The sequence below is a fragment of the Pseudonaja textilis genome, chromosome 2, assembly GCF_049901715.1.
Source record: "Pseudonaja textilis isolate UNSWEBS1 chromosome 2, rPseTex1.2, whole genome shotgun sequence".
NCBI classification, from domain to species: domain Eukaryota; kingdom Metazoa; phylum Chordata; class Lepidosauria; order Squamata; family Elapidae; genus Pseudonaja; species Pseudonaja textilis.
Window position 1 is genome coordinate 53,675,459 of NC_141991.1, and position 288,358 is coordinate 53,963,816.

At 37.2% G+C, this 288,358-nt stretch overlaps 1 protein-coding gene and 1 long non-coding RNA gene across 3 annotated transcripts; one reads left to right on the top strand and one right to left on the bottom strand.

The window, feature by feature from the left end:
- Window positions 1-44,807: 44,807 nt before the first annotated feature.
- On the bottom strand, window positions 44,808-181,287 carry FBLN2 (fibulin 2). 2 transcript variants are annotated; one of them, XM_087923910.1, is made up of 18 exons: window positions 181,161-181,287; window positions 150,300-150,397; window positions 148,309-149,732; window positions 111,120-111,231; window positions 108,379-108,508; window positions 93,668-93,854; window positions 88,026-88,232; window positions 73,707-73,826; window positions 72,491-72,592; window positions 66,434-66,568; window positions 63,959-64,096; window positions 63,493-63,636; window positions 58,434-58,562; window positions 56,122-56,247; window positions 55,062-55,178; window positions 54,840-54,968; window positions 51,886-52,009; window positions 44,808-48,356 (listed from the first exon to the last, which is right to left on the bottom strand). In XM_087923910.1, the coding sequence occupies exons 3-18, from the start codon at window positions 149,585-149,587 to the stop codon at window positions 47,999-48,001; spliced, it is 3,537 nt and encodes a 1,178-aa protein (XP_087780036.1). In that variant the 5' UTR covers window positions 149,588-149,732; window positions 150,300-150,397; window positions 181,161-181,287; the 3' UTR covers window positions 44,808-47,998. The 2 variants fall into 2 exon arrangements, with proteins under 2 accessions (XP_087780036.1, XP_087780035.1); XM_087923909.1 differs by having other exon boundaries at window positions 180,945-181,246.
- LOC148126855 (uncharacterized) lies at window positions 89,320-196,916 on the top strand. The gene is made up of 4 exons (XR_015741644.1): window positions 89,320-89,398; window positions 93,677-93,801; window positions 123,669-123,799; window positions 196,115-196,916. It is a non-coding gene; the product is annotated as an uncharacterized LOC148126855 (long non-coding RNA).
- The last annotated feature ends 91,442 nt before the right edge of the window (window positions 196,917-288,358 follow it).

Sequence of the window (288,358 nt, forward strand, 5' to 3'; positions counted from 1 at the left end):
TGAGAGCAGAACTCTCAACTAAAAGATCCGTGTTTCTTTTGGGTGGCTGTGTTGCAGGTTGCTAGAGAACTCTCAACTGCTTCACCTGGGAAGGCCTCAGCTGGTTTAAAATACAGTGACATGGGTAGTAATGGGTGCTTTTTATAATCCCATATGCCTTTGCTTCTTCATGAGCTGCATTGGTGCGGTTCAAGGTCATCTCCTATTTTTCCAGTCAGCCATGTTTTCTTTTTAGAAGTACTGAATTATTTTTCCTTTATTCATAAATCTTCCATAGTCATCAAGGATTTGACAGGCTCAAAATTGAATTTAATTAATTAATATGAATTTTCATACCACAGGATCTAGTTATTTGGAGACCCCCTGTCTCTGATTATTTCTGCCAGCCTGATATGGTCAGGCAGAGTGGATAAGCTCTGAGTCCTTTCAATAAATTATTGTCCTCTTGTGGAAGTGAGGGAGTGTGCCTTCTCTGCCATGGCCCTGACCTTTGGAAAAACATGCCCAAGAGGTACGTATGGCTCCCAACCTTTAAATATTCTGTAAATTCATTAAGACCTGGCTCTGTTCTCAGGGTCTTTGTGAAGCCCCTGACAACTTTTTGTACATTATTCATGTAGTTCTGTCCAGGGGTCACATTCCTTTTTAAATTATGTATTCTTTTATAAATTATGTGCCACCCAAATAAATAAATAAATAAATAAATAAATCCAAACAGCTAGTCTTTACAAAAGAGATTTTGTGGGGGTGGGGGGAGAGATGTTTTATATAAACTGAGCTTGAGATGTGACAGGTGGACAAGTGTGATGGATTCAAGAAAAGGTTGACTGCTGAAGTTTCCTTCAACAAAATTTTAGAAAGACTGATGGGTGATGGACCACCTTAAGTTGGCAGTTATTGAACTGATGAAGTTTTTTGGCTTGAGGGGAGGCTGAAACTCCTTAGAGTGAGTGAATGCAGTGGCAACTGAAGAAGACCAATGAATTGAACAAAATCTACCAAGTACCCAAAGTGTCCCTGCAGATGGTTGATGGGACACAGCAAGTTCTACCAGCCAGAGAGGAAGCCAATGTCCATTTCTGTGTTTGCCTGCAGGAGAGAAAATATTAGTTTAATAAACTCCATTCGCATCTCTAATTAGAAACTGAAAGGGCATAAAAATAGCAAAATTTATACTTAACATTTGATATGTTAGGCTTTGTTCATAACAGGGTAGATTTTGCTATATACAAGAAACTTTTTCTAGTTGTTTATGTCTACTGTAGAGGAAAACAATTGACTTTAAAAATGCCTGGGCATTCACTTCTAACTTTCTGCAATTTATTGCCATTATCAATCAAGTGGGCAGAGGGAGCGGGAGAGCCAAGGGAAGGCTTTGGGCTTAGCTAGTTGCAAATAACTCTTGCAAAGGAATGCTGACTCAAATCAAAAGTAGAAACTTGTTTGACTTGCTTTGCTGTGTTAATGAAACAGAAAAAGTTCACAAGGAGTCCTGGGCATTAGATCACATTCCTAGACCCAAAAAAATCTCTGTTAGCCTTTTTTTGAAAATAGGGACAACAATTGCTCTTAGGACTTTACTATGTCTTCTGGATTTGTCCAAGATAATATACTTGGATTTGGACAGATCATCTGCTTCTTTTAATGAGTGATACAATTTTTTTTGATGTTATTGAGAGTAAGGAAATATTAACAATTTCTTTCTCAAGCTTTATTATTAGTTTTTTTTTAAATGATTTATTCCTACCTTCACTTATATTAATTTTAACTTCCTGTGACCTGCTTAAAGTCTGAGGAGAGGGATGCTATAAAAACTGATTGATGGATAGATAGTAAATAGATGGATCCTGCCCCTTTGTTTTGCCTTTCACAAATTCTTGATGGAATCTATTGGGTTTTTTTGATGTTGAAACTAAACCAAAATAGGAGTTGAGTAACTTTGCTTTTTCTGTCTTATTAACCTTCTTCATGTCTGACTGATCTGTTTACAGAAAAGGAAATACTGTATACTGTATCTAAATTCCAGGTTGTATCTATAAAACAGAACTACAGATCTCTGTGAACGAGCTGCTGAAAAGTTTAGCCAACAGGAAATGTATTGATCACAGGTCCATAGTGCATTATGCGAATGGCTTAATGCTATTTAGACCAGCAGTCCCCAAGCTTGACCACATGGTTGGAGTAAGAAGAGGGGAACCAGGCCACAGGAGCAGCAGGCCAGCATGCACGTGCATGCACACACAGCTCTACTGCAAGAAAACCTAAATTAATTTGTTCGGCAAAACAAAATTAATTACTTGCACCACTGATCTTGAATTATGCAAAAAAGAGTACCTTGCATTTTTGGACTGTTGACAGATTCTTTGTAAAGTCACCTATTGTGCACTTGCATGAAAAAAAAATATATCTTAAAACTATGCACCCAAACTATATCTTTTTTTGCATAAAGTTTTTTATTGTATAACATATAAAAGTTCCATTTTTAGTTAAAGAGTGTGTTGTCTGGGTACAAATAGTTTTAGGAAATAATCATTAAAGTGCTTACAACCGTGTTCATTACATTGATATTCATTTTATCATGATGATCATCATAATAATAATACTGAATAGTGCATAACTGCCTATGCAGCAGATTGGAATAATCAAGAATATCATGGCGTTTGTGAGGATTTCTATATAGTTTGCCCTGCTTGGTGGTTTATTTTCTAGATTGTTCTGGGGTGCTCCATTTAAATTGCTTCAGGTAGCAATACTCAATTTTATCTTCCTTGTGTGATAATTATTTACTTTTCTATCAAATTTATATAGCTGTCCATCTCTGGGTGGTATATTTATATTTATATAATTATATATTTATATATTTATAAAGCTGCAATATGCAAAATGCCATGAATTAAAATGGAATAATACAAGTAATATTGTAAATATCAAATATTCTTCTGATTTATTCTTCAAAAGTTCCAGATTCATAAATATTTTGCACTGATAATAATTAAGGTAATAAATTTAATTTAATGAGATGTACAAATGAAAGACCAGCCTTGTTAACTTTTGGAAAACAATAACAAAAAGCAAAAAAAAAAAAACACCCAACAATCTCAAATAATCTGATTTAAATAAAATATATTGTATTCTTCCAACCTATTACAATGCTTACATTTTCATTCTAAATATTTTCATATTTATTTATTTATTGCAGTGAAATGATTGGTAACTTGTCTGAATTATTCAAGAATGTGTTTGCAAAGAACAAAACTTTTAGAATCTTTAATTATTACAATCAACCACCAGATGTCACCCGTATCACATACTGACTTTATAAACAATTTATTCCAGAACTGTTATAGCATGTACAGTGTTTCCCCTACATACTATTCACATTGCTGTTTTATTGGTTATTCTAGGCCTTCATCCTCTACTTCTAAGAACTGTAAACATGCTGTGACAATTTGGAGAAAGTTTTTTTCCCCCTATTCTGGGTTTTATACCAAAGATGAATAGGCAATATGCCTATACTAATTGAATCAAATAAATCATGCTTCAGCTAAATCAACACTGTTGTTCTTATTCTTATTCTGTTTATAGTATTAGAAAGTAGCAAGGTTGAGAAAGGAGAGTTGTACACTTTTAGACACAGACTAATTTTCTCTGGCAAAGGAAATACCTATCTTATAGAATAATAAAAGTATAGTTTTCTTTCTGCATATTATGTACACTACTAATTAGGAGTGCTCAAAATGTGCTGGAGACCACTTACTTGTAGTGTCCTCTCAAGGAGCACTGGTCTAGGGAGGAGCTGTCAAACTCCTGGCCTACAGGCCAAATGCATCACACGCTGGCCATGCCCATGCACGACTTAGCAAAGGGGGGAAAAGTCCCGATATATCACATGATGCTGCCATGATAACGTGAGATTGACACCCCTGGTCTAGGGGAATGGTTCTCAACCTTTAAATATCTTTTGTGCCACGGACCATGGCCACAGACCATTAAGACTTAACTCAATATTTAAATCTTAACATTTCTTCAAGCCTTTGTGGCTCTCCACTGATGACAGTCAGAACCATTGGTCTATGGTACTTGTGGGTGATCTCCGGTCCATTTCTTGTCTGGAGAGGTTTGAAGAGCCAGATTGCTGGTTAGCTCTTCATTCTTTCCCTTAGTCATTGGCTCTGCTTATGCAGAACAATCTTCAGTCCACTATTCTTCCTCTGGTAGTTGAAGTAAAGAGGAATTTATGTCCCACTGAGGCATAATGGGTTGTTGGAATTCAACTCCAAATCTTGGATGGCATTGAATATAGTATATAGTATATAGTAAATATAATGAAAGTGTGGAGGCCTGCAAACCCAGAGAACTTGGCTAATTAAGAGGTGTACATCTATTAAATTTCTATCTTTCACAAGTGAAAGACTTTTGGAAACCTACAGTATCATTACCAAATACACTAAAATGTCCACAGTAGAGTAATATGGTGGAATGTCAGGAGAATTTGGAGCTGTAAAGAATAAAGATACTTTCATCCCAGGAAGTGGAAAACATGAGAAAGAAGCTTGAAATAATTTTGCTTTGATTGTGCCAGCAGTAAGTTGAAGTACAGAAGGGCTGTGACAGGTTTTCATAATTCTATTATAATAACCTAACTATACTGCTAGGTACTTATGCTCCCTGACTGTGCCTACCTATGAGGGTTGACAGCAATCTTGAAAGCCTGTCAAATGCCGCGCTGTACTTCAGCTTATGCCTAAGACAGTCAAGGTGGAGTTGTTTTGAGCCCTTTGCACTTTCAACTTTTCTGAAACTGAGATATCTTTTTTGTAACATGTCCATTGCAAATGTTCTTGACGTTTCATCATTTCACCTCATAATAAACACCAAACATTTCAAAAGATTAGATCAAAGCTAGATCAAGACTAGATCACCATAGCAAACCATAAGATAACTAATCAATAAATAAATGCCAACATTTCTCTAAATCAGTGCTGTCAAACTCCTGGCCCTGCCTGGTTTAGCAAAGGGAGGAAAAATTCAGATATGTCATGTGACGCCACCATGACGATGTGGATTTGACACCCCTGGTACAAAGAAAAGCTTTTCTACATAAGTCTGCTTTGAATAATCTACATAAAGTTAATAAAATTGAGGCTGATTGAATATCGGGAGAAGAGATTCCCAAGAGCAGGCATAGCAACAGAGATGTAAAACCTGTGGGTCTCCAAACCTTTAGCCCTTATAACACTCATCCCATGTCAGCTCATTCATGCCCGTAATTTGCCTAGGGCAGCACAAAGGGTGGGAAGGAGCCTCAGACAGAAACTGACAATGCAAACTGCTAGTGTACCTGTATCCCAAGAGAGTACTTCATGTCCTTCAGAAGCTGGTCCTGATACTGTTGCACCTCAGTTCTCTAGAGCAGCTGTGTTCACAAGACCCTGGTATTTGCTAGGAGTGACAGAGGAGCCAATGGCACTGCTCTGCTGAACCAGGGCTAGAAGTGGAAAAGGAGCCCTTAGATGCCCTGGTGGCCTCATGGATGTTCATTGTTAACCTCCCAGGTCCATTGCTGAAACAGCAGCGCATAAAAAGGAGCTGCTTAACACTCTGTCTTTTTACCTTCTACCTGCCCTGAATTCCCACAGCTAAGAATTCCTGGTTGATTTCTTTCACCATTGGACACCCTATCTGAGTGGTTTCTCCCAGGGACCAGAGAGTTCTAATTATACCCTCAGTAAAGTGTAAGGGCTTGTATCTAAATGTGGCTTCTGCTGCCCTGCTCCATGTTTCTTGACTTCCAGCTATTTCTCAGCACTAACTGACAAGTAAAGGAAAAGGGATGATTTTTGCAAAATTGACAATTCCTTTGCAGGCCTACTGGGGGGAAATCATCCTCTGCTTTCCCAAGGCTATGATTTTGGCCTAAAACATTCAAACATGGTGTAAGACACCTGGAATCCAACAGGATTGAAGTTCAACATACATTTCAATTATTTCAGTAGAAATAATTATATCTAGGTTATGGTTTGATGCATTATTTCTCCTTTAGCCTCAACTACTGAGTATACGACTTTTTGTATATTACAGTATACAATATGTATTTCTCCCTTGCATTATCTCACATGTCAAGCTGATTCAATTCTAGTATCAAATCAATGTGAAAATAAATAATTTGATTGGATAGTAGTGTTTTTGATTCAGCTTGTTGGGAACACCATAATTGATTCTAGTTTTTCTGAATGCAACTTCTGAATTATTTCTGAGTTCACTTGATTGGATTCCTCCTATTCAACATCCCTCTTTAATTAGATCTCCTTCTGGAAATTGACTGTGAATTAAGCTTAAATGCAATCATACTGTAGTGATGTCCTTTACTTTTCCAGTCTAACATGTTATTCCTAAACTGCAATTTCTCAGACAATCTTATAAATACATTGACAGAGATTTACATTAAAGGAGCACTATTGTCTTTCAGACCCACCCAGAACTACACATCATATTTCTTTCCTTCCTTTCCTGTTAACTCACAGGCAGCTAATATATAACCTCTCTAGCACCTTTAATTTCCAGAAAAAAAATGCCAATCATGAACCCCAATTGGCTCATTTTTCTTTTCTGAAAGGCAGAAATCTACTAAAAATGTAAATTTCCTCTTGCTAACAGCTGAGAAACCAAAATCAATTCCAACTGCTTGCTGAGTAATGAAATTAGCAGAAGGCTAATAAATGACAAATGCAGCCAAGGAGTAAGCAACACTGTCCTTTCCCCTTAACACTTTGAGTAGCTTTCCTTTCCCAGTTTCCCCAGTGGAAACTGCTACTAAGGAGCAATATTTTTTCATTTTATAGTACAGGAGGTCTTGCTGCAAGCCATCAACATTCCTTGCTTGGAAGAAGACAAATTCTATTAGTAGCCCCAGTATATGAGCATTGCAATCTAGATGGTCTGTCTTGGATGGAGGCCTACAGTTAAATCTGAATATGGAGTTCAGCATGTTCATTATGAATGAGTCGTGAAGCTTGCTAATTTTTTTTTTTCAAAAAAAAGAAAGAAAAAGAAAAGAATGTTTGTGGAAATTGACACCTGGCTGCAAGCCCAGAAACACTTTAAAAATGTTTGAAAACGAAAAATCAATTTTGTACTCCTTAAATTACAAGAATGTGCAAACACAGAGGTTCACAAATTAAAGGGAAGGTTTATGAATGCTTAGAGTGTATATTGGAATTGCATTTTTTTATTTTAAACAATAATTTAGTAAAAAGCCAATGGTTGCTATTACCAGGTTGTCACTAAATATTTATTTCATTAATACTCCTGGAAATTAAGCATTCATAATTATTCATATAATTGCCCTTTCTTTATATTTTAGGGAACATTTTGGTTTTTTAGCCTTAAAACATTAATAGTACTAATGCCTAGGAATCATTTTTTATTACAGCTCCACACATATTTGAACTCAAAGCCTAGTTGTAGTGCTCTAAAGACATGAAACGTATATACAATTCAAACACTCATTGGCAGATTATTATAAGGGAATGCTTCCATCAGTAACTTCCAAGTTTCCTTGCTGAAGAAGTAATCTGTAGAGTGGCTCTGGAAAGAGCCCATAGCTCAAATTCACCAAAAACACAGCCTCCCATCCAGAACCTTCTATTCAGCAGGTTCTGACCAGTTCTGGAGAACCAGTAGCAGAAATTTTGAATAGTTTGGAGAGCTGGCAAATACCACCTCTGACTGGAGATTTTACAGTATCCTGCCCCTGCCCTGCCAAACAAGCCCTGCCCACAGAACCGGTAGTAAAAAAATTTGAATCTCACCACTGCTTCCATCATAGCTCTTGCCATAGAAACATTATATAAAAGAAATACATATTTTTATGGAATTCACTAATATATGATATTGAAATGGTAAGCAACTCAAGAAGATGGTACAAATCACTCATTGTGAAAGCAAAATAAAGATAATGCTTATGGTAACAGTACATGAATCAAATATTCATGACCTTGACATTGAAATTGGAGGAGTTAGTAATCCCTGAACTGGCCCTTTCCACCTCTTTCTCAAACTTTGGTTGCTTGGTTTGTTTTTTTAAAATATATCAGTGCAGTTTTCTTGACAGAATTGGTTTGCCAGTGCCTTCTTCCTAGAGTTTAGGATGAACAACCAGCCCAAGGTCCTTTAGCAGGTTTTGTGCCTAAGGTAGAACTAGAGTTCCCAGTCCCCTGGTTTCAAGTCAGGTGCATTAACCATTACAATGAGATGGCTTCAGATATGTTAGCCATGTACCCATTCCTTTTGCAGATTCAGATATCTCTTATCTGACCTTTGTCTAGTCTGCAGCAATTCCTCACCCATTCCTATATACCATTATCCCTGCAAGGAGAAAGGTAAACTAGACCAGCCTTTTATAAGTGGTTGTCCTCCAGATTCAACCCTTGAGATATTACATGGCTGTTTTAATCCAACTTATCCGGAGGCACCATATGAATGGAGAGTCTGGATTTGGGGATACTGTATAAATTATTTCTCCCTCCTAAGGGTGATCTATATCTCCCTGAATCTTGGATCCACTTATCAGAGTCCTGGGAGTTTGAAGATTCTGTACAGTGTCTTAGCTGTTCTTAGCATTGCTTTCTTCTGGATAGAGAGTTCTGATGTCTTTCTTAGGATCCCTGGAGCCACTCTCTCAGGAGTCACATCTCCAAGGACTCCTACCACTTTGGCCTTTCCTTTCCACATCTTCTCCAATTACTCCTTCAGGCCCTTCGCCCGGTATCTTTCAGTTGCTGTCACTTGTACTTAACTATCACTGATGAGACCTATCATATATTCTAGAAATGCCAATCTAAAGTTAGGTGTTCATACTACTGGCTTCATTTATCTTGAATTCATGGATTACAGACCCAAGAACAAAATTTTTAAAAATCAATCAGTAAAACAAGTGGGATAAAAATCTTTGAAAAAAGTAAGTCAAAGCATCTTCTCACCTCTGCACTGAACAAAGAAATGGTCCTGGGAATAATAGCCCAGTTTTCAGTCCACAGCTAAAAATATAATGATAGACAATTTGATATTTGCATGAGAAGTTTTTAATAGGCATTCTCAGAATGATATACTAAATCAAATTTGAATCTCATGATAAATCTTTTTAACAACCTGTCAAGGGTCTTTTAACACCTGCACCAATTTTTCAAACTTCTACTCAAATTTCCATAGTGAAAAATTAGTCGAATCATACTAGTCTGATATGGGGCAAAAAAAGGCACCAGGATGCAAATCAAAACACTAGAATCAGGGTCACAAATGCTTGGAATGAATCTAGCAGCTGTAGTTATATACACACACAGCCAACTAAAAGTCATGGTGTTGAAGGTGTCCTTCCCAACAAAGATGATATATCCTGTAGATGGCACTCTTGAACTGTCTGCTAAGTTTTTAACTGTGCACAGAAATGAGCACACCCGAAAGGTATTACAAAACAAAAATCTTCCCAATATTGTGTTTTGTTGCAGTTTACCCCCACAACAGATTAAACAAAAATATATTGAATTTCATTTCTAGCTCCCAATGTACAGATATATGCTTGCATGTGGCTCAGAAGCAGCATCCATTAAAGCCTGATTTTGCTTTAATCTTTACTACCCAATTTTTTGCATTTGCTACATTTTTCCTCCTATTTGGATGTTCTGTTCACCCATAGAACAAGCTTGCTGCTGCTTCCTTGTTACAGCCTAATTACGTGCCTTGGCAGACTAATTAACTGCTTTATTCACTGTGTTTATGCACCTAATTTTAATAAGATTTTTATTCGAATTTACGGAGCTTAATACCATACTCTTTACCAATTTACAAGACCACCACCCAATACAACAGCCAAAAATGTACAAAAGGAAGAATCAGCCAGAATGTACAATTAATTCAGCAGCACTGTATTCTCGTTGCCTAAAACCCTGTGAAGTGCTAGGGCAGCTTTTGGAGTTTGTTTGATTGATTGGATACATGCTGTCAAACTGGTGCCAATTCTTAGAGACCACATAGATGGATTGAGAGTGCTACATGTATATTTATTATATAGATGGTCTTTTCTTCAAGACTGTTTTGATCTGCTGCGAAGAATTTCTTAAGCTTGTTGTATCAATGAACCAAAGTCCATCAATTCAACAGATTCAGGGGGTTTTAGTCATTCTGCAAATTGAGCCACTATATTTGATCTGCCCTGGTGTTAAAAGCTTGAATCGAAATGTATTTTTATCAGAAGACAATGGCCGTGGAGTCAAAGACTTCATCCTTCCCTTGATCTTGCATTCCCCATTGGGATAAACTTTAGTTATCTTAATAGGCTAATTAAGCTCATTAGAAACATAATGGGTGATAGCTGATAGACTGACATATAAATGGAAAGCAAATGTCACAAAAACGACTCAGCTGCCCAAGTTGATTCTATATAGAAATACCAAGAACATTGAGAATTTTGATAGTAACCCATTCAAACAACTATCACTGTTTTTGTAATCTGATAGGTATCAAGACAATAATAATGTTTTTCTGTTCCTTTCTGAGGCTAGATTACAATGAAAGGTATTCATTTTATTTAATCTAGGTATTTTCTTTTACAGCCTTGCCAAATGTGATTTATTATCAAGATTTTTTGCCATAACTCTGGCTGATCTGTAAATCTTCTCTATCCCACAATTACCTTGATTTGCTTGCCTGCATTTGTTTATGATCTTTGATAGATCCTTTTCACTGTACACATTAATTCCATCTGTGTTGCCCCTAGCAGTTTTCTCTAGAACCTAATCTGCTGGTTCCTCAGGTCCAAATGTATTTTTCTCTCAAATCAGGGCTTGGGAAAAATTTCCTCATGGAATAGTCATAGCAGCAGGTCACATCCAAAAGAAATAAACTAAAGCTATTTTTTCCCTTAGAGCTGCAAAAAGAAGATGCAGATCTAATCACCCAGGTGCAGATCTAATAAATACCTAGCAACCAGTTTCTTGAGTGAATTCTGTACTGTGTATTGCACCAGATTGGAGAATGCCAGTGTAATTGCTTTGATTGCTTCTAATCTGCTCTGCTGAAGATGCTTATGTGTTAATAGAGTGCACCAACCCATGTTCTATTCTGCTGAAGAAAAAGTACAGGATTTGTTGCAAATGTGCTTTTGCACAGCACATTTTTGAGGTGGCGTGATACATCAACTAATGTGGGGTTCTTTTGTTTCAGTTTCTTTTGTAATGAAAAACATTGATGCTCAGTTGTTCCAACTGGTTTCATTGCAGGGAGATAAGGTTGTCTAAACCATCTGAATACATGAAATGCAGAATTAATCTTTCAGAGCCAGAATGCCAAAGAGGGAAACTAAAGTCTTATTCAAGTGCCATACTTGAGTGGGTTAGAATTGCAGAGCCACATATGTCAAGCCTGATTTCTGCCTGGCTGAGCAGGGAGGACTGAAAACAGTTTCATGCTATTTTAGTACCAGTTTCCTACGGAGATTTTTTGCTTTTTGCTGTATTTACTGCTAGCAATATCGCTAACTATGATTTGTTTATTGTCATTTTTCTGAATTTATTTCTATATTGTTTTCCCTTTCGTATAAAATGATTTTAAATGTGTTGTGTGCTGCCTAAAGTGTTCTGTTTTTATGCGGTCTAGTAGTACGAAAATTAGATAACAGAAGTAAGGAAATGGGAAAAGACATGCAAGATTAGCTTTCCATTGAGTTCAAGGAAACAGCTGCATGGTGGGAACCCAACTTTTTATTCATGATGTATCTGGGCAAGGTGATTTATTTTTATTTTTTTGCTTCAGAAGAGTTTTTAGTGCTGCAGAGGTGACCTTGTCAAGCTAATCGACATTTAACAATGATTCTATGACAGGGGGCTCAGACTCGATTTCATTGAGGGCCACGTCAGGGTTATGTTTGACTTCGGGCAACTGGGTTGGGCGTGGCCATGGTGGACGTGGTCAGCTCAACATCACTCAAGTTGGTGCCTGTGGTGGTCCAAGCACTCTGCCAGCGAAAATGTGCTCCCGAGCTCCATTTTCACTGGCAGAGGGTTGCAGGAGGCTGTTGCAGCCAAAAACAGAGCTTGGGAGCCCATTTTCACTGGCAGAGGCACCACAGTTCAGCCCTTCACTGTTTCCAGGGCAGCCCTGCAGGCCAGATCTTAAGCAGCCCGTGGGTCAGATCCAGCCCATGGGTCTTGAGTTTGACATCCCTGTTCTATTATATTTACCTGGTCAAGGCACAAATATAATGAGTTCGTCTCCTTAAGGGCTCATTTCAGGTCCTCCTTCAGTGCATCCAGGCACCAGAAGAGGTCTCTGCGCATCCTCAGTTGTACTGTATGAGTATTGAATAGTTGCAAAGCAAAGCATCCCAGCCAATTTTCATCACCCTTTAGAAGGTGGGTGCAGTTCATGCTTAACAAAACAGCATCGAAAAGATGCTTTGTTCAAAACACCATCAAAGTAAAAGTCTAAAGTTTTGCACAGCCATACTACTTGCATCGAAGAAGAAAAAAAATATCACACCTCTCCTCCCCGCAGGCTTTCTTGCTGACACAGTCCTGTCCATCATGCACTTGTCATTATAGACAAAATTGGCATAAGCTGAGCTCACTGAAAATAGGAAAGGCTTCTGTGGAAGGAAAGATAACAATCTGCAGTGGTTTCAGTGCTGTGTCAATTTGTTGTTGCCCTCTGGTAAAGTATTCTATGCCCTTTAGCTATTTTTTGTCAGAAAGCACAGCTGAATCCAAATTTAAGCAGATAACCTAAACAACTGCTGAGCTTCATAGTAAAGCACACTGAGATCCCAATACAGCCATTGATTTCCTCCCTGGTAAGGGAGTGAAAGGTTATCCTCATCTTCCCACTCTAACAAATGACAGTTAATAGGAAGTTCTAAAGAAAGTTCTGCTTCAGCATAATGGAGAGGAACAAATGAGACCAGGAGAAAAATGGTTTCATGAATATTCTTCATGTAAGTGCAAAGCCCCTTAACTCTTCAGCAATAAAATTACTGGGTGAAAGCATTTAAAAGAACACATACCCCCCATTGACAACATTGATTTAGGCCAATGTGTACCGCAGAATATCTCCTGCAGGGCTATGATATTTTGCACTTGGATATGAGGGTTTGATTTTAAGAAGAGATTTCCACATCCTAAAAAAGAGGAAAGCAATCCAAAGGTAAAAAGGTTACACTAAATCCTAGAAACGTAGACGTGTAGAATTTTTCCCTGTTGATTTTGTTTCTAAATAAATCTTTAAATGTAGACAAAACCTTAATTCATTCTCTCTGGCCTGCTAAGTACCTCAACATTGAATCCTTCCCCCAGGAAGATATCTGGCCAGTCTGTTTTATCAGATCAAGTTTATTTACACTCCTGCCAATCTAGTCAGAACTAATACCCTAATCAAACTAAGGATGCTAGTTTTTAATCTTTAGCTTTTTAATTTCTCCACAAAATCATCTTTCTGTTTTGGTGCACTAAACCCAAACAAGGTCAGCTCTAGCTTTTGTTTCCTCTCCTGTTAGTTCTATAATATTATTTTTTATAGAATTCTTTATTGGCCAAGTGTGATTGGACACAAAAGGAATTTGTCTTTGGTGTATATGCTCTCAGTGTATATAAAGGAAAAAAATCCATTGATCAAGAATCATAAGAGACAACACTTAGTGATAGTCATGGGTTACTAATAAGCAATCAAATCATATTAGGAAACAAATAAAACAATATAAATTGTAAAGATACAAGCAACACGGTTATAGTCATAAGTGGGAAGAGATAGGTACTAGGAAGTGTTATTATAATCTAGTAGTAGAGGAATAATAGTAATACAGTCTTAGTAAATAAGTTGACAGTGTTGTGGGAATTAGTTGTTTAGAAGAGTGATTCGGGAAAAACTATGTTCTCCCAAGACCAGCAATTGGATTTTAGTCATTGACTGAGAAGCAGTGACAGTCCCAGAATCCCAAAGCGCTGCAATTTTCCCTTTCACATTTCCAAGACAGCCAGGGTGACTACGGGTTACAGACAGATACCAGAAATTGAAGATCAATTGAGATTCTATGAAAATATTTACAGACCTCTCACTGCACACCAGAACAACTAGACACAAGGACTGTTTTCCCCCGAACACCATCATTCTGTTAAACAAATAATTCCCTCAACACTGTCCAACTATTTACAAAGTCTGCAATACTATTAGTATTAATCTTCTCATCACTCCTTATCACCCATCCCCTCTCACTTGTGACTGTATGACTGTAACTTTCTCGCTTGTATCCTTACAATCATACTGTTTCCTAGTATGATTTGATTGCTAATCCTGACAATCATACTGTTTCCTAATATGATTTGATTTAGAATAGAATAGAATAGAATAGAATAGAATAGAATAGAATAGAATAGAATAGAATAGAATAGAATTCTGTATTGGCCAAGTGTGATTGGACACACAAGGAATTTGTCTTGGTGCAGATGCTTTTAGTATACATAAAAGAAAAGATACATTCATCAAGAGTCAATAAATCATAAAGTACAACACTTAATAATAGTCATAGGTTACAATAAGCAATCAAACCATACTAGGAAAAAGTCAATATAGATCGTAAGGATACAAGCGACAAAGTTACAGTCATACGGTCACAAGTGGGAGGGGATGGGTGATAAGGAGTGATGAGAAGGTTAATAGTAATAGTAGTACAGACTTCGTAAATAGTTGGACAGTGTTGAAGGAATTATTTGTTTAGCAGAGTGATGGCATTTGGGAAAAAACTGTTCTTGTGTCTAGTTGTTCTGGTGTGCAGTTCTCTATAGCGCTGTTTTGAGGGAAGGAGTTGAAACCGTTTATGTCCAGGATGTGAGTGGTCTGTATTATTGTACCCTATGACTATTATTAAATGTGGTACCTTATGATTCTTGACTCTTGACAAATGTATCTTTTCTTTTATGTACACTGAGAGCATTTGCACCAAGACAAATTCCTTGTATGTCCAATCACACCTGGCCAATAAATAATAGCTATTCTATTATATAAAAGTGAAATGCCCTATTTTTTCCAGATAAATCCTCCCCAAAGGCCCTGCTTTTGTGCCTCTTATTTAAAGGAGTGAGCAGGATGGCTAGGATAGAACTGAGAAGAAATTTCTAAAGGGCTACAATGCAAACACATTGTTGTGAGATTTATTTATTTATTTATTTATTTATTTATTTGTGTCAATTGTTTACAAGATAATAGGTATAAGTAAAAACATAGTTTTGAATACATGGGTACAAGTAAAAACATAGTTTTGAATACATGGGTACATATAAGAAAAATTAAAAAAATAAAAGAAACAATTGGACAGGGATGGTAGGCACGTTGGTGCACTTATGCACGTCCCCTACAGACCTCTTAGGAAAGGGGTGAGGTCAATAGTAGACAGTTTAAAGTTAAAGTGTTTGGGGAAGAAACCACAGAGTCAGGTAGAGTATTCCAGACACTGACCACTCTGTTGCTGAAGTTGTATTTCCTGCAATCAAGTTTGGTGTGATTAACCTTGAGTTTGTATCTATTGTTTGTTCTTGTGCTGTTATGGTTGAAGCGGAAGTATTCATTGACAGGTAGGACATTGCAATGTATGATTTTGTATACTATATTTAGATTGGACTGAAGGTGGCATAGTTCTAGGTTTTCTAGGTCTAGAATTTCGAGTCTGGTGGCATAAGGTATTCTGCAACGAGTAGAGGAATGGAGAACTTTTCTTGTGAAATATTTCTGGACTTTCTCAACTGTGTTAATATCAGATACGTAATATGGGTTCCTGACTGATAAGCTGTATTCGAGTATTGGTCTAGCAAATGTTTTGTATGCTCTAGTTATTAGTGTAATATTGCCTACATAAGATTAGGTTAACAACTAACAAGCTACGTAAGATTAGGTTAACAACTCTTAACGTCTTTTTGGCTATGTAGTTACAGTGGGCTGTAGCACTTAGGTCATTAGAGATGAGTACTCTAAGACCCTTGATAGAGTTTGGATCATCAACAAGGTCTTGACTATATTGTATTTTATTTTATTTTCTGATATTTTTTGCCAATATGTAGGACAGAGCATTTATTTGTTGAGATTTGAATTTGCCATTTGTTTGACCATTCTGATACATAGTCAAGGTCTTTTTGAAGGGTAGCAGTATTGTCTGTGGTGTTGAATAGCTTTACATCATCAGCAAAGAGAATGCAGTTGCTTTTTTTTTTTTTTGAAAACAATTTTATTATTTTTTTAACAAACAAACAAACAAAACATAAAAACATCAGCTCTCATCCGTACTTATATACAAACAGTGTGTCGGTTGGTTCATCAGTTTTGTGCATTCATTTCGTAGTCACAATTACAATTACCTTACATAATAACTCTTATTATCAATCCAAGCTTATATATCCTCATATCATTATTGAAAAAAAAAAAGATTTGACTATACTTTTATTCAATCATGCCTTATGAGATAACTATAATTTAAGTAATTTATTCTATAACAAATCATATAATCATACCAATTCTATCCTAAAAAAAAAGAAAAAAAAAGAAAAAACATTTTATAAATATAATGTCAAATACCAAAAGAAAAAAGAAAAGTGAAATCAATAATATTCCTTATTGTCTAACATTCTAAATATTCTATTTTTGTATTTCATCATCCAGCCATTGATAGAAAAGGTCCCAAATTGTATAAAATTGTTTATCTTCTTGCTCTCTAATTTCAAATGTCAATCTACTCATCTCAGCACATTCCAATATTTTCTTTATAACTTCTTCCTGCAATGGAATTTTCTCATTTTTCCAATTTTTTGCAAATACAATCCTAGCCGCAGTTAATACATTTACAATCAAATATTTCAAATCTTTACTATAAACATCTGGTAAGATTCCCAACAAGAAAAGCTCCGGTTTCAAGTCTATATGCTTCTTTGTCATTGTTAAGTTTGAGCAATGAGAGGCTGAACCAGAGCATGAGTGCAACAATAGTTTATTTTACAATAAAGGGCTGACCGTGCTTGCCAAGCCTGGAACTGGCTCGCAGCAATCAGCAACCGGTTGGACCCCGCAGCCTGCTTTTATAGCTGGCTGCTGGGGAGAGCCAACCAATGGGAATGGGGGAATAACGCCCACGTAAAGTGAGTGGACCTGAGTGAGAACTCCTTGAGTCCTCAGGACATAACACCCCTTCCCCCCAGATGCGAACATGCATAGTCCTTGAGGTAGACGGGGGGTTTGTGTTGGCGCCCGGAACGGCGCAACTCGGGAACATTGTCTGTCTGTTCGGTACCAGTCTGTGATGGTCAAGCCGGCATAGTGTCGCCAACACTCTCTCTGGACTGGGCATCCTCGGGAACCACCGGGTTGGTTACTGGGGTCGAGCTCTCGTGGGTTGGATCAGGCTGGTCAACTCTCTGGGCGCTGTTGTCCGAGTTTGGGCTGACCGGAACGACCGCTGGTGCAGACTGGTCGCTGGGTACGATGTGGCTGGGCGGTGGATGAGGCGGTTCCCCTTCGAATGGAGACTCTGGATTCTTGTTGGCAAGGGTGCTGAGGCGCCTTCTAAGCTGGTCTATATGTCTCCTCCAGACGCGACCATCCTCCAGCCTGACTCTATACGATCTCGGCCCGGTGATGGCGATGACCTCACCTGGAATCCAAAGTGGGTCCCCAGCGAAATTCCTTGCGAATATTGGCTCCTGTAACAAAAAATGTCTAACCCCCGAAGTAGAAGCGAGGGGAGAGTCAGGGCAGTATTGTGGGTGCAATCTGTCCAATACAGTCCTCAGGCGCCGGCCCATCAGAAGTTCCGCTGGGGACTTATTGGTGACTGCACAGGGGGTTGAGTGCTGGCTCATCAGGAACCGTGCGAGTTTGTGGTGCCAGTCATCCCTGCCAAACCTAGCGAGGGCCTCTTTGGTGGTCCTGACGGCCCTTTCAGCCAACCCATTACTGGCAGGGTGAAATGGGGCTGTGAAAATGTGGCGAATGCCCAGGTTGGCAGCAAAACGGCTGAATTCTACTGATGTGAACTGTGGGCCATTATCGGAGATAATGGAGTCGGGTAGTCCATGTGTAACGAACAGGCGTGTTAACACGTTGGTGATTGCTAGTGTGGTGGTCGTGGATAGCTGTGCCACGCCTATCCATTTGGAATAAGCGCCCACGACCACTAGGAACATCTTTCCATGCACGGGCCGCCAGATCGATATGGATTCTAGACCAAGGGGCGTTGGCGCTCTCCCATCTGGTAGGGGTGGCGATGGGGGAGCAGGACGGGATTCCTGGCAAATGCTGCAGGAACTTACCCAATTGACAATGTCCTCGTCTAGACCCGGCCACCACACGTAGCTGCGTGCTAATGCCTTCATTCTCACAATGCCGGGTGTCCTCCTGCAACGCCTCCAGGACTCGGGTACGCAGCGAGGTCGGAATGACCACTCGAGTGCCCCACAGTAGACAACCCTGCAAACTGGACAGCTCCTGCATGCGAGTCTTAAAGGGTGCGAATTTGTTATCAACGTTGCCTCCCGGCCACCCCCTCCTCACCCAGTCGAGCACCTGGGCGAGCGTTGGTCTGCCTTGGTTTTAGCGGCGATGTCAAGGGCGGTGATGGGCAGGTCCAACTGGGTGATTTCGAAAATGGCGTTGACAGGAGCTGGGTCTTCAGCCGGAGCGGGTAAGGGGCAGCGACTGAGAGCGTCGGCGTGGGATAGAGTTTTGCCCGGGCGGTGAATAAGTTTGTATGAGTAGGCCGCTAGGAAAAGTGTCCACCTTGTCATTCTAGGGGAAAGGACTTGAGGTGTCTGTTTGTCGCCGGCCAGTAGGCCCAGGAGGGGCTTATGGTCGGTGACCAGTTCGAAGAAGTGGCCAAAAAAGGAATTCGTGAAACTTTTTCACGGCTGCAACAGCTGCTAGGGCTTCCTTGTCTATTTGGCTGTAATTTCGCTCCGTGGCCGAGAGCGTCCTGGAGAAAAAGGCGATGGGGGCCTCGGCGCCATTGGGGAGTCTGTGACTAAGGACCGCCCCAATTCCAAAAGGGGATGCGTCTGCTGCCAGTACTAAAGGAAGGTTGGGGTCGAATTGGATGAGCACTGCCTCTGACGTAAGTAGTGATTTGACGGCGTTAAACGCCTGGTCTTCTTTGTGCCCCCAGTGCCACGGTGACTTTTTGTCTAGTAATCTGTGTAGGGGTTCGGCTACTGAGGCTTTATGGGGCAAGAAGGATGCATAAAAGTTCAGCAGCCCTAAGAAAGCTTGTAGCTCGCTTTTGGAGGTTGGTGTGGGAGCTTCGTGGATTGCTCTAACCTTGGACTCCAGGGGTGAATGCCAGAGGCGTCAATTTTATAACCCAGAAAGTCCACCTGTCTAGTGGCAATGGCGCATTTTTCTTTTTTTAACTTGAGGCCATGCTGTCTGAACCTCTCTAACACTGCTCGCACTCTCTGGAAGAGTTGGGGTCTGTCCCTGGCCGAGACCAAGATGTCGTCGAAGTAGGGTACTACACCAGGGAGGCCCTGTAAAATCCGCTCCATGAGGGATTGAAAAAATACCCGGGGCAACACTTACGCCAAATTGGAGACGCTTGCATCGGAAGGCACCCCTGTGAGTGACGATGGTCTGAAGTTCCGCTGTTTGGTTATCAACAGGGAACTGCTGATATGCTTGAGACATGTCCAATTTAGCAAAAATACTGCCCGGCTCGAATGTGTGCAATAAGTGCTGAATGACGGGCACAGGGTAGGCGCTAACTTGTAAATATTTATTGATTGTTGTCTTGTAGTCCGAGCAAATTCTCAGGCTACCATCTTTTTTAAGGGGTGTGACGATGGGCGTCTCCCACTTGGCGAAATCTGTTGGCTCAATGACCCCTTGTTTTAGTAGTTTATCCAATTCAGCGTCTAGTTTTGGTCGAATAGCAAATGGAACTCTACGTGGTTTTAATCTGATTGGGACTGCCTGGGGGTCAACGGTGAACGAGATGGGGTTCCATTATAACACCCCAGCTCCTCGCTGAACACATCTGCGTAGTCAGCGAATAAGGAGTCAGTGTCTGAGGTTGAGACAGCATGGACTCCTGTTAACCCTAGGCCGAGGTGGGGAAACCAATCGAGCCCCAATAAGGTGGGTAGATTGCCGTTAACTACCACTAGAGGTAGGTGGCCTTTAAAAGCTCTAAAACTGACAAAGAACTTGCCTCTGCCGATCACGGGAATGGCCTTCCCTGGTAGTCCTTCAGACCGAACTGGCATCTCTGAAGCTGGGTAGTAGATAGGCTGGGGTGGAGTCTCTTGAGGGTGTTCCACGAGATTATTGAGAGCGCTGACCCTGTGTCAACCTCCATGTGGCACGGTTTACCTTCTAGGGAAACGGAGAGAGAAATTTTACTAACAGTGTGGCAAGTACGCCTGGCAAGGCGGTGCGTGCTACAGTTTAATACTTGCCTCTGTGGTCCCGAGTGCGAGGACGGGGGTCTGTGTGCAGCGCTTTGGGGGGCTTGGCAGACTCTCGCGATGTGCCCCCTCTTATGGCAGTTGTTGCAAGTGGCTCCTTTAAACTTGCAGGTGGCCCTATGATGAGATCCCCCACAGGGGGGGCTTGGATGGACCGGTGTATTCTTGTTTGGCCCCTACCTGCGACCGTCTGTCGTTGGCGAGGCGGTGGACGTCGTTTTCATCGTTGTGGGTTTCCTCTGCTTCCACCTCTTCGGAATGGACTGGGAATGATGCTAGCTTAGCACTTGGGCCCTGAATTTCGGTGGCTGAGTTCATTGCTAGCTCGGCTGCTAGGGCCTCCTCGACCGCTTGCGCGAGGTTGAGGTCTTTTTTTGCTAACAGGCGCCTCTGTAGGTTGAGATCCTTGACCCCACAAACTAATTGATCGAGGAGCATGTCCTCCAGGTATGTTCCAAACCCGCAGTGCAGGGCTGCTGTTCTGAGGGCGGCCATATATTGATTGATGGTCTCCTTACTAGATTGCTTCCTCATACGGAACGTGAACCTCCTGGCGATTTGTGAAGGTCTGGGAGCGTAGTGGTTAGTGAGGATCTCAAGTAACTCGGACCACGGAACGTTTTTCAATTCTCTCGGTGCTACGAGTGCTGCGGCGGTATCGTAAACGGTGGCTCCGCAGTAGATTAGGAAATAGGATTTTTCCGATGCTCTCCGTCCGCCAGGCCGACCGCATCGATGTAATGATTGAAGCGGTTCTTATACGACTCCCACTTCTCTTCGTCTGGTTTAAACGCCGGGAACACTGGGTTGGAACTCATGGTGCTGGAACGGCTGGGCTACCTGCGGAAAAAAAAATCTCTCTGGGACTACGGGCGCTCGTGAGTTACTAGTGATATCAGCTCTGGAGAGGTTTTTTGCTACCCTCTCTTTCTCTCTCTGGGTTACCACGTTGGCTGCTAGCCGTTGGAGGTGTCTCGATTCGCGCCAAAAAGTGGGCGTTAGTGACTTCCTACAGCGCTGTGCTGTGTCTCCTACTGGCTCGAAATTCAAATGACACCCGTTTGAATTTCGCGCCAAATACAGAGCGGCTGCAGCTCGCAGCGCTTCACTTTCCCTGCAGCGGTGCTAACAAGCGGCTACAGACGCTTCTAACTTTGAATCAGACCGCTTTCTCTGGCTGCGGATCAGCGTTTGCTCTTTTTGATCGTCGTATTGTTGGCTGACCGCCTCTCTGGCTGCGGATCAGCGTTTCCCTATGTCGCCAGCCGATCGCTCTCTCTGGGCTGCGGATCGGTGGCTAGTGACTCAGCGGTTGCAAGGTGCTTCTGGTAGCTATCCCACCTTCGTCGCCAGTGTTAAGTTTGAGCAATGAGAGGCTGAACCAGAGCATGAGTGCAACAATACTTTATTTTACAACAAAGGGCTGACCGTGCTTGCCAAGCCTGGAACTGGCTCGCAGCAATCAGCAACCGGTTGGACCCCGCAGCCTGCTTTTATAGCTGGCTGCTGGGGAGAGCCAACCAATGGGAATGGGGGAATAACGCCCACGTAAAGTGAGTGGACCTGAGTGAGAACTCCTTGAGTCCTCAGGACATAACAGTCATTTTTTCCAACCACTTGCGGATTTTAGTCCAATATTTTCTAGCATCCTCACAAGTCCACCACATATGGTAATATGAACCAGGTTTCTGATGACATTTCCAACATTTTTCCGATTTGTTCTTGAACATTCTTGCTATCCTTGTCGGGGGGAAATGCCACCTGTAAAACATCTTATACAAGTTTTCTTTATAGGCTGTGGACATTGTCATTTTATAGTTTTGCGACCATAATTTCTGCCATTTCTCTAAGTCAATCCCATATCCAAAATTCCTCCCCCAAGCAATCATAGTTTCTTTAACTTGTTCTTCCACTAGCTTAATTTCCAATAAGTAACCATATAAATTTTTAATCACCTTTTCATCAGTACCCATCAAAATCTTATCTAAGTCTGTTTATCATAAAATCCCTCTGTTTTGGAATCCTCATCATACCTTGAGTGTATTTGCACATATGAAAACCAATTCATCTGTATACCTTGTTCCTCTAAGTTTTGTATCGATTTAAGTTCACCCTTTTCATCCAGTAATTCCCCATATCTAACTGTTTGTTCCTTTTTATAAATTGTAGGTTAAGAAAACGCTTCTATCGTCGATAACCAAACTGGAATTTTCAAATAACATTGTTTTTTTATCTTCTCCCAGTTTAACCACAAAGACTCCCGTATATAATGTCTTCTAAAATAGCCCTGTGTTTTGGTTCCCTTGTACCATAGAAAAGCATGCCAACCCAACAACAAATCATGACCTTCTAGTGTCAACAATCTAGTCTTCCTCAATGTTATCCATTCTTTAACCCACATCAAATTTGCAGCTTGATAGTACAATTAGGCAGGCCAAACCCTCCTCTAGTTCTAGCATCCTGCAAGAGCTTTAGCTTTATCCTCGCTTTCTACGCAGTAGCTTTTGATATGATCACAGGGGTCATTTATGTAGAGTATGAAAAGAGTTGGTCCTAAAACACTGCCTTGGGGGACACAACTGTTGACAGGTACAGAATTTGATAGGACGCTCCCAATTTTGACCATTTGTTGTTTGTTTGACAGGAATGCTTCTATCCAGTTATGCAGGTGTCCAGAGATACCGTAAGATTTTAGTTTTAGGAGTAGTTTGTCATGTACCACTGAATCAAAGGCTTTACAGAAGTCTAAGTAGATTGCGTCTATTGCTTTGCCCTGATCAAGTTGTGTAGTCCATATGTTTTTGCAGTGTAAGAGTTGCAGATTACATGATAGTTTTCTCCTGAAACCAAATTGTTAGAGAGTAGGTTGTTTGTTTCTAAGTGGAGGATGATGGATTGGTTAATTATTGATTCCATGACTTTACAGGTGACGCAGCATAAAGAGATTGGTCTGTAATTTTCAACTAGGCTGGGGTCTCCCTTTTTGAAGATGGGGATGACCATGGTTTTTGACCATAGTTTTGGCAAGGAGCTGGTCCTGAAAGATTTTTCAAAGATTATGCTTAGAGGTTTGGCTATGGCAGTGGATAGCTTTTTAAAGAAGTAGGCACATATTCCATCCGGTCCAATAGATAGAGATGGTTTTAGACTGCATAGTGCTTTTTCAACATTGTCTTCTGTAAAATCGATATGTATTAGATCATTGTAGTTGTCTGTGGTTTGACTAGGAAATACTGGGCATGATCCATTGCTGTTTACAAATACTGAGCCAAAGAATGTGTTAAAGAGGTTGGCTTTAATAATGTTGTAGTTGCAGTCTTTACCATTAGGTTCTTTCAGGGGTGGGATGGACCTTGAGTCTTTTAGTTTGTTTACAAAATTGTAGAAAGCGCAGGTGGAATTGGTGCATAGAAGGTTTTCTTCTTGTTTAATGTGATAATTGGTGCATTCAGTTTTTATCTGGTGGCATAAATTTTTGTATCTGCTTTTGAAGTTGGCAACGTGACCAGATTTGTTTTTTCACCAAAGTGATTTCTTTTTGGATTGAAGCTTCCTTATTGTTATGGGTAATTTGTTTTCTCTGGTTGGGGAGTTGTTAATGGTACATATAGTTTGATGACTCTTTTGACTTCAAGTAAAAATATGTTGTAATGGTCTTCTACAGTATTGCATCCAGTGAATAGAAATTGCCAATCAAGGGATAAGAGATCGTTGTTTATAAAATCATAGTTGCCTTTTTTGAAGTTATAATTGGGGATTCTGTCATTGTGATGATTTTTGTGTGGACGTATGTTGAGACAAAAGATAATCATGTTGTGGTCACTGTTGGAAAAGTGTTCTTTAATTTGTTACTGCATTGTAGAAGTTTGCATGTGTGGGTTCAGTTGTACATTTGTTAAGGGTTCGGTTAATATGAGGTAGATTGAAGTCACCAAGAAAGATAAAAGCGTGTGGGCAGGATGCTGCCCATGTTAGTAGTGTATATAGCTTGTTTGCATGTTCGATGTCATAATCGGGACCTCTGTAACATAGTAAGAACCAAAATGTAATATTTAAGGACAGTTCACAGATGATGGTCTAAGGAATAGCAAGCTGCTGGGTAACTTGGATGTTTTTTAGATGTAGGGACTTTTTATAGAAGATAGCAACACCACCTCCTCTACGGATTTCATGATCTGATCAGTAAACATGATAATCTCTTACTGTGGTAATGAATGGAGTCAGGGAGAGATGTGTTGAGCCATGTTTCACAGACAATATAATGTCGAATTTAGCCGTATTTAGTAAGAGGAGAAATTCAGGTATTTTATTTACAAGGCTTCTTGCATTGAGTAGCTTGCATTTAAGGCCAGTTGTGGTTGGAATAGAGGTAGTTTTAGGGGCATGCGTGCCTAGTTTTGAGTGATGTTGGATTGGATGGGGAATTTCTTCCCTGTGGAAGAAAAGAATCTCAGACCCTTGCATACCTGAGGTGAAGCTTTTTGAATCCTTACTATTATTCTGTAACTCTGCTTTCCAACTACAATGTTCTACTACCCAACAGGACCCCAAGAAAGGTTTTTACTCCTCTTCCATCTAAAAAACAGAGCACCAGATGTCCAATCTAAGCCTTGAGGCCGTATGTAGTCCTCAAATCCTGGTCCTCTTCTTTTGAATTACTAAATAGATAAAACAATAAAGGAAGTTGTAAAATAAGCCTTACGTATTTTTTTTTATTTAACAAGAAGAGGGGGAAAAAAGTGGGGGGGGGGGAAATGCCAGCACTCATTCCTCTCCTGAAATCCAGGAAAAAAATCCTGGACCCAAACATATGAACAATATCCTCATATCCTCCTTGCACTATTATCTCACTTTTGTAGCTCTCCCAAGACATATTCAATGCCATTCCCAGCCACCCCCTTCCTAGCAAAATGAATATCACTTCTTTACAGGACAATTTTGCACCAGTTCCACCAAAATAAAAGAACTGCATTTGGTCAACAGCGTAACTGCTTCCTAAACTCACATTATCCTCCTTGAGTCCATAGCAAACCCTCACCTCATGCAGGTTCAGAAGATTTTCCAATTTGCATTTCACATTAAATGTTACTGAATGGATTTTCACTTCCAGACTTTCTTGAAATGTCAACTAATGAATTCCATTGTGCAGCTGCATTTTCCCACTGTGAAGCTTGCCATTATTTATTTATTTATTGTCCACATTTCTATCCTGTTGCAGTCCAGAGACTCTCGGCATCTTACATCGAATTATGTACAGCAGTTTCCACCATTTAAGACACTCTGTTGCCTTGAGACATCAAAGCCATTTGTCAATGACAAATGGTATGGGGAGGAGATTAAATTTAATGGGAAAAGTCAGCATTGAATCTGCCTTTCATGTGAATGTGTAATACATGTGATTGTGGTGCAAAAATGCTATTCTGGAAGCTAATGAGATCAAGACAACACAGTCTTATGTGCAGATATATCATTATTCAGGGTTTTTTGAACAGTTAGAACAGTTGAAGTCAGCATATTATTCTGTTCAGGAAGTTCCCACTGGTTGCAAGGGGAATGGCTATCTTCAGTTAGGTCTAGATGGGCAGCCTTTTATGGGCAGCTTCCTTCCAATGATCAGCTGCCTAAGGCTTTTTTTGGACGGTAATTTAGCATTCTTTCTCTTGTAGAAAGTGGATTCAACAGAAACTTGGATGTGAAAAAATTGGGTTGTCTGGCTCCCCAAAACAGAATATTCCTGAAGGAGAACAGACAACGACCAGAGACAAAGGGGTCCTTGATCACAGTTACTTCAAGCGATCGATCGGTAGGTACTGGGCTGATCCAATCCTCTGCAGTCTCCTGACTCAGCACCAACCTCAGTCCGTGTCATATTTTGCAAAGGGATTTAAATTAAAGTTGCCTTAGATATGGGACAGGAATGAGATGAACTTGATGTCAAAGGGCCCTGCCAAAGAGAAGAGAGTGCGGGGTGTGCTTGACTCGTATTCATGTGTAAATAAGGAAATATGGATCATATAAGGATCATAAAGAAATACAACAACTTTCCATTTTGTATATGTTTATAGTGATGCTGTAGAGCATCGGGGTATGGGATGGCAGGCTGCCCATTCCCCCCAGTATCTGTGCGTGTCTATAGAGCTTCTACATATTCTAAATAAACCATGTATCTATTCATGGGCAGAATAACAGACATACCAACCTTGTTTACAACTAATCTGACTTCATCTCTGTGAAATAGCATCATACCGGCAGCACACGCTGAGATAATTATGGCTCAGAACGCAAACAGGGAAGGACCATTAATTTGAGGAAAAATGTTTATGGAAGAGCACAAAGATTTTTTTTAATGGTGCTCTGAAGGAGTCAAAATCCATTTATAGCCACTAATATAAGGAAATTATTTACCAGTGGATCCAATTACTTATGAGTCAGGAAACATATTAGGGCCTTTTCAAAAAGCTTCCTTCGTTTTCTTTAAAAAAAAGCATACTAGAACTCATTAAGCCACATGGTAGCACAGCTGCTCAAAATGTTGCTTTAGAGGATATTAATCTTGCCAGATTTCAGCTATGTACCTGCAAGGGATTTCAGTTTTTGAAATGTTGTCCCTCAACCTATTTTAAGGTAGAGATAGCTGAGATAAGAAATGGATAACGCAGTAGCTGTCAGATTATGCTGTACTGTTCGAACACAGCAAAAGTCTACTTCAGTTTAAAAATAAAAACATGCCATAAAGGTTCAAAAATCAAATTCTTACCTTTCCGCTTGCTTTTAATGGATGTCAGACTTGGAGTGACATCAAAGAGTGGCCACATACTTCTCTATGGGGTGGTGTAGCTTTGCTGGTTCTATCAGGATTTTGAAAACTTTTAGGAAAGTTAGTATAAAAAATTGGCAAAGATAGGGAAGAATATTGATGATTGCCTCCAGTGAGATGCCAAGCTATATAGAATATAAGGGCAGACTTAGATTCTTCTGAGTAAGACTGATTACCAGTTATTTGCCTTTATTTTATTACTTAGTTCTGAAGTCTTTGACTTTCTGTAGGTGCAGAAGTGCTGGCAAGCTTATCCCTATCCTCTTAAAATTGACAGGGCTTCCTTGTGTTTGGGTTGTTAGCAATGCTCTATCTTAGCACTGTCACTATGATGTTGTCCAGATCAGGAAACAGACTCCATAAGACTAGAACTATATTTAGTGAGATAGATTCTATCAGACGATTGTGAGTCTGACAGTATTTTCTGTTACTTCTCCCCCACACCCTTTCTTATAGGAAAGGGAGCATTAGTCTGAGTTTCTTCCTAATACTCTTCATTTTTCCCAGGCTCACCTGTTATTGTTTTAATAGTCTCTGGATAGTTTCCTCAAGGAAATTGTTCAGAAGCTCCAGTGGCCTACAGGGGGAGCTCTCGCCTCACAATCAGGAAGCTGTAAGTTTGATCTTAGGTAGAGGCTAATATTTGGAATAGACTCCTGCTTGAGCAGGAGGTTGGATTAGATGACCTCTAAGGTCCCTTCCAACTCTGTTATTCTATGGTCATCTCTCTGGCTCCCTACAGTAGCAACAGCACTTAGACTTAAATACTATACTGCTTTATAGCCCTCTCTAAGCAATTTACAGCCTATTGCCCCCAACAATCTGGGTCCTCATTTTACCCACCTCAGAAGGATGGAAGTCTGATTCAACCTTGAGCTGGTGAGACCTGAACCGCCAAACTGCTGGCAGCCGATGATCAACAGAAGTGGCCTGCAGTGCTGCATTCTGGTCACTGTGCCACAGCAGTAAACTACTAAACAAAGATGGCAGCAGCAGCAGCAGGCTGGAACAGTGAGATATAATGGTACAGAGATAGGGCATCCACCAATAATGTGAGTTATTTGTGGCAGGCTGTAAAAAGGGGACAGTTTTTAATTGCACCATGTTTTATTTTAGGAACCAGAAAAATGTGGGAGAAGATTACTAAATGCTTGAAATCAATGGTTTAAGTACTCCTCACCCTTCTTCCTTCTGTGGCATTGGGTTATTCTATATAACTCACTTATTCAGGCATAGTGTGAGTTTGGAAATAACAGAGCTCTACTGATTTACATATATTTCTGACATTATGACTAACCCAGTTTATCCCCTCTCCCATAAGCCAGTTTCTAGAAGAATAGTGAAATAGGGTTTCTGGGTAAAGAGCCGAGTCCTAGAAAAATGCTAGCACTTAATTTGTCCCTGGTATAGAGGCTTTGTTCCACATTAATGCAACTCACATTGCTGATGACTGCACAGGTAATTATGAAACCAGATTACTATAGAGTTTATTCATTATATTAGATATTAGAGTATATGGTAACAACAGTATGGTAATCATGGCAATTTGTTCATTTATAAATTAGATTTAGCTACTCTGTTCAATTTTATATTTTCTGTTATATTAGAGAGTTCTGATTTGGAACTATGGCTTCTTTTCCCTGTTTCATTCTCAAAAAATATTAAAGCCTGTTCTATTACACATACAGATTTATTTACAAAACAATTCTCTGGTGCTTCAATATGTTTTTTTTTTAAATAACAGCAGAATCAGTGCCTCCATCAACACATCAGCTGGCTTCCTGCCACCAATCTCTTTTTCTTTTTCTTATTGTTTATGTGCTACATCTATTTTCATTGAATGCTTCTTTTTCCTTTTACACAAATTTGAAATTCAACTCAAAGCATGCTTAGATGTATGTAAATCCCACCAAGTTTAGAAAAGTAGCATAAGAGCTGTGGTGGCCCAGTGGGTAGAAGGCCATACTGCAGACTACTTCTTGCAATTTGGCCGTTTGAATCTCATCAGGCTCAAGGTTGACTCAGCTTTCCATCCTTCCGAGATGGGTAAAATGAGGACCCAGATTCTTGGGGACAATAGGCTGACTCTGTAATCCACCTAGACAGGTCTGTAAAGCACTGTGAAGTGGTATATAAGTCTAAGTGCTACTGCTATAACAATACTGATGTTCTCTCATTATCCAGCTGGAACCTTAAATTTATAGCAGGTGCAAAAATATCAATTCAAATTTAAAATGAGCATTTTCTGCTTAGAAAAAGTGCCTACAATTTCTAAACTACTACATTATAATTGCAGTTGATTGGAAGAATATCGGAACAAATATTCAGACTACAGAGGGATTGATCAAGTTCAGAGTTTTGTGCCGCTTAACTCTGAGAAGACATGGACTCCTCGCTTTAAAACTGGAAAACTGGAGTATTCATGGCTAAATGATAGTGATGACAGTGCCTATATTCTGAATGTCTAATGCCTTATGAAAACCAGTCAAGAAAGGACTCAAGGTACCTCTTACTACAGAGAATTACTGTTAGGCTTCACACTTGAGCTTAGTAATAAATCACGAACTTTCCAAAAGTTCATCCTCAGCTCAACTTCTCAGCTAGACTTGGCAGAAATTCAGAGAAATGCTTTGGCCAGATTAGATTTTTTTTTAACAGAAAAGAATGAAGCTAAGCACAAAACTATTAATTGGCCATTGCAGGGCAGAAATGTTTGTAACTGTTACATACAGTATTTTCATGAAATCAAACCAGAGAATTCTCCTACCCTTAAAAGAAACTGCTTTAATAAAAATATGTTGTACTTCTTTAATAGTGCTAAAATCCATCTGGATTTCTTTAAGAATTAAACTAGTTCAAATGTACCAGGATGGTCAATTTGGTATGATGATAAAGACTCCAGGCTAGAAACAGGGAGACTGTGAGTTCTAGTCTGACCTCTAGTTGCTGAGCACCCAGAATCCAGTCATCTGAGCACAGGGATGAGTGATAGATAGGCAGCTGTTGGAAATTGGAAACTGGGTCCAAGTACAAAGTATCTGCATCATAACTCTGTACCACCGCTAAATGCCTGTTTGTAAGTTGAGTATTTGGTTGTATTTTAAGAGCTAATTTGTTAATGTTTAAAATACTTCCTGGAAATGAAGAGAAAGGGTTTTTTTCTTTGAGGGAGATTTTTTGCACTTTTAAATATGTTTTCTTCCTTTTCCTTTTCTTCTTTTTTAAATGTATTTTTGTATTAGATTCTTGTATTATTTTTACTTTTATCTGTTTCATTCTTAATAATATGATTATGAAGGGTCCTTGGTGCTCTCTGAGCTTGCTTGCTTTCTTGAAGACGTTTCATTACCTTAACTAGGTAACATCATCAGTGTTGTAATGTAGGATAATGAAATGGCTGCAAGAAAACAAGCAAGCTCAGAGAGCACCAAGGATCCCACATTTCATCTCTGAGTTATAAATATTCTCCTTTAAAAATACAGTTAGTTGGATTGCTAGATGAGGTTTGGCATTATGTAAATCCTTTGTACCTAGATGATAATTCTCTTCATACATCAATGAAAATAGGAATAAGCAATCAAGAAGTCAGACTGGGCTCAGCAAGAAATCAATCACCTTCCAACCCTTAGCTTAGCTTTACAGACTGGCTTTTCCAGGAGATTCACATATATGAATTGGCTATAGTAGTCGTGGTGCCACAGAACACTTGAATGAAACTACATATATAATAGTTGGATATCAGGGACTTTCCAATCATCATCATCATTGTTAATGTCATCATCCTTAAACGTGGATGCACTCCCAATGAACAGTTCTCAACAATCAAAGACATGACAATAATTTTAATAAAAGATGGCCAAAACAATAGACCAGATGGAATGATGCCAGAAGTGTCACTCTCCCTTACCAAAAGTCTGGATGAAGGACCAGGTCTTCATGGCTCTTCTGAATAGCAGAGTTAGAACCATCTGTAGTGCTGCTACAGAGAACACACCCCATCCAGGCACCCAGATGAAACCTAGCTTCCTAATAAATGATAGCCATCCATTTACTCGGAGCTAAGCCACACTAAAAGCCTCCAATATAGGAAACACAATGTTGCCAGCCAATCAAGACAAAAAATGCCACAAAACAGACAGAAGATATTAGAAACAATCAAGCAGAACACAGCAAACTCCAAGACGAATAAACACAGACCAAGACTCCCAACTAATCAGGATGAAGAAAAAACCATTCTGGCACAGCAGTAGGCTAGCCCCAAATTTAAAACAGAGCGGCTGTGAAAGTCTGACTCACAAATGAACACAATACAGAAGCCTGATGATGGCAGATGAGATTCTGCCAAAATGTTGCTACAATTTTAAAAGCACAGCTATAATGATGTGGGAAAATACCGAACAAAGCTGAATACCATACATGTAAGTACCTGCGAAACTTAAGAATATATATATATATATATATATATATATATATATATATATATATATATATATATATGTGTGTGTGTGTGTGTGTGTGTGTGTGTGTGTGTGAGAGAGAGAGAGAGAGAGAGAGAGAGAGAGAGAGAGAGAGAGAGAGAGAGAGAGATTAGTTTTGGTCTTGAGGTTTCTGCCTGTATATTTCACTCATGTCCCAGTTTTTTACTATACTTGTTTTCCCCCTATCCATTTTCATCAATGAACAACACTAAAAACAAGATAAACACACACACATGTGAAAGAAAGAGGAGGAGGAGGAAAGGAGGGAGGGAGAGAGAGAGAGACTTTAAAAAATTTCAGGAGTTCTAATCTTTTCAGTTAGAATACTGAAAAGTTTTTTTTTACAGTATATTTATCTGGTGCAGGAACATCAGCTATTTTTTCTCAACATAAAAAACCTTCATATTTATATTTGGAAGGAAATTTCATTGTATGCAATTAGGAGCATTTCATGGTAGGAAATATGGGGAACAGGAACATAGCTTTAAAAATTGGATTACAAAGTACCAAAGTGTAAAAACCTTCCCGAATCCATGCCTGCAGTTATGTTGAGTTATATTTTCCATTGATTTCAGTAAGTGCAAGTCTGATTATGATGACTGTGATAATGGACAGCAGTCCAAACTGGAAACCACCAAAATGAAAAGTGCTAGATATTTCTGCTTGAAACATGCTGCCTATTTTATTTGAAATGAGTGATCTAATGCAATTTGATCTATCTCTTCATATTCTATTCCCATGTAAATACTGTGTACTTATACATGTGTATATTTTATACATATAAAAGGAACATTGGATTCCTGTATCTTTTAAGAGTTATAAATTAAGTACTGAATGTTCTATTGCACTCTAAGTGCTCCTAAATATAAGCATTGCTTTCTCTTAATGTTTGTATTTATTTTTCTTTATTTAAGTCAGAAATAAAACCATGCAAGATGACTGAATTTTATTTTAGAAAACTCTGCAAGGCTGCATTTCATGTTTTTGAATTATGATCCTCATAAGCACAACAACATACTCCAGACATCAGTGCATCACTTTAAATGAGCAAATAAATCTCCAGTGGTTAAATTAATGAGTATGGCAAAGCAAACCTTAGTCTCTTCAGCTTTACTCCATCTCTTCTCCAAGGCACAAAATATGAAATTTAAATTATTTCTGAAATAAGGATAAATTCTAGTCTTTGACTGGACATAGAATTTACTAGTCTGAAAGAGACTTGCTAAATATCTTGCAAGTTGATGAGGTCACATTTGTGATTATACAGTCATTCTGTGGGGCAGGAAGAGAGGCCAATTGCCTTAATTGTTGCTGAGCTTACAATGTGTGGATAGAGACTCCTCTAGTCAAATCATGTTCTGGGTTCCCTTGAACTCCATCAGCTGTCATTTCCAATTTTTACTTAGGGTTAGTTATCTACAGGCAATGGATCTGCTAATTATTTTAATTTCTGGTTTTTTTTTCTGTGTCTTTGCAAACTAAGGAAAACGTGATCATTGTTTGATTTTCTCCAATCCAATATTTTTCCACCTGGGAGCCCCACAAAATAAAGCCAATGACTATGCTGAGATCTGCCACATATTGATGGAGATATAGTATAACAGAGTTGGGAGAGACCTTGGAAGTCTTCTGGCAGGAGACCTGATACTGTTTCATACAAATGGTGGTCCATAAAAGCTTCCAGTGACAGAGCACACACAACTTCTGAAGGCAAAACATCCCACTGATTAATTGTTCTCACTGTCAGGAAATGTCTCTTTATTTCTAGGTTGGATGTTTCTTCCATAAGTTTCCATCTGTTGCTTTTTGTCTTGCCTTTAGGGGCTTGGGCAAATAGATTGACCTCCTCCTCTTTGTAGTAACCCTTTATATATTGAAACACTGCTATCGTATCATCCCTATTCCTTAATCAACTTTATTGAAGATGTTGCTCTAATGCTTTGTCTGTAGTTTTTAATCTATCAGAAAGTTTCATGGCACTCAGGAAAAAGCTACCAAATTCAATTGCAGAAAGTACGACTTCAGCAACAGAGTGGTCAATGCCTGGAATGCACTACCTGACTCTGTTGTTACATCTTCTAACCCCCCACTCCTTTAACCTCAAACTGTCCACTATTGACCTCACCCCATTCCTAAGAGGTCTGTAAGGGGCGTGCATAAGTGCACCATTGTGCCTACCGTCCCTGTCCTATTGTCCCTATTTATTCATACCTGTATTCTTACTCATGTTTATACTTTAACCTATTATCTTGTAAGCGATTGACAAATCAAATAAATAAATAAAAGTATAATTTGAAATTGGGGTGAAGGTGGGGATCAATAATATTTTTATTCTTTCAATACATGCATTAGAAAAGCAGAGAGAAAAATATATTGTGCTGCAAAAGGTGGATATTGTGGAATGCTATATTTTCCATTTTGTCACAGGTCAAGAAGAAATTCAACAACATGTTTTTTTAAAAATTCTGAAAATAATGTAGACTTTGCCTTTTCTTCAGTTCAATGTCTGCCTGACAAAATGTGGTTGGTATGGTTACCAATTCAGTCAGAATCAAGGAAACTCCCAAACAGTTCCATTTATTTCAGGATCTTTGTATTTATATATACACTGTATATCTATTACAACACCACTGAACTCTGCAGAATTCACTTCCAATTGCACATTTATGTTTCTTGTGTGTTGTAAGTGCTTGCAATCAAGGTATTATCTCAAATCTGAGCACAACAGGTCTTGGTTTCATTTTTCACCATTACTCCCAATCAAAGACATTTTAAGTTATTGAATAGAATCATACAATTCATGAAACATATTTGATAATTGCTCTTACAAACTACTTGGATTAAAAGGGTTTATCTTGACAAAGAGAAAGACAGAAGATAACCAGCTCAGAATTTATTCTCATTTTCTAATGAACTCTTCGTAAAACTGATAATCTGAAACAAAAATGGTCAGCCATCAATAAGCACAGTTTCAGTCCCACTGAGTTCAGCTTCAGGGCTTCCTCCTCATAAAGACACATAGGCTTCTGCTGTAAAGCATATATCTACCCTCCCAGAAATTATTAAACCTTTGGATCATATTTTAAATATTATTCACTTCATGCATAATATTGTACCATCAATTATTCCTGATGTTTCCTCATAAATGCATTATGCATGGTGTAGCAGAGCTGAAACTAACTTCATATTCTACACCAGCCTTCTCAGACTTGGTACCCTTCAGGTGCTTTGAAGTATCATCATTCACAGATATAAATTTGATACAGAATACTAATGACCAAGGATACACGATGCCGCTGACATTAGTTGTATTTTCCCCAAATAATTTTTAGAGCAACACCAGTCTGCAAATTAAAAGCTGCTATTGAGGAAACAAGAAAGGGCATGACAAAGCAGTATTTTTTGGAAATATTTGTATGAAATATTATTATATATTTTTTAAAAACTCTGTCCAAGGAATTCCACACCTTGTTTTTTATGCAAATCTTTATGTTGATTGAATGAAGCTTTGGCCATTTAATGTATTCTCCAGTTACCGAAGGTGTTTCATCCAAATCAAATGTTCAAATCAATCAAATGTTTAGAACTACATCAATGAACTGAGCCAAATTTATCGTTGATTTGTATTTCACATTGATTTAACAATACAGACTGGAACTATGTAGGGGCATATGGGTACATTTCTGTGTATGTAAAACTTTATTCAGATGTAATTCAAGCTGATCTCTGTGCATATTATTCAGTCTTGCATCAAGATTCTGTATATGCTTATAGTGGGAAATCCTACTAAATTCCCAAGATTGTATTTCATTTAAATATTATGTTATAGATACATAGCTATAAATGAATCTCTTCCCCTTTACTGCTAATGATGGTGTAGAGTTTGCTCAAATAATATTGAGACATTGGCAGCAATGAACTTCTAATACCGATATAACCTGATTTAAGCACACAGCAATTTTTTGGGGTATTTTTAAATACCAGTTTTCATTTTGTTTGAACAAAAAAAAAATGCCTTGGAATTTCTTTCACTGGAGAATTCTGTTTGATGAAAATTTTTAATGAAATTTAAATGAGTGGAGTGGGACATACTTGCGCTGAGGGCCTCTGCAAATATTTTGCCTTCATTCTCCAGTTCTTGTTCTAATAGTCTGCAGCCTTGACATTCTTCAGTTCAATTCCCAGGGAGGATGTCATGATAAAACTCCTTCCTTTGTTGTTGTTTTTGTTTCTTGTCAGTAACAGTGCTATTGTCAGATGCCTTGCCTTGTTGGAGAATATCCACCTTCCCTAGAGAAACGGAGAGATATCTTCGCCCCACTTTCTCTGCCTATAAATTGACTGGGGAATTTTGAAAGTCCATTTATGCTCTTGTCTAGTTCATCACTCCCAGTCCTGCCATTAGATGATGGAAACAGCATGTGTGGCCATAAGTCTCTAGTTCTTGCCCTTTTCTTTTGCTTTTATAATGAGCAACAATTTGCAAACTGGAAAGCTCTCAGCATGTCAATCTTTCTACCATTCTGTTAGAGCTTCATGCCTGACCAACCAGATCAGCAAGGATTCCATTTAATGGATTATAACAGCACCACATGATCCGATAGGCTGCCTAGGCAGAGTGCTTTAGCATTCCTCCTCTCCTTCTCCCATGCCACAGCATTCCAAAGAAACCCTAGAAGAACATAGTAGAAAAAGATGATTGGCTTTTATAAATAAAGCAAAATTGACAAAAAGGCCGTATGGTGTACATTTTTCCTAGAAAATAGTGATGAAGATCTGCTTTGTACTGTATTTTTGGACCAATTTCTAATACTTGCTGCTGTGATCTTGGGTAACTTTGCTGCTAGCTTATTTTCGAATAAGATTCTTTGAAACTACTCCTATTACATCTTGAAACTCAGACTGCGTGCTCTACAGCATTGGCTTATGACCTGAAAATTGCAGCCATTTGGAAGAATTGTAAGCGAACCCCCCTAATGCTGTTGTGTCTAGCACTCTTTCTTCATAGGACCAGCAATAGGAAAGGAACAGCATTGCTTCCCATTGGTCTTCTGATGAATGGAAACAGCTACGGACTTCGCTGTATTTGTTTCATAGCCATAGAATGATGAGAAGAGAAAGATACGTTGACAGTTTGACATGGTGTTCAGTCCAGATGGGTCACTTCTCTTATATCATCTCAGAAGTTTGTTTTGATAATAAATTTAAAGGAGGAAGAATTCATAATTCATTCACCTTGAACACTCCCGGGTTAGCAGGTTATAATGGAATCGTCATCATCAAATCGTGGAAATAAAGCCTTTTGCCTAGAACTTTAATTAACAATAAAAGTTTAATGGATGAATTCATCCCAGAGATGATGGAAAATGCTTTTTAAAAACAACAGCAACAACACATTTAATTGTTTTGACTTCTGCCATGAGGTCTTTACTTTTGTTGTACATCTGCACCACATGGCTAACAGAAGGGCTAATTAACCCAACCTATCTATTCTGACTCTTTTTCTTTGATGAACTGATAGAAAAAGAGGAAGAAAAAAATGACACTTTGCTTGGTCTGCATGTATAATTTGAATGAGGAACATGACATTTAAGAGTATGAGAGCATTTTGGTGGCGAAGCATGTTCCAAAGCCAGCATTTATCTTGGTCTGAACAAAATCCTTTGTCTGGATGTCAAAGGAGAAGTGAGAGTGAAGAGAACTGTCAGGCTGTCTCTGAAAGATGTATTGTGGAAGGCTGAGAGATGACAGGGAAGAACATTTGAGCTGGGTATGGGCTGCCACTTCAGTTTTGGTGGCCCTCTCAGCATTCCTGTCCTGTTGAACTAATCAGATCAGACATCACATTTCCCTGGGAATCTACATTCTCCAAGTGATTGCAGAGAAGTTCAGGATCTTTGCCACTCAACACAGGTTATTTTTGGCAAAGCACTTGCATCAAATGATGAGGAAGTTTACAACTGGGCCTCCGTTCCTTTTTCTTGGTCTTCTAAATCCTGCCAAGTTTACACTGCAGAAAAATGTGGGTGGGGAAAATGAGTTGGAAACTCACCTTTAACTGAGTTAATTTCAGAATTACACCTCAGTAAGTAAAAGCAATGGTACAATGTTACAAAGCCTAATGGGAGGTTCAGTCCAATCCAATTTATATTTATCTGATGTGATCAGGTTCAAAAAAAGAGCATATTTTAAGTAGTTTGCTCCTGATGGCTGCATACAATTGGCAATCCAACCTTTAAAGCTCTTTAAAATGAGCAGTAAGTTGATGTTAATGTTGAAACAATAAAAAATATTACTGCTGCAATGACTGTAATTTGTATGTTTCCTTACAGTCACTGCAGCCGTAATATTTTTTATTGTTACAACATTAACATCAACATTAATTTACTGCTCATTTTAAAGAGCTTTATGAGTTCTGTTCCTCCATTCTTGGACACTCAACATCCAGAATGGCACCTGAAATTGCCTGCTCTGATTTTCATCAATCTTCTTCTTCTTCTTCTTCTTTTTCTTCAGCGTTTGTCTCGCGCTCGGGCGAGGTCCGCTAATGTCCTTGTGAAACCCAAAGAAAGCAGTTCTAGAATCTCCTTGCAAGTAGTAGAATTTTGAAGTTGCAGAGATCTGGCAATCCTTTAGATGGCAACAAAGAAATACAGAAAACAAACTCTTTGCTGTCACCTTATGATCTCCTGGAGGGAAGAGTTGGGTTGTTTAAATATGTACTTTTTCTCCCTTTGGGGCAGTCTAGTACTGGCTAGCTGCCAGAAAAGAAATGATTTGCAGTTTCTATAAGACAGGCAGATAGATGAATGTGCCCCCCCCCCCCAAAAAAAAAACCCAGCAACAACATGAAATTATTTCCTTCCTGCTGTGTATCCTAAATGTACATTGCATTTATCGGGACTATTCTGCAGCACACAGAACAAATGGTACGGTAGTGCACACACCCAGCTCAGCAGAAAACCCAAACCAAATACAAAGAAAAACTGACACTGCAGCAAACTATCAGACCAAGAAATCAAAGTTGCTTTGGCAGCAAAATACCGCATCAACTTCATAATAAAATATTGAATCAGAAAGGAGCTTAGAGGTCATCTGCTAAAATACCCTGATCAGCCCAGCAATCTACTACTAAGACACCCAGATTCTCTTTAAGCACTTATGTCAAATTAACTTTGATAGTACAGTTCACTCACTCACACACAGGATTTTGAATGCTCAAGGTTGACTCAGCCTTCCATCCTTCTGAGGTGGGTAAAATGAGGACCCAGATTGTTGGGGGAAATATTCTGACTCTGTAAACTTCTTAGATTGGGCTGTAAAGCAGTATATAAGTCTAAGTGCTATTGCTATCCCCCCTGAATTCTCAATACAGCAAAACAGACAGAGCACACTCCTCCATGCAAAGAGCTTCCAAAAGCGAAATTTCCATGTAAACAGCTTGCATATTCCCTGCCCACCCCACCCCCCAAAAAAGTGTTTATTCAATAAATTCTTTTTTAGGAGAAAATCTTGGTTTGGAATTCCTGATACATCCTTTTCACATTATATTTCTCCCTTTCCAATTCCCAAATAACTTAACTGTGGCGGGGCTGATAGAGAATGGCAACGCCTTGGGGCGCTGAAAGAGTCACACACATGCTTGACAACATTTAAAAAAAACAGTGGGTGGCAGTATTTATTACAGGGAAAAATAACCCTTGCACGAGTCAGCAGTGCATTGATAGGAACAAAACCAACTTGTTTTAAGGTCAGAGGATATTGGCAACATCCCCAGCTCCCACTGCTTTCCCTTTAGGGGATTGTTGGGATGTAGCAGCTGCAGCTTGCAGGCTCTGTTTCAGTGAGGGCCTTACCATTAAGTAAGTTTCCACTTGAGTAGCAAACCACTCTTCAGTCTGCTCAATCTATTCATCAGACAGTAATTAGCAGTCAGAGGTGTTTGCCATGAGATTACATTAACTACAAGTACTATGGAGATTCTCAGTCATCCAGGTCATAGTTGTCTCAAAGGTGCTTTTTTTCAAGAGGCAACTGAACTTTCTGGTTTTTCTTTGAAGACATTTCGCTTCTCACCCAAGAAGCTTCTTCAGCATCTTATGTAAATCAGATCCATCATTAAATCAGATCATTGACCAATGTTTTTCTTTCCTAAGCCTCTGATGTTCTTCCCCCCCCACACACCCCAGAAGTCCCAGAAGCCACATAACATAATTTAAGCTATGTTTCTTCAACCTTATCTCGACTCTTCTACACTCTGAATAGTTTACAGGCTTCTGAACATTCAGACTTGATTATAGAATTGCAATAATTATTCTGGAAAGAAAAAAAAAGACCACAAATGTCATTTGGCCCACAAATGCCAAGAGAGAAATCACCCAAAGCAAGTAACAGCCTACCAACATTTTGCAAATGGCAAGTTTAATACCAGTTTAAGGCTAGGAAACATTTTTTCTCATTCCCCACCCCAATTTTGGTGAGTAAAAGTCTCTGTTTTTATCATGAAATCTATACTTTAGGACTTATGCAAATTTCATTATAATTTTATAAGTTGTATTATGTTTTGTTTGATATGTAGATTAGCATTTCTTTACTAAAGTCATTAATTTCTTCCTAAAATTTAACTTCAGTGAATTTATTAATTTTATTTTGGGTAGGTTAAACAGCTTCATTTACTGAGGTAAAAGAATGTTCTGGCAATAAGCATCATGGTTGGTTCTCCTCCCATGCTCTGGTAACTTAAGAACTTACAAAAATACCCTAGAAAAATACCCTTGCCAGATTGACTGGATGACAGGATCCATTCACTGCCATACACGTCAGGAAGAAATTTCAGATGAGCCTGAAGATTCAAATTACCAAGCAGTCAATGAAAATTCATGACTTACTAGTCATCAACTTCATGGATGCCTTCAAGGAAGACAACTCCTTTTTCAGAGGGAAGAATTTGATAAAGCTGCAAGGTCAGCAAAAATTCAGATCCACTGAATTTTGGTGAGCTCTTGTACAAACAAAGTACCTTAGACAAACAGTGCTAAGGTCAAGCTTTCCACATAAGATTGTAAGGAAACAGCTAATTTCAGCCAGTAAAGGTGGTAGGTGGTATTTTAATTTGGCCCCCCAGTAATTTAACTACATCAGACATGAAGCTAATGCAATTAGAAAAAAGCCTAGAAGACCATTTGAGGCCAACAATATTCATTACTATTAGTTCTATTTGGCAATAATATAATTATGTACAAAATCTTTGTTGGACAGTGAAGAAGGGGAGGATGGAACAATTATTTCTTCAGAAGAATTGCAGAGAGGCATATGTGTTGAACAAATACATATTTAACTGATTCTGCAGTGATACAAGTATTGTATCCTGCTCAACGTCTTTCCAATGGGCAGAATAAAAATACTATAAATTAAGAAAATCCAAAGTATGCTTATTGGCCCAGATGTAGGTCTGATGAAAATATTTCTTGTTACTATGAATTTTAAACATAATTTAATTACATTTTTAAATTGTGTTTCAATCAGATAGCTTCAGAGAATGTTTTCTTGAACGCCATAATATTAGTAGATTAAAGCTTTTGTCCCAACTCCATTTAATAGTGAGTAGGAGACTATTCAGTGTTTCAGATCCAAAATATAAAGGGACTTTGGACCACTTTAGGATGCCCACTTAACACCTGCCTGTAGTTCCTTCCAAACCTATCTTTGGAAATAGCGTAGAGTTGAAATGTTGGGACTTTGCTGCTTGTTAGGTTTGGTTTTCTTGTTGCAAACATTTCATTACGAAACCACATAATGTTGCTTTAATAACAAAACATTTGCAAGAAGAAAACCAAGATCAGCAAGTACCAAGATCTCCAAAAGAATTTATTTTACTCTGATTTGGACCATTGCTCTGCAGAACTGTAGTACAATCTTGGCAAACACAAACACACACAGTCTAATCTGAAAAGCTACATTGTGCTAGTGGAGTAAGTCCTGCAAGAATTTTGAAAAACCTTGCTACTTTTAAAAATACTCAGAATCTGAAATGATTTAAAATCATGTCATTCTAGAGATATTTTGGCTGCTTCAAGAAAAGGTGAAAATCATAGTGTCAACCCTGAAGCTGACCTGGCTGAAGCCATCTTCAAGCTTCATTGCTCCCACACTAGAGCTGTGGGATAGGGAGGGGGGATTAGAGATAGCTGGTGTTGTGTAGTCAAAATAAATACTTTCTCTTGGGAACCAAGGACTTTCTCACACTTGACTGGAGAAAGGAGGAGTAATGTCACCAGACCAGCGGAGCTGCCTTGATTGGATCAAGTGATTGTTTGGGGTTGAGGGAAAAACTTTTACTTTTAATTACATGAAAATCAAGGGGCCCCTCAGTTGGGTTTCACCAGATATATGCCAATATGATAATTCCAATAAAGCTATTCTTTGGCTTGGAGTTTTTGCTTGCAATGGATCTATTACTTGGAACCCTGACTCAAGAAATCCTCTTTAGGGTTGGGAATATTAAAAAAAACAGACAAGATAGTTGAAACTGATCATAGGTGTACTGTGTGCTGCTTAAAAGGAATTCTTAATATAAACAAATGCAAAATACCAATGAAATGTAAGTGTTAAAATATAAGTTCTTAGGATATTTGTGACAGCAAACAGAAATCCAGCATCTGATGGGGAATGATCAGTGAATTTCTCTAAGCTTTTTTTAATTCAGAAAACAGCACTGCAGTGTTCTTTCTCTGTAAGAGCTACATAGTTTTCTGTTTACCATTTAGTGAGATCAAAATGCAACCAAGTGCAGTATAACAATTGAAAATTAATGTGGCATTTCATGTTCTCATGCTTCAATTAAACTATAGAGGGCTTGTCTATAAAAAATGGATAGGCATGGAAGAATGAACAATAAAGCTGTCTTCTTGTGACATTTTCCTTTACAAAAAATTGAATGTGGTCTGAGGATTAAGGTATGGCAAAGCTGATCATGCCTGAAGAGGGAAATGCCTTGCTAATCATGTTACAGGCAAAGTAACTGCATTATTATCTAAGAATGAGCTGGCTTGGCAGCAACACATGTGCAAAACATTTGGGTGTCTTAGGCTGCATCCCTTTCCACATTTAGCTTGGATTAAGGTCAATTAAATTTAATAGAGCTTACTTCCAAAAAAACATGCATATAGTTAGTGAATCACAGTATTCTTGTGATAGTTATAATCCACAAGTGAAATGCTGCTACAAAAATATATATAACTTGGCTTCAAGCTGCAATACATTTTAACAAAATCCTTGTATCAAGATTATAGGGAGAAATTGTTATTTTATTCCCAAGCCACTTTAGGATTATTATGTCCAGTTCTGGATGTCATATTTTAAGAAGAGCATTGTTAATTTTGAATGGTCTATAATGATGTGGCTTAAAGAAATTGCTCAGCAAGGAAGAAGGGAATATTTGAAATATTGTCATATGGAAGACAGCAGATTTGTTCTTGGATACGCTAGTGGGTAGGACAACAGTTAATGGATTTAAATTGCAATGACATTAAAAGAAAGAATCTTTTAAATGTGAAAACTTAACAGAATGAGAAGAGAGAAAAAATATATACAGTAAAAAAGGCAATGCCTTTCTTTTACTGTACATGTTTTGTTTGTATATAATCGACATAATCATGAAATCACAAAGTGTCAAGCTAAGTTTGAAGAAATCTTTACCTTTCCTTTTTCCTTTTTATTTATTTATTTGAGGTTGAAAGGCACCATACTGATGGAAAAAATCATGATAGTAATTGATTTTCCTTTTCTCACCACTTTTTCTTTCTTTGACCCAAGTACTTAGATAGATAGGCCAATGCCCTGCAGAGGGGAGAAGTTGTTGAACATCCTATTTTTGTTCAAAATGCATTAAAAATGTACAAGGACTCATTTTCTTTGCATGAGCTCACTGGTCTATGCTAAATAATACATATTAATCAGCGCTCCATTTTCTTAATTATCTACACTTAAAAGTCTGAAGATTCGGGGGGGAGGTTGTAACATTTACTTTTGGAAATCAAATGCCCCCACATAATTTTATTGATTCTTTGACACCTAATAGAATGACATTAAATCAATGCTTTTATTAAATATGCGAACAATATCGAACACCAAAATATCCTGGATGAAAGATGGGTGCTTTTTCCAGTATATTAACATACACCAATTTTTGTGTTACAGCAGGGCCATAAGCAAAAACATGTTGCTAACTAACTTAAAATTCCTGAATTTATGTTGAATTCACAATCACTCTTCTTCTGGGTCTCATGCGATAGTTTATGAGAATCAGTTTTGAGTACCACATGTCTTATGTGTACAGGTAGACCTCAATTTACAACTAATCGTTTAGTGACCATTTGAAGTCACAACAGCGCTGACAAGAAGTGACTTGTTGTACAAAGAGCTGCACAAAGCCTTTGAAAGAGGTGTAACAGCACTGAACCACAACATTTCTTTTCAAATTGTTCATGCACTGCTAAGATATTTGTTTGGTCACTTTGCATCTGCAGACAACCCAAGAAATGCTTCCAAAGCCTTACAAATGTTGTGCTTGCTGTAGTGTTTTGAAAAGTGGAGCTCCATACATGTTCCAATATGTCACAAAACAATTCTTAGGTGGAGCAATAGCATCTAAGATGCACTACATGAGGGCTGTCAAACTCGTGATCTGTGGGCCAGATGTGTCACATGCTGGCCATGCCCATTTTAGTGAAGGGGAAAAAAGTTTTTAAAAAACCAGAGGTGGCTGTGATTCTATCTTGCCAAGAGAAGTCCATGGATGTGACCAAACTTATCAAAGGTTAAGCTCAGTTGGAGGGAGGCACTTTCTTCACAATTAGGAAAATATTTTAAACATACCAAAGGAATTCAATCATACCAAAAATAGGTGCTATACAAATACACGAAGATGTGAGTTGTAGCTATGCTTTTAGCAAACAGCTAAAAGTTAGCTTTTACATAACCAGGTTAATGAATATTCAAAAAGAAGTTGAAATCTAGAAACTGTTTTATCTAAAAAAAAACCCAAATATTTATTTTTAACAATCAGTGTTCATTTGTAAATTTCTACAAATCCTTTGATTAAGGTATCTATTAGCACATATGGGCTATAGACTTCAATCTTATTCAGTTATTTTTATAGAGTAAAGCAATATAAAAATATACATTTTGCATTGGGCTATTAGTATGTGATATAGTCTACATACACTGCCAAATAGTCTTCCAGTTTTGTTGGGTAATTCAAGCTAGAAAAGTAGAAAACATACCAATCGCTCTACTTCAAGTTTATCTTAATTGGATAGTCATGCAATACAATCAGGTATTCAATACTGTAACATTTTAATATCTTGGTTTGGCATTGTTCATCTTGGATATTTCCTTGAAAAATTATAATACATCTTGTCTGAATCTAACATTCCTAGAAAATAAAGTGTCCCTTCAGGATAGAATTTAAAAACCAAGCCAAGCAAATGTTCCAATTAGCAAGCCATATTTCAGCACCGTGCATCCGTTGTTTCCTTTTGACCTGAAATTACTTCACTTTAAGTGTAGATCAACTGCCTCTCTTGGTGTTAAGTCCTTATTTAATTTTAAATTAAAGATTGTCAGTTAAGTGTGCATCACTTTCAAGGGGAAGAAAAAAATGTAATAGTGAGTGAATGACAGAGTATCCTCTATATTATTCAGAAATAATTCCAGTTTGTGCTGAATGAGACTAATTTCCAAATAAATGGGATTTAAGTTATGGGCTCATTGTGCCTCTGATATTACAATATGGACCACTTAAGAGTTGTTAATCTGTGTTGAGTGCAAGTTCAGATATGGGTTTTCTATCTTGAAAAGTTGTCTAGAAGGAGATAGAGATTGCTATTTATAAGACAAATTATGCAGACTGATACGCTTGCATACAACATGCCCCACCATGGCCTTGGGAGGAAAGCATCCTCTTGAGAGTCATAGAAAAATAATTAAATACATGGCTATTCTTTCCTTCCAGACAGCCATGATTCCCCAGGATAGGATAATAAGGGAGAGGGGGAAAAAATCCTTAAAGAGCCCAAAGGAGTGCCAAACTCTGAACTACTAGACGGCAGCATATATGACACATTCTTGTTCTCGTGTATGTGATAAGAGTCTGGTGCAGAATTGTTGCAGGGAAGGGGTTCTTTCAGGTGGTGCTAAGAGGCAAACCAGCCTCGATCCTTGGTAGGCAGAAAGAGGCCAAGAGTAGACCCTTCCTAGTTATTTACAGGGCATGTCTGATAATTGTGCAGATTGTGCTTTAATCTGGCAAGAGTCTTTCTACAGGTGAGCAACAATAAAGAAATTAATCTGAGTAAATAATCACATTGGTTTTGGTTGGCTGCCTGACATTGTCTCTAATAGTCACCTGGTTGCTTGTAGCATTAGTACTATGCAACTTGAGTGGCTGAGAAAAGCATTTAAAGCTATCCCAGTACAACCCAGGAATTAAATGCTAGGGCTCGTTTGGATTTAAAGGATGATGCCTAATGTATCTTTAGTGAGCATTCTTTCAGAAAACAAACTGCTACAAACGAGCAAACCACGTGGCTCCATCATGAGGCCCAGGGCCCTGGACTCTCAGCATTTGCTGAGAAGGTTCTTGGGAGCCTCCAGCTTGACATAGATGTTCAGCCTTCATGTATTTCTTGGAGCAAAGAGAGATTTATACAACAATTTTATTGCCCCCAGAAGTGTGGCAACAATTTTATACTGTTAGTCCTCGACTTACAACAGCTCATTTAGTGACTGTTCAAAGTTACAAGGACACCGAAAAAAGTGATTGATGACTGGTTTTTACATTCATGAGCATTGCGGCATCCCGATGGTCATGTGATCAAAATTCAGACTCTTGGCAAGTGACTCATATTTGTGATGGTTGCAGTATCCCAGGTCATGTGACCGACCACCTTTTGCCATCTTCTGAAAAGCAAAGTCAATGAGGAAACCAGGTTCACTTAACAAGTGCATTACTAATTTACAGTAAAATCTACAGTGATTCACTTAAAAAATATGACAAGAAAAGTCGTTAAATGAGGAAAAACTCACTCAACAAATGTCTCACTCAGCAACATAAATTTTGAGCTCAATTATAGTTGTAAGTCGAGGTCTACCTATAATGCAGGCATGAACATACCAGAAAGTCCCAAGAATTTACATGAGAAGCACAGCAAATAGGAGGTCTCAGAAGTTACGTGGTAACCTTCACATCCTATGGTATTAGAGCACCAATAACCTTGAATAAGGTGAAAAGGTAACTCTATGGAAATGTCTCACAGTGACATTTGCTCAGATATGGGAAAAGTAAATATTGATTATATAAATACTATATGAGGTTGGGGGGGGTTGGTTTCAGATGAATTAACTGTGAGGCCTATATGCATATTAAGTTTGGTCAGACTTATTCCTGGTCACTTATTTCTTCCTCTGCACTGCAGCCATAATTTCCAACTTAAACAAAGGAGGCAGCAGCCTTTAGAAACTGGGTGGGCATATCAATGAAGGGGGAACACACAGACTGATCAATATCTGATGTGTTACAGGAGGACGGAGGGATAAAAACAGAATTTGACTGGCATAGCAAGTTCTCATATTATGGGCATCTTCAGCAAAGGAAGATTTTTGTCTTTTTAAAATTATATTGTTTAATTGTCAGTAAATGAAAAAAAAAATCACTGCCTGATATGCAATTTCTTTCCTTTTTTAGTTGTTTTAAAGACTGGGAATTGGCCTTCTGCTCTCTCATGAACTAAACTGAATTGCACTTAAGCATCGTTCAAGTGCAATTTATTTTAATGGCTACATATTTATTTTCCCTTTGAAATCCATCTTATCTGAACTATTTAAGTTTGGCTAGATCATGCCCCCAACCTTGGTAACTAATTCTGAGGTTGTCATTGGTGCAATATCAAAATAACTTTCTTTTAAAAGGACAGCATAACTACTGTACATATTTGCGTCAAAGCTCAAGAGCCTTATTTTGCTCAGAGTTATTCAGAGTTAAAAGAGAAACAGGTGAATACATTTTAAGTTAATTTTACAAAAACAAAGATACTTTAGGAGCTAGAAAAAATACGAGAGGCTATATTTTACTATCAGTTTTTTCTCTATTACCACAAGCTTTGGCAGGAAAGATTTAAAAAAAGAAAATAGCACCAGTGAGCTTCAACAATAATACATCCATCTTAGTATGCATGAGATGTAATGAAGATATAAATTTTGGCCAGGAAGGTTGTGTAGGTTCCTTGACGCCAAAGCTTCATTTCAACATCTAGCAAGAAGTCTTTGGGTTCCCTCACTTGCCTCTGAAGATAGACTATACCAGTATAGGAATTAAGCTTTCGGGTATTGAAGTAGTTTTCTTCATTTCCTTTGTTGATTGTAAGGATTATGTTGTCTCCAGCATAAGCAGGCGAGGGACCAATTCGGAAAATATGAGCTGGAACAACAATGTTTGTTTGGAAATTAAGCTGATAATAAGTAATGCGGAGTGGAGTGTTTTGGCAATCCAAATAGTTGAAGCAGTTGATACGTTCACATCTCCTGAGAGAAGAGAAATAGGAAATATTTAGCACTTCAGTAACTGGGATTTTGAAGGCGAGCTCTTGGACAGCATATTAAGCAATACATAGCACAGTTGAATATTACTGATCGTGCAATTAGCAGCTGCTTGCTCTTCTTATATAACCCTCACCATGTCAATGCAACTATCAAGCCAAGTATCAAAAGGTCATGAACCTGAAAACCTCTCCTGGAAACTGCAATGAATGTAAAGGAATGCGTAGAAAATTATTCTGCACAGGTTGGCCTGGAAATGAATGGTGAGATTCATCCACTTACAATATTCTGATCAGGCCACATGAAATCCCTGGAACTCATGCTTACAAAGTTAGCATCATTTCCAACTTATGAAAGTTACTGTGATGGTTCCTTCATGGAACTCTGTTGTGCATGTAAAGTAAGCATTTATGTATGCTTACATAAATGCAACATGGTGTTTTATTAATTGCACAGTAATCTGACGTGCAAAACTTCCATTATGCAACTTCCATTGTTTCTGGAATGGTTACATGGCTGAACACACTGCATCAAATGAAAGCATCAGAGTAAGATACCAGTTTATGCTATATACAATTTTTTAAAATATAGAAGAACATATTGTGTGCCAGCTATGATCTTTCCTGGATCAGTTACCTTGCATTACTGGATTATCACTATGCATTCTACACGACACTCTTTTGAAGACAAACCCTAAATTCCAGCTGATGAAACCTGAAGCATTCTGGGTATTTATGGGTTCATAACTATTATGAGAGCTGCACTGATTAAGAGTTAGCCTTAGTTGCAATTTGACTTGCTGGTTGTCACCTTTAAAGCTCTCTATAGTTCAGGGCCTAGATATTGCCATGACCGCTTTCCCTAAGTTGAAACTGCCTAGTCAATAGTCAACAACTGGAAAAGAGGGTTTGCTGAAGATCTTATCACTGAGAAAATGTCATATTTATGACATTCTGGCTTGAGCCGTCTCAATGATGGACCTCTCCTTGGGTATGTATACCTTAGACCTAGATATTTAGACCCTTGTCACTACATTTCCAGAGCTGTAATACAGCTCTTCAGAAAGGCATTTAGGAATAAATAACATAATACAAACAGTAGCACATGGACCTGAATTGACATAATTGTAAGAAACGTTCTTTGTTTTTAAGCTGTTGATATTAATTCAGTAAGCCAGTCTGATTCTGGAAATGGACAGCATATATGTTATAGTGAATAATTTAACTGTAAATACTAGTAAATAATCAGTACTGATCCCATTGAACCTAGAATTTATTAAAGTGCTGTACTGATAGCAGGTTTTGCAAATAATGCTTTTATTGCATGAGTATTGATCTTTATGGTTTGGCCTGGGCCATTATTTGCACCTTCTCTGCTTTATTACCACACATCTTTGCAAACCTAAGAGATCTCCACTGAGGTTTCTTCATTTCTATGGGGATCAGTGGTACATTCTTAAAGCCAGGTACTTATATCCTGTTTAAATTATATGGCCCTCATAATTATATGGCCCTCATAAGTCATTGAATAGTTGTTTTTAGTTTATAATTTGTGTAAATTTTCTTTTTCTACTATTTTATAAATTGAATCCATTTACTTTCCTAGGCTAGGATAACCTTTGGCATACAAGAGATATTCCAAAAACTGTGCTTATCTGGTAAAGATTTGTCTAACAATAGCATTTTTAAAAAAAATTCATTAATTGGAAATAAGGTGAAGCTTTCTTAAGATGTAACTAACAGTGGCTTTCTGACCCCACTGAGGAATTAGATCTGTTTATCTTTATAGATTATATCTAATTTTCTAAATGTTTTCTAAATGTTTATTTATTCAATTTATATAGCCATCCATCTCAGCTTACAATAAACAGATCAAATATGTAATATAAAAACAAAAACACATAGCAACATAATATCATAAAAATAACTATCAGCAAAGCCAAGGGATGGGCTTGATCACATCCTCAGGGCCACAAAACCAAGTTTTCAGATCCTTAAAAGGGCCAGCAAGGTTGTCACTAGTCTAATCTCAGACAGACTTATTTTCCAATGGGCAGGAACCTTAGTTTTTGCCTCCTTCTAAGCAGTCAAAAAATCCATTATATTTCCATCACAATTCTGAATGGCTCATTCAGATGTGTAGAGACAAATGATGGTCCTTTTATAAAAAGCTGTAGATCTCTATCAGATGAACTGTGCCTGAAAATCCCAACTACTGTGCAATTGTACAATGCCTTACTTGCACATAATTCTGGATGATGGATTTCTCTATACTCTGAATACATGGTTTCCACCAAAAAAATAATTTTCTCCATTAAAAATCAATAGGCTTGCAGTCCCTCCTTCTTTGCTCCTTTTGACTTTGGACCCTCTTTGCTCAGCCTGCTCCCATCACTAGTACCAGATACTGTCAAGAAGGACATTTGTTTTTGCTCTCTAGCCCTAGATCTTGCCTTTTCCAGATGTGCCGTTTATACTCTTTCTGTTCCTTAAGGTCATAGTATATCAAAGATATTCTCCCATTGGTTATTTGATAAATTTCTGATTTAAAAAAATGGATTACCCAGTGTCTCCTTAATGTTATTTTCTAGTTTCTCATTTTCTGTAGGATGATGTTCTCTCTCATTAACTGAGGCCTCCTTTAGGAGTAATATAAGAGCCATAGATCATTTATTGTGAATACCATGCCATTTGTTTTTCAAATTTTTATTTAATGGGAAGGTATCTTGGATCCTCATTCATTTTTAGTCATCTGGGGATAAAATTACCATCACATTTTGTCCCTTAGAGCACCTTCATGGCTTTTAAACTCATAGCTCTTACAGCACCTTTTTAAAAAAAAATCACCATGAAATTCAACTATCAAAAATGGTTAAGACTATCAAAAAAGAAAAGAAAAGAAAAGAAAAGAAAAAGAAAAAGAAAACCATGGCCAAAAGAGCTGTAGCCTGTTCATCAGAATAACGAAACGTATCTAGTTCAATTTTAGCTAAATATTATACGACATACAAATGTAATGATCTAACTGCATACGGGCTTCTAGAAAATTTGATGGTAGTATTTATCACATTTTTATTGCTGAAGTTTGGTTTGGAAAGGCAAGAATATGGGATGAGAGTGGGGAGTACATTTACATGAGAAAATGGAGTAAGTGTAAATGAGGATGGTGTGTACATGTATCCATGTAAGTAAAATGTATATTTGATTTTGAGAATGTCTACCATGAGTTCTTTTCCAGTGAAACTAGAGCTACCTATTTCAGTTTATGGTCACATTTACTCTGAACTGTAGAATCAATGGTACATTGTTCCCCAAATGCTTTGCCTGAAGCTATTTGTAGCAGGTTTGTCTTTAAAAATTAAATAACATGTTGGTATTAATGGATTAGATCTTTGAAAAAAGCACAACAAATAGAAGTGCAACAAACACTCTATGTCCAGCTGAGTAATTATTAAGAGTGTTAACGTAATTAGCTGTCATGTAAGAGGAGTTTGAAGGGTAATTATTAGACTTACATGTCCGACACTTTTCTGTAGTTCGGTGGACACTCAATTAAAAGGCATCGGAAATTGCCTTGAATATTATAGCAAGATTCTGCTGAAGAACAGTTGTGGGTTCCCATTGCACATTCATCAATATCTGAGGATGAAGCACACACAAAAATGGCAATTCGGTAGCATCCTTCTTCCACAAGTGAACAAATCATACCAACTCCACTGGGTTACATATAGGAAAATCAATCATAATGACTCATTTCTATTAATAAAAAGAAAGATTGCCCCACCATGTTAAAGGCTTCAGTTAAATTAGTTAAACAGATTGTAAGTTATGGACTCATTTTATAAACTGCTTAAGCAAGAATGTAGGGACCTTTTCTGAATTACCTTAGTATCAGTATTTGGTAATTAAAAGCATTTATTTATTAAGTTAAATAAATAAATCCGACCACCCCAAGCCAGTACTTGTTCCACAGACAAAGGCTGTACTCCTATCACCTCTGGGATAATCGTGAATCATAAGTATAGTTAAATTTCCCTGTCCAAAGTCAAAGAAATAGCCAGGGTGGGAAATTTGAGATAGAATTTCTTTTCTCTGTTGGTGAAGATGTCCTGGAAAGTCTAAGGAGATGTATGGGTTAGATTGGGCACTCCTATTTTGACTGAACCAAAAGCCATTCCTCACAACCTCTGATAAATTCTGTTATTTTTCACTGAATACATGGAATTTCACTGAATAAAATGAAAAAGAAACAGGTAAGGAAAAAAGGTACCTTCACACCTGACCCAATCCTTTCTAAGCACTTTGTAGTCATCTATGATATGGTCTTCACTACAGCCAACCCCAGTTGATTGAGAAAAAAACAAGACAAATCAACACCCCCTCTAGCTGAATCAAAGTAAAGGTTCCCCTTGCACATATGTGCCAGTTGTTTCCAGGTCTAGGGGGCGGTGCTCATCTCCATTACAAAGCCAAAGAGCCAGCGCTGTCCGAAGACATCTCCGTGGTCATGTGGCCGGCATGACTAAACTCCAAAGGCAATGGAATCTGTTAGCTTCCCACCAAAGTGGTCCCTATTTTTCTACTTGCATTTTTACATGCTTTCAAACTGCTAGGTTGGCAAAAGCTGGGACAAGTAATGAGAGCTCACTCCATTATGTGATGCTAGGGATTCAAACTGCTGAACTGCTGACCTTTCTGATCGACAAGCTTGGCGTCTTAGCCACTGAGTGAATTTTTTTAAAAAAATATAGTGCCCAGATCTCTAAATTTCTACAACTCCAGGGGTAGTAAATGTTCCCTCATTTCACACAGAAAGAGAGAAAATGAACATCACACCCATGCAAACCCATTTCAGAACATCTAGTATGCATTTGTTGGATAACTCCAGAACCTCTGAGTAGGGGAAAATTTTGGTAGCTGTCAAGAGGATGGGGGTTTAAAAAAATATGTATATAAATTCCCATTGAAAGCCTAGTATCATTCTTTTGCAACCAGGAGCTCTTCCCCAAAGATGCATTCAGAGATGTAAGTTGTTGTGGAAGACCTCTATGGTTTGGATGGAGAAGAAGGGCTTGCCTGAGCCCAGATCATGTAAGTGGGATAAAGTAAAGAGTTCAGTATATGTTGCTTACACTTAAGCTGAAAATATTAAACTGAACAGAGTTTTTAAAGCAGGAATTATGAAACCATTGCAAAGTTTACTAAAGAGAATAAGTCTGGATAAACTAGTAAATATATCTGTGACATCTTCTGGAGTGCAGGTGGGGTAAGGTAGGATAAGGCAAAAAGTAAAACTTCCAGTTCCTGCAGAGCACAAGCATCACAAATCATAACTTGCAAATTGTAGTTTGAACTGTTCAGCACTATAGCCAGAAGAGTTATCTCAATTTTCAAAAGGGGATGAAAATATACAATCACATGGGGCATGGTATTCCTGCAGAAGTAATACCAAAGCTCTGGGTGGAAGCATACAGAAGCAGGCGGACACAAATCACTTTCCATTTCTGCCTGCAATCTGCAAGACTTTTTAATTACATGACTGAATAGGGTTGCTTTTCAGGATGGCCCTAAATATAGTTTGATTTCCCCATTTCCGGATCTCCAACTGCTGTGGAGATGTTGATATTGATAAAGTAGCTGCAGAATCCTTGTTGCATATATACTTCTCTACATAGTTGGGAGGCTCACAGATTTTGTTTTAAGACCAGAATTTCATTGATTCAAGTTATATCATTGTGTTTGACGGAAACAATAATTTATTTCTATCTAGGATACTTAAGGTAAGAATGAAAATCTTGCAAGAAAATCTTTCAAGAGCAAGATAACAAAATAGCCATTTGTTGATTTGTGATAGCTGCAAAAGACAAGGAAGGAAATCCTGGCTTAACTCTTTAGCCATTTTAAAAATAATCTCAAATGTCTAGACAGCATTCAGAGGTTTGCCACTAAAATAAATGCTAACAGACAATCCACAAGCAAAGTATTGCAGAGAAATCTGCCAGTTTTTACAGAGGAGACACTCTCCTAAATCAACGTCACTCTTGCAAGGAGTGTGGCTTGTTTAAAGCCATAAGAAAAGAAATTACATGGAAGTAAGAAAAATGACTCCATTGCTGAACAATTTTATGTGTACATTTTTAAATCTCTGCATTAACTTCTACATGTATTTTTGTGCACAATTTCTAATACATACACTTTTGTGATGCTATAGAAGATTCCCTAAAATTGTATTTCAACATTTTTCATCTATTATATGTATTTTTAAATAAGTGATTTTCCCCAATATTTTGTTTGAGTATGCAAGGTTCGTTGGCACATACTTTCCTACTTTATGTTTAGCTTCCTATCCTTTATTGCATTTTTTTTTAAAAAATGAAGATTTTATTCACATACAGCGATGGTAAATGAAAATTAGGTCAATTCATCATGACCTAATGGCAAGAAACAATTTTCTCTCTCTCATTTTTACCTCGACAAGTCCTTCCATTGGCGGCCATAGTATATCCTTGATCGGGGCAAGCACACTGATAACTCCCGGGCACATTGAGACAGCGGAAAGTGCACAGGATGCCTGCACTTTGGGCACACTCATCAATATCTGGAATTGGTACATTAGCAAACATGTGAGGGCAATGGTTTTATTCTCCCAAGAAATGTACACTAGTGCTTCAATGGAACAAATGAGATGTACCTTTACAAGAATGGCTGTCTTCTGCTAATTGGTAGCCTTGCCTGCAGTAACACTGATAGGAACCATAAATATTAGCACATTCTTGATTGCATGGATTATTGTCACATTCATTGACATCTGTGTTGAAAAATGAGTATCAAAGTGATGTTAAATTCAGTTACTGCCACATATCTGTCAGACAAAGTAGAAAAAACCCTTAACTAAATGGATTGTTTTTTTAAAAAAAGACACGGAGCATCTTTAAGCCTGAAGATCACGGATGGTGGTTTATACATGCAGGAAATATATTTGATTAAAATACTAAATTATTAAATTGAGATAATATTAATAAGCATTTGAAAGTCCTAGATGATTACTTTAACTATAACTTAGATGTAGGATGTATCATTTATGGTATCTCTAGGTCTATAGAAAGTTGTATCACACAATCCAGAAATAGATGGAGCCAGGATGTTTTCAGGAAGTTTAAGTTTCACTGAAAGTCTTAAACTTTTCATATAAACTTATGCAAAGTCCAGATAATTCTCACCTAATGGATGTCAAGTCTAGTGTCTATTTAAAGCTACTTGCACTTTGTCTACAAGTAAATAGGTCAGCAGGTGATGCTGTCAATATGGCATTGCCCTACAGGAGGAAGAGGCTCTAGGACCCAAAGAGATGCTAACAGTGTATACACAGGCCCGCTCTGGCCCGCTCTTTCTCCACCTTTGACTTAACAGTTATAACATCATTCATTTTTATCATGCTATTATCATTGTAATGTGGTTCAGAACAATAAACTTGCAATGCAAGTTAAATTAGACTCTAGTTATTCCTTTTCAGTGAAATACAAATACATGAAAAAGGGGCCCAATGGCAGTTAAGGCAGGGTTTCATTTTTATGTTATACTAGATAAAGCACATTGGAAAAATGGGATGTAATTGTGACAAGTAAAGAATAGAATAATATAAAAGAAAGCACAGGGATTTCAATACCCGCATTTAGAAATGTGTTGTTTTCGGTAAGTCATTTCTCACTGTGCTGACTTTTTTTTGGGGAGAGAGATTCATCTACAAATACCTTCACAATGTTTCCCGTCATAAGCCAAGCGAAATCCAGAAGAACACGAGCAATGATAGGATCCAGGAGTGTTTTCACACGAATGCTGGCAGAGTCGGCCTGGATAATTCCAGCATTCATTTATGTCTATTGCAAAACAAAATCAAAACTGATAATCATAAAATACACTTGGGAAATTGTGAGGCAGAAAAAAGGGCAAAGGTGTTAGAGGAAGATTTGTGTAATTGTTTCCATCTTGGATGTTTACATTTTCTTAGTTTATTTGCTTATCAGTATAATGAAACAAAGAAGTAGAGAAAAATGCAGCTACCACCTTATCCAATAAACCAGCACTTCATTTTTGCAAAGGTTTCTACATTTATATTCTATGTTTTTGACTTACCAAATCACTTATAGCACAGAGAATGGTTTTGAAAGCCTCCAGAATATGAAGTAATACTAATGGATGTGTCCCACTAGATAGGACCAGACCAAGAAATGAATTGCACAGGAAGGTTAAAATCACTTTCATGCAAGTCTGATGACTCCTTTTCCTACTTATACTTCAGTGAATTAAATTAGGAACGTGTCTATTTGAGTTGCTTCTCAATACTATCTGACTGTTCTGGACTTAAGGTAAGTTTTAAGTCTTGTTGCTTTGGCAATGGAGCTTGCATACCTCTGTCATATTCTTTTTTCTCTATAATTAGATAATTTTAGACTGACAGTTCATGAATTTTATTTTTTTGGTAAGCAAGGTAATTCATTAGCTAAAGTTAGGGACACAACCTCCTTTTTCAACTGTCAATCTCCTATAATTTCTATCCCGTCAAAGCCCTGTCCCATGCCCCAGCAATGCCAATCTACTGGTACGACTATTAGAAGACATTCTTTGGCTCAGCATCCTGAAGCTATATAAGCTCCAAGCCCTCTCTGTTTTTGTTTCTTCCAGACTCTAAGCCTCATAACCTTTAAATCTGTTTGTTCCAAATCAGCATTGTTAAGATTCCATTCATGTACATTTTCCCAATCATGACAAATGTGAATAAATCACTTCTCTTATATATTCTGCTTCAGCTGAAATCATTTAGAATCCAGAGCATATCTATCTGGAGTAGAAACAGACTAGGAGGGGAGATAATCATTATAGTGGTCTAGAGGTTTACAAGCAATTCTATAAAGTAAGAGTGTTCTGCCCTCCCTTTTCTCCCCTCTTCTAATTTTCTGAAATTGGAATCTCAAAGGAGCACAAACTGGCTGATTGTTTCTGAAATTGCCACTTTCGTTTACTTATTAATAACATTCAGAAGTTCTTTTCGCAAGGTATAATCTGTAACATGCATTGTGTATAGGAATTTGCAAAGGTCAAAATCTTCAAGCACATCTCCATGGTCATCTCTTTCAAAACTTATTTCGACTTCAATGCTACCTTGGAGAAGAAAGCTGGGGAAGGGAAGAAATGTTCATACCATTCTTTCTAATTCCAGGCAACCTTCCATGCTAAGCTTAAACAATTATGCTGTGTGAGTGTATGTGAGTGTACACAAAGTTTTGCAACAATCTGCCATTCATTTATATTTAATTCAATTAAATGACTTGACTCATGTGTCATAAGGAGACTACAGCACCTACTTGCAATGACTGGGTTATAGCATCCACTCAGAAGTTGAATAGCTGGTAGATTGTTACCTAGCATCAGAGGTGCTATTCAGCAGGTTCTGACCAGTTCTGGAGAACCGGTAGCAGAAATTTTGAGTAGTTCGGAGAACCACCTCTGACTGGCCCCACTCCCATCTATTCTCTGCCTCCTGAATTCCAGCTGATCGGCTGGGTCTTCTTTTGTTGCCCTGCACAGGAGAATGGAGCTGGAAAGCTGGTTAGTGGTGTGGGGAGAGAATGGGGATTTTACAGTGTCCTTCCCCTGCCATGTCCACCAAGCCACACCATGCCCACCAAGCCATGCCCACAAAACCGGTAGTAAAATTTTTTGAATCCCCCACCATTGCCTGGCATCCACATCACTCAGGACCTATTTTCTTTGGAAGTGTGAACATACTTAGTAAAACAGAGATGGAGCCTTTTTTTAGCTCATCAATAAGTACTGGCTTAGGTTCATTTCAATCAATTGCTGTACTAGAAATAAAACTGGAGCATGCAATTATCAAACAGACAAATTAGTCCATGTGCTTGAAGGGTACTTCAGAAGCAATTGTGCTATCTTATTTGAGCTTTAGTAGAATTAATACTTATGCTGAAATCAATAGTGTATAAAATCGGACCACGGGTCCATATTTCAACAATCAGCAATACCAATTCCCCTGTGTCATACTTACCAATGCAAGTTCTGCTGAATGAATCATACTGATATCCCATCTTGCAATCACAGCGGTAAGCTCCAGGTAGATTGTGACAAATCTGTCCTTCTCCACAGCGGTGTGTGGCAGACTGACATTCATCAACATCTACAGAAGCAAAAAGTAGCAATTACTCTAACCACCATGAGCCAGTTGATGACCACTCTCCTTTTGTATCACAATTTTCAGCAAATGTCTGGAATGAAGGTGCTTGCAGCCTGAGCATGCAGCAGGAGCAGAAGTGGGTTAATTTTTCCCAGAAACTGCAGGTAGAATGATTAGTGATTACAATTCCCTTTGCCAAAGCTGGCCTCCTGCAGCTCTGGGGTTCTTACAGACAAACCCTATAATTTAAAATAAAATAGAAATTCAAGTTGCAAAGCCTTGGGGAGCACTCTATTTTGGGTCCAAATGAACATTAGCTTCCTTTTAATTTTTTTTCTTTAGGTATATTGAATATAGAAACTGCTACATTCATATCTTTAATTCTCCTAGGTTGTTTGGAATGTCCTGAATTATTATGTCCTGGGCATAGGCAAGAAGCAATGGATGGAAAGTAATCAAGGAGAGAACCAACCTAGAACTAAGAAAAATTTCCTGACAGTTGGAACAACTAATTAGTGGATGTTGTAGGTCCTCCAATACTGGAAGTTTTTAAGAAGAGGCTGAACAACCATTGTCTGAAATGGTATAGAGTTTCCTCCTTGAGATGGGAATTGGACTAAAAGACCTCAAATGCTCCTTCAAACTCTGTTGCTCTATTATTCTGTTCTGTTATTAAACCAGCATTTTCAGATAATAGGAAACAAGTTCAGAGATGTAAAATGAAAAAGGCAGAGTTAGATTTCATTACAAATTGAAATCTTTCCTTGACCTCTTTCCATACCAATTAAGCAATTTGTCATATACTCTGAGGACTGATAATACTTTTCATCCATTCACATGTGCCCAACAAATGCTTTACATTTTAAAAAATAATTTATTGTTTGTTTGTTTATTTGGTCTTTCATTTAAGAACTAAAGATAAGGTATATAGCACTTCCTTCTCCTGTTTTTACTGCAATAGCAACCATATGAAATAAATTGAACTGGAAAAGACAGAGCTAATTCTACTCAGTAGATTTCCATGGGTAAAGTATATTTGAATTCATATGACCTCCATTCTAGTCTAATATCTTAATCACTAAATAATATTGGCTCTCAGTACAGGTGTTAGCATCACACTAGGCTGTAGCATATAATATCATGAGCATGGATAACAATTGCTTAATTTTTATAACCTTTGGGATCCTTGGATTTACTTGTAGACAACTTTATTTGGAGATAAAGAAATTATATCAGAATTTCAAATGCCATTTCTATAGCCAATATTATAAATAAATGACATATATATCTACAGTACTATACATTTACAAAACCTGAGTTTGGTTAGAAAGATGCTATTTTAATTTATTTTTAATCACTTGTTTTAAATAGCCTAGCAATATATAATGAATCAAAAGATGATTTTTCAAATTAAAGCATCATCTCTTTGCATCTCTGTTCACTTTACAGCAAGCATTAGAACGTTAATTTTAATAATGATTTAAATCTGCCAATTAACAACACAAGTTGTCTTTAATTCATTTGTTCAACTCTTTGAGTAGTTTTCTTGGAAATTGTGCATTCCAATCACTTCTTCTTTCAATTACTTTCAGCACATTATTCTGTCAAAAGAGCATCCCATTTCATGACAGTTACAGTGTTTTCCAGCTAAATGTTGGAAGAAACTGTTGCTAACCACTCTATTGCATTGAAAAATAATAAATTTGTTGAGAATTCTCTAAGCAAAAAGAAGCAACCACAATGACTCCATTCTTCTGCATAACCTGTCCCAGTGATCTATTTCTAGAACCATAAGTTTATCTAATTTAAATTTAATTATCCATTGTATTATTTCTTGCAAAAGAAAGAAGAAAATTAGAACCACAATGAGTTTTTATTTGGTTGCTTATGCTTTCAATCTATTAACACAGACATGCACGCGCACACACACACACACACACACACACAAAAGCAATAGTGTTTAAAGTCTAAGCATAGGAGTATACTTACAAGGGCAGAGGTACAATGTTTTCATTACTAATATTACAATGAAGTTTGAAGTTTCTAGATACAACAAAGCTCTAATTTCTATAATTTCAAAAGTTTCTAAAGAAGTCTTACTAGTGCTAACCAAGTCAGGTAGCTGATAGGGTAAATGAGCAAGATGAAGAATTTCACACCAACATCAGCATTCCACTACTGTAGTAAAGCAGATATATTTTTCAAAGCACTGTTCTGTTTCTAGATTGGTTAATGATAGTTGGCCAAGCTGTTCTTAATTTCCTTCTAAGTCAAGACTCTCCCAAAATAACACATTCTTATTACTCAACTGAACTGCTATTAAACACCTGACATAAACCATTGAAGAAATCTATATGATTATTTCACATACAAATTATGTCATATACTTTTTCTATTGCGTTACATCACCATCACTACTGCCTAGTCAATATTCATTGATGGATTTAACAGAATACCAAACAGCTTTGATTCATACAGTCAAGTTACTGAGATTACATTTGAATTTGAACCCTCAGCAACTTCCAGCATTGAAGCAGCCACAGTTTTGTCAAATTTCAATCCCATGGAAGCCATGGCTTCTGGATTTTGGATACATTCTTTAAATTAATCAATTTGGGCAAAAAATGTTCCCTACTTTATGATAGATAATTCCATCCAATTCAGGGTTCCAAACAATCAAATAGGCACAAGAGGTTTACGATCAGATGAATTTGACTAATGTTGTAAAGCTGAGACCTTTGTAGGTTGAGATAGTGTAAAGAAGCACCTTCTTTTCTCTAGCCTAAATATAACTTAATCTAACTGTTAGATAAACCTGCTTTTCATAGATATAAAGAATGAATCTTTACTTTTTCTAAGTCATGCATAATTTTATTTCTATTAGACAGTTTTTCCAGTTTCTTGATTATTTTCATTTCTTGGAGTTGGTCATTTAAAGCGGGGTGGAGAGACGGAATGAATATGTAAGAGATTGTATGATCCAATGGGCAAAGAAGTTTGGTTAAAGTATAATGATTGGCCAATGGGAAAAGTTGTACTTTAATGGACTGAAATTCAGATTGAATTATAATTTGAAAGAAAACTTCTGTAAGATGATGTATCATTGGTATTTAAAAGCAGAGAAATTGCCAAAAATGTGTAAGGAAGTTTCAAATGTATGTTAGAAATGAACCGCAAAAAGGGTAGTTTTTAATAATCTCTGATGGACTTGAAATATAGCCAAGAACTACTGAGATCAGATTTCTACTTTATTTCAGCAGATTCTTAAGATAAATGAAAAAATGAAAGCGAAAGTTTTCCTTTTAGGTTTGATGGATAAAGAATCTGAAAGAAAATCTGGAACATTATTACTATATAAGTTGGCAACAGTCAGAATTTTATGTGCACCGATGGAAAGATACACTAGTTCCCACAATGGAAAAATGGATGGTAAAGTTGACAGAGTTTATAGAAAGGGCTTAAATTGTGAAATGTAAAGCAAAAAGTTAGTATTGTATTATTTCTGTTGCACCAAAGACAGAAGTCATTATTTTTTCTCTTTTTTTTTCTTTTCTTCTGTACTTTTATCTTACAATAAAAATTTTAAAAATGCAAAAAAAAAAAAAAAGGAGGAGAGAAGATGTGATGACCAGAACAATACAGACTGTTCCAAATGTGGATATGGAATTGAGCTGAAGAAAGGAGTTTCAATACTGTAGTTGATACTATTCCATTGGATGAATATGGTGAAAAAACAAATCCTAAATGGGAAATGATTCGCACCTTATTAATAGTTTTATTTAAGTGTGTGGTGTGTCCATATTTGAAAGATTGTGTAAAGTTCTGTCTCAGACAGTATCTCCAGAAAGATATTGAAGCACTAGAGTAGGGCTGTCAAACGCACAGCCCACGGGCCAAATGCATCACATGCTAGCCATACCCACACCATGGTTTAGCAAAGGGGGAAAGTCATGATACATCACATCATGATAATGCAAGTTTGACAGCTCTGTACTAGAAAATTGCAGAATGATCTAAGGAAACAGACTAATGAGGAAAGATTTAATGTTTGGGATGTACCTACAAATATACATAGATAATTTTTTGTCCCAGTGTACTTCACTGTAAAATGAATTGCACCAAATCTTGTTTTCATGCTAATGTCTCCTATCATTGTTTGAAAAGATTGTTTTGAAACACACCATATTCACTTTATCTTGCTTGCAAAGTTTATCTCTCATTATTCATATATGATTTGGAGTCCATGTTCCTGAGTGACCTTATTATTTATATTTATCCTTTAAAAAAAAATCTATTATTTTATTCCCATTCTCTGTGTTGTATAATAAAACTTACTGATCCATAAAAGGGCATTTCTCATGATCCAGTGCATGCCTGAATTATGCTTGCTTCAGTTTTTAGAAATCACAAGGAACAGAAGAAGCATAAATCACTAAAACGTCTATACTATTGATACATGTATGTGTCTTATATTAATCCATAGAAATAATTATTTTAGATTTTAGTTCCCTTGTTGGCATTAACAAGGACAAGAGTAATTATTTTAGCAAACACTAGTATAAATGTCAACATTTCCTGATGAATAACACTGCCTAGTGAAAAGCAACAGCAATCAGTAACACTGTTCACTGCCAAGCATTTGGCAGACTTGTCTTTCTCACCTGTTGAAGTCTATTTTAAGATTTAGCAGGTAGGCAATGTATATAACTCAATTTCTTTTGGATGGCAACTAAGGCCTTCCATTATAAGCCAAAGAACATTGAATGTATCTCTACCAGCACCACAAAGATTTGCAACAAATGCTTTTATGTATGCATTGGAATTCAAAACATGCATGTTTACAGAAATGTATCAAAACTCTTTGAAAATGAGATTAAAGAGAGAGAGTGAATCTAACCATACCTATAGCTGGGTTTTTTAATCTGACTCTTACCAACACATCTGGTTCCATCTTCACTTGAATGATATCCCCTGCTGCATATTAAGAGGTTCTTCTGACAAGTGTAAGACCCAACAGTATTGATGCAATTGAATCCAGCCTTACATGGCTCAGGAAGTGATGTACATTCATTAATGTCTGTGGAATAAATATTAATATATTGCTATCAGTCTTTAACTTAATTAGCAACCCATTTTCCAGCTGTTCTTTGTTTCCTGTTCATTGGCCTTGATTTATTGTGCAATAAATTCCAGACCAATAGAGTTTTAGTTACCCATAGTTAAAATTGTAATATTTCAAAAATCTTAATATTTACTTCTTATTTTATTGTATTTTAAAAGGGAATTAATTTGAGAGTGGGAAAACAGTATAACATTAAAGATGACTGAATGTAATGAAATGTACCGCAGGTGATAGAATAGCATCTGGAACTCATTAATTGAGGAATAGAAATACTCACCGACACAGTTTCCCTCCGGATCTTGTAAAAATCCTTCCATGCATCGTTGCTTTGATTCACAGTAAAACGATCCTTTTGTATTTTGACATGCAAAGTTTATCTTGCAGCTGTGAGTTCCTCTTTCACATTCATCAATATCTTTTGTAAAAAAAAAAAGAAACAATTTAGCTACACCATTTCTAAAACTCTTGTGGCATCTTTTGTTTCATGTACATGTGTAAGTTTATAAAGAGGAATGCTACAATGCAAGATGCTATTAATATCTAATAGTAAATGTAAAATACTTTAAGGCAGCAATCATTCATTTTCTTGCCTGACTCCATTTGGAAAGAATATTTGCCCTACTGACATGTAAAAACCCTGGAAAATTATATGCAATCCACTTAAGGGAATTTAACAAAATAGAAAACCAGCCCTCCACATTTATAATCAAATGTGGATGCAGAAATCCAAAGTCAGATACTTAAATATTAGTCATATGTGGATTATTTTGTTTGTTACTCAAATTTCCAGATATCCTTGGTTAAAAAAAATAGAGGATGAACAAATACCCGTCTATGTTTGATATCCAAGCTCAAATGATCCTACTTTGGGCATAGCTCTCTGGAAGGACTCTAATTCTGGTAAATGTAGAAGGAAAGAGAAGTGGACAACCCATAACAAGATGGATGGATACACTCATTGTATACACTCAACAGAATAATTCTAACCTATTTGTAATTATGTTAGCTTATTTATAATTTTATTGATTATATTACTATACATATAATTATAAACAATGTTCATGTTTAATTTAGCAGTGCTCTTTCTTCATCTAATTTCTACCTCTTATCTCTAACAATTGATATAACTTTTCCATGTTAAGTAGTACTCTGTATCTCCTTTATCTTTTATTTTCAATGTCACTCTATCCATCTCTGCACAATCCAATATTTTCCAAATTATATTTTCACCTGATGGGGCATTCTCATCTGATGGGGCATTCTCATAATTGCTTATTATAGACCCAGAGTCTAGGAATTAACTGGAAAAACCACACAGAAACCTGCGTTGCCATTTTTAATATGCTAGACTAGGATATGAAAAGTGGCTGCTAGATGCTTTTAAATAAGGTAGTTCTCATTTAGCAACCACAATTGGGAGTGGCAGCTCAGTCATTAACCAAAAAGGTTGCTAAATGAAACCACGACTGTGCTCTTACTTCAGGTTTTCCTTTGCTTTTACATTCCCGTGAAGGTCATAAATGCAGGATTGGTCACAAAGTTTTTTTTTTAATCCCCCATTGTAACTGTGAGTGGTCATTGTCTGAGATAGTTGCTAAATGAGGACTACTTGCACATAGGAAATCTGTATGTCAGATTTGTCAAAATGTATTTTTTTAAAAGGCTTTGGAATTCTGATCACTCTCAAATATAACTTTTGCCTTCTAATAATGCTTATACTATCCATAAAATCAGTGCCCACTGCTGGGAATGATTCAATACTGTCAAAAGAAAAGCCCAAGTATCTGAAGTAGCAAGAAATAGCTAGAGTATTTCTTCTCATTGTTGCTTCAAAATGTTGGATCAAAACATGGAAAAGAATAGCATACAGAATATTGGCCACACCAGCCTTTCTTCAGGGTGGGCTGTGTGTTAATTTATATACACAACATTAATTGTATGCATCACAATTGCGATAATTCCCATTCAGTCTAGATTCTAAAATTACCTAGCTGTGCCTTTATTCAGGCCATTGAATTAACTAAAAGAAAGGGTAGCAATTTTTGTTTCCTGCGAAAGCTTGAATTTGTCAACAAAGTAAACCACTCTCACCAATTAGGTCTTCTTGCACACAAAGACCATTGAAAGCATTGCAACAAATAGGTAGGTATTATGATCGTTCCTTCTTTGTTTTCAATATGAGAATAGTATCACAATTGTTTTGAGTATTCTAAAATAATGTCTAAAAAGTTAAAATCCCCATTGTGCTACATAGGAATGGATAATTACAAACCAATTCTACAGTGGGAGCATGGAAAATTTATAAAAGCACAATCAGTATTTCCCAAAATTTGGTAGCCTGTTCTCAGTGAGATAAATACAAGCATTTTCCACTTTTTCTGGAAAGTATCAAACAAAATTACAAGCAAAAACTGAGTGAATGTTTTTTCCCCTGTATTATTATCAAAGCATCAATAAAGAATATTCAACTGTTAAAACAATATTTGGGGGAATATCTCTTTTCCAACCATAAATTCTGTAAATCCTGTCCCGGGATCACAGATTGCTATATATTGTTTTATTTAACAATTCATTTCTTTTACAAGGTGGAGGATTTTTTGGGTTACACAAAATAATCCATTTAATTTCATGAAAACAATAAATTTAATTATAACTTTAAATTTCATTTCATCAAAAACAATATGTACTTCAGCTCACAATTTTGACAAATGAATTTATAAACTGCTTGAAAAAAAATAAATTCTAATCTTACCAACACATTCACCATCCTGAAGTTCATATCCTGATTGGCAGCTGAGTTGTTGAAGACACGTAAATGATCCAATTGTATTGATACAATGTTCTCCTCTCTTGCAAGTATGAGTATCTGATACGCATTCATTAATGTCTGTGAAAAGACCACATGCCAGCATATCATATCGCAAAGTATAGATCTTTTTCAAATTTAGTACAGCATGAGGGGCATAAAGATACAGCATAAATTATTTGTCCAGAAAGAAAAATTTATATGATTGGATTTTTAAAATTTCTTGCCAATTTTACAAATGTTTACAATATTTTAATTTATAGGGAATTCTAGGAGATGTTCTACTTTTAGTTTTGCCTTGAGTGATGCATTCAGTCAAAGTCATTATGTAATCAATTTACTCTAATAGGACACAGAAGTTAGGAAAGTATGAATGCAAGCACACATATTACATATAGAATATTCCTAATTTATATAGCAAATATAATTCAATTTTACAAGGCAAGCAATCACTTCATCACCACAGGACACAAAAGATATATATGAATAATGTAACAAAGCAACCAAGGAAGAACCACAGGAATGAGTAGGAAGAAAAAATTATGCTTTGAAGCTCATAAGAATAACTTGTGTTATACGATCAAGTGGGAACTATAGTGAAAGCTTGACACTTGAAATGGAGCATAATCATTGCCATAATTTTGAATTAGGTAGTATGTCTACAGTGGTATGTTTCATGCCCAGCATGTGTTAATGAGAAATGAACCATGTCTGTGATCCTAGTGTGACTGGCAGCATATAGATTATTAGGTTGCATGGACCCTTACATATCTCATACTTTATTTTTCCAGCTTCCTATATAATTTTCAAACCCAGAAATGTTTTATTGTTATCATTACATGCTGGGCACGAAGTACGCCACTATGGTGGACATACAATCTAATTCAAAATTATGGCAATGATTAGGTTACATTTCAAATGTCAAGATCTTGCCACAACTTCTAAACATGGACTTTAATTTGTAATACACATATAGCACAATTTGATACATAAGGATAGGAACAGCAAAAGGCTGGGTCAGAGAAACCTTTCAGTTCTTTTCATTTCATTTCTAAACCCTCAATCAATTTAATATATACTTTACATGCCACAATGGACACACAAATAGTATGGGCCTGAGAAGGAAAGTTACCAAAACATAATGTAGCTTTTTATGCCTTCTCCTCAAACAAACTGCATCCAACAGCACATTTTACAGTTGAATAATTGTGTCTCAGTCAAGCAAAGTATATCTCTAAGATAAAGTTAAAGGCAGAAAAGTAGTAGAAATCTCATTTAGCAGCAAGGAATAAAACAGGCAATAAAACCCAGCAATCAAGAAAAGATAACAGGGCAGAAGAAACTTCCTGTAATACTGCACATGACAATACAAGAAAACAGAGAACCTTTAAGCAAGAATAACAGATTTCAGCTAAATAGAGCAAACTGTTGCAGAGTAAGAAGTAACTGGATAACAGAAACAATTATCTGCTGATTATTGCCCTTTCTTACTCGAGCTCTTCAAATAATGGAGAGGCATCCTAGCATTTGGATTTCCTGCCCCAAGCAAAAGTGCTTTCTCCAATCTGTTGTCCTTCAAGTCTATTAGAATTTTAATTCCCACTAGTACTCAACCAGCTGAACTGCAATTTCAAAGTATCTGGAAAGTACCAAGCAGGGAAAGTTGACCTACAAGACTACCCTCCACAAGCTGCGGTGTTCGTCAAAAAGCTTCAGAGATTACAGGTGAAAGAAAATAGAATGCACAGTGAATCCCTAAGTGACCTTGAATATTTAATCAAAACTCAAATGATATGGAAACAAGAAAACAGAGAAGTGTCCAATTATTTTCTGCATATGGAAGATTTATAAATAGCTTCTCCTGGGAAAATGTACATGTCAAAGCAATTTCACAGGTTTTACTTGCATGTTGATTGATTTCAGCTGAATGCAGGGCCTTGGCTGGGGAGAGGAAATGCAAAATGTGAACTTGTCTTCAGCAGGAAGGAAAATAAAAACCACGAACATCTCTATGAAGAAAATATTTCCATATCTTCAGTGTAAAATGAACATACAACATTTCCAGTAATGTAAGCAGAAGCAAATTATGAAGTACTTGGAAAAATAAAGTTTAATTAAACGTTTAGAGAAAAGTTAGTTTCTAGTCTTGATTCTATGCCTGCTGACTCAACAGAGCTCATAATAGTATTATATCTTAATCACTTATAGAGTGATGAGTTACAACTTCCTCGAAATATTGTTATAGTTACAAATGAAGTCTCACTGATTTAGGACTGTCCCACTTAGGACAGCATCTCTGACAAGTTCTGAAGAATAGCCAAGGGCCCAGAAGATTGGAGAATGGCTAGTTTTGCAATAATAATCCTTACTTCAAGTATTGGGTTCAGTTCTACACACTCCAATTTAAAATAAACTGGAGTAAGTCTAGAGACAGATTACCAAGATGGGGAAAGGACAGTGAATGACTTGTCTCCAGAAGTTGTAGAGGCTCCAACACTGGAGGATGTTAGATATTGGACAACCATTTTGTCTGGAAAGGTGTAGGGTTTCCTGCTTGAACAGGGGGTTGGATTGAAGACCTCTAAGGTACCTTCCAACTCTGTTATTCTGTTCTGTCATTCTGGAAATCAAGTCCTACAAGAAATGGCTAAAAGGCCTAGGTATGTTTAGCTTGCAGAAGAGAAAGTTGAGAGGCGACATGGTGGGTTGTCATCAAATTACTGAAGGGCTGTCTGTCACACTGCAGATAGTTAAGATTTACAGTATTCTCACTTGCTCCAAGGGGTAAGATTCAGGGGTGGGATTCAAATTTTTTAACAACTGGTTCAGTGGGCGTGGCTTAGGTGGTGGGCATGGCTTTGTGGTCATGTGACTGGGTGGACGTGGTTTGATGGTCATGTTATTGGCTGGGCATGGCCAACTCAATATCACTCACATCGAGGCATGCATCTCCTTGCCTGGTCTCTCATGACTGTGGGGATGCTGCAACAGTTGTAAGTGTGAAAAATGGTCATAAGTCACTTGTTTCAGTGCCATTGTAACTTTGAATGGTCACTCCACACAAGCAAAGTACCAGCAAGGGAGGGGAAAAAATCTCCAGAGAAGTTCCAGAGACAGAAAGTCTAGCCCTGCCAAGAATGTAATAAGGGTTAAAGGAAAGGCAGTTTTTGTAAGCAACACCAGAATGTTTCCTTCCTGCTTCCTTACAGGATTAGGCCAGTAATTTCTTCTAACAACCGGTTCTCCAAACTGCTTAGAATGTTAACAACCGGTTCTAGCGAATAGGGGCGAACTGGTAGAATTCCATCCCTGGTAAGATTAGATGAAGTTTCACGGACACAAATACACACTAGGAAGAACTTCTTGACAGTGAGAACTATCAATTAGTGGAAGACATTATCGATTTTAGATATTAAAGAAATAGTTTTCCTAAGACCCACTCTGCATCCTATAAACACTGCACCCTATAAACAACTGGATAACCAAGGGAAATAGCAATGAAAAAGAAAAGAACAATAAACTTCTAAAATGATGGATTATGGAGACAAGAGTATGTGACAGCAACTTGGACTATTAGAACACATCATCCATTTGTGGTTTACTACACACTCAAAGAATTCAATAAGGATGAACAATAACAAATGTATTACATGTGCCACAACATGTACAATAGAGGTAAACACACAATGCTGTGACTTGTCACATATAGGAAGCTTTACACATACTAAATTGAAGCTGAAAAGAAGGATGTGGACACGGTAGCTTAACTATTAATATGAAAAGCACAGTCCCTGTAAACTATCCAGTGAGATGGTAGAGGTCCCCATATACACAGAGCATCATGCAAATGGGAATGGTTGTTTCAAGACCTCCTTGCTTAGATGAGTTGTAGTCTGTGGTTGCCATTTGGCTTTCCCTTTTGATATGTGAAAAGTACACCCTTTAGAACCCTGATCCAATCTTTAGAAAAGCATATCTTGTTAATGCATATTTGGATTACTTTGCTTAACCTGTTCTTTGGAGAAAGCAATTACTATGAATTATCTACTCTTGCTTGAAGTTCATTCTTTACAGTTAATGTCAGGCTCTAGATTGAAAGAAGCTCTAAATACCTAAACTTGCACTGCCCAAGAAGTGGACAAGTGCCAATAAGGAAGAGATTGTGCAGAATAAAACCCCTATAGTTCTTTTGTACCAATTTGCTTATGTTACTTTTTAATGGGTTAATGGACATCAAGGCTGAATATCATGAGCTTCTTTCCAATCCTGGTTTGGAAAGTGAATTGGCTGGGCAAAGAAGTCCAGCCCTAGTAAAGCCCTAGCAAAGTCCTGCCCTGGAGATTTTAGAAGTCTCCTGCAAGGAACCACCTAGAAGGCAAAATGGGGCATTGAGTGGAAGAAAGACACTTATGTTGTTCTTTATGTTGCACTTCAAAGAAGCAATGGCCCAAAACCTATGAGGCAAAAAATAAAATCTAGTTTACAAATCTTAAAATAGGCTCCCTCTCCAAGCATTTATAAATTTTGCTCACAGTTGACAACTCAATTACTCCTGCATGGAAATGTCTTCTATTAACAGAAATACCATCTAAGGGTTTTGTTAATTACTGAAAGCAAATGGAATGGTCAAGAAAAGGGCAATCCATTGGGATCTTGGAGTTCTTTAAGAACTTAATTTCCCCAGACCCTTGCAGGTCTATTGCCTCTCTTGAGTTAGCATAAATTATTCGCAGTCCAGATTCCATGGTTCCTGTTTGCTATTGCCTGAAGCCTGACTAACTACTTCCTTTAGCTATTCAGTCACCAGAACTAATTTATAGACAACCGGTATACTGATGGTAAATGCAAACAGTTTCTATACCAAGGAAAGCTATAATAGTTTTCATTGACATAACAAGAACGCCAATTCTCCCACATTGCAGCAGGAATCATACTAGTATTGGCTATCAGCTACACTGAGCTTCATTGGCTGAAAAATGAGATAATGCAATAAATAACAAACAATACAATATAGGAACCATTTCCACATTTCAAAATTACCTTGTAGCACAGGACCATGAACCAAAAACACCAATAATGTTAACGTAAGCCACAAATGTTACGACATTTTACTAATACTATTAAACTGCCAGAACAAGAGTTAAAGTATCACAAAGTTAGTCCAAGTTTTATAATGTATATATGTATCTATGCATATGTACATTTTTAACATTAAAAGGGTGAAAAGTAAAATAGCTTGGTTGTGGGAGGGGGGTTCTGTTGTTTCATTATTAAACTAGGTAACATCACCTGTTCCTAAAAGGGAGTGGGTTTTGCTATCTGTTTATATACAGTAGCTGCCCTATGAGTGTTGGTGGGAGTGTTGCTGTTCCAAAGAATTACCAAGAAGAAACTCACTGATCTAGCAGAAGTACAATATTACATTGATTTTCATGGCATAATTTACATTTACAGTACATTTATAGTCAAATCCCATTTTCAGATAGGTTGGGAGTGGAGATGAAAAGTAGCTCTGCCAGAGGCTTTTAAGAGGTAACTGACTCTGCCTCATTCAAAGTGGAGTTTAATTAACCTTTTCTTACAATTGAAACCTTCCCATGTTTTCTTATTACAGAATATCCATTAAGGATAGATACATGGAATAAGTGTTTCTTGCCTTTCTGTTAGGCATGCTAGGTGACAGCCATATGGAAGCACCCTACAAATTGTGCAAAATGGAATCATATATTTTGCCCAGTGAAGGAACTAACTTTCATAGTGTGAATAGTTAGAATATGCAACGCATCTAGAGAATTGTAAATGAAGGTAAAGCATGTGCTTGAATTGTTTTACAACTATTTGTAAAATAAATAGACCAAAAGCTGTTTAGAGATGTAATATGTAGGCTTTATAGGGATATTTATCTTTTCAAGTAACTAAAATAATAGAACCATTCTGACAGTATCTAAAGGTCCACCAGTAGGTAGAACTGAAAAGTAAGGATTTTGATTTCAGCAAACTTACCTTCACAGGAAACACCATCTGACAGGAGGACAAAGCCAAGTGAACAAGAACACACAATTTCCCCTTTCACCATATTACAAATGTGCTTGCAGGGACCATTATCTGGGAAACACAATATTTCAAAACACATTGAAAACAATTAAAGTGAATTCCTTTTATATTATAATTATATCTGGGTCATCACATCAGAAAATAAACATGCAAATAAACCACATACCCCAGAGGTGGGATTCAATTTTTTTTATACTACCGGTTGTGTGGGTGTGGCTTGGTGGGTGTGGCATGGGAAGGATACTGTAAAATCTCCAGTCAGAGGTGGTATTTGGCAGTTCTCTGAACTATTCAAAATTCCCACTACCGGTTCTCCAGAACCGGTCAGAACCTGTGAATACCCTTATATGCTGAATCATTCTTTAGAACAGGGGCCCCCAACCTTTTTTGTACCATGGCCCGGTACCGGCATCACAAAATGACCCGCGGCCCGGTACCAGCATCAGCACGCATAACAAGGCAAGGCGAGCCGAGTGACCGGCCAGCCAGCCGTCCCCCGCTTCTCCCCGCCACCTTCAACTCCCCCTTTGTGCCTTTTTTGTGCTTTTTTGTGCTTTCTTAATCTCCTCCGCCATCGGGACGGCTCTTGATTTGAAGCCGCCACCCCTCGATGAAACTAAGGCACAAGGATTCCTTCAGGACCCAAACGCCGCTTTCCAACCAGAAAAGCTCACCTGGAAGCACTTTTTCGTCGAAACAAGATGGTGGCGCCCAGCAAACCGGCAGCCCAGTAGAAAATGATCTACGGACCAGTACCGGTCTGGGGCCTGGTGGTTGGTGACCCCTGCTTTAGAATATTTCTTTTATTTAAAACACACCTGAGCTAAACTTATCTATGAGGCTGAAATCACTACATACAGCTGTGTTGCACAAACAACTCTAAACAGCTAATATTAAATAACCTTGAGTTTTCAAGTTAACCTTCAATTATGCAGCACATTATCCTCTGAGCTTCTGATTTTCTTTTTTGTCAACCTACTGGAAGCTATTTGGACTAGTATTGAAATAAAAATCACCAAGGAAGCTTTTAATGATTTTCAAACACATGAAAAACAATATATAGAGTTGTATGTTCTATGAAATGTATGGCTATATACATTAGATAAATGAATGAATGAATGAATGAAATAATGAATACTTATCTCCAGCTCCCAATAAGACATACCTTTACATTTATCTACTTCTACTTGTAAAGTGTTGTTGGTTGCAGGTTGAATATTTAAAGCTTCTGGAGCTGGAATGGCTTTCTCCCCTAAGGCAGTATTTTGTGCATCATCTTCAAAATCTAAAATAAATATATATTACAGAAATATTTTGATTACATTATTTCATATCTTTATATTTCCAAAGAAGATTTTCTTTGGAATATTCAAATAACTCTATAGTTTACTGGGAAACATAGTAATTGAACTCTCCCACCTTGTGACATACAAAAAGAAATAACACAAGGATGCTTACTGTCTCATATCTTGTTTATTTTGATCCTTCAAATATTAAATATATAAAAAGACATGAGGATGTGGGAGCAAAGATTTAACAATAAACTTATAAGTCAAGGGCTTTTGTTGATGACTTGGTCTTGATTTTGGAAGATCCTTTAAGGGGAATTGAAATATTAAAGGGAAAAGTAATAGAAGTTGGTATACCAGCTGGTTTTAAAATTTATATACAAAAAAATGAAAATTTTAACAAAAAGATGGAAAATAGGGAATTGAACAGAACTATTAAATAAAACAGGTTTTCAGATGGAGAAGAAAGTCAAACAGGTGAGTATCACCATGACAAATATTAAAAATGGCAAACCCTCTCCAGTAATGTCCAACTCTAATTGTGTGCTATTTCAAAATAACTATGGTAAGAGATGGAATGAAGTTAAAATGTTAAGAAGGGAGAAATTACAACTATCATTGCTGGGGAGAATTTCTATGATTAAATACTAGTTGTTACAAGATGCAAAGGAAATGTATCATCGATATATGTCACTAGAGACATTGTCTAGAATGTATAAATGCACTTCAAATTTATGTTGGAAACCGGCATTGGTACTTACCTGATACGCCCGTTCTCTGTGAGCTGCGAAGAGCATCCAGTGATGGGAAGGTGTTTCAGTCCCTTCTAGGAAGGCTGGGTTTAAACTTGAGGACACTCCTTCTCCTCCACGAGACTCCTGCTTAGAGTCCCCAGTTTTGCAAAGCTGAGGTATTGATACCCTATATGCTTAAGCCTATGTAATAACCCTGGCTGGAACAGACCCCCTACCAGATGAAATAAAAGGGTAGGGCTGGATGCTCTTCACAGCTCACAGAGAACGGGTGTATCAGGTAAGTACCAATGCCCTTTCTCCCATGAGCTGTTCAGTGCATCCAGTGATGGAACATACCAAAGCTTTGCACTGTCCTAAGGGAGGGACTCCATCTGGGTTGCAGACCTAACTGTCTCTGAAATAACTTGCGGCAAATCTCGCCTACCAAATGAAGCCTCAGCAGAAGCAAACATGTCAATTTTATAATTTCTAATAAATGGAGATGGAGAAGCCCAGGTTGCAGCTTGGCAAATCTCCTCTATTGTAGCTTGGGTCACCCATGCTGCTGTGGTGGCTGCACTCCTGGTGGAGTGAGCAGTAATGCCTTGGGGCACTTGAATCGAGTGAGAGTCATACGACTTAGCGATGGTGGCCCTTAGCTATTTACCTATGGTAGAGGGTGAAACCTTGTGTTCCAGGGTATTAGGCTGAAAGGACATGAAGAGGGCTTCTGTCTTTCTGGGGGGCGCCGTGTGCTCTATGTAGATGCGTAAGGCCCTTCTTATGTCCAAGCGGTGCCATTGGTGTTCGAGCCTGTGTGATGGACGTGAGCGAAAATTTGGGAGCACCAGCTCTTGAGCTCTATGGAATGCTGAATTAACTTTTGGAATGAAGGAGGGATCTGGTCTGAGAACCACACTATCCAAATGGAAAATACAGAGATCTTTGAGCACCGATAATGCAGCTAGTTCAGAGATTCTTCAGGCAGATGTAATTGCTATCAGGAAAATGACTTTGTAGGTTAGAAATTGAAGCGTCGTGGTCCTTAGTGGCTCAAAGGGACCTGTAGTAAGGGCCAACAGTACCTTATTTAAGTCCCAAGTTGGATATCGGTGCACTACAGGGGACCTCAAGTTCTTGGCACCACGCAGAAAACTGCAAATGAGAGTGTGATTAGATATGGAGGTAAGATCATCCCAAGATATGACCAAAGCCAGGACTGCCACCTGTCTCCATAGAGTATTGGGTGATAACCCTTTGTTTAGGCCCTCCTGTAAAAATTCTAATAACTGCACTACAGATAGGGAAGTGGGGTCGATCTGAACCCTCTGACATCAAGGGCAGAAGCTAGACTAGATGGCCTCATAGATTCGGTTCGTTGAAGGACATCGAGCCGACTGAGTAGTGTGAACAACTTGAGTAGAACAGTGTTCATCTCTCAGACATCGCCGTTCAACTTCCATATGGCTAAGTTTAGCCATTGGGGGTCCAGGTGTAGCACTGGGCCTTGAGACAGTGATATGACCGATGATGGGATCCTCCACGGTGGTACTGTCAAGAGGTCCTTCAGGTCTGCAAACCATGCTCACCTCGGCCAATAAGGAGCCACTAATAGCAGGTCCGCTTTTTCTTCCAGCAACTTCTGAATCATTTTGGGGATCACGGGGAGGGGAGAAAAGGCGTACAGCAGTCTGGTGGGCCAGTGACATCTGAGGGCGTTCATGTCTTCCGCTCCCTGTGATAGGTAATAAGAAATGAATCAGGGAAGCTGTGCATTGAGTGGGGAGGCAAACAGGTCGACTGCCGTTGGCCTAACCTCCGAGTAGCCTCCAGAAATATCTTGGGATCCAGATGCCACTCTGATTGGTCTAACGTGGCTCTGCTGAGCCAATCTGCTTGTACTTTCACTACTCCAGATATGTGTTCCGCCTTTAGAGAGAGAAGATGGATTTTGGCCCATAGGAATAGTTTTTCTGCTTCCCTCATTAATAGATTGGAATGAATGCCCCCTTGTTTGTTGGTATGGGCCTTTCTAGTTATGTTGTCTGTTAAGATGAGCATGTGTTTTCAGTGGAGATGTGGGAGGAATTGTTAGAGTGCCAAGTACACCGCTCTCAGTTCTAGCCAGTTGATATTGTGTGCCTTCTCTGAATCTGTCCAAAGGCCTTGCGCTGTATGTGATTGGAAGTGGGGGGCCCATCCCACTAGACTGGCATCTGCTGTAACAATCAACCTGTGTGGATCCTTGAAAGGGCATCCTTTGTTGGTTTCAGGTCATGTCCACCAGCGTAGAGACCTGAGAACGGTTGATGAAACTTTTATGAAAGTCCTGGCGTCATCTCTCCCGGTGCATTGGTTTGGCAACAGGAACCATTGCAGGGTTCTTGCATGGAAATGGGCCCAAGGGATAATAGAAATACAAGAAATCATTTTTCCAAGCAATTTAGAAAGGAGACATAGTTGTACTTTCCTAAGAGTTCTGATCTGTTGAGCCAAATCTCTAAAGCTTTCTTGTCTGTCGGGGAGAGGAAGACTTTGCCTTCCAGGGTGTCAATGATGGCGCCAAGGTGAATGAGTCTAGTAGAGGGTATTAAATGGCTTTTTGACCAATTGATTGAGAACCACGTTGTTATAAGGTTACAAGTGTAGTTTGAGTGTTCAAATTTGCTTGATTGATGGAAGGTGCCAGAATAAGAATGTCATCCAAGTAGCATTGAAGTCGGATGGACCTATCTCTGAGTGATGCTGTCAAGGCAGCCGAGACCTTTGTAAAAGTTCTGGGAGCTGAAGCTAGGCCAAATGGGAGAGCAATATATTTGTAATGGACATTGTTGTAACAGAAACAAAGGAATTTGAAATGTGAGGGCCTAATTGGGATATGTAAGTAAGTTTCCGTGAGGTCTATGGAGGTAAGGACATCGTTTTTCTGATGCTGAGTAAGATGGATTGGAGAGTGGTCATTTTAAATTTTTGGTAAACTAAATATTGGTTTAGACGTTTTAAGTCAGGATTGCACTCCATCCCCCCAAACTTTTAGGTACCATGAAGAGGTGTGAATAAAAGCCAAGACCTTTTTGATTAGAAGGGACAGGTTGTATGGCCCGGATCTCTAGTAGATGTGCTAGGGCTAAGTCCATGAGAAACCTTTTTTCTGTGTCCCTGGAAATTGGGGACTTCATAAAAAAATCCGGGGGTGGTGGTGGTGGAGCTGAACTCCAGTGCCGGACCAAATCGTACTGTGTTCCTGGCCCATGTGTCAGTGGTAGAGGAGTCCCATTGGTCAGCAAACATTTTTAGGTGACCGCCAATGGGAATCACGTTCTGGTCATTACTTGGACCTGCGGAAGGGACTAGATCCTGTTCCTCAAAATTGTCTCCTAGAATGGAGTTCCCTTCTATATCTGTCCCCAGATTCAATTCTATCTGTCTGTTGTCTGAATCCAGGCTGTCTTTGAAATCTTGGATAGTAGGGTTGGTAGAAGGGGCAAAAGGAACCCCTACAAAAGGGCTGTGGTGATCTTGACTCTGATCGACGAAAAAGAGAGGGAAGAATTTTCTTTTTGGTTCTGGTTTCAATTAGGAGGGGTTCAAGCTCACTGCCAAATAGTTTGTTCTCTGAGATGGGAGCTGAGGCAAGCCACCACTTGTGCTTGATGTCTGCCTGCCACTGCTTGAGCCAAAGTAACCTTCTAGCCACAATTTGGGAAGCAATGGCCCTAGAGGAAGGGCCTACAATGAAGGTAGTGACTACCGAAAACTCTGCAGTGGCGATTAATTTAGCCACATCTTGATGTGCCCTAATGTTTGAGGCTGGAATGGTATCCCTCAGGTGGCGGAGGCATCTGAGAGATGATCTGGTAAAAAAGGAGGCTGCTGTGGCTGCTCTGATGGCCCATGCATCCAAGACGTGTGCCCTGTGGAGGGCTAGTTCTGCCCTCTTTTCCTCCGGCTTGAGAGCCTCTTCAGCTTCACTTGGGATGGCTGAGGAAGATGCAAGCACGATGATAGGCTCATCCACTTCCGGAGTGTTTCAAAATTTAGAGAACTCAGGTGCCAAATTATAGTATTTTTTATCATGTCCTGTGGATATGAGGCTGCTGCAGCCCATTGTTTTTGCACTAAATTGGAAAACATGTGTGGCACAGGGATAACCTCTGCCTCAGTGATTGGTTGAGAGAATATGAGAATATGAGAATCTGCTTCCCCTGGAGTATTTGGTGGAGGAGGGGTACCCGTATTATCCAGCCCTGCGGCGTTCTTGGCCTTAAACAGAAGGGATTTAAATAATTGTGGGTGGAATAACCCTGTCAATACAGGGAGGTCAGGTGAGAGGCCTTCATCGTCAGACATCCCCCTTTCTAGCAGCTCCACCTCTGACAATACCTGGTCAACACTGTGTGCCAACCCCTCCTCCATTTGATCCATTGGATCCTCTTGATCTCCCATACCCTGTGTGTACTGAGGGTCTCTGACAGTGGGCAACGATAGTTCTGTGGGGGGGGGGTACCTGATGAAGATGTGGATCTGTGATGCCCAGAGATTGTTCAGACAGAGATCTGCAAATCGAAGCTGAGGGTGTTTGTCCTGCCTGAATAGCCTGTTGGACGTCTGCTGATCTGCCCTTCTGGTTAGCTAGCTCTATCCACGCCCTCATGTTGGCAGGGATTTCCTCTGGAAGTTCCTCCTCTTGTCTGAGGCCAGCTGCAGTTGGCATGAATGTTGCCTCTGGGGCCCTCCTTGGGGAGAGAATGTTAGAAAGAGCCTCCTGGGGAGGTTGTATCGATATGCTGCTCCTTCTGGATAAATCCAGAGGGGTGGTTGGAGGGTTCTGGGCCTGTGAGGTAGAGGGTATGATGAGTGGTGAAGAGGTGGGCTGTGCAGCTGCTCCTGTAAATTTTTACCACCTGTCTTTCTAATGCCTGATGGCATCTGCGTGCATTTTTCTCTGCTGCCTTAGAGGTCTTTTGGGGCTCCATGGATTTCTCTCTTTTTTTAGCAGTTAGTCTAGATCTGGAGTTGTAGTTGCTGGCCATGGTAAAGTCTTTGATAGATTAGCAATGTAAAGAGGCTATGAAATTAGGTGGCTGGAACATCTAGGGGCCTGCTCCCTTAAGGGGCAGGGGATCATGGGATAAATAGTTCCCCAATGCCTTTAGCAAATGTTGTCTCCTTGTTCTGTTTTGCTTTGTTATTTATTTATCTCTATACCTCTATACCTCTGTACCTCTGCATCTCTGTACCTCTGTACCTCTGCATCTCTGCATCTATATCTATATTATCTATATCTATATCTATATCATCTATCTATCTATCTATCTATCTATCTATCTATCTATCTATCTATCTATCTGTTTTCTTAAGTTTTCGTGGGTACTTACATGTATGGTATTCAGCTTTGTTCGGGTATTGTGTTTTTAAAATTGTAGCAACGTTTCGGCAGAATCTCATCTGCCATCATCAGGCTTCTGTATTGTGTTCGTCTGTGAGTCAGACTTTCACAGCCGTTTCTGTTTTAAATTTGGGGCTAGCTTACTGCTGTGCCAGAATGGTTTTTTCTTCATCCTGATTGGTTGGGAGTCTTGGTCTGTGTTTACTGGTCTTGGAGTTTGCAGTGTTCTGCTTGATTGGTGTTTCTAATATCTTCTGTCTGTTTTGTGGCTTTTTTCATCTTGATTGGCTGGCAACATTGTGTTCCTGTATTGGAGGCTTTTTGTGAAGCTTGGCTCCAAGTAAATGGATGGCTATCATTTATTAGGAAGTTAGGTTTCATCTGGGTGCCTGGTTGGGGTGTGTTTGAGCTGGAGGTATCAGGGGGGATCTGTTTGTGCCCAGGTGTTTGCCTGGATTGTGGTGTGGAGATTTTTTTTGTTTGTGAGTGCAGGCTTCCAAATAATTGACAGTCTGGTGGAATCATAGATAGATAAGATAAGATAAGATAAGATAGATAGATAGATAGATAGATAGATAGATAGATAGATAAATAGATAGATACACACACGTGCGCGCACGCACACACACATATATCAATAACTTAAAGATTTGTAGAATTTAAATCAATCAAGTCAATTTTTGAATAAAGTACTTGACCAGAACACCCCCCTCCAAGACCCAGCACCTATATGAGGGCACAGAGGTCTGTAACTGATAATTAGATCAGTTTAGCTGCACTTAATGCCTGTGGAATCCAGCAGTTCAAGTCCTCTATCATCCAGTGGACTGGTGGTAGGGATCCCCCATTCCCAGGTCCTCAAGAAGGGAAACCTTGTTGGGTAACTTGCCTCACAGACAATAACAATTACTCAGCAATTTTAACCACGCGGCCTTTAAAATGACAGCCACCTCGTGGCAGAATGAAAATGAAAGCAGCTATCACTTCCTGGCCTGCTGAAAGCAAAACCACTCAGCGGGAAGGTGCAGGGGCTAATACCCTGCCCTGAGGTGTTTTGCGGGGAAAGCCTCATAATAAAAGGAAAAATGGCTGTACTGTTTGAATTGGGGCTTCAAGCCTCGATAAAAGGAAAAAAAGGCTGCACTTTTAAATTGAAACTTCAAACCTCGAAGGGACAGAGCATTTACTCAGCCGGCTGGGAGATTGGAGAGATAAGCCTCCTTGTTTAGAAGTTTAAGGCAGCATCTCTGAAACGAGAGGCTTTTAGCCTCAGGGCAGATTGTTTATGAGTCTTTAGCCTTAGGAGGCTGGAACGTAAAAAAACAACAAATAATAATGAGTGAAATGACTTTTGGAGGCTCCCAGGGGTGGTGGGCGTAGTTGGTGACAGAAACTATGGTTTTACCTGACCTGAGAATTAAATCAACTAAATTGCCAGTGTTCTGTTCCGACCAGGAAAACAATAACACAACCTGACTGAAGAAAGGCTGAGCTAAAACTGGGGACGCTAAGGAGGAGTCTCGTGGAGGAGACTCCCATCACTGGATTCTCTGAACAGCTCATGGGAGAATGTGAACAACAAAAAAGGTTATTTTATTATGCTTTGTGGAAATGTAAAAAATGTTGAATTGTTGAATTCTAATACATATGCTGAATCAGTGGCTTTGAAAGATAAATATATACCTGAGACCAGAAGTCTTTCTCTTAGGATTGATAAATAAACAGTTGGAAAAAGTCCTGAATTTCTCTCTCTCTCTCTCTCTCTCTCTCTCTCTCTCTCTCTCTCTCTCCCTCCCTCCCTCCCTCCCTCCCTCTTTCCCTCCCTCCCTTCCTCACCTTCTCCCTCTCCCTCTCTCTTTCTCTCTCAATAACTACAGTGAGATTTTTATATGCACAAATATTCAAAAATTTGGCCATATGAAGGAATGATTGATGAAGGTGCTTGACTTTTTTGACCAGACAATATGTTTATTGCTGAAAATCCCTTATGGACTTTTTTGTGTAAAATGGGGAAAAAAGTAATTTTTGATGGTTATAGAAAGAAGAGAGTCATGATATAACCCACCACCACCCAGCACAGATAATCTCCGTGGCCAAAACACTACTTGCCAGAACCAAACGCCTGGCAGTCAAGACACATATAAAGACTGAACTATGCACCCTGACTAAAGTACTGACAGTCAACGGCTTCCACAAAAGCAAAATTACTGGCTTGATCCACAAAAACACACTGAGACATAATGGAGACCTAGAAGATGAACAGACCTATGGAACAGCTGTCCTGCCCTATATAAGAGGTACTACAGACAAAATCAGTAAGATACTACACAGGCATCACATCAAGACTGCCTTCAAAACAGACAGAAAAATAGCAGCCATCCTTAGAAATCCCAAAGATAAAATTGACCTGGAAAACCAAGGCATGTATCAAGTCCCCTGTGCATCATGCCCGGCCACATACATTGGACAGACCAATAGAAGAATAAGTACCCGCCTAGATGAACACAAAAATGCAGTAAAAAAGCTGGAACACACTTCCTCACTAGTCCAACACATGAAAACCACAGGTCATAGCATCGACTTCAATGGCACCAAAACCCTAGCCAATATAGAAAACCCCAGCTACAGAATTATTAGAGAAGCCATAGAGATTGAAAAAAGACCTAAAAGCATGAATAGAAGTGATGACTCCACCAGACTGTCAATTATCTGGAAGCCTGAACTCTCAAACAAAAAAATCTCCACACCACAAGCCAGGCAAACATCTGGGCACAGACTTCCCCTGATACCTCCAGCTCAAACACACCCCAAGCAGGCACCCAGATGAAACCTAGCTTCCTAATAAATAATAGCCATCCATTTACTCGGAGCCAAGCCACACTAAAAGCCTTCAATACAGGAAACACAATGTTGCCAGCCAATCAAGGCAAAAAAAGCCACAAAACAGACAGAAGATATTAGAAACACCAATCAAGCAGAACACAGCAAACTCCAAGACCAATAAACACAGACCAAGACTCCCAACCAATCAGGATGAAGAAAAAACCATTCTGGCACAGCAGATGGCTAGCCCCAAATTTAAAACTAAAACAACTGTAAAAGTCTGACTCACAGACGAACACAATACAGAAGCCTGATGATGGCAGATGAGATTCTACTGAAACGTTGCTACAACTTTAAAAGCACAACTACAATGACGTGGGAAAATACCCGAACAAAGCTGAATACCATACATACATACATACATACATAATAAACTCTCCCATTTTGACCTTTGGAATTCATGATAAAATAGCTGTCATATTTCTCATATGACCAAGACTGTCTTTAGCTTTCAGACTCTTTGGACTACTTTAGACATTATGCAATGGAAAGTATTTTGCTCTTCTTCTACACCACAATATCCTTGCAACAAATATACTTCAGAAGGTCTTGTGGAATAGATTTAGAATATAAATGGGAGACTAATCCACTATCAATGTATGCTCAACTGTTAGACAAACATAGTTAGGTATAACTCCTTAACTTGCAACTCCTTAACAGGAACATTTAAAGTAAAAAAATTGAAGTTAAATAAAAATAAATAAAAATGATATTTTTTAAAAAATGTTAAAATGCCCCAGGTGGTATTCATTAGGAGGATTTCATTCATTACTTTGGTCTTAGGGATGCCAACACGTGTGCAATCTGATTAAACTATAAACATGGTCCGTTCATGAATATCATGGAGAAAATCTATTCATGTGGTCACTAAGATTTGACACTTACTTGATGTAAGGTTTGACACTTACTTGATAAACAATCTTTTCAGAAATGAACATCTGAAATCCATTAAGCTGATTACAAGGCCATAAAAAGAAAAAAAATTAAGCTGGAATTTAAGCATTTTTTCACTTCAAGTAGTACTTAAAGTGTTAAATTTTGACTTCTGTACAGACAGAAATGGATGTGAATAGATATAATTTGAAAAAGAAAAATGCCAATATTAAGCCACTATGAAATTAGTATGACAGAATCAACACATTCTGCTTCACCTATGGATTTTTAATCTATGAAACCTTTATGTTACATTGAACTTTGCATTATAACCAAATATTTTAGCATTGTAAATACTTAATAAAATGGACAAATAATTATAGAGGAAGAGTTGTAATGTTAAACATCAAGTTTCATATTTTTGATTTGTTGTTTTCTTAAGAAAACAAGTACAATAAAGTACATCTAAGTGAGTCTATTTTCCATAGCAACAAACTTAATATGAGCCTGACATCACAGCACAATTTATGCTCAGATTTGAATCTAAATTAAAAACATCAGCATCTATGACAAGATCTCAAACTATAATATCAGAAAGCTTTTATCTTTATTGCACAAATTTTAAGAACTGGACACAGTATGTATGTAAAAACAGAACTCCAATGAGGACAATATGCAAAGAAAAAATAAGCTAATGTTATTTGTTCTCCCTAATTAGAATGAGTGCTGCCCAATTTAACTGGATTTCTGATAAAAGCTACAGGCTAAGACGAAATCAACTTAAATTAATTTAATTTTATCTATTTTATTTTTCCTCTTTAATTTTGAGTGGAAATATTCTGAAATAAACTGAAACAAAAAAAATCTCTACTGAGGATACAGCATAAAAATAAAAATTTAAACTAAATGAATTTATAGAAATGGGATAGAATGGTAAAAATAAGATGCAACACATAGCTAACAGACTGTCCATTTTGCACTGAATCAAAATCTTGCTAATGATTCTTCTATCATTTTCTAATGATATTTTCTTGAATTTTCCTCAAAAGAAGAAGCAGAAATGGGATAAAAACATAATGATAGAAAGAGGGGAAGGTTTATTGGTGTTGGCAGGGAAAAAATATAAAAATTTCAAAATAAAAAGGCTTGAAAACATACAAAGGAACATTTTCACATTATCTTGAGGTATAATTAAGAGCAGATATGCGACAAAGTTTTTTGGATAAGGGAATTGTATTGGACTAACTTTACTTCATGAGTCCACTAGGTTTATATTGATTCAATCCAATCCACCCCAGAACTGCAGTGCTTACTGTAGAGAAGATAAAGACCTGAATGCTTTCCATTTCCATTTCCACTGGCCATGGAACCAGCCAGCCCCAATCCTATCTTGTCATAAAAGTTGGATAACTCTCCCATTCTCTGCCTTATTGTTAGGAGCAAAAATTAGAAAGTGGGTGCATACAGAGAAGCAGAGGGAAAGTAATCTAATCATTGTAAATACAGTTAGCACTCCCTGAACAACCACAATTGGGCCAATAACTCTGTCAATAAGTGTCACAGTCATTAAGGGACTGTGACATCACAGGACCTTGACTTGCAATGTTACTGCCAGCTTCTCCATTGACTGTGCTTGTCAGAAGCCAGCTGTGAAATGCACAAGGCAATGATTGTGGGATGCTGTAATGGTCTTACATGCCTGCTGGTTGCAAAACACCTGAATGTTCATCTGGTGACTGCAGGGATGCTGCAATGGTTGTAAGTGCGAGGACCAGTCACAGAGTCATTTTTTCAGTGCTGTAAACGTTGAATGGGCACTAAACAGGGCAGTCGTTAAGCGAGGAAATCACACATGAATTCCAACATTTGCTGAACAGTGGAAGGAAAGGAGAGGTTTAAGATAGTTCTTTTCTATATTTTCCTCCCATTTGAAAAAAGAATTGAAATCATTGCATTGAACAGGCTAGAGAGTTTTCAGGTAGATTCTACTTTCCAAGAGCAGATGCACAAGTGACTTCACCAGTAAGGATTATTTTACCCTTAACTATTTCTACTGGGTTAATTTTGAGTGTTTGTGTTTGCGCATAATACATTCATGTGACTGAATCTGTTCAACAGGTTAAGCTTAAATATGGTTTGTTTAGTTTCTGACTGACTGTGAATAGAATCTCTGATGTACTCCATAGCATTTTAAATACCTACTTTCTCTTTGTGCTATTTGCTAACAAAATACTTAAAGGAAACTAATCCATTTGCAGACCTAGGCTACATGAAATGTATAGTTCTTTCACTTCCATGTTTCTTTACTCCCCCCCCCCCTTTTTTTAACTTTCCATGTTCAATGGAGCACCTGAAGGAGTACAATGATACTTAGCTGAGATTACTAATGTGCAATTTAGTAATCTCATGACATATGCTGTGTTTATTTCTCTATTAGGTGAGGAAAAAAGACATTTGAAGCATCAATTTAAACTCCTTATCAGCTTATAGCTGAGCCTGATGGTTGTCCTGGAAATGCCTACATGTTTTGGATTTTACTTTTTACCAATGTGATTATTTCCATACAAGAAATAATCCAGCAGGGATGGGGGAGAATCTTACTTGGTTCTCATTTTAATATTTATCTACCCAATTTGCATCCTGCAATTTACAACATAAACCAGAATGCAGTAATAATTTGCTCATCCACTTCTACAACTTCTGAAATGTAGATCTCTGATTTTTAAAACATATATAAAAAGACATGTAAAGTTATGCATAAGTTATACAAAATACCATACACTATAAAAAATATGTATTTATTGCAGGGAGCTGCTTGTAGAACTATTTGTATTAGGAAAAGCATATAAATATTAGGCCTGACAAATTGAAAATACAAATTGTTTTGCAGTTTTTTTCCTCTAAAAAAAAGATCAGAAACACTCAAAAGGAGAAAACCGACAATTTGTGCCTCACAGTGCAGAAAGTGAATAATCTACTTATTATAAAGATAAGATTTATAAAGATAGAATTTATACAGACTTACATTTAGATGATTGGAACTATTCATAAATGTGAATTAAATTTGGAAGGTATTCAGGTAGTCCTCAACTTACAACCATTCATTTAGTGACCATTCAAAATTGCAACAGCACTGAAAAAAGCTATGAGTGAACCTTGCATTTAGCAGCATCCCCATGGTCACATGATCAAAAATTGGGCATTTGGCAACTGGCATGACTGGTATGTGTTTATTGCCATTTGCAACTCTCCTAGCCAGCTTCTGATTGTTGTAAGTTGAGGACTACCTATAGTACAATTGTCTACTAGTAGATCTTAAGAAGAAATTGCTGGATTAAAGGCAATGTTGGTTATCCAGATAGTGTTCAGAACCACAGAAACCTCCAAAGGGCTGCTGTTTGTTGGTCAGTTCCATTTCCCAGCAATATAGCACACTTGCCTCTGGATTCTGGAAACAGTATGTAGTTATATCGCAACAAATAGTCTTGCAAAGTTATTTAAGTTTGTTACCCTCTTTTCCTCTTTCAGTAGGATTGCACCCGAGAGATGACTGCTAGAAGAACATTTGCCCTATGGAATGAACCAACTGACAATTTAAAAGAATGTCTGACTTCCACCCAGATGTTCTTGAAGACTGTCATCTGATTGATCCAAAATAATAAAGCCATTCTGGTTGCTTAAGTAGAATATATATTCCAATACCCACCATAAAAGTTCACTAGTTGCTAAACTAGTTTCTACTAAGTAAAACAAGATAGTTAGAGCTGCACATCACTGGCAGTCTGGTAGAGATTGTTATGAATTATTCAGGATGTAACCATGTTTGAATAAAAAAAAACAAGCCATAGAAAATAAGAAAAAATGCTAAATGTTTGTCATGGGCTATTTAATTGGTTTTTTAAAAAGCCTTGTTGAACTTTTATCCAGGATAAAAGTATTTATTTACTTTTATTTATTTATCCAATTTATTGGCCGCCTATCTTATTACAAGGTAACTCTGAGTGGCTTGCAATATTACTTGTTCCTGGAGATAGTGGAGCTATTGAAGAAGGGTTCATATATAGGTATTCTCAACTTGCAATGATTGAGGCATTATGCAATGTCTCATCTTTGTAAGAGCAAAGACAAAAACAGACAAAAACAGACAAGCAAAAAAATGCTGAAGATCAAAGTTCACCAAATACTTAAGTCACTAAGTGGTGAATATATTTAGAAACTAACGAGTACTTCATTAATGAAGGAACACTAACTATGAAAGTAATGCTGTCACAGTTAGGCCCAAACATACTTTTTCTCACCTGGGTTTATTTTCTCACCTGGATTGCAGCTGAGTCCATCATCTTGCAAAGTAAAGCTTGGGAAACATGAGCACTTGTAGGACCCCACAGTGTTGATACAGAGGTGTTGACAAAGCTCTCCTGGATAGGCAAGGCACTCATCCTGGTCATCTCCAGGCAGGCTGTTTGACATTTCAGCTTCATGACTAATTGACAAGGCTTCGTGGTGATCTTCTGTCTCTGTCACTAACAACATTCTTAGTCATCAATCGAGATAAGAATGCATGGAAAACACTTTGTCTATGCACATTATATGATTATGTGTAGAGGACTATGTTAAAAAAATAAATAACTACTTCTACAAGATGGTTTAATAATACATCTGAATAATAATGGACACAGTACTACAGATGACAGGGGATCCTCAATGGGCATAGATAATTTGATCTCCATCCAGCTGAAGATTCTTGTCAACAGCTCTTGCCTCCTCCTTAATGCCCTGGAGCTGCTTTTCCCTTGACAATGCCCCCACTGTCAGCCCTGTCATTTTGTCTTACTGAGCCTTCCCATATAAGCCTACAGAGGATAAGAAGGATGCAGGATGCCTGCTAGACAGCCAAGTGATGGATCCCAAGAGTTCTTACTTGTGGCACTTCATATCGCCAAAATGCTACATGATAGGCAAAGGTATAGGATAAGGAACAATATAGAGACTGACCCATGAATTAAGATTTACAACAGGTCAGAGGTTTGGTTCATGGAGAACAACTTTTATCTATCTGTCATCTATCTGTCCATCTAGCTAGATAGCTATCAAATCTCTACACTACAAACAGTGGTTTACAAATAAAGATTATTAAGATAATCACAAAGCAGAAGTCAATTTATGAAAAAAATAAGGTTCATATTCAATAAATAACATATAACAGTGATCACTTGCAATAGAGGCAAAACAGAAAAAAAAAATCATGTGTGTGTGTATGTTTGCTTGCTTGCTTGTTTGTTTTTAATGGTAAACATCTTTTTTTCAAGTTCAGGTTAACTGTTACAAGCTTGCAAGCTCTGGGCAAGCTCAAAACATGCCGAAACATTAACACATGGGATATATTAGTCTTCTCTTTTCATTGCTGTGAGTTGGAGAGGGAAGGGAAACTAAAGGGTAAGCATTATTGATCTAGTAAACCAGCAGGAGGAAGAACTCAGAGAGGACAGTTGAACTTTAAAATGCCCATTGATTAAAAGCAATTGCTTCAGCTTTAAGTACACAGTTCATCTGGTCAACAAATACAGAGGGCAAATGGGAAAAGGGAAATTGATTTTCCTCTGGTCATACACAACAGGCAGTGGCCCATATAAATTTCACCATCTTCTGATTGAGCTGATTGTACTCTCGCTTTTCAGACTTAAAACAAGTGCGTTTATAAATGATAAGAACTCACAGCTGTTTTGTGTTTGTGTTGCTATAGATGTGTACATACGTATGTATGGGTTTCATGGAAGGTTCACAATTTTTTCCAGACTGTGGGTGGCTGCATTTGGCCTATGATTGATATACCGGGGACTATACTCAATTTTATTTATCAAAAATATAATGATTACTCTCTATCGCATATTTAATAATTTTACATTTCTGTCACTTTAAGAATTAGACTGTTGTGGTCCTTCTAAGAGGGGTCCAAAAGTTTTCAAAGATTACAAACATCAGGTGTCTCTGACATAAAAAGCTGATGCTTTCTTTTAAAGCTTTTATATCACACTACCCTGACCTGATGTAATCTAGATGTGTTGTAATACAACTCCTGTCTTCCTTGGTCAGGATGATAATTAGCTTAGATGACATGAGGTAAGACAGAACTGCTGGTGGAAATAGCAAAAGCAGATAAAGTTTAGATTTTTTTTTAAATGCTCAAAACATGAAGAATATGAAATAGAGGGACCCACCCGTAAAAACCCAAGGTTAATCCAGCACTGTTCCTTCTGCTCAAAAGTCATTCTTATGACTTCATGTCAAAAGCTACCTGGCTTATTATTAGAAACAGAAAAAGGCTCTTTTAAAAAATTGAGTAACATGACAACTTATTAATTTTTCTAGACCACCATTTACCCAAAAGAATCTACAAGGGAGTGTTTTTGCCTAGGGTTAAGGTTAGGGTTAGAGTTAGGGTTAGGTCAGTCACCCCCAAAGCATTGAATAAATCAAAGCAATATTAACAAGCAATAAGCAGAATAAAAATAATTCTTGCATTTCTGATATAAGGAGAAGGCATCCCAGGGCAAATACAACACAACTAACAAAAAGGTCCTGTTTTTCATCACTTCTAATCCAGGCAAGTTCCATTTGCTGGTGAGCCAGCAGAAGGATTCTGAACTTATCCATGTAGGTATCTGGACTAAGTTCCAGATAAGCAATTACAATATAGATCACAGTTCATACTTTCAGCCAATACTCTTTTACTACCTTAGCTTTTAAAAATACATAATGGCTGCTCTGTGCATGCAACTTTCAATTGCCATGTTTTAATTTAATTTAATTTAGTTCAGTCTAATTTAATTGAAGAGTGTTTGCAGATTTTTAATTAGGGAAAGATGAACCCTATCAGATTTCATTTGATGCAAACATCTAAGCCACTGAGAAGTCCAGTGGAAACTGAACAGCTAAATTTGCTCCTAATGGAATTCCTGCTTGAATACTTTTACTGCTCTACTTTTTTGTTGTTGTGCTTTGGGTTTGTGGTGTTCCTTAAATTTCATAGTTAATTATATGAAAAAATAGAAGGGTAGGAGGGAAAAATGAACATTTTGAGACTGGGATAAAAAATATTCAATATGTTTTAAAAGAAAGTTGAAGCAAGAGGAATCTAATGAAATCTTGTTTCTTGGAGTTTGGATGCCTGTCTCTATTCAATGCTATATAGCAAAAATCATGTCTTGGCTTAAAATGACATTATAGCATAAGCAGAAGTCATTTCTGCTCAGGTTCCTATCCAGTTTCTATAGGAGTCTACTACTTAGCTGATATCTTTCCACTTCAGATAGCTCCCACAAAGATCTGGATGACTGCCACCAGAGGTTTCTCCTTAGATGCAATTCCTCCGGGCAGGTCATATGCTCTTCTGGATTATCCCTTAATTTGAGGGACAGTGATATAGGAATCAAAATACTGCAATACAAAAAGGGAATGGGAAAGAGCTAGGGATGAAATTATTTCCACCATGCTCCATATAAGAGCCAGCTTGGTGCAGGGGTTGAAGCACCAGGCTAGACATAAGGATTTCCATTCCACCTTAGACACAAAACCAGTTTGGGAGGGGAAGACAGGACTTTAAGCCAGTCACTTTTTCTCAGCCCTAGGAAGGAGACAATGGCAAACTGCTTTTAAAAAAATCTTGTGGTGGGAGTCAAAAATTTTTACTACCGGTTCTATGGGCGTGGCTTGGTGGGCATGGCAGAGGAAGGATACTGTAAAATCTCCAGTCAGATGTGGTATTTGCCCATTTTCCGAACTACTCAAAATTTCCACTACCAGTTCTCCAGAACTTGTATATTTATAGTTAATCTACCAAGTCTGGTATATAAAAGGGTAAAAACTTCAGCATAGCTGGTGTTTTTTTCAAAATTGCAATGACTCTACTTTTCTTTCATGTACCTCTGACTTTCCATAGCATCACCAACTTCCTTTTCTTGAATTTCATCACATTCATGTAGCAGCTTATTTTGTTAGTAGGTATATTTACCATGAAAATGACACCACACATTTCAAGTAACTTTATTTTAAACCTTCCAGAGTTTCTATATGCTAGCTTATTCTCTTTAAAAAATAAAATGCATAATTCTTTTTGCTATATTATTTCTGGAATAATTTTCCTATATTACATGACTGGGTCCTATTTTATTTAAAACCTAATTAAGTGTCAAAAACAATAATGTACTTCATTAATTATTGTTTACCTCTAGAAATATAATTTATGGAACATTCATGTAAAATAATTTAATTATGCCCATATAGCTTTTACAGGAAAAATGGGCATGTTCTAAGCTTCTGCTGTAACTATTGAAAAGACTACATCTATCATTTATCATAGTGGATGTAATTTGACATAAAAAAATGACATCTTTCCACTTATTCATCCCTGAAATAAAGCCTTGGTGACTCAGATCCACGTATAAAGCAAATGTGTATTTTCCCCATGTGTTGAGTAATTAAAATATTCTTTATTTGCATGCATTTGTTGCTATGTCCAGTCAGGAAAGAAATTGGCTGCAGTTACTAGAAATACCAGTTCAGCTCTCAACTGAGGACAGCCTGAGAGGCTCTACATGGAAGGTTCTATTGACTTCATAAGAACTTCTATGGCTATGTTGTAGTCATGTAACAAATATTACAATATTGTAAAATGCCAGCCGCTGAGTCTAAAAGCCAGGTGGATCAAGGATTATAGCATCCTCAAAGTGGGGAAAATAATTTGATATACCCAGCATGCCAATATCCTGCTACGGTTTTCTTCTGTAATAGGCTCACTATCCATAAGTGATGGATGTATGCAGAATTCCCCTTTCTTCTTTCAACTGTACCAAGGAAAGTATGTTTCTTAAATTTAGATTTATTTTATGATAAAAATGACACCTTAAAATATATATTGTTCTGCACCATTAATTCCAAGTTAGTGACTACACTATAAAAAATATACTATCCATACCTGTCCTATGATAGGTTTTTCCATACGTTCAGTATAGCAAGATGCATTTAAGCACTTTTTAAAATACTATTGTATCTGAGCATATTGGAGATATATTTTTATAGTATCTAGCTTTACAAACTAATTAAACATCTTTCTATTTAACAATAAAAGTATTTCATGTATGGTGATAAGATACGCTTTAACTTTAATACTCTTTTTGATTATGCAGGCACCTGCATCATTTTCTAATTAATAATGAAAAAGACCTGGGTGTATCTACTGTCTTCTTTGGAAGATTGTATATTTTTCGAGATGCGTTTTTGTTCTTTATGATTTTGTTATTATAAAATTCAAAGCTGCCATTTATTAATGAATGTATTGAAAAAGAGAGATAGAAACATTTTGCCATTATGTAAGATTTGTTCCATTTGATGTATATATTCTAGGAAAGGAAAATAATGAAGAATCCAACCTTAGCAAACTGCCTAGGCTGTATGGGCAGCGTATGATATAGGATAACAACTGCATCATGAAACACACAGGATTATATATATATATTGCCCTGACTTTTGTGTTAAAAACTTGCTGGCCTCTCCATAAGTGTCTTTCAATAACCATTTAGAAGAAATAAAAATAGAATAAAATTTTTCACAAAGAAACATTGCTACAGAAGCTAAATATCATCTGTACTTTTGGATCTGATTTTCCAAAAAAACAGGTTGCTTTGGTGACAAATACAGTATTTTGTGTACCTTCAGGCTTGACTATTTTTAATAGTGTGGAAAAAAAGAAAGAACTTTTCTGCATCTGAAGTAGAAGAAAATGGCAGTCAGGCCTAGGTGAGGTGATTTGAGGTGAGGATCCTCATTTCCTTCTCCCTCAACATATGGGTGCCAATTTCAGCCTATTGGCTTGGTCCTCCACAATAGTCCCAATTTCCCATGTGGCCTATTGGAAAAATTAATTGCCTTCCCCTGTTGTAGACAATAATAACACTCTTACATTTTTCAGGTGTCACTGTTGACAATGGTTCAGGCTGTCTTTTCAGTTCTGGAGAGATAAGATGGTCTTCTCCATCACAACAGGAAAGCATCACATGGTTGCAAGGATAACCAAGATTTGGGTTTGACTCACAGGTTTGACCCTCATTTTTTACTTGTTGGCCTAGCATGCAGCAGTCACAACATTGCTGAAAGAGAAAGGTGCCATTAGCATAGCAATTATGTTTCTGTAACTTAGTACTAGTAAAATGCTTTAAGCTGATTGAAATGTATGAATACTAAAAAGTGCTACTGTGTGGCCATATTATGAACACTGCTCTCACAAACTCATTGAAAATCCATAGGGATTTTCAATTAATTTATAAATTTATTTCTGAATCATCTTTGCAGCCAAAGAGAAGCCAGTGTGACATAGAATCTAATTGTCAGGATTCCAGCCATCGCTCTAATTAAATCATCATTCTGGAGCCAAACTTCAAAAAACTTCAAAGGATTCATTAGAGGCAATGTACTGGCACTACCCTGTATGAAGCCAACTCTGGCATACATAATTACAGTCACCTGTGACCCTCTTTCCGCAGCCCCCTGGGTGTCTCATAAACCAGATTCTTCAAATGAGCACATTCACAGGCTGGGTGTCATCATTCATGTTGCAAAACTCCGGTATTTTAGTTACAATCTTTTAAAGATAAGATTTGGAATGTACTTTTGTTTTCAACTGCTCTTCCAGATTTCCTTCCTCCCCACCTTTTTTATGGCAACTACTAAAACAGGCATAGGAATGTTTTATGAGTTGACACTAATATTATTTACAGAATCTAATACTATTTACATATTTGCAAAGTGCCAAAATTAAGTACTTCACAGTCATAATTAAAAAGAACACTCAGAAGTCAGAAGAAATAATCCGTCTTATTTTTATAATTCATCTTAAAATAAACAAAGAAGAACTTAGTCCAGTCTTAGAAAGAAAGTTCCAGAACTGACCACAAATCAAACTTTACTTTGTGTTTGACCAACCCAGCTTTTCTAGATGGAGGAACATAAAGAAGAGCCATAAAGCAGGTCTTAAGCCCGACATGGCAAATCTACAGTTCTCACAAAGCCCCCAAAGTCATTCTGAAGCTTTGGGATCCCTGATATTACAATGTTTAAATGTAGAAATTATTACAGGTAGTCCTCAGTTACTACCACAATTGGAGCCAACATTTCCATTGCCAGGCAAGGGAGTTGTTAAGGGAGTTTTGCCCCATTGTATGATCCTTTTTTGCCACATTGTTAAATGAATCACTGCAGTTAGGTGAATCATGTGGTTGTTAAGCAAATCTAGCTTCCCCCATTGACTCTGTTTGTTGGAAGCCGGTTGGGAAGGTGAGTTGGGAATGATGATCATTTGATCCTAGGATTGTGCAACTGTCATAAATACATGCCAAGCATCTGAATTTTGATCATGTGGACCATGGAGATGCTACAATGGTCGCAAGTGTGAAAATAGGTTATAAGTAGGGGTGGGATTCTACCATGTGGACCATGGAGATGCTACAATGGTCGCAAGTGTGAAAATAGGTTATAAGTAGGGGTGGGATTCTACCAGTTCGCTCCTATTCGCTAAAACCAGTTGTTAACATTCTAAGCAGTTCGCAGAACCAGTTGTTAGAAGAAATTACTGGCCTAATCCTGTAAGGAAGGCAGGAAGGAAACATTCTGGTGTTGCTTACAGAAACTGCCTCTCCATTAACCCTTATTACATTCTCGGCAGGACTAGACTTCCTGTCTCTGGAACTTCTCTGGAGGTTTTTTCTTCCTTTGCTGGTACTTTGCTTGTGTGGAGTGACCATTCAAAGTTACAATGGTACAGAAAAAAGTGACTTATGACCATTTTTCACACTTACAACAGTTGTAGCATTCCCACAGTCATGAGTGGCCAGGCGAGGAGATGCGTGTCTCAATGTGAATGATATTGAGTTGGCCACGCCCAGCCAATAACATGACCACTAAGCCATGCCCACCCAGTCACATGACCATCAAGCCAAGCCCACCACCTAAGCCACACCCACAGAACTGGTTGTTAAAAATTTGAATCCCATCCCTGGTTATAAGCAGTGGTGGGCACGCTTTGCGGTCACACGTGTGCCAAATGCGCACTTTGTGCAGGCACAGAGGCAGGCATTCTAACTTGCCTTCTGCAAGCCTGAACAATGTCGGTCACTTCAGCAGCTGCTGCGCGACACTCTTCTGTGCTGCGCAAAGCAGCTGTGCTTCAAATTCAGGGGATAAAGGTGAGTATGGGAGCCCAGGCGGGTGGGTGGGCCCAACAGCAAAGCTGTGGAGAGAACCGGTTCAGTCTCCACTGCTCATTGCTGCTACTGGCTCACCAGAACCAGGCTGAACTGGTAGAATACCACCACTGGTCATAAGTCACTTTTTTTAGTGCCGTTGTAATTTCGTAGGGTCACTAAATGAATGGTTGTTAGTTGAGGATTACTTGTTTATTGTTATATAAATAACAACATGAAGTTACAGCTGTCAGTTCTTTAGTGCAATTGGCCTTCATATGCAACAAGTTCACCCCAAAAATCTAGGAGGTCATAATGTATCAAGGTAAAATATGCATGGATCCCAGCAGTGTGGTCTTTTGCAATTGACAGAAGGAAACTTTGTCAATATGCAGATTGTTTAAGTGCTGTCCAAGAATTTTTCATCCAGTGAGCAAATGGGGTCACCATAGGCAGTTTACATCATAATCTTTTGACTTTGATTTTCAGATCTTTGGGACTTTCTCCAATTCTTTGTCTTCTATACCACTATACTTCTATACTACTATCCCCTAGCATTGCCACATCAATTATCCGCACATTCTTCTTTTCAATCACATTTCAATCTCATTTATTATGAGCCAAGACTTTATCAGGTTATATTGTATTACAGTCTGCACATTTTTAACCACTTTTTCAACTGTACGTTCCTACCAATTTTCATTACATTTTACAGATGTTCCAGTGAATCATTTTGGCAACTGGGTTATGTCATTGTTTATAATTAGCTTGTGTAATCTTCTTGCAATGAGCCAAATATATGATTTATTGGTTCTTCTGTTTCTTTAATAATCTGCATTTTGGATCATTTGATGATTTTTTAAAAAATATCTGGCCTCGACTGAATTGGTTCAATAGCTTGCTCTCCAGTAGCCAAAATCAAGCCTCCAGTTTCTTTTTTTAATGCTCCAGTTGTCAGCCATTGCCAGGTTTTATCTTTCTCCATTTTCCTTTTCTTTTGTAGAAAATGACCAGGTAATTCTTTTCCTTGCCAGTATTCTGTTCTTGGTTTATGTCAGGGGCATCAAACTCAAGGCCAGCAGGCCGGATTCGGACTATGGGGTACTTAAATCTGGCCCACAAGATTTGAAATATCAAAGGATTACCCAGCGGTGCTTCAGATGGTCAAAAATGGGCCATGCAGAGCCCCTGGAGAGCCCCTAGGAGGCCCATTTTTTGCTTCCCTGGTCTTCAGAAGCAGTCTTCCAGCCAAAAATGACCATTGGCATGGAAAGAAGAGAAGGGAAAAAGCACACCTTGAGCCTTTGTCAAATGCCTACCATAAGCAACCTCCCCCCTGGCCACCGAGGTCAAACACAACCTCAATAAAATTGAGTTTGACACCTCTGATTTACAGCATTATTTCAGTATTCATATTTTGTTTCCCATGCATTCAGTAAATTCCAATTTTTAAACTGCATTAATGTTTGTTCTTAGCTGTCTTTTACATAATCAAGCAATGCATTCTTTTCTTCAACAGTTTGTTTCACTTAAAGTAAACTTCTGTGTACATTTCTACAGGGCAAGTGTAACCCAGCAATATCACTATGGAGGAATACTACATAGTGAATAGTTATCAGTTTTTTTAGTATAAACTATCCAGTTCTGTTTCTGTCCAGTTAATAATTCCAAGAGTGTATCATATTAAGGGTATGGGCAAGTTACTGATGGCTTTGATGGTATTCTCACCACTCATTTTTGTCTTAAGCTATGTTTTCAATCTTTGGATGTGTTCTTTGTTCAGCTTTTCCATATTTGATCTTATCCAACTGCAAAATGCCTAATTATGTGTAGGCTTCATCCAGATGGTTCCTAATGGAATGGTCACTTGGCTTTTAAAATTGATTATTTTACCCCAATTTATTGCTAATATAGCGTATTTTTTCAAGACCAAATTCCAGTGCTAAAAATTGTTACAGTGTTTGTCAATGGCTGGATTTCAATTTCTGATTATCCACAAAGCTTCAGATCATCCAAATAATTTTTTTTGACATTTTATTAGTTTTTTTTTTTTTTTGCTGTTTGACAGCTCTAAAGAAGCTGTACTGAGCCTCTGGTGGGCTTTCTTGTACCTAATCTAGTTAAAACGTATTGTTCAAACATCAGTCCTAAAAACTCCTGCCACTCGTGGTCATATTTTATATGAAGAGAAGCAATTTTTCAAATTCCCTGCCTTAACGGATTCTTGGTTTCATTTTGTCCACATCAGAAAACCATATTCAAATCATATTTCATATTTAAACACTTTTTAAAAAAAATCCACATAGATAACCTTTCATGTCATGTGCAAAATTAATACAATTAATAGACATAATGGGAATTGAGCCTCATGGCTTGTATCAAGGACTCATATGCTATTTCTTCTTCAATGGCTTGTATAGATCTAGGATTTTTCTTTCTCAAGCAACAACATGATTGCTTTATACTGTATTTCCCAAGTCATCAGAGATCGTCCACAAATTCAATCAATTGCCTTGGAGCTCTATTCAAGCATGAACCCTGACAGCAATAAGGCCAGCAATCTTTTCCATGAGCTTTTCCAAAATGCAAGGTTGGAGGTGGATGAATATTGTCAAGTAAAGCTTGTCCCAGTAATGGCATCTTGAGGAGAAGCCACTGGTTTCCTAAGAGCAGGCTGAACCCCCTCCCTCTTCTTACCCCACTTGAACCCTGCTGCTTGTTATTTCCAGGAAAATCTCATTATCCAGGAGGACATGGATCTAATACACAGGATTCAGCAATCTAAGGACCCTGTTTACTTCCTCAAGTGTAATCAAATCAAATTCCATCAGATAGCCAGACAAGACTGATCTCCATCATCTCCATAGGACCAGCATGAGCCATCTAAAACAGGGGTCTTCAACCTTGGCAACTTTAAGACTTGTGGAGTTTAAGACTCCTGGAGTTGAATTCTGGGAGTTGGTGAATGAATTCTGGAAGTTGAAGTCCACAAGTCTTAAAGTTGCCAAGGTTGGAGACCCCCAATCTAAATGATGTTTAGTGAAATACTTATGACAAACCTGCAAGGAATCCAGAATCATCCAAACCAGAGCCACAAGGCAACTCTCAGTAAATACTGTATAACAATGATGAAGAAATAATCAGATTTCACTGTCCTTATTGCCACAAGGTATTCCTTAATACAGGTTCTTACTTGCACTCAAGTCAGACTCAATCTTTGTCAAATATTGTTTGACAAACAGCCAAAGGAAATAAACAAGTAAACCAACAATAGCAATATTCTGTTGTCTGCTGTTCCTTTTCTTTCTGCCTTGCTTTGTTTCTGTTTTACCATATTAACCTTGACACACCATATCTCAAATGGAAATTATTTCATCATTTTGATAGGTTTTTTTCCCTTGGAAGAATTTTTAATATTTATACATTAGATGCTTTAGAAAATTGGTTCCCAAACCTTCTTTTTGCTGACCATTATATTATCACTGACAATTTTGAGTGCTATCATATAAAGTAAGGATTAGCAAAAAAAGTGCCTATGGGTTCTTAAAATTTATTTATCAAATTTAGAAACTGCCCATAGGGCAGATAGATACAGTTACCTCCCCTAGATGGCATCTACAAGACCCTAATATTAAATAAGAATAATTATTTTTCAATTATTACATGATCTATGAGACTTTTGGTGTGTCCGTTTTGAGCAAGAATACCTAACGTTTATTTAATGGAAAGTCTCCCAAGATTTTCCTATTTTATGATTATTTTGGCATTCAACACTAGACAATATACATATATTGGGAGTGAATTGAAGTTTGTGAATAAAAATGGCAAGAGATGATAGACGGATGATAATGAATAATGATAATGAACCTAAGCAAATCTTTGCCAATCAGGCTTCTTCCTGATACAGTAGAACCTCCAGTCATGACTGTAATCCATTCCATGACTTCGGTTGCAGCCCAATTTGGTCATGATGGGAAGCAAGACTGGCTGTGCATGCAAGCACAAAAAACGTGATGCAGAAGGGGAAATTGGCACAGAAGGGGAAATCACTGTAGCTGTGTTTGATTGCCACCCAAGTATTTGTTTGTGACCAGATGCAAAAATTTTGCGAAATTGTTGGTCATCACCTGATTTGGTCATAGTCAGAAGCATTCCTGACCAGAGGTTCTACTGTAAATTGCACTTCTAGAATATCTTTAGTCCAGCCAGCATGTAACAGGAAAAAATGAAATAAGACTATTCCTCCTCACTTTTTTGGACTGTTCCAATAAAGCTGATGATGAAATTTTTTGTCTTGTTTGTGTTTTTGAGAGCAATATAGAAATCTTCAGAAGAGGCAGTAGTTCTGTAGCAAAAGGTCACTGTTTATAAGGCAATCAAACCTATTGCTTGAGGGAAAGAAATCCCAGAGCCTAAACAAACCATTAAAAATGAAATAAGTAATCACATATGATCCCTGGAATAAAACATGAAATGAATTTTACTTATATCTTTTATGACATCTCATTCATTTTGCCACTGATATAGGAAAAAAAATAAAGAACCTGAAGATTCAAGTAGAATATATCACTGATTTTTAAAGAACTACATCTCAGCAGCCTCAAGTTGATATTATCTGGGTCCCTAAGCTAACAAGGTTGGTTAATACTTGGACAGAAGATCACAACATAATATTGGGTTTTAGGCTAGATTGGGAAATCAAAGCCATCTCAGAATAAGGCACTAGCAAATGGTTTCCATCAGTGGTGGGAGTCAAATATTTTTACTACCAATTCTGTGGGCACGGCTTGGGGAAGGATACTGTAAAATCTCCAGTCAGAGGTGGTATTTGCTGGTTCTCTGAACTATTCAAAATTTCCACTACCAGTTCTCCGGAACTGGTCAGAACCTTCTGAATACCACCTCTGGTTTCCATTCTGCATCCAGTAAAATTGTTCAGAGATACCTGATGCAGGTATCTGTTCATGTCCAATCTGTGAGCTTCCCTAGCTAAACCTTTCTCGTGGTCTGATCATCCACAGCTGCATCTGTCCTTGAGGTCATCCATAGTTACTTTATTATTAGTGTAATAATTTGCAACTTGCTTCTAATAGACTTGATATCTCTTACTGAGAAAGTTAATGTATCCCAGCAGGTAATTATATTTACCCCAAGATACTCAATTTATAATTCTATTTGCAAATTGTTAAATCAAGCTACAGCAAACAGGAGGACTGCATGAAATCTCCAAAGCTGTTTAACTCATTCTTTGCATCAGTCTTCAAGCAAAAACAAACTATAGCTCAATCCACCAAAAACATACCTGTAATAGACAGACCAGAAATAAAAGTTAAAATAAGCAACAAAAAAAAAATAGTAAGAGAATACCTGTCTGATCTTGATGAACACAAATCACTGGAGCCTGATGGATTACATCCTAGAGTTTTAAAGGAGCTGGCAGAGGTCATCTCAGAACCACTGCACCATATCTTTCAAAAATCCTGAAGCACCAGGGATCTAATTACCAGAGGACTGGAAAAGAGCTGATGTAAAGTAGTTCCCATCTTCAAAAAAGGAAAAAGAAAAACAGACCCAGGAAGCTATAGACCAATCAGCCCAACATCAATACCCGGGAAGATATTGGAAAGAAATAATAAAAGATAGATTTGCGAAGTAAAATAAAGTAAAGTAATAACTAGCAGTTAGCATGGGTTTGTTAAAAACAGATCATGCCAAACTAATCTTATTTCATTCTTCAACATAGTGACTAAATTTGTAGACCAGCGAAATACTGTGGACATAATATACTTAGATTTCAGCAAGGCATTCAACAAAGTAGACCACAACTTAGATTTTGGTAAGCTAGAAAAAATTGGGATAGATAGCACCATCACCAGATGGATTCGCAACTGGCTGATAAACCATACTCAACAAGTAGTCCTTAATGGGTTTAAGTCTACATAGAGGGAAGTAAGCAGTGGGGTGCCACAAGGTTCCATCTTAGGTCCAGTATTCTTCAATATCTTCATTAATGACATAGATGAGGGAATAGAAGGGGAACTTATCAAATTTGCAGATGATACTAAGCTGGCAGGAATAGTTAACACCCAAGAAGGTAGGTTCAAGATCCAGATGGATCTTGACAGACTAGAACACTGGGTCATATTTAACAAAATGAAATTCAATGTAGAGAAAAGTAAAGTCCTACACTTAGGCAAGAAAAACCAAAAGTACACATATAGACTGGGTGAAACCAGATTTAACAGCAATAACTGTGAGAGGGATCTTGGAGTCTCAGTGGACAGCTAAATATGAGCCAGCAGAATGCAGCAGCCAAAAAAGCCAATGCAATCAAGATCAAGTGAGAGATACAATTAAGATCAAGTGAGATACTAATATCACTCTATAAAGCCTTAGGAAGACAACACCTAGAGTATTGCATCCAGTTTTGCTCACCACACTACAAAAAAGACATTGAGACTCTAGAAAAAGTACAAAGAGCAACCAGGATGATTAGGGGATTGGAGACTAAAACATGAAGAATGGAACTGGGCTTGGCTAGTCTAGTGAAGAGAAGGACCAGGGGAGACATGATAGCAATGTTCCAGTATTTGAGGTTTGCCACAGAGAGGAAGGGGTCAAACTATTTTCTAAAGCACTTATAGGCCAGACAGGTGGAAATAAGGAGAAACTTTCTGACAGTGAGAACAATCAACCAATGGACCAGAAGTTTTGGGAACATCATCATTTGAGACTTTCAAGAAGAGATTGGACTCCCATCTGTCAGAAATAGTGTAGGGTCTCCTGCTTGGGCAGGGGGTTAGACTAGATAACCTACATAGTTCCTTCCAACTCTGATTACCTATTATCTATTAAGTACAGCCATCACCACAAAGACCAATAGAAGCTATTTCCTAATCTATGATATAAAGATTGGGGTATTGAGGAGAGGGAAAGACATTTATTTCTCAAAAAATGCAAAAGAGCAGAAGTATACCAACTTATTCCAAAACCATGTTTCACATGTTCAATACATAAAATCTTTAAAAGAAGATATTACATATACACCCCAGGCAAACTTAAAAGACTCGTTTGAAAAAGCCATTTAACTTGAATTTTTCAGACATTCTTCTTCCAAAGTGCTTCAGTCAGAATACTTTTTATTCCCATAGCTCCCTCCCCTAATGGATTTACTGGTTACATGGTTAATGAGGGCATAATAAATATTTAAATCAGATTCTCAACCTTAAGCATATTTCACTGCATTCCTCATCATGTCTGCAACTGAATTAAGTTAAGAAACCACACACGACAGGTTTTAACTCTCCTCAATTTAATTCCAAGCTACACTTTAAAAAAAACCTAACTTCAGCATTGACCCAGAAAGCATTTGGCCTTCCATCTTCTTATTAGGACATCCCTAAGAAACAATGTTTTGAAACCATCTAGTTTGTGCACCAAACATTACCAGTCATGTAATATCTACTTCATGACTTTGTTCTAGGGTTGGGTCAATCTGCCTGATCTTTTCAAAGAAACTGTCCTAAAAGTTTTGTTCAGTTGTCTTTTCCAAAAAATACTGTCTGTTTGTTTGTTTGGGAAAAAATATTTTTAGCACTTATATCATTTATATTCTTTTTTATAATGATTGTAGTATGGTTGTTTTGTTTAGACGACCACAGTAATAATCAATTAATGAAATATGTTACTGCCTAGAATTGCAAACCAACCAATTATACAGAAATTCCCTGAATATTTAAAAGTAGTTTCATGTTTTTATCTGGCAACAAAATGCATACATCTTTCTGTCTTCTAGTTGATCTTGGCTAGGAAAAACAAAGCATTGTCAAACCTAGCTAGTGCTTGGATACCCAGGAAAAAACAGAGTTCTAGATTACTGGGAATTCAAAAAGCATCACTCAAGACAGCAATAAAATATTTCCATACTGTGGCCAAGATAACTCAATGGGCCTTTCCAAAGAGATGAATTCAAACTTATTGGTCTTCTTCTATTTTAGATATTATCTTGCAATAGTGCCATTATCTCTATATGGAGGGTTTTAATTATACTAATAATTAATAATTTTAATTTAATTTATTATCACGGAAGTTCCATTCTATTGTACAGCATTGTAAACCACAAATTATTCTATAAGGCTTTAGAATTTAGTAAAAAATAGATTTTACAAAATATTTGCAGGACTGTCCATTGTATTGTCCATGAACACACATATGATTCTAACATGACATTAGGAGATTTCAGAGATCCTTCTAGTACACCATTAGAGAAGAAGTAAATCAGCAGAATAATTCTTTGTAGAATGGATTTTAAGTTCCTTTCATTTAAAATGAAAAACATACACACAATTTCACCCCCTGCTTTACATATGGAGCATATAGAAGACAAAAGAGACCATGCTAACCCAGAACATATGTTTTTGACTAAAATTACACTATAGCTTATTATGTCCATCCATGAAACAGTATACTATGGTTTATTACAGTTGCCATGGGGAGCATTATCTAAATCCATTACATGCTGACTACAAAACAAAACAACTTCTAACACCAGAACAGGTACAAACCATTACCTTAAATTATAGCAGAGAATCAAATTATTTATTCATTTAATGTTTTATATGTTATCCTTCCTCCAGAAAGTTCAGAGTGAATGGAGATTTTCTCCTTATACATTTTAACTCAACAATTATGAAAGCAAGATTAAATTTACAGTCAACTTTATGGATGAATGAGAATTTGTCTGACTCTCCATAACTGGCACATATCTCTATACACAATAAATACCTTGCTGAAGGTGGAGCAGAAGGAATCACATTTCTAGATGAAGTTTCTTTGCTGAGTTTTGTCTGTGTGTAGTACAGGTGTGCCATGTAGAACTAAGGTTTTTATAAAAATAGGAATTAAATCCTTGGCATTTCGTTTTATCTTTCACTTACTGTTTTCTTCATAAGGAATATTGATTTAAAAGTGATATAAAATAAGATAGCAACAAGTATAAAACAGATCAATTTATAATTAAAAATTGCTATTTTATACTAGTGGCCATATCTTGTTTCTGTTTTTATTGAATAAGTATCATATATGTGAAAAAATGGAATTCATTTTCTCAAAAAGGCAAATTGTTTCATTCATCTACATCATAGGGCAAGTTATGATTTGGCTGCTACACAAAATACTAATTCAGCAATTAAAAGCAATTTTGAATATAATTGAAAATGTTACTTTAAAAAATTACCCAATTAGAAATATACTTGCATAGATTGAAAAGACGTTAACAGAATAAAATAGTACATGAAACAAGAATAGATAGCATAAGGACAAAATGTATATAACTATATTTCTCTTCCTCAAATACATTGGCACTCACATGGTTAAGGCATCAGGTTGGAGGTTAATGAGCCCACATTTGAGACCAGAGTGTTGCTGTGTGGCAGGGTGAGGTCCTGTCCTTCATTCCAGCTTCTTGGCGAGGACATTAAAGGAACCCCATGGGTCAAAATTCAGTCAGACTTTCTGTCCTGTCTAGATTCTAACAATTCCTGAGCACTGAGATAGGGCATCAGTGTATCTTGTGGTGATGATGCTGGAAAATCTCACTCTCTGGCTTCATAGAGACGTTAAACAATAATAGAGACAGGACTGACCTTGTGGGGGCCCTCTGATGTAAGGGCCACCAGGATAGCAATAGCATGTAGACTTATATACTGCTTCACAGAGCTTAACAGCTCTCTCTAAGAGGTTTACAGAGTCAACATATTGCCCCCAACAATCTGGGTCCTCATTTTACCAACCTCAGAAGGCTGAGTTAACCTTGAGCCAATGAGAATCAAACTGCTTGCAGTCAGCAGAATGAGCCCACAATACTGCATTCTAACCACTGTGCCACCAGAAAGGATGACCTCTCTTCCCCCACCACAACTGCTTGAGACTGCCCAGTGAGGAGGAAATAGAACCATTGCAAAACAGTGCTTTTGGTCACAACTTGATAGGCTATCCAATAAAATACTACAGCTAATAGTATCAAAAGCCATTGAGATACATAAAAGGACCAGGAGAGTCACACTATCTGCATCTAGGTCTTGACAGAAGTCAGCACTGAGATTCTGGCAAATCTGAAACAACTATATCAGCAAAATGTGGTGCAAATTGGTCTTAATTATTTCTTAATAGAGAGTTGCTCAACCAAAGTAAGGCTATTAGACAATGGCCCTATGACACTATAAGAGAGGAAAAATAAAAGCGATTCACTTCTCTCATCATTGAACATGAGTATGTTTAATCAGTACATTTCCTCATTGTTCTCCACTAGCACTTTAGATATCCTTTCTGGTACTTTATTTCCCAGAAGTTCTCGGTAAACCAAAGAGTCTATTAAAATAGGCTAGCAGAAAGAAGTTGCTTTGGGAAATCTTGTCTACCACTTGGCTTGCCTCTCATTGCCAGTAGCTCATTCAGTCAGAACAGCCTACTAGATTGCTATGGAACTCCCCAAGTATCTTTTGGGAACCTACTTGGATCCCTAAGGTGTCTAGGGTAGGCCATCTGAATGGCACTTCTTCTGTGAAGACCTAGAAAGCAGTCAAAACCTGATCTGAACATTGCAAAGGAAAAATAGAAATCTCTCTCCATATCCAGATCTCACATCTCAGACACAAACATAAAAAAGACCAGTTACATATGTTGGTATGCACATGGTTGCAGTCTATGAAGGTGAGGGCATCTTTTTTGAGATTATGAAAATGAAGTGTTTCTTTGAGGTACCTTGGTGTCACATAGGCACCGGACACTATCTGACAGATAGGTCAATGCTTGCATATTTAAGCATTTGGAATGGAATACTTGTTAGATTGCTCTGGGTCCCAGAGTATGTTTTCCTAACAACCACAGAAGGATAAATGCTAAGAAAAATAATAAAGTGCGCTTCATATTGTGAAGTATTAGATATAAATGCATTAAGAGAACAGCAGAAACATTACTATTTAATCTTTTTTTTTTCTTCATGTATTTTAGACTCCATCACCCCAATCTTCACGTCCTTGATGTGGGTAGTAGAAACTTACTTTGAGGGCAAAGATGGAAAGGCTACAATAAATCAAAATACTAAAGGCTTCATATAATTATCTGACAATTGAAGTATTCCAAATACAAATGAAATAGAGTTCATTTTTCATTTCATGCTTAATATATATCTGTATCACAATGACTTCTACCCTATCATCACTTTATCATCACAGGCATCTACCCATAACCACAATAATCTCAAACAGGCAAAACATGCATTGTGATCACAACACAGCGCTGCTCTTTCAGCCTTGCATTAGGACATCACACCCACATGTGTCAAAGATGAAACTTCCATTCTAAAGCCAGCAAAGCACATTTCATCCTTGGCCCCCATATGGATATCTTAGCTTCATTATTTGTTCATGTTTCAGAAAACATTAAATAATATTTTCAACAAATCATTCAGTAATTACATCTTGAATTGTCCCATGAACCGATTTGTATTTTTTTTCATTCTGATAAATGTAGTTGCAAGATATTTGGATATTACCTAATGAGGCAGGGTTAATGCATACCTTTACAATGCTATGCAAAATATACTTGTGAGAATGAAATTACTAAATATCAGGATACTGAAGATAGATACTTAAAATATCCTACTTTGGACACATTATGCAAAAAGCTGTAGCTCTCCCCCAAAAGGTTCTAACATTGAGAAAGGTGAAAGGAAGGAGAAAAGAGGATGACCAGCAACCAGGTGGATGGACTCAATAAAAGTGACAATGAGTATACCATTCCACGGTATTAAGGACCAGGGACAGGTTTTGATGGGCGGGGGGGATCTATGTGGTCACTAAGAGTCAACACCAACTGTAATCATTCAAAATTATTCTGTGCTCAATATTAATTTTGCAATCTTTTAAATATGGTTAAGATCTGGAAGAAAAGGTTTCACACATAAGGAGTCACACCTCGAGTTGCAGAAATTAAGCTGTATTGAAGGTTTTGCCCGACACCACCTTCACAAAGAATATCATCAGATAAAATATTTTTAAAGTTTAATTGCTCAGTTTACTTTTAAGCCAATATATATGTCTAAACCACACGTGGAACTCAACAATTTATCTATAATGTGATCGTTTAAAAAAAATCCTGGCATGTTGTTCACTATAATAGTGGAGACAGACTACTTAAGCAAAGCACTAATGAAATTCTTATCAGCTAGATAAATTGTACATCTGGTCTAAGCTCTGAAATAGAGGCAAACAGCCAAACCGCTTAGCTAAGTATCTTTTAAAAATTATTTCCTCCCATGATGCTCTGCAATTGAGTAAAATTCATGGTGGTTTTTTTTTTAAAGGTTTTAAATGGTCCAAGCGTAAGCTGGTTTGGATTAGAAAAGATGCCACAAAGATTCAGCAAAATATCTTGCCTTATAAAATGATCCTCCACAGGTATCACTTTCATCTGATCCACATAAATCACCTTCTCTGGCAGCAATCATGCCAGCAATGCAGCTATTCTCCTTTAAATACGAGACACAGCACTGCTTTTGAGCAATTCTGCAACAAATAAAAAAAAATATTGCTTTCACAACACAGGCTGCTACTGGCAAATACTCTTATACAGTGAAGATGGAAGGCATAGGATACAAGCAGTATCGGTTTAAAATATGTCAACTCAAATTTAAATGAATATTTGTACCAAGTCATACAACTGGCAGGTTCTATTTATATCATTTTGCTTAACATTAACTACCTGGCAAGTAGTTAGGCTTCTCTGAATAAATAGAATGGAGCACAACCACAGAAACTTGTATCAAAATGGTGCAGGAAGGTGTTATATCTGAGTCAGTACAATCAAAGTAGTGTCTTGCTTTAGACATAAAAATGCCAGTGGTTAGCACTAAAAAGGTAGAAGAAATCAAACCTGTACAAAACTGAGCTTTGAAGATATACCTCCTTATATCTCCTTAAGCTGTAACCCAAACATGTAGTAGTTACATTTTATGATAAAGTTCACATATACAAAAAAAAAAAAGCAGAAAAATGATACATTCAAGGACACCATTTTAGATGGTGTTTTCCCACACAGCTGCAAAATCCTCCATGTAAAAGAAGTGAGATAGCTTGGCAGATGTTTGTGAGGTTTGAAAATCCTGGTCTGACTTATTTAGGATTCTTGACAGAGGAATGACAACAATTGATGCTGATGTAATTCAAATTATTTGCAGTGTACAGATGGCGAAAATGTCCAAGAAAAAAATATATCTGGGGATGAAAATCAGAAATATAAAGCTCAAAAACTCATGGAAAAAAAAAAAGGAATAAGGAAGTGCCTTTTTGAAATTTCTAACAAAATTGGAAGATGAACCAAAACATAAAGGGTGCCAAAAAGTGATTTTGCCTAGAACAACCAAATGTCTAGAGCCTGACTGCTAGCCATCTCCTATGGCCACAACAATCTTGATCTTCTTTAGGGTGAATTGAATTGTTCTGTCTCTGGAAATCTGAGCCAACTAGATAGTTCTCATATCCTGTCATTCTCTTCCCAGCATAGCAATTTGTATGCCAAAATCATCCTGGAATCTGTGTTTGTTCAGCAGCCCAAGACTGCCAAATGGCATCTTTATTCACAAGTCATTTTGTTTCTTCTTCCCTTCAAAGCTCAACACGGCTAATTCCCTGCCCGATTCTTAACCCCTGAAACTGTTTTCCAAGTTCTTTTCCTACCTCACCTTATCACAAATAGTTTGTATGGTTGGCAGATCACATGACAGAATGGCAGATGGTATTTATTCTCTCCATTCTGTCACAGTACCGAATGCCATGTTTTTATCACAAGACACATTTTTTTGCAAAGTCACAATATAAAGACTAGCTATGTTTTGTAAATTAGGTTACAGTGAGTTGCTTTGAAATTAATAGAATTTTCGGAGCAGGCATCCAGCCTGACACTGGCATATGAAATGAAAATAAAGATCCATTAAAATACTACACCTTTTTTTTTTACTAGAGGAGCATTTTAAATGTGAACTTCAACAATTTAATTTCCCATTGTGCTAGACTGTTTTTCTTCTTCTTCACAGCTAGAATAATTAGATTTCTTTTTCTTTACTGGACTACCTCTACTGTTTTAGATCAAGAGTTCTGTTTCTCCATATGTCTTCAATAGTGCACTCACTATTAGAGATATATGAAAGAATTGAGCTTTTAGTCTGCAAACAGTCATATCATATGAACGTTGACACAACATACAACAGGGGACTCCTTGGTACTCTCTGAGGTTGGTTGTTTGCTTGCAGTCATTTAGATACCAGACTTCTTCAGTGCCAGGGAATGGGACTTGCACTCTATTTATATATAGCAGCTTGTCCCATCAGTGTTGATGCCACTATGTTCAGTTATTTAGACTGAGCTTTGCATAAGGGCATCACATTGAGGGGGTGCCAGCAAACTACAGAGAATCTGGGGGCACTTTCCTTATTTCCTTACTCATCATATTCCCATAGCAGCCTGTCCCACCATAAAGTGACTCTAGGAGTCTTAAAATAAAAACATTAAAACAAATATAATTAAAAGGCATCATAGTTGAGAGGTTTTGGATAAAATAATTTTAAAAAATGAGTAGTCTACCACCTCTGGTGGAAGGAAGGACATTTGAGTGACTCAGCAAATAAGGGCCCCAGCTTGTCCCTGAGAAGACTGTTTGCAAGCAGTGTTGCACAGAGAGCAGGAACTCTCTCCATTTCAGGGACACCTTTTTAAAATTTGCCCAAAAGAATCCTGGGCCTTCACAACAACCTTGACATGAAAGCTTAGTATTTTGTAAACAATAAGATGCAGATGGTTGCATTGGGGGGAAATATTATTCATGGATGTCTGACAATGCACAATCCTCTTCCAGAGATATGATAATAGATGTGAACAGATTTGAGAAATCTGAGATTTTTAGAATGGACCATTTAAGTATGTCCGCAACATTAAATCCAAATATTATTAGAAAATGTCTGAAAAGCTTCATAATAATAATCTAAGCAATATATCTGACAGTAGTGTCAGCTAGTATCGACCTGACATAAACAATATCAAGTTGATTATATTATAGTGTGTAGGATATTTGTAAATTCAAATTTTTGTGCTTGGTTTAAAAAAAAACTTTTATTTTACCTACCTGCAAATATCACCACTTGTTCCACTTATTGGGATTTCCATACATTCATTGTTATCAATAGCCCATTGTTGCCCAGCAGCACAGCAAGTTTCAATTAAATCTTTTGTTGAATCTGAAAAATAGCAATTATATAGTTACACAACGTATGTTTGGGACATCAAACCAGATTGAAAACACCTGTAACAAAATATGATTGTTTAGGGCAAGGGTCTCCAACCTTGGCAACTTTAAGACTTGTGGACTTCAACTCCCAGAGTTCCTCAGCCAGCTTTGCCAAGGTTGCCAAGGTTGGAGACCCCTGGTTTAGGGTACCACTGTAAAAGATTCTGGCCATTCCTTTCTATTCCCCTTCCTCCATCCTAGATTTCCTGAATGTAATAATCCTTCTGTAAAATAATTAGCACACTCAATCAACATTGGGCTTTTTATACATGTATGTTTGGATAAATACTTCCTACCTAGCCTCTATCATAGATAACATGGTAAAGAATATCAATGGAATAAACATCAGTAATTCTTCATAATGTACCTCTCCCAACAATGGGAGAACCTCTTAGAAAAAAACCTCTTAGCTGATCTTAATACTTGGATGAGTGGAACCATCACAAATTATTGAGGTTCTATATTAACACTTTGAATTAAGACTGGAAGCTTGGACTTCTATTCCTTCCCCAAACTTAAAATGATTTTGGAATCTTTAAAAACTTGGGATTTTCAAGTCCACTGATACCATTTTCTTACATGTGAACACAGTGCCAGATAGTCATGAAAGCTTCTCAATAATTGGATTGAATCTGATTCTTGTTTCCTCTTGCTCCCTGAATGATAAACTCTAGAGATGGCTAGTGCAGATTCCAAATGATATACTTCAGCAGACTTTAACAATCTTATAATTTAGGCTTCAAACATTGCACAAGTTAATGTCATTGCCCAGAAGATCATTGGTTGCTCTCTCCTCTCTTTGGAAGAGCTTTATACTCCTACTGCCTTCAGAAACTTCAAAACATTCTCAAAGATCCATCTCATCCTGGGAACCCTTTTTCTGAACTATTACCATCCGGCAGATGATACAGAATAATAAAAACAAGGACAAATAGGCTCAAAAACAGCTTCTATCCCAGGGCAGTAGCTCTTTTGAATTCTGCTGTATAGTGCAGTGTTGGTGTGGTGTTGGGGGTTTCCGGTTCAATGTGTGAAGGGTGAAGGATGTGTGTTTGTGTTTATATTCATGGTCATGGTCATGATGTACACTGACGATGGTGTTTGATTTCGTTGTACGAGGTGCAATGACAATAAAGTAAACTAAACTAAGTTCCAGAGAACAAACCCTATTGAAAATGGTCTTATTTCTAAAATAGACACAGTATTACTCTCCTGTTCTAAAATGGTACCATCCACTCACAAGAAATAGGATCAGCAAGCTTAAGAAAACAGTATTTCAAAAACAAATTTATATATGGAAAAAGATTCCAAATGAACATAGTGAGAACCATGTTCAGTGACCACAGAATATTGGCTGATTGCTGAACAAGGGAGGGAACAAAAATGCACAGAGGGGAGATGAAATATTATATCCTGGAAAAAGGATGAATAGATGAAAGCCCTCCACTCATTCTGTATTTTGTTTCAGACTCCATTTAGATGTAGTACATACTACACACAGTATGTAGTAGCTAAGGTATTAGACTAAGACTGAAGAGAACCATTTTAAGTTCATACTCAGGTACAGAAACCCACCAGATGCTTTTTGGGTTATAACTTACTCTTTCAGCCCAACTTGTCTCAGAGGATTGAGACAGTGGGGATAAAATTGGAGAAAGAAATACTATATGAAGCTGCCTTGAAAAATAGGATGAAAATGAGAATTGAAATCTAATAAAACCTTTAACATTTTTAGTTAACACATTTTACAGTACACATGCCATTCCCTATCCCCTCTAAAACAAGGCTGCACGTTCATTTCCTTCTACATAGACTTTCGTTTTTTCTCATAGTGCTTAGAAAAGCAGGGTTCTGACCACACACAAGAAAAGAAGTTATGCCACAGCAGACAGTATTGTCAATGGTAGCACAGGAAACATTTTAGATTCAAACTTTCTAAAAGCAACCTTTTTAAAAGCTGACTCCCCCCACCCCCAAAGAATCACTCTATGTGATTGAAGAACAGTGATATTTCTTTCTCAAGAATGGTTTTACTTGCAAAATGGCCTAGAAAGTTTCACAAATTCTTTAAAGCATATTTGTGAAGCTTTCTAGGTCATTTTGCAAATAAAACCTAGTTGGATTAACCTGTTTTATCTAATGGTATGAATAAAAATGTATTATACTGACCCAACAATGTCCAGCTATTTAAGAATGATTTGTCTTTTTTAAAATCATTGTCCAAAAATATTACATAAGGCATCACTGATAAATATTAGTTTAAAAGGAAATTCCTCTGGGGTGATGAAGTCCTCTAATTTGATAAAGTCTAAACTTTGCTGATCTATAGACTTTCTGTGCTCAGGCTCAATACAGAAGGTTAATAGGATATATTGAATAGTTTATGGTCCATAATTTGAAGCATACTAAATTAGCTGTCCAGTGGCAGAAAAGCATTAAGCTGATGAGCCACTCAAGATTCAATCTATCAGTAAAACAGATATAAATGCCATATTAACATCCAAGGTAAGCCAAGATAAGTATATGCACATAATACCTCTAAATATAAATAAGGTATTAATGAAAGGCTTATTAGCTTCATCATACGGAACAACAAATTAAGATTGACAAACATTAATTCACATATATTTTGTTGCTGAAGATCCATTTAACAGTCATTCTAAATATTCTATAACATTAATGTCTGAAACCATAGGATATCTAGGTTTAGAAAAATGTAGCCATACAGTCACTAATAAATTTTCTCCTAGTGGTAGATTTCATCAAAATAATTGCATTTTTAAAAATCTCTACATTTTTAATTTCTCCTCCAAAGAAAAACCTGGAAAGAGAAAAGTATGTTCTGAATCTGGCAAGTACAGCTTATGAAATATAACAGATAATGAAGAAGAGATCAAATTTTTATCCTCTCTGAATGTGAGCCATGATCCAGGTAAAGGTCCTTTTGCACATACTTATAAATAAAACAGAAAGGGCAAGGACTGATTAGATTCCATCTGAAATGGAATATTGTTATGGGAGATACCTTTTCTGAAATAAGTAAAAATATTTTAATTGCTTTAGGAATTAAGGAATTTTTTTTAAAAAAATAAAAGCGGAATGCATAGTGCTTACATTACCTTGTTTAATTTATTGCTATGAAAATATTCTACTCTAAATTATCTCTGAAATGGAATATTGTAATGGGAGTTATTAGTTGATGTGAGTTCTGAAAAAGAGGAGCAAGGATGTTTAAATCATCCTGATCACCATATCTTTTTTGTTCACATATTGGATTTTTTTATTTGCATTCTGAAGTCGAACACAGTAGACACAGAGCAAAAATATGTTACCCTAAGGCTTACTTTTCTAAGTTTAAGATTAACATTGTTGAATTAAGATGGACCTTTTCCATCATTAGACTATTCATCTTCCACTGTGATGCAGAAACCAAACATTATATTGGCAACAGACATGGAATAGGAGGAAGAAGGAATAATATGTATTTTCACCACCTTGAGATATTGATAAAAATAATAAAGGTGGGATACATATAAGTAAATGAATAAAATAACATCTAAATCCTGAAATCAAATCTGGTAGGATTTCTTCCTCAAACACCTTTTCCCCCCAATATCCAGGTAAGTCTAATGTTCAAGTATTTGAATCAAAGACTGAAATCTAGGGACAGGGCAAAATTTGATAATTGATCATAGCTTTGTAAAGATCTTAATCAATCCTAACTAATGATGACTATTGGACACACACTTAAAATGTTCTTAACAATACATGAAAATAAGTTGCCATTGTCAGTCTTCTTTTGGAGTATGCTTTTTATATTCTGGGATATGCGTTTAAACTCATAGCCCTGGATTTTCCTGGTGGTTTCTCATCCAAATGTTAACTAGGCCTGAATTTTTGGTTTCTGAGATCAGTTTAGATTACTAGGTGTTACCTTCTAGTTGAAAGATCATGACCTATGACTGAAATAATTAAATTGTAGATGATTCTAGCATGAAGTGCTATATTGACAACATATCCAAGTGACTGGACAAATACAAATGCTGAAAATTTGTTATAGATTTTCTATAAAAAGGATAATTGATTGAAGTTATAGAATATTACCACAAGAGAAGTAAGAATAGTTTAAACAAATCAGTTTAACTTTAGTCTATTAGTTGCCCTGGTCTGAATTGGATCTGGAAAGAGTTTTGCTTGATATTTCATTCCATTCATTAGCTGATCTTCCAAACTTTCAGTGATGATATTCCCCATCTATTTGTAAGCAATTGCTATTATAACCTGTATCTCACATTTTTTAAAAATTGCATAACTAATTGAATAATAACTAATTGAAGAGTTTCAATGTTAGAAATTTGAGTTTGGGATTCTGATAATATATTATGGATGCTTTCACAAATCAGCCATTAGGAACTTAACCAGTTATAAAGTACCACTTTCATAAAATGTTAGCTACATTTATTCTAGTGTCGTCACCCAATCCTACATGCTCCATACAATCCTGCATGACTTTGTCCTTTAGGCAGGTAGGCATTCTTCCAGAGAAAGCTTGATCTGTAGTTATTCAGCCTTGATTACCTTTTGAAGGCAACATTCTAGAATCCATGTGGGATCCAGTCTCATTCTTGAGTATAAAGTTAACGGGGTTTGGCAATACCACAGTGGAAGACGTTTTGCAACTTATAGGCACTTAATTCAAGATTACAGGCTTAGTATGAAGACCTCACCCCTTTCCTAAGAGGTCTGTAGGGGGCGTGCATAAGTGCACCATCCCTGTCCTATTGTTTCTTTTATTTTTCTTATATGTACCCATTTCCTGTATTCATAACTATGTATATACTGATACCTATTAACTTGTAAGCGATTGACAAATCAAAACAAACAAATAAATAAATAAAAAATAAAAAGACAAATACCTTGATTGGAATTTTGCTTATTGTAGTCCCAATTACACATACAAGTATTTATGTATCTATTTCCTTTTTACAATTTTTCTCCCTTTTTGTAAGTTTCTTATGGTATATCCTTCAAAATTCATGCTTTCATACGTTGCTTCCTCCCAGAATCAATCTTTTAGATCTTTGCTCTTCTTCCAGTAATAGGATCTTTTAAATTAAACTGTGTTCAATAAATAATTAACCTTTGCTTCGCTTTTTAAATTAAAAATCTCAAGTTCCAAAATGGGACAAATAGATGTATTTCCTTATCTCATGCACCGAATAGAATAAGCATCAGGCTGTATTATCTGATTAACTTTCTTCCTAAAACAAATGAACATTTAATATTCTCTTGGACTATAGTGATGAATACTTTGTATACTTTGAATTATCTGGGACAGAGGTCAGCTAATTTAGATCTTAGCTTACAATTTCACAAGACAATGGTTTTTAACGCTAAGCTTGAATGGAAGAGAAGGAAGGCTCTGCAGATACTCAAAAGTATTTCAATTTTGAAACCTCTCTTCTATCCTCAGGTTTAAATAACATATTTCAAGTATAACTCAATTCCTGGTGATTTCAAGAACATATTCACGTTATTTGCTTGATATCTCCTACTGCTATCTTTGGGGGTGTTTTCATCATTTTCCCAATCATACTAAAGTCGTGGTATTTTTGGTGATTTCCTATTTAAGTACTAACAGGTACTTGAGTGAGAGACCATATGTGAGAAATACTTCATTTCCATTCCTTTCGGACTTATTTTGGCAGCGAAACTGCATCACCATTGGCTTTTCAATAAAGATTTCTGCTTACAGAGCTCCATTCACAAATACTCCTAAATTGGTTCCAGATAAAATGGGGCCAGCTAGTAGGATCATGTGACCTCAGTTCCTTTTTTTTTAACCTATTGCCTAAGGAAACAACTTCTGAATGTTTCTGTTTGTGGAACATTGTCATTATGCTCAGTTTTCATGCTACTAACAGTGATATTCAATCTGACCAGGATTATCAAACTACTAGTTTATGTTTAAGTTATTGTTCATTCTAAGTAGCCCTGGGGTTTAGATAAACGTTCTGCTTTTTGGTGCACCATTCTTTTTATTGCTTACAAACTTATACAGCAATCCATGGAAATAATTTTGAAAGTTTATCCTGCCATGCAGATTTTTAGCAATTATGGTTTCACTGTAAATATTTTCTGCTGTCTCATTTAGCCCATTAATGAACATTTTGATTCATGTGGAACATAATTTGTTACCTTGTCTAGTCTGATATTAATGCAGCTAATGCTACTCTCCAGCAACCAAAATATTAGCAACAGCAATGCCAGAAAGATTAGAAACCCATTCATATTTAAACATTAATGGAAAGTGAACAAAAAGAGGTAAATAATCACATGCAGTCATTTCTCAGGAGATTTGAATCACCGCCCAACTGACTGTTGCTGTATTGTGGTTCTGAGGATATTATACAAGCTTTCTTGTGTTCACCACTCCCAAAACACAAGCATCCTTGATCAAGCTGGTTTTCATAATGCACCCTGAATGCCACATACTTTTCCAAGGGACTCCCAAATACAAAACCAGGGTATCATTTGATGTATGGAAAGTGCCAGGAATATCTATCCTTTTTAACTAAAACTTCTCCAACCTCATCTCCTCTCATAAAAGACATTGTATGATTTTTTTCTGTTCCACCCAACACCCAAAAAATGGGAAGGAGACATTTTTGTTTTCATTCTTAATCCAATCTACCCTGTTTTATATATCTCCAACAATTTAATATCATTTAGAAAGCTTACATACCTAAAAGGCATTCATGACAATCACAAGATAAGCATTGTTACTTAGAGCACAAAAAAGGAAAGATAGCAACTCAACAAATAGAGATGTAAGCTAAGATGTGGGTGTTTATTTATACAAATACTATTCACTACTGTATATTGTTCCATCCTTGCAAACCATCCTAAATTTCACTATGTCCATCCACAAATTCATATATTGTGTTTTGTATTTTAAAGCACTAACCTCTTTTTCAGGTTCTTCTCAACTCTATCCAACCACATCCAACTTTCCTGGTCTTTCTTTTCTTTTCAACTGATTCACTCTTCCTTCTTGTATCTGCTGTGCAATTCAACCCACGTTTACAAATCTCTCCAAATGACAAACCCCCTCAATGTACTTTTTCCCATATATTGTTTGTTCACTTTTGTATTCAGATCTCTGTCATTCAGCAGTCATACATTCTAGACCCAATCACTTTGTGTAACAAAATTTCTTAAGTACCCCATTTCCACTGTTTTCAATTTACTTTTATGTTTTTCCTGATGTACAAACCATCACTTCCACATAACAAAATAGACTCTTAAACCCAACCAGTTTTGCTTCTTTCAACAAACATTCTTTATTCGCAACAAACCATATATGACCTCTTTACATTTGCTCCTTTTTTTAAATTCCCCAATCTAATCATTATTCTATCATGGTACATAGGTTCATCTGTGTGTTCAATTGTTCACCATTTGCATGTAAATTGCAATCATTCATTCTTATTTGATATGCTGATGTTCAGATTCATATTCCTCATTGCCTCATACAGTTTACCAAACATTTCCTGAAAATCATTCAAGTTCTAAGCCAACAATACAATAATATTTGTCTCTAAATAACTAAACCAAGGGGCATTCCACATCCTTTCTTACCTTCCCACTTAAAAGTTGAACTATTCATCAAACATTCAGTTTTTTCTCACAATGCTTTCATTTACCAATTTTATTACTTCCCACCAAGTTCAATTACATACTCACACAGAACATTAAATAACTTTACACAGTTCAGTCCAATTCACTTTGTCATATACTACCTCTAAAAGTTTCTTTCTCACATCCATGCATTTCTCAGTATCCTGCTGAAAAAGAAAATTTGGTCTGTACAGCTCCCACTCAGCTTATGCTTCCCCCCTTTTCCCCTTACAAATTCTACTCATTGTCTCTTTTCAACCAACTTAATTTGCATTCATTCCAACTGTTATTTCTTCTGTATAGGAAAATGATAACAGCACACTTACAATCATTAGCTTTTGTACTGGTTAAGTATGTTGCACAGCCACCCCGTATTTTAAACTGTAGCCATATTTTTCAATTTCTGCAGTCATATGTCCTACCTCTGCAAATTTACAATTTTTCAATATTGTCATAGCATGTATGACTTCATCAATTTTGTCTTGAACACAAATATCTCTAGCATTTGTTTTAACTACACTCTTGAACATATTCCCACCAGTCCCATACAAATCCGTAAAGTATTCCTGTCATTTGTTTTCAGCCCAAATTTAGTCTCATCATTTTTATTTCTTTAAATTCTCTTCACTCTGTGGGAGCTCCTTGTTTAGACATCTTCACTCATTGGAATTCAACACATTCCAAAGTCACATTTTCTCTGCATCTGTTGATCTTAATTGTTTCTTGTTCAGTTTCATTACATTTTTGCAACTATCTTTTCCTGTGAATGCATATTGCATAATGCCTCTCATCCTCATCTTACAGCAATCATTCTCCTCTATGTATGTTTGCTTCTGGTTGTTTATTTTCCAGAATACTTATTCTGCTTTCCTTTTTTGTTCATTTTATTACTTTAAAATGGAATAGAGTGGATGGGACCTTGGAGATGATCTAGTCCAGATCCCTGCTCAAGCAGGACAACCTATACCGTTCTACCAAGTTCAATTACACTCACACAGAACATTAAATAACATTATACAGTTCAGCCCAATTCACTTTGTCATGCACTATCTCTAAAATTTTCTTTCTGCCCAGTGACTGTCCAGTCTCTTCTTAAAAACCTCCAGTGATGAAGCACCTATGATTTCTGAAGGCAAGCTGAACTTTTCTATAAATATATGCCTAAGGCGTAAGTGTGAATTTCTAATAAGTGTGAAAGAATTATCTCCCTCCCTAATTACTTGGATCACCTACTTATGTCCAAAGATTTATAACAAAGGGGATATAAAAGGAAAACAGTCTACTTGCCTGCCTGCCTGCCTGCCTGCCTGTTGTGCAGAAAAGACATTTGTCATTGTTAACTTGTCTTGGGAGTTAATAATTGTCTCATGCTCCTGAAATATCTCCATCCTTGGGGTTATTGGTAAACAGTGGTATATGTGGCAACCTACCCTTTAGGTGATATCACAAAAATCAAGACAGCTGGAGGCCAAGAATTTCTTTGTGGCATCAACTGAGAAAAGCTTCAACAGGAAAAGGTATAACTAGGCTGATATGTTAGTCATGCTTACCTTGCAATGAAATAAATGGGATTTCTGCATTCTTGTTTTGCTTAGAGAAGGAAACAGTGCAGTCCTCAGCTGGATGCTTTACAGCCACAGATAAACAATAGCATATGAAATGTCACTTCATAAATACTTTTTGAACACCCTGAGGAGTTCATTTTTTTCCCTTCATTCTAATCTTACTCAGAATAGGGTTGTCTGCTGATACTGAATGGCACCCCAACATTTAACAATGCTGCTGGTGAACAATGCAACACTTTGTTTATTTTTTAAAGCAAGAGTTCCATATCGCAAGTCTGATTATACAGTGGAGAGAAAAATGAATAAAAATAATCCAAAGCCCTTTAATGAGCCATTCAGAGAAATAAATATATGTGGTATAGGTTGGATTTTTGATTTGGCTTTTTTTATTCATACAGCATTAACTACCGATAACAATTACTAGAAAACTTGCTAAGTTATCCAAAACCTGGGATAGTTCCCAAAAATGTATGAGATAATTTATACTTACCACGGTAAGTATTTTAATTTCAAGATATTCCTTTTATGGTTGTTCAAAGTTATTTGCTATGGTCAAAGACCTGTTTTGATAGGGATTAGTAGCTGTGAATGTTCTATGTTCTATAGAGAGGTCTCCAAACTTGGCAACGTTAAGACTTGTAGACTTCAACTCCCAGAATTCCTCAGCCAGCTATTCTGGAAGTTGAAGTCTACAAGTCTTAACGTTGCCAAGTTTGAAGACTCCTGTTCTATAAAAATGGAATGCTACCTCCAAAGCGCAGTGCCAACAAACCTTTTCTCATGAGTGGACAGTCAATTACCTGACTATCTTCTTCTCATTCTCCATATTGTCCATCATATGCTTTATATAGAGGTTTTTTAGAAATGTCATTTTTGCAGTAATTTAGCATTTATTTTTCTGCATTGCAAGATTATTGATCATGGGATCATTTTTGCGACCTTCTCACAAGCACAATCAATACGGAAGCCAGATTCACTTAACAAGCGTGTCGCTAATTTAACAACTGCAGTGATTCACTTAACAAATGTTGTAAGAACAGTCATAAAAATGGGGCAAAATTCACTTAACAAATTTCTCACTTAGCAACATAAATTCTGAGCTCAATTGTGGTTATAAGTCGAGGACTACCTGTATTAGCAGCTCTCTGGCTAATTACCCTATGCATTGTCAGGTGCTTGTGACGATACCCCAATTCAGACTTTCAAATTTGAGTTTGCCTGGCTTTCTGTTTGCATCAGTTGGCTCGGGACAAAGGATTTTGACCAGGCATGTTCAACCCATAGCCCACGAGCCACAAGCAATCCTGGATGGCTAGTAAAACAGCACCACAAGATTATATGGTTTACATATAGTAACTATATTGTGTATTTTATTTGCAGCACAAACCAAAAGATTGGACACACACGATTTAGACAGAAGATAAATTCTTTTTTGTCTCATTCTTGGAAATATAGAATATATAGCAAGGTCTCATATTGTAGTCTCAGCATTTGTGAGTTTGTTGATGGGAAACAGAATCAAAATCAGATTGATGCGGTGCAGTGAGAAAATATTTACTTACAAAGCCCAGGAACCCCTGAGGGCCAGTACATTTTATTAAAATATGTTTTGAGACAATGATTGTTCCAAGGCCACTGTTTGAGGCATCAAAGTAGCAGTTTCTAAACAGAACTGAAGAAGGTGTCAAATTTTCTTCAATGATACAAACTAAAAACCAGGCATTGCTTAGGTTTAATTCAAAGATATAGACATGGTACATGTTCATTCTACACTAAAGCAAATAAATGTAAAATCAATACCAGCTAACTACTGAAGCTTTCTCTGTTTATTAGATTCTGTAATCAATGTTTGTGCACGATTTTGGGAATAGTTTCTGGATTAATGAAAAAGTTGAGACCCTTAAGTTGTTCTTTGATTCTTTTAACTAGGAGAGCTCTTAAATCCCCAGGAAACCATTGTGGCTTGAGCTGTAATTGCTATTAGACTTCATGTGAGAGAGATGGCTAGGAGAGATGGAAGTAATCAACACATTTTTGTTGATTTTTGTTCTGCTTAAAATTCAATATTATGGTCTGAACGGGAAGACCTGTTTAGTTATAGATAAAGTAAGGAAATTATAAGTAAATAGAGAAAATGTATGCGTATGTACGTACACACACACACACACAAAATTATTCATACTATCATTGCTTACACAACCTTAATAAAAAATTTAGAGAATGCCATATACACTCTGGTACATGGGAAAAATTGTTGCAGCCATCTTGCCATGGCCACCTTGGCATGGCCAACTCACCGCAGCCAACTTGCACCAGGCAATGCACTCTGGCCAGTTCACTGCAGGACAGCTTGCTGCAGGATAATACAACAATTGGCCATGGCAAGTTGGCCACGGCAAGTTGGCTGCAACAAATTGGCCATGCCCAGTTGACCACACTGAGTTGTCCTAGACCTAGGTAGGCCAAGGTATATCTTCAAGTATTCTGACTTCAGACCAATTAATAATCAGCAAAGATACTTTTCTGAAATGAAGGCTGAGTTCAGTAATGTATGCAACCAAGGTACTTCTACCAAGACAGTACTTCTACTTGGTCTTATTTTTAAAAAAATGATTATTTTTAAAGGGTACAGTAGATTCTGTTTTAAAATATATGAATTAATTTTGTATATATGCCACTTTTCAAGAATGGTACTCAGATCAGGTAGCCATAAATCATAATAAAACTAAATATATAATTAAATTATCTCTGCATGAAAGCATATTTGCTGCTTGACAAAAGAAAGTCTTCTAAATATTTACAAAGGGATGGAGGCGGGATCCAAAAGTGAGCACTTCCAGTATTAATAGAGACTGTATCAGAAAGACATTCAGGGGGAATATGGAAGCTTTCCTATCTAAGCTAGGACTTTGTCATAATCTCATGCAACTGAAGCCCAATGGAGAGGGATGCGTTGACAAGGGTTTTGTTATTTCCTAATTTTTGTTAGAACAAATTGTTTATTTGCAACTGGTTTATCTTACTGTTCCATCATGAGATCAGGATTTTATAGTGGTCTCTGCACTGCTCGCTTACCATCTTGGACACATTTCTCCTAGATGTAGATGTATACCATATCTGAGGAGCCATCTCTTTCCAATAGGACAAGCCCATACCATTTGGACCAGCAGAAGAGGCCCGCTACAGATCTCATCTTCTAAGGAATTAAAGCAGACAAGGTCAAAAAGAAATGTGGCCTCCATCTTAATGGAACAATCTACTGTACCATCAGAGGTAGGAATCGCCTCCTCCCTTTTGGCCTTACACATTGTATTCACAATGGTTATAGAAACTTGTAACATAATTAGATGTAATATTTATTTGTGCAATTTATCTTCTGTGGATAAATCCTTATGGACTGTATGAAAACATTTACATTTTTATTGAATTAACTGGGGAAAAAACCCCAAATAATATTACAGAGTCATGGCAAATCTAAGATTTAAAAAAAACTGCATATAAATATTCTTTTTGAAATGGCTGACACTATATAACTTAGATACTGTTGTACAATTGACAAAGTCAATTTAAATATTTTGTGTGTGTGCTAGGAGTATGCATCTATGAGCTGTTTTCAATCAAACGATGGTTTTGAATGGTAACTAAAAATAGCTACATAAAATAGCCACTATTCCTCTTTGCATTCATTGGTACCTAAGGGTAAAAAGCAAACAGTAGGGTATAATTGTTCTTTGCATCTCATTCATAAGTTGAAAAATTTGGGAATTTGCAAATGGGAAGCAGAAGTAGGGCTGGGCTGTTAGATACTCTAGGAGAGAGTTCTGTTTAAACAGATGCTGTGTCACCATGGTGATCTTACAAATACATAAACTTGCCACCTATTAAGAACATTTCACTAAGAATCTTGCAAGAGAATTGCAAGATGTTCTTTGGAATGAAGGCAAGCATGATATAAAAAGTGACCTCACATCCATTATTTGGTTCTGAAGGCACTTTTGTCTTCCTTACTGAAATGTCAAACGTGCATAACAGCAATCAAATATTGCTCTATGCAAAAGAAAAACAAAAAACCGTATCAGAGCATGTATTTTATTTTTTTCAGTTGGATTCCTTATTCATCTTTAAAGAATATAAAAGCTTTAAAAATGGGGAAATGCGCTGAAGATTGAAGCATGAGTCACCTGCAAAAATAGCTCTATATCTAGCCAGTTCTGGGGTGATTTTCCCTAGAGTTTGAGAACGCATTGCCTTATGGCTGATTCCAGAATGGTTCTGCTTATTGAACTCTGTTTTCAAGCCTCCAAAAGAATGAGACCTTGAAACCAGTGAGATGAGATTTGATATCACAAGTCAATTGAAAGGATAGATGTAAGTGTCTGGAAGTGAATAGTGTACAACTTTTGCTTGGATTGATTGCCATGTTTTCTGTTTAGGTCAGCAACATGTCAATGCACAAATATAACTTTCTTTAAAGGTAAAGGTTTCCCCTATTCAGTCACTTCGACTCAGGGGAGGGGAGAGAATACTCATCTCCGTTTCTTAGGCAAAAAAGCCAGTGTTGTCCAAAGACATGTCTGTGGTCATGTGGCCAGGATGACTATATCTTGAGGTGCACAGAATACTGTTATCTTCCCACCCAAGTGGTACCTATTTATCTACTTATATTTTTATGCTTTCAAACTGCTAAATGGAACTGAGGCAATTAAGGGGAGCTTACCCTGTCATGTAGCCCTTGGGTCTCGAACTTAGGCTTTCCAGCTGATAAGTTCAACATCTTTAACCACTGAGCCAACCCTAGCCCTAACTCTTTGACTTTCTTTAGTGCTTTAGAATAGATGTAGGTGAAAATGAATATATCTTTCTGAATATTCTTTCTCAAAAATATACATGCTTTAAATAATATTCCCCTTTCCTATAAAGTAATACAAGACTTGATGAATTGGAAGACAGTTGAATCAGTGTGCAGCCTAATGGCATTGCGAAGCCACAAACAGAACATGCTTTCAGTAGTATGCCCTCCAAGAATTATTATGCTGCCTTTCTTACCAATCTAGAGCCTATAAATAGAAGTCACTGTCACTTTATCCTTTGAAAACCGAGACTGCCATCTTCTAGGCCATTTAGGTTGGTAGGGATATCTTTATATTTAATGAACTCTGTCACTATATACACGTTTTTTAAAAAAATAAGTTTATCCCCTCCCACATTTAACCTTGGCCTTTGAGGGACTTGATCATTTTCTATTTAAATAGTAATTAATTAAATAAATGAATTAAATCTATGTAGTACGATCCTTTTCCAATCATGTAGTAAAAGGTCTCTATTTCTATGAATTTAAGCACCATAGTTTATTAGATTTAGACTCATTTTATCCTTACAAGCACACAAAGCTAGCTTATCAATCTGCTACAAAGTCCATGGCTCTACAAACGTTCTTTTTAAAAAATAAATGGAAAGTAAATGTTTTCAGCATTGGATGGATTAAATTTCAAATATTTTCATTTAAAAATGATTAAATGATTAAAAATGATTGCTTTCCTGATGGATTGTGCCTAAAAGCAATATGGAAAAATACAGAATAGCTGTTCTTGTACAGGACTCACATTTGTGCTCCCTCTAATTCTCAAGTGAGCGTATGAAGAAAACCAAAGTCAACAGGTTGTACAACTTTTTTCAAAAGTCAGAGTTAGAGAACAGAAGTCTTTTTCTTTTATTTAAGTCTCATTTTTTATGTGTGGTTAAAATCCAAGAACTCACAACTCTCTCTCTCTCTCTCTCTCTCTCTCTCTCTCTCCCTCCCTCTCTCTCTCTCTCTCTCTCTCTCTCTGTCCTTCTCCCTCTCCCTCTCTCTCCCTCTTTCCTTCCCTCCCTCCCTCTCTCATTTCTGGAGTTGTGTTGTATTTCTAATATGAATGCAAAATAGTTTGGTGGTGCAGATGTAACCACTACTGCAACTTCTTTAAAAAAAAACTTTTTTTTCTGAACTCCCAAGACCCTTCCACATTTCTCTCTCTGAACTCCCAAGACCCTTCCACATTTCTCTCTCTGAACTCCCAAGACCCTTCTATTCCTCAAACTGTACATATAAAATTTCAGAGTTAAAAGAAAATAAACTTTTATTTACTGCCACACATACAGATCAGTCCCAACAATCAACTTTAGAGCCTTACTACCCTACTAATGAGCCGGTTATCTGGATAGAAAATGATGAAGGAGGGGAGGGGGAGGGGGGAGAAAGAAGTTGAAATTTGTTGCCTGAGACAAGAAGCAAAATGGTGATCCCATTCCACATACAAAAGTGAACCTTTTTGTTAAATGAATCTTGCTTCAAAGTAATAGACAGCATTCTACCTCCAAGAGGACAGCCACCTAATAGAGAGAGCATATAGGGCATAAGCTATACTATTCTGCAAGTTCCCCACCTCTCATCCTAGTTCTTAGTCCTAGTTATCTACCTCTCTCTATCTTATAGTCCAGTCTGATCTGATATTTTCTTAGTTATTTGGTCATTATAAGTCTAGTGATATGAAAGATACCATCCTTTTATCTGTTACCAGTGTTAACAATTTATTTATAAAATATAAAGACCACCTCAGTCTAATTAGATCTGGGCAGTTGACAATGTTACAGTGATAGACTGGCATGCTTTTTCCTATGACGGGAAGGAACTATTATTCTTTCCCTAAGGCAACAAACTGTTTTGGATGAGTCGTTGCTTACAGGTCAAATTACAGTGTGACATACACAATAAAAGAACACTATAAATAAAACAAATAGGCAAACCAAGCCAAAGTTTCCAGAAATAGCTATAGGAAAGGAGCAATTTGTAGCAAAAGGCAGAACAAAAAATCCCCCTCCTTAATCCATTATTAATATGGCCATGGTCAGGAAAATGAATGTAATCTTATATAATATTTATTAAAAGCCACTCCTATACTGTCATACCTTCTAAGCTATAAAACAAAGAGAATTCTTTCTGTACTACCACAGATTTATAAATGTTTTCCTTAATGGCATCACTTTATCAACTGAAAGAATTAGAAGAAATCAAAAATGTAAAGTGAAAAATCCCAGTTGATGTGAAATATTCAGTAGTCAAAAGTAACATCATCCTACATGCTTAATGAATATATAGTTGACTCAAGGAAGTGGTAGACAGTTTTGATCTTTGGGCTCAAGAAAAGATGTAATATGCTGAAATAGTAAATAAACTGTTAATCAAAGCAAGTAAGATAATGACAAGTTTAAACAAGGTCATTAAGGTTAAGGATATTTGGAAGACAACAATAAATTGAATCATTTAAGCAATATTTTTTTCCAGTAAAAACATACAACGGTAAAAGTTGGACATCAAGAAAAAGTTAAAGAAGATAAATGCCTTTGAATTAAATTGACTAAATAAAAATGATGACCAGCAGAACTTACAGATTTTAGGCATTATGGTGCAATGGGACTAGAAAAAGTGGGTTTGTCCAGTAAGGTTGAGCAAAGTAGAAGAACAGGAAGACCTTGAATAAGTGGAAATATAATATCAAGGAACTCATTAGAAACTTCTTGAAACAGAATTGAATTATTACTGAAGGCAAGACATGATGGGAAGCATTTGTCCATATAGTCATTTGACAATATACAATTAGTTTCAGAATTGTTTTTGTTTACTTCTTAAGAAAGGAGTTTAATTTTTACATTGATTGGAGCAGTAATCCTTAAAATGGTTTTACCCGTACTACGCCCAAGAATTATAAATTAAGAACAAGTACATGGTGCACATAGTATGCACTATTAGTCAGGATTTTATCCAAGAATCTCATCAAACAGCTCTCTGGATAACCATTTTCTAGGCTAAAATGTAGAAGCATTTGAATCATTCCTTGTGTACACAACACTTTAACTGCATTTCAACTGTTTGCAGCCTTAGGGATTGGAAATAGTCAGGATGTCTTCTTCATATATGCACCGCAGCGCACTGATAATGGCATGGAAACAGACTTGGCTTGGTATTAAAACTTGGCTATAGAGTATGTAAATCCAGAAAGACGTGAAGCAAATCTATACAGTCATTCCCTAAAGTAAATTCAAGAAACTGTATCATTCCAAGGATTTTATGACCATACAATTAACAGTAATGTCCACTATTTGGAAGTGAATAACAGTTTTCTCAGTATAGCAGAGAAGATGGCTATCATCTCGTAAATGCAAGCTAAGAAATCTATAGAGGCTCAAATACAGTCAACCACACAGTACATTCCAAATTCAGTCTGGCTCTGAAATGTAAACAATCTGAGAGGCTGGATTGGCGTCTGCAGCCTGCAGCTGATTAAATGCCTATTCTGTACCACCTACCAAGGGAAAAACTGGAAAGGAAATAAATCATAAAAGGCAGACTATACAGTTCAAGGGCCAGCATTCTGACTTGTATCAATTGGCAAATCTAGGTCCAGAGCAACACAATCACTGAAATTTCAGGCTGATGTTTTGACTGATGCCAGCTCTGAAAAACAGGCTACAAACCTGTGTGCATGTGTGCCCAGATATACATGTGTGCAAACAGAGAAAGATAAAAATATTTACATCCTGACTTTCTATGAAAATGTAAACCCAAAGAAGTGTTTGTTCAGAAGCGCCTCGCACTGAGGTTGATGCTTGCTGAAGATTGCAACCTCAGTTCCAATTAATATAATTGTATGTGCAAGCTAGAGAGTAAAATAATAACTAACAAAGTTCTGTTACAATAAAAGAAGTCAAAGGAGGTATAATAATATCTCTCAGAATTGTGATGAACCAAGATTGATTTTTGCAATTAAGAAGAAAGAAAGCCCTTCAGACTTAATTGGGAAGAAGATAATCCAACTGCTACAGTGGTTAGCTTCTGTATCCTACATTATTTCTGACAAAGACATTTTGTACAAGTTCTCTGGGGGTTAATGAATTATAAGATAGGTCAATAATTTTAGTGAACTGACTCCAGTCTTTGAAACACAGCACAAATATATTAATATAGGAGAAGCTATAACTTGAACCAGATCATTGACAGTCCTAGGAAAGGACAGGCAGTCTTCAACCTAATTTCACATGGATTTTGAGCTAATTTCAACTGCCCTCTGTGAACCATCAACTCAGAGCCTTGGTCCTTACTTGACAGTCTGCTGCTGTTGCTGAATGGAAAGGGAAGAGGATGAGAAAAAGCAGGGACATTCATCAACTTTGATGAAAAAGTGGCTGCCATATTCTGCACCAGTTGTAGGTTTTGGCTGATATTAACAACTTCTTTCCAATGCAAGGACACAACTTTATACTAAATAAAAGCTGATGAAAAGTTATTCATTTGCCCTTCAAACAACAAACTTGGTGCTTAAGGTAAGACAAGCACCAACTCAGTATCAAATAGATAGTCATACCCAGAGTTGTCAGGATCTCAATTATCATTCCATGTGCAAAGCGTTACCGCCCCCAAACTAAACATAAACTACAATTCCAGGATTAGATAAATATGAAAAATGGAACAGTGTCATTAGCATGTCAATAATGCCTACTTCAAATTTCCAGATGATGTATATCCTAGACCAGCAGTCACCAATCTGTGGGCTGCAGCCCACTGGCAGGCCATGAAACAATTTTGGTGGGCCGCAGAGAAATCTCACCCCAGAGCACCCCCCCCAAGCAATTAATCCAGGCTGCATAGAAACACAAGGCTGCACAGCCCACATGGCCCGTGGGAACCCTCCCCGCCCACTCACTCCTTACCCAGAAAACTTGCCTCCTAAATTGCTATTTTTCCTTTTTCCGACCATCAGCTGTTCTGCTGTGCCCGGAGATTTAGATTAGCTAGGAAGCAGGAAATGGTTGGATTTCTTGCTTTCTAGCTAGTCTTTAGATCTTTGGCTCTGCTTTTAAGCACAGCTGAATCTACCTTTAGGACTGAAGGTTCTATTATTCATTGCAGACTCATGGCAAACAAATTTGAGAGACTGCTAGATAGATCACTGGCAGATAGATCTCTGAATGATTTTGTGAGCAACCCAATCTGCCTGCCTGTTTTGCCTGATTTTGGGTAAAAGTTGCTCTTTTTATAAAAAATTCAATATTTACATACATGGTGTGTTATGAGTTAATTTTGTAAGTTTGCTTGCAAGCAAATTTTATGTGACAGACTGAGCTAGCCAATGGCAGATAGATAGATTTTTGAATGAATTTGTGATTCTGTGAGCAATTCAATCTGCCTGCCTGCTTTGCCAAATTTGGCGTAAAAGTTGCTCTTTTTTATAAAAAAATTCAATATTTATATAAATATTTGTAATATTTACATACAAGCCATGCCCAGCCAGTCACATGACAACCAAGCCACACCCACAAATTAGGCCATGCCCATAGAACTGGTTTGTCATCCATGGGATTTAAAATTATGAGTTTGGTGGTCCCTGAGGTCCAAAAGGTTGGCGACCCCCTGTCCTAGACTACCTTCTGGAAATCTCAGAAATTTTATTTTAGTTTGAGACTCATGCGAATGTCATGGTCTACAGCAGTGTTTCTCAATCTTGCCAACTTTACAAATCTTGACCTTCATTCTTAAACTGTCAACTTTAAGAATCATGGATATCAACCCAGAAAAACCTATGCTGGGTGGGGAATTCTGGGAGTTGTGATCCACATTTCTTAAAATTGACAAGATTGAGAAACGCTAGTTTGTTTTTTTCAGAAAGTCATAAACAGAAGCATCACTCCCAATGACCCCAGCTAATAGCAAAGGATTCCAGAAATTGTAACTCAGCAACATCTGGAGGACCACAAGTTGTGTAACTGACATTTTAATATAGATTCATGCATATATCCTTTGCAACTGTTACTATTAGAGAAACAAATAAAACAAAACATTATTTGCTTATCCAAGTGAACAATTGCCAGAAAACATTGAAATTGTCATCACACCACAGTAACATTCACAGTAAAAAATCCAAACATGTACTTAGCAGCCAAATATTCAAAGTCCCTAAAGTAGAATTAATTTGTGGCAACTAGATTTTTTGGAAGAGCTTTTTATGTTCAAGCCAAAACATGCTCATGTTTTTATGTTCAAGCCAAAACATGCTCATGTTTTCCTTGCACATTCAGAATGATAATGATGGCAAAGCTCACATATTTTCTAAACTTAGAGATATCCCTAACTTAGATTAGAAGAAAGAATGATATAATTTACTTGCAAGAATGCATCTCTTTAATAATTTTAATCTAGAGTCCTTGATGGAGACCTTGCTTAAAAATAAGAATTCGCCCTCTGGAGCAAGAAATCAGCACACCACTGAAATCTTAAATTCTTGCAGTAAAGTAAACTCTTGAAATGGGAAGGTTTTAATTTCCAGATACTGTGTCAATGGGAATTCTGGCATCAACCCATTTATTGATTTATTGATAGATTGATTGATTGATTTGATTTGTCAATTGCTTACAAGATAATAGGTACAGGTATAAACATGAGCAAGAATACAGGAAATAGATATGAATAACTGGGGACAATAGGACAGGGACAGGAGGCACAATGGTGCACTTATACACGCCCCTTACAGACCTCTTAGGAATGGGGTGAGGTCAACAGTAAGGTTAAAGGAGTGGTGGTTTGAGAATGTAACAACAGAGTGCATTCCAGACATTGACTGCTCTGTTGCTGAAGTCGTACTTTCTGCAATCGAATTTGAAGTGGTTGACATTGAGTTTGTATCTGTTGTGTGCTCTTGTATTGTTGCGGTTGAAACTGAAGTGGTCATTGACTGGTTTTGAGTTTGGTTGTTTTCTTGCAGATGTTTCATTTCCAGGCTATGTAACATTATCAGGGTGAGGGCAAATGGAGTTGGCTGATTGTTTTGCTGCTGTAGATAGGTCTCAAATATTTTTGCTATATTTTCCTAATATATTGTTAATAATAAAATATCCACTTTTTTGTTAATCCTGACAATGTTTCCCTTTTATTTTGTAATGCCAGATATTTTGCTCAAAATATATTTTAACAGAAATTGAACCTGTTACCATTAGTGAATAACAAGATAGGATCATCTCCATCTTTCTCAATTGTTTATGATCAATTGTTTGACAATGAAATCTTAATAATACTACACATAGGTAAAATATGAGCTTGCAGAACACTATTAGAGCCCCAATGACAACTTAAGTTAGCCTGTATAGATAACAGCAATATTCACTCACATCTGCAATTCATGACTTAAAAAACTTGGCACTCTCATATTTCTTATGTCTCTCTTGAATTAAACTGTTATTAATTCCACATATTCATGTGTTTTGGTTTAGAACCAAGAAAAGCATAAATGTTATCAGTTGAATCAAACATTACCTGCCGTTGAAATTATTTCAGTGAAAAACAGCTTGGTATTTGGCCATAATATTGTTAGTGATTTTAATGAAAAGCTCAGATATGATTCATTGTATCACTATTTTACAATGCCATCATATGTGCAGCTCTGAAAAAAATAAATAAAAATCAGGCAGAAAAAAGAAAGAAAAAATAAGAATATAGTAAAAGAAAAAAAAGAAATATCTAAAGAAGTGACTTCCCTCATCATCACAAGTATAAACAATTCAAGTAATTATCAATTTCTGTTAAAATACAACTTCCCATATCCCACCTCTTATCTATCAACAAACCCATGAACCCAAATTATATGCAACTTTATTATTTTTCCAAATAACTTTATACACTATGTCCCGTCTCCTTAGCTACAAAACTACCATGCTTGGGTGATTAGGTTTTAAGTCACCCTAGTTTGTTTTGGCTGTGTTTTTAAATACCACTTGGCACTTTTTTCATTGTAGAAAATATGTTAACAATCCTATCTGCAATCTGAAAAACATTACAGAGAAATTTAACTTGAGCGTCTGCTGTTCCTTCCCACATTTATCTTGGGCTCTGACAATGCAGTCACTTCAAATTCAATATCAGACATTTTTTATCATCCTTTTTTTTTTGGTATGGAAATTTTTGTTAATCTTTAAAAAAGGCTGTGATAAAATGTTGGTCTGTATTCTGGGAGGGAAGGAATGAATTCCAGAGGAGCAAGAGACAACACAGTTTAAATAGTTGGTGTGAGAGGAAGAGGGTGAATATGGCTCATCCCTAATAGTCCCAGAATATTTTGGTGCAAGTAGTCTGCCTATTTCTGTCTATAGACAAGGAGCAATAAAGAAAACTGCTCAGAAAAATCTCAAATTTCTTGGTTTTTGGAACCTGACAAAACCTGACAAAAACTTCATATAATCTGGTGTTTTAAATAGCTTATTGAATATGTTTGTGACTTTGAGTAGGTCTCCAACACAAGTGTTGCCTTGTTTGGGTTTTGGATGATGATGATGATGATGATGATGATGATGATGATGATGATGATTGTTGTTGTTTTCATTTTGTATTCATTCCATATGTTTTATTATATATGCATTTGAATCATGAATTCAAATTATCATTCAAAATTTAGCTTAGAAAACTTAAATGGTTGACAAAATGGAGGGGGACAAAGGAACCTTAAATCTCACAGTCAGTTGAACCAAATTAATCTACACAAGTTTCCCTTGAGACTCTTTATTTCAATTTTCCACTCAGAAAGCTAGAAAGCTTGAATCGTGAAAAATATTATTCCTTCTTATAATTTATGCAATCAAAATGCAAAATACAAGCCAATTTTGAGTTTTGAATCCAAATATATACAGATTTTAAATAGATGCAATACTGATTTCTACAACTCAGCAGTTCTCTATTTTACTGAAACCTGGCTTAATGCAGAAATTAATGAAGACAACAGCATATACATCCCAGGAGTTCAGACATTTAGATCGGACAGAATTGAAAAGACATCAGGTAAAACAAAGGGTGGAGGATTATGTTTATATATCAACAACAGTTGGTCTCAGGATAAAACTATAATATATAAATTTTGTGATGAAAACTTAGAGTCTTTATGTATCAACTGAAAGCCATTTTATTCTCCACATGAGTTCTCCTCATTTCTCCTAATAGCTGTGTATGTTCCTCCATGAGCTTGTGTAAACAAGGCATTACAAACTCTAACGGATCAAATTATGGAGACTGAAGCCAAACACCCAGATTCCCTTCCCATCATTTTAGGAGATTTCAATCAAGCAAATTTAAGGAAAGAGCTCCCAAAAATATTTCCAGCATGTAAATTATCCCACCAGAGGCAAATATAATTTAAACCACTGCTACACAACAGTAAAAGGTGCTTATAGGTCTTTACCAGGAGCAGTTGTGGAACACTCTGACCACTGCATGATTCACCTTGTACCTGCCTACAGACAAAGACTTAGAACCATGAAACCAGGGGTGGGATTCTATCAGTTCTGTCTGGTTCTATAGAACCCCTTGTTAACTTTCTAAGCAGTTTAGAAGCAATCTCCTTTTGTTTTTTTCCACCCTTATTACATTCTTGTCAGTACACCTAGACTTCCTGTCTCCAGAGCTTCTGACGCTTGACTTTCTTAAAGGGGAAGGGTTGATTTAAGATTTTTATACTGCTGTTGGGAGGAAATACTTCCCTGGACAATCAGCACTTTGAAGAAATAATTGAATAATGAAGCAAAGTTTTAGTGACAGGGAACCAAGATGAGTGACATTCAGCAAGGCTTCTTGGCTAGTTAGAAAGATTGACATTCAAACATGAGTTTACATACCCTTTCTGAGTTTTGGTCTAAAACTGGTTTTTGGTGAAGGTTAATTCTGTGCTTGGTGATGTTTAATCCTGTGTTTATTAATGGGATAATTTTCCTTATTCAGCTTCAACAAGCAACAGCTACTGTTGTGATTTAATTATTTGTATTGTGTTTGAATTTTTTCTTGCCTCATCGTTTCTTTTTCTATCTGGAGAGAGGGTCTTCCTTCACTGCTTTAGTACTATCTGGCACTGTCCTTTTGGGGTATACTTCCAAGAGGCAGGATGCAAGCTTGGCACTGATTTTTTTTTACTGCCTTTCTGGGGGGCATGCAACATTTCCTTAAATCTAGATGATTTTCTTAGGATATCTTGTGAGGTGAGTGAGACCCGCTGGTTTTTTTAATGGTGCAAATGGATCTAAGGATTGCTTTTCCTGGGTGTGCTTTTTCTGGAGAGCTTAAATGACCTTTCTGTTAAAGGGTTTCACTTTATGAGAAACCGTTGGCTGCTGATAGTTATCACTGCATTTTAAATATTTTCATTCCTCAAGGTGCTCTGGCTTGCAGGTATTTTTAATCTGATGATTTGTTTTTAGGGCAGATTTTTGCAAGCAAAGAAGCTTTTTGTATTTTTGTACAAGTAATCCTTGACTTTCAACAGTTCATTTAGTGACCATTCAAAGTTACAATGGCACTGAAAAAAGTGACTTATGACCATTTTTCACACTTATGACCATTGCAGCATCCCCGCTGTCATGAGAGGCCAGGCGAGAAGCACCCCTTAACATGAATGATGTCGAGTTGGCCATGCCCACTCAGTCACATGACCACCAAGCCACACCCACCAACTAAGCCATGTTAAAAAACTGAATCCCAGCCCTGCATGAAACCAGCAATTAAATCAGGACTTGGACAAATGAGGCAAAACTAAAGCTCCAGGATTGCCTTGATTGCACTGATTGGAATATTTTTGAAGATACCTCTGCAGACCAAGATGACCTCACAGATAGTATAACACCATATGTCAGCTTCTGTGAAGACTTATGTGTCCAACAAGGAACCTGAAAATATATAGTAACAATAAACCTTGGTTCACAGCTAAACTTAACTTCCAAAGAGGAAGCATACAGAAAAGGTGACAGAATGCCAGACAATCAGGCCAGAAACATATTAATGAGAGAGATCAGAGCAGCTACTGTGAAAATTAAGCAATCAGTTCTCAACAAATGAACCAGAAAACACGTGGAAAATTCTTAAAAACATCACTGATGACAGCAAACCTCTTCCCAGGAAGAAGGAAATCAATATCTAGCAGATGACCTGAATGTGTTTTACTGTAGGTTTGAAAAGAAACTACAGCCACATATCTCCACAACCCCAATCTCAAACACACCAACAATAGCCAAGCCTCCTCAACTGACCCCAACACATTGGGGTTCACAGCATCTGGTGATCACAGAAAAGGAAGTGCAAGGTCTATTTCACAGACAAAAGCCAGGAAAAGCACCACAGCCAGACAAGATAACTCATTCTTGCTTAAAAGTCTGTGCTGACCAATTGGCCCCCATCTTCACCAGAATCTTCAATAAATCACCAGAGATGTGCTATGTTCCTTCTTGCTTCAAATGCTCTACTATCACCCCAGTGCCAAAGGAGCCCTCCATCAGGGAACTGAATGACTATAGACCAGTTGCTCTAACATTGGTAGTTATGAAAACCTTTCAAAGGCTAGTCCCATCTGAAAACCATCACAGATCCACTGTTAGATCCCATGCAGTTTGTATACTGAGAAAATAGGTCGACAAATGATGCTGTTAATATGGCTCTGCACTACATCCTACAACACTGTTATGCTCAACAACCTACCCAGAGTCCAGAGTCCGACATAATAGATGGAAGTCTTATGACACATGTTGAAGAGTCCGGAGTCACAGCATCAGCTGGAAGTTTTCTGGAGCTTGTCGGAGGGTCCAGGGTTGCAGTGTCAGCTAAATGGGTTGCTTCCAGAGTTTGGCAGAGGGACCAAGATTGCAGCGTCGCTTTGCCTCTATTGACACGATGAGAACATTGCGGGGTGGGGAAGTTAGATTGCTGGGAATGCCCGGGGGGTTGTAGTGGATTACCTGTGGCTAGATCAGCTGTTATGCGGGATTGGTGATGGCTGATTGCACTGTTTACACTGAGTATATGATGTTGGACTAATGGATTGCACATGAGTAGGAGGGAGGTTGATGTTAGGTGGGAGTAATTAGGCATGGGGTGGGGCACAGGGGATTAGGCAATAGGTGGATGTCAGGGTAATTAGCAGGGTAATCAAGGGTAGCAGAAATGGATAGAAACAGCACTGGAAGATAACCGCTCCCAACACTGGCTTTGCATGCACAGGAATCTGTTGTTGTTGCTATTGAACATGATTGGGAATACAACAATAAACCCTATTATCACACAGGATTACACGTGAGTAGCGTAGTTTATTGTCACAAAGTATTCGAATTCTTGACACAGACCGAAAGACCTTGAATCTCCAAATACCTATGCAAGGGTCCTCTTTGTAGACTTCAGTTCAGCATTCAATACCATCATTCTAGACATTCTTCTAACTAAACTAAACCAGTTAGCAGTACCTGAACACACTTGTAAGTGGATCATAAGCTTCCTAGCAGATAGGAAGCAGCAGGTGAAGTTAAGCAGAATCACATCTGATACCTGAACAATTAGCACAGGACACCCCCACCCCCACCCACCCCGGCTGTGTGCTTTCTCCACTTCTCTTCTCCCTAGATACCAATGACTGCAACTCAAATGATCCATCTGTTAAAATATTGAAGTTTGCAGATGACACAACAATGATTAGTCTCATTTGAGGCAATGACAAATCCGCATACAGACAGGAGGTTTCCTCATGGCGTAACCGGAACAATCTGGAACTGAACACACTCAAAACCATAGACATGGTGGTAGACTTTAGAAGAAACCCTCCCATACTACCACCTCTTATAATACTAGTCAACACAGTGTTCACAGTAGAGACCTTTAAACTTCTAGGTTCTATCATATTACAAGACCTAAAATGGACACCTAACATCAAAAACATCATCAAAAAAGCACAACAAAGAATGTTCTTTCTGCACCAACCCAGAAAGCTCAAAATGTCCAAGGAGTTGCTGATACAGTTCTACAGGGGAATTATTAAGTCTGTCATCTGCACCTCTGTAACTGTCTGGTTTGGTTATGCAACCCAACAGGACAGACACAGACTTCAGAGGATAATTAGGACTGCAGAAAAAACAATTACTACCAACTTGCCTTCAAACAAGGACCTGTATACTTCACAAGTCAAAAAGAGGGCTGTGAAAATGTTTACAGACCCCCTCACATTCCGGACTTAAACTGTTTTGACTCCTTCCCTCAAAACGACGCTATAGAGCACTGCACACCAGAACAACTAGACACAAGAACAGTTTTTTCCCGAATGCCATCACTCTGCTAAACAAATAATTCCCTGTACTATTACTATTAATCTTCTCATCACTCCTTATCACCCATCCCCTCCCACTTGTAACTGTATGACTATAACTTTGTCGCTTGTATCCTTACAAATTATATTGACTGTTTCCTAGTATGATTTGATTGCTTATTGTACCCTATGACTATTATTAAGTGTTCTACCTTATGATTCTTGACTCTTGACAAATGTATCTTTTCTTTTATGTACACTGAGAGCATTTGCACCAAGACAAATTCCCGTGTGTCCAATCACACTTGTGACAAGTCACCTTGGTAAGAGTAGCTTGGTGAAAGTCAATATAATATAAAATATTCTCTCCCCCACCTTAAAAAATCATTGACTTGCTATTTAAAATCCCTAAAGAGTTAAGATATGTTATCTACAGAAAGGTCTGAAATATTTTGTTCACTCAGAATAAATGGTCCTATAATAATTATGAGCCACAAATATAATCTATTTAATAGGATATAAATGAACCATTCCTAACAGCGGCTAGAATCTTCAATATTTTTTGGGAAAAAAATATGACAGCTCAGCAGATGACCATACTTACACATTCAGAATTACAATTCTGCCAATTATCAAGCAGAATAATTCTAGCAGCTACCTAAACTGAGCATCTCCCCACTTTTGGCCAAGTGTCTACCTAGGATTGTGCAGCTATGATAAGAGCTCAGGGTAGAGAAAGAAGAGGAAAGATACAACTTTTAAAAAGCATCAGGAGGTACAATATATATGCCTACACCAACTCCTTTTCAACTCCAGAACCACACACTGTACATTCCTAGCTAAATTAAAATGGAACCCACCCCCACCCCCCACCCACCCCCCAAAAAGACCAAGTAGTTTTCATGGAATTTAAACATGGTTTTGAAAATCAATGGATTAAATGAGGAGCCTACAAAAAATTGAATGGAATAATAATATTCTGTGTCAGAAGCACCGAAATACTTCCATGGTGAAAGGATTTGCCAGTGACATCACTGTCACCCAGAAGATGCCCAGTTGGGGGCTCCTTTTGCATCCCATTAAGTTGCCCACCAAAGTGGTACCCATTTATCAATTTGCAATCGCCCACATAGGCAGGAGCTGGAGCAGGTAGCAGGAGCTCACCCCGCCCCGTGGCAGCAACAGGTCTTGAATGCAAAGCTGCCAATTGTCAATCCAGCGTTCTAACCTTGTGAGCTGCTGTGCAAAGAATATTACTTTAAATGTAATGAAAATGTTGGAAAATTTCAGTGACTAAGAGACTATGTTTAAAAAGTGAATTGTAAAAATCCAGGTTTATATACTTTAGAGAAATGCTATAAATATTACTTGTTTTGCAGTGGCTGTGTGACTTGTTATGTGAATGAAGACTACATTTGTGTCTAAAAATTGAAATGCTATTGATTTTCCCTTACACAATCAACCATGCTTTCTGAGTGATGTATAAACCCAGTTTTGATGTGCATGCATCTGAATCTAATAAAATAATCCTTTACTTCATGTAATTCAAAAGTATTAAATACAATTATTTTTCAGTTTGCTCTGAAAAATAACGGTGCTCTTGTTCTTCAAGGCTAAAAGAAAATGTAATAATCCTGAACGAGTAAAGTATGAGTAACTTTTCTTTTATATGCCCCATGTCTCTTGAGGAAGAGAGCTTTACTCAACCAGAGAGCCTCTAAAGTCCTTTCCAACTCTGTTATTCTGTTATGGTTAAGAACTCCTGATTGGGCAGAAGATTGTATTCTCACTACTGTAAACCTGATCTGAAGAGGTGATCCCTTTACACCTGACTATTCAATATGATAAAGCCAACCTATGAAAAGTTAGAATCAACATGCATTACCCTTGCTTAGTAAAGATGACAAAAAGCATAAACATTGAAAAGATGTCTAATTATCATATAGCCTTTCATACCTCTACCATATAAGTTATTATTCTGAAATGTATAGACTATAGTTCATCTTTCTTGGCATTAAAAGCAGGAAATTTTAATTCCGCATAATTATAAAGTAAAGTCCACTCATTATAAATCACTTTGACTGGTGTCTGTTTCAGATTAGCCCACCTGAACTAACAAAGGGCAATTTGCATTCTCTGGCTCCTATGATTAGTTTCCTGAAGGGCTATAACACTCGAAGTTTGCATCACGCTTACATTGTTAGAAAATGTTCCTCTGGTAATTATCTTAACTTATTCCATGCCCTTCAGTGTTATTCTTTCCAAGAAATGCAAAATTATAAAATCAAATGAAAAATGGAAATCATAGAAACTAGAAAAAAAAAACCTACACAAATTCAACGTTATTATGTGAAACTTCATAAGTTAAAAGCTTACACATTTCAGAAGCTACAATCTGAAGACATAAGAAAATGCAGGCAGATGTTTAAAGACATGATGTTACTAACCACATCTGATTGGATGGCTATGAGGGCTAAGAATCTTAAACAAATATAGGCAATCCTTGACTTACAACCACAACTGAACCTAAAATTTCCATAGGAAATGAAGACAGTTGTCAAATGAGTTTTGCCCCATTTTACCAACTTTCTTGCCACAGTTGTTCAGTGAATCACTGCAATTGTTAAGGCAGTAACGTGGTTAAGTGAATCTGGCTTCTCCATTCACTTTGCTTGTCAGAAGGTCACAAAACTCTGGGATACTGTAACCATAATAAATACGAGTCAGTTGCCCAGCATCTAAATTCTGATCATGTGACCATGGGGATGCTTCTACAGTCATAAGTGGGAGGAAAATGGTAATGTCACTTTTTTCAGTGCCATTTTAACTTCGAACAGTCACTAAATGAACTGTCGTAAATCAAGAACTACCTATATTTCCTTTCAACCATGATAAAAGTAGTCCTTTTTGCCAAGCCATCATCTCCTTGCACCACATGCCCAAAGCATGTGAGTTTCGGCTAACCACTACATCAGGGAGACAGTCAGTCATCTTCTGTTCTTTCTTTTTCAATACAGACATGTCTTACCAATCGGAAAGTCCACGTTTTTATTGCTATTGAAAAAAAATATCTTACCTGTTAATCCTAAAATTGTTACAGCCCTTTTTTGCTTCATTATTTTTTTAAAAATAAGCATAGCAATAAACGATAAAAAAGACTTCATTTTAAATTATTCTTGAGTCCAAAGAGAGAGAAGAATCTACCACAGGGCTGTCAAACTCGCGGCCCACAGGCCAGATACATCACATGCTGGCCACACCCATGCCCAGTTTAGCAAAGGGCAAACAACTGATACAAACTCAAGCTAAACTGTTCCAAACTGGATTGCAGAAAATACAACTTCAGCAACAGAGTGGTCAACCCCTGGAATGCCCTACCAGACTCTGTTGTTACAACCTCAACTCCTCACAGCTTCAACCACATACTGTTTACCATGGACTTCACCTAAGAGGCCCTTAAAGGGGACATGCATAAGCGTACCAGCCTGCCTACTGTCCCTAACTGTCTCCATTTATCTGTATTTACTCCCTTTGTTCTTGTTTATGTTCATACTTATACTTGTTATCTTGTATGTTTGACAAACAAACAAACAAATAAAAAAGGGGGGAAAGTCTCAATATATCATATGATGCTGCCCTGACGACGCGAGTTTGACATCCCTGATCTACCACGTTCAGTTCTTCACTGTCAAACACACATTCACTAATCATGCCTTATGCTAAATAAATAATGAACAATCATATTGCCTAACATTGCTTTTGTCTTCTTTATATGTTTTCCTTTTTTCTCCTGTCATTATGAACTCTTTGCAAATTAGTTTGCCAATATATATCCAGAACAAGCTGTGCCCAGTGTAATTCAGAGCTAAGTGCCTGTCCTTAAACTCCTGTAAATTTGAGAAAAGTCTACCGCTTTGGAAATGCATTGCCCTCTTTAGCTGGGCTCAATAGGAATCCAAGTGAGAATTCTAAACTATCAAAAAAAAGGGGGAAATAATTTACTCAGGAGATTGCTTTTCCAGGAATGTCAGAGTCTGTTAAGCTAGAAATGGCTAACCACTTTCACCTTACTTAAGCCAAAACTGGGAAAGATGAAAGACAGAGGGAGCAGTGCACTTAGCAACTGACCCTTTAAAAAGATAATTTCATTCCTCTTGTCAGCAAGGATAATCACTCTGGATTTCTAAAGTACCACAAAGCATTTTTTTAAAGCATTTCCTCTATCTTGCACTCAAAATGTCACCGAAGGTGGACATTCTGACCATTCTGTCCCACTGATTTTCCTTTTTTCAGCAGCCATCATTTGTGCTGCTTCAAGGAGTTGCAAAGAAAGAAACACTGGCATGTGTGTTTAATCATGAAACACATATGGATACAGTCAAATGAGTCACTATTACTTCCAAAGAAAGGAACAAGGATCACCAGGCAGTAATCTGATTCCACTCCCAACAATGAGAGAAAGCAATCCTAATTATGACATTCTTTGTAACATTCCTATTTTGAAAAATAAAGTGTTCTGATCACATGTTTTTGTAAGAAAATATAACACAAATGCTTTGATTTGTGAAATGTGCACAGTCCTGATTATCTACACTATTGTGTTGTTGCAACATTTTTACTGATATACAAACAAGAACAAGTCTAATCAAGCTTATCCTTGCTCCAAGAACTCCATTCAAAAAACTGCTAGCATTTATCTACCTGGGGCTGCCTTTGAAGTTGGCCTGAAAATTGCAGCTGTTCCAGAGGGCAATAGTTGAAATGTTAAGAGAGAGGGCCTTTCAAAATTGCTTCCCTGGAGCCCAGAACCTAACTAGATACTTTCTTCAACCTCATTCAGCCAGATGCTAAGGTCACTTTCCGGCCTTTCTGTATATTTTAAATGTTGGCCTTTTTAAAAACTAATTCACATATGTTACTTAGTCTCTTAAAAGTGGACTCACTGCAAAAATTATGTAATTATTTTAATCAATATAACCCAATTTGAGATCAGTGAAGGGTGGATTTTAAAAAAGCTTTAAAATGCATAGAAAGTTTTATTTTTAATTTCTAAATCACCAATTTGGGTCTTATTTCCAATGCTCTGAGTTTATAACTGAATTTGCTCAGCATGCAATGAAGTTAAGCATTAGAAGGACAGAATAGGGAAAAGCTGTAATCATGGTCTAAAAATTATTTCTGGAGGTACTAGCCATTTTTGTATTTCTCTCATTGGAGCCTAAATTGTTAATCTATAGCTTAGAAAATTCACTAGTACAGCTACAAAACTTTATCCAGTCCAACATCAACAGACTGTTGCCAACCTTTTAAATTATGCCAAATGTCCTCACAATGCCTACACTGGGTTCAGTAGTAGGAAATAATTGGGAAGACTAAAGAAAATTGAGTAGCACCTAAAACAGCACTGAGAACTATTTCAGTAATCTCAAAACACGAGACTACAAGTAAGGTTTATAGTTGCAAGAAGTACAATTATTTATTTATTAGAAACACATTTATACACCTCAGATTTAAGCTAATTGATATGTCACAAATGAAATACACAAAAAGTAAACCTTCCCTCAATCTGAGCCAACTTCTTGATGACTTTGTAAACAGATCCATGAAGGTTTATTGACAACACTGCAGATATGTTTACTTCCTAATTTAGCCTATCTCCTATCTCAGAAGCCACCTTCACCTGCTTTGCTTCCAAATTCAAAGCTGGCTAAGTACCACCACTTATTACAAAACTTCATGATCAAATTGTTGTTTAATAAAACTGCAGAGGGGTAAATCTAGATGAACCAATATCACCTGTAGGGAATCTCCCCCCAAAAATTCAAGATAGTGGTAATAAAAAAGAAACTTCAGTCCTTTTATACATGTGTGCAATGCAAAAAGGGAAAAGCTTCCATTGTGACATACTTCTAACATCTTTTTACGTTTATTTAATTTCACATGCATGAATATTGTTTTATCTATTTATTCATATCCCTTTGTTATTTTTATAAATAACTCAAAACAGCAAACATACCCAATATTCCTTCCTCCTTTTTCCCTAAAACAATAACACTGTGAGAAATTTTCTTGCTGCAAATATATATAATTTCCAAAAAACATAAAGGATTCTTAGTTTAAGTTGTAAAAGTAATCCCTCATAAATTTTTACCTTTTTAATTACTTTTAGCTTGTTCTCTAACTTTGATTTAAGCTTTGATCTTTGATTTGATGCTTATCTCTGTGGCTTGGGCCTAGGAATTTCCAGTGGCTCCAGGGATGCGATTGAAACAGTGTAACAACTGGTTCGGTGAACACGCACTTCATGTACATGCAGAGCATTTGCTACTGACCTTCTCCAGTAATCTCTCTGTGTTAAACAGCTGGTGTGCAGCAATCCACTGTGCTGCATGAATTAGCTGAGCTTGAAAACCAGGAAAGCACAGACTAGAACTGGGGAGGGCAAGTGGGCCCAACAGTTGATCATCAGAGTGAACTGATTCACTCACAGCTGATCCACTAAGCTATCAGTTCACCCAAACTGGGCCAAACTGGTAGAATCCCACCCTGACTGGCTATCTTAGGCAGGATAAATGATGCCAAATTGCCCATGAAAACTACAGTCATTTCTTTTTAACATCTCTACACACATAAACATCTAATGATACATAACATTATGCCATCATACTCAGTGGATGCTACTTGCCAAAACTGGACACAGTACAGTGACATCACAGCTTTCATATTGTCATTGAGAAAGCTTTGTCACAAAGAATGTTTCAACTAGTCTGACTGGAAGCACCAATATCCAGTAAAACACCCAATCTATCCTAGGATACAAAACACGTATTAAGCAGTGTTTTCTTGAAAGGGTTGTATCCTAGGGCAGAATCTGTTAGTAACCAATGCCCCCAGTTCTAATGTGCCTTGTTCCAGATATTCTTTCTTTCATTAAGGCAGACTGATAAAGAAAAACAAAAGCAAACATCTACTTCTTATAGCAGTGTAGGTATGGTTTACAGATAGTATGGAGAAATTGTTGCTGAGTTACAAATTCCACCAGTACTCATCACTGGTCTTGCTGGCCCAGCTTGCTTAAAGATGTAGCTCTGGAGGGCCATGGTTTCCCTACTGTAGGAGATAACCAGGCTGAGCCCAAGGGATGGGTCAAATGCATCATCATTCAGGAGTCCCCGCATGCCCATAAAAGATCTGTCAGACCCACCTTAATTTCTTTCTATTGTTAACTCCTGTTAATTTCCCTTGACTGTTACTAGTTCAGATTCTTGTAGAGAGCTTACAATAAATCTTTATACACATTTGAACTGCCTGATTTCCCTGGTGCTTGACATCCCTGCTTGTTCTGAATAGCAAGAATGACTGAATGACTAGTGAGAACTTTGGCAGGGAGTGGATTTGACAAGGGATGAGAGAATCACTGAGGATATCTTGCTCAAGAATCTTCTTTCTCAAAACCAAGGGTTGTTATCTTGTGAAATTATTTCCACATGCTTTCCACTGCATAAAGGAAGAATGGGTTGCTCACGCCACTGGGAGTTTAATGATGCCAATATGCAGAATAATCTCTTTTTCTTTCTCTTTCTCCATAGATATCTTCTTCTTCTGCATGTGTGCTTTAGGTCATGAGATGGCAGCTTCCCAACTTTCAAGCTCAGCCCCCAAGAATTTAGCCTATTTACTGTACAAATAAATGGATTTTATCTTTTGGCGCTAGACTTTTTTTTTTAACCTGAGTCAGGATATTATTTTAATGAAATCCAAACCCATAAGGTCTCCCTCTGATTAGGATGGCAAGCATGACCAATTAAGTTAGACCTGGCAATAAAACACATGAGAAATGCAAGCATAGACGCTCTCTGAGTGACAGGAAAGGGAGCGGCAAGCCCAGCAATCTTTAGATCACAAGCATGGTTTATTTTGGGCAACATCCATTATGATCTGATCTCACTTCTCATCTTATCACAATGGGAACAGGAAGGGATCATTTCATGGCTCATTGTTACAAAGAAGAAATGTAACAAAAGTCAAGCTCCTTAACAATCAGGCTTTCCTGTAAGTTTTTGCAGATATGTGGCATGGGCATAATTGAATATGACAATCAGCATATTAAAATATTTTCATGCCAGCAAAGTGATATCAATTTGTCTTAAAATAATAAGTAGTGTAACTATAGAGGGAACTCCTTAGTACTGTAGTGCTCTTTGTTTTAATTACTCTAATTGCAACCTCATTCTTGTCACTTCTAGACCCAAAGGGTGCTTTTTCAAAAAGCAGCTGGATTTTGTTTTTTCTTGAAGATGTTTTACTTCTCCTCCAAGAAATTTCTTTAATTCTGACTGAATGGTGGAGGATGAAAGGATTTACATTACTTGCAGTTAACTGGTCATTAGCACTCTTTCTTTTCAGTGGCCCTCAGGATCACCTCAATTCTGCAAATGGGTGTGCAATGATCAATGTTTCAGCTCATTAAGATATCACCTATTTTCTGTTTACAACATAGTCCTTTCAGCAGCTGCAAGAAAGTTTCACATTCATTTGAATTATTCAGGTGACCCTGAGGGCCCAGATAAATCTCCAAGGGGGCTTAATGACTCTCAGAAAGAGTGCTAACAATCAGATGACTGCAAGGAATATAAACTCTTCCATCCTCCACCATTCAGTCAGAATTGAAGGAGCTTCTTGGATGAGAAGCAAAAGGTCTTCAAGGGAAAACAAAGTCCAGTTACCTTTTGAGGAAGCACCTTTGGGACAACCATGACCTGAATGACTGACAATCTCTATAGATATGTCACTTCTAGAGTTTCTATAACATAGACTGACATAACATTGCATTAACTCCATTCATGCATATAGGATGGTTCCATCCAGCCAATTTTGCCATGGGAACATAACCTCAGTGTTCCTATGGCAATGGATGACAGGCTTACTGGAAGTACCCATTGATTGGGTGGAAACATTGGTTACTTTTCTGTTTCAATTTCAGAAAAAATCAAAAAGTTATTTCTTTTCCATCAAATCAAATGGTTAAAAAGTCCAAATGTTGATAACCTCTCAAAGAAAGAAAAAATGGTAAATTACATTACAGCTGACCAGTTATCCACTCACTTTGACTAAAACTATGCATTACTATTCTACAAAGAGCTAGTATTTTCTGTGACCCTCCTGAGTCTGTAAGTGTTAGTTAGACTACAGGTAGTCCTCAACTTATTATCACAATTGACCTCCAAATGTATGTTGCTAAGTGAGACATTTGTTCAGTGAGCTTTGCCCCATTTATGACCTTTCTTGCCACAGTTAAGTGAATCATTTGTTAAAATTAGTAACATGGTTGTTAAGTGAATCTGGCTTCCCCATTAACTCTGCTTGTCAGAAGGTCACAAGATTATATGACTCCCAGACACTGCAGCCCTCATAAATATAAACCAGCTGCTAAAACCATCTGAATTTTTAACACGGGACCATGACGATGCGGCAATCGATGTAAGTGTGAAAAATGGCCATAAGTCACTTTTTTCAGTGCTGTTGTAACTTTGAATGGTCACTAAATGAAGTGTTGTAAGTTGAGAGCTATCTGTACATTTCATCATTGCAGCAAACAGGCAGCAGTCCTACTTTACTGTTTACTGATTTAACATTAAGGCACTGAAACCAACATCTTACCTTCTGATAATTTGGAGGACGTATGAACAGAGTTGGGATCCACGTCTTCATCAGGCTGGTAATGATAAAGTGTTTGAGATTGTTTGGGGGCTATCCAGTTACGGTCTTCTTTCAAAGCAATCAGTGATGATGGTGTCGGATTAAATTTGACTTCAGGGAAGTTATCTCTTTTGGATTCCTTGAAATCTAATGATTTGGGTACTTTTAATTTCTGGTCTTTTTTCATGTTTAGTTTGATTCTAAAATGGGGATTTTCTCCTTGCTCAATTTTCTCATGGTTGATCGCATTTTGTCTCTCCACTTCCAGCCCATTCTGGGGTGTCTCAGTTGTTGCCATGACTTCTTCCTTTAACACACTACTTGTAGTGGTCATCTTATGTCTTTGTGGTGCTTTGGTTGCTGATACTGTGCTTGTATTCATCCTGACCTTGCTATTTTCATGGTTGTTCCTATTTTCCAGATGATTTAGGAGAGGGATATTTGTGCTGGTTGGTTGCTGCATTGCTGGGTCTGAAATAGACTGAATCAGTGAAGGGGGAGTAACACTGCTTGCAAGGTAGTCATAATCCTCACTTTGTTCTTGGCCTATGCTCTCTTGTTCCAACTGGGCTGAAAAGCTGTAGTACTTTTTGGGTGGCTCCACCTGAGTGGTGTCTCCTTCTGGTGCCTCTTGGTCATAACTGTAGGGATCATCATAGTGTTGCTCCGCTTCCATGGTATCAGATGGATTAGGGGAGGTTAACGTAGATTCATTACAATCTGGGAGCTGATAGCACATGAGGTCACCACCAGAATTAGGGCAATGGCATACTTTGCATGTAGGCATGTGGAATGTATGTCCTGCAGCGTATTTCTGGTCTTCGTGGACACAGCCTATTCTTCCACATTGGGGACATCCATCTGCTGGTAGAACAGCATCAATGCAGTTTTGTGGAAGGTCTGGACATAACATAAACTGGCAGCTGATTTTACCCCCGCCTTTGGGACAAGAACATTCTGTGCTTCCAAAGTCGACCAAATAGGACTGTCCTTCAGGCACTTTTCCGTTGACAAAGCCTACATTCACGCAGTCATAGTACTGGTATCCTTCGCAAGTACAACCATGCTGCAGACAAGAGGCGCAGCATTCTCCAGGCTCTAGAACTTCTTCAATGCAGTTTTCTGGCTGCTTACACTCCACCCCTGTGCAATCCTTCTGTGCTGTTGCAATGCCAGTCCAAATAAGCGCCAAAAGGACAGTGTTCATACAATGTAAGTGGGACATTTGGTGCCTATCCATAATCTTCCTAAATATATTTGGCAAGCATTCAGTTTTTCTAATCTTTTATGGGCTTCTTTTTCTTTCTTTACTATCCTCTTGAACTTCTTGTTCATCCAGCTCTTGGTCAGAAATATTTCCCTGGATCCTGTTTTGGAACTAGAGCCTAGGTTTATGAAAGAGAACTTTGTTAAGTACTATACTTCACACATATCCTGGTAAACCTTAGATATATTTTTAAAAATGGATAAAGCTCCAATATCCGGAGACTGACATAAAATTAATCATAATCTTCATCCAACTGTAGACACCAATGTTCAGACTACATTTTAAAAATTACTTTTCTTACTTTCTTAAATTTCTTATTCTTACTTTTAAAAAAAGATTTAAGAAATGTCTCTTTCTCTACTTATAAAACAAACACCAAGTAAAATAAAAAGCAAGTTTTTATAATGGTACTTCTTTTAACAGGTTTAATATTCTTGGGTACCTTTTTCTTAGTTCTAACTTTTAAAATAATTCTTGACAAAAACAGACAATTCTTTCTCATACTGATCTTAGTCTGAATGTATTTTAGCAGTATATCTCTTTCTGTTTTCTGATGGAGGTATGAATGGCAAGATAGCATCAAAATATTAATTAGTTTTGAATTTGGGCCCAATAGAGTCTGAATTTAACTTGAAAAGTTGTATTCCACCCCCCCAAAAATTTTCTCATCTCCAATTTAACTTACTTGCAGTAAATGTCCATTGCAGGACTTCTGTGAAGCACTAACTGCTGTAATGAGCAAGCATGGGATGATATGTGGTCACCAGGAACCATAAGAAAGACCTGCAATGAAAGTAGCAATATTAGGAATCAGGAAAGTATTTTCTGAATGTCATTACACCTAACATGAGTGTTTATCACTAAAGTATTATTGGGAGCACAGAAGAGGCAAAAGTTCATCTGGTTTGCTCTAAAAATCATTTGTCTTTAGTGTTGAACACAAAGCATTTCTTTGAGTCCTTTTTCAATCTTGTAGGTCAAGTGGAATATCGCTATTTTTGTAAAGATCGGGCACTGTTATGTTCTTACTCAGAACATTTGTTATTATTTCCTGTGGTAGTCAAAGAATAAAGTAAATGACCGTACAGCAACACATCTCAATGGGAGGTCAATATGTCATGTAGAGTCAGGGAAACAAATTATTTCTACCTACTTCTGCTATGATGTTGAAAGTGAAACTCTGACCCTTACAGTTCTGGACATCTCTGTTGGAAAGACTGGCTCCACTGCGTATTAACTGGGGAAAACACCATGGCTATGCCTGAGATGCTTTCCTTTATCACTCATAAAACATAAAGTTACTATTAAAGTTCTTTGCAACAATCTTTTTTTTTAAATTTTCACTTTTCAAACATTGGACACCCACATAAGAATACGCATTTAGCCTCAAATGCACACACAAATCCTATGTACCAGAATATACGAAGGTAATCTCATAGCAAAATCTTCATATTAACATATTTATAATATTTCTATCTTCTCTCAATTCCTGGTATCTCTCATTAAGCCTAGTAGTCCTTGATCTGAATTGAACATGCGATTGATACATTTCAACTTATTTTATTCATGATATTACAATGCTATTTTTTAAAAACAAAACCCCATGATGTCTAAGGACAGGAAGATTTCTTTTGTCATGAACATAAAAGATTTCCTACCCATAGTTGTGGATGATGTGAATAAACCCCAATTACAGTGATTTGTTAAAAAAATATCACTTCTACGTATGCTCTCAAAAACCTGAGAACTTGATATACCAAAATGCACCTACATTTTTTACAATTTTAGTTAAAAATCTAATGATCATCTTATCCATGGATGGGCTGATACAGAAGTATATCTGGTACAGGAATCATGGTCCTAACTCTTAATTTGTTCTGAAAATGGTGTGGCATAACAACAGTTATTTAAAATATGCTTTTAGGATATAAAGTATGTCACTTGATAATGTAGTAGGTCTCTGTAAATCAACCCTAATTAGATACATAGCTACAAAATTGAAAATGAGCAAAAGAGTTTCATTTGAGCTACTTCAAGCTTTGATTTCAATATTTGTTCATTAGCTAAAATGGGAACCATCACACAGAATCGGGTAAAAATATAAAGAATAATCCTATGCAGTAGTGGTTCTCAACTTGTGTCCACAGACCCTTGGATACTATGATGTCATCACAGGAGGTCCATGAAGGATTGAAGAAATGTTATGATTTAAATCTTGAGTTAAGCCTTGGGAATTCATGGCAATGGTCCATGGCCACAAAAGTATTTAGGGTCCGTGGTGAAGAAAAGGTTGGGAACCAGTGCTATATAGCAAAAGTTTCCAAACCCCTTTTTTAAGTTCACATATTCCAAACAGTATTGCCACTGAAACGTATTCCCATGGGCTTGTCTAAGTAAAAAGAAGTGTTGCTTGAGAGGGTTCCGACTATACTCAATCTGTTCACTCCAACCCACCTCCTTATTTGCTTATTCCCAGGCTTTCCTTCCATTAGCCATAGATGTACAGCTAGAAAGACAGATTGGCAGGTGAGCTATTGGGGGCTCTCAGGGACTTGGAGAGCCCGCAAGAACCTCAGAAAGACAAGCAGCAAGGGAAAGCTCTTAATAGGCTTAATTGAACTGCCGGGTGTTCAGCCAAGAGCATTTCACACCTTGTAAAAGTGTTGCAAGCTAGATAAACAATCCATTCAGCACTTGCAAGGGAGAGCCATTGAGAAAATCAAATAATATAGCCACTAGAAACTCCCTGCCTGGCCTCCAAGGAGATTAATTCCCAAATAATAAGAATCACATAACTCAGCAGGAACTCTAGTAAGACTTCAAGATCGCTCTCACAGTCACTGCTATTAAGCCTGGTTTTACCCAGTCTTTTAATGAAGTATTAAATGCATGAAATAATAAACAACTTTTTGGTATATATCTTTTTTTAGGTAATTGGGGCAAAGAAGTGACATTGAGTTGGTCACACCCACCCAGTCACATGACTAATGAGCCACGCCCATCCAGTCACATGACCACCCAATCACATGACCACCTAGCCATGCTCACCCAGCCATATGACCAACCAGCCACACCCACCCAGCCAGTCATTAGAAGCCCACCTTGTAGATGGGGTGTATTTTGTATTTTCTTTCATTTTTTTGTAAATTTTATTTGAGTTTTCACAAAGAAAAAAAAATACAAATAAAACATCTTTTTTGAAAGTAGCGTAATCCCGGGTTACATTTCTTTGTATAGACACAAATTTGACTTCATGCTCATTTTTATATTCTATTCCATATCTTATTACTATTTCACATTTTCAGCATAGCTTCTCCCCTCTTTTAATTTTCTCAATTTTATTTTAATTATCTCATCTCAATTCAAATCATTATATTTATATTTTTTGTCTGTCCTGTTTCAATTATCTATTAGCTTTTTTTATTAAACAAAATTTCTCCTGTAGTTGGAGTATGACGCCTTTATATCTTTTAAGTTTATCCATTTAACTCTTATTTAGGCTTCAATATATACCCTAAAGTTATAACATTCAATATAATACATAACTTCCATTCGGATTCTGCTTGGTACATTTTTAAAATACACACTATATTCTTAAAAAAAGAAAAAATTATAAATGTATGTAATTAAAACAACACATTCCATTCCAATTCAATTCTATCATTAATATTAATATTCATTAAAATCTTAACTTCATTATCATTAACTTTTCAATTAAATATCATACTTCTGTGGGAACAATTGTAAGCTTTCCATCATTAATTCTCCCCCCCCTTCACTTATATTTTATAAAACATTATCTAATTAAGATGTTCCCGTTCCTTCCTAATTCAATTTACCCATTTATTTTATTTCACTTATTTTATTAACAAACATTTCACTAAATTACACAAACTATTTTATCCCTCATTTTAATCATACATTGTTTAAAATTTTCTAAAGTTATTTCTATTACTAATATAACAATACAATCTTATGTACCTTTACAGAATCCCTTTTTCAGTTAAATTTTCACCCATTATCTCTAAATAGGTCCTGTTTCTCTATATCTTGCTCCAGTCCTTTGTAACTTCTTTTCCTTTCCTTCTTCCCTCTCTTCTTCTCTCTCCCCTTTTTACCCCCTTGTCTCTCTACCTCTATTTCTCTCTTCTGTATTCCCCTTTTCTGTTGCTTTCCAGTATTATACTTATTTTTTGAATTATTTTTCTTTTCTTTGGTTGTTTTTTTAAGTCTTAAATTCTCCATTCTCTTTCTCCCCTTTCCTTTTTCTTCACCACATAAAATTACTTGTTCATTAAAGATGGCTTTTTCTTTGTCCCGGTCTTCTTGTTTTGCAGTCGTTTCTTGTTGTTTCACATAGTTCCAAATCTCCATTTCTGAGAATTGAAAAACGAAGCCAAAAAAACCCTTCATTTCTTGTGCATCTTCTTTGTACTTTTCAAGTTCCATTTTCAATTCATCTAGAAGTGATGCCATTGTATGAATTTTTAAACAACCACCCAATTAATTTTAGTCATTCAAATGTAATAACCAAGAATCCAACGATCACCAAATAATCCAAATACACACAGGCTGTTTCTTTTTGCTCTTTTTTTCACTTTCTCTTCCTGGGGTTACTGTTTAGTTACAAAGTTTCAGTCAAAATGTATCTTTTAGAAGTCTTATTGAAGTTTTACTGTAGATTCTTTTTAATTCCAGGCAGTCTTCTCCTTCTTCCAGATCCTGCTCTTATTCTTTTTCTCTCCCTTCCTGCTTATGAAAAAAAAATTTTAGTGTCCAGAAATCTTTATTATTCCTTTGACATTTTGTTTTATTTTCAGCTTAATTGCCTGTTGATGTCAAAGATTTTTCCGATTTCTTATTTAAGTCTCTTAGTTGTCAGTATAGGGAAGGGAAGAGGGGAAAAAATCAAACCTTTCCCTTTTCATTTCCTTCACTGCTTCCAACTCTTCTTTGGGAGCGATGTTATTTTTTTGTAAGTTTAAATTCCAGGGTACCTTAGTTGTTGCTTTTATAATTTAACCCAGTCAGCCAAAACTTTCACTTCTTATCTTCTTCCTGCACATTCTTTTCTGGTTGAGTTCTTCTTTGTGGTGGCCATTTCTGACCACCACTGCAACCGCCTTTGGGAAAGGGAGTAATGGCCAGCTGAGGAGGAGAGATGCGGCTCTCCTCAACCCTGCTGACAGTCTCCCTCTTCTTCACCACCTCTACGGGGTGGCTTAGCCCTGAAACCAGTTGGCTCAGGGCGTTCCAGTGGTGAGCCCAGCCCGAAACCACGCACAATTGCGGATTTCTGTCTGTCACCAAAGAGACTTCAAACCGGAAGCCGTATTTTGTATTTTCAATCTACATTTTCTGCCCTCTGCTGGTGGGCTCCACCACCAAGCCATACTTAGCATGATGCAGGTGAATGATTGACACCTTCCTGAGATTGTGTAATTCATGTGTCTCTGATCAAAATGAATTGTGGAGTATTGGGAGGGTTGGCACCAGGAGTGGGATTCTACAGGTTCGCACCTATTTGCTAGAACCGGTTGTTAACATTCTAAGCAGTTTGGAGAACCGGTTGTTAGAAGAAATTACTGGCCTAATCCTGTAAGGAAGGCAGGAAGGAAACATTCTGGTGTTCCTCACAGAAACTGCCTCTCCCTTGACCCTTATTACATTCTTGGCAGGACTGGACTTCCTATCTCAGGAACTTCTCTGGAGTTTTTTTTTTTCCTCCTTTGCTGGTACTTTGCTTGTGTGGAGTGACTATTCAAAGTTACAGTGGCACTGAAAAAAGTGACTTATGACCATTTTTCACACTTACAACTGTTGCAGCATCCCCACAGTCATGAGAGGCCGGGAGAGGAGATGAGTGCCTCGATGTGAGTGATGTTGAGTTGGCCACACCCAGCCAGTCACATGACCACCAAGCCATGCCCACCAACAAAGCCATGCCCACAGAACTGGTTGTTAAAAAATTTGAATTCCACTCCTGGTGGGCAAATCTGACTGGCAATCTTGGAAAGTACTCCCTGGTTTGTGTTATCAGATATTTGAACAAGCAAAGAAAGACAAAGACAATTAGAAAGCAGAATAAATGGAAGGAAACACAAACTGTTTAAATTTCTTGGCATCCACTATGAACATTACAGTAGAAAGCCACAGACAAAATGTACTTAGGCCTACATACAAAGATTTCTTTTACCAGCATTAGAAAGATTGTTTTTTTCAATTGCAGGAATGTGCCAGAGCCAGTTAAGAGGCAAAAGCCTTCAGTCTATAACTGATTAAGGTCTTGTCCTTTCATGCAGCAGGACAAGCTGGCTGGAGGCTACTAATCAACTAATTAAAGACTCAGAGCAGAGCTTGTTAACTTATGAGTAGCACTTAAGGAAGTGCTGCCCCACACAGAGAAAAGCTGCTCAGGCAAAGTAAGTTTGTTAGACACTAAAACATATGCACACACAGGTAGACAATATTTGATTTTAAGGCTATGCTTTCTGAAAGGAAGACATGAGGACAAAGAAGACATCTCCACCTTTTGCCAGAGGTCTGATAAACCTACCCTGGCATACTCTCAAGACCTGAGTACTTCAGTAGTAGTTTACTGCAGAGGTATCAAACTTGATTTCATTGAAAGCCACATCAGGGTTGTGTTTGACCTCAGGAGGGTAGGGGTAGCCAGATCAACGTCACTTGGCAGCTTAGGCTCTGCTTTCGACCACAATGACCTCCCCACCCCAAGCTCCATTTTCACTGGCAGAGGGGCTGCAGGAGCTTCCGAGGGCCGTGCACCAGATCTGGCCCACAAGCCTTGACTTTGACACTCCTGGTTCACTGATAATATTCTCTGACAGATAACTTAGAAGTGGCAATCACAATCTGGTATAAATATGACAAGTCATGGAGAAAGAGACTGACATAGAAAAAAGGGAGTTTATAAGTCTGATATTGTCGAAAGTTTGGCCTAGCACTTTTAAGTGTTGGACTAGAAACCTTTTTTTTTTCTTCCATTTTTTAGACCTTTAGAGCTGCCTGTTCATGCACATTTGAAACAGTTAATCCAAGGGTGTTTCCCAGACTAGTCCGCTTTGAGTCTTTATTCAGCCTGTAGAAAGCTAAGGTGAATTCCCAGTGCACTGGCAACACGAGTGCAGAAGTAAGTGAACAAAGAAAACCCCTCTTACTACATTTCTCCTAACCAGCTTTAAAGGCTGATGACATTGAGAAAGTAAAGAGCTTACAAAGTAGACTCACAGCTGTATTTAACCTAGCCCCTGAAAGGAGCTCTGGCAGATGTAGAGTCTAATATAGTGACAAAATTTACTACCCAGCACTCAGCAAGCTCCTTATACCACTCAGCCTTCCTTCCTCTTTCTCCATATATAGAAATAAAATGGCAGCAGTTTTGTTAACAATCTCAGAAGCAGAGAAAAAGCCATTCAATCGATAACCCTCTTTGAAATGCCATAAAACACTTCACAGCCATCTGCTTCAACCTGTTGCTTTGAAACAGATCCCTGCTTTGGTTTGAAAACTGTTGTTGCTAAATAATTCTGTTGAAATTTTCAAGGCTGATCAATGATCAAAATCAAGCAACAAAACATCATACAATGATGTTTTGCAACTGTGTTCAAAATTGCTTGTGCCAGACAAAATGAAATACTGTAGGCATTTGGGCTATTTTTTTTTTTTGTCAAACTGAGGCACTCCTTTACAAGCTTTGTTCTTGTCTTAAAACCATGTGCATCAAAACTGAGCTTTTGCTTTATAGAGTTAAAATCTGATCTTACCACAAGCAAGCAATCAGGGAAAAAAAGCATTAACAAAACCTAATCTCCTGTGAAAGCTAAAACATCCTTCCAAAATATCAAAGTTCAGTTACAACTGAAATGCTGGGCACAGCAACCGCACCAATTTGGAGGAGAGCCCAGAAAAATGAACATGATTCTTAAAAGCCGTATTGATGAAGCCTTAGGAAGCCCAATTGACCAGGCATCTGATAGGAATTGCACTGCATTGAAACCCAGTTATTTGAACAGATGTGGTGTAATTTATTCCAAATTTAATTCTCTGGTCTCATTATCAGAGAACAGAGTTGTAGTTGGGGTTTGATCTTACACTGAATTGCTGCCTCTCTTAATTGTGGATAACTGGCATAGTATCCCTTAAGAAAAGTATTATATATTCTTCCCAGTTCCCCAGAACTTGGGCAGTCAAAACACTATTTACCAAGAACTTGCTATTAATAGTATTGCTGTCAAATATGGACTCTAAACTCCAAATGACAAGCATATAGCATAAAGAACCTGATAACCTTGCTAACATCAAGTGTTTCTTCATATATTCTAGAGCTCATACTTAACTGACTACTTATTTGTCTATTAGCTTCACACTTTTTCTTTCACTGGGCAACTAAAGAGACAGTCTTCCCTACTCATCCTACACGCACTTTGGGCTAAGAGAATGTGTGGTGCAAAGTTTCTTGGTGGCTTCCAATGGCTGATAAGGGACTAGAACCTAGCTGTCCCTCTTCCAAGTCTAATGCCTTAACTGCTATTGCTAAATAATAGTAACTGTTAATAATCACATCTTCATTTATTGCATTTATAAATATTCCCAATGATTTACAATACATGTAGTCCTTAATTAATGATACTACTTGGCATCAGAAACTCCATCATTTAGCAACCATTCATTTACAATGGGGATAAAAAAAGAAGCTTTACAATCAATCCTTGCATTACAAACCCTTACAATGTTCACAGGTTGGTAAAGCAAAGGAAAGCTGAAGAAAACCATAAGCACAGTTGCAATTTCACTAAATGACCACTTTGCTTAATGACTAAGTTGCCAGTCCTACTTGTGGTTGATAAATGACAACTACCTGAACACAAATACTGGTAACAGAAGCTGTAAAATCATGATAACTACTGTTCGTTAAATTTTAAGAAGATTAGAATGATTAAAAAAAAACAAGAATGGATGAACAAAGTGGATTAAAAAAAGATGAGGAGCAGAAGTCAAAGGAATCATGAGGAAAAAATGGAAAATATTGATCTTTTGTAATTTGATGCTCATCAGGTGCTGGCTGGTAAGAGTATCATAAAAAAATAGAACATGTCTCCACCAGCAACCATAAAAAACCATTAAAAATGATGTTGTCCCCCCGCCCTTTCTGTCTCTATGCCTTAATTTGCAAATCTGCCCATGTTAATTTTTCAGAACTTCAAGTGCTGAGTAAAAGAAACAGAGTTCAGCAGAGATATTTTTGCAGTATTTCATATATTCCCATGTTCCTTTAAAACACGAACCCTGTGTTATTTGATAACTTTGACAGGCATCAGACTAACCTCTTTGTATCTGTTTTCTGGAAGGCTACAAGGTTGATTCATCTCTGTGCAATGGCCTTCCATGCTTCCTTTGCTATAATCTTTGGAAGAGAATGGAAAGCATGCAAATAAAATGAATAGCTTTCTTCTGCCATTAGAAATATTGTTTTTTGGACTGGGCTGTATTAAATAAATCATTTCTTCTTTTTTTTAGTGCTTCTTAGTAATATATTTGAATGTTACCCCAGGCTCTATGAATAGCCAGTTGTTTTACCAAGGCTGGTTGGGGGAAGGTGTCACTGAAAAGATCATACATCTGGGCAGTTCTCATGAGAACCTTCCTTTCCTCTCCCTTACACTGTTCAAATTAAATACATATTTCCAATGATGGAAAATCAGATGTACTCTTGAACTGGGCCCAAGGCTCACATGGCCCTTCTCTTATCCTCACCATTATTCTCTTCTGATAGTTACCTGGTGTATTCTTCCTGAAGTGAATAAAATTGCCCAAGATATAAATCACCTCAGCCAGAAGTTTGAGTGCGCCACAAATGAGACCGCAGAGTACAATTTGGAGAACGCAAAAAGAATGAGATTGTTGACAGAAAGAGCAAATTGCAGCTATAAAACAAAGACTTGATAGCCTTCTCGTATAAAAGCCATAGGAGCTGGTGAGGATTTAACTGTGGATGTATTTGGAGCCTTCTTCAAGTCCTGAGGTGCTGGGAAGGGGCAGGTATTCCTTGGAGGGAAGAGCAAAGAAGCCCATGCCAAAGATATACACACTCTCTGGATCACCCAAGGCTCAAAGATCATCTCAGCTGCAAAGCTAAAATATTATACTAGGCAACTGGGATGTAGAAAGATGGGAGAGGCAGATGATCACTTTAGTGACAATGGTAAAGGCATTGTTTCAAGCTGCGTAGGAGAAAGCAACAATAAACACTCTTGGGTTTAGGAAGGAAGCCACATATATAGACAAGCTAAAAGTGATTGACAACATTGCATTGGATGATAGGCCCCTTAGGTCAGATGGAACTCAACATGTTATTGAGAAAGTACTGAGTTTTTTTAGAGCATTAATGGCATTTATGATCCAATTAAATTAAAGCCTTTGGGAAGTCTAGTTGTTGATATTGCAGTGCAGTGCAGGAAAGTCCCAAAGTACAAACCCAGAATTAAAGAACATGGGACATAATAAAGCTTGAACATGGGAAACACAGTGAACGATTACATGAATTGACTGTACATTGACATCTTGGGCATCAGTGAATTGAAATGGATAGCTTCAGTCAGAAGACCAAACTGTTTACTACTAAGGACATGAAAAACAAACAAAAAAATGCCACTGCTTTCATAGCCAGAAAAGATACAGCAAAGGTAGTATTTGGATACAGTATAATCAATAAGCAAAAAATGGTCAATTGGACCTGGATAGCCCTTTAATATGACAGTTATCCAAATTTATGCTGCTTGTAATTGGAGAATGGAATGCTAACATTGCAAATACTAAAAAGGTTGTTCTGTTCTGCTAGAAAACAGAAATAATTTGGAGAATTAGTTATCTATTTTGCCAATCCAATGATTTCTTCATTGCTAACACATCTTTCAAACATCCCAATGACACACTGTGTGTGTGTATACATACACACAAGTATCACCAGATAAACTACACAAAAATCAAATTGATTAAATTATTAGAACAAGGAGGTGAGTTTTATATATTATTTTATTATATTATTCTAATATTTACACGATTACAATAATATTACACTATTATTACAGTATATTATTTTGATATTTATAACAAATATGTATCAAAATATCTTATGTATTATATGATATACAATGCTGATAAATTAATATTCTAAAGATCCCCTTAAAGCCAACTGTGATTACATTACTAAATTACTATAATACTAAATTAAGGCAAAATAATCTAAATCTAACACTGACATACAGTTGAAGCTCTCCAACTTAAGGTTATTCTTTTCTGTCTCCTCAGAATTTACAATTAAACCAAGTGAATTCATGTGTTATTTTAGTCAGATCTCCAAAACAAGGCACAGGATTGATTCAAGGCTGAAAATAAATTCTGAAGAGATCGTAGAACATTTGTGTCACAATAAATTTTAGTTTAAGAGTCTATATGGGGGGAAATAAATTACCCAAGCAACAGAATTTCTATGATGAATAGTTAAATGCTGTGCTAATCCAGTAACATGTCAATTGGGCCATATTTTGTTGCCTCCATATCAGTCTCCAACAGTTTAATTCCAGCTGTTTCTATCACTTTCCATATTTTTGAGAGCACACAACTGATCACTACTGATAATGTTCTCCTATAAATGTATTTTAGCCTTTGATATTCCAAATACTCTCTGACTATTGAACAATATTCAATTTCCCTAGTAAGGTCTGCCAATCATACCTATTGTCAGATTGGTTGGTAATCTTGTAATGCAGGCAAAGGTACATAAGGCACTTTTAAAAATGTAATCCCTCCCTGTACCACCCTCTTTGTCTTCTCTTTGTAATTCACGAGTGAGCTCTCCTGAGTGACAACTAACACTTTTCAGAGCAATTCAACCATAGAAGAAACTGATTTATTCCTCAACCTACTTGTATTTGTTACATTTAGCTGTCAGGTAGTCAGCCATCAATAATGAATCAGATATCCTTCCTGGGATAATAGAGATAAGATCCAACAGAGTATCCACATATTTATCTGTTGTAAGATACCTCAGTGGATGACAATATGGATGCTTTCTTGCAATGCAGAGAACAGAGAAGATCCATTTCACTATAAGGCTCAACTATAGACTTGCTAGCAGAATGAATTAATGCCTCAGCAAGCCTTGGACTGGCACATACTTTCCACAGTACTGTAACTCCCAACTTAGAGTAACTAGATTTTTATGATGTCCATTTTTGATATGATAAAGTGCAACAGAAGTGTAACCTTTTGAAACTGTATCTTTGATCATTTCCTGAATTGCATATTGTCTGGCCTTGATGGGTTATTTACACATTCCTTTAAATACCAAAGTGCCAAGGAAAGAATTTGAATCAGAAACCACAGGAAGTTATTCTGATTCATTTCTGTTTCTTACTGTTATCTAAATAACGTAATTACAAAAGTAGCAGAACTGAGTACAGAATAACAGAGTTGGAAAGGACCTGACAGGTCTTTAGTCCAACCCTCTGGAGGAGGGGAGCAGGAGACCATTGTAGACAAATGATTGTCCAGTCCCTTCTTAAAAGCCTCCACTGTTGGGCATCCCACAACCTTTGAAGGCAAGTTGTTTCACTGGTTGGTTGTTCTTACTGTCAGGAAATTTCACCTTAGTTCTAGGTTGCTTCTCTCTTTGTTCAATTTCCATCCATTGCTTTTCATCTTGCCTTCTGGTGCTTTGGAAAATGCGTTGAGTCCCTCTTCTTTGTGACAGCCCCTCAAATATTGGAACATTGCTATCATGTCATTCCTGGTCTTTCTTTTCACTAGACTAGCCATACCCAATTCCTGCAACCAGTCTACATATATTTTAGCCTTCAACCCATTAATCATTTTTGTCACTCTTCTCTGCACTCTTTCCAGAGTTTCAATATCTTTTTTATATTGTGGTGACCAAAAATGGATGCAGTATTCCAAGTGCAGTCTTACCATCCTTTCTTCAAATTTTGTATGATAAAATTGTTCATGCAACCAAATTTCCTAGTTTGGCACCATTTCAACATAGGAGGTTTTTAAGAATGAACTTAGGACTGGAGTGCATTCTTAAAATCACAGTATATGCATCATCTTCTGACAAAGATGTAGTTTAACTTGAAAAACTTCCAAATCAGGAAATTTTGAAAATATTCTATGTTTTGCTATATTTCAAAAGTGTTCCTAAGGAGAGATAAATAAAGGATTCATAAAATACATAAGATGCAGCAAATATGTAAGATTCACCTCTAGAGGCAAAAAAAAAAAAAAGAATGCAATGAGGGGAAGATTTATTATGCTAAATCATCTTATTGGGTGTATTTAATGGGATACCAATGGCAGACTGAAATATAATCTAATCGATCACTTTTTAGGTTTTGAAAATAGAAAACAAGGTTAACTTTTGCTTTTGTTTAAACAGCAGCAGGCTTTATATAAATTAAATAATTATTAAAGTTGATTCGCTTTTCAAAGTGGATTGTTATATGCTGGGGAAAATATTAGGTTAATAATATTAAGCAAATAAGTGATGGATTCAATTAGAAAATACAGGTTGAAGAAAATCTGTAAACTTCAGTCTTGCGCTAAATTCACCAAACTTTGGATGATAAGAGACATATACAAGTTGATTGTAGCTTCAATTCAATTTACATATATACAGTATATATGGAATCAAAACATTTCCAAGCACTTATCTTCAAACAGTAGTCTTTCAGATAGGTTATGCACACATAGTCAGATTATGCCATTGAATTTTATGTCAGATAAGTTCTTAATGAGCTTGGAGTTGGTTTCCATTTTAACCCAGACCTGTATTAAAATGCCTATTTTGATTTCTTTTGATAATTACAGATTATGTTCTCTTTTTTACCACAGGAAGTTGCTGTGGTATTTGCTATAATAATTTGTGTATAAACTAATTCTGTATCAAGATGGTTTTAAATAAATAAAGGATAAAGTTGTGGTCTAATTCTGCAAATATTTTATAAGTGTAGTTAGAGTCAATTACATAAATTATATGTGTTATTTGCCTGTTCAAGTGGAGACAAGACAAATTTATTAAAAGGTAAAGAACTGGCACTTAAATATAAAAAAATGGTTTTCCTGCACATGAATCTTTTCCTTTTGCCCATTCTTCTTCCACTTGAAAGCAAGCTACTCTTAATTATTTTCTAGAAAATGAAAATTATAAACACAGATTAATTAGGCAAGAGAACATATAATTTGTTTATTACAAGATGTGCTAATGGTCAAGCCATCTGCACGTGTTATGCACAATCCATTGACAGAAGATAACACAAATGAATACACATATTCTTTGACTTACAACCATTTGCATTTTGAGTCTGAAGATGACTTTGCCTATTCTGAACAATGAATTCCTCTTGAGAAGCATAGAAAGGCAGAGTTAAGAATCCTGAGACCAGCCCCTCCAACCTTCCAGATGTGCTTGGTGTAAAATTGCAGAGCAGCAGAGTTCCTGAATAGATATGGCTAGTTGGCTAATCCCAACACCTCTGAAGATTTTTACATGTTACTATAAAGTACAATTAGTAGCAAACCATTAGTTCCACCAAGAGGGATTTAGCCCTTTATTCCAACCTCACTGATGAGTGCCAGCTGCCACAGCAATCTGACAAAATTCAAGTACAATTACTGTTTCAATTAGTGCTTTGTTTCTAGGAATGCAAACAGATAGGACTGTGAATTGAACAAACATTGTCATCTTTCTTAATTTTTATGAGGATGGTCATAAATTCTATCCAAGATTGGCTGGGCCCAGATCACACATGGTGCTGTTTATTTGGTAGTATTTGTATAAAAAGAGACATCTTCTTTTATTGGTGGCTTATGGCAGCTGTCAGCTTTTTGCAGTCATTGCACTTTACTACTCTCAACAATTAGCATTCCAGTCCTTGATTACCTGCTGTTTTCACCTAGCTGACAAAATCAACACGTCTAAGACTCACAGTGCCTTTTGAAAAAAGTTGGTGTATACAATCCGAATTCCTGGAAAAGCATCAGACTATTTTGTACACCTAACAATTCTGCTTTAGTTGTTTTTGTTTGTTTGTAAAGAACAGAACTCAGATTCTTCTGATTAGATTTAATTTATTTCATAGAATTATTAAGTCTTTCCTTACAGGTGGGTGTAAACTGTCTAAGATTGAGAACATTTCATCAAAAACCAAAAATTTGCCTAAACTACCATGTTTCCGAAAAAGTAATAGTAATATCAGAAACCATTTCACATATTATAAATAAAGAACAGTGTTTAGACAATTTCATCAACTATAACTATAAGGTAAGGGACAATATGGAAATATAATAATAGGGTCCTCTGATGGAATGGTCTTGAGGAAGCAGTACCTGAAGCAGGAGATATCTTTATGGTTGAGTTAAATTGTATCTTGTTTTAGGATTAAAGAGGTGACCTCTGTGATGTGAGATTACTTCTGGGCCAATTCTGGGCCTTATTCTGTCATTTTTATTATTAATAAAACCTGCCCATTCTGGTATCTTTTGTGCTGGCTACTGATTTTGGGGTTACATTCTGTTACTATTATGAAAACCCACCTTTAATAAGAGCTACAGATTCCTTGGTTAAATGTTGAAACCTAACATTTGGCTGTGCATTTCAAAATAATATATGGGATCTTGTGCATTTTACTATTGGCATTATTTTCTTTTCCAGAATTGTCTTTGAGACTTATCTATACTGTACAGATATCCAAAGGACCAAAGGTTCACATCAAAATTATGAAATCACATCACATTATTATGACACAAGCACTCTCTCTTTCATAGGTCCATGCTATGTACAAAAAGGGCAACAGTGCTCTCATCGTTTTGCCCCTATCCTGTAGAAACATCTTCTCTCTGAACTTTATTCTTCCTAGACATCCAATTGTCTGAACTACTGTCCTAAGCATGCCTTTCAATTTTCATTTTTTTATTTTTTGGCTTTTCTCCACAAGAAACAGAGATCTTCCAGTAACATCTGGAGAAGCTATTGCCAACAGAAACTACTTTTAAATCTAGGGCAGCTTCAACATTATCATCTCCATTATCATAATGTCATTAATCACTTTATATTGCTATATTAAATGTTTAAAAACTACATCTGGATGAACAAAATACCTCTTTTGCATTTTTTCTTCACTATGTACATAAAAACTTTGCCAGTCATCACTCCTAAGCAGATTGTATCAATTAGGTAAGTACGGAAACAAAAATGTGTTCAGATGCATTTTAAATTTATCTCAGGGACATCATGATTTACTGACAATAGGACTCACTAAATTTTCTTAAGGCTTTCATTTGTCTTCTATATAGCCAAGGGGTAGGGAGACAGAACGTCTGTTCCAAAACAGAAGTATAAGGTTGGAAAGAATTTATTCATCAAAATATTCCTTTAAAAAAAAAAAACCATTTTTTTGGCCTGAAAGCAAGAGTAAGACTACAATCTGCTCAGCACCAACTATTCACGACCATGCATTTTTTATGAGTACAGTACTGTTATTAGGAGTTGTGCAAATTACATTCTATCACACGCCTAGAGAAAATGTAATCCTTTATTTAAAAACGACAGATGCTTGGAGCAAAACACAGCTTACTTTCTTATTTATTTTTAAAATAGACCTATTATCTGTTGGGTGGGAAGCATCTGAACATATCATTTTAAAACACTGTTTATTTGAACCAATTAAGAAGGTAGGGGCAATTGTTTCTATAATTAACTATATAGCAAACAATAAAAATTTGCTCATTAAACATTTTATAGTTTGCAAAAATCCTTAAGAGATCTGAAAAGTCGGCACATATTACATATAACGCTTATAGGCATTTTTCCATCGCATAAGATAAAGAAACTGAAAAGAAGTTTGTGCAGGGAGGAAAACTTTGGTATAGAGACTTTGCATTATTCTCTGATATTCTGTAACACATACCATCAATTTGAATAGAGGTTTAACTTGACACAGCTTCATATGGCTTGCATTCAACATGCCACACTGAATCACAATTCCCTCTTGATCTGTCCTAAGAATAACAAACTTTTTAGCTAAAGTTGAGAGGTAAAAATGTTCTTTAATTCATGAGTTAAAAAGCCAGAAGCAGCATCTGCAAAAAAAAGTTTTCCAATTGCAAAGAGCTAAACCTTGAGAGACATGTAATAATATATTTTTCAAGAAAAAAAATCCTTAAATATTCTGCAAGGAAACTTTGTGTAACATAGCTGCAGTTTGAGCTCAGTACTTTAAGTGTCCTGCTTAAATCCTGTTACATCCAGCTTTAAAATTTTGTCAAGCCAAAAAAACTAGTACTTTTGAAAGGCTGAGAGTTAAACTTTGAGAACAGAATCAAAGAGTAGCAAAACAAAATAGAATCAAAACCAGCAAAGCACATGTTAGAAAACTAATGGTAAACCATGTATAAGCATGCTTAGTCACCAGAAATATTTAGCTGCAACTAATAGGTAGATTTACAGACCTGTAAAAGTTAGCTTCTTATAATCTTTCTCTCCAATCATCTTACTGCTGTTCTGCCTCCTTTCTGCTCACAAATTCTTTTTCCCAGCCCTGTCCAGAGGAACTGCCCAGATTTTGTGTTGTAATATGAGCAGGGTAATACCATGTGCCTCTGATATGGTTAATTCTCTTTTACCTCCCTCTAATTTGCAACAAAAAAAAGCACCAACACGACAACAGATTTTTCTTTTTTAGTTTGGTGGAATCTAAAAATTAACAGCAGCTCTTTCAGTTGTGAAAGCTTAAAAGAAAAAAAAACAATACATTGAAATAAATGTCATCATCTAGATGTTCATAAAACCCTTTTCCTATTTCTGCATGCATGCTAACCATTCTCTTGAAGGTCTTAAAGTGGGTTGAAGGTCAGTCATATTTGAAGTACTATAGTAATTTGGTAGGTGTATAAACTCACCAAGACTTCCATTTTAAGGAATAAATTAACTATATCCTTGAGGTTTTTTTAATTTTGGAAGATTTTTGATTGCATCAGAGATCAATAGGATTATTTAAATAATTGTTTGCCTTCACTGACCCCTAATCTCTATATAAAAGCCAAGTACCACTCACTCATCACAAAATATCCAGAACTGTAAAGCCTACAAACTTGAAATTCGGCACATATGTTCCTCTTGGCTTCTAGGTGCTCGTTAAGAAAGGATTTTTTGAAATGACCATCAGATCATTACTATTTCTTAATACAGTAATTAACACGCTCTGATGCTAAGGAGTTCTACTCCCCAAACTGCCAGTTGCCTCACAAGGTTGCAGAACAACAGGAGGTAGCATTCTTTGCCATCACGCTCCATTATCCTGTAGCTGTAAAAGTCAGCAGCAGACACGGTCTTCTTGAAAGGACCCTTGGTCTTTGCGTCACACTGAGATATATTGATGTAATAGTCATCTTCTCCACAGCAGAACATCAGAGGGTACTGGACAGCTCAGGTAGTCTAGGGCTACTTACAGTACTAAACATCAGTACCTCACCAAAATGTCTACAACTTCCACCTATGGAACTGCTTCCAGATTCAAGGTGGCAGGAGCGATATTCTCTTATGTGTTTCAATCAACGACCACCACTGAGCCAACAGATTGTGAACCGGATTTCTCCTGCATAGCCCAATCACATAATGTTGTCACGAAGCATGGGTAGCCAGCTAGTTAACAATAAAAATCAGCAGTTAAAAATATGCTAAGAATGGTGAAGCGAAACAAAATTTAAATTCCTGTTATCATCTTGCTTAGTTTGTAGAATTCAGATATGTTGACCTTCCGTTTATAGATCTCCAATCTCTTCCATATAGAATGAGTAAATCAGGAACATTTGAAGTGATCGAGAGAGACAAAGGTTCTAAGATAGTACACGTGGCCATCGATTACAAAGTCCTATTCCTTTGTAATGCTTACTTTGACCAAGTCACTTCTCTGCTAGAAATTATCAATTGGGCAGGGTAGTATGAAAATCCACCTAAAGACCAGCATGATTTACAATCATAATTCCTGGCACAGGTACAGTTGAGAGTTGAGGATTACCTGTATATTATGTGTTGCTCTTCAAAGAGGCTTCTTCAAAGTTTTCAACCCTGTGAGGTCAAGAGTATTGGTTACTAAGGAAAGGAACAAGGTATAGGTATATGTGGGTGTGGAGGTGTGTCCATCCCTTCTTTCGGATGCTTGCCTCAGACAGTCTCACTTAGCATAAATCTCACACTCTTTTGTCTTGTCAGGTCTCTGAATTAATCTGTACAGGTAGCCCATGACTTACAATCATTTGTTTAGTGACCGTTCAAAGTTACAGTAGCATTGAAAAAAATTACTTATGACTGCTTTCACATTTATGACTGTTGCAGAATCCCCATGGTAACATGATCAAAATTTGGGCACTTGGCAAGTGGTATGTATTTATGACAGTTGCACTGTCCAGGGATCATGTGATCACCATTTGTAATCTTCCCAGCTAACTTCCAACAAGCAAATCAATGGAGGAAGTCAGATTTGCTTAATGACCATATAATTCAATCTAGTAATTTGCTTAATAACTGGAATAAAAAAAGGTTGTAAAATGGAGCAAAACTCATTTAACAACTGCCTTACTTAGCAAATTGAAATTTTGAGCTCAGTCATGGTTGTATGTTGAAAGCTACACCTGCATAGTTTTTTCTATTTTTGTATGGATTTTATGATTAAGAATCATGTTATTATAGACAATCTTGACAACTGCTTTGAAAATCTAAACCAAAAAATAAAAATAACAAAGGCAGAAGTCGTCACGCTCCTTGTTCAACGAGTCATGGTTAAATATCTTAATGAAGCTTTAAATAAGGACCGCTTCTCCATTGACTGGAGTGCTATACAAGGAATCAGAAAAGAATATTTTATACATTCTTCCCTATAGAAAAATACCTCATGTACAGGATATTACACCAACATTATTCACTGTACTTCAGGCATTATTCCCCCATAAGCTGCTATCAAAGTAGTCTCAGAAAATAAAATTGACTACCCTAATATGCAAAGCTTTTCTCAGAATATTTTGTCAAACCCTGGATATAAATACTTTTTTGAAAAAAAATATATGTTATATTAAACAAAACCCAAAAAACCCCAGAATAGTACAGTCCTGTGAAGTGTCTTTTTCTACTACTGCAATTTTAAGCTCTAAAGGGGCAATTTTACTACTTCTTGCAATGGAATCAGGAATAAAAACAACATTAAATGAAATTTAGGAAGGCTTTCATTTGAGAGAAAGTGAGAGACACCTGGAGGGAAATGTTACATTGCAAACAGCTGCAAGAGAGGATTAAAGTGAAGCGAGAACAAGGACGCTGAGAGAATAAAAAGCAGACATAAAACTAGAGTATACAGGAAATGCATACACTGGGGTTAACTATTAAGTGCAAAAATCAGAAGTCGTCTGGTAACACCTTTTACTAAAAGGTATAAGCTTTTGTGAGCTGTAGCTCACTTCAAAAGATTCCTGTTTGCTATCATTGATTAACTCAGTTCACTTCCTAAAGATCTTTTTACTTTTTTATAAAAAGCATTATCTGGAAAAGATGTCAGCAGACTCCTTGGATATTTTGTTACCACAAACTAATTCAGCTCTCCTCAGACAGAGTCTATTAAGGAGAAGTGTCTTTGAAATCTATGAAAATTAAAACAACAGCAAGTGAGCTAGATTAAGGAAATGTTCTGGTTCACCTCAGATAATCCAGAAGTACTAGAATTGTTAGTAACAAATATATAGGTATGAGTCTAATGCAAATAAATATGCACATTAAGATATGGACCAAGAATTTCCATTTTAAGGAAAGAAGGTTTTTTTTTTTTCAATTTGTGCAAAGGCATTTGATCCTGTTGAGACTGTTGCTTTTGGAAAGAGAATGTGGATTTCCTTCCACCTTCTGGAGGAGCTTAGGGGACTTTGCACAATGTCCTATAGGTGGGACTTGAGTCGAAATCTTAGCTTAAATCCATAATACTGTGTGTCAGGTGCAAGAAACCAGGAGCTAGGCTAGAGTTCATAAGTACTATGAGTTTATTTCATGCTAATTGTACACAGTCCAGGGAAATTGGTGCTAGAAAAGAGTCAGTGGAATTCACAGAAGAATTGTCTTAGGTTTCTTGTGGGAGGGTAGTGATTCCAAACAAATAACATGTTTGATCCCTCCCTTAGACTAAGCCTGGTCATCTGTTACATGAAGTCTATTAAATATGTATTTGTGGATGTGGATGTGTGTGGATGTTATATAGGAGAGGGAGGAACTTACATTATATAAAAATAGCAGATTATTTTGAAAAATATTTTTTTCTCAAAACTCTTCCTGGTACCTATTTTTTTGCATTTTTTGCATTTCTACCCTACTGTTGCAGCTGTCGTGGGTTACTTAATTGATCTTGTCAGATAGCTATTATGATCCTGCCGAACTATTTTGGAAAAAGATTAGTTAATTCCTGAATCAAAAAGCAAGTTGGATTTTTCAGTGCTTCAGTGCATTTGTGTTCTTAACTACATAGCAAATTCATGAGAAGAACAGAGATTTTTCTTCTATTATGTTCCCTCCATAAGTAAACAGATGCAAAATGGAAGCTTAAACAAGGCATCCTGCCTGATCTCTAAAACAGTATCCACTGGAAATAACCATGGCTCCAACCAGAAGTGGTATTCAGCAGGTTCTGACCAGTTCTGGAGAACCAGTAGCGGAAATTGTGAGTAGTTCAGAGAACTGGCAAATACAACCTCTGACTGGAGATTTTACAGTATCCTTCCCCTGCCACACCCACCAAGACATGCCCACAAAACTGGTAGTAAAAAAATTTGAATCCTACCACTGGCTCCAACTCTTCAAATATTCTGGAGGTCCTTTAAAACATGGTTGTTTCCCAAACCCTGGGTTAGAATGTTTGTGAAGCCACTGGTGATTTTTAAAACTAATGCTACTGTTATAGTAACCCTTTCTTAAATTATACATTCTTGCTCTTGAAATTATATTCCTTTCTTAAATTCTTTTATAAATTATTTTGTGGAATCAGAAAGCCTCAACATCCAATTTTTTAAAAAAATCAATCAAACATAAATAAATAAATAAATAAAATCTAAGAAAAATAAATCTAAGAAAAATGAAGAGAGAGATTCAGTATGGACCTTTTGGAATTCTTTCTAACCCATTTAGCCTTTATTCACAGGAAACATCAGCATTTTATTCCAAGTACGATTCAGTATAATGAAATGTAAATCTGGATGGCTTTAAGGGAAAAGTAGGCCATACCAAGTCCTATTAGGCATGGTGGTTATAGACTATCTCCAAGGTCAGATACAGCATATATCTCAATGGCAGTATTCCTAATATTGTTCGTTGAAGAATTCATATTGCACTCAAATCTTAAGAACTTCCTATAGAGATCTGGAAGATTCATTCCAGAATAAAATGCTAGTCTCCCTAGAAGAGCTAGTCAACCTAAAAAAGCTATGTGAATTCTACACAAAGGTTCAATGTGAAGGGAAGTTGATTACATTTCTGAATCATAGTTGATTTCATAACTAAATCTGGAAATAGATGCAAAGTTGTGACCAGAAAAAATATGCCTGCAAATTACTTTAGAACATTTCAGATTGATGTAGTATTTCAGCGGGCTTTTTGGCATTTCTGGCTTTGGCAGAATATTGCCTAATATTGCAGCTTTATTCCATATGTATTGAAAATGTGAGCAGGAGGAGAAGGTTGAATGGTATAATGGATTATCTGATATTGGCATGAATGCTTAATCATTAAGCTTTATCATCTCTGCAAATTCTATTAGCAAAGAGAGGTTGGGAAAGGTATAGAGTTGCTGCTCTTCTGCTAGAATATGTTCAGGCAGTTCTTCTGGATGACAAAGGGAGAGGGAAAAAGAATTCCAATGTTTTTGTTACTTTTAATCTTGTTAAGATCCTCTCTAATTTATCGTTTCTTTGCTTTTTCCTTATTCTAATTTTCAACCTTATGTTTATGTCAGCTCCCATACCTACTCTCCCAAATAAGAAAAAGCCTTGTCCCAAAAGTGCTTTCTTTCAAAAGGCAACTGGACTTTCTTGATTTGCTTGAAGATGTTCTCACTTCTCATCCAAGCAACTTCTTCAGTTATGGATTCTCACTTCTTCTTGGAGGAGAAGTAAAATGTCTTCAAGCAAAACAAGTTGCCTTTGAAAGAAATCATCTTTAGGACAACCATGACCTGGTTGACTGAGAATCTCCATAAACAAGAAAAGGCTTTCATTTTCTTCCCCTAATTGGTGGTTTTAGACCTTTTCATATTTACAATATTAATGAAACAAATATGTTCCAGCGATATCTTTTTCTGTTCTATCCCCACAACCTTGTCATCTGGGAGAGGGCATCACAAATTGGTGCAAGAAAATATCTTTTTTTGTTATTTCAAGCTCAGGAAATACTTTACCCTGTCCCTTCCTAGTCAGCTCTTCTGTTGCTATTTTGATGTTGTCTCACTAAGACATGGATACAGCAGCATCTGACATGGCAATAAAAATACTCAGTGTGAATCATGTGTTCTCAGGTACACTAGAAAGACATGTTTCTTATGTTCCCCAGGATTCAAGTTGTCCCTGGAAGATTAATGCTTAGAATCAACATGACAAGTCTTTGACCTGAGGCAAAGAAAAAAAAAACATTCTACCCTACAACCCACGGGCTTTCTTTTCTCCTTTTTAATTGTCAGCATTTGGAAGAGTTTGGAAGGCTCGTATTATAGGGTTCCCCAAATTATCTGAAATCTTTATATTTGCTCTGGCCAATTTAGGGATCAAGAAAATTAATTTGAGCAGAAGAATGTTTAAAAAGAAACAGTTTTTTTTACAAATTTCAGACATACTGAATTATACCTGTGTTAGAATACCTTAGCATTTTTCTTCCCAGATTAGAAATGTGTGGCTTGTTACTAACTAACTCTCCTTTTTATTGCACATTTTAAATTTGATTTATCACTTTTGTAATTCCCAGAGAACCTGGCAGGGGTAGAAGGTGTCATTTCTCTCCATGGCTAAATATTCTTTTTCTTCCCACAACTTTCCTTGTAACTCTCACATTTCATGCTGCATAACTTGGGAATGCTTCATTAACCATCTCCTAAGCCCTGTTCTTGTAGGGTCTAATAGGTTTCCCCCTACTTTTGGACTCATTAAGCTTGATTTTTTTAATCTTTAATCAGGGCAGTTGAAATTTTCCATGAATAGGGACAATTTGGCCATTTTCATTCCAGTTCCCCAACAAATAACTCCTGCCATTTATGGAATATCCACGGACTTTTGTAAAGCTCAGACTAGGTGTTTCTTAATGAAGCAAATTAGTGGGAAACAATGTAGAGCTATGGGCAAGGGCAGAAACAATAGATCACCTGACTAGATTTTTCTAGGGTGAGTAGGATGGCAGAAATCCCCCTCTGTCCCAGTTTTCCCAACAAGCCACTTTTTAGAAGTCTAAGCCCCATTTGCACCAACTGTACCACTAGAACTGCAGCTCTGTAGCTGGTTTCTCATGCAAATGCTAGAATGGCGGGCTATTTTATCTTTATCAGTTTTGTGCAAGGCTGAAATGCTGGAAGTAGGAGAAGAACATCTCATAACTGAACTATTTCTGCCTTGTATGAATGCTATTCAGACAGTGAGAGAAAGTAATGTAGAAGTTGGTCCTTGTTGATGATATTAAAATAAAAGAGAGGAGGAGGCAAGAAATCCTAGCTAGAAGTGCTTTCTCCAAAAATACTGTGTCCTAATTATTTGGCTCCTTCATATGTTTTCTGTTTCTTCTTCTTTTTATTTAATTTAGTTTGATCAAATAGAAAAAAGCCAAAAATGAAGCCTAGAGACCCACCTTGTTCCTGTCACATTGCCTGATTGACAGAAATATTTCCACCGACTATCAATAGAGTGAAGAGGAACTGTAGCATAGCCAGAAAAGTTATTTTACTAATCAAGCAGTGCATCATCCAGACAATACTAACTAGCAGAGACTTTGAATATATGCACACACACACACACAAAAGGCAAGATAGGGATATGCAATGCGGTCAACCAATTGCACGACCACATAGCAACATAGTTTTCTGCTGATGCAACAGTGCAGTCCACTCCAACAGTGGAGCTAAAGATAATGTGATGACAATATAGTTGAACAAGCAGTGCAGCACATATTTGTCCATGGCAAATATTCACACTCCCCAAGAAGGATGCCTGATGTCAACAAGGCTCAGGTGGGAGTAAACTCTGTATCTCCTAAATCAGGAGGGATATTTAAAAGTCTAGAGGCAGCAGAAATGTAGAGACAACTGTTTTTCATATAAAAAGACTGAATGATAGAGAAATCAATTAAGAAGACTGTTAACAACTACTCGGCTTCAGAGTGATGAAGAACACTGCAAAGAGCCTCTAACGCCTGATGGAAAAAGGAGAAACAAGAAAAAGAAACACCAACTCTGACTTGCTTTACACCAACTCTATGTCTTTTTTTGACATTACCAATCATCAATAAGAGCCATCCTCAGTCAGTTAGGAACTTTTCCTTGTGAAGTTTTTTTTTAACTTTGTTCTCACCAGGATTCCAAATGTGAGCAGTAACTAGTCTAACTAGTGGTGAGTGGAGCAAGGAAGCTAAGTGAGAATATCATGAGGTGAGTGGCTGATTCTCCCCCCACCCCACACTCTCTGTCAGTTTATCAGCCCTGAACTGGAGAACATATGGTTCTCCAGATGTTGTTGAATTCCAGCTGTGTGAGATCTGACCAATACAGCCAATAATAAAAGATTATAGGGATGGTAAACCGAACAACATTTAATGTAGCATACATTTGCAACCTCCTACTTAATTTAAAGTACTCAATATTTTATCATTTTAGCACACAGAAGATCCTCAGGATCAGGTAAGGCGGATTAAAGCAAAAATAAGAATAAAATACTGATGGTGCTGTTGGCAAGAAACAGGATCCCTTCTAGGACCATCAAAGTTCACCAAAACCACTGTAGAACAGCTTCCTTTTGAATATGTCAAGAGTGGCTTGGTGGCAGGGGAATTAGGGAGCCCTATATCATGTCTCCTTTACCTTTTCTTTTCTAGCCTGAGGTATACAGTACCTGAATGTGTCCTGCATATTGTTTATTTGCTCTATATTGCCCATCTCACTGTCTGGAGGAACTTTTAGACAGTTTTCTTCTCTCCCTTAGGCCCATTGCCATTTAAAAAATAAAAGCAAAGCTTCTTCATAGTCATCCTACAAATATTCAAGATAGATAATTCTCTTCTTCAGCCTGTGATGTGAATGTTATAAACCATTTCTTCCCAAACAGTTGAACAAATGTCTCGGCCCAGTTTTATTTTGTTCCATTCACTTTATTTCAGGAAAGAAAAACTGGAAGGGCAATTTATGTAAGATGAGATGTTTAGCTACTCAGGAATACTGTCATGTAACCATAAACAGATTGCAGAATTGACACATGGTCATCCAAAACAGACATGAGATACCTTTAAATTGTTGACACACAATGTGTAAAAATGAAGTGAAAGCCTGTAAATGGGGCCATGACATAGTGTGTCTTATTGCTTTGAGAACTTAAGGGAAGGTGGCCTATATTTACCCACAAATATGATGGTTTTAAAATTACATATTTAGATCTCTGCATATCATTTTTTTCTCTGCATATCTATTTTTTTTAAAAAGATGTCTCTTCAGCTCTTAACTCATCCATCTTTTTTCATTTTCACATTTCCAATCAGAAAGGCATGCTCTGAATATAGCAGTTTGGGATTTTTTTTTCACAGGAAGATGGAAGTTAATTCCCCCGATGACTATGTGCTTCACTTAATGACCGCAGTGATTTCCTTAACAATCATGACAAAAAGTCCATAAAATAGAGCATTTCTTAACAATTTGTTTCTCTTAGCGATGGACCCATACAGTCATGCACAAGCTTAAAGAGATTTTATTGGCAAAAGAGAATTGAGCATTCTGCTAACGCTTGTCACTTTCTATATTCATGTTCCAAGAATAAATATACTCAGTTCACAGAAAAATAGAGTAGATGCATATAGATAAAGATTCAGGGCATACATCGCTTGTTGCAAATTTTTACTGAGCTGATGGTGTAAAGGAGATTATAAGGAGTTATAAAGATACCAATTGCTTATACATTTCTTCTGCTAGGAGCTGGACAAAATCAAAAGGAAATGGACATTGATTGAGAACTATTTCAATATTCCTAATTAACGTAGTCTTCCCAAATGGTATATCAAAGGCAGGCTTATCTATCTTTGTAAACAACTCAGGGTAATCTTCTTCCATAATCGTATCCAGTTGTTTAAACAGATACCCTTAACAAGGGAACTGTCCAGCAAAAGAAAACACAAACTCTGCAGACAGTACTTCTGTTATGGTACCTTTAATGTGATGCTGCATTTCAAAGGGCTCTCTTTAACACAGGATGCCTCATTGTTACTGAACACCTTGCAGGAATCTTTCAGAATTGATCTTTTCCCCAGTGTATAAGAGTCTACAATAGCCAAGATAAATGATAAATAATGTGGTGATAAATATTGTAAGCCAGCATTTCTCAACTTTGGCAATGTTAAGATGTGTGGAATTGGCTGGCTGAAGAATTCTGGGAGTTGAAGTTCACACATTTTAAAGTTGCAAAACTTCAGAAACACTGCTGTAAGCTAAATAAATAAGGACTTATTCCAACTTAGATGGCCTACCCATTCAATTAGCAATCACAATAAATATTTGCTTTCATTTTTGCTATTTTTTCAGTGATTTTTCAATCATCAGCCACTTCCCTGAGTATCATCCCAAATGAATATTCTCTTCTCTCTGTCTTCCACCAAACCTCAGTTATCATTATGCTGTCTTTCACCCAGATTTATGAGATCAACTATAATAACAATAAAAATTAGGGACAAGGAACCTATTCTAGTTTGACGGAGGGTGTTTCTTTTACTTGTTCAAACTTTATTTTATGGAGAAGCATTAAGCTATGCCAGCTTTCATCTCTCTAAAGTAATTGAATCCTGCTAGTTTTTTCACTTCAAAAAGAACTACATTTTCTGAGCCACAAATCTATTAATCCACCAGAAGAAATCAATACATCAAAAATAGCCCAGGCTTTTATCTGCCAGTTTCTTTTCTATCACACTTTATTTGATTGTTTATAATACATTAATTTTTGGAACCTGCACTTTCTATTTTAGGATGTTATGAATCAACATGTCTCCTTGATTCATAGTTCTTCTGTTCTTTTCTCTTTTCTTCCTTGTGACAGCAAGTTATAAATTTCACCAGTGCAGGGTATTTTACAAAGCAGAAAACTAAGGCCTCTCTTCCAAAGGGCTTGCAGTCTAAAATTTTCACTGGGAAACAACAGATGAAGGACAGAAAAGTGGAAGTATCATTAACATGGAAGAAATATGACACTCTTTCAGTTGCATATGTTTATACTTAATTTATAGCATGGGTTGAAGTGGAATTTGAGAACTAGAGAATTGCAACTGAAGATTTATCATAAAAGATATTTTAAGAGAATGTTTTATAAAAACTAAGCGGTGTGTTATCTCACTAGAGATGCTTTGGAAAAGAAGTCAAGGACAGCAAGGAAGAGAGAAAACAGTCTGAGAAAAGAAAAAAGTTGTAGGTAACAATGGATACTGAACCAAAAGGAGGGACCACTGGAGTAAGGCCCCGGAGATATGAATCAGCAATCTCAAAAATTTTGTTATTTTGGCAGCAGCAGGTTGAGTGCATTTGAAAATATACAGATGACACAATGGAGCCTGCAACAATATTAGGGAGAGATTATTTGAGACTGAACTGATTTTTTTTTTTTTTTTTGCCAAGGAGACAAAGGATATTTTTTCCCACTATTGTAAGACACAAAAAATCCCCAAATCATACCCCAGTGAGGGTCCAACTAGCGATGGGATTCTTTTTTTTTTTAACTACTGGTTCTGTAGGTGTGGCTTGGTGGGTGTGGCAGAGGAAGGATACTGTAAAATCTCCAGTCAGAGGTGGTATTTGCCGGCTCTCCAGACTACTCAAAATTTCCACTACCAGTTCTCCAGAACTGGTCAAAACCTGCTGAATACCACCTCTGGCTCCAACCCAGGGAAGAAAAGCTTCCATTCACATACAATAACAAGCAGGAGGATAATCAGGAAAGGCCTGAATCATGGAGACCATTGCTTAAAGTGAACAAAAGAATGCATCGTCTAAATCTGAAAACAGCAAAATCATTAAGAATGAAGAGGTCAACAATAATTCCTAGATTACAGCACAATTCTGTTTTTAGTGTAGTTTATTCACCTTTTTTACAGAATACATGCTTTTGCATACCCCATGTATTTCCTCCTCCAATTTTACCAAACATTCAATCTTGCCAGTTGTGCCTTCTTTAACTGCATGTACTTCAACCATCTTGTCTTTTGAGTTGCTACCAGTTTTACATTAAAAAATATGCAAGTGCTCATGTCACTAGTCTTACTACATCACAGTTCTTTACTGAAGACCTTTCTTTAATCCCGTTGGTATGAGAGATGATTTAGAGATGAATCTCTTCTCCCCTCAACATTCCTAAATCCCAAGTGGCCGCTTCAGTGTTGAAGGGACAGGAATAAGCAGAGGAGATAGTGACTGCATTGTTTCAGAAAATGATTTATACTCACATACTACTGCTATGGAAGGGGCTACTTCAAATGATCCCAATAGTTCACATACCACAGATTAGATCCAAACATTGAACAGAATCACCAAAACTTACTATGAACTTACTCAGATTCCTTGATTTTATAGGACCTACCCCAAATATTATATAATAAAAATCCAGATCCAATTCGCTACTTCCTAATTGTCATAGAAATGTTGTAAAATGGATCAATGCTGCAGGCAAGGGGCCAGTTTGTTTGTTCAATGAGAGTAGAACTTATGGAAAATGTAAAGGATTGCTACATGTACTTTTCATTTTTCCTGTCTGCTTCACTCATTCTGAAGTGATGCAGAGAAAGAATGTTTAAAGCTGTCTTTCTTGGATTTAGCTACATATTTTACCTTACACAGATATAACCAAACAAGAGCAGAAGAATACCTTACTCCAAGGTCAATTTAGTTCTCTTCTAGGTAGTAATTATCTGTTGGATTTCACATATAATATATCTGGCCAGAGTTCATTAGCCTTCCAGTCTGGCATCCCTGAGATAAGTTGGAATCATAACTGCCATCATTCAAAGCCTTTTGGCCCTTCTGGTTGGGAAACCCAAAAGACATCATCCCAAAGTATGTAGAAGGTACTAAGTTAAAAAAAAGTTGCAATGTATTTACATAGTTCCCCGTTCCCATCTTTCCAATTTGCTCAGTGGCGGGAACCCCTCCACCCCACTTTCTTTTAACTTTTTCCAGAAAGAGTTTCAGGATTTGGGGATGCATATTTTAAAAAAAAAAATGGAGTGAGGTTTATTTATTTTATTTACTGGTGTTTAGTCCTCTTCAGCCACCATAAACTTTTCTCAAAAGCTTCACTTAATTACCAAAATGCTTCTACCTAGGGAATTGTTTGCAGCAAAACTGAGAGTTAAAAACAACAACATTTTGTTGTCTTTTGTTTCCCCCACGCTTCCTTCGGGTACTAGCACCTTGATTTCATATTCATATTCCCCCCCACCCCTTTTTTTCCCCCTGTGACTTTTTCTGGCTTCTACCGTTTCCCATCCAATCGTCCAGAAGCAGATTTGCTTTTCCCCCTTTGCGTCCTCATCACTTAGCGGGACCTCCTGCCGCTCAGTCACATTTACTGAGCCCCCTCCAAGTCCCCAGCCCAAGAGCCTTCCCCTCCAAAGTTCAGCTCGTGCTGCGCTCGGTTTTTTTTTTTTTTTTTTTGCAAAGGAGTCCGAAAAAGCAGCCCGGTTTCCCAGGGAGGAGTCGCGGGGACCCCTGCTTTGGCTCGCCGACTTCCTTAGGCTACCTGGTCCCTGGATACCAGGAGAGCAATCCAGAAGAGGGGGCTGCTGGGAAGCCTCCGTCTGGGAACGGAGAGAGAATGAGGGAGTCTCGAAGTTGACCCAAACGGGGTCTTCCGCTTCGGAGTGGGACCTGAAAGCTCCCAGAGTCTATCCCGAGGATTGGCTTTCACGCCTCCTACTCCTCAGCGACCCGTTTCCCGACTGTCTCCAGCGGTCCCGCATTTGAAGCCTTCGATCGGTCAGTTCTGACCCGCTTCCACCCAACCCACCACCAACACTTACCCCATATGCTGGCAACTGTCAGGCGCCGTTGTGCTACTCTGTTGCTGCTGCGTTGCCGCCGCCGCCACTAGTGCAGCTACCCACCCACCCACCCCAAAAACCGGGGGGGGGGGAGGAGGGAGCCAGAGAAATCGGGAGGGGAAGGAGGAAGAAGGAGGGACTTTTTAAAAGAAGAGCCCAAGGAAACCGACCAACTGCAGAACTTGTTTCTCTAACCTGAAACCCGGAGGTTGGGGTCTATCACTCATCGTTAAGAGCCCCCTTGATGTCTCTCCACCCACCTCTTCCTCTCTCCACGTAGTAGAAGCACTGCTTTCCTCCGCCTTTAGAGGAAAGTTTTGTCAGAGGGGCGAGCGGGGTGGAGAAGGAAGTCCAGGGGACTTTGGATGAGAACCAGGGACTGGTACAAATTAAGCGGGCAGCGGGGTTGGAGAGATTACGAGAGACGGGATGGTGGGGCACGAAGTCCCCAGGAAGGGAAAATGGCTTGTAAAGAAGCGGGGAAAGGTTAGAAAAAGAATCGGGAGCGGGTGGAGGGGGTGGAAGACTGGAAATATTTCACTCTGGAATTGAAGAGGAGATTTCTAGTGAGGACAACCCCCCCCCCCCAAAAGGCACTGGGCACAGTATCTCCCTGCAGAGAGCAAACCACAAGCACACATATCCCTTTTAACAATCAAAAGGCAAGTTGCGCATATTGAAATAACGGAAGTGTTGTTGTTGTTTTTTAATAATAGAAATAATTGAATCAGAAAAGAGAAAGGGAGGGATGCCAATCCGTATATTGTGCAAGGTGATTTTAAGGAAAGAGTTAATGGAAAATGCACTAAATTTTCATTTCACCCAGAAAGAAAAAGAAAGAACGGTACGGAATTTAAAGTTTTTTTTTTTTTAATATATCTTAGATGAAGAGAGGCTTCACACATTTTCAATCTGTAATTTAACAAAGGAGAAATAAAAGAGGGGGAATATAGGTTTAGTCTAGTATGTTACAATACAAACCAACTACAAAAGGAAAAGAAACCATATCCCAATTAAAAAGATACCCATAATTGCCTTGGAGGTGAATCACTCACTTTTCTTTCCCTGAATAAAGTAGAACATATAAACATGTATTTTGTTAGCTTCACAAAAGAATGTTTTTCTGTTGCTTAATATAAGAAGAATACCAAATTTGTTAAACAAAACGGGAGTTTCAAAGGAATAAAGGAGGCAGAAATTATTTGAATCATAAGGAGGCAAATTATTACTACCACCTGTGAATGCAGATAAGCTGAAATATAGCGGAGTGATGGCATCATAATGGTTCATTTTTGAAAAATGGCTCATAGCTATCGCTGGTGAATATTCAGATCTTTTGGTTTCATACAGAAAGTACAGAGTTCTTCATAGTGAGGATTTCTTCATAGTGAGGATTTGGATATCAAGGAAACATGACAATTTTAGTATCCAGGAAATGGAATAGACCAGTCAACATCAGTACTTAGCAGCCTTGGCAGTAAGTTGTGTTGTTGCTCTAAGGCAGGGGTCCCCAAACTTGACAACTTTAAGACTTGTGGACTTCAACTCCCAGAATTCTCCAGCCAGCATAGCTGGCTGAGGAATTCTGGGAGTTGAAGTTCCCAAGTCTTAAAGTTGCCAAGTTTCAGGACTCCTGCTCTAAGGAATTCGGGTATTTAGGAGTCAGTCTAAAAAACAGTGGAAATAGGGTTTTGTCTCTTGAATTTTTAATGTGAGTACATAGAACCATTTACAACACCAATATATCCTTGCTTGGTTATGATACTTCATTTATCTTCATTTATCTTATCCTGACTTAGATTATGAAAACCTGAGTTTGAAGAACGAGAGATCATCCCTTTTCAGCCTATCTTACTTTTGATCAACACAACTGAACAAAAATAATATGGTGGCTAGTCTCTTTTACTATTCTTAAGTTTTTTTATGGCAGAGATACATGGCAGAGTGATTATTAGAAGTCATCTCTGAACTCAGACGTTATAAATTAGTCAGAATGACACCATAAACAAAAGCTTAAAGTAGAATCAGAAGAAACTTAGACAAAATAAATGAGCAGTTTTTTGCTTTCCAGGCAACAGAGTTCTTAATACTTTGGATTACTTTATTTAAATAACTTTGGAGGTGGAATAATTGATACATTGTTCAAGCAGTTCACCAGATCACCACCCCCAAAGCAATGTTTTCATGAATTGCATCTTGAATAGGTCTTCTCATGTCAGTGTTTGGAGCTTGGTTGAGAATTATTGGTTTAACCAATCTCCCCCGCCCCCAGCCCCCTTATTATCTTTTCTTCACACTTTTGCTGATAACCCAGTCTTTTGGTATGCTATCGTTTGATAATACTGGGCTCAATCATTGCTCAGCTCATAAGCAAAATATGCATGCAATTACGAAAAGCTAGAAATAATAAAAAAAAAATTCCACATTTAAGTAATAAAATACTTTCGCATGCTAGACATTTAAGTGATATATTAGAAAATGTTTTATTATCTTATGCATGTCACTCTCATTCCTCTGATCAAAACTTTGGTTATTATGCTTTCCCCTTAATTGCAGAAAGCAGTTGTATAATCATAACCAAAAGGAAGCTGTTATTTTTGGATAGATATTTCCTGGGTGTGAGGGATTAAAAACACTTAAAATAATTAAACGCCTCTGGCTTGACAGATTCAGTTTGGATTCTGCTTATAAAGGAACACACCCAATGTGTATGTGTGTGTTTGTGTGAGTGCATATAATCTGCTGATCCATCCTTTTTTCTTTTTTTTTTTTTTGCATTATCTGGTTGTTTGCATGAGAATAAATAGCACAAACAATAGGAAGGAACATACTAGAACATCCTTCAAAGCTATAATGAGTAATATAGGTAGAATGATACTGATTGCGGTACCATATTGAACTGTATTTCCAGAAGAAATCAACAGCAATATATATAGGCTTCTAGGTGCTCACTAAGAAAGAATTTTTTGAAATGACCATAAGAGCATTAGTATTTTGAATATTATTATTAACATGTTCTGATGCTAAGGAGTTCTAATCCCCTCCACCTGAAAAGAAATTTGTTCCAAATGCAAAACACAAGCAGAGGAGAGGAGTTTCAGTTTCAGTTTCACAACAGCAAGCAGCTTTAGTACAGAACAGTTGAGCTAAGCCACACTGAGGCTCCTTGCTGTCTCCTCCTTGCTCACATAGCAAATACTGCTTCAGTTTCCAAAGAGCCCTCAACTCTCTCACACACTGACAGGAGTTAGCCAGATGAATACCAATGGATGCTGGTAGGCAGAGGCAGAATTTTTACCCCTTATTTTCCTCCCCCAAAACTAAACCCCATCACATAGTTTTGTAGTGAAGCACAAGTATACAGCTAGTTTTTAATAATGCAAAACATTTTAACTCTGGCATCGATAGTTCTAGAGAAGAGTTAAAGCAATGGCCCCCAACCTTTTGGGCATCAGGGACCATTTCTGTGGAGCGAGGTTTTTCTGCAGACTGCAGGGGGTCTGGTTGTGTGTGCTGCCTGCATCCTGTGGATGGGGTTTTGCTTGTTTGCGGTGGGCCGTTTCTGACATACAACCGACCGGAGGTTGGGAACCCCTGAGTTAAAGTATTCCAAGATGTTCTGATTAGCAAACTATTAAATGTGGGGATGGGTTGCATGACTACTTGTTAAACCCACAGAATTGTAAAACACCCTCCCAGAGTGCCCATGGACAGTCCATCAGTTTGGTACAGTTAGGTGAAATAGCATTCAATCCTAGACACAATACTCTTCATTCTTTTTCATTAATGACCCAGATAAGGAAATGTAAGGGATAACTATCAATTTTGCAGAGGATAATACTCTGGAAAACACAAAATTTGGATTGTTTCTATAGGTCCAAGAAAGTGGCTAAAATAACCAAGTTAATTTTAACTTTAAAAGGGGGAAGACAGATGCATATTCCAAGTGTGCTTAGCCCTTTTTATATGTTCTGAATTTACTATAGCAATATGTAAAAAAGCAAAAACATTGGACAAGCTAGCTATGCTTACTCCATCCACGTTATCAGCATCCTCCTTATGCTCAAGGCACATTTTGAAAATGGGAATTTTCTCTACAAGCCAATTTTTTCCCAAAGTTCTTCATCAAATCAGCAGAAGCGGCATTTTGCTGTAGGAGCTGATATACTAGGTGAGGAATGTAACAAGAACTAAGTGAGAATGGAACTAGAATACTTGCACTTGTCTTTTCACTTTGGTTGCTGTGCCACAAAGCATTAAGAACATCTGAAGAGGGTTTATCTCTCTCAATCCTTTAACTCAGGGGTGTCAAACTCGTGGCCCATGGGACGGATGTTTCGCATGCTGGCCACACCCTTACCTAGTTTAGCAAGTGGGGGGAATTGCAATACGTCACGTAAAAATGCCTGACAATGCGACTTTGACACCCCTGCTTTAACTCCTTGGATTACTTTGCAAACATGCATTTTTTACTGTCAAAATTATTAGATCTTAAATTAAAATTGGGTCTTACAAGAAACATGATTGAAATAAATATAATTTAAAGAAACATACCTGGGTCAGAAATGTCAACGTGAAATGTAGTATTTTTTTTCCTTTTCCAGAAAGCTACCATGTGGGTAGTGATGGTGGAAAAAATCCATTGTTTGTTATGCAGAGCCATTAAGAACACTTGTGGGGTTGTTTTTTTCCTGATATCAAGAATAAATGATATGATAATGGAATCTAACACTACAACAAAAAGCTTTCTTCAGTTCTTGATATATTTTCAGAACTGCCAGTCATTTCTTTTCTTTTGCTACAAAAATTTTAAAATTATGCCAACCATTAATCCCAAACATGAAAACAAAAGCAAAATCCACTTCAGGAAGAGCTACCTTAGAAAACAACCACAGCTGTGAATAATTCACAATGATTCACAATCATTCACATTCTGTCAAGTTCTAAATAGCCAGAAGATCTGATACACTGATGCATGTATAAATTTACTAAACATTCCAGCAATTTGAAAAAGGTTAGCATTTATCTTTTCATACTATTACTTTCACTAGACTGTGCACATATAAGGCATCCATGTGAAACTAGTGTTAGACAATTCTTGTTACCACAACTCTTCCATTCATTTTTGTCTTTGCTTCCTAGAATACTTTTAAAGTAAAAAAAGGAGGGGAGAGGAAACTAAATATTTTATGACATTTTCATTTACTTCCCTTTGATCTTCTTGCTCAAAAATCATATTCATCTGTCAGAAATCAGCTTAAGAGAAAAGGACCGACTTTGTCTGAAGTTTCTGGGTGGCCTTCAAGGGCAGAGCCATGTAGAGCAAATTACAGTAATCCTATCAAGAGATTATAGGAGGATGAGTGACTGCCCTCTGTCCATCCTATTCCAGGAAAAGCAATAACTGGCTTATCAGCTGGAACTGGGCAAAATATTTCTGGCCACAGCTTCCAACAGAAACCATGAATCCAGAAATGCTGAGGTTGTTTGTCTGCTCTGTCCAGTACAAACCTAATGTTATCCTAAATGCAGAATATTTCTGAATCAACAGCCACTTCATCTTGCTTGGTAAAGGAAAGCCAGAAGCCTTCTTCAATTGTTTTGAAAATGTGTAAGTTCTAGTCCAGCTTTTGATATGAAGGCCAGCTTGCAGCACTAGGAAGGAAAAGAAACCAGTTCCAAAATCTCACCAAGAAAAGTACAGACGCTAGTCTAGGCAGTCACCAGGAGACTGTAAATCTATAGCTGATGTTGAGGAAATTTGTGTAATTCAGGAAAGCCATAATTAGGAAAATTAACAGTCTTCCTTATGCAGTTGGATAATTAATTTGAAAAAAAAGTGGAAATGCTGGAGAAGATTCCAAGTACAACTTTTAATGATGTTTGGCTTTGTCTGTATAACTTTACACTTTCTCCTATGCGTGTAAACATTCAAAACATAAGATAGCCAAACTATCCTAAAAGATTACAAAACCTAGGTTTAAACACAAAAATACTTTGGATAAGCATTAACAATGAAAGGAATTTAATAATTTGTGGCAATACATCCACCCTCATTTTTAGTGCTTATAGAGAAAAACAAATATTCTGAAGCTTGTTGAATGAAAAGGATATCCTTCAGTTTCAATTCACCATTCAGGACATGTGATTTAGCACTTGGGATGTGATTGATCATACTTTTGTTTTAATTTTCACTTTGCTTACCACAGATATAGAGTGAGGGATATATGATCTGGTGATAAAATACACAGTAAAAACAATAATGGGAAATGCAAGACAGTAATAAAAAAATAAAATATCACAGTAGAATTATCATATTTTAAAAAGTCTAAGAAAAAATCAACAACTTGCATAAATACGGGAGTAAACAAATTATTATGTTTTACAAAAAGGATAACTGTTTTTCCAAATGAATCAAAGATAACTTGTCTAATATATCACATCTTCCATCTTTTATATACCAATTTTCTGCAACCACCATTTTCTGCAATTTTTCATATCAGATCTAATGAGGAAGGCTCTGAATTTTTCCAGTATTGTGCTATAACTCATCTTGCAACAGCCATCATGAATTGAACAGTTGTGTTTCCGTTTTTTAAATAATGACAGTAAGTATATTGGATAAATTTGCTGGTATCCATGTTGTTAATCTCTCTGATCACTCCTGTCCTGAATACAATATTGGGAGGTGATTGATCACACTTGACTATGTTCAGAATCTTTTCTCTAAAGGCCTGGGATGCTGGCAATCTGACTGGGAGAGCATGGACAGAAATGACCCTCTTCACCCTCCATAGGTGGTCCTAATGAAGACCCTCTGTGCCTACTGATTGTATTGGAATTGGGACCGAGGAAGCACACTCTTTTTCATTCATCCTAAGTGTTTAGATAATCGGCTGTCAGAGGTCAGTTGGAGACAATAACAGCTGCACCTGCCTGTGAGCTTGGCACAATAAGAGGGAAAGTATAACAGCCATGCAAGCATTGAGTCAACCAGGAAGATGTTCTTCTTCAAATATATTAAATTGCTTTGTTGAACCTTTTGTATTCCAAAGCAAGGAAGGAAATGAGAGTAATAAAAATGGGAGGTTTCCTTAAGTTGTGCTGATACATTGCAAATGCTACCAGGTTGGGAAAACTAAAAATTAAACACATCTGTCCATTATAAAAATGAAACATTTCTGCAAAAGAAACAATGTGTGATTAATTTGGGCTCAGTGTACATTTCTCTGTGTGTGTGTGTGTGTGTGTGTGGAAAATATAGAGTGAAATGTTTTTCTCTTAAAAAAATACTAAACACAGTTCTGTCTAAGACATCTAGGTTATCTTTTCTCCTAGTCAGATTCCCACTAGGTTCTTTTCTGATTACCTTTTCATGCTAAACTCTTCTGTTTACAGTTGTTCCTTTGTATCTTTGAGGCATCTGGGAGCCTGGCCAGATCAGATTTCCTCTTAATCTTTGAGGTGTGTCAGGTGGAAGTGGTTGCTTGGTGGTGCAGGAAAAGCATTTTTTTTTTTTTACATTCTAAGAAACAATCATTACAAGAAAAAAAAAGTTTAGTCCTAAAGAATACATGATTATACTGCATGTACTAATTCTCTGTTTACTGAGACCAATAGAAGAAGCAAACCAGCAAATGAATGACTTTAATTATTCATGTATTGGGACAATGGCTACCAACCTTTTGCGTACCAGGGACCAGTTCCGTGATGAGAGGTTTTTCCATGGACCAGTGGGGGCGTGGGTTCATGTGCTGCCTGCATCCGGTGGATGGGGCTTTTGTTTGCACGGACCCTTTTCTGGCATGCTATGGACCGGTGCCGGTTCACAGACTGGAGATTAGGGACCCCTGTATTAGGAAACAGATACTGAAGTTGAAGCTCAAATACTTCAGCCACCTAATGAGAAGGGAGAACTCATTGGAAAAGACCCTGAAGTTAGGAAAGATTGAAGGCAAAAGGAGAAGGAGATGGCAGTGGGTGAGATGGCTAGATAGTGTCATCAACGCAATAAATATGAATTTGGACAGACAGTGAAGTGGTCTGGCATGCTGTGGTCCATGGAGTCAAGAAGATTCATAGATGACTTAGGGACTGACAACAACTTATTAGAAGAATAAATCAAATCATAATTTCACACACACATACACACATGCAAAAACCCTGACTTGTGCAGACAAAGCTTAAAATGTATTGTTTTCATTTAATCCAGCATGGTTTTGTCTGCTGGAAAAGCTAGTTGTGTGATCATAGTGCCAACACAGTAACTGGTTTAAAGGGGGTGGCATACCCACACCCATACTTTAGGAAAACAAATCTGAACTGGTTGTTGCATTTTTGTTATTTTCATATCTCCCTAAAAGGAAAGTTGTGAAAATGGACCATCAACATAAAGAGTATTACAGGTAATCCTTGACTTACAACAGTTCATTTAGTGACTGTTCAAAGTTACAAATTTGCTGAAACAAAATGGCTTATGACCATTTTTCAGTTATAACCTTTGTAACATCCCCATGGTCATGTGATCAAAATTCAGATGCTTGGCAACTGATTCATACTTTTGACCTTTGATGTGTCCCAAGGTCATGTGATCGCCTTTTGAGACCTTCTGACAAGCAGTCAATGTGGAAGCCAGATTCACTCAACAACTGAGTTAATAACTTATCAACTGCAGTGATTCACTTAACAAATGTGGCAAGGAAGGTCATAAAATGGGGCAAAACTCACTTAACAAATGTCTCACCCACAGAATTTTTGGGCTCAGTTGTCGTAAGTTGAGGACTACCTGTATTTGAAAAACATGGAAAGGTGATTAAAACAGTTGTTTGTTTTTTTCTTGAGTGTCACTGGTTCCCTAACCAAATATATCTTTTCTCTTACTGGTTCTTTTCCTATCTGATTTTTAAATCCATTTTAAAGAGCCATTTAGAAATTACTATTTCCTGAAAAATTGGGACAGGTCTGTTTTCATTTTCTCTTTTTCCCATTGCCAAAAGAATGGATTCTCTGATTGTAGGGAACTCTTTTAGTATTTAGTTTTTGTAGAGAGTGAAGATATGATCCTGATGGAGATATGCAGGAGCTATTATGTGAGGAAAAGAGGCTTTTTTTAAAAAAAATAGCACAAGACAACATTTGGAAATGACTCAGGCAGAGCATTCCTAAGAAAAAATTCATTTTATCTTTACATGTAAGTAATGCTGGGCTGATTCTGATCCCAATATGGTGTACAAAGAATCACTTTTCTCCAACTCCATCTTAACAAATAGTCTACTTTTTAGTAAGTGGTTTGCAAAAAAAAAAGGAAAGAAAAAAAATTGCTATGATGGAAAACAATGCAAAGAAAAGTTTTTTTTAAAAAAAAAATTAAGCCAAAACATTGAAATTCTGCACAAGCAGCTTCCCAGCTGCTTTTTACCATTCCCCTGCTACATTTAAAAGTCCTGATGAATTGTGAAAGAGAAATATAATCATGTCCATAATTTTGCAGCCAGGCCTTTTTTTAAAAAAAAATCAATTACATCCTATGATTGCACATTGCAGTGGAAGACTGCAGACAGATTGGAATACTGGGGAAATGGGGGGAAGAAAAGAAAGAAAAATCCAGATGTTTTAAGTCTCTAGGGATGAGTAATGGCTGATTTAAATCTAGATCCAAGTGAGGCAGGAATTCTTGCCAACTAGAATATGGAAAAGTTGCAAATTCTATAGAGGTTACAGTAATTCAAAAGATAGCATAGTGCAAGCTTTGCTGTGATTTCAACCCAAGTGGAACAATTTCAGAAATAAAAATAGATTATATAGTTAGATCAAACAGGAACTAATTCCCAAATTGTACAATGCACCAATATGAAAGAGCTCAGAGAGAGATAAATGTTATAGAAAGTCAGCTGAAACTTCCATGGTTCAATATGCAAATTTCAAGAATAATATATGTTAAACATACTCTGAAATCTTTGGTTTATGTAGATTTTATAATAGGGCTATTCAGTTTCATATTCATTTTCATTTCCTTTAAAAGCAGAATCTCTTATTGTGACTTGCCATCTTTTGCAATTTGAAAGGATTCTGGCAGCTTGGTTATTTTCCTCAAATCAGTTTAGCTTCATTACTGTGAGAATGAACTCAATAGCTGTAAGATCTGTTCCTCCACCAGATGCCATATTTACCAGTGATTTACATGAGAAGAAAAGTGCAAAAAATAATCAACGTTTGCATTTTTAGCATTATTTCAAGATGTCTTCTCAATCATTTTGTTCTTTAACTTTGCAATTTATTTAGAAAATTTACTTTCCTTTTATTGTAGGAACATATGAGTCTCATTAGCTTAATTATGTGCTTAACTATGCTTCATCCAAATGCTACAAGAGGATTTTTTTTTCTCACTGCAGCAAATGATCCCATGACTTGCATTTAAAAACAAAAACTAGAGCTATTGAGTTTGAAAATGGTCTAAAATGTACTTAGAAATGGTGCATTTTAATCATTTATCTTTGTCCAATGAAAAGTTTATTTTCATTTTTCCTAACCAAAACTTTAAACAAACCAATGGAAATGGTCTCAGTTCCATTTGTTATCAACATTTAAGAATAGAATAGAGTAGAGTAGAGTAGAGTAGAGTAGGATAGGATAGAATAGAATAGAATAGAATAGAATAGAATAGAATAGAATAGAATAGAATAGAATAGAAGTAGAATTCTTTATTGGCCAAGTGTGATTGGACACACAAGGAATTTGTCTTTAGTGCATATGCTCTCAGTGTACATAAAAAGAATATTTATATATTCATCAATAATCATAAGATACAACACAGTCATAGGTTACTAATAAGCAATCAAATCATACTAAGAAACAAATAAAACAATATAAATCATAAAGATACAAACAACAAGGTTATAGTCATAAGTGGAAGGAGATAGGCAATAGGAAGGATGAAAAGAAGAATAGTAATACAGTTTTAGTAAATAGTTTGACAGTGTTGTGGGAATTAGTTTAGCAGAGTGATGGCATATGGGGGAAAACTGTCCTTATGTCTAGTTGTTCTGGTGTGCAGTGCCCTATAGCAGTACTAAAGTACGAAAGTCCATTAACTAGGTCTTCTTTATATTTATTTTTAACACTTTTTTTCACTGTGCTAGATCAGTATAGCATGCATTACTGATATTTCTTTCTCCAGTTTTAAAAAACCTTCTCATCTTCCAATTCATTTCCCAATATGATTGGAAGTGGCAGAAAAGGTTAAGTCATTTCTCATGCTTCATTTCAGTTTACTAGGCCATTTGGTGATATACCAAGATAAATACAGAAAGAGTTGTCGATATATCTTCCATTCTGAAGAATCCATTACCCAAGATAAGGCATAGTGAAGTTATTATTTAGAAGTGGGAAGAAGCTTCTTAGTGTAATTGGCAAATATAGTACTAGAAAAGATTACTGCCATATTCCAAAATGAAAGAGTGTAACAATTTTACAGAACCCCACCTTCTAAAACTGGCCATCCAGCTTAGCTCTGATTTAATTTAACCACAGCATTTTTATTTTCCATCACAAACTTATCAAGAAGGCATTTGATAGTACTAAAACAGATCTAAAAAGTCAAGGGTGTGTTGCATAGTAATGTATGATGGAGTATTATAGCAAAACATCTCATTCTGGGCCCTCTTGTTTTTTCAATCAAGCTGTAAGGCTATAGGAATGCATTAGTAGATGTATTTATGTCTGTACAATTGAATTATACTTTTCAGGTTTATATATTTCAGCCATCATATAGTGCTGCTAAATAGTGTTTTCCTACCATTACCCATGTAGTCTAGTGTTCCTGATGCTTTTAACTGATTTGCTTTAATTGATATTTTTATTATGGCTTTATATTGCTGTTTCACTGCGCTTTTAATTGTATGCTACCATGAGAGGTGCTGCTATAAGAAAATAATTTTTACTTATTTGAGTTTTGAGTTACTTGCAGTTTTTGCAGAAAAAAACACACACACACATACATATATACATATACATACATGTGAAAGTTTAAGAGTAAGGTGTAATAGTAAAGGAATAAGTAAATACATATACTGAAAAATGTGAGGAGATGCAAAAAATGTCTTGATGTTGATAACAATGTATAAAGTTTTATGTTTTTAAAATTCAGAAACTTAATAAAATTTATTTAAAAAGAAAAAAGAAAGTTTATCACAGAGTTCCTTAAGATCTATGGTATAAGTTGGTAGCAGTGATAGTGAGACATAGATATTGAAGTAATCAAAGAAGGGCTAGTTCTTTTATCCGTAGCTTTGTTTATATGTCAGTTGTTCTAAATGTTCATGATAAATGAGAACTGAATGCAATTGCTATTTTCTACCAAGAATAAAAGCCTTGTTCTAAAATCATTTTTAAACAAAATTAAAAATTCAACAATATGGTTTCAGTTTATTTGCACAAGTTACAACCTTGCTTCCCACCAGTCCCCTCTGGATAAATTTCTACAATGACATAATATGATCACAACAATTAGGATGAGAACTGCAGTCCAATAAATCTGAAGCTTGCTAGCACAGGAATGTTAGCTTAAGACCAGTAGAGGAAATGTCAACTTTCCCCAGTAGTTTAAAAGGTTACATCTTAACCTTCATTTTAACTTGTTCCTTAATTAAGCCACTAATATTATCTATCTCTCTATTCCCCCCATCCATCCATCCATTATCTGTCTGTCTTTCTTATCTATCATCTATCATCTTCTCCATCTGTTTTTGTCCGTCTATCTATCTATCTATCTATCTATCTATCACCACTTTTAAACTAATAAGAAAAGAACCCTTTAAGGCTCCAAGGTCTGGAGACCTGATTGGGTGCAGTGACCTATTTCTTGGTTGGGTTAGTGATTTGGGTTTGTTGTTTATCAGTTACTTTGTAGCTTAACATTTGTGGTTTTTTTTATTTTAATTCTGTCCACCATCCAGAATCACTCATTGAGATGAGTGACCATATAAATTGGCAAAGGAAGGAAGAAAGCAAAGAAGGTCCATAATACTAAAGCTTTTTCCAGCTGTACTCTTGGTACCTCTTTTATGGTGGCAATGTGAGAGACTGGGACATTTGAAAGAACAGGTTAGGGGTAGTTCATCATGGATAAAATCTATCTTTGTGGTCATCAGGAGTCTGCATAATCAATCAGTCAGTCCTCTCTACGTGTTGGGAATGCATGTCCTCAAATTCCTAGCCAGTGGGGAAGTCTTCCAGAAAGAACATTGATCTAAAGTTTGGAGAAGGAAAGTAATAATAATGATTTTTCTTTTCAACATTGCCCACAGGCTAATTCCATTATTAAACATGAATGAGTAGCTTTAATATGCTAAACAGAGATTCATGTCACAGCAACCCGTTTCAATAATTGGGTTTCTTTCAGCTCAGTATTAACTAATGACATACTTATGGCAATTATTAAAAACTATTGGAAGGAAAAGGCCTATTTAAAAACTCATCTCAAATGCCTTTAAATATCTTACATAAGCCAAGAGTCATATTTGATGTGCAAGTGGCAAGTCTGACATCTTTCTCTTTAGGGTGCTTGTCTCACTTTTGAAATGAGAAAGCAGATGGGGAAATAGACTTGCCAACTATTATTTTTGCCTCCCAACATCATTCTCCACTCTTAACCTAATTCATTCGACTAGCATTTTTCTTATATGGAAATCATAATCTTATTTTATGGCATACATTCATTTTTACAAACCTACATACATATTTAATTAATAAGTCTGTATTTGCTGTTTAGAATAATGTATGTTCAAATAAAGCAACTTCAAGAAACTGAACACTGTTTCCAATTAGAAATTCAATCAATTACTATCACATTTCCAGTTTTTTTATTCTCCTTTCTTTTGAAAGTGTAGCTTCTGCAGAGATCACTTTTCTGTTACAGTTAATGTCTTAAACTCTGTATCTGCTTTTGCTGTATTGTTAACATAAGATAATGTAACCAGTTTACGGTAGAGGTGAAATTGCTGGCCTTCTTGGAACTGTTGAAAGGACTGTGCTGTAGACTGGAGATAGACGATGTTGATAGATGATGTTGTTGAAAGATGATGTTGTATCCCTCGCCCTCTGTTGAGAAAAGGCTGTTCAATTCTGACATAAATGGTCTCTTTGACCCCTCTTTCAAACCAGTAATCCTTGCTGTCCAAATAATGGGCTTTGTTGTCTTCAAAAGAGTGGCCTGTGTTTTTTAAATGCAGATGAATATTTAAATACAGATGGACATCTCATCCTTTGCTGTCCCCTTATCTGTTTGTTTTGAATCTTTCCCAACATCAGGGTCTTTTCCAATGTGTCCTCTTTTCTCAGAGATTGCCAGTCCATTCTGATCACACTCATGTACTACGCAGAGGGCATCACGAGCTTCAGGCTCCTAAGATTTGATGGCGTTCTGCAGCAGCATCCGGGGGTTTTCTCCCAACCATGTAACCCCACATTTGGAAATCGCATTCAGGTCCATCACAGGAGGAAATCATTAAGAAAATATTGGAATGTGCTGAAATGAGTAGATTGGCATTCAAAATTAGAGAACAAGAGGATAAACAATTTTATAAAATTTGGGATCTTTTCTATGAATGGTTAGACAATAAAGTACAGTGATGAATTGTGTAGACTTTTAGAAAATAATAAATATACAAAGATGTACTTCTTTCTTATTATATCTACAAAATGATTTTAGGATAGATTTGGGATGGTAATATGAACTGTTATAAGATCTAAGTAAATTATGGTTATCTTGTAAAACATGAATGAATAAAACTATAGTCAAATGATTGATTAATAAGGATACTAAGATATTTAATTTTGGATTGACAATATGAGATTATATGTAATGTAATTGTAATTGAAGACTACGAAATGGAAGCACAAAACAATTTGTAAACCAACCGGCACACTGTATGTACACCTATGGAAGATAGCTTGATGTTTTTATGTTTTGTTTGTTTATGTTTGTTTTTAAAAAACCAATAAAATCTGGGGGGAAATCGCATTCAGGCAGGTCCAGCATTGGTTGAATTTGTATTGCTGCACAAAGTGACACACACACACACACACACACACACACACACACACAAAATAGTTATTTATTTAATGCATGTAACATTGTTTTGAACTTCTAGGTTGACAGAAGCTGAGGCAAGTGATGGGAGCTCACTCTGTCATGCAGTGCTGGGATTCAAATTGCTGGAGTACAGGCGTCATCAAGCCTTGAGCCACCGCACCTCTTCATAAAGTTCTGCAATCTTAAATAATATCCTTCTATAGAAAGAGTAGGTTCTAAAAATCAGCATCCTTAGTTTCTCAGTTTGGTCTGTGGTTACGCACTGGGCTAGAAACCAGGAGACTGTGAGTTCTAACCTTGCCTTAGGCATGAGACCTGCTTGAGTGATCCTGAGCCAATCATTCTCTCTTAGCCCACAAAGGCAAGCTCAGGGAACAAGCCAATTGGTCAATTTCTATTGTAGTAAATGGATCAACATTTGTTTAAGCTGGAAAAAAAACAGATCTTGAGCTTGTAGAAAAAAATGCTTGGAAGAAAAAATGCCTGCACACACAGACTCACATACACATGCACCCACACACAACAAATATTTTGCTTTAATGTTCTACCCATTCCAAGGCAGATGCCTGAAAGGTATATAGTGATTTATATTGGGTTTTGCATATTTATAATTTATCTACCTCAGATTAGTTTACTAGGATAAAAGGAAAGGTTATGCATTATCTGCCAAATAAGGTATCATACTTTATTGAGCAGACAGTTAACATTTTAATTCCAGAGCATTACAGAACTTAACTGACATATTTTATCAACTAAGTCTAATGTATTTTGTTGTCATTTTTATTGATATTCTGTTATCTGTGTTCTTTATATAAATGTATATGGATTACATGACCATAATAAAGACTGGATTATCCATCAACCGGAGAGACAGTTGCATATTTTGTTGGGTTATTCTAGTATGCAAATGAAAACAATGAATGAATAATGAATTTATCACAAACAGGAAAATTACTGTGACAAGGGATTCACACTTATTATGTCAAAATTGTGTGTTCTTTATAGACTCATCCTACAGAACTGCTAACTTATCAAGTGCCAACATGCCCATCCAAATAATTCATTGCTTATCTTTGGCTTGTTACAGGTACAACAACAGTCAAAGAAAGTATATGGAAAATATCTTGCTCTGGCCTTTTATATTTTTATTCTATCTGTAGCATTAATGTAAGTCTAAGGTTTATTAATTTAAGGCCATTGTCAGCCCTGGAGCCATGTTTCCCTGGCACCTCATGCTGTTGCCTCATCATTCAGTGGGTTGTTTTTTGTTTGGAACTGAAAGTCAGTCCCAAAGGAATTTATTCCCAACTAAATGTGCATTGTATGTTGGAATGCAGGATGATCTGCCAACCACCATTTAGTATCCCACGATACTAAACTACTTCACTAATGCAAAAGAGACGGAAGTTGACTAGTTTCATGATCAAGTTCAATCTGAAATTGTGGTTGGACAATGGGGTGCCAAATTTAGAAATAGTAAGAAGCAGGAGAATTGATTAGTTCCTGCCAATCCAGTGATTTCTTCAATGCTAGTAGAGTCTTCAAACAACCAAATGATCCTTATATATAAGAACATTACCAGACAGAATACCAAAAAATCAATTTGAGTACATTATTGGTAGAAAGAGATAGAAGAGTTCAATTGTAACAGTTGTGGAACTGTTGAACTGTGGAACAGATCATGAACAATACATGTGCAATTTCTAAGCCAAGCTGAAGACAAAGAATAAAATCAATCAGACTGGTTCCAGAGCAACTAAAGGAATGAAAATAAAGCTATTTAATCTCTTCTCATTAAGTTTTGGGAGCACCATCACTTGAGACTTTCAAGAAGAGATTGGACTGCCATTTGTCAGAAATCGTAGGGTCTCCCGCTTGGGGGGGGGGGGTTGGACTAGATGACCTACAAGACCCTTCCAACTCTGATTATATGTTATCTGTTATTTATCCTATATGCTAAATATATACTGAAGAAGTTGGATTGGAGAAAAAAGGAGTGTGGTTTTAAAATAGGAGAAAGAAAGAAACATCAGTAACTAGTCCATTGCTAATCTGAAAGTTCTAATTATTAACTCAAGGACCACCGTTAAAAAACAACCTTAGACCCCAGTTTGTACAGTTTGTCATGTGTGCAAGTATTCTATTTTTTAGAACTTCATCTAGATTAGGGGTGTCAAACTTGATTTCATTGAGGGCTGCATCAGGATTGTGTTTGACCTTGGGGAGCCAGGTGGGCATGGCCAGGGTGGGCAACATCATTCATGTTGGGGGCACCAATGGTGGCCCGGGATCCTCCTGCAGCCTCTGCCAGCAAAACGGCACTTTGGAGGGCTGCATGCAGCCCTCCCGAGTTCCATTTTTGATGGCAGAGGCATCAGGGGCCAGTACTTTGCTGTTTCCAGGGTGGCCCAGATCTAAGCACCCCAGTCAGATCCAGACCCCGGACCACAAGTTTCACAATGCTGATCTAGTTCATATGTTTCTTTCAAGCTTTGCATCAAACAATTATTTAGCCACAGTTTCTTGGAGAAAACATACAGATTCCTGGTATTCCCTTTCTTTTGACCTACCATAAGAAAACATAAGCTTAGGTTCTACCAAAAAATCTTGCTACTTTGCTTATTGATTGATGACAACATAATTATTATATGACATTTTACTGTGTTAGATTTTATCATGTAAACTGACTTGGACGGCTTTTATCCTCAGAGACAGCTAAATGTTTTAAGAATATACATTTTTAAAAGGTCAAACCTTGTATCATTTTAACATAAGCCTGGAGTATATTATGATTGCAACAATATAAATGACATGCTGCAGGGTTCTTTTTTATAATAAATGGTATGACTATGATTATAAATGGCTATAATTTTGTTTTGAAAAAACAAACAAAAATAAATACATACAAGTGTTCATGTAATTAAAAATATGGAGAACTCACTTGATGGAACAAAGAAATAGCTTTTAAAAGATCACTTGACTCCCTTTTTCATGAGTAATTGATAATGTACATTATATTTTATTTTTTATTTCCAATACCGTTTTTTATTTCCAACACCATAATCTTCATCTAAATAATCAAATGGATGCTTATCTCATTGTTTTATCTTATTTTGGCACTGTTTTACATGTTAACTGCTGAATTTTGCCCAAATTCCTCTGGTGGTACACAACTTGTTCTTTCCATTTCCTACTGAGCAAAGTTCAATTTCATGACAAGCGTGTGATGCTGAAGTAGAAATTTTCAGAAATCAATGCTGCAATTGCTTTTTATTGTATCAAAGCCACTTAATAACTATCTTCTTTGCAATATTATGAATATAAAAGGAAATTCTGTCATTTCCACACCACCCTTGGAACCAAACGGGGTTCTGCTCTCTACCATCTTAAAAGTTTGCCATCTTCTTTTTCCCCCAACATCCCAGTGTAATCTACAGTTCCAGGTTTTCCTGGTCTTCTTGTATCTGAACCTGTTTGGTATTTTGGAGATGAGACTATCCATTCATTAGATATTTGTTAGACCAATTTTCTGCACTAGATATTTTGAATAAGTCATAAAATAGATTTATGCAAGACTGTACAACGTATACCTTACACATGTGGTTTCAACTGAACTCTGATGGATTAGGTTCATTATAGCCACACGTTCTCTAAAATAGCTATGTGGCCAATACTGTTTTGTTGTTGATGCTTTTTCCTGTGCAGTAAACAAAAGTATGGAATCCCAGTAATCTATCTTCCTTGGCAAGAAGTGTCCTGGCTATATCGACACTCAATACATCACAATCATTGCCTGTGTAAGTAAGAGCATTATAACCATTTCTTTTCCTAAGAAGATTCTACCTGTTCCAGAAAGCATCCTTGAGCAATGAACAGATGAACTGATTCACTCTAGCTCACTTCTAGTTAATACCCTAAAGAAATTTCATCTCACAATCATTGGGTGTCATGTACTTATTGTTATACACAAGTGATTCATCTCAATTCTCCCAATTTCAGTTCTAATTTACTGGACTATAACTTAGATAACAAAAGCTTTGTATGTCATGATTTCAGCCAGAAAACCAGGAGGAAACTTCAAATGAGTTATGTGTCTGCCTTTCTCCAAAAGCTGCATCTTAATGCTGAGTAAAAGAAAAATGCTTTTAGTGGAAACCAATGGGAATGGAATCAAGCCAGCCTCTTCCTGGGAGCACACTTCCTAGCTGTAATGCAATTACTAAAAATCTCTTGCACTGTGTTGATGTAAGAATACAGAGATGATCTAAGAATTTTTTTATGTAAACCTCACAGCCTTGCTCAAAGCCTTGAAAAGAGTACATGTGTATGCACAGATATGCATGGGTGCATTTCTCAGTGTGTCTGTGTATGTCCATAAGTAAACATGGGCATACAAGATTAATTGACAACCCAATGCTTAGTGTGGCCTATAAGGCCCCCCAAAATTAATCATTGCTCTACACATAAGTAGAGAAGGCTTTCTGGGTTGCTTTGATCTATGCAATCCAAGATTTCAAATAAATAGGATCTAGTAAAAAAATAACAGCGAACGAAAATGGAATAATATAGTGAACAAAACTTCCCTCTCATAGATTACATCTCATAAGATGGACGTTTTAATAGGAACATTTAATAGAATGTTTTAGGAGGAATTAAGACATGCTTCTCCATATAAATAAATTTGGATGTTTGGGGTTTTTTTTAAATATGAAAAAATAATGCTGTTTTATATCAGAGTTTAACCAAGATGGGTAAATTGTGGCATTGGAGAACTCCTGTGGTGCTGCTGATTTTTAACAGCATATTTTCCTGCCACATTGAAGGATGAAGCATCTGGAATCTGTAAGGTAAGTCTTAAATGGACATACTGTCATTTTAATTAGCAATGAAATTTCAGTCTTCTGAAGGTATTTGATACAATACTACTAATTCTACATTATATCTCATCTATTGCAAGTTGTTTCCTAAAAATATTAAGCATACCTCCAGACTTATAGAAGGCTGGCTGCCCCTGAATTAGAACATTGATCTATTATAGACAATGATAGCAATAGCTGAAAGAGGCTTCCAAACCAACCATCAGAAGTCTACTTGAGCAGAAATGTCAATCCAATCCAAAGTCATTCCCCATTTCAACTAACATTTTATTTTTAAAAGCATGCTTTGGAGATGAGGAAGAAAAGCACACATTATTTATAATTATTTTTAGCAAATTAGAAGTCCTTGGTATCTCACATTTCAAGGCTTAATTCTTTGAAATACAACTGATTTAAACCACAAGAGTAATTTCTTTATTTATTTCATAACAGTTTCTTTTGTAATACTTTTCATGTTGCAATTTTGGCCATGTATGCATTTGAAATTGTCGCTGTTCTTTTCTGCCTTTGCAGCTATTCTTTTCCTAAATGAAATAGAAAATACATCTTGGTTTTCATTGCAATCTATTTTCATCCCCTGATACCAGGGGATAATTAGTAACTTGTACTTGATTTCTGATCATAGGAACATCTTTCAATTAAATGTACAACCTGAAGAAAGTGCACCAAAACTCTGCAGCAGAAACACATGTTGTTCTTTGGCCAAACGTCCTCCAAATTTTACACTGCTATAAATTTTATGGCATTCTTTGTGCAAGTTGCAAATCCAAGTGAAATCATGGGAGATGAGTCATTTCCTCACACACTTCCATTCTGCTGCAGCTGCGATCCTCCTATCTCTGAGTTGCACTTCGTAAAAGCAAGATTTATTTATTTTTTTAGGAAAGCAACTTCATCTGGCAAAGCAAGAACGATTGATTCATATTTAGATTTGTATGGCAACCAGATAATAATATTAGTGATGTCAGAAGCAAAACCTACAAAAACTCAAGATAACATGACTCCCTTTGGTACTGAAATGAATTCCTGCAACTTCTTTAAAGTACACAGTTATTGCACTTGCATTCATAAATAATCTAATTTAATAGGGTTGCATTCATATTTATAATTTGTCCTGATGTTGAACAGGAAGGAGGAAGAATTACATAATGAGAATATTGTTATTTTTTTTTGTAATGTAAGATACTAAACTCACATTTGGCATGATAACAACAAGCCAGCCCATAAGGACTTTAGGGATATGATTCATTAAAAGTGGCATACCCCTATGCATCTATTACTGATATTATGAAAAAATGTCAAAAAAATTATTTTGGAAGTAGCTGAATGAAAAATAGATTGCTCAGGAGAGTTGTTGCTGAACTGTATAAAAATAACATTATCTCATTTTTTTTCCTAAAGAGATGAATTTAGTTGCTTTGAAACTAAGTCTTTGAGGATGCAAAAAAGAGTCACTCATGAGTGTGTGTGTGTGTGTGCGCGCGCGCGCGTGTGTATGCTTGTGCTTCAAGCATATTGTTAATATTTTGAAAATTATAATTGATTAAGTGCTACAAAATCTACTACACACTTTCCAGCATCATCTGTTGCCAACTCAGATCCTTCAGTTCTCTCAACCGGCTTCCATTGCTGCTCTAATTGGCTGTAATTGAATCCTTCCCCTTGCTGATGCCCATCCTCCTCTGCTGTTTCCTTCTGCTTTTTTCCAGCAAAATGGGCTTCTCAAGGAAGCCTGGTCTTTACAGAATATGTCCAAAGTGGTATAGATTGAGTCTGCACATTTTTGCTTCAAGTGAGAACTCTTCCACAATCTTTTGTGGCTTTGGTGAAAATTGTTCCAGAGTTCATACATTTGCTTTCTCAGCTATCTATGAGATTCTTATGTATTCTATCCAACACCAAATTCAAAAGTATCAATACAGGTAGTCCACGATTTACAACAGTTCATTTAGTGACCTGAAAAAGCTGATTGATGACTGTTTTTTAAACTTATGATGACTGCAGCAGCCCCCTGGTCACATGATCAACATTTGGATGCTTGGCAACTGACTCATCTTTATGATGGTTATAGTATCCTGCGGTTATGCGATCACCCTTTGTCACTTTCTAACAAGCAAAGCCAATGGGGAACTCAGATTCACTTAACAGCTATATTACTTAACAATTGCTGTGATTCACTGAACAATTGTGGCAAGAAAGGTCATAAAATGGGCAAAACTCACTTAACAAATGTCTCACTTAGCAACAGAAATTTGGAACTCAATTGTGGTCATACCTGTATTCTTTTTATCTTGCCTCTTCAGAGTCCAACCTTCACAACCATAGGATACCATAGAGAAAACTATTATCTATATTTCTAGTCTTCGGAGCATCTGATTACCTTTTTTCCTTGCTTAACTGAATGACTGTGAGACTGCTGGTTCATGGGATTTATTTTCATAAATGACTTAGATGAGAGAATAGAAGGGGAAACTCATCAAATTTGCAGATGACACTAAGCTGGCAAAATGAAATTTAATGTGGAGAAAAGTGAGGTTTTACATCTGGGCAGGAAAAACCAAAGATACAAGTGCGGATTAGATGAAGCCTGGCTCAAAAACAGTATCTATGAGAGGGACCTTGGAGTCTTAGTGGACAATCACTTAAACGTGAGTCAGTAGTTTGTAGCAGCTGCCAAAAAAGTTAATACAATATTTGGTTGTATAAACAGAGGCATGGAATAAAACTCATATGAAGTATTAGTATCCCTTTATAAAGTCTTAGTAAGACCAGACACTTCCGGCTTGTGGTGCTTCGGTGCAGGCAGGAATCCGTGACTGTGCACAGTCTCTGCCTGTGTTCACTGCCTGAGTGCCCCGAGCCATTTGGCTTCAGGGCTAAGCCACCTTTGTAGAAGGTGGTGAAGACTGGGGGGTTCTGGCAGGGACGAGAGACATCGCATCTCTCTTCCCTAGCCGGCTAAATCTCCCTCTCCGATGACAGCTGAGGCCGCCACATAGAAGAGCTCAGCCAGAAAAAGAAAGTGCTGGAGGAGTTTGTGAAGAAGTGAAAGTGATTTTGCTGACCGGGACAAAGGAACAGTGAAAGTATCCTGGTATTTAACACCTACTAAAGACACATTGTTCCCAGACTGAGTAAGCAGCGAATGGATATTAAAGGGAAAACTTTTTTTCTTTTCACTCTCCCTCCAAACGGAACAGCCTTGAGAGAAATCGGAAACCCGCATTGAAGGTATGCTAAATGCTAAAGACTATGCTAATGCCAAAGGGATATGGATTTCTAAATATTTAAAGAGAATTTTTTTCTTTTGCTGTGAGTGGGAAGGAGAGGAAAAAATTGAAGTAGAAGTTGAAAATAAGGAGCAGACTGCCTAGAATTTTAAAGAGCCATTTGAACATTAATAAGACTTCAAAAGACATATTTTAATTGGAATTTTGTGATTTAATAGCAACCCCAGAAAAGAAATGGAAGAAGGAAAAAGTGCTAAATGAAATAGTCTATCTGGATTGTTTGGTGACTTTGCATCTTTTGGGAAACTTTTTTCTTTGTTTAAAAACACTCGGGTGGTTGTTTTGGGAAAATTTTTCCTCTTTATAATGGCATCACCCTTGGATGAATCTAAAACTGAATATCTAAAATATAAAAAGGAAGAACAAGACTGGAAAGATACTTTGGATATTCTTTTTCAATCTCTAGAAATGGCAGTGCATTCCTATGGAGAATTGATTGCTCAGCAGGATAATTGGGACAAAGAAGAAACTATTTTTGATGAACATGTGATTCTATTGGGGAGAAGAAGGAAGAGGAAAAGGAAAAAGGGATTTTAAAACCTAAAAAAACAACCAAAAAGATAAAAATGAGTTGAAGGGTGATATAAGGTTAGAAAACAACAGGAAGGGGAAAGCAGAAGAAGAAAAGGGAGGTGGAGAGACAAAGGGGTAAAAAGGGTAAGGAAAAGAATAAGCAAGGGAGAAAGGAAGGGGTGAGAAGTCTCAACGATGGGAAGCAAGATTTAAAGAAACAAAATTTATTTAGAGACAATGGGTAAATTTAATTGAAAAAGGGATTCTGTAAGGTACATAAGATTGTGTTATTATAGGCATTTTTAGAATAAAATGTTTAAGATATAAATAAGTATTAATAGGTATGATTAAAATGGTTTTGACAGGGGTACTAGCTATATTATATATTTATAAATTTGTCTCTTTGTTATTGTTGTTCTTTCTTTTTTCTTTTTCTCTTTATATAATATGTTGTGTGACTTTAGGATGTGCTAAACAGAATCCCAATACAAGTTATGTGTGATATTAAGTATTATTAGGTTAGGGGAAAGAGTTAAGGCATCATACTCCAATTAGTGTACAGGAGAGGTTTTGTTTAAAGAGAAAAAATGAATGGATAGTTGAGAACAGACAAAGAATGATAAGTATTATGACTTGAACTGAGATAAGTAGAATAAAACTAAGAGAGTTAAAAAAAGGAAGAAGCTAGATAGAAAATGGAAAACGGTAATAAGATATGGAATGATATATAAAAGGAACATGATTTTTGAAGGGGCGTCTGTACGATGAGTTTTAACCCGGGATCAAGCAACTTTCAGAAAAGATGTTTTATGTTTTTATGTTTTATGTCTTGTTTGTTTTTGTATTGGAAGAGAATAATGAAAATGTATAAGACAGATGGATATAAAAAATGTATACAATCTAAAGTTAAAGAGATATAATTTGAATAAATAGAAGGAAAGGAAGTAATAAAGAGAAGTTCGGGATAAGATATGAAGATGAACAGATAAGGTAAATATATATATCAAATTGTGTTTGTTTGGAAATGTGATAACTTGGAATAATTCTGTCTTTAAATAAGATGTTGTATTGGTTTTTTTAGAAAAAAAATTCTTATGTCATTATATTTTATGTTTTGTTTGTCTGTGTATTGTTTTGGAAAATCAATAAAATTTGTTTAAAAAAAAAAGTCTTAGTAAGACCGCACCTGGAATACTGCATCCAATTTTGGTCACCACATTACAAGAAAGATGCTGAGACTTTGGGAAAAGTGCAAAGATGAGCAATTAAGATGATTAAAGGCCTGGATACTAAAACATATGAAGAATAGTTGCAGGATTAGGGTTTAGGGTTTGGCTAATTTAGAGAAAATAAGGACTGGTTGTGGGGGGACATGATAGCAGTATTCTAGGATTTGAGAGGCTGCCACAAAAAGGAGAGGGTCAATTTATTTTCCAACACATCAGAGGGCAGAACAAGACACAACCAACGTGCACCAATGTGCGCCAACGTGCCTACCGTCCCTGTCCTATTATTTCTTTTTATTTTTCTTATATGTATCCATTTCATGTGTTCATAACTATGTTTATACTTATACCTGTTATTTTATAATTGCTTGACAAAATAAATAAATAAATAAAAATAAACAATGGATGGACACTAATCAAAGAGAGAAGCAATCTGGAATTAAAGAAAAACTTCCTAATAGAGGGGACACTCAAACAGTGGAATAGGTTGCCTTCAGACATTATGGGTGCTTCATCACTGGAGGTTTTTAAGAAGAGACTGGATAGTCACTTTTCTGAAATGGTATAGGATCTCTTGCTTGAGCAGTGGCTTAAACAAGAAGACCTACAAGGGCTCTTCTAGCTCTGTTCTGGTTCTGATTATAAAGACAGAAGCTACCCACCATTTCAGTGTTTTCCTTGTCAGTTCAATAGCTGGGTTGCTGTACCTGTTTTCTTTATATTTAATATTAGTCTCAATTTTCCACAGTGCTCTTTAACTTTTGCTACTGGGGTTTGGAGGTCATAGAGGAGTACTGCATAAATTACATATCAAGCTGACCGCTTCACCCTTTTTACAAAACAGTGCCTTTAACGAAAATGTCCTTCCATGGCTGTTCAATGTATATCCCAAACATCCTCTATTCAGCTGAAATAATATTCAGACCTGTGTGAAACCAACTGTTCACAGTAAGCACATTTTTTCTCCTTCTGTTTGTATATAAGAAAGGATTAAAATCTAAATAGCAATGTTGCATCCATGTTTGCTGATGGGAGGCAGCATGAGAATATCAACAAAGCTTGCACCAAGTTCATGGGTCTAGCTTTCATTGAAGTCATAGCTGAATGAAATTACTTTTTAAAAATATGTTTTGATGCACATGTCTTTTATAAAACTTAAAGGATGTCTAATTCCAATAAATAGTAAATTGAATTTTAGATGTTATACTGAGTACTATATGTTTACATTTAACTGGTGAATCACTGTTTGTGATATATACTGAAATTATCCAGGGGTGGGATTCTACCTGGTCTACCTATAGAACCAGTTGTTACGATTCTGCACAGTTCGGAGAATCGGCAAATTGCTCTAATGGCTGGCCCTGCCCCGCCCCTCCAGGCAAACTCCTGACCTGGCATACCTGCCATCAAAACTTGCCTGAGTTTGGTAAGTTGCTATTTTTCCTATTTTTCTCCTAACCATCAGTTGTTCTGTTCTGCCAGGAGATTTAGATTAGCAAGAAAGCAGGAAATCGGATTTCTTGCTTTCTCGCTCATCTAAAAGCAGAGCTGAACCTTCCTTAGGACCGAAGCTTCTATTTTTCAGTACAGACTCAGGTAGCAGATTGCAGAATCACAGATTCTAAGTGAATCTGTGATTCTGTGAGCAACTCAATCTGCCTTTGCCTGATTTTTGGTAAAAATTGCTCTTTTTTAAATAGAAAATTCAATATTTACATAAATATTTATAATATTTACATACAAGCCATACCCACCCAGTCACATGACCAAGCCACACCCACAAATTAGGCTATGCCCACAGAACCGAAATTTGAATCCCACACCTGAAATTACCTATGATTATAAAATATAGTCATATAACCATGATATAAAGATGGGTATACACAAGACACTAAGCCAAAACCACAGCCATATGTAATGGCTTAATATAACATGCTGACGATGAACCCATATAGTGTTTGATGGGTGAACTCACCTGCCACCCACAAGAGCATCACCACAACTAAATACTACTATCTTAACTGCCTCCAGTTTTGGTGAAGGGAAAACCTGCTTCCCTAGTTAGATATTTTATGAAGTCTCCAGATTATAGGGGGGGAAATCTCTATAATATGTGTCTCCAAGTTTAACTCAGTTCCTTCATAAATTAGATAATAAAATCTCTGATAAATAAATAAAAATTTCTCAACATTGTGGTATAGGTATTTATTAGATTTCAACTCCCATGTTGCACAGCCACCATAATAACATGAGCTTCACATGATTTGACCATGCTTTAGTTAAGTACAGTGGTACCAAAATTTCAGCAACATCAGAAAGAATGAGAGATATGAAGATTGCAATTCAATGGAAGTTTCAATGGGACTATTTTTTTCATTCATATAAAATGTAAGTAGGAGTACATAATCCTAGCGTATAAAGAAGTATGTAAAATATTTGCCTCTTAATAATCTTCTTTGCAACTTGCTGTTCCGTCCAGCACAGGAGTATTCTGTTGAAGATTTATGGTGTTTGCTATTTTCCTACTATAAACCTTTGACCCTGTAATGTAAAAGTATCCTTGACTTTTTTCCAAAATGTTCCACTCCTGTCTCACTAGAGATATCTACAAGGCATGAAAAATGGCTAGCCCAATAACTTTATTGTAAAAGAAGGAAAAGAGAACATGGCAGAGAGACCCAATTTTATCTTTTCTCTTCTACCAACAGAGGCAGAAAGAGAGGCCCACTCTGGGTCGACACACATAAGCATATCAATAAATAAAGCTTGCAGAAGAAAACTGAGAGAAATTGCCACCTAGCAGGAAAAGAAAAAGCAGAGCAATATGCCCTCAGGACTCTCCACTGTCAAGTGTCATTAAAAATGAGTAAATAGCACTGGAGTGAAATATTTTCTTTTCCATTAAAAAGTCAGCAGGGTTACAATCTGGTGTTTATATATATAAATATCAATGTCAGTGAAGAAAGAGTGTGCATAACCATAGCAGGATTTGTCCTCTGAACCTGTTTGCAAAATAACACATACTGCTGGAAATATACATACTAGAAGCGGTGGGCTTCAAAAAATTTAGCAAAGGGCTATCTGCCTGGTTGCTGGGTTGGCTTGGCCATGGTGGGGATGGCTTAGTCGGCCTCCTTCACCACAGGGGAGGGGGGTGCTGTCCCCGGGCTTTCCTCAAGCCTCTGGGAGGGCAAAAACTGTCTTCCTGCACTCGGAGGCTCTTTGGAAGCTGGAAATGGGCCCATTTCTGGCCTTCCCAAACTTCCAGGACGCCTGTTTTTCACCCTCCCCAAGCCTCCGTGCATGCCCTGCACTTATCTGCATCCATTCTACAAACTGTACAGAATCTTAGCTAGGGCTCTCCCAAACCCCTGAGAACCCCTAGCAACCCACCTATGCTTACTAGCGTTGGTCAGTAGGACTAGGCTAGAGACATGCAGTTAAAACACAGTATCTAATACGAAAATAAATATCATTGTACCAATTATGGTATAATTTTTAATGTCTGTCTATCTATCAACTATCATCTATCTATCTATCCATCTATATCTGTCTGTCTGTCTATCTATCATCTATCATCTATCTATCATCTGTCTATTATCTACCTATCTATCTTAGCAGCTATCATCTACCATCTAAATACTCCTGCTGTTGTAATTTATGGAAAATGTCCATTAACAAATTTGCCAAACATCTGATTTCTATCTAAAATCAGATTCTTCATATCTAGCTAATGCATAAGTTTAATGCTTATAAGCATTATAAGCTTTAATGCTCATAAGTTTTGAGCTGTTTCATTTGGCATCTCAGTTGTAAAGCAGGCAAAGTCCCAGGATGTAGGATTGACATATATATTTTGGGCTTGGTTTCTATGTTCTTCTGTATATGTAAGACCTCTTTCCTGTTTTAGTAAAAGCATGTTGAGTCTATCAAGGTTGAATCTGTTAAACTTTTGCTGCTATTGAAAGTGGGGTTGAGTTTCTGGACACTCAATATTTATTGCAGTGCTCAGTATGAAGTCTTATAGTAGTGTAAAGGAATATAGAACAGCCCTGAGGAAGGAATTGACAGAAATTTCTTGGCTTATTATGATTTATTGGTATGTATTATATGTACAGCTCTGTGAAATCAAATTAAGAAAAATAGCAACATGCACTAGGCATTTGTAAATAATACTATTGAATTCAGGTAAAAAGTATTTAACAATTAAATTTTTTACAGTATCTTGAGTATTTTACTATTTACAGAACGACTGATGATAATCGTCGTAGCGACCGAGAGGCAGCGCCTACACATCTTGTCCGCCTATGCCCCTCAGACCGGATGTCACGAGGAGGAGAAGGATACCTTCTGGGAACTTCTCGACATCCAACTCAGGCAGATCCCACACGAAGACGACATCATCATCTCGGGCGACCTGAATGGTCATGTAGGGCGGGACAAAAACGGACACCAGTGCCACGGTGGGCACGGCACAGGCGACACTGAATGAGAATGGCCAGAGGATCCTGGACTTTGCCGACTCCCATGATATGACCATCACGAATACCTGCTTCATTAGGTGAGAATCTCAACTCCTCACCTACCATAGCAGAAACGGAGCCACCACACACAGATCGACTACATCATCGCACGCGAAGAGCCGCTAAAACGTGCTCAACGCCAAGGTGTACCCGTGCGAATCGAGCAGTCAGCACAGGCCGCTGATGGCGAAGATCAGGATCAGCAAGCCCAAGACCAAGATTGACAAAAGGAACGCAGAACCAGCCACGAATCAAGTGGTGGAACCAGAAGAAGATGGCGGGACCTCTCATCAAACCGGGAGCAGTTCCTGCAGATGGTCGACGGGCCACAGGAAGCGTGGTCCATGTTGAAGAGCACTGTTCACACTGCCGGCTGCCAACAGCTTGGTTGCACCAAGCCAGGACGGAGACGCATCGAACAAGATACATGGCTCTGGACACCGGAAGTACAAGATGCCGTACACCTGAAGAAACGGCTCTACAAGGCCTTTCTTCAGGACAAGACCAGCGAGAAGCTCTGCGAATACAAAGGCGGCCAAAAGGCAGCCAAGAAAGCAGTAGCGACAGCCAGAAGCTCCCACTACGATGACATCTATGAGAAGCTGAACACACGAGAAGGCGAGAATGAGATCTACCGCCTAGCCAAAAGCAGACACAGGAAGACCCTGGACATTGACCAGTTTCATGGGATCAACGACGAAAGGGGAAATTTAATTGTGAACCCCAGAGACGCTGCCGAGAGGTGGCGGCAATCTTCGAGAAGATCTCCACCGAGGAGTTCCCACACCCACGAACCCCGCGAGGTGACCCAGTTGAAGGCCCAGTCTCAGGCATTTATGCCAGCGAGGTCACCGACGCCATCAAGGCCATGAAAAACGGTAAGGCAACAGGACCAGGCGACATCCCTGCCGACTTCTGGAAAAGGCACTACCGGGCTCGGCATTGTGGCTGTGCGAGCTGTTCAACAACATCGTCTCCACGGGAAAAGTGCCACACGACTGGTACTGCAGCACCACTGTTCCGATCTGGAAGGGAAAGGGCAGCCCAGCGGACTGCTCCAACTACAGACCGGTCAGGTTACTGTCACACACTATGAAGATCTTCGAACGTGTCCTTGATAAGCGCATTCGGGACATCGTCGACATCAGCGTCAACCAGGCCGGATTTATCAAGAACTGTGGCACCACCGACGCCATCTTCGGTGTGCGGATGCTGATGGAGGCTCACAGAGAGAAGAAAATCCCGCTCCACACCGCCTTCCTGGACTTGGAAAAGGCCTTCGACCGAGTCCCGCACGATCTCATCTGGTACGCACTGCGAGATCACGGCGTGCCTGAGCTGCTCGTACAATGGGTCCAACTCCTATACAGATGTCACAAAAGCCGTGTAAAAGTGGCAGCTGGGATATCAGAGGAGTTTAATATCACCGTCGGCGTACACCAGGGCTCTGCTCTCTCACCACTGCTGTTCATTCTGGTGATGGACACAATTACACACGACCTGTACACGCCCGCCCCATGGACGCTGCTCTACGCCCGATGATGTGTTCCTGGCTAACCTGTGCAAGGCTGAACTTGAGCACCTAGTCCAACAGTGGCACGACCGCCTCGAGCAGTTCGGGCTCGGCTGAACCTAAAGAAGTCCGAATACCTGACCACTGACAATGAAATGACAGGCTCCATCCACGTGAACGGGCAGGAGCTACCGCGCGCCTCCACCTTCAAGTACCTGGGAACTATTCTAGGGGAAGAAGGCCTACTACAAACTGAGGTGGCAGCCAGGATCAACGCAGCGTGGGGCAAATGGAAGTCCGTCACGGGCGTCCTCTGTGACAAGAAGATGCCGATGCGCCTGAAGGCGAAAATCTATAACTCTGTGGTGCGCCTCGTGGCCATATACGGCGCAGAGTGCTGGCCGGCGACCAAAGAAGTTGAAAGCAGACTCCAGATAATGGAGATGCGAATGCTCCGATGGTCGGTAGGCCTCACCCTACTCGATCGCGTCAGGAGCGAAGAAGTGCGTAGAGCGGTTCAACGTCGTGCCCATCCCCACGGTCATGAGGCAGTCCCGGCTACGATGGTTCGGCCACGTGAGCCGCGCCAAGGAAGAATCTATCATCAAATCTGCAATGAAGGTGACTGTCGGAGGAGCGAGACCGCGTGGCAGACCTAAGCAACGCTGGATGGACACGATCAAGGCCGATCTAGAGATCGCGAAGGCAGACCCGACATACGTGGTAGACAGAGAGGTGTGGAAGCAGTACTTAAGGACATTAGCGGACCTCGCCCGAGCGCGAGACAAACGCTGAAGAAAAAGAAGAAGAAGATATCTTTCAAGGAATAGTCAGTTTGTATTTCAGAGGTAATATATTAATTTTAAAGTCCATGACAAACTTAAAAGATTAATATTTAGGTCATAAATCTAACAATGAATATTCTATTCATTCTCTCTTTCAAAAATTTGCTGTTTGATTTTATATCAAGAGAGATCACTTATTTTTATTTAGATTGATTAAAACTATCCTGATTTTGAAAGAGCGTCACTGAAGGTGGTATAGATTTATTTTTTTACATGTCCATCAAACATGAAAAAATGTCCCTTATGTTGTTCGCATTTACATCATAATTTTAAAGTAACTTTATACATTCTAGACCAGGGGTCTCCAACCTTGGCAACTTGTGGACTTCAACTCCCAGAATTCCTCCTCCAGTCATGTTAGCTCAGAAATTCTGGGAATTGAAGTCCACAAGTCTTCAAGTTGCCAAGGTTGGGGACCCCTGTTCTAGACAACTTCTCTTATGACTTATACCAATAGTATATTGTTTTATAAAAAAATCTTTTAAAGACTAAGACATAATGTAAATTTCAATTCTTCACAGACAAGGACCTCACCAAACATCGCTGGTTGAGGTTGATGTATAAGTAATCATAGTTAGCAAGGAAACAATTCAGAAAAATGGAGAAATATATCACAAAATTAATCTATTTTTTTTAACAATAAGGTAAGCTGGGAAGGAAAGGGAAGGGAAGGAAAAGAAAAGGGAAAAGAAAGGAAATCTTAAAAGAAAATTGAAAGCTTAGAAGGAGGTAGAAAAAGAAATGTACTGATAAAACGACTTTGCTCATTCAATAATTGAAGTATATGTTTGTTTAATAAAAGACAACTAGAAACATTTGCACACAATTCTACATCTATAATGGATATATCCTGGGCTTTTATTGTATATGCTATTACAGCATATGTTTCGTGTAAAGAACAATGGAAAAATATGATAAAACAATGTGGAATTTAAGGCCAAATTAAATGGCACAATGGAGATATCTGAGGCTTTATGTATCTGGGGCTTTATGTATTTTATCAAAAACAGCCATGGAGTAGAGGGATTTGGGGAGTTTTCATAGCTCAGCTTTGTTCTATTCCCTGCTTAGCAAATCAGTTTTTGGTTATCAATGTATTTTTCAGACAACGAAAAGCCCCAAAATATGTGCAAGACCAAACCAGAACAAATAAATTATTTGTACTTATTATAAAATGTATAAGATGACCAAATATGTCCTAAAAGGGTATTTTGGGGCTTTTCAAATCCAGGATTATTTAGAACAGTATATGGCTTTTTATAGAAAAGCCTCTTCTCTCATCTAGAACTTCTAAAAATGACCGTGATGGTATCACAAAAAACCTAGAACTTACAACTGGTCTCTTAGCAACCATTTGAATTTACATTGGACCTCTCTGTGGGTACTTGTCATCCAGTCCCAAAGTTCCAACTGCTGCTCCTCCCATGGTCACATGATTGCATTTCAGGTGCTCAGTAACTGGCCTGCATTTACCGCCCTGCAGCATTTCATAGTCATGTGACTGCTTTATCTATCATCTTGACAAAAACCATTTACTTCCAAGTTTTAGCTAATTTGAACCATATCTAACTATTGGTTTGCTTAACAATCACCACAAAAAGGGTTGTAAAATATGAACAGTCATGCAGGTGACCTTTACGATTTACGATTGTTACGATTGTTGTTGCCATGACAGGCAATTACAGCTGTAAATTAAGGGTTATTTGTATTTAGACGCCTCCAGCCATGGGTTACTGGTTTCAGATTTGTGTGGAAACTACATAAACAAACAAACAAACAAACAAACAAAAGCCAGGAAAAGCACCAGGGCCAGACAAGGTAACTCCTTCTTGCTTAAAAGTCTTTGCTGACCAATTGGCCCCCATCTTCACCCAAATCTTAGATAGATCACTAGAGATGTGCTATTTTCCTTCCTGCTTCAAAGGTTCTACCACTATCCCAGTGCTAAAGAAGCCCTCTGTCAAGGAACTGAATGACTACAGACCAGTTGCTCTAATATCTGTAGTTATGAAAATCTCTGAAAGGCTTGTGATGTCCCACCTGTAAACCATCATGGATCCACTGTTAGATGCCATGCAGTTTGCATACAGAGCAAATAGATCAACAGATGATGCTGTTAACATGACTCTGCATTACATCCTACAACACCTTGAATCTGCAAATACCTACTCAAGGGTCCTCTTTGTAGACTTCAGTTCAGCATTCAATACCATCATTCCAGACACTCTTCTAAGTAAAGTAAACCAACTAGCGGTATCTGAACACACTTGTAAGTGGATCATAAGCTTCCTAACAGACAGGAAGCAGCAAGTGAAGCTAGGAGGAATCACATCCGATACCTGTACAATCAGCACAGGGGGGCCCCCAAAGCTGCATGCTATCTCCACTTCTCTTCTCCCTAGATACCAATGACTGCATCTCAAATGATCCATCTGTTAAAATACTGAAGTTTGCTGGTGACAACGGTGATTGGTCTCATTCGAGACAACAATGAATCTGCATACAGACAGGAGGTTATACAACTTGCCTAGTGGTGTAACTGGAACAATCTGGAACTGAATACACTCAAAACCACAGAAATGGTGGTAGACTTTAGAAGAAACCCTCCTATACTACCACCTCTTACAATACTAGACAACACAGTATCAACAGTAGAGACCTTCAAATTTCTAGGTTCTACTATATCACATGACCTAAAATGGACACCTAACATGAAAAACATCATCAAAAAAGCACAACAAAGAATGTTCTTTCTGCGCCAACTCAGAAAGCTCAAAGTGCCCAAGGAGCTGCTGATATAGTTCTACAGAGGAATTATTGAGTCTATCATCTGTACCTCTATAACTGTCTGGTTTGGTTCTGCAACCCAACAGGACAGACACAGATTTCAGAAGATAATTAGGACTGCAGCAAAAAACAATTACTACCCACCTGCCTTCAATTGAGGACCTGTATACTGCACGAGTCAAAAAGAGGGCTGTGAAAATATTTACAGACCCCTCACATCCCAGACATAAACTGTTTCAACTCCTTCCCTCAAAATGATGCTATAGAGCACTGCACACCAGAACAACTAGACACGAGGACAGTTTTTTCCTGAAAGCCATCACTCTGCTAAACAAATAATTCCCTCAACACTGTTCAACTATTTACAAAGTGTACGCTACTATTACTATTAATCTTCTCACCACTCCTTATCACCCATCCCCTCCCACTTGACAGTTTCCTAGTATGATTTGATTGTTGAATGTACCCTATGACTATCATTAAGTGTTGTATGTCATGATTCTTGATTCTTAATGAATGTACCTTTTCTTTATGTATACTGAGAGTTTTTACACCAAGACAATTTCCTTGTGTGTCCAGTCACACTTGGCCAATAAAGTATCCTATTCTATTCTATTCTATTCTATTCTATTCTATTCTATTCTATTCTATTCTATTCTATTCTATTCTATTCTAACACACATACAGATAAAGTCACAAAGACTTTTTTTTTTCCTTGCAGGCTGTTAGCCTTTCTAGTGTTATCAGCTGGAGTTGGGCTTTCTGGAGCACTGTTATGGAACCCCAGAAATTGGCTGGCAGAATATAGTCATTTCAAGAAATATTGGGAAAGGAATTAAGCTTCCATCCAAAGATGCCAATGCCGATATGTTTAAAAAATATTTTTAATATTTAACCAAAGCCATCCAAAATGTTTTAAAAGTTGGTATAATTCTCCCAATCGCTCTGCAGATGATGATTATGATGAGAACGAATGCTATGTAGAGTTTGTGTCCAATTATTTTCCACTGCCATTTCTTTCCAGAAATGGAAATTCAACATCTGCTGCCAAAAGGCATTTACACTCATAATTGAGGAAAGCAGTTTATAACACAGTAAAAATCGAAGAAGTTAAGCTACTTTCTGTCAGCACGATTTCCTTCCCTGGAAGATGTTGCTCTATTAGAGAAAATTGACAAGAATGAAGCATATGGAAACTGTTTTGAATACAGTTTCAGGTTTTGTCCATATAGTTATTTTGTTTTATAAACATGTATAGCATGCAACAATATATGGTCATGTCTTGGGATGTACATAAAATTGCACATTGCAGTTCTGAATGAAGTTTGATGAGGTTCTTGTCTCATAATTCTCCCTCAAATTTTATACTTAGAAACTCATAGTTCATTTCACAAGTGTTCACAACATCAAAACAAAATAAAAATACTTGAACCTCTATTAACCTGTTTATGGTGAGTTTAAGAGTGTTTTATTCTCTCTATTATTTTCCCCCTGCAATGTGAGATCTGTTCCCTTCAGCAGGTAGTCATAATCTGGACAAAGGCCAACAATTTTCTCACGTAAGGAAACGAACAACAATGCAAATAATGCAATCTCATTAATAGCCAAGAAAAGCTTTCAGATAATCCGTTTCTTGGTGCCAATTATCTTAAGGGCTTATCCATGCTGTGAAGCTGCCTCATCTCGACTTCTGGGTACCCTTTGCAGATCTGTTTGCAAAGTTGTGTTTTTTCTGCTTCTGACAGTTTACATGGTCTGGTCCGGTTTGCCCATTGCACTTATTTTCTTTTAGTCCACCTTCTGCACATCTGTTGGCCACTTCATAGAGATAGGAATGTCTCCTTGCCTCTTTTTCCCAAGTCTTTCTGAACTAAGCTGTAGCTTATGCCAAAATGTGTCTTTCCCACTAGCACAAGAGTTACTTTTTAAAATGAATGCACAGGTCTACAATTTACAGGCTTACATCCTTGAATTATAGCCATTCATTTAGTTCAAAGTTACAACAGAACTGAAAAATGTGACTTACAACCAGTCCTCACACTTATAACCAACATAGTATCCCAACAATCACATGATCACAATTTGATTGCTTGGCATCCAGCATTTATTTAGAATGGTTGCAGTGTCCTGGGGTCACGTGATCACCATTGATGACCTTCCCAGACAGTTTCTGGCATCCAAAGTCAGTGAAAAGCCAGATGTGCTTAAAGACCACAACGATTCACTTAACAACCATAATAAAAAAGGTAGCAAAATTGGGCATGATTCACTTAATGACTACCTTCCTTAACAACAGAAATTTTGGTCTCAATTGTTGTAAGTCAAGGACTATCTGTAATGCCATACCATGATTTTTTTTAAAAAAAGCCAAGAGAAAATATAGGTTGCTCACGGGAGAGGGGGAGGAAAGAGAGTAATTTTAGAAGAAGGTGTTTCCGTCAAGTCTGGAGCTAGGAATATTTTTTTTTTAAATAATTTTTTTTTATTTTTTAATAACAAGATAAACATAAACATACATAACAAAATAAACATAAACATACCACAAAAAACATAAAAAGATCCTTCTTCATAAATTTACATACAGTGCATCGATTGGTTTACCACTTTTTTTTGTGCATCCATTTCCTAGTCACTAGTATAATTATATTATATAATAGCTCATATTATCAATCAATAATTGTATAACCTAATATCATCACTAAAAAAAAAATCATTTATAATTTTGTTAATTCATATTTTAACGAGATAACTATAGTTTGCTTAATTTATTTTGCAATAAATCATAAGATCATACCAAATCTACCTTAATAATGTTTTATAAAGATAATATTAAGAAAAAAAAAATTTTTATGCTAAATCTGAATATTCTATCATTATATTTTATTATCTAACCATTGATAAAAAAGATCCCAAACTTCATAAAATTGTTTATCTTCTTGTTCTCTGATTTCAAATGTCAATTTGCTCATTTCAGCACAATCCAATATTTTCTTAATAATTTCTTCTTCTGATGGAATTTTCTCACTCTTCCAGTTCTTAGCAAATACAATCCTAGCCGCTGTTAATATATTTACAATCAAATACTTCAAATTTTTATTATATATATCAGGTAAGATTCCCAATAAAAAAATCTCTGGTTTCAAGTCTATATGTGTCTTTGTCATTTTTTCCAACCATATGCGAATTTTAGTCCAATATTTTCTAGCGTCCTCACAAGTCCACCACATATGGTAGTATGAGCCAGGTATCTGATGACATTTCCAACATTTTTCAGATTTGTTCTTAAACATTCTTGCAATTTCTTGTCGGGGAAAATGCCACCTGTAAAACATCTTATACAAGTTTTCTTTATAAGCTGTTGACATTGTCATTTTATAATTTTGAGACCACAATTTTTCCCAATTCTCCAAATCAATCCCATATCCAAAATTCTTCCCCCAAACAATCATCGTTTCTTTAACTTGTTCCTCCTCTAATAAAATTTCCAACAAATAAGTGTATAATTTTTTAATCATTTTTCATCAGTACCTGTCAAGATCCTGTCTAGATCAGTCAATTTATCATAAAATCCCTCCGCTTTAGAATCTATAAGATACCTTGAATGTATTTGCGCATATGAAAACCAATTCATCTTTATGCCTTGTTCTTCTAGTTTTTGCATTGTTTTAAGTTCACTCTTTTCATCCAATATTTCCCCATATCTAACTGTTTGTTCCTTCTCATATATTATAGGATAAGAAAAAGCTTTAATAGTTGATAACCAGACTGGGATTTTCAAATAACATTTTCTCTTAATTTTCTCCCAATTCAACCATAAAGACTCCCTTATATAATGCCTTCTAAAATAGCCCTGCGATTTGGTTCCTTATACCACAGAAAAGCATGCCATCCCAGTAATAAATCATGCCCCCTAGAGTCAACAATCTAGTCTTTCTTAATGTTATCCAACTTTAACCCACATTAAATTTGCAGCTTGGTAATACAACTCCCAGTTCGGGAGGCCAAAACCTCCTCTAATTCTAGCATCTTGCAGGAGTTTTAATTTTATTCTGGCTTTCTCTTACCTTGCCATATGAACTTCAACACAATTTTATTTAATTCTTCAAAGTAATCTTTACCAAGCCTGATTGGTATGGTTTGGAATAAATATAAAATTCTGGGTAAAATATTCATCTTGATTGTTGATATTCTACCTATCAATGACAATTGTAAATTTTCCCATTTTTTCAAATCAGATGCTATCTGTTGTTTAAGTTTGATATAGTTATTCTCTTTCAATGTAGTACATCTTGACGTCAAATATATCCCCAGATATTTGACCTTATTCGTAACTCTGAATTTTCAATAAATCTGCCAGTTCATCTCTTTGTTTTAATAACATATTCTTTGTCAAGATCTTTGTTTTATCTTTATTTATTTTCAAACCGCCATCTCACCATAAATCTCTATCTTTTCCAGTAGCTTTAAAGCTGTTCCTAGAGGATCTTCCAAAATAAAAACCAAATCATCCGCAAAGGCTTGCAATTTAAATTCCTCCTTCTTAATTTTCATTCCTTTTATATTTGGATCCTCTCTAATGTTTCTATTCAGCACTTCCAAAGTCAATACAAATAACAAAGGTGATAATGGGCAACCTTGTCTTGTGCCTTTTCTTATATTAATAGAATCTGTAAAATCTCCCTCTATCATCACTCGCCGTTTGTTTGTCATATATGGCTTCTATTGCTTGAATAAATTTTCTAGCAAAGCCCATCTGTTCCAATAACAAAACATGAATCTCCAATTCACATTATCAAATGCTTTTTGGGCATCTAAAAATACCAAAGCCATTTGTTTTTCAGGATGTGCCTCGTAATATTCCAAAGTGTCCAGAATTACCCTCATATTATCCCTAATTTGTCTCCTTGGCAGGAATCCATTCTGGTCAGGATGAATAAAGTTATTTAGATATCTTTTGAGCCTTTCTGCCAAGATGGAAGCAAAGATTTTGTAATCTGCATTCAGTAAAGAAATAGGTCTATAGTTCTTAATTTGTGATGGATCAGCCCTTCTTTTGGAATAAGTGTGATATAAGCTTCTGACCATGTTTTAGGTATTTTCTTATTTAACATGGCTTCATTTATAACTTCTAATTATCTCAAATTTTAACTTCTCTAATTTATGAAAGATTTTTCTTCTTTTAATAGCTGAGTTCAATCCATTTATATTCATAGAAATGAGTTTTTTTTCCTCCATGGTTATGTTTTATATTTAGGTCTAACAGTTCTTGTGGATCTTACTTCACGTTGTTCTTTGGTCTCCATTTGTCCACCTACCGCACCTTCTTCCTTCCCCGATCTCATCTGGTCTTCTTGAGGCTCAATTGCAAAGGTTTCTTTTTCTGTCTCTATTTCTCTTCTTCCAAAAAATTTGTTGTGGAATATTTCTGCTTTCTCAATTGAGTCGATTCTGTGTCTCTGTTCTTGCCATATAAACATTAATCCTTCTGGGATCAACCATCTATAATTCACGTCTTTTTCAAATAATTTTTTGGTCAAAAATCGATATTCTCTTCTCATCTCTCTCACTCTTCTGGGGACTTGTTTTAAAACCATAATCTCTTTACCTTTATATTTCAGCCCCTTATCTCTTGCGAACTTGTAATATTTGTGTTTTAATAGTCTTCTTAGTAAATCTGACATGGATCTCCCTTGGTAGCTTATTCCTCATTGCATATCTTGTAAAAACACGATATATCTCATCTACTCTGTCCATCATCTTTTCCTCTGTTATCTCCAAGGCTCCAGCCAGAATTTCTATCATTACAACCGCAAATCCTGTCCTTTTTCTTCCTCAATATTTTGAAATCTGAGATAAAATTCTGACCTATCCATCTCCCACTTCAACATCCCATTTATATCTTGTTGCACCGTTGTTAATTTGCTAACAATATTTCCAATTGTCTCATCTCTTTGTTTATCTTTCTCCTCGATTTTTTTGGAGTCTCTCCTCCTGTTTTGCCATCATCTGTTGAAAGTTTTCAATTTTTTTTCATCAGTCTTTGCAATTCTTTGTTCAATACTCTCTGTTCTTTGGTCAATGCTTATTTTGAGTTCTTGTATTCCTTGTATAATCGTTGCTAGATCCATTTGTACTTTATCTTGCTTCACCATTATTGATAGTCGTCCTCCAGTTGATGGAGAAGCAGGAGCAGAAGTTGAACTGCCAGAAGGTAAAGTTTTCTTACTCATTTGAATAACTCAAGATCTTTAAACTCCTTTAATCCAATCAGTAGGGTAGCCAATTATAATCCAATTGGGAAGAAGAAAAACATTTTTAAAAAAGCCAATAAAAATAAAGAGTCCAGGATTAAAAGAGAGGGAGAAAAAGAAGATTAAAAAAAAAAGAAGGAGATTCTTCAGGTTCTTCTAGACCTTAATCCTATTGTAAGATGGCCAATTATGATTCAAAAATAAAAATTAAGAATAGTAAAAAAGAAAAAGAGAGTAAGACCCAATAATATTAAAAAGCAATGATCAAAAAAAAAAAGGAAAAAGAAAGAATTCTTCAGGTTCTTCACACCCTAGTCCATGTAGGATCTCAAAAAAAAAAGTAAGTTTAAAAATTAAAAATAAAGTCAAAAAAAAAAAAAGAAAATAGAATATACAAATATTACAAAATACTATGGGGTTGAGGAGGAGGGATGAAACAGCTAAAGAAAGATAAGAAAAAGAGCACACTGCATCTTATTTAGTTATCCAAGGCTCTTATTATGGCTTCTCCACAAATTCCAAAGCCAAACTTCAAGTACTCAATAATAGAAGTTCCAAAGAACACCTGTTAAAACATTCTCCGGTGTTCTTCCCTCTATCTAATCAAGTTCCAGTGTTCTTGAGAAAGAATTCCTTCACAGCTTTTTCAACTTTCAATAAAGTATTTTCAAGCCTCTAGTTGGCAGTGTTACAAAGTTTCTTTAGTCCACTCCCCCTTCTTTCCCCAAAAAGCCTAGGAAAAGAGGAAATATACATGTATATATATATATTTAAAAGAAAAAAATTACTAAAGGGAGCCTCTATTCTCAAAAGGGAGAAAAAGAAAGAAAAATTAGATAAATATAAAAGGAGAAACCAGTCTAGTTGCAGTTACGAGATCACAATAGAAGTTCAATGAAAACAAAAGTAAAAGTAAAAAGCCAAGCCTCAATTTGACATTCTCTCTAAGAAATCGCCGCTAAATCAGTTCCATCAGTTTTTGTCCTAAGTCTTACAGGATTCTTCTCATTTTAGAGTGTCCTTGAGTTCCCAAAAAAAAAATTCTCACCAGCCGATGCACTTTCTCTCTCTTCCGGAGCTGCCACAGCTTCAGCAGCCAAGGGGGCTGCCTCTCCGCCGATGGTAAAAGGGCTTCTTCTGGATCAGCCAGGGACTTTGCGATGTCCCTGGGATCAGCAGAACGCGCCCCTTACAATCATCGTCTCTACGGGACGATTTAGATCCATAGGACCGACCAGGGGCGAAGATATCAGCTGCAATCTCAGAGCCCCAAGATTGCAGCTGTATCGCAGCAACGTGGCTCCGCCTTCTTCCCGCTAGGAATATTTTGTACATCAGTTATATTTTATAACGAGAGTGTTGATTTAAAAAAATATGTTGTGAGGCAGAAGCTGCATCAGACTTTATTGAGGAGAAAACAAAAACAAAAATGCAAGGAAGGTGTTGTTGTTTTTTATCAATTGGTTGCTGTGCTATTTTGAAGCTTTAACCTTGTACAAGTATATTTAACTTTCTGTTCATGTGCACACCACACCCATCAATCTAGTTATCTCAGGAAGCCCTGTCCATAGGAAAGGAAACAATTGGCCATTGCTTCCTGGAACAGAAGTATGATGACCTGGGGCGTGGCACAAAGGCAACACAGTCAGATAATCAGTAGGAGTCCCTTTATTAACTCCAATTTTGCCCACTATGTCCTGGTTACCTTCTGGCTAGAAAACTCTCCCAGGAACAGCCTTTGGCTACAGAGAATTAAGTCCAAAATGTGGTCAACACAAAAACTGTAACTATAAGTCCAATCAAGGCAAAATTAGGTAATTAGTCTGGCAGGGCAGAAGCATGAATTCCAGAGGTGAAGCCACAGCAATAACTCAACATGGTTGAGAAGACGCCAGGAACACAGATAACCAAAGTCAACATAAGATAAACTCATGTTTGTTCCCAGCAGCTGCTGCACTCAGCATGCATCTTTTTTAAACACTTCTCGCAGCTGTGGCTAATGAAGGGAATCAGGCCCCTTTCCTCCCTCATAAGCCACACAACCCATGTTGCTCTTTTCTCTGTTCCTCCCTGCATGCCCTAGGATGAAGAGGGAGTGGGCCTGGGTATTCCTCTGAACTCCCTCTCCTTTGTTCTATCTCTCTCCTGCTCTGCCCAGCTGGACTTTGCCCTTCCCCAGTTTCCTCCATAGCCAATTGAGCCACACTCCCACTCCCTATAAATTGTTCATCTTCTTCCTCAGATTCAGACTCTGTCAGGGGCATGACAAGAAGGCTGAGAGGGGAGTACAGCAGCAGACAATTGTCAATGATGTAGTTACATTGCACTGCTACCACAGGGCCTCAGTAAAGACCGGGTTTCTTTAAGCTGGCATGAGCACATGACTGCATCTCAGATATGGCCTGCAATAGAGAATTTTGGACCGTGGCTTTTTAGTGAATAGCATTAAATAAGATATTGCTTAGCATATCATTGGAACCTTAGCCAACAAGGACCCATTTATGTTTCTTGATCCATTTTTTTTCACTGAAAAAAATCATGTTGATTCATTCAAAAGCAATCAATGAGACATCTGGAACTTGACTGATATTTTGTTTGTTGGTTTGTATGGCACCTTCATTATTGCTATAAATAACTCAAGGTGCAAACATATCCAACATGTCTTTCATCTTATTTTCCCCACAATAATCCTGTGAGGTGAGTTGGGCTGAAAAAGGGTGACTGACCCAAAGGCAGGACTTGTACTTACAGTCTCTTGCTTAACCATTTTAGTGCAATAAGGAAAGGAAAGGAAAATCAATTCACTCTGAGAGTATAAATATGTTGAAAACATAAAAACAAAGTTGGTTGGGTTCACTTTGCAAAACATAAAATTATATAACACTGGTATCTATTTCTGTATTATAAAAATCTGTAGCCTTCTGTATAAATATGATTTTTATCCCCATGCGAACAGAAATTCTGATAATACAGGTATTCACTAGTCACTGGGAAGATGAGGGGGGAGATCATCACACAAAGGAAGAACATTTGGACGGATGCATTTCTAAGGAGAAAGACAGCAGGAGGAAAAGAACCAAGATTTTCATTTACATTTAAGGTTTTTTGAATTGAAGCAATTATGAATTTAGTTTCTATTAAGGTGTTTTTTTTAAATGTTTTTGCTTACTATTGTATACTGTTTCCATACAACACTTAGGGGGTATAGCAATAGAAAGGCCTAGAATGATTATGATGATAATTCCCTATAGGAATTTTGTTTCTTAATCCTAATGGTGAGAAAGTAGAAGATTCATGGTGGATGATATAGAAACTGGCATTTTCACATAATATGCCAGATGCAGCAAAGAGAAGACAGTAAACAAAAATGGATTAAATTTTAATTTTGTCTATAATGGGTTGGAGTTTAAGACTCTGAACCAAGATTGCTATGTGTATGTTACTTTTTTTCCAGTCAGCTTTCAATTTATTTGTTCTCCAATCAACAGATCCTGGTTTCAGCTTCCTATAGTGAGTGAATTTTGTTTTCATTAGAGGCAAAGATGTTAACTGAGATGGAAAATAGATTCCAGATTGAAAGCATTTGAGCAATAGAAGAAACTAAATTCTGGAACTAGCACTATAACACTGTTCAAAATCTCCTTTAGCAAGCTCTGATAATCATCTTCGCCTAAGTCTTAGCACTGCAAATAGCAAGGTTCAAATGTTATAGAAAGGAATGTTTTGCTAAAAAGGGTGTATAATCCATTCAGACTAAGACTGAAATGAGAATCAAAGAAATAACAATTTGCAAACACTGTGAGTAAATTGCTTTTTCCTTTAAATGTTCTTAAATTTTCATCCATCCCAGAGGGATTAATGATTCTCAAATGTCACTAGCTATCATGTAAAATAATTGAAAAAAATATGATGATGATGGTGATGAAGAAGAGGAGAAGGAGGAGGAGGAGGAAGTAGCTGACATTTCTGAGTTCTAGGTAAAGATGTAAAGAATCAGAAATATATATCTATAGATATTCTCAGTCAGTCAAGTGGTATCAACAACTCTGAGAGAGAATGCTAACAACTAGATGACTGTAAGGAGTATAAATCCTTCCATTTCCCACCATTCAGTCAGAACTGAAGAAACTTCTTAGATGAGAAATTGTCTATAATGGCTGTAATAGTTTGGAAGCTTCAGAGTCATTGCATATGAATTGGGCAGCTATATAAATTTGTTTAATAAATAAGTATGAATCCAGAACCCTTTGGTTGTTCCAGATTTTAGCTGAAACAAAATCTAGAGGGGTCCTTGAGTGATATGGAAAGTCTGTTGCATGTCTTTCTCTCTAATGGGCTGCCTGTCTCCCATCTTTTCAATGTTTCCCTTTACTTCATTTTCCCAGCCTCCCAGCTGCTACAGCTGGCAATCTCTCACTGACCTGTGGTAATGCATTCTGAGAATAACCTTGAAAAACTGGAAGAGAGGAGCCACAGCCTAGACAATGGGTGTCTTCAGTTCTTGTTGCCACCAATGTTCTACACACAATGTCACCAAGGAAATGACTCAGCTTTGGCTTTGTCCTGGTGTTAACAATCACATTCCTAAATGCCTTCTGTCTGGGACAGCTATGTTTCAACTGTGTTTTATTCTATATGGGTTGGGGGAGGAACCTTTGTAGATCATTTTATGTATGGATCAAACAACTAAAAACTGCATGTTTAACTTCAATCATGAAGTTTCCAAAAATAGTTGTTCTGTGCATGACATGATTTGTGTACCCATGGATAAAAGTGTTATTCAGATTTCAAAAATCTCAAAACCATGTAATATGAAGGCTGATAAAACACAGATGTAGAGTACATACAAATAAAATTCCAATTAGACTCAAGGGGAAAAAACTAAGGGCAACATTTTGTTTGAATTTGGTGGGGAAAAAAATTAATTAAAAATAGCAAATACACTAGTGATTCTGAACAAAGAAAAGTCACAAAAATAGATAACATATTTCTTTGAGTCAATACAAGGGAAATACAATAAATTTTCTGTGGTGAACATATCTTGGAAAAATGCCCTGCAGCACATATAAACAAATTCCCAGTACAGTCACAACAAATTATATATGTATAACATTTATTTGCACATTTGAAGATGCCAGGGATTCATTTATATAAGCACGAATCTGAGACAGCAGTTGATGCTGAAAATACATTACTGCAAACAAACTCAATGTTTTGGCAAGGAAAATAGAAAATGGGAATGGAAAAGATAGATTTCAGAAAATGTTCTGCCTATAGTTCTTGGGATATCACTGTAATGTTCTGGCTGCCATTCTCAAACCACTTAAAACAGCCCACTGACTTCAATATAGCCTGTTCAAGCCAAAGAGCTTGACTAAATCAGTCCTTCATCAATGGAAATAAAAAGAAATGGCAAATGAAGATGGTGAGAAGATCTTAATTTTTATTTGATAATCAATATTTCCTGAATGACTTGAAGGAGGGTTTGTAAGAAAAATAACAGCACTAAAGTATCATCTTTAAAATAAAAAAACCACTCATGTTTTTCCTTACAACCTAAAATCTTAAATATTAGTTTATAATCCCAGCATTCCCTTTAAGAATAAACAATGATATGTAGAAGACAGAAAAGGAATATGAAATAGCAAAATAAATGAAGGCATGAGATAAAAAAAGAAACATACTTGAAACTTGTTTATAGCAAGATCATTAGCTCTATATTTCCATATCCTTCTATATTAGTTCCACTACATCTATACAACATTCATACATGGTCTTTGGTCTTTAATCTTCTCACCTCTCTCTTTTTGAGAACCTCAGCAACTTTATCCAGTCATGGCCTTCTGATCCTTCCCTTTCCTCTTAACCCATTCACTATTTATGTTCTTCATGGTATGAAATTCAGTAACTCTTTCTGTATGAGAGAGTTATTTATTTATTATTTATTTAGTATTGACACAATATTGTACGTTAAATCAGTTAAAATATATCTGGGTTCTATTTATCCAAGAGAAATTTTATTTCCCTTTATCATCAGCACTTTCCAGTAGCTGAAATAATAGCTTTCACATTTACTTTGTGTGCATACAGTTTATAATAAAACTAGTTCCATAGTATACCTGTGCTTTGCTATGAAACTATATGATTGGGCTTAGTTTTGGGGGAAGAAAATAAGGAACCATCGGTATTCATCTGGCTAGCGTCCTGTCAGTGTGTGAGAGAGTTGAGGGCTGTTTGGAAACTGAAACAGTATTTGCTATATGAGCAAGAAGGAGACAGCAAGGAGCCTGTGTGTGGCTTAGCTCAATTGTTCTGTACTAAGCTGGTTGCTGCTGTGAAACTGAAACTGAAACTCCTCTCCTCTGCTTGGGTTTTGCATTTGGAACAGATTTCTTTTCAGGTGGGGAAGGCGAGTAGAACTCCTTAGCATCAGAGCATGTTAATAATAATATATGAAATACTAATACTCTGATGGTGATTTTGAAAAATCCTTTCTTAATGAGTACCTAGAAGCCAAGAGGAATATATGTGCCAAATTTCAAGTTTGTAGGCTTTACGGTTCTAGAGATTTTGTGATGATGCCTGAGTGGTATTTCATTTTTATATATATATATAACAAACCTCAGAAAACAAATATATATATATATATATATATATATATATATATATATATATATATATATATATATATATATATATATATATATTTGTTTTCTGAGGTTCTATGGTATTTGTATGTGGGATCTTTGGTTGTTCGGGTTTTCTCCGCCGTAAGATTCAAAGTATCTAGGCAACGCTTTCGATGAAGTCTCATTCATCATCTTCAGGCTTCTGTCTCCGGCTCTGTGCTTCTCAGAGTAATGTGAGATTGCAGCTGCTTCTTCCTTTTAACTGCCAGTGGGGTGGGACTTGATTGGGTGGGGCTTGGCTGTGTTCTGATTGGGTGGGGGTGTGTTCTCATTGGTAGGGGGTTTGGCTGTGTTCTGATTGGTTGGGGGTTAGCACGTGTTCTGATTGGTTGGGGCGTGTTCTGTTCAGGTGGGGGCTTGGTTGTGCTCAGGTTAGTCTTAGTTGCTGGGGATTTGAGCTGGTGAGTTGTGATCTTGCTGTTTGGCTTGAGTTCGTGGTCCTTCTGCATCTTCATAGTGGGTGTCGGTTTGCTTCATGTATGGCTCGGAGGGGTTTGAAGTGGGTAGTGATGCAGCTGCCATGCAGCTTCTGGTCCATAATTCGTGTCTCATCTTCTATATATATATATATATATATATATATATATATATATATATATATATATATAGAGAGAGAGAGAGAGAGAGAGAGAGAGAGAGAGAGAGAGAGAGAGAGAGAGAGATTGATTAATGATATTAATACATATTAACATATTAATACATATTAAAATATATTTACTGTACTGCCTCATGACAAAGGATATCTTAGAATGAATTCCTGGAAGATATGATGATCTTGACTAATTTATATTTAAGGCAATTGTTTATTTTAAAAGTAAGTGATCCCAAATTCCATAGAAATTGTATGCTGTGGATTACCTAGTTTCTCTTGCTCCACAGAACATTGTTTTTTCTCTTCTGTCAAAATTTCAGATGCTAGTTGGCTACGAATTGCTAGCACAACCACAGCAGATTTTTCATATTAAACATTTATTTTTAAAAAGATTAAAATTGTATACTTTATGGAATGCCAGGGATATTCCGATTGTTAAAGCTATTCCAAGGGAAAACTATTGTATGTCAACAGCAGAGGATCTTACATAAAAACATAAAAATATTCTTGATGCATTGCACATGGCTATCCCAATGCAGTGCTATGTTGCATATGCATTCACTACTTTGAGGTCAACACAGACACACTTTGAAATATTATATTTCCCAATGATCATAACATCACTTACTGGGGTTGGCTTCAAACCTGGAAATTTCAACAATTTGCATGAGCCAGTCTCTGCATCGAGTGATGAGTGAATCATCTACTCATTCTCCCTAGTGTACAATTTTTAAAACATTATTATGTTATTATCACGTTCCTTTTTAAAAAAAATATTAAAAACAAAAGCATTTTCCTGAAGTCACCTGATGGTGTCATATTTGTCAAAAAGTACAGCAAAGAGCTGTGATGGAGTAAACTGGCTCTTTGATAATTCCCCTCTGGAAAAGGAGAAGTTTTGAGATCCACAAGTGCTTCATATCACAAGATGCTAATCTCCAGTAGGTTTAGACCTCTGGGAGATACCAGAACAGTCATCTTACTCTTCAGTACTTTTCAAAGGACACTCAGTTCTTATATTTCAGCTGCTTTTCAGCTATTTGGATTGACAAACATGACAGCACCAATTGGCTTTCCTTCAATCTTTAGAGAAATAAAATTTTATCTACAAATTTACTATGTAACAATTTTTTTTATTAAATACCACAGAGATGTTTAAATTTGGACTTTAATTTTGGAAAGTTGCAAATGCAGATAAATTTGAAATAAGATTTTGGAATCTTCCTTCCTGTGTGAAAATGCTTTTGTTTTTTATTTTTATGTTTTTTAAAAAAATAATAATAATAATAAGATTTTAAAAATTGGACACTAGAGAGAATTAGAGAGAACTAAAGTTAAAATTAAAGAACACATAAACCTGACCTACAATTACAGAATGAAACAAAATATTCTGATATTGGACAAATTGAACAATGGACTCCAAAATTAATTTTAATAGCGTCAACAGAGACATCTGCCTCTGTGATCAGACTGTCTTTAAACACGTTATGGAAGAGAACAAGTTTTGCCTGACAAGATTGAGACTATTGAAAGTGTATTTACAAATGACAGGCTACCAGAATGACATGGGAAAAGATGTTTGTAGAGGACATACAAACAAAACCAACTGATGTCCTAATAATTACGCAAATGGAACATACAATTATCCAAGGGAATAACTATATTGGATTTACAAAAGAGATTTGGTAAAAGTTTTGAAGAATCTAAGAAAAAATGAAAAGAAATCAAGTTCTATAACAGTATTTGAATGGAGCAAAGATTAAGATTGTTTGATGCAAAATTGATTTATCTGATCAAGTTAAAATAGGTATGTTGTTATTTCAGGTAACCCTATAATGGACTTTTATTGAGACCTTGACTAAAATGATAATGCTTTATGGATTTGTTATTGATAAGAGATATGATAAGGGAAGAAGAGATCATTTGTTTTATTTTAAGGAGAGATTATAAATTACTAATTTTATATTGTTATGATGAAGGTAGGAACTTCTTTACATCTTTCTTTAGTCTTTACTTTGTTCTTTCCTTTTTCAATTTCCTTTCTGACCTTTTTTTCTGTTTCATTCTTCTATATTTTTAGTTTGTATTAGTTTTTTTCTATCGTAATTATAATCCATAATAAAATTACTACAAAAAAATAAGATAAAAAATTGCTTATTGTTCTATTATAAAACTATTCATGCAAGATACACTGTCAATATTGTATACTGTTTATGTGATATGATTGCTGTCAAAAAAAGTTATATTTTTATCCTGCCCCTTTTTTATCCACAACTGAACTGATACCAAAACTCCTTTCCCTTCCTATTTTCCCCACAGTTTTTTCAGTTAGCAGACTTTCAAATCACACTTATATTTCACTACTTGCCATATCAAGAAAGGACATGCATATGTAGTATCCCATCCATGGAAAATATTTCTCATGTTTTGTTCAACTATTAATTTCATGCCTTTCTTACATACTTATCATCCCTATTGGAAAGAACAGCTTACTGGGATCCAAATTACAGATTGTTTATTTCTTCCTAGACTGTAATGTACAGTATATATTGTAAGGAGAACTTCCAAGTTTTTAAATATGCTGAGAACCCAATATATTGAACAAATTGACCCCATATTATTTTGTCACTGTATTACCTTCCATCTATTTTATTCTGGAATAAGATTATGTGTTTTCTTTTTCTTTCATCTTATTGATAAACTTGCAAGACCAATCAATTAATAAACTATTCTATTCAATATACCCAAGAAATTGCATCCATAACTTCATCTGGGAAGCTGTTGACATTCTAAATCAGGCCAAGTCACATTCCTAGAAGCCTTGCACTGCAACAAATTAGGAATCCACAGACACAAACCCATAGAGCTTATCCATGAATCATTTAAAGGAAATAGCCAAAGGTCAAACAGAGGAGGTGATGGTATAGATCACAACAACCCCCTTTAACACACAACTATTAATCAACACTCAGATAGCAAGAACACTAGCATAACAAGTATAAGATAACAATTGGTTAGAAAACAAAATATCCAGTCAGAGACTTGGCTGGTAATACAGACAACAGTTTATTCTATGAGCTAATCAACAACACTTATTTTCCATGATTGTAAGGTTAAACATATTACTTAAATAAAGAAATATCTACAAATGAAAAATCAAGCTCAGAGAACATAAGCCAATCCAGTAACAGAAGCCTCATTACAGGAAGAATACAAAAAAATATTCAGAAAAGCAACATTGTAAACTTCCAACATTATAGGCACAAAAATCATTTAATAGGATAACCAGTTGGATTTGGAGTTTTTCCTATTTTCAAAATAGCTATTATTTCTGAAAAGATAAACATGTAGCAAAATAAATATTCTGGTCATGTGTATTTTTTCGGAAAATTTAAAAAAAATGATTAATATTTCCCTTAATAACTTTTGATTCAGTATTATAAAGTTAAGTATAAAAATAAAATGTACTTTATCGTGTGCATTCTTGACAGTAGAAATCATATTACTTTGTTTTTTTCTGTTTCAGTCAGTCAGGCAATAATTTAGTAGGTTTTTCTCCCAATATATTTGCAGCATATGAATCAATAAAAACTTTGTATCAAATGCCTAAAGAAATTAAATTTAAATTTACCAGACATAAGAGTTTTACATTGTTCTGTTATGGGTTGTCTTGAATAAGTACTCAGTTTTACTCTCCACATTTTCTTCTTTAGATTTTTTAAGTCAACAGTTTATGTGATTAAAAAATGTTTCATTTTATAAAGAATTCAATCTTTTAATAATCAGTTAATTATTTTTTATTATAATATAAAATAGTGAGTTTTGATTCAAGCATCCTACATGCATTTTTGCTGTAAATATTGCCATTTGCCCATTAAATTAAACTTATATACGGTATATATATTGCTGTTTAATGGGCAAATGGTTGGAGATTTTAATCAAAGTTTAGCCGGGTATTTAGATTTAAAATCTAAAATTTGATTAAACTCTTCAACTATAATTATTTGATCCACATTGTTGCAAAAATAAAGATACTGAAAAAACTTATGTAAAACAAATTGGAGGTTCTTAACTGGGCCATGGTGATTGAAATAGTTATTAGAATAATTAATCATCAGTTTTGAAAATTGTTAATCAAAATTACTATATTCTGGTAAATTTTTAATTTCACAACTATAAACTTAATCAACTTAGCAATGGTGGTGAATATCTGTATATTCTTAATCAACTTAATTTCTAGTATTAGAAAATAATATCTTTCTCATTTAAGTGAAAAGATATGTGTTGCTTCTATAAAAAAGCAAAAAAAGAGATAAACCTTCAGGTTTTAAACTGTTTAGTTTAGGAAGTATTTATCTGCTCTTGAAAACACATTCAAGGCCTTTTACATTCCACAAGAGAGTGAAAGACAGCTTAATTGAAAAAAGCTGCACCTAAGCACTACTTCTGAAAGTCAAAGGAATACATTCAATTTATCTCAGAGAAACTTTTTAAGGAATGAAAAATAAAAGCATGAAAGTCACTTACAAAATAAATTAAAACAAAAATAGTTCAAAAGAAGCAAAAAAAAGCAAAGCAAAAAGAATCTTCCACATTCTATAGACTTCCATATTCACCCATTTTGCTTAGAGTTATAAAGGGATGTTTAGGAATCATATCTTAATTCTGCAAAATTAGATCCTGAAATTTGTAATTTCATGCTGCAAAACTGTATTTACGTTTATAACATTGTAGCACATTTTAATGGGAATTTTTCCAGGTGAATAATACTTGTCTAATGCAATAAAATGTATTGACTTCAGAAACTTTTCATTCCTTTGAACAATAAAAGCTTTTGATCTGATTAATCGCAATCATTCTTAAAATATCATAAATAGTGGAAATAGCTTTTAATGCAGGGAAGAAATTATCTCTACCCAGCTTTTCTTCTCCATCTCTTTCTCTTGTTGTTTCTATTCTCTAAACTTGATTTTTCTCCTGAAGATTTTTTCTTACCAGGCTATATAATATCATCTATGCACAGAAGAAATAAGTTTGTTGGTTTACATATAAGTTTGATCAGCCAATTTGCGGAAGTGTAGCTTGTTAACAATTTCCAACTGGAAGACTGACTCAACCTTGAGCCTGGTGAGATTTGAACAGCCAAATTGCAGGCAGCCGGCAGGCAGCAGAAGTAGCCTGCAGTACTGCATTCTAACCACTGTGCCACCATGGTTCAATATCAATTGTTTTGGAAGATGTTGCATGGGTAGTTTGTTTTCTTTAGGTCAGGGGTCTTCAAACTTGACAGCTTTAAGACTTGTGGACTTCAGGCTCCCAGAATTTCCTTGTCATGTTAGCTCAGGAATTCTGGGAGTTGAAATCCACAAGTCTTAAACTTGTCATGTTTGAATACCCTTGTTTTAGGTAATGCTCATTTCAATGTTTTTACCCAACTCCTGTTCTGGGTTGCTGCTTTGGGAGTGAAGCATTTGGTTAGTATAGAATTTTTTTTGTATATACTTGGGTTTATAGTTTGCCTGTTTCTTATACTGATGAGATATCCAAGAAAGGTTATTTTCTTCATCTCATCTACATTTTATTCCTTTCAACATGTTTTTGATTGTTTTATGGTATTAACTGTTCTTCTTTGATTATGACAAAATTACATAATGGCTCCATATTTTGTCCTTTACGCAGGCAGTGCCACTGCTATTGCTTCCACAGCTTTCTCTTAAGATCATGAATAAGTTCAACTGCAGCTGAACATTTAATTATTCTTCAGTTCACCCTGAAAGCTGCTCTTCTTCAAAAAATCAGAGGGGTATTCTTACTTTTCCCTTCTTCTAAAATTTGGACCCATAATAAATCAAATGAAAGACACCATAAAGCATATGTTTAGCTGAAAAAGGGAAACTTTCTATTTGCCAGTTATTTATTTATTTTATTTTTATTTTTTATTTATTTTATTTTATTTATTTGTCAATTGTTTACGAGATAAGTAAAAGTGTATACATAATTATGAATACATGAAATGAGTACATATAACAAAAATAAAAGAAAAATAAAAGAAACAATAGGACAGGGACGGTAGGCACGTTGGTGCGCTTATGCACGCCCCCTACAGACCTCTTAGGAAAGGGGTGAGGTCAATAGTAGACAGTCTAAGGTTAAAGTTTTTGGGGTTTGGGGAAGAAACTAGAGTCGGGTAGAGTATTCCAGACATTGACCACTCTGTTGCTAAAGTCGTATTTCCTGCAATCAAGCTTGGTGCGGTTATCCTTGAGTTTGTATCTGTTGTGTGCTCTTGTGTTGTTATGGTTGAAGCTGAAGTATTCATTGACAGATAGGACATTGCAATGTATGATTTTATATACCATGCTTAAATCAGACCGAAGACGGCGTAATTCAAGGTTTTCTAGTTCTAGAATTTCAAGTCTAGTGGCATAAGGTATTCTACAACGAGTAGAGGAGTGGAGAACTCTTCTTGTGAAATATTTCTGGACTTTCTCAATTGTGCTAATATCAGATACGTAATGTGGGTTCCAGACTGATGAGCTGTATTCGAGTATTGGTCTAGCAAATGTTTTGTATGCTCTAGTTAATAGTGTGATATTACCAGAGAAAAAGCTACGTAAGATTAGGTTAACAACTCTTAATGCCTTTTTGGCTATGTAGTTGCAGTGGGCACTAGCACTTAGATCATTAGAGGTGAGTATTCCAAGGTCCTTTACAGAGCTTGGATCATCAACAAGATCTTGACTATTCAGTTTGTATTTTATTTTCGGATATTTTTTGCCAATATGTAAGACAGAGCATTTATTTGTTGAGATTTGAAGTTGCCATTTGTTTGACCATTCTGATACACAGTCAAGATCTTTTGAAGGTAGCAGTATTGTCTGTGGTATTGAACAGCTTTACATCATCATCAGCGAAAAGAACGCAGTTGCTCTTAATATGATCACAGAGGTCATTTATGTAGAGTATGAAGAGAGTTGGTCCTAGAACACTGCCTTGGGGGACACCACTATTGACAGGTACAGAATTTGATAGGACACTCCCAATTTTGACCATTTGTTGTCTGTTTGACAGGAATGCTTCTATCCAGTTATGCAGTTGTCCAGAGATACCATAAGATTTTAGTTTTAGGAGTAGTTTGTCGTGTACCATTGAATCAAAGGCTTTACAGAAGTCTATGTAGATTGTGTCTATTGCTTTGCCCTGATTGAGTTGTGTAGTCCATATGTTTTTGCAGTGTAAGAGTTGCAGATTACAGAATAGTTTTTTCCTGAAACCAAATTGTTTATTGGAGAGTAGGTTGTTTGTCTCTAAGTGGAGGATGATGGATTGGTTAATAATTGATTCCATGACTTTACAGGTGACGCAGCATAAGGAGATTGGTCTGTAATTTTCAACTAGGCAAGGGTCTCCCTTTTGAAGATGGGGATGACTGTGGCTTGTGACCATAGGTTAGGCAAGGAACTGGTCCTGAAAGATTTTTCAAAGATTATGCTTAGAGGTTTGGCTATGGCAGTGGATAACTTTTTAAGAAATAGGCACATATTCCATCCGGTCCAATAGATAGGGATGGTTTTAGATTGCGTGGTGCTTTTTCAACATTGTCTTCTGTAAAATCGATATGTATTAGATCACTGTAGTTATCTGTGGTTCGGCTAGGAAATGCTGGGCATGATCCATTGCTGTTTACAAATACTGAGCCAAAAAATGTGTTAAAGATGTTGGCTTTAATGGTGTCATCATTGCAGTCTTTACCATTAGGTCCTATCAGGGGTGGGATGGACCTTGAATCTTTTAGTTTGTTGTTTACAAAATTGTAAAAAGCATTGGTGGAATTGGTGCTTAGAAGGTTTTCCTCTTGTTTAATATGATAATTGGTGCATTCGGTCTTTATTTGGTGGCATAAATTTTTGTATCGGCTTTTGAAATTGGCAACGTGACCAGATTTGTTTTTCCGCCAGAGTGATCTCTTTTTGGATTGAAGTTTCCTTATTGTTATGGGCAATCTGTTTTTTGTTTTGTTTTGGGAGTAGTTGTTGGTACATATAGTTTGATGACTCTTTTGACTTCAAGTAAAAATATGTTGTAATGGTCTTCAACAGTATTGCATCCAGTGAATAGAGATTGCCAATCAAGGGATGAGAGATCGTTGTTTATAAGATCATAGTTGCCTTTTTTGAAATTATAATTGGGGATCACATCATTGTGGTGGTTTTTGTGTGGATGTATGTTGAGACAAAAGCCAATCATATTGTGGTCACTGCTGGAAAAGGGTTCTTTAGTTTGTATTCCGTAAATTAAATTCAAACTATTGCAGAAGATGAGATCGAGGCAGTTGTTTAGTCTAGTGTTGTTTGATACTAGCTGTTCCAGTCCCAGATTTGTAACAGCATTGTAAAAGGTTGCATGTATGGTTTCAGTTGTACATTCATTTAGGGTCCAGTCAATATGAGGCAGATTGAAATCACCAAGAAAGATAAAAGGGTATGGGCAGGATGCTGCCCATGTTAGTAGTGTATTTAGCTTGTTTACATGTTCGATGTCATAATCAGGTGCTCTGTAACATAGTAAGAATCGAATTGTGATATTTAAGGATAGTTCACAGATAATGGTCTCAGGAAGAGCAAGCTCCTGGGTAACTTGGATATTTAAGCAATAAAGCAAAATAAACTAGACAGTATGAAGAGGCACAGAGACAATTTTAGGAAAACTATGCAATGACAATTACAAAAAATGTTTTAAGACCAGGAAAAAGAAAACAAATATCAGAAAGAAATTCTAATTTCTTTTCTACTTAATGCACTGTTAAGAGGCAATGGAAAAATATAGTAAGAATTGCAAGAATCTATAGCCTGTATCAGCAAACTAACAACAAAAATTTATTGATTGATCATTTGATCCTATAAAAAGAACTAAGTACTAAGAAAAATAGAACACATTCATAATATATCAGTATCCTTTAATTCCACCTTAATATATTCTAGGTAAGCCATCTCTTCTGGATTGTTTTTGTGCAAGAGTCTTCTTAGTAAGGTGCAAGTTTGATTCCTGCAAAAAGCACATCAATTCTGAGTGTCCCAACATTATGTAGATTTTAAGAAAGGATTGAGGCAATTAGCTCTTGGTACGGACTATAGCTTACAATCAAATAGTGCAATGTTTTCGACAGCAAGAATACCAAATATAGTATACAGTCTTTCTGAAGGAAGTTCAGGAAACCTCCTGTGACTTATCATTGAAATAAGTTGTTCTAGAATCTTCTAGAGGAAGTTTTCTAAGATGTTGATGCATGTGAATTTGAAATATTTTTATCTGAAAAACTGATTCAAGTTGTGCAACGAATTACCACATTTAGAAAATGCGATGACATCAAGGACTTTTTGTGTAAAAATTTTCTTGGCCTTTAGATTTGTTTGAACTAAAACTTGAACAGAATGTTGTCAAATGGTGTTTGTATTTTGAATAGCCCAAGTGTGAGAGGATTTGTTGAAAATCTTTCTAAGTATAGCTTTGATAGCCTATCAGAGGCAATTGAAAAAATTCTTTAGCCACTAACTACTGTACGTATTTTAATTGTAAGATGATTTTGTATGAAGCAGTTCTGTTTATTCATTTCTAGATAAATTTCTATTGAATTAAACAAGGATTCTTATTTAAGTCCTTTAATTTGCAATAAAATATCATATTTTGTGATATTTCTATAAAATTACTAAATTGATTAAAATCTGTTTTAATCTGGTTTATAAAGGGTTGGGTGAGTAAAGGAACCAAAAAAGGTTTCTATCAGTTGGGGTCAAATATATGAAATAAATATAAATGATATAAGCACTCAAAGTTGTTTCCAATTACTATTTGCTGATAACTTCAAATATTCTTCAGTGTTCATTGTAAATTACTGTTCATTTTGAATTGTGCCAATTAAAATCTTCAGTCTGATCTGAAAATATACAGCTTTAGAAATGAGATAGACAGAATTTCTTTCCATGTAGTTACTGGAGAGAACAGAGGCCTATTAAAAAGTGCAGAATCCATCTCCACATGTGTGTGTATTTTTAAATAACCTCAGTGTAATAGTTGTGGAAACTCACAGCAGGAAGCTGGAGAAACCAAAACCTGTTGCAGCTCAATATTGTCTATACTAAGAATATGATGCAGTATCAATATGTGTAATTAAAATCTAACCTACAGTAAAATTATATCCACATTTTAATCAGTTTGCTATACTGGAAATAAATGATGCTAGAGTTTGAAAAAAGCAACAGTCTAGATATTTTCTTCTTCTTTTTATACACAGTGGGAGTCCTGGGATTTTTCAGTCTGTGGCACATATTTCTACATTTCTCCATCAGCCAAGACCAGCAGTCTTCATTCATTGTTAAATGGTTCTCCTGGGTATTTGCAATGGAGACAGCAGTTCTAATCATTTTTCAACTATGCCAAATCAACTTTTAAAAATTATCTGTAAATTCAAGGGAGTTTTTTCCACTGAAGGCACAAAAATCACCAGCTTTTTTTTAGAAAGGACTGTTTTATTAATTTAATTGAAGAATGCAAGACCAAAGCATTTCAGAATTAATGAGAAATAATTCTGGGATTATTGACTGGATAAAATTTGCTAAGCAATCTAAACCATTATTCTTTCAGCTGAAGCCTTATCCCATTCTCACCTCCAATATGTAAAATAGGATCAGTACAGAGATACATCTGGGTCACTTTGCATATTTAAAATGCATAACATGGAAGTAAAAATATAATCAATAAACAAAGAACAAGTATCTATCCAAAGTGCATCCATTTTTTGGAAATAATGCATTGCCTAAACTGGGATTGTGGAATTAATTGTCAGGCTCCGGGAGCTCACCTTGTGTATGCTGCCTGCCCGGAGCCTGACATATCAACGGGACTAGCCTTGGGTTGAGAGTTCCTGCTGATGCTGCTCCGTGCTACCAGTCTCCTTATTGGGCAGATGGTTGCTGTTCTGCCGCTGCGCCTGCCAACATCCCAGTCTTGGGAGCTAGGCTGTGAGTAACATGTTTTTGTGCAAGACTTCTTCAGTACCAAGCTGGGGCTGAAAGAAAGTTAGTGCTCCTCTTTCATCACACTTTAGAAGGGTGTTGGAAGGTGTCTTATCTGAAGGAGGGATGGCAGAGGGAAAGGAGCCTGGCTGGACAATAGATGCTGAGGTGGAGGTGGTAGAGGAGGTGACTGAAGATGGCATGGAACAAGGGAATGAGGAGGAGAATGAGAAACCAGCGTCCAGTGCTCCTCAACTGGTTGTCAAGCCAAAGACGGCCAGGATGAGGAAGGAAGTGAGACTGAGTGAGCCATTTGGCCAAGCAGGAACTAAGATGGATGCTTGGGGGGTTTCATCAGCATCACCCAGAGCAAACCCAGATTGGAAGATGAGGAGGTGGCCAGGACTAAAGGAAGGGTGGACAGCTTCTGGCAGCAATGGTTGGATATGTTAAGGATGCAGTTTGGAGATGTGACATTGAGAGATCCACCTCCCAAGGATTTGCTGGACCGAAGACAAAGTACTGTATCAGTTCCAGTCCCATGGGGCTCCAGGATACTGATGTTAGATGAGAGCTGGAGTGGTATGAGTTAAGGTTGAGACAAATACAACGTTGGGTGCAGCCCAATCTGATGTTCGTAGATGGGAGCCTGAGTTGACCAGGACACATGACTGGTCTTTGGAAGGTTCTTCCGAAGACAAGAGTCAGAACTCAGGTAGGTCATGGCTTCTGGATCAAGGTTCCATAAGCCCTACGACCCAATGGGGTGTACCAGAACAAGGGAGATGGGGACCCCCTCTTCTAAATGCTTCCTTGGTAATGGTAATGCAGACAAAGTAGCAGTGTTTTAGATTAATCACCTGGATCTCTACGGATGATATTACCCATCCCATGTGGTGGCGGTAACGGGTGTGTTAGATGGAGAGGCTGGTGAATGGGTGACTGACTTACACCATGAACACTCCATGGAACTGGGCGATATCGGTCTCCTGAGAGGGGAGGAGTGGGCAGGGCCAGCCAGGAGTGGGATTTGGGGGCTCTCCGAACTGCACAGAATCTTATCAAAGGGCTCTCCCAAACCCCTGCAAACCCCCATCAGCCCACCCCTGGTCTGGAGGTTACCCAGGAATGTAAAAAGGAAGGGCTTCTTAAAATCTAGCTCTGCTGACTTGGGGTTGGAGGGCTTGGGCACTCTATGCTGGTACTGGCTAGTAGGGGAAGGAAAAGACCTCAACTCCCATATTGCCTTTTTAGTCTTTGTTTAATTGAAATTAAATTTTAATTTAATTAAATTAAAATTAATTTTAATTTAAATCTTTTTGTCATTTTGTAAATGCCCAGAGTCACTTGAAACAATGAGATGGGCGGTGCAGTATATACATTTAATAAATAGCATCCATAAGATAGGGAGCCGTGAATATCTTATTTCTGCTCAACAATTAATCGGAGTTATAGGCTTTTCCCCTTAGGACACAGGGTAGGAATCCAGGTGGCACCAACTATGACACTGAAAAGAGGTAGAGGTGGGACCTTAACAGAGGAAACTATTACCTCATTTGCTATGTCTAAGCTGCTTGATGGTTGAAATAGCTTTGGTTCCATTCCTAATTTACTCAATGTTTATACAGTTCCAATGCCATGAGATCAAATTACCATTTACAACTAGCAGCTCAATTCTCTGGTGAATGCTGGTTGTATTGTATGTTCTGGGAGGGAGGCATTCAGGCAGGTAAAAGAGGATGCCCACCTGGTAGTAGCCTCCTTTGGCCAAGAAATTTCTGGCAGCAATAAAATTACACATTCTATTAAAAGAGACCGGTCTTTTCAGGCAAAGATCTGGCTTCAAGGTTGTAAAAACAAACCTTTGCAGATCATCTGCTATGTGACCAATTATGACAAATAAATGACAGTAGCTCTCTTGGGGCTCTTCTATGAAATCCTATTTGCAGACAAAAGGAAAGAGACAAAAAATCCTATCATCCTTCAACACCTTGTGGCAATCTTAGTTCCAGCAGTGGGAAGTACACACTAATCAAAACAAGCAGTGCATGTTATTGTTTTTGTAGCATTCATTTTATAAAACTAATTCTCTTTCTCTGCTCTTAAAATTCTTTCCCTCTTCTTGTAAGATATAGTTCAGCTAGAGTAATAGGGGCTTTAGCCATATTTGGTTGGTCAGGCTGAACAAATTGGTTAATCAATCTCATTTTAGCCAAAGTACAAACAGTTGCTCTATCCTTTGGGATGAAAAATACTTCGGGGTTATGGCTTAACAGCCTGACTTCCTCTGTTGTACTTTATCCTACTGTGGTAATATTGCCCATTCAAGTGATCAGTGGAGGAGGGGCAGGCTGTCATTGTATGAGGTCTAAGTACCACTAAGGAGGCTTCCATACATTTTGCAGACAATATTTGAAAGAAAAGGCTTCTATTCTAACATGGAAAGGCACAGAAGTTCTCAAGTGCTAAAACTACCTGGTGTGCTACAATTTTTTCTCATTTTTCCAGTGATGGCCTGCTGCCTGGTCAGACCGGTTCGAATGAACCGGTAGTTGTAATCTCTGGCTGGGCCTACCCACCCACCTGCAGTATCCTTTCCATATATAACTAACTTTCTGGTTCATTCCCCCTGCCCAGAGGTGGGATTGTACAGGTTCACACCTATTCTCTAGAACCGGTTGTTAACATTCTAAGCAATTTGGGGAACTGGTTGTTAGAATAAATTACTGGCCTAATCCTGTAAGGAAGGCAGGAAGGAAACATTCTGGTGTTGCTTACAGAAACTGCCTCTCCATTAACCCTTATTACATTCTTGGCAGGACTAGACTTCCTGTCTCTGGAACTTCTCTGGAGTTTTTTTCCTCCTTTGCTGGTACTTTGCTTGTGTCGATGACCATTCAAAGTTACAATGGCACTGAAAAAAGTGACTTATGACCATTTTTCACACTTACGACTGTTGTAGCATCCCCACAATCATGAGAGGCCAGGCAAGGAGATGCGTGCCTCAGTGTGAGTGATGTTGAGTTGGCCATGCCCAGCCAGTCACATGACCACCAAGCCACACCCACCAACTAAGCCACACCCACAGAACTGGTTGTTAAAAAATTTGAATCCCGTCCCTGCCCCCACCCACGCTGCCCAGCTGAGTTGTACTCACTGGAGCTGCCTGACTATATTATGTTTGAAGCTGTGTTACACCTCCAAAGCCTGCTCACAACCAGCAAACCAGTTGTTAATGTAAGTGCAGCCCACCTCTGCATTTCTCCCCCTCTCTTCAGCCCAAGTCAGAAAAGGAAAGGACTATCCTTTTTTTCCTGTAATGATTTCCCAACATCCTAAAGTAAGAACTTAGTTTTGTTTTCTTATTTGTTAAATTCCCCAAAGAAAGTATAAAAATATTCATCAACCACTCAAAAATGGTCAGAAGTCCAGGTTCCCAGCTCCATGAAGAAACTTCCTGCAATATTTTATTGTTGGTGGTTTGGGGGGACTTTTTATTCAGAGAAAAACATGACAATCAGCAACTCGGTTCCTTGATTAGGGTATTGTTTATTTCTCAATTGTTGGCCTGGTGTTACTCTTGGTGTTTATCTATACTCATCTGGGAGTTGATTGCTGGTGGAGACGTGTATGTATCTCAGTCAAGGAACTTCTCAAACAAGCTAACAATAAACAGCCCAACCAAAGAACATGCAAGACCACTCCCACCAACACTGACAGGGTAAGCCACTAGAATACAAATAGAACAGATCCTATTCCTCAACAGCACTGCTGATGTTATCTACTTAGGATAATGAAATGTCTGCAAGAAAACAAGAAAGCTCAGAGAGCACTAAGGATCTCTCATTTCAATTCTGAGGTACAAATATCCTCCTTTACCAATTCCTTAAGAGCCGTGGTGGTGTAGTGGTTAGAATGCAGTACTGCAAGGCTAACTCACTGCTCACTCCAGGAATTCAATCCTGAATGGCTCAAGGTTGACTCAGCCTTCCATACTTCTGAGGTGGGTAAAATGAGGACCCAGATTGTTAGGGGCAATATGCTGACTCTGTAAACAGCTTAGAGAGCATTATGACATGGTATATACATCTAAGTGCTATTGCTATTGCTTTTCTTTTTGCTTTTCTAATTATTGCAGAAATCAACCAACTTCTGCTCTGTGCTTCATGTTTAGTTTTCCCCACAAAGTCAACTTTTCCAAAATAAAACAAACACAAGCATAGTTCATCTTACTTCTCTTAATTTTGCTTTATCTAGTTCCCTTCCTCCCCACCACACTAAATTTGCATTCTGACCAGTGTAGCACAAGATCTCTGTTAGACCCTAAATTGCTGATGATGTAAGACCTCTGTATTAACCTTCAGACTGTTAGCTGCTGAAGATCTTTGCCTTAGCCTCCACACTTCTGGCTGCCTAACTTCATTGTGTTAGCATGTAAACTGGTGACTGTAGCAGATCCAGCAAGTTATTTCATGCCCTTTCTGCCACTAGCCTCAAATCTTCTCTAATACATGCATTGGTTCTTTATTAATTATACTTTAACCTTGTAATACTTGAATGCATACACACATGCATACATGCTAAGAAGATGTTTTCACTTTCCTATAAATTCCAATAATGCAGGATTGATGGACAGGAAGTTGCTTGATCCTATTGAAAACCCCTATCCAAAAGACTGGTGTCAAGCCAAGGGAAGAAAGTTCAGGTTGCTGGTTCTAATTTGATTTTCATGCAAGCTCCTATTGCCAATGGAAATTTCAGTTCCAGAATAGCCTTTTTAGGGTGGTTTTCATCTGAACTTTAGTAAAGGGGGAAAAATTAAGCTAACATAATCAGGATAAGACTGCTCTGGCTTTTTTAAAAGCTTTTAACTGAGGCAGACTTCATGTCATTATATGAATACAATGTTTATTTAGAGATAAATCCCATTGAATTCGGAAACCTTGGAATGAAGTAGGTGGATATATAGTACTATTGGAGTCCAATTTCTGTTAATGGCTTTTATGTTATCGTTTCATTATAAATATTTTATTTTGATTGTTCTAATTAATTAAATCGATTAATTTGTAGGGCACATTTATAGCTAACCTTTTGTCCAACAGCTCAAGTGGGCTACACAGTGTTCCCCTCCTCTTCAGAACAACAACTTTGTGGGTTAACTGGGGGGAAGAAAGAGAGAGGGAGGGAGGGAGTGGGAGAAGGAGAGGGGGAGAGGGGAGAGCAAAGTCTCCCAGGAAGTGGCTTCCACTTAAGGGTGTTTCTCAACCTAGATCTCTGGAACCACTTAAGCATCTTAACCATTACACCACACTGAATCATTTATTTGCTGCATCTTTCATTTTAATTAAATGCACCACTGAGAGATGTTTTTAACATAGGAATGTAGTATTAAGTCACAGCAAATAAATCAACAAACAACTATTTTACAAGATGCAATTACACTTATAAACTAGCCACTGGAGATGGTAGATATTGCTCTGGTTTGCTGTAGCTAGCTTTCACAAGATCCCTTTAGTAAGAAAGCAGAAAGGGTTGAGTTTCTTATTTTCAGACACTGAGCAGCTTTAGCAAAATTGCCCATTAACCTTTGTCCATGGAATTAGAAGGACTTGCTGGCAAATGGACATGTGCCAATGACCACAACTTAGTAGCCAAACCATTTTGCAGAACAGCTGTTTAGAAATGTCTAATCCAAGGCCTTATAACTTTGTGTTTTAACATCTGTCAATATAATGTATTGTTCTAATTGTACTGCCATGATAAATAGTTCGAATATTATTATTCTTTGGATTCATTCTAGAAAAAAATATACAGTTATAAAAATGGAAAAGCCCTAGAATAGCTTAGGTTCATAGTGAGCCAAATGCAACAACAGCTAAGCCCTGAATTTAGATTTATTATTGTCACTGTGGGAAGTGACTGAGGTAAAGTGGGGCATAGAAAGGGAGGTGGAGCACATATTATTCCATAATTCTGTACTAGCTTCAATTTCTTTCAGATCCCTTCATATCAGTCAAGGGAGACATGGTCAGAACCAAGTTGTGTAACATATATTTGGCCCAACATATGACAAACAGGGATTGTCACAATATATGACTACTAGGAATTTGTCAGCCAGAAGAGCAGAATTGCAGGAAAGCTTTGCTAAACTCCCTTTTGTTCAGCTACCCAAGCAAGCGATGGTTTCAATCAACTTAATCCCAAGGAAGGAAACAATATTTCCTAGTTGGAGTCTGAAAGACCCATACTTGGGAATTTGACCTCCTAATTTTTCAACCAGGCAGCTGTAACTACCATAGGATCTAAGGAACAGCTGGCTTATAACCAAATCACCTCAAAGGCTTCCTAAAACTGCTGCCACTATCAGATTTTTACAACTTTTTCCCACTGCTCCCTCTCTTTTTATTATGATTGGCCAAATTTGGAAGATATGGAAGACACTGGATCTTTGCATTAAACCAACTAGTGGATTAGAATAATGAAATTTTATCATTTTTCTATGTTAGTAGTTAAATATCATTTGTTATAATATTAGTTAGTTGTCTCCCACTTAGTATCTGCATTTTACAGAAAAAAATTAAGTAAATCATTGTGTTGTTGATGATGCAACTAGAACAAGCCTTCATTCAAGCATGCTTTTGCAATGGTCTAAAGCAGTGATGGCTAACCTTTTAGGCACCGAGTGCCCAAAGTGCCCAAACTGCATGCCCAAGGTGTGTGGGCACGCGAGTGCATGCGCGGCAGAAACCCAAAGACCAGCTGTCCGGCAGGAGGTGCACGTGCATACGTGACCCAAAGACCAGCTGGCCAGTCCCAACACCAGCAGCTCTGCAAGAGGTGAGATCTTTTTCTTTTGTGAGCTTCTTTGCAGGGAAACTTCTGTTTCCCTGCAAATGATGGAGAAAAATGCCATGGAGAAACACAGCGGAGCGAAGCTGGGGCAATAGCACACATGCCCACAGAGACGGCTCTGTGTGCCACCTCTGGCATGTGTGCCATAGGTTTGCCTAAAATTACTGTGTTTTAGGGAGTAGTAAAGACAAACACCTCTGGCATGTGTGCCATAGGTTTGCCTAAAATTACTGTGTTTTAGGAAGTAGTAAAGACAAATTCCATGTGTGTCCAATCACACTTGGCTAAAAAATTCTATTTCATATAATAAATTGGTTTTGAAACAAAGTTTAAGTCTTTTGAATGACAGCCTTTTGAACTACATATGTTCCTATATGGAAACTGACAGCTGGAAAACAGAATGGATCCTCTGTGGCTTCATTAATGCCAAGAGATTAGCCCTTTAACATAAGAAAGGCATATTTAAGAACTGTTTCTACTTGCATTCAACACTGGCCTATAGACATTGATTATGCATGGACAAATATAGTTGATTAATTCATTTATTAGTCAATTGACCATATCAAGATACACTATTGAGTCAAATAGCAAAAGAATAAAATGGTTAGAAGTGGGCTAGTCAATCTATTTTCCAAAGACCCTGAAGGCAGAACCTAAAGTAATGGATAGAAACCAATCAAAGAGAGAACCATCCTAAAACTAAGGAGAAATTTCCTGACAGTTAGAACAACTAATCAGTGGAACAATTTGCCACCAGAAGTTGTGGATGTTCCAAACTTGGAGGTTTTTAAGAAGAGATTGGACATCCATTTGTCTGAAATAGTATAGGGTCTCCTGCTTGAGATGCTATATTAAGGCCCTTTCCCTCTCTGTTATTCTGACTATAAATAATCAAAGTGTATTCATATAAATGCATTGCCATTACTTGTGACACCCAGTCAGTTCAATGTAATGAGCTCTCAGCTGAATAGCTTTGACTATAAGACAGTTACAGGGAAATATGGCCAAGGAGAAATATTTCCTGGTAACCCCAAATCAGGAATTTGATAGCACCTTTTTAGAATAATAATTTTAGAATAGAATATTTTTAAAATAATTTTATAATAATAATAATAATTTTATTAAGTTTATATCATGTTTGCTACTGAAATATAATTATTCTTTTTTAAAGTGTTTTGTAAAAAAATACATAGTTATGCCTCTATGTAATTTATATTGTTATAATCTCAATTTTATACCTTTTTTGTTTATATATATATTTCCTTCATATTTTGCTCTCTGGTCTTTTAAATAAAGCAAAAAAAGTTGGGCTAATTCTATTACAAAGAACTTCAAATAAACTACTACTCTAAATATTTAAATCTCTCACTGATATGTAAAAAGGACAAAACTGAATCTATGAATGATGCCAATATCCATAAGATGTTTACCTCATATAACTGTACTCAAGTATTACAGCCATTCCCAGCCATGGGGAATGTATGCTGGAATTTTAGCCTGATCAATACTGGCAATTTTATGCACAAGTACCAAGGAAGAAATCCAGGTAAAGGTGGGGTTGTGTTCAGACAACGTATTAATCCAATTAGACCAAGGGTGTCAAACTCACATCGTTATGGCAGCGAACATGATGTATAGGAACTTTTTTTCTCTTCACTAAATTGGGCGTGGGCTGGCCAGTGTGTGATGCATCCGGCTGGGGGTTTGACAGCCCTAAATTAGACAAAAACCTAATCAGAACTTTTTTCCAGTCATTTTGAAAGAATCCAGTCACTCTAACTGGCCTTCAAATTACTATTTGGGAATATCAAGTTTCCACTCAACTTTCTCCAGGAAGTGTCATGAGCTCTTTCACCAGGAGAGAGCTGCCAAAATTAACTACTTCCCTGTTCAAGGGAAAGATGTGTTCTGTGGTTGTCCAATCTCTGGCTTTGTGTACTGAACAGTCTTGTTTTTTGAGTTAGTCTCTATCTCCAGCTGGTTTGGGTCTTATCCCACTCTGACTGAGTAATGGTATTTGCACAACAAACTTACACCAATATTGACCCAGTTGTGTGTTTGTGTGAACGAGAAGGGAGTTTCTCTGATAATCCGGGACTGCCAACATAGTGTTGGTTATAAAAATAAAACTAATCTTTTTTTTTTGTCAAAATGAAGAAAAAAACGGCCACTTGGACAATGCTGGTAGATCAGAATTGTGGCTAGTGGCTAGTCTAGTTATTTCAGTGCCCAGTTAACCACAATAAGCATGGATCAAAAACATCTGGTAAGATTGTAGTAGTATCTCAGTCTTTTTGTTCATGATAATATAATATCCTATATAAGACACACAAAAGTACTAAATCTTTAGAATAAACTATGGGACTCTAAATATACATCTGTTCTCTTTTAGATTATTTCAACTTGCTCTGCATGGGGCATGTCTGAACACTATTTGAAAACTGCAACTGGTAAAAATGCTGCTTTATAGACTGTTTTATATCGATCTGTTATCAATCACACTGGCTGTTGGGTTATTTGTAGGGAACAACCTAAGAAGGTGATGCTCACTTATACATATAGTGACCATATTTTCTGTGAAATAATAAAGGACAAATCTTTTTTTAAGGTTAGGGTTAAGATTCATAAGGATAAACAATTTATTTCATTCTTTATATTTATAACTTTGCTTTATAAAGGAAAACTCAAGAGCAAAACCAAGAAAAACACACAAAATATGTATTATAATTTTTAAAAGATCTAAAATTAATCATTGTTAATTAAAATAAATTTATTTTAAAACAATTCAGTTATCATATTTGTACAGTAAAAGTGAAATGAACCAAATAGAAAACAAAAGTGAATTTCTGAAAAATAAATAACTCTAAAAGCTAGCTTTCTGAAATAAGGGACAGTCCTTTATTTTTAAAAAAAGGATGTATGGGCACTCTTCCTATACCACTCTAACTAGCTTCCTATAAATTACAATCCTTTTAGTTCAAAGGATACACTATGCTTACACAGTATACAAAGGTCAGCCTTCAAAGATTTAGTACTTAGAACTTAGAATTTAGAATAACGTTATTGTCATTTTCAATGTACACTAATCAGCATACATTAAAATGAAGTTCATTGCATACAGTTCTCAAAGGGTCATCACCTCTAATATACATAAACATGACTAAATAAATAAATACAAAATTATGCATATATCCACAAATATTATATGACACAGAGAAACAACACAGCCTAGTTTGGATGTATATATGTACATAGCAAGAAAAATTAATTTTGCAAGTTTACCAGATGAATGGTATGGGGAACAAAGCTGTTACAGAATCTGGTAGTCCTGCTAGAAATACTTAGAATCCTCCTCTCAGAGGGGCGCACCAGAAACAGACCATGGGTGTATGGGGTCTCTAACAATGCTTTGAGCTCTAAGCACATAGCGCTTAAAAGCAGTATCCTGAAAAACAGGAAGCAAGCGTCCCATAATCTTCTTGACTGTCCTTACCACTCAGGGGTGGGATTCAAATTTTTTAACAACCGGTTCTGTGGGCATGGCTTGGGTGGTGGACATGGCTTGGTGGTCATGTGACTGGGTGGACATGGCTTGGTGGTCATGTTATTGGTGGGTGTGGCCGACTCAATATCACTCACATCAAGGCATGCATCGCCTTGCCTGGCCTCTCATGACTGTGCAACAGTCGTAAGTGTGAAAAATGGTCCTAAGTCACTTTTTTCAGTGCCATTGTAACTTTGAATGGTCATTCCACACAAGCAAAGTACCAGCAAAAGAGGGGAAAAAAACTTCAGAGAAGTTCCAGAGACAGGAAGTCTAGTCCTGCCAAGAATGTAATAAGGGTTAATGGAGAGGCAGTTTCTGTAAGCAACACCGGAATGTTTCCTTCCTGCCTTCCTTACAGGATTAGGCCAGTAATTTCTTCTAACAACCAGTTCTCTGAACTCTTAGAATGTTAACAACCGGTTCTAGCGAATAGGTGCGAACTGGTAGAATCTCACCCCTGTTACCACTCTCTGAATGGACCTTCTATCTGAAGCACTGCAGCCACTAAACCAAACAGTGATGCAGTTTGTTAAAATGCTCTTAATTGTGCCTGTGTAAAAAGTGGCCAGGACAGAAGGAGAAAGAATCTGCTCTTCTCGTCCAACAAAGGAAATGCAGGCGCTAGTTTGCATGCTTCACTATGGATGATGCGTGGACAGACCAGTTCAGATTGTTAATTATCTGCACTCCCAGATACTTAATACTGTTGACCCCCCTCTACAGCTGCATCCTTGATACTGAATGGAGTATGACCACACTATCTCTTTCTAAAATCTACAGTGATTTCTTTTGTTTTAATAACATTTAGAACCTGGTTACTTTTATTGTAACAATCCAGCAGAACTTTCACTTCTCCCCTATAAGCATCTTCATTGTTGTCCTGGATAAGACCCACCACTGCCGTGTCATCCTGATACGAATCACAATATGATTTATATCAAATTTGGCACAGCAGTCATGGGTCATTAAGATAAACAATAATGGACTCAAGACACACCCCTGTGGGGAACCTGTACTCAAGGAGATGGAGTTGGAAATTTTTCTTCCAACTCACACAAACTGGGCTTATCAATAAGGAAATCCAGCATCCCTTTACATAAAGAAGTTTTAAAACCTAATAGGCCCAGTTTGTTCACCAAATACTGGTTGTGGAACACCAAACTAAAATCAACAAACAGCATTTGCACATGAGTATTATTCTCCTCCAGATGCGCCAAGCTAAGATGAAGCACGGAAAATTTATGGAGTTGTTCTTCAAGTACAGTAGGAGACAAACTATAATGAGTCAAATGTAGAGGGAAGGCATGAAACCAGAGGTGCTATTCAGCAGGTTCTGACCAGTTCTGGAGAACCGGTAGCGGAAATTTTGGGTAGTTTGGAGAATTGGAAAATACACCTGGCCCTACCCCCATCTATTCTCTGCCTCCCGAGTCCCACCTGATTGACTGGGTCTTCTTTTGTTGCCCTGCCCAGGAGAATGGAGCTAGAAAGCAGGTTGGTGGGATGAGGAGGGGAGGAGAGGGGAATTTGCAGTATCCTTCCCCGGCATGGGGAGTAAATGGGGATTTTACAGTATCCTTTCCCTGCCATGCCTACCAAGCCATACACACCAAGCACACCAGGCCCACCAAGCCACGCCCACAGAACTGGTAGTAAAAAGAATTGAATCCCACCACTGCACAAACCATATATTCCTTTACCAATATCTCAAAACACTTCATTATAATGGAAGTGAATGCAACTGGCACTAATCATTAGGCATGTGATTATTTTCTTGGGCACTGGTACAGTGAATGCAGTTTTAAAACATAATGGAACCCCTGCCTGATGCAATAATTTATTTATTTTTGTGAGAGTTACATAACAGCAAAATTGTCTTTTATTTCTCTTTCTCTCTCACCATACAGGCATAAGGTGTCATTTTTATTCTCATTTAAGAATCAGTGATATTTAATTATTTATTTTCAGTGTTATAGCGCCTTCTATTTGGCTTTAACACACACACACACACAGTTTATTTGTTTTTTTTTAAGGTATGCAGTGTTTCTGTTGTGGTCACTTAGGATAGCTCCAGAGGCCATCTGAGAGGAATGAGCAGGCTGGTCCTAATCTGTAGGCTGGATTTTTTGTTCCCTCATTGAAAGGCCTTCTTAAGATATTTTTCTCAGGAGAGTTTCATGATATACACAAGTCTTTGGCATGATTTTGTAGGTCAGTGAAATTAGGTTACACCTTTAATTAGTTTCAGAAAGGCAGTAAAACATATAGTCTGCTAAAGATTTTTAACATTGGATTTCAGTTTCATAGCCTTTGGTTTTGAAGTGTTCTGCTTTTGATCTGCTTTAATGCTTTGTACAGTATATCACGTCAATTCGGATAGATTAAAATAACATTCTCAAGAGAGAGAGAAATCCATCTAATCTTCTCATTCAACTTTTATTCACCTCGCAGAAGCCAATCATAAAAGGAATGTATCATTTATTATTGCCTCTTGGAAAATCTGGCATCAATAAATCAGTCATACTGTACATCTTTCCTGCCACCAATATCTTGAAAGGGATGCATTTGTACATGTTTCTCACCACTAAAACCTATTACAGGGACAATCAGGTCTATATGGCATTCCTACTCTAGCGAATCAATATATTCAAAATATAAAGCTGTTTAATATAAATGGGCAACACTTCAAAATAAGTGCTTCATAGCATGCAAGAGTGCATATGAAGATAATTTCTTGGAAGAATAATATGTATTCAACAAGCCAAGAAAACCAGTTAAAACTGACATTTATCAGCAAAGTAGACTACTAGGATTCATAGCAGTTCTCAAGCTCAAGTAATGATATGTTTGATCTAAAAGCAACTGCAGGGGCAGGGGCGGGGGGAGTAAAATCATTGATTTAGTCTTAAGTCAAAATCTTCTCCAAGCAACATTTAAGATGATTTGACTTATTTCATCCAATGATTCCTTAATGGCAGCACACATATCCTTTCCACTCAGCTTTTAAAATCAAATTTGGGCATTAATGTTGTCAAATGTGTGGTATTTACAGTATAAAAAACTTAAAAGGCTTTTATAGTGACAACTTATGGAAGAAATGTCACTTCAATACAGTACTTCAAGTACAATAGGAGACAATCTAAATACTGCAAATTTTGCACTACAGTACTAATAAACTGGCAATCCATCAAGCTGAAGAGCTTTCCTGATTTTGTTGTTGTAAATACAGCCACAATTTCCTGGGAGAGAGAGAAGGAGGTAAAATTTGATTAAAATGTGGCTGGTCCTGGGATCAAACATTTAAAGTGTTGGGTAACTGATACAGAATTTGTATTTCCTTTCAAATCTGTAGCGTGAACATCTGTAGCGTAAAGTGCTTTACTTAGTCTAAAAGTCAATAGCTTATTGGATTTCCTCCTTTTCCCAATATTGTTAGCTGGTATAGAATAATAAAAGTTATAGGCATAAAGTTGGTGAGTTCATATTTAGCAGAATCGAAAGTTCTATACTGTTCAAGAGATGGATATGTTACATAAAATATCCACAATTCTTCCTTTTTTTCAAATGATATTTCTTTTTAATAAGAAACATATGCAAAAATATGACTTTCATTACATATTTGGACAATATCCCATAGCATACATAGTGATGTAACCAATATTAAAAGCAATCTTACCATTCAACAAAGAAACATTCAGAGACTATTTTAAAACATTAAATATCTTATTATTAATTTCATTGGCAAAAGGCTTATGAACTTCACTTCTAAAATAATTTTGGTATATTAATTAAATAAATACAGTATCATTTTTAGATACCAACAAATGAGATACCAGGAAATATTCTAGAAACAAAAGAAAAGATAACATAGTCATACTATTGGAAAGGATTGAAAGAATGTTGGATACATGAAACTTACACATATGAAATACCATGAACATGAGAATATAAGTTGGGTGGAATATTATGATCTAGAAATTTTCGTTTCAGTCCCCTCCAGTATCAATGCATATTGAAAATGTATGTGAAAATACAATTAAATGCAGCATTTACATTTAGAATGGCTGCTTATACATATTTCTAGATTTTTTCATAATTCTTCTGTTTGGAAGAATACAAGTCCTTTTTAAAAATAAATGAAAACTCCCTTTTCCTTCACTTGGAACCAAAATCAGCCAGAGCCATAAATTGGAATTTTCCCCATGCAGATTCTTTACCATCACCACACTCAAATAGCTTCTCACTTATCAGATACCTGCAGAAGATAAAATGACTGAACAGAGACATCTAAAGTCACAATACTGTAAAATCAAATGTAAATTTTATTAAATACTGATCTGATCTCATACTCAAACTACTAAGGGGTGATAAGAGCAGTCTTATCTTGGCAGATTCTTAATGTCTGGCCCTGTTCAGAATGACTAAGTGTTAGATCTTCTCAATGATAGGACCCCTACTTTACAACTCCCTCCTTCTGGAGATCCAAGTGGCTCTGATACTGCCTTCATTCCAAAAGTCCCTGAAGACAGCTCTTCCCTTTGTTTAGTTTGACCATGGGTGGTTATTTATCTTGTAAGGGATTTGTATATTTCTGTTTCTGTAATTCCATCCTGCTTGCTCGAACCATCCCATAGCAACTAATAGAAAACTAAACATCCATATAACCACAATAATCAATAAAATATACGAAACTGCCATAACATATATTATAATCCATAAATAGCAATAAGGCAAAGAAAAAAAATCCTTAACTTCCATAACAATACAGACCAGAGTTTTCCCAGAACAAAGCGAAACCGAAATTGTGTGTCTGTGTGTGTGTGTGTGTATGTGTGTGCTTTAATCAGGTTCATCCAAAAGCTTTTAAAGGTACTCAGTCACAATATGCTCAAGGGGTAATAAATTTAAAGCTAATCCTCTCAACCTTCCAATGGCCTAAAGAACTGCCTCTGCCAGTTAGTTTGGGACTCCAATGGGGAGGTGATTGACCAAATAACAACAGATCCCGCTTCTCCTCATCTGGCTCCTGCCTGCCCCATCTTTAATTGTCCTGAAATGTTTGCTTTTGTATCAAGTTATTTAAGCTTTTAATTTGTACAATTTTTATCTTTTATGATTGCAAGCTATCCAAAATTCCTTTGAAATAAGATGGGCAGATAATTAATTAATTAATTAAATAAATAAATAGTAAATGTTAGTAGATCTAAAAGCCAATAAATAAATGTTAGTAAATCTAAAAACTAGCCTCCCGTTGTTAAACAGGAAGTAATCTTCAGTAGGGCCTGCAACATACCCTGCTTGGAGGAAGCATTAATGATCACACACAAGTCAACATTTAATAAATCCATCCACTTAGGATCAAGAAGGAACTTAGTTACAATGACAGGAAAGATTTGTTGTCTCTATTTCCTCCTCCTTCAAACTTGTCTTTCCCTATAGAGAAAATTGTTACACAGAAGTATTCCATCATGTGAGTCTCTCCTGCCATCTGAGATGGGCAGAGTGTTCCTGTTATATATTTGCATACTTACCTATGATAGATTGATCCGTGATGGCGGGAGACTTGAAGAGCCATCATTGGCCACGAGCCATGAGCAGCCGGCTATAAAAAGGCTGCAACGGTTTCTCTGCATGCGATTACTAGAAAGAAAATAAAAAGGAAAAAAGGTCAACTGGGTCTCGAGTCTCTTTTCCCACAAAGCAACACTGGCAATGAAGGTGGGATAGTGAGACAAAGGAGCCCAGTTATGCAAGTGGCAACGAGGACTGAGCGAGACAAAATGGCCGGGAACAACTCGCCACCCGTACCATTCAACCCAACAACTGAAGACTGGGAATCCTACATAGACCAATTCCTCATGTTTCTAGAAGGGAGCGATATCCAAGGAATATCCGAAAATAGGAAGAGAGCCATCTTCCTCACCCACTGCGGTCCCACAGTATTCAAAATGGCAAAGGCATTGGCAGCACCCAACGATGTAAAGACAATGATGTGGACAGACCTAGAGAAATTACTGTGAGCCCACTATACACCAACCATTTCATGCCTCATCAAAAGAATTTTATCAGCGCGACCAAAAGGAAGACAAGAGCATCGGAGATTTTGTTGCAGCACTAAGAGACATTGGTGGAGCATACAAATTCCTAAACATGGATGAGGCCATGAGGGACCGCGTGGTTCTTGGATTAAAGGACCTTACACTACAAGGTTGACTACTAACAAGACCTAAGATAACATTGAAGGAGGCAATAGAAGAAGCCACCGCAGTGGAAGTCACACAGAAATCGACAGCCACCATGTGACAAATGAATAAATTACCAAAGGAAACCCCAAAAGACACTAGTCAAACACACAATAAGACACCAGAAGGAACAAAAAAGCCCACCACCATAACACACCATGAGGATATTGAATCCCTAGCAGAAGACGAAGAGGAAGAGGTACATCAACTCCGGTCGGAAAAAGGTAGATGGGAGCGAAATGAAAGAAAGTCAGAATTCCATTGTGCTGGGTGCGGAGGAAACCATCCACATTCCAAATGCCATTTCTTCGATGCTATTTGCAGGTACTGTGGACAGCGGGGACACATGGCTAGGGCATGCCAAACTAAAAATAACTATGGCCCTAGACAAAGATGGAATACCCCCCCCCAGAGAGAGGGAAAAGCAAATAGGGAGCCGCTGGAATCAAGAAAACAAAAAAGAGGAAACACATCAAACAATAACCATTGGGCACTCAAACTCAATCAATGCAAAAAAGGTTCATGTGCAAGTCACCATAGAAGGCCAGCCATGCGAGATGGAGGTGGACTCAGGCTCGTATTTATCAATGGTATCGTGGAATACCCTAAAAAGACTAATACCTGATATAAACAAGGGAGAGCTTGAAATACAAAAACTCACACTAAAGGGCTACCAGGGAAACAGAATTCCTGTAGTAGGTACCAGGCATTTCAAAGTTGAATTCAAAAAACACACTAAAGTCCTTCCATTAACCATAGTCGACCGGGATCGACCCAGCCTACTGGGAATCAAATGGTTTGCACCATTAGGAATTGGAGTAACCAGAATAAACAGCATTACTGAGACAGACTGGGAAGAGAACCTGATGAAAGAATTCCAGGACATCTTCAACGGAGAACTGGGCAAGTACCAAGGGTCCCCTATCTCATTTAATTTAAATCCAAATAACACCCTTATAAGACTAAAGGCAAGGCGAGTTCCTTTTGCATTAAAACCAAAAATTGATGAACAATTAGATAAACGTATCGCACAGTGGGTATTAGAACCAATAGACCACGCAAGGTGGGAAACCCCAATTGTTACCCCTATTAAACCAGATGGGTCAGTACATATCTGCAGGGACTACAAAGCAACCCTTAACCACGTGCTACAACAAAGCGCATACCCAGTTCTGGTGGTACAGCACCTATTACATTCTTTGGGGGGAGGTAAAATCTTCACGAAATTGGACCTTGCACAAGCCTAACAACAATTACTAGTTGACTCAGAAACAGCAGAAGCACAAACAATTGTGACACACAGGGGGGCATTCAAATGAAACAGACTGCAATTCGGAGTTAGTGTGGCCCCAGGGGTATTCCAGAGTTTAATGGAATGCCTATTGCAAGGAATAAAGGGGGTGGTACCCTACTTTGACGATGTATTAGTATCAGCCAAGGACAAAGAACAACTGAAAGACCGCCTAAGGGAGGTCTTTAAAAAGTTTAAAGAAGCGGGACTTAAAGTAAAAAAAGAGAAGTGCCAATTAGCCACTGACAAAGTTGAATTCCTGGGATACCTCATAGACAAAGAAGGGATCCACCCCACTGAAAACAAAATCAGAGCAATAAAGGAAGCTCCCAGACCCCAAAATAAAACAGACTTGCAAGCTTTCTTGGGACTTATTAATTTTTACAATGTATTCTTGCCACAGAAAGCAACGATAGCAGAACCACTACACAGGTTGCTTGATAAGAAAGCTACCTGGACCTGGGGGCGATGAGAAGAAAAAGCATTCCAGGAAATAAAAAACTTACTTACATCAGACTGTGTGCTAATACAATACAGCGAAACCCTTCCAATAACATTAACATGCGATGTGTCACCATTCGGCATTGGTGCCATATTCAGCCACATATTACCCAATGGAAGAGAAGCACCTTTCACATTCTATTCAAAAACTCTATCTAAACCGGAGTGGAATTACAGCCAACTAGACAGAGAGGCATTGGCCGCAATAACAGGAATAAAACGTTTCCACGAGTATATCTATGGCAGACCCTTTTCACTTGTTACAGACCATAAACCTCTTCTAGGAATCCTCGCAGGAAACAAAACTACATCTAACATACTGTCGCCACGGATGATGAGGTGGACGGAATTCCTAGCTGCCTATAACTACAACTTGATCTACCGACCAGGAAGACGCCCTGATGCCCTGAGCCATTCCCCCCTACCCGACTTAGACAATGATCCTGCACCAACCACATCAACCCTTCAAATCGAGACGATGGCAAACATACTAATCACAGCAACAGACATTGCTATGGAAACCGCGAGGGACAAAAACCTGGCACGGATTTTAAATTGGATAAGGAAAGGGTGGCCAGAGACTGCAAGTGATGAGACTGTTAAATCGTTTTGGAATAGACAAATGGAACTATCGATCTTAAAGGGATGTATACAATGGAGGGATAGGGTGATCATACCGGACATATTAAGGAAATGAATACTTGAATTATTGCATAAGGGTCACCCGGGTATTGTCAGAATGAAGTCCCTGGCTAGGAGTTATATATGGTGGCCAGGGATTGATAAAGACATTGGGGAATGGGTAGCAACGTGCAAATGATGTCAAGAATCTAGACCTACACCCCCTTCTGCACCGATACACGAATGGGAAACACCTAGGGGACCATGGTCTAGAATACACATTGATTTTGCAGGACCAACTAAAGGACACACATTCTTAATAGTGGTAGATGCTTATTCAAATTGGCTGGAGGTAAGCATCATGCACTCAACCACAACAGAAGCTGTTATTGGACAACTAAGAAAACTTTTTACGACACATGGATTGCTGGATTTAGTTGTATCTGACAACAGACCACAATTCACGGCAATAACATTTGAAAGGTTCCTAGCAGAACAAGATGTAAGGCAACACTAACAGCACCGGTACATCCGGCTACGAATGGATGGGCGGAACACATGGTCCGTTATACTAAGGAAACACTATGCAAATTGGGACCTGGAGATATACAGGAAAAGATAGACAAACTACTAAGTATACAACACATTACACCAAACACCAAAACAAATAAAAGCCCAGCAGAATTATTAATGGGAAGAAAACTAAGATCAAACCTAGACAGACTACACCCCACATATAGCCCAGAAAAGCCAGCAGACTCCTCCAGTAAGTGCCGCACATTCAAAACAGAGGACCTAGTCTATGCAAAAAACCTCACAGGGGAACCATTGTGGATACCGGCAACAATAACCCAAATAACAGGACCCCAGTCATAGAGGGTAGACACAGAGGACAGAAAGAGCTGGAGGAGACACATAGACCAAATCAGATCAAGGACCACACTGAGAAACACTAACAATCAGGATGAGAAGTGGGGAGAACCTACACAAATAAAGGAATTGCCGCAAACATGAAACAAAAATAGCCAAACCAGAGGGGGGGAGACCCCTCAAACACAAATGAAAGGGGAGGGGGAGACCCCCCACAAGTAAAAGAAGTGAAAAAATAAACCCTAACAACAACACAACAACCAATACTAACATTAGTTCCAATCAGAAATCGCAAACACGTACCTGAAACTATAGAAGAAGAAAACAACTTGGGGACGCTAGAGCAGACTTCGAAGAACCATCAGGAAGCCACTCCTGGTGGGAGCGGCCGAGCCGACTCAACCAGCCAGGAAAGGCCTTGCAGGAGCGGCATGGCTGACTCTACCTTCCAGGAAGCTCCATGGAAAAGAACGGGAAAAACAGTAACCCTGTCTGAACAGTCCAGAGGCGAACTCATGACTGAATTGCGCAGGTCCAGTTGGAACCATAAGAACCCCACCTACTTACGTGACTACATAAGATAGGTGAGGCCCATATTGGTTAGACTGGACCACATGGGGTGGGGTGTTATATATTTGCATACTTACCTATGATAGGTTGGTCCGTGGTGGCGGGAGATTTGAAGAGCCGTCATTGGCCACGAGTCGCAAGCAGCCGGCTATAAAAAGGCTGCCGCAGTTTCTCCGCATGCGATTACTAGAAAGAAAATAAAAAGGAAAAAAGGTCAACTGGGTCTCGAGTCTCTTTTCCCACAACGCAACAGTTCCCTCCTCATTAGGTCAAAGTCTCCAACTGTGGATGTTTATCACACTTCTCAGATGTGAAGCAATTGCATCTCTAGTGCTATTGTGAGCATGATTATACACTTAGAACCACTGGGCCTTGTAAGTGATAGCTTGACCTTGCAGTCAAGTGCTAATAATTATGTTCTAGGGATGCTTTGTATCAACAGCAAAATTAGACATGCTTTTCTCATCACATGCAAACCGACACCACAGCTGGAAGCCAAGATTAAACAAACAATGAATGTCACTTTTTTTCTTCATTTTTTTCCCTTCATTTTTTCCTACTTTCTTTGGTAAGACAATTATCTGGAGCCCTACTATATATTTTCATGCACTGGATTTTAGACCAGCCCTGTCAGTAACAGGAATGCTCTCTGATGGCTTTTGATATGCCTTTGTTTTTAGACAGTATGTGTAATCAGTTAAATGCCTTGTAAAACAATGGGGATAAACTCTGGAATCCATTTCAGAGAACGAGGTCATGTGTTTATTTCTAAAACATCTGCAAAATAGACTCTCTACTAAAAGTATAGGAGTGGCTGAGGGCTAAACCTTCCTTAAGTCACCTAGTTGACAGTTTCCTGGGTTGGATGGCTGGAAATTTTCCTGGGAATGGAGAGGCGTAAGAATGACGATGTAAGGTTCAGAACCTGAATTTTGACACTGTAATACATTTACATCATTCTGATGAACTTGTGGCTTGCTCCAGATGCATCTAAAGTGACTACTAGCTTTCTTGACAGTCACATTTTCCTACCAAAGGCAGGATTTTTCCAAAGGAGTTAGATTTTTCTACTGCAATTCTTATCTATGTGCAGGTTGATGAATAGTTCAAAGGACATTCTTTTGGCTTGGAATGAATTCCCGTATCCATTAAGATTTTATGAAATCCATAGGATAATTTTCAGATTTTTATTAGTCAATTCCAATGTCAAGGATTCATTATCAGACTTCATGTTCCGTTAAAACCAGTAAGTAAGCTAGAATCAGACATTCTTCAGTACAGAATCAATCAGAATACAGTTGGAAGGGACCTTGGAAGGGACCTTTTGATACATGGAACATGCCGGTTATATTTGATGATCAATAAAATTTAATATGTGTGGGTAAGCATTTTAGATAAAACATTGATCTTCTTCCTAATGACTAATTTTTCTTACTTTGTGGAGATGCCAGAGCTTCATTTATTTTTAAATTACAAAACTTTGTATTTAATACAAATTACATTAGTATTTATTATTCTGAGAAACATTGTTATCCAAAATGAATAAATTCCCCTAGTCAATTGCTAAGTTTTGTTTTTAAACCAAATATTTATTTACTTTATTCTATTCAGACAGTGTTTCTTCTCCATCTAAACCTCAATAAAAAGAGGAGGGTATCTAGGCACTCAGAACAAGAGGTCAGCCTAGAATACTGCTAGTATCATCAGCATATTGATGATACTAACCCATGACCTCAGACAACCTCACTCAGTTTCTTTGTGTAGATGTTAAACATAAACCAGGAAGCATCACATCCTGATTCCTCCAAGCAGGGTGCATACAGATAGATAATAGGTACTAGGTAAGTAAAGGTAAAGGTTCCCATCGCACATACGTGCTAGTCGTTTCCAGCTCTAGGGGGTGGTGCTCATCTCCATTACCAAACCGAAGAGCCAGTGCTGTCCGAAGACGTCTCCATGGTCATGTGGCCAGCATGACCAAATTCCAAAGGGACGGAACACTGTTACCTTCCCACCAAAGTAGTCCCTATTTTTCTACTTGCATTTTTACATGCTTTTGAAGTGCTAGGTTGGCAAAAGCTGGGACAAGTAATGGGAGCTCATGCCATTAAGCAGTGCTAGGGATTTGGAGCGCTGAACTGTGGACCTTTTGGATTAACAAGCTCAGCGTCTTAGCCACTGAGCCACCATGTCCCTAATAGATAGGTAGGTGGATCGATAGATAAATAGAGGGAGAGAGTGTTGTTACATTACATTCTTACAAGTAAATAGATAATAGGTAGATAGATAATAGAGTTATGTGGAGAGAGAGAAAGAGAGAGATAGAGAGACAGGCAGACAGACAGACAGACAGATGAAAAGCGACAGAGAGACAGAGACAGGGAGATTATATATCTTTCTTATAGTGTTTAACAACACAGTGCTTTGTATTTGTTAGTTGTACTATAATGATGGCTTTGTGTAAGTAGGTTGAGGACTTTCTCAAGGAACATTAAATACAGCTTAGAGAGTTTTTGTAGAAAATAAAAATTGGTAAAATTGGGTAGACTTTTGACTACCAAAATTCCACATGTAAGTGCAATTAACTATAAATTATGTTTATCTCAATTAATTCTAACTGACTTTGGTTGACATTTATTTTTGAAATAGAAATATTTTACCAATTTCTCCTTTAATATCAATATTTTATTTTAATCAAATTTAAGCTAAGCTAGAAAAGAGCTGCAATACATTGGTTCATTTGTACAAAGACAGCCTCTGAGTACTACATACAGGAGATAGTGCCTTTCTATAAAGACTAGCTATATTTAGGCCATCGGTCATAAAAGTTTGAGGAGTGAGCAAATAAATTCCACAGGGACGTGAGATGATACAAAGAGGCAACACTTTTACATTATAAAAATGGACATTGAAGACTAGAAAAACCTAACCTGTGTAAGACTTCATAACAAAGAATAGGGGATAATTGTATCAAATACATGTATCCCCTACTCTTTGTTATAAAGTCTTACCTTTACAACAGGTTAGGTTTTTTGTGTTTTTTTATAATCATTTCTACAGTGAGGTATTCAGCTTCACCACATGTAAGCCTGTGTCAATAAACCTTCAGTGAAGCAAACTGAGACAAGGATCTGCAATTATCCATGCCTTCCACGTCTGATTGCTTCCAGATGTCACCAGCAAGGCAGGTGAAGATATATACCAGAAGTATTTTCCAGAAATTTGTTTTATGTTTGACAATAACAATATCATAAAATGAATGTTACATTTTCTTAGTTTATAAACCATCAGCATATAACTAGTGCTTTCAGGCACTGATGAAGAAAAGAAAATCCATTTCTATTTATTTTAATGGAAATTAAAATAGATAGTAAGTAGTTCTTAAAATGCCTACATAGTATACATTATATTCTGTGTGGATTAGGCACTAATGGTGTCAATAAGGCTGCAATTTAAAGTCCATTTACTCTGGAGTAGTTGCTTAAATCAGTGAAATGGTTTTCTGCTTAGGTTGGCAGAAGACAAGTCACCTGATTTCTAAATAAAGAAACAGAAGCCCATCAGTACACACTAGTTCAGTACTTTGTATATTGATTGGCAAAGCTTATACGTTTTTTCCTGAACAGCTTCTCCCATTAAGCTACAACCTTCTGAAATAGAGTTTGGAAGCAGAAGGTATGGTACTTATTTAGATTCATTGAATTCAATATAGATTATTTCTGGAGAAAACAGTTCAGGACAAGATCTTATAACTCCAGAAGCATCCCATAGATCTAAAATGTGGAATGTCCTGATTATACCTGACTCCACACTGAAGCATTATCATCAGAGGTGGTATTCAGCAGGTTCTGACCAGTTCTGGAGAACCGGTAGCAGAAATTTTGAGTAGTTCGGAGAACCGACCAATACCACCTCTGACTGGAGATTTTACAGTATCCTTCCCCTGTCATGCCCACCAAGTCACGCCCACAGAACAGGTAGTAAAATAATTTGAATCCCACTACTGATTATCATCCCCTGCCTTATGCTGAATAAGAAGATTAAAACAACAGAAGAATTAAAATAGGATTCTAATAGTTATCCAGGGAAAAGGAAAACCATCAATTCCATGAAATTCAACCACACTGTGATACCTCAAATATCAGTGCTTTCTTGAGAGTAGACAAGGTTGGAGTTGAGGAGAAGAAACAGTGGTGGAACAACACAAAGAATTTTCTTTTCTTCATCTATGCTCCTTATGAGTCGAAGGAGATGACAGAGCTTAGTGGGTGGTGTTCAGAATATTAATTCTGTCTGATCTTATTGAATGGACAAATACCACAGGAGAGAGGTGTCCCTGTAAACATCCAAAGCACATCCCGTGCTATGCCATGTAGGCCTTTAGAGAGGACAAGCAGGACCTTGAATTGTACTGCATGTCACCTCAATGCATTCTGGACCAATTGTAGCTTCAGAATGGTCTGCAGCCTTGTGTGGACCACAATGTGGTATTCACACACAACTAAAGCATGAATGACAATGAGTCCAAGAAAGAGGGCTGTGAAAATATTTACAGACCCCTCACTTCCCAGACATAAACTGTTTCAACTCCTTCCCTCAAAACGACGCTATAGAGCACTGCACACCAGAACAACTAGACATAAGAATAGTTTTTTCCCGAAAGCCATCACTCTGCTAAACAAATAATTCCCTCAACACTGTTCAACTATTTACAAAGTGTACACTACTATTACTGTTAATCTACTCATCACTCCTTATCACCCATCTCCTCCCACATGACAGTTTTTGTAGGACAGTGATTGTAGGACTGTAACTTTGTCGCTTGTATCCTTACGATTTATATTGACTGTTTCTTAGTATGATTTGATTGTTGATTGTACCCCATGACTATCATTAAGTGTTGTACATTATGATTCTTGATTCTTAACAAATGTATCTTTTCTTTATATATACTGAGAGTATTTACACCAAGACAAATTCCTTGTGTGTCCAATCACACTTGGCCAATAAAGTATTCTATCTATTATCTATCATCTATTTATCTATCTATCTATCTATCTATCTATCTATCTATCTATCTATCTATCTATCTATCTATCTATCTATAGGGTGCAATTAGTGCACCAAAGGAATCTGTACAAAGGATTTATGGCTACAGCTGCTATGTGCTTCACAAGTAGGGACTATGAGCTAGAGCTAAATCTTGACTTGTCTTATACTAGTGCTTAAAATATTGTCAATGCTATACTTCTGGGTTTGTGGTGCACCAGGGGCTTTTTGGATTGCCATTTACCTCTCTCATCACCAACAAATTTGCAACAGCTTTTACATTTTTTACAAGCTTGTATGGCACTTCTGGTTTTTATGTCACTTTTATATTTTATGTTACTTCTACTGCTTGATCCTTCAAAACTGAAACTATACATGAAAAGCATGAAAAACCTTGGATAACACAATTAGGAAGACAATAGTGTAATGTTAATAATCCTGCTGGCTTTATACCAATTAACTTGGTGTAAAGTTTTATACAAATTACTTTGGTGTAAAGCTAGCATGATAGATGTGCAAGCACAAAACAAAATAAACTAGCAATCTAGGCTTCCAGGACTTCATTGTATCTGGCATGTATGGATTTCGCTGACATTGTATGCCATATGCTAAATTAATAAATAATAATCCTGCTCCAGTCCTAAAATCAGGAGACATATAAATATAAAGATGTTGCCTAATAGTAATACCAATAATGCCAAATTATTACAGATGTATAAAATTACAAAGCATAAGAATAAATCATAAAGTCATGGGTTAAAGAGCAGGAATGCGTTGCTATCCTTTCTCTGTTGCACATGTAGGTTTTTTAAAAAAATAGTTTTATTATTTTTTTATAATATGACATATAAAGAGAATACAAAAATAAATATTAGGGAAATTAGGAAAGGAAAAAGGGAAGTGGATAGTGGGGGAAAGCAAAAAAAGAAAAAAAAGGCATTGACTTTTTTGATGCAGTAAAATATGGCATTAAGATCTACCTTAACCTTTTACTTTTTCATAATAATAGAAACTAGCCATTTCTATAACAACAAATATATTTAATCGGTAAAACCAAGAATCAAAGTTTAACTTTTTTCCACCTCAAAGTCCAGAAATGATTTCCAAGGAGAAATGAAGGTATTTGTATTGTTTTGTTTGCATATGTAAAAAACTAAGCTTTTTATAGATGTATATGAAAATGAGCCCATCTTTTCCAATATCTCATATTTATACACTGTGATTTAACAAAATGGAGAATACCTGTTTGAAACTGAAGGGGGTGTGGCTTAGTTGGTGGGTGTGGCTTGGTGGTCATGTGACTGGGTGTGGCCAACTCAACATCACTCACATCGAGGCACGCATCTCCTCACCAGGCCTCTCATGACTGTGGGGATGCTGCAATAGTCATAAGTGTGAAAAATGGTCATAAGTCACTTTTTTCAGTGTCATTGTAACTTTAAATGGTCACTCCACACATGCAAAGTACCAGCAAAAGAGGAAAAGAAAACTCCAGAGAGGTTCCTGAGAAAGAAAGTCTAATCCTGCCAAGAATGTAATAAGGGTTAATGGATAGGCAGTTTCTGTAAGCAACACATGTTGCTTCCTTCCTGCTTTACTTACAGGATTAGGCCAGTAATTTCTTCTAACAACAGATTCTCCAAACTGCTTAGAATCTTAACAACTGGTTCTAGTGAATAGGTGCAAACCTGTAGAATCCCACCCTGGTATAACCGCCTTATAGCATTTGAACATTTTGACTAGTATATTAATTCTAACAGTTGTAACATATGGAGAAAACATTTCTAATAAGAAGAGCACTATAGAATATATTGTTGAATAACAATGGAAAAGTTCTACTTTTTATGAAAATACTGTCTTCGTGAATAGTATGCTTCGATATTTGCAAAAAACAAAGTCAATCCTTCAGCCAAAATATCAGAGTAATGCCAGCAGCACACATAAATAGAGTTTGAAGGTCACAAGAGATTCATTTTGGCTAATTGCCACCTGAGATTTATTTATTCAACATGATTACTTCAATCAGAGGTTATCCGACATGCATCAGCATGGTGGGGCAACCTCTAACCAAGAAAAACTGTGCTTGATGAACAATCCTAAATTAATTATAGATGTTTAAAACCACTGAGGACCCATTCCAGAAATTCAGAACAATGGATTACTAAGATGATTTTAATACTTTTTCCAGTCTACAAAGTATGAATTTTGTAATATGAACAACACTTCAAACAGATGTTTCTATTACTTTAAATCCAATATTGCTGCTAGTTTTTACTCTGTGTGCAGCTTGCAGGATCTATGATAAGTAGATACATAGGACACGTGCAAGCTTTGGGCATAAAGGCTTGAATTCAAACATACTTTGCCAAGGAGAAATGTTTCATGTAAGCCAATCACCATTTGACTTCACTGCTCCTCATGTGTCAGTATTAATGATAGTATTTCAAAGGCACAGTTCCCTCATCTGAAGATCCCCCTCTCCTCAGTTACATCTGCCCACCCACCAGAGTGGACAGAGTGGGAAAGCAGAGTATGTTGTGAGTTCCTTCTATTAAGGAAACATACCTAATAGGATCTAGAAGAAGGGCCTTCTCTGTAGTGGCTTTTGGAACATCATTTCCCTGGAAATAAGATTGCCACCCTCCTTGCTATCCTGAAGATTTTTTTCAAGTAGACATCCTTGTTGCTACTTTTCTGGAAGGTCCCGAAGACATGGTTGTGTCAGCAGGTCTGCAGACCTCAGACTGATTTGAACTTATTTGATTTGATTTATTTGATTTGTCAATTGCTTGCAAGATGAAAGGAATAAACATGAGTATGGATACAGGAAATAGGTACGAATAAATGGGGACAATAGGACAGGGATGGCAGGCACGATTGTTCACTTATGCACACCCCTTACAGTCCTTTTAGGAATGGAGTTGAGGTCAATAGTGGATAGTTTGAGATTAAAAGAGTGGAAGTTAGAGGATGTAACAACAGAGGCACGTAGTGCATTCCAGGCATTGACCACTCTATTTATTTATTTATATTTATTTTGATTTGTCAATCGCTTACAAGATAATAGGTATAAGTATATACATAGTTATGAATACATGAAATGGGTATATATAAGAAAAATAAAAGAAACAATAGGACAGGTATGGTAGGCACATTGGTGCGCTTATGCACGCCCCCTACAGACCTCTTAGGAAAGGGGTGAGGTCAATAATAGACAGTCTAAGGTTAAAGCTTTTGGGGTTTGGGAAAGAAACTGCAGAGTCAGGAAGGGTATTCCAGACATTGACCACTCTGTTGCTGAAGTCGTATTTCCTGCAATCAAGTCTGGTGCGGTTTACCTTGAGTTTGTATCTATTGTGTGCTCTTGTGTTGTTATGGTTGAAGCTGAAGTATTCATTGATAGGTAAGTCAATGCAATGTATGATGGTATATACCATACTTAGATCAGACCGAAGACGGCGTAATTCAAGGTTTTCTAGGTCTAGAATTTCGAGTCTGGTGACATAAGGTATTCTACAATGAGTAGAGGAGTGGAGAACTCTTCTTGTGAAATATTTCTGGACTTTCTCAACCGTGCTAATATCAGATATGTAATGTGGGTTCCAGACTGATGAGCTGTATTCGAGTATTGGTCTAGCAAATGTTTTGTATGATCTAGTTAGTAGTGTGATATTACCAGAGAAAAAGCTACGTAGGATTAGGTTAACAACTCTTAATGCCTTTTTGGCTGTGTAGTTACAGTGCACTCTAGCACTAAGTCTTAGATCATTAGAGTTGAGTACTCCAAGGTCCTTTACAGAGCTTGGATCATTAACAAGATCTTGACTATTCAGCTTGTATTTTATTTTCTGATTTTTTTTGCCAATATGTAAGACAGAGCATTTATTTGTTGAGATTTGAAGTTGCCATTTGTTTGACCATTCTGATACATAGTCAAGATCTTTTTGAAGGGTAGCAGTATTGTCTGTGGTATTGAACAGCTTTACATCATCAGCGAAAAGAATGCAGTTGCTCTTAATATGATCACAGAGGTCATTTATGTAGAGTATGAAGAGAGTTGGTCCTAGAACACTGCCTTGGGGGACACCACTATTGACAGGTACAGAATTTGATAGGACACTCCCAATTTTGACCATTTGTTGTCCGTTTGACAGGAATGCTTCTATCCAGTTATGCAGTTGTCCAGAGATACCATAAGATTTTAGTTTTAGGAGTAGTTTGTCGTGTACCATTGAATCAAAGGCTTTACAGAAGTCTATGTAGATTGTGTCTATTGCTTTGCCCTGATTGAGTTGTGTAGTCCATATGTTTTTGCAGTGTAAGAGTTGCAGATTACAGAATAGTTTTTTCCTGAAACCAAATTGTTTATTGGAGAGTAGGTTGTTTGTCTCTAAGTGGAGGATGATGGATTGGTTAATAATTGATTCCATGACTTTACAGGTGATGCAGCATAAAGAGATTGGTCTGTAATTTTCAACTAGGCTGGTGTCTCCCTTTTTGAAGATGGGGATGACCATGGCTTGTGACCATAGGTTAGGCAAGGAACTGGTCCTGAAAGATTTTTCAAAGATTATGCTTAGAGGTTTGGCTATGGCAGTGGATAACTTTTTTAAGAAATAGGCACATATTCCATCCGGTCCAATAGATAGGGATGGTTTTAGATTGCGTAGTGCTTTTTCAACATATTCTTCTGAAAATCGATATGTATTAGATCATTGTAGTTTTCTGTGGTTCAGCTAGGAAATACTGGGCATGATCCATTGCTGTTTACAACTACTGAGCCGAAGAATGTGCTAAAGAGGTTGGCTTTAATGGTGTTGTCATTGCAGTCTTTACCATTAGGTCCTATCGGGTGGAATGGACATTGAGTCTTTTAGTTTGTTGTTTACAAAATTGTAAAAAGCGTGGGTGGAATTGGTGCGTAGAATGTTTTCCTCTTGTTTAATGTGATAATTGGTACATTCAGTCTTTATCTGGTGGCATAAATTTTTGTATCGGCTTTTGAAATTGGCAACGTGACCAGATTTGTTTTTCCACCAGAGTGATCTCTTTTTGAATAGAAGTTTCCTTATTGTTATGGGTAATCTGTTTTTTCTTGTTTTGGGAGTTGTTGTTGGTACATATAGTTTGATGACTCTTTTGACTTCAAGTAAAAATATGTTGTAATGGTCTTCAACAATATTGCATCCAGTGAATAGAGATTGCCAATCAAGGAATGAGAGATCGTTGTCTATAAGATCATAGTTGCCTGTCTATAATATCATAGTTGCTGAAGCCATATTTTCTGCAATCAAGTTTATAACAGTTTACACTGAGTTTGTATCTGTTGTGTGCTCCTATATTGTTGTGGTTGAAGCTGAAATAGTCATTGACTGGTAGGACATTGTAGTAGATAATTTTGTGTACTACGCTTAAATCCAATTGTAGGCAATGTAGTTCTAGGTTGTCTATATATATGTATATGTATATGTATATGTATATGTATAGGTATATGTATATGTATATATGTATATGGATCTTTGGTTGTTCGGGTTTTCTCCCGCGTAAGATTCGAAGTATCTAGGCAACATTTCGATGAAGTCTCATTCTCAGAGTGAGAAGCACAGAGCCGAAGAAAGAAGCCTGAAGATGATGAATGAGACTTCATCGAAACATTGCCTAGATACTTCAAATCTTACACGGGAGAAAACCCGAACAACCAAAGATCCACATACAAATGCCCGCGAGAACCTCAGAAAACATATATGTATATATGTATATATATGTATGTATATGTATGTATATGTATATATATGTATATTCATGTTTACAGATTTTAGCCTGCATATATGTATATATATATGATCATGTTTGCAGATTTTTGCCACCACAGGGAGAGGAGTTTCTGGGTTTTAAATTATTGTTGTTATTGATAATGATTTTTTAATGTTGTACATCATTCAGTCACCATGTGTGAGTTGGGTAGCCATATAAATCTGCTTAATTTATTTATATATCTACATGACAACCAAAAATTCCATTATATTACATTCAAACATTTGGAGTGCTCTGTACAAAGCAGAACACTTTTTGTGTGATAAATCTATCACAGGACTTGAGAACCTGCCAAATGCTCCATGCTCCTGCTTTCTATTTTATCTCGTATTCCATGAATTCTAGAAGGTCTCTGAAACTTCACAAGCAGTTTTTGTGTAGATCCCCAAAGATTTGCTCTACAAAAGATGAATCAGGGGGGTGACATTTTCTTTAGATAGCAGAACAATTTGACATATTGAAAGCTTGCTTTGGATTTTTGTTGATGTTTGCTTTCATCTCTTTTGTAGTTCTCTGAACCATGTTACTGGTAAGACAGATTGCTCAAGAGCTTACCTGGTTTGATTTTGAGATTTTTAAAAATGAAACTTTATTGGAATATAACTACTTAAAAAAAAAAGAATTGAAGTCTTACTAGAAAAAAGAGGTGTTTGACTTTTATTTCATTCTAAAATTAATTGAATCACAATTGACCTTGTTTCTGATGAGTAGTATTATTAATATTATTAATATAATTAATTTCTGATAGAACTAAGTGGCCAATTGGTATAAAATCATATCTAATTTGAGAGTTAATTTGCGTAGATTGTGACTATACATACACACATGCACATATAAACATACACAGACATAATCATAAAAGTAAACTGGTTTCTGGCATGAGTTCATGGATCTTTTATTAAATGCAATATGTTTCCCACATAAGTAGAGTTATTAGCTACCAATATGTCATTAGATCCAACATTGGACCATTTCATTTATTCATTTGTTTACTTATTTTCTCGCCCGATAAATTAATGTGGTGACCCTTAGGTAGAAAAACAAATGGGATCTTACTTTGGTTAAGGGTTGAAAAACCCTTGGCAAAGATGCTACAAGGATAGATGTCTAAGCAGGAGACAAATAATGAAATGTGCATCAGGATATCGTGACACAAACTATTTTTTTCTACATGTGTGCAAACAACTTTGGGACACAAGTACAAAAAGGTGACCTTTGCACTGTGATACTGTGCAGTTTCATCATTTTGGTGATAGTATGGTTAGGAACAGACAGTTACAGCTGAGTATTATAGATCTATTCAAAAATTAGCACCACAGTATAGCAAGTTATTTCTTTTCCCTTGGTTACACAACTGACAATAGTCATTTCAGTCCAGGCTCTGCCTCCATTTCAGTCATGGAAATCAACAGTTTCTTTTCTTGAGTTGGAAAATTTCTGGTGATCCAGCTGATGACCACAGTTTACCAGTTTACAAGGGAGACTATCTCTTGTACTGTGAATCGATATTTGAGAACTATATTTTGTTTTGAGATCATTCCTTATTGATTCTTCTTAGCAGCTTTCATTCTTCATTTCAGTAAATAGCAATAGCAATTGCACATAGACTTATATACTACTTCACAGAGTTTTACAGCCCTCTCTAAGCAGTTTACAAAGTCAGCATATTGCTCCCAATCTGCTGGATCCTCATTTTACCCACCTTGGAAGGATGGAAGGCTGAGTCAACCTTGATCCTGTGAGATTTCAACTGCCAAATTGCAGGCAGCCAGCAGGCAGTACTGCACTCTAACCACTGTACCACCATGGCTCTATAAATAATTTATATAAGCTGGATAAACTGAAATCCACTAAACAAACCTGCTTTTACTTTTACTTATTTTACTTTTACTTACTTCTCTATGATATGCTTACTACATCTTTAATACATGGCCATTTATACCATCACACATATGGTGAAAAAAACATCTATAAGTCTGAAAACCCCAAATCAATGTAACATCTTTTACTAGGAACTAGTAAAAATATTAGGATATTTTCTATAAACTAAATCATCTATAATCATCTAAAATTATCCTGTCTGCTATAAAGATGTTTTTTAGACTTATTTCCCATTAAAGGATTTGCAACCAGCTAATATAAAGTTGAATCAATGAAGTTAATGCAATTTTAGTTTATATTTGTAATCATATTTGTAAGCAAATATAGTACAAGGGAGAATAGTCACTTGTCTATTTCAATATAGAATAAACATAGGTGAATATAATGAAATAAATGTTTATTATTATAGATAGTCTGTGATGTGGATTTTTAGATTTTCTTTAACCTCAGAATTAGCATGTGAGAAAATGCCCAATAGAACTATTTGGGGGAAAAAGTCTTCTCACTTTAAGTTGGAGGAAGAAGAAAGAAGAATACAGAAGAAACTTTTTTCTGTAATAATGTACTGTATCTGAAGAACATCACAAAAGACTTAATGATATTTCCAAAAAATCTCTATAAAGCCACATTTTTCAGAGGATTTTTATGTGAATACTCCTAGCCTATCTAAGCTTTTCTAAAAACATAATTAATCTCTGTGTGTGTATTCATTATATAAATGTATATTCAGTTTTTAAATATATATTCAGAATATAAAATTGATAGATATTTTCAGATTGCTTGAATTCTTGAGATACTTTAATTTGCAAAGGAACACTAAATATTGTTGTCTATTAATAAATTAGAATATATATTTACATTCCAGCCACATGAGGGTGCTATAAAACAAACTGAATTTATAATATACAATATGTGTTTAATAATGTTAATGGAGATATTGTAATTTTAAAAAACTGTATTTCAAAATATTTACGGCCAATTAATAATCAACTCCAGTACAGAATTGCATATTTTATTTTTTTATTTATATTTATTAAGAACTTTTTCATGTGATAAAAGACAATTCTAAAGTAAAAATTAAAAAAAAGTGAAAGAAATGAAAACAAGAGAGTGGAAACAAAATTTCTAAAGTTAAGAAATATATGAATGACTTCTCACCATTTTTAGTCACTTAGGTAACAAGAGATGATGGTGCAGAAATCTGATAAATAAATAAATAAAAATTTTAAATATATAGTTATATCTTTTTGTCTCCTTCTCCCCTTTAGAAGCTCTTCAAGCCTCTTCAGCCTTTCATTAAACCCAAATCCCATAAACCATAAATAAAATAATCAAAATATAATAATGTTCGACTTTAACACCTTTAAACATCAACATCTGTCTATTCCAGATCCTTGAGAAGGTCTTAAAAGGTGGATAAAAATGTCAAATCCAGGCTGAATATCTTACTGACTGTGTGACCATCCATGTTCTAGGAAAATTGAAAATAAATTATGAACCATGTACATACACACGCACACGCACACACACTTATTTGATCTAAAAGAGTGTTGGAAGGACATTTAGAAAGACAATGCAAAAAATAATAACATGTTCGTTCATTATTATTATTATTGATTGAGGAGGTACTAAATGGTCTTATATTGCCTTTGCATTTTAACTGTTTACTAATTTCATGGTTTTTCTCTTTTTTTCCTTATAATTTATTTATATATTAGTTTTATAAACTGGCCCAAATCATAATAATTTGCAAAATGTACAAGATGAAAACTGGTTTCTGGTCATGTATGAATAAGGAAGAAGAGTATAAATCTACTGCAGCTTATTTTGAAATAGTATATATTTTTCTTTTATTATTGAATAGAATAAAAAGTAATTAATCTATTTATTATATTTATTAAGAACTTAGAACTGTTTTTTACTACTTTATTATTTTTATTAATCAAATAAATAACACTGAAATGTGATAGAACAGTCTACATATCTGCATATCCACACATTATACTCATAGTACAAATCCCTTTATATTATTTACCCATAAAAAAAGAATGCTTTAAAAATGCAATATAAGGTAGAAGGACAGAAATTAAAGAGAAATCTTGAATATAATATTTCAGTTTCCTATCACACTTTAAACTATTAGTCCATAAGGCAAAGGAATAATTGCATTTAAATCATGAAGATATGGCGACAGGTAGTACTGTAAGTAGAAAGTTTTGCTATTCTGATCATGAGCTAGTTTCTATCTACATGGTTTTTTAAAAATATGTTCTGCCAGATATTGCTGAATCACAAACTCTTGCCCAGCTGGCATGGTCAATGATAAAGAAAGCTGGAAATTACAGCTAAGCAATATTAGAGAGTAACACATTGCCAACTTCATTCCTTTAAGCTTCTGGTTAAATCTCACAAAGAGAAGATATCATGTAAATCTACTTGGGTGACCCTCCTTTCTAAATGTAATTTGATTGATTTTAGCATTTATGGAACCCAACAACTGAACCTTCTCTTCTTCAAGTTTTTAACAATGTGTGGTGTGAAAAAGTATTTCCTACTGTTAATACTGTATCTCTGCATTTAGTCTCACTGGATGGCTTCCATTCCTAACATCTCAAGGTGAAGTGAGGTGCTGGTTCTCCATTCCATGATGTTTGTCGTTGTGATTCCCTGTATTTTGTCTCCTCTGATTATTATTTTTTTGACAAATTAATAAATTGATTCTATTGTCTCTAATGCTTTTATTAAGCATATTCCCATAGTCTCTCATGTTTGTGGCAATTCCGTTCAATATAGTTTGCTTTTAATATGGTACAATTACTTTCTAATATAGCATTCCTCTTTTTCCCCCCAAGGGCTATTCTGGGTATTTTCCATGGAGGACAGATTATTATATAACTTTGTAAGCAAAAATCAATTCAGCTTCATCAGAAAAGTCAATTAATAATACCTTACAGTTACAATTTCTATTATTAATTTTCCTCTAGCATATTGTCAGCATCTATAAAATTATAGAAAAAAACACTGCTCATGAAAGGTAAATACATTGTCTCTTACCACTATTAATTATATCCTCAGTCTCTGATAAATTTTTCTCAATACTTAAAAAAAACAAAAGAAACTGCATGAATATTGGCAATAAGTATAGTAGTAAAGTTATTAAAAGCCCCGTCTCATGTTTTTCTGTTCGGGGATTTTTAATTAACATAAATCAAAGCCCAAATCATTTAATTTTCCCAATGAAAAACATGCAGGATGAAATTCTTCAAAATAATATATGCGAAACTTCACTTTTCAGAAAATTTGTGTTTCAACTACATAAGTGATTTTACAATAAATAATAAATACAATATAAAGTTGAACACTGACCCCTAGTAGTCATGCTGAAAAATGCTTTACAGTGATTCAGTGTTTTCAGGCCCTAGAGGAACCAATTAAATAACAAAAGAAGTATTAATTGAAATATCAAATTCTTATTATTCCTCATTCCTTTTTGGAAGTAGGAAATATCATAATTGATCTTTAGTTAAAAAAAGGTTTAAAATGATTTTCCAATTTAAAAACTATAGTTTGCTAAGTAAAAAATATACTCAAAATGCAATCTTGCTACTTTTGTGAAAGAAAGTCTATTAACACTTTCAGAAATTTGCCTTATGGCCATTAATAAAATAGAAAAGTCATTTTAGACTTCTGAAATTCATTCAGTTTGTTAAGCAGAGAGTTAGAGATCGAAAGATGGATATATGTTAAAGACAAAAATATAACATGTCCTCCCCCTCTACTCAAACCTCTAACACCACCTAATCCAGAGGTGTCAAACTCGCATCGTCATGGCAGTGTCATGTGACATATCAGAACTTTTTTCCCCTTCGCTAAACTGGGAGTGGGCGTGGCCAGCATGTGACGCATCCATCCCGCGGGTCCTGAGTTTGACAGCCCTGTCCTAGACAGTAGCGCTCAACATAGTTAAGTGAATTGCACAACCAAATAAATCAATTGATTCCCCCTATGATTAAGAAGTGACTTGCCCTTTCTGAATAAATTTATGAAAGGTCACTTACAATATAACATAGGAGCAATATTTTATTGCTGTTTTGATTTTAGAATATTTATTGATAATGTTCAAGGGAAAGCTGGTAACAACAAAACACTGGCTTGCACCTGGACCAGCACTGATGATGTCACTTACTTAGGTAATGAAACACCTTCAAGCAAACAACCAAGCTCAGAGGGTAGCAAGGACTCCACAGTTTTCTTGTTACTCTAGTTTCTCTTACGATATTTCACATATTTTAGATCTCTTTGTCACAGGCACATTATTAAAGGAGTATACAATTGTTTCTAAAATATATACACATGTAATATTGAAATTTAATGCAAAGTTTGAAGTAGAAATGAAAAATATACTGGGTGGGGGGGGTATGATGGAAATATTTTTGTTTGTTTGTTTTCCTTTGTTAATTCCAAATAGCAACGTGTTTAAAAGGAAATACACTTCGATAGCATAATGGTCATCTCTGGTATACAATTGGCTGAGATTTTCACAACAATTAGTGCTATCCATTGTGCTATGGTTGTATTCCTAGAGAGTTGTTAAAGTTAATTGTTAAAATTAATTGTTTCTGGATGGGAAAGAGATTAAAAACAGGATTGATTTCAGCAGTTATTAAAACTATTAATAATATTTAGCTGTCCAGTTGTAAAAGCACATCTATTATCCTATTTGATTACTGTTATGCAGTACTATAAATATTGGTCCTGTATCAGATTTATAATATTACTAGTAAAAATACTTAAGTTTTTCTGAATTTTGTGTCTTTTAAATATTAAACAGGTGAATCAATGCTAGAAAAAGCATTCATAATAGTTATATTCTCAGGACACAGTATAGCTTCTTGCTTACCAGGGATCTTGGTACCAGTTAATGCCCCTGCCTACTGGGTCTTAAGCGAAACTGTAAGTAGCAATCCATGGAGGCCCCATGCCACTGCCTCAGGTATTTTCTCATCAGCTCAACTCCAGGTGCCATCTTGCTGAGATATTCCAGGATGCTCTTGATTTTGTGGCTTTGACACAAAGGTTGTTTTTCAAAAGGCAACTGGACTTTCTGATTTTTTCTTTGAAGACGTTTTGCTTCTCATCCAAGAAGTTTCGTCAGCTCTGACTGAATGGTGAGGAATGGAATGATTTATACTCCTTGCAGACAGCTGGTCATTTTCATTGTTTTAGCAAGTTGTTAAGACTACCTGGAGGTTTATCTGTGTCATCAGAGTCACCTGAGTAGTGCAAATGGATTTGGAGCCTTCTTGGAGCTGTTGAAAGGACTGTGTTATAGACTGGATATAGATGATGTTGTATCCATCCCCCTGTTGAGAGTGGACTGTTCAATTTTGACATAGATGGCCTCTTTGACCCCTCTTTCAAACGAGCAGTCCTCTCTGTCCAAAATGTGGACCTTGCTGTCTTCAAAGGAGTAACCGTTGTCTTTTAAATGCAGATGGACTGCTGAATCTAGTCCTAATGGGTTTATTCTATGTTGTGCCATGCATTTATGAAGCAGTTGTTTTGTTTCCCCAATGTACAGATTTGCATTGTATTTGCTCACTGCATTGTACTGCAGTGCATATACTATGTTGCTCTAGAACAACCATGATCTGCATGACTGAGACTCTCCATAGACATGTGGCTTTGACACTCACCAGATCCAGTCAGGGGTTCACTCTGGGTAGTGGACTTGCGATGGAAATCTGAGTACATTGTGAAGAGCTTCTGGGTCTTCATATCAGCAGCCTCCATGTGCTCCTTTGGCCCGCTCACTATACCAGCATAGTATCTGATGACTGGCAAGGGTTACAGGTTGATGGAATTTGTTCTTGCCATTGTGCTGGCTTTTGAGGATCTATCTTATCCAGATATATTTAATTGTTGCTGCCTTCGTTGCCTCCTCCTTATTTTATATAATAAAATATTGCATGGCAGAATTCCGTTTTTAGTATTACACTGAATGCCAGCTCTCTCTGTAGTTTGCCTTACAGTTTTTAAAAATAACCCTGTGAGGGTAAAAGGTATGCACCCCAAATAATGTAAACTACATTCACTACCAAACCTATGAGATGCCCTGCTCCCATACATATGCACTGCTTAATAGGCCCTCATAAGAAAACTGCAAGTAAATTGACCCTGTATGGCAACTGGGAGAACACACAGTCAGGAATTGTGGCCCAATAAACCAAATTGTTTGCATCGACCGATGACTGTATATCACAAAGATAGCATCACCTGTATACTGACCTAGAAAGAAAGGTAAAGAATAATAAAGCCAATGAGATTCAAAATATTCCAATGTCATGCTGTAATTTCCACTGTGTTGGCCTTTACTTTACCTTTGCCTTGCTTTGCTGTGCAATGTAGTGGGTCAAAGATATATAAGCTGTGGTTCTGTTTCTGCTCACAGACACTCAACAAAGTATTAATGCTTTGCTGGAGGTCCAGTTTATACTGTTATTTGTATTCATGCAAATAAAATTATGTTGCATCTTCAAAGTTATTTGGTTGTTTTTGGTGAGCTAGATTTCAGCCACTGTACCATATTGGATAATAGAATCCTATAGTTACTATATGTAACTGTTCACTTGTACTTACCAGAATATTCACGTTTATATTTATGTTTGTGGGTGGGTAGGTATACATGCCTATGTTTCTTTTTATTCGTAGATATGAGATGGGTAAATAAAAAGAAGTACAGAAATATAGGTAGTCCTCATTCAGCCACAATTGGTTCAGTGACCATTTGAAGTTATGATGGTGCTGAATGTGGAGACTTATGACCAATTCTCATAGCAGTCAAATGATTGCCGTTTGTTTTATACCACATCACCTACCTTATTTCACATATCTGTCAAAACTGCATAAACATATGCACATATGAGGTGAAAACATATGAGGGGGAAAAGATATTAAAGTGCTTTTTAATGCCAAAATTGATACTGTAGGCAGTCAGCTCTAACCTCCTGCCATTCATTATTCACTTTCATTTTTATTTTGATTCACTGCAAAACATAAAGTCAAATACCACTGTTTAATTCACTAAACCATTAGAGCAGAAAATGCCAAAATTCAAAGAACAATAATTACTTAGGAAGGTATGATAATAAGTGAATGTTTGGATTTAATTGGAACATTTTGCATTGTCATCCCCCATTGATATTTAATTTGCAACAGCCTGGAGGAAAAAAAAATCCTATTATTTATATCTCCTATTTCTGAATCACACGTGACTTATGTTCAGTGTAAACTTGACAGAGATTATTTTTTGTTGAGGGGTTTAAAAGAAATATGATCCATGTCCCATTTGGCTCCTTCAGAGATTCAGGGAGAAAACATGAATATTTGGATTCTTGTGGTGGTTAACACATCTCTCAGCAAGGGGTGATTCTGTCAGTCTCAGAACAGGCAATTATGTCTGAAGAGGCTATATTTCAATCTGATTGTGTTGGACAATAGGTTTCCAATCTCCCCCTTTTAAGAAAGATTCCAGAGAAAGTTGTGGGGCAAATGTTGCAGAGAATCCTGGAAGAAATCTTTTCCAGATGAGCTTCAAACCAAGTCATGGAACTGAAATAGTGTTAGTCATTCTTGTAGATGACCTTTTATGGACCTGGATGGAGAGAATGCAATCTTTCTGGTCATTTAAGAGAGACTTTCAGTAATGTTGACTATGGCACAGCCAGTCTTTGACTTAAGGCCCTAATGAGGACAGGAACTTCTGTTGTGAAGCAATGTGGATGTTAAATGAGTCAGGACCAATTTTATAATTTTGTTAAGTGAATCACACAGTTATTAAGTGAAACTTCATTGACTTTGTTTGTTGGATGTCCCCTGGGAAGGTCACAAATGGAAATCACAGGAGTCCAGTATACACTGCAACTGTAAATATCCCACTAGTTGCCAAGGATGCCAAATTTTGATCATGAGGCCTTTAGTGTGTGAGGATTAGTCTCAAGTCACCTTTTTCAGCAACATTTTGACTTTGAATGGTCACTAAGTGGTTCTGTTGAGGATTACTGTACAATAGAGGTGGAGCTCTCTCCTCACAATCAGGAGGCAGTGAGTTCGATCCCAGCTAGAGGCTAATATTTGCTCCTGCTTGATCAGGGGGTTGGACTAGATGACTTCCAAGGTCCCTTCCAACTCTGTTATTCTATGTTCTAAGCATATTCTTCTTGGTTGACTATGATGATTGAAAGGAGAAGGTGCTGTTTTATAGCGGTTTCCTTTCTTCTTGAGTGGTCACTTCCAGTTAATATTGGCAGGAGGTTTTTTTTTTTTAATAAGTAGCTTACAATCAGTAATAAATACAACTGTAAGGATAAAATGAGACACAGATAATTTAGACTTTAAAGTGCTAGAGCAGAAGTGGGGAAACCTGAAATTTAAGCCTGCCTTACACAAGAAAATCAATTGGGCAACCTTGGGCTGTTCACTTTCTCTCAGCCTTAGGAAGAACACAAGCAGTGTCTTCTCTCAGCTTTAGGAAGAAGCCGTGTCATGGCCCAGGACTCAGACTCTGACTTTGAATCTGAATCTGAAACAATGGATTGTTACCTTCTGGAGACATCAAGCCAGAACTCATCAGCCCCATGAGAATAGCTGGATCAGATGATGTAGTACAGCCTCAAAGCAGAGATCAGAGCAGCTGCTCAGTAAGGCTTCTTGTCAAGTAAGGGAGTAACTATCTTAAAGATTAATTAAATTAAATTAAATTAAAACAGCTGGCTGCAGCCTGATTTACAAGGCATTCCTGATCCATGTTTCTATGTTGGAAACAACTATCTGATCTGCTGCTCAGATGTGTTTTATGCATATATATATAAAAAAAGCCTTGAAATTCTGGCCTTGGCACTGGCTGAGGAACCTGGCTTGTCTCTCCAAAGTATGCATGGATCAGATATTTACTTGTCTCGTATGTGTTCCTATTGAAAAGAAAACTAAGCAAGGACTCTTTTCATTACTTTCCACACCTGCTGTTTATCTACTGAGATTCTAATCAGTCTTGAGTAAATTATTGTTCTTACCTAATAACTATCCATTAATTTGAAACCCTAACCCTATTCAGTGGCCCACTGTAGGCGTCTAATGGACCCTCAGAAGAGCCAGTCCTTTCTGGGTTAGGAGATAAAATGGCCGCCTGTGGGATCACTACGAAGACTTTTCTCACTGTCTGGTAGATAAAATCATTCAGATCTGCTGGGAGTTGGATTCCAGCTTGGGAGTCATCTCCAGCTATGGAGGTGACAGAGGCATAGGAAACAGAGGCACAATCTCTCCTCCTTTGGGAAGAGTTCAAGCCTATTATTCTTGAAGAAGTGAACAAGGTTCTTGTAGCTGTAGGGATATCCATCTATGTATTAGATCCATGCCCCTCCTGGCTGGTCAAGACTACAAGGGCAAAAACATGTGGATAGATGTATAAAGTAAATGCCTTTTTGAAAAGGAATAACCGATAACAGATAATCAGAGGTGGAAGGGACCTTATAGGTCATCTAGTCCAACCCCCCACCCAAATGGGAGACCCCACACTGTTTCTGATAAATGGCAGTCCAATCTCTTCTTGAAAGTCTCAAGTGATGGCGCTCTCACGACTTCTGAGGGCAAGCTGTCCCATTGGTTAATAGTTAGTTAATAGTTAAAAGTTTCTCCTTATTTTCAGGTTAAATCTCTCCTTGTTCAGTTTCCATCCATTATTCCTGGTCTGGCCTACAGGTGCTTGACCCTTTCCTCTCTGTGGCAGCCCCTCAAATATTGGAAGATTGCTATCATGTCTCCCCTGATCCTTCTCTTCACCAGACTAGCCAAGCCCAGTTCCTGTAACTTCATATGTTTTAGTCTCCAGTCCCCTAATCATCCTGGTTGCTCTTCTCTGTACTTTTTCTAGAATCTCAACATCTTTTTTATAATGTGGTGAACAAAACTGGATACAGTACTGTATAGTGCTTTTGCCTCTGAAAGGGCATCTTCTCTTCTAAGAGATCATTAAATCTATTCAGTTTGGACAAGTTTTTGTCCAATTTGTCTACCTTCCCTTTTTAGAGAAGGGTGTTGAGAAGGTGATTGGTTTCTAGCTTCAGAGGACCTTGGAGGAAACAGATTGTCTGGACCCCTTCCAGTCAGGAGTCAGACCTGGGCATTGTCAGCCTTTCAAATACTGAGATGGCTTTTGTTGCACTTGTTGATGACCTTGGGCTAGCTCAAGATAGGGGTATCCTGACCAGTGGTGGGATTCAAATTTTTTTTACTACTGTTTCTGTGGGCATGGCTTGGTGGGCATGGCAGGGGAAGGATACTGTAAAATCTCCAGTCAAAGGTGGTATTTGCCAGTTCTCTGAACTACTCAAAATTTCTGCTACCGGTTCTCTAGAACTGGTCAGAACCTACTGAATACCACCTCTGATCCTGACTCCCCTTGATATTTTGAAGTTTGGCATGGAGGTACTGAGTTTTAGTCAAGACATAATAAGGACTAGTGACAAGTGTGCTTCTGTCAGAAATCGGCCAGTCATTGGCATCTCAAATCATACTAAAACTCCCCTCAGAGCAAGATAACCTAGAACTGCAAACCAAAGTGGAAGTCTTGGAGGACAGCAGATGAGAAATTGGGTCGATTTTGCTAAATGGGAAACCTGAAATTCCAGAGTTATAGACTAGATTAAAAAGTTGGAAAAGCATTATAGAAAATTGAAATAATATACTCCCTCCATACTTTTCCTAAGAAAACCAGAAGTATCCATGTAAGCATCAGCAGATAAGTGCAAATAACCAAAAACTGTATTCAAGAAGTTGAACAATTCTAATTCTAGTTTTCTAGTTTTCCTAATTCACCTTTTTCTTGTGTCAAGCCTACCTAAATGCACTACTGGGAATATGCTTCTTTGAATTAAGCAGGATCTCGTTTCAAGCAAACATTATTAGGATTGAGTAAAGTAAAGGTTTATAATGAGAATTCATATTAATGACTAAGGAAAAGATTGATAGTTGTATATGCATTATAGCTTTGTTCTTCATTGAAGTATTCATACTTTAGAAAACGTTGTTTGAACTCAGGCACAGTTTTGCAATATCAAAAAGTGATAGATACTTTCCCATGACCTATTATTATGTATTTTAAACCGCCAACATAGTATTCTCTTCATCTGCACTAAAATTGCTGTGTGATGCCACTGAACACTTTAAACAGCTTCTGCATCCCATTTTCTGAAAGGTTAAATGTCTTCTGTACAGAGTTGATAGGATATGAAGTATTTCAAGATGATAGATGCCCTGTATCTTCATGCAGAGGTGAAAGTTAATGTTGCAGTTACCTAGCTATTTACCAGAATAATTCATTGTTGTCTAAAGTAATTACTATAAGTGAAGAAAGAATAATGGGTATACAAAGGATAAAAGTGATTCATATCTATTTTTAATTATGTTCAAATGAGCCTAACTTTTATGAAATAGTAGCATACAGGAAACTAGAAAGCAACTGTATATTTGTCTGTTCAAAAATACGTCCATTTGTTTCAATAAGCTTATTTCAAAACCTCAACTATTATGTTCAGTTATTTTGAAGCTAAATACAGTGGAACTTACATCTGAATAACTGCAGATGGAAATATAGTATAAATAAACCTGCATGTGTTAAATATTTCCTCTTAGTTTGATTTTTTTTGTTAGCCTTTGCTTTAATTTAATTGATAAATCTTTCCTTTTTAAAAACTTGCCTTGTCCTCAAATTAGGTAGAGAACAGAAAAGGATAATAAAGCTTATAAATATTGTATATTTTAACAATGTCAAAGATGCCCTGAAAAAGAGTGATGTATGTGGCATTGTAATTATTTTGCTGATTAAATTTTTCCTTTTCTTCCAAAGGTGACAATCTACTTCTATTGTGGATGAGTTTGTATAATTCAAGAAAAAATGAGCTTGAATCTTTTCAAGCGCCTTTATTCAGTATGATTACTAACACAATTATATTCATGTATTTGATCATTGAGGTTTGAGATTCTACAGTAGCAGACAGACAGGCCTCTGTCTTAGCTGGTTACCTTTTGTTGTGACTTTCGTCCTTTGTAGTAGCTTTTCCATAAAGAAATAAACAGATGATGCTTGAATATATATAGGTGTGTGTGTGTGTGTGTGTGTGTGTGTGTGTGTGTGTGTGTGTGTGTTGCAGCATAACTCTGGAACGCCCTGAGCGATTTGAACCAAACATGGTACACAGATAACTTACTCTCTGGAAACAAATACTGTGGGGGTAAGACACCCCTAACACCCCTCGGTGTGGGTGTGGGTGTGGGTGTGAGTGTGTGGGTGTCTGTCTGTCTGTGTGCAGTTTGGCGAACTGGCTAAATCACCCAGTCCGACCCCACCTCGCAGCTCGCCCCTCTTTTCCCAGCCACTTGTCACATCGCCCAGCCTCTCCTGAAGCCATTTTGGCATCTCGGTGCTCCTCTAACTGGCCCCAACCCCCCTCCAAGCAACCAATGTTCACGCATGCAAAACCCAAGGCAGTTCTGACAAGACAATCAGAGGGAGGATCTGGAGCTACTAAACAGGCTGCCAAGCTAAGTTCCTGAAGGACCCCATCTGTCACCAGAGTCCAGGCTCTTCAATGGGCTTAGGCTGGGCTCCTCGGCACACAGTGGGGTTCTCAGGGGGCCTGATCTAGCACCTGGATCCGGCTCTGCCCTAAGGAGGCTGGGGGCATCATTGGGGCTCCTGCAAAGAGAGGCTTATGATCCATGGTTCTATGATCCACAAGCTGCTGCTGGTGTTGGCAGCTACCTGGGTGACCTTTTCTTGGATGGTGGCCTGCAAGTGGGCACAGTGGTGGGGTGAGGGGGTGGCCCTCTCTCCCCCCATGGGCTTCCTCTTCCTCCCCTGCAGGTGTCCCAGAGCTGCCTCCGTTCCTGCACCTGAGCGATGCCATCCTCCTGGCCGCATCTGCTGCCTGGGCATGCTCCGTCTCCCTTCATGAGTTTATTGAGCAGTTCACCCATCACACCCAGTTGCTGCTGCCACCCCCCCACCCACCCTGTGCAGGTGCGCCCTTCCCAGCCTGCGTGGTGGACTGTGGCACCTGGTGAGCCCAGAGACAGAAAGAGAGAGGCGGGGGGATGAATACATTTATTTATTCTTGCTCCTGGAGGTTTGACACTATGGATATAGTTCATTCCTTTTCCTGTCTAATACAGGATTGGAATAAATAAATACCTGGGCAATGCCAGGTTATCAGTTAGTATTAATTAAAGAAGAAAAGATGAACAGATAAAACAATGATGTAAAACATAGAGTTAGGTGTTAGAAGGCAAAAGGGGCATGTGTTGGACAATGCTTGCTCCCTGAAGTTGCAGCACAATTGTAGGTATCAGTATTCTTTCCAGACATGGTAGTGTATCTCAGTCCCATATACAGGAACTTGCCTAAAATAGAAATGTCACAAATACAATACAGCTAGGTAATAGAAGCTATTTATATACAGATGATCAATGCTCTGTAGAACAGACAAACCAAATCCAAGTAGAACAGAACAGAACAGAACAGAACAAAACAAAACAGAACAGGTTTTAATTGCAGGCTTTTTCCATCCCACTCAATGCCATGGAAATTCGGCCATTTTCTCCCCAACCCCAAAAGGAGAAGAAGCCTATTCAAGATTTAAGAACAGGTTTGTCTAACCCAGGGGTGTCAAACTTGATTTCATTAAGGGCCACATCAGAGTTGTGTTTGACTGGGGCAGGTATGGCCATGGTTGACGTGGCCAGCATGATGTCACCGTGTTGGGGGGCTGTGCTCTTTTGGTGAAAATGGGCATCTGAGCTCTGTTTTCAACTACAATAGCCTTCTGCAACCTCTGCCAGCAAAAACGGAGCTCAGGAGGGCCACCTGCAGCCCTCATGAGCTCAGTTTTCTCTGGCAGAGGCACTGCGGGCCGGTCCTTCATTGTTTCTAGGGCAGCCCCTGGGTCAGATCTAAACATACCATGGGCCTGATCTGGTCCCCGGACCTTGAGTTTGACATGGTCTAACCTAAGAACCTCAGGCTCTAGACTCATTAGCTTCAGCATGTCTGGCAAAAGTGCTATCTGTGTTCCTGAATGCTTTGAAGTATTGTTTATATTTTACCTTGCAATCCAAACTAGATATTTCAAATGTATTTTCATTTGAAATACAAATCTTGATATTTTAACATCCATAGATTAAAAAAATTGGGTATTAAATAAGATTGCCATAAAACTTAGTTTTTCTATGGCAGTCTCAAATATCTTTAGAATTCATCAGGACATAGATTTTTTTTTTTTTGCAAGTCTTCATAAAAATTACCTATTAGATTTTTGCTACCAATTTTTCTTTATGCAGAACACATTTTATAATCTATTAGGACATTCTTCCTTAAACCATGCTTTCCATGTATTGGATTTCAATTCCAGGGGGTTACTAGCCTGTCTTAATACATTGAAACAGCAGGATTAATATTTTGTCAGCAATATTAAATCTTTGTTTAACACTGATATACATCCAAAAAGAAAAAGAAATCTTTTGATAGCATAGCTGATCAATAAAAATATTCTATAAAGAACAGTGACTGACAACATCAATCAAAACAATGATAGAAAGACTTTATAACCTTCTGGAGGACAAAAATATATATACTTCACCACAAAGCACCAGATAAAAGGCCATCAATCTAAAATCTTTCTTATGTATTGCTATTTTAGAGTTCTTTCATTAGGTGTCTGGGCTTCACTTTGGGGTTTATTTAGAGAGGGGGGAGTCACTCTCCAAATATGTTTAACTCTTTTGGATTTCACTTTTAATTAGAATATTTTTTTTTGTTATAGCCTCTATCCCTATATTTCAGAATTATAGATTATTTCCAGTGACAGTGTTTTATTACAGTTTGCTTCTGTT

Excerpts from the sequence above, each read along its gene's own strand:
- FBLN2 (XM_087923910.1), bottom strand. The coding sequence starts at position 149,587 with ATGGATAGGCACCAAATGTCCCACTTACATTGTATGAACACTGTCCTT. Across the intron at positions 63,637-63,958 it reads TCCGGAGGGAAACTGTGTCG|ACATTAATGAATGTACATCA; the intron begins GTGAGTATTTCT and ends TTTATTCCACAG. Across the intron at positions 56,248-58,433 it reads ATTCAGCAGAACTTGCATTG|ACATAAATGAATGCTGGAAT; the intron begins GTAAGTATGACA and ends GTTTTGCAATAG.